The sequence below is a fragment of the Prenolepis imparis genome, unplaced genomic scaffold, assembly GCF_030444845.1.
Source record: "Prenolepis imparis isolate NDT839.2.m4 unplaced genomic scaffold, iyPreImpa1.0 SCAF_1, whole genome shotgun sequence".
NCBI lineage: Eukaryota > Metazoa > Arthropoda > Insecta > Hymenoptera > Formicidae > Prenolepis > Prenolepis imparis.
The window spans coordinates 5,890,221-6,104,180 of NW_028141159.1; the positions used below are offsets into that span (position 1 = coordinate 5,890,221).

The 213,960-nt window shown below is 35.8% G+C and overlaps 6 protein-coding genes across 17 annotated transcripts; 3 read left to right on the forward strand and 3 right to left on the reverse strand.

Annotated features, from left to right (window-relative positions):
- Nucleotides 1-9,632: 9,632 nt before the first annotated feature.
- On the reverse strand, nucleotides 9,633-69,904 carry LOC145943563 (GAS2-like protein pickled eggs). Its single transcript, XM_083051161.1, has 8 exons — nucleotides 69,498-69,904; nucleotides 57,105-57,294; nucleotides 45,223-45,720; nucleotides 20,207-20,408; nucleotides 20,025-20,109; nucleotides 18,790-19,198; nucleotides 17,825-18,194; nucleotides 9,633-11,897 (listed from the first exon to the last, which is right to left on the reverse strand). Exons 2-8 carry the CDS (start codon nucleotides 57,273-57,275, stop codon nucleotides 10,945-10,947), a joined length of 2,688 nt encoding a protein of 895 aa, XP_082907287.1. The 5' UTR covers nucleotides 57,276-57,294; nucleotides 69,498-69,904; the 3' UTR covers nucleotides 9,633-10,944.
- A 1,253-nt stretch (nucleotides 69,905-71,157) lies between these two features.
- Nucleotides 71,158-73,812, forward strand: LOC145943618 (uncharacterized). Its single transcript, XM_083051269.1, has 6 exons — nucleotides 71,158-71,402; nucleotides 71,530-71,615; nucleotides 71,784-72,041; nucleotides 72,345-72,978; nucleotides 73,246-73,473; nucleotides 73,549-73,812. Exons 1-6 carry the CDS (start codon nucleotides 71,179-71,181, stop codon nucleotides 73,607-73,609), a joined length of 1,491 nt encoding a protein of 496 aa, XP_082907395.1. The 5' UTR covers nucleotides 71,158-71,178; the 3' UTR covers nucleotides 73,610-73,812.
- A 2,918-nt stretch (nucleotides 73,813-76,730) lies between these two features.
- On the reverse strand, nucleotides 76,731-89,706 carry Nipped-b (Nipped-B cohesin loading factor). Of its 4 annotated transcripts, none has more exons than XM_083051200.1 (4): nucleotides 88,989-89,706; nucleotides 88,792-88,930; nucleotides 87,975-88,152; nucleotides 76,731-87,749 (listed from the first exon to the last, which is right to left on the reverse strand). In XM_083051200.1, exon 4 carries the CDS (start codon nucleotides 87,741-87,743, stop codon nucleotides 81,063-81,065), a length of 6,681 nt encoding a protein of 2,226 aa, XP_082907326.1. In that variant the 5' UTR covers nucleotides 87,744-87,749; nucleotides 87,975-88,152; nucleotides 88,792-88,930; nucleotides 88,989-89,706; the 3' UTR covers nucleotides 76,731-81,062. The 4 variants fall into 4 exon arrangements, with proteins under 4 accessions (XP_082907326.1, XP_082907309.1, XP_082907317.1 ...); XM_083051183.1 differs by having other exon boundaries at nucleotides 88,781-88,930; XM_083051191.1 differs by having other exon boundaries at nucleotides 88,773-88,930.
- A 29-nt stretch (nucleotides 89,707-89,735) lies between these two features.
- Nucleotides 89,736-133,095, forward strand: Tgo (Aryl hydrocarbon receptor nuclear translocator homolog tgo). 6 transcript variants are annotated; one of them, XM_083051255.1, is made up of 13 exons: nucleotides 89,736-89,855; nucleotides 91,402-91,450; nucleotides 109,939-110,019; nucleotides 122,046-122,206; nucleotides 128,774-129,091; nucleotides 129,650-129,853; nucleotides 131,110-131,292; nucleotides 131,386-131,544; nucleotides 131,620-131,770; nucleotides 131,885-132,042; nucleotides 132,133-132,311; nucleotides 132,384-132,528; nucleotides 132,619-133,095. In XM_083051255.1, the coding sequence occupies exons 2-13, from the start codon at nucleotides 91,419-91,421 to the stop codon at nucleotides 132,837-132,839; spliced, it is 1,992 nt and encodes a 663-aa protein (XP_082907381.1). In that variant the 5' UTR covers nucleotides 89,736-89,855; nucleotides 91,402-91,418; the 3' UTR covers nucleotides 132,840-133,095. The 6 variants fall into 6 exon arrangements, with proteins under 6 accessions (XP_082907381.1, XP_082907373.1, XP_082907346.1 ...); XM_083051247.1 differs by lacking the exon at nucleotides 89,736-89,855 and adding an exon at nucleotides 90,283-90,514; XM_083051220.1 differs by lacking the exons at nucleotides 89,736-89,855; nucleotides 91,402-91,450 and adding an exon at nucleotides 94,221-97,616 and having other exon boundaries at nucleotides 132,622-133,095.
- A 1,593-nt stretch (nucleotides 133,096-134,688) lies between these two features.
- Nucleotides 134,689-137,361, reverse strand: LOC145943638 (U3 small nucleolar ribonucleoprotein MPP10). Its single transcript, XM_083051321.1, has 4 exons — nucleotides 137,189-137,361; nucleotides 135,559-136,906; nucleotides 135,222-135,330; nucleotides 134,689-135,137 (listed from the first exon to the last, which is right to left on the reverse strand). The coding sequence occupies exons 1-4, from the start codon at nucleotides 137,260-137,262 to the stop codon at nucleotides 134,770-134,772; spliced, it is 1,899 nt and encodes a 632-aa protein (XP_082907447.1). The 5' UTR covers nucleotides 137,263-137,361; the 3' UTR covers nucleotides 134,689-134,769.
- A 1,277-nt stretch (nucleotides 137,362-138,638) lies between these two features.
- On the forward strand, nucleotides 138,639-207,720 carry Kst (spectrin beta chain, non-erythrocytic 5 kst). 4 transcript variants are annotated; one of them, XM_083051307.1, is made up of 30 exons: nucleotides 138,639-139,088; nucleotides 164,488-164,738; nucleotides 164,943-165,110; nucleotides 187,060-187,285; nucleotides 187,742-188,019; nucleotides 188,416-191,019; nucleotides 191,098-191,414; nucleotides 191,792-192,169; nucleotides 192,487-193,152; nucleotides 193,290-193,575; nucleotides 194,541-194,759; nucleotides 195,073-195,515; nucleotides 195,841-195,894; nucleotides 196,320-196,725; nucleotides 196,792-196,992; nucleotides 197,066-197,666; nucleotides 197,752-198,095; nucleotides 198,219-198,503; nucleotides 198,932-200,665; nucleotides 200,776-201,144; nucleotides 201,322-202,404; nucleotides 202,517-202,743; nucleotides 202,844-202,944; nucleotides 203,042-203,272; nucleotides 203,412-203,689; nucleotides 204,077-204,551; nucleotides 204,761-204,907; nucleotides 205,021-205,095; nucleotides 205,583-205,614; nucleotides 205,910-207,720. In XM_083051307.1, exons 2-30 carry the CDS (start codon nucleotides 164,619-164,621, stop codon nucleotides 206,150-206,152), a joined length of 12,591 nt encoding a protein of 4,196 aa, XP_082907433.1. In that variant the 5' UTR covers nucleotides 138,639-139,088; nucleotides 164,488-164,618; the 3' UTR covers nucleotides 206,153-207,720. The 4 variants fall into 4 exon arrangements, with proteins under 4 accessions (XP_082907433.1, XP_082907408.1, XP_082907423.1 ...); XM_083051282.1 differs by lacking the exon at nucleotides 138,639-139,088 and adding an exon at nucleotides 159,031-159,220; XM_083051297.1 differs by lacking the exons at nucleotides 138,639-139,088; nucleotides 205,021-205,095 and adding an exon at nucleotides 159,031-159,220.
- Nucleotides 207,721-213,960: the final 6,240 nt, after the last annotated feature.

The following is a 213,960-nucleotide window of genomic DNA, read 5'->3' on the forward strand; positions in this document are numbered from 1 at the left end:
TGCATTTCTGCATCGGACAATTGTATACAGCCAATTTTTTGTACCAATTTCAAAACGTCGCTATTGTGTTAAAATCGATCGCCATCTCTTTGTGAATTAATTGCAGCGCTAAAATGAAATTGGTTATTGAATTATTGTTATCGTTAACAATGATCGTACACGGCGAGGCGGCCTCGACGTAGTCTATTTCGGTTGCGCTTTTATGCCCTTGCACCGGTCGAGATTATTGCTTATTAACGAAGCGACCGTTCGACGGCCGAGTGCTATTCGAAGCGGCATCGTGATTGATTGCATTTAATCGGAATTTAATATATCCGCAGAATCCAATCGTCGCGGATGAGATACAGCAATCGGAGATTCATTCTATCAATCGTCTTATCGCACCCAACGTTCGTTCGATACATACATATTTCAGTATTACTGAAATGTAGAATCATTTAAAAAACGTAAAAAATAATATGCAAAATATGCAAAAATTTTTACTTAATGTAATGAAAAAGTTTGCAGGAAATTTTTCGTTTACATTTATGAATTTTTTCTCAATTTTCTTATATAAATATTTTTAAAAATCGCCTTCTTTCTTCGAAGAATTCTCGTTCTCGATATTAGCGGGTCGCTATTTTCCCAGAGAGACCCGTGATTTTTCGGCGAGGATGCCGCGAAGATACAAATCGTACACGACCGTCCCGTTCCTGCTGGCAATTTGCATATTCCGTGCTTTTCGATATCTGTCCAAGCCGGTGTACCACATCTGGCGTTTCGAGGTCAGTATTACACTCTCCGTGAACGTAGCAGGTCCAGCAGTGCCATTTCCCACCGATCTGTCTGTACTATGATCTCAAGCCGCATGTCATATCGGCACGACGATTTTCCGGCGAACTGCGCCGTGCAGCGTCGTTTTCCTCTCGCCAATTTTTTTTTTTTACACACATGTCACGAATAATTTCCCGTCCTAATTTCGCACTAACGATGAATTTTCATGTGAGATTTCCCGTGCAGCGCGCTCCCGCTAATGACGATCTTGCACGCGAAAGATTATCTTCTCTCGCGATGATTTTCTGTGCGAGTTCTTTTCTTTTTTTTCATAGAACGATTGTATGTCGATGAAACTGTGATTGTTCACATTGTATACAATTCGACACGCGAGATTTATTAACTCTCTGTATTTTCGAGCAACGATCGCGCTAATGCCGATACGACACACTGCGATTTCTCGCGCGAAATTTTCTGAGCGGCCAATTTTTCGCGATCTCGCTCGCGAAAGGTCGCGAAGGTATAAAGGAGCGCGCGTCGTCTATTCGAGCACCAAGAGCGGAGCGAAGTCAACGACCGGTTGTTAATCGACTTTACATGATAATAGGCCGAAGAGAATCGTGCCACGGTTGCCTCCTCTAGAAAGTTCGATTCGTGTGCAGGAAAGTCGATTACTCCGAGAGACAAGAGGCCGCTGCTTGAAGACCTACGACGCTCCGATAGTGTCCCTTTTAAGCTGAACTCGCCGCAACCGAGTCTCGGAACGAAGAAACGCGAGCACGTCTCGCGTTCTCCAACTTCCCTTCCTCTACATATCGCATCTTTATTTATTAACTCTATTTCGAAGCCGTTCGCCGACTCTTTTATTTTTAAAAAAATCTGATAAGTTTCTAAATTTTGTAATTTTATCAATTTATTTTTATTTTTTAAAATTTTTGTTTATAAATTATAATAGAAGGCAAATATATTTTATTAAATTTCTAAAAAATATGCTGAATTATCGTTTCAAAATTTAATCTGTAGTTAATCACGAAAATGTTTGTGAAAAATTATATTGGGTTAATAATATAATTAATATAATATACTTTCCGACACGTTTTATAAGTTTCTTTCGTGCAATTTCATCACCAATTAACCGGGAAAAAATTATTTATGCAAAGTTGCAGAAAAGTTCCATCGTTTATTTATTTTTTATTTCTAACGTCATAAACCAAGACTCTTAACTCCGACGAAACGAGGTGGCTCGTAAACATCGTTCAAGGAATAAATTTGTAAATTAAGGGGTAGGTACTAAGTGGAGATCTTCTCTCGAATGCGTGAGAAGCATGCATTTGCGTAATTACGCAAGGCCGTCGCGTCGCACCATTGTGCTGCAGAAAACATTTTTTCTTTCTGATTTTTATTTTCCAGCTTGTAGTTTTCCATAGCAATTAACAGCTGTGCTCGTGTTAAAAACGTATTTTTCATTAGCGTATAGCTAAAGGAATTGCTCGACGATACTAATCATTTAAGTATATCGTTATCTTATAATATAGGCACACTTGTTGAACTTATTAATAATTTTTAAATAAAAAGAATAGCCTGAAATAATAATTTTATATATTTCTAAAAATTGATATTATTAATTTTATTAACAATATATTTATTTATTATTACTGCTATAAATATAAGATCTAAAAAATTAATATTATATAATATTATCACTAATATTATTAACACTATTTTATGATTAAGATTTCTTGCCTTCAAGATAATAATAATTATACCAGAAGGTTTTGCGCGCGGCAAGCAAGATCGAGCGAGAAAACTTTGACGTTTGAATCGATCGGCGATCTCGCTAGTATTAAGTCTGTCAGTTACTGAACCGTGGTGAGCATCAGGCATCAGGTGGGCGTAGGTAGTGCGTACCTACGCACTCTCATGAGAACTCGGAGGCACCTGCGTGCCGCCCACGAGTCAGCCAGTCAAGGCACATCGGACAAGAGAGTCCCGGACAGCCGTTACCCATTCGATTCGATTAGCCGGCAAGCGATGAAGATCTTAATGTTATTCGCCGCTTAATCGCCCATCTGAAATCTCTGCTTCTCTGCGGAGATAGATAAATGAGAAAACTCGCACGCGCAGATGATGAAGCTTCCGTATACACTTGTGGCAGATGGCCCGTAGAGAGTGACAACCCTATCGCCATTTTTTATTTGTCCTTTAAAAGAAAGATAATTCTTATATGCAATTCTCTCTTATATGCAATGTTTTAATTAAGATGCGGCGATCGTCACATAAATCATTCTAACATGTTATTACAACAAACATTTTGATAGCAATTTTAAATTCTTTAATTGATAGATTGGGGTTTATCTTTATAGTTTTCTCTATTTATATATAGATATTAAAAAAAATAATTTCCAATTTTTCTTTTACGACAAAATATACTCTCGAATACAAAAATAATTATTATGTTGTATATTAAATATTAAAATATTTAGAAACTATCTATGCTCTATTATATGTAATTTCTTAATAATTGGAATATACAACTAATATGTAGTTTACGATTTCTTCATATGTCATTTTCGTATAAATCTCATTAATCAAATCTCAAAAGAAATAGTGTTCTAAATTCTACAGGTTTAATCAATGAGAAAAAAAAATTATAATGTTAATAAACTCGACTTTCAATAAATACATGCGTATTTATAATAATTACAAGAAACAATATTAAAACGTTGCGTGTGGCTTTCGCTATTTTTGGAAAATTGCCGTCGGCTTCGGTTTTTTAGATTCTCTTCTCGTGACTATTATTGCGTGAAGAATGTCTATCCTATAAAATTTGATGAATGTGCGATCGGCTACTTAAGCACAGATTTCACTTCTTAATGAAGTTTTCATGCGAAATAAACATTATTGATATTTATGAACTTTTCTAATTTTACACTTTCCAATTTCTATCGTTTGTTTCGATGAGATACCGCTTCATAAAACTATATAATAATAATAATAATACTTATATTAAGTAATGATTCTATTACAGTTCAAAAATTATCTTAAGATTTTACTTGTATATTATTATAAAAAGATTTAAAAAATTTTTAATTGTCTTTTTCTTAATATTTTTTATTCTTATATAATTTACATTGTTTTCTTATCTTTTATCAATACGTAGAGAAGTCTCTTTATTAATGCGTGAAGAATTTGTAAGAAACAAGATAAATATCATTAAAGATTACGCATACATGACATAAGATATAATGATTCCAGGAATCATCTTTCTAGCCTAAAACTGCCCAAGCATGTAGCATCTGCGTCATTTCTTTAAATCATGAATCACATCTTTTGTGATAGCTTTTGAAACGTAAACCGCAGTTGAATATTTCAAGATATTTCTTTAATCGTGTCATCATTCGCTTCATTATCCGCCACATGTTACGTAAATCTAAAAAAAAGTAAGTCTAAATAAACAAAAGAATGACTGGTTGTTCCATACTATGTGGGCTAAAAATCTCAGACAAAAATCGACGATTGCGATATTTCTCGAAATCGCAAATGTTTGAGTATCCTTGCGTCCGTGATTGGTGAACGGATGTTAACTTATATCGTCCATTAAAAAAGATGTTTAAACTATGCGATTAATATACGCTTCGTATTCCAGAGTCTGCCTTGTTCCGCCCACCTACGATTATTTATCGGCTAACTAATCGACGTATAAATTTGAAGCGACGTTCGTATCAAGGCGACGGTGCATGACATAAGTGCGCAATCATATGCGTTCTGTCATATGTTGTACGCGTTATGTTCCTTACCTTAAGGTGCATGATAAAATGTAATGCGATAAATTTATTCGAACAATATTACAATATTTAATTAGCATATCCATTTTTAAATATTTACTTACATTTGCATAAATAAACTGTAAGTAATTAAAATAAATATTATTCATCTTCTTATAGTATATAATGAAGAAATTGCAATATCTGGTTCTATCAATAAGAAATCGCATATAATAGTAAATTAAAAATTATAATTTCATATTCTTCACTTCAAGAATATTGTTATACGTACAATATACGTACATACGTATATATATTTTTTTTCCACGGAATAAAATTATCAACACAAAAAATTAGATTAATATCAATTTTATCTTCTTAAATGTATCTCTCCATCAGGAGTGGTATGTTTGTAATTTTACTTACAACACAACAATTTCATATTTTTAAATATTTAAATTTTGTTATCCAGAGTATATTTTATAATATTTTATATTATATTATTCAGCCTTTCACAAGGCACAAGGCATTCTTTTTCGATATCTTATTTTTATATAAAGCATAAAATATATGAAAGTTCTCCCTTTTTTGTTAAGCACTAAGATTTGTGCTCACGCGTCGTCACGCAAATAATTCTCCTTACGACGAGATGCATGCATGAGTATGTGGTGCATTCTATTTATATGCAATCCGCGTGTTCGCCAGCAATAAAATCGTGGCGCAAATTTGGATGAGGTAAGATCATCAGTGTGGGAGCGTGGGAGTACTTTCACTATGTTATTACAACTAAAACGAAAAAGACGAAATATAATTTAAAAAGTGCACTCTGGCCTCTCTGGGAGAGGGACCAGTTAAAATTCCACGCGTTGACAAATCACTTGTCCTTTTCGTGCATGGTATTCGGGATAACGACAAAAATTGAGAGAATCGCGATTCGCGGCCTATCGACATTAATCGCGATTGAACGATCAAATCCAGTGCAATTATGGCATGCAATCGTTTATCGAGATTAGTTTTTGCATCTATTCCGCTCTCCGTTTAAATCTCCTATGTCTATCAGAATTTTATGATTCGTGTCTATTTGTTATGTAATATTCATATATATACATATTCATATATATACATATTCTAAAATAATATTTGTACAAAATTATTAATCATAAAATTGTTAGCTTCGAATGTAGGTTCATAATTGAATCCTTGATGCTAAAATTATGAACTTTATCAAAATATATTCGATATAGAATGTACGCTCAAATAATTTATAAATAAGTTCTCCTTAAAATAATTCAGACTAATGAATTTAAATATGACTTTTATTCGATACCAAAATTTAACGATCCTTTTGATTTATTATTAATGTAATTCAATAGCCAATTAATATTAATAAAATCAAAGCACAGAAAAAAATTATACGGCCGCAGCCAATGCACAAAAAAGTGACGTAATATTTATCATTTAATAATTGGTTATATAAATTTCTTATAATGCTTATAACAAATATATTAAAATATTGATAATAATTCTAATTGGCACATGCAATATTCGTAGTATTTTATTATTTTTTATATGTCTATTATTATTTCATATAATTTAATATATTCAAACATTTGGACGACTATATATGTATATACATCACTTAATTTTTTTAGAAAACGTTTTTTAGAAAAAATCACGCGCAAAATACTTTGTGCTTATTTAAATCCCAAAAGAGTCTCACTTTCGAGGAGTGACCGATGTCGCTTCGAACTGACGAAAGGAAGAGAAGGCTCATCGATCAGAAAATACGCGTACGCGCGGCTTTTATGCTAATACCTATAAACTCTGGCACAATCGTCGCTGTTATTATCGAGGCTACTACGACCGATCGTAAATCTCACGCGCGACGGCTGGACATTTCAAAAATGGCTCCTTCCGAGATTCACACACTCGCTCATATTCGAGAGGAGAAACGTGCACGTTGAGATACACACACGCACATCACTCGTACAGTACACCATTGTTGGTCATGTTGTGTTGTCGGTATACTCTCTCGAAGAGAGCCGTCTCACCATCTGCGGCAAGGCCGCCCGTCCATGTAGTATTGGGCCTTATAACGGGCCTTATAACCCCTCTCTCGTTGTCATCATCACGTGGAAAGAAATCCGGAAAATATGACAGGTTTTCGTAACTTACCCTTCGATTTCTTGACACGCGCAAATATTTAAAGAAAAGAGAAACCTGTTTTTTAACGAAATATTTTCTTCATGCATAATTAATTCTGAAAAGGTATAAATGTAAATTAGTTAATTATTGGAAGGAAGAATTCGCGAGAAAACTTATATAATTCAATGATAATATTTTATGAAACCCGGAGTGTCGTGTGAATTTTTCTGTCATATCGCATCATGAACATCTGGCATAAAACAATTTAAAAAATAAGTTAGTACAACAGGACAGAAAATATTGAAATGAACGACGCGATCGCTTCTTGTTAAGGCCTTTTATTAATCTTTTTATATAGTTTTTGGTCAATTTACAACTGTTCGTAGATAAAATGATAACGTAACATAGGCAACGTTGCGTATAATAATCATAGCAATTAATCTTTATTATCGTCTTGATGATAATAATAATCTCATAATAATATAATATAATAGAGAATAATCATCATTATCATCATAGCAATAGCTGTAATAATAATATTAATATTGATAAATCGTCGATATATTGCTTAATCATTAACGCACGGCCGTGTGATATCGTTGGGGTTACAAAAGCTTAGGCCTAAGAATTAGCCGCCCGGCGCCTAAAATTAACGCGCAAACTGTAACGGGAGAACTAATATTTCTCTTATCTTTCGTTACACCAGATTGTTGGTATATACGTTGTTACGATGCTATGACTGTTAAGAAAAGCGGAACTGAGCGCAATATTTTCCCAGAAAAACATAGAGATCGTTTTGCACAATCGTGTTGGATTATCAAATACAGACACGCGAGTACTCGAGACTTTACTGCATCGCCATCATGCAATTTTTCAATATATTTATGTATTGCCTCATGAATACACTTATTCTGCCTCAGGATTGAAAAGTATGTACGATACTATCGATTAAAATAATATCTCGATAATATTTTGCAGAGAAATTATTTAAAAAAATATATACATACTTCTATTGAATCCTGCATTCTATTATAGAGAAAAAAATTCTCTAGTTATGCGCATCATGCAATCATGCGATATATAAATCTCTCGAATGATCTATCTCTGATTTTCGCTGAGAATGATGTTTGGTGATTTAGTACTTCGATATACTTAACCCTTCAATGACGAGCAAAGCCTACAATTATTTATCACGTAATATCGATTATTCGCGCAGTGACGATTTTAAAAGTTCACGTGATAATTTTATTTAAAACATTCCTCAGTGCTTTCCATAACTACGATGAGAAGTCCAAATATAAAAATACGCATTTTATCATCAAGACTAATGAGACATATAACAAATAACCCGTGTTAATCGCGACGATGATTATCGAAGGGTTAAGTCAACTTATAGCTTAACTTAGTAGAATATACTTTACAGGATAAAAACGAAGATATGCTTTTATAACAACGTACTCGTTATATATATTTACAGAAGATATAAAACGCCATATGTTTGCGCAGCACCGAACTTCAGTAGCAAATCCGTCGTGTTTTCTCGACCATCTTTATTTGTGTGCATTTATTCAAACGTCATCGAGAAACGTCATTTTAAAGTGAAATAAATGATACACACCATGGCCGTCTAGACTAGAGATCAATTTGATTGCAATAAAAGATTTTTCGCCGAAACTGCTCGCGGATATATTTACAGGCAATGTTATATTATAATTATACTGTATACAATGTGTGAGTATGTGTGTAGAAAACACGACGACATTATACGCGTAAGACGTAGGAAATCGTTCGAATTCCGAATAAGGCAAGGCGACTCGAGTCCACCGCGACTAATCTCCAATTTCATTATATCGGGAGATTCGCCACGATTTTCGCGTATTTCCTACATCGATCGACGTATAACACGTGTACAACGTCAGCGAATTAAAGGAGACTTTCCTGAAAGCTTTCCGGCGACGGAAACGAACGGAGAAGGAGGATCATCGGCAACATATATACTCGTCGTCCGAATAATATTCGTAAAACACTCCTACTCGCGGTCGTCGTACATTGACCGTTTACTATCTAAAACCACGGTACTAAAAAATATCCCTCTTTCACATGCTAATCCTCGTGTCGACAAAATAAATCCTTTTCTCTCCGCCTTAATCCGTTACTAAGACACTTGGTACAAAATTTGGCGCTACGCTCGCGTTTGGTATAAAAAACAGTTAAACACTGGAATGGCATTTCTTCGACAACACACATCGTTATCTACAATGCAGTCTGTTTAATTTTCAGGTTTCGTGGGGAAACGGGCGGGGGAGAAAAAGGGGAAAGGGGGTCGTTTGATTTTATATCCGATGGATCCGAGCGTGGGAGATCCTCTCGCTTTTTTATTCCATCCTCAACTGTAATCAACTCTTTCTCCCTCCTGTATCTTTCTCGTTCTCTTTCTTTCATTCTCTTTCCTCTCCTTCGAGGTCGTAACGTATAAATAAATTATCTTTGATAAATATAATCGATAAACTATATAATTAAATAAAAATGATTATAGGCGTTACCGATCGGCAACGATTGATTGATCGTGCAATCGCGACGGTCTCTCGACAATCTTCCACGATATGTGATCTTGAAAATTGGCATCATTGATCGATTAAGTATATTAAAGTACCACACTCGTCAAATCACATAAATAGTATTTATCAAAAGATTAAAAAATTTAAGGAAACTTTATATACTCACACACATATATATACATATATATACATATGAGTGTTTTTTATATATATTTATATATAATAAATATATATCTATTTATTATATATATACATATATATATACGTATATAAATAAATATATATATATATAATAAATATATATATAATAAATATATACATATATATATTTATATATATATAAAGAAAATTTAATTTTTATAAAAATTATCACAATACGTTTACGAGATAAAAATAAAAATAATTTTTGGAGTTTTTAAAAAAATTTGCATGATAATTAAAGATTATTATTTCGAACTCAATTGACGCAATTGACGAACATATATGGGATGCAATCAAATGATTGGAAGTAAATCGATTACCATTAATGCAAGACTCGCCGCATTTAATTGCACACTTTTTCCGTATTAATCAATTGAAAACTTGTCCACGGAACGAGTTTCCTTTCTTTTTCTCTCTTTTACTTTGCTGTCTGTCGTAAACGTCATCTCGTTCTTCAGCACCATCTAAGCACCACCCTGATACGTGACTACTAAGAGCTACTAACTGATTGACCCCGTACCGTTAAGGCCCGTTAAGTTACTCTCTAGCCGGACGTCTTGATCTACAATGATGGTTGTTTGAAGGCGTAGGCGAAGAGCAGAAATAGAAAGCAATAGTCCAAGCGTCGAATTTTGTTTGCCGTGATAATAGCGCACACGACAGTAAAACAAACATTTAATGTACAAGAATTTTAAGAATTAGAATTTTTCCAAGTTTAGATCCGAAAATTAAAAAGAAAATTAGAATTGTTTGTTTTTTATAATTATGAATTTTTCTCTAAAGTTTTAAAGTTTCAAATATTAGAACTTATAGATGTTTTTCAATTTCAAAATGTATCTGGATATTGACTTTGATTTTAAATCCTGATTGTGAGATAAAAAAATATCAAGCAGTTTTAAACTTTAAACTTATAAAACTAATTAAAAAATTTTTTAAATTGTAATTTTGTGAATTTCTGAAATATTTAGAAGAAAATATTTTAAAGAGCATCGTCTTTCGATGTAAAAAATCTAAAATAGTACCTAATTCAAATAAATTAGACTTTATATATAGCAATTCATTTTTAATTTTACGGAAGATACTCTGTTTACGATACTTTTTACTCTCTGAAAGTAAAAATTTTTAGTATAGAGTATAATTTAATCTTTATTATCTCTGGACTCTTTCTGGACTCAATTTTTCTTTTCCTGCGCTTCTAAAAGTCTGTAAACTTTTCAAACTACAGATCTCTGAATCTCCCTTTACATACTATCTTTTTAAGTCAATTATAAAACATATTTTTAAAAGTCAACTATAAAATATATATATACACCCCGTCTATTTTCTATCGTTATTAAGACGTCCGACTTATCTATTAAATCGAATCAAGAATCAAGCGTAGCAAGAGAACGCGAATGGTTGCTCTCGCTAACATCAGCGGCGCGAACATCAGCGGCCCGATCAGCCTAAAACTTAGCCTAACGCAGGAAGGCTACCCGATATACCTCGAGCCTCAAGACACGATCGAGAAAGAAAAACCACTCTCAAACGCTATCCGACGCCACAGACATCGGTCTTTTATAAGAGACGGTACGAGGCACTGGTATCCTCGAGCAACCTTCCTGGGGTTTCGGGTCTTTTCGGGGAGAAACCGATACCTGAACATCCTGAGGCACAGCCATTGTCCCGTTACTGTCCACCCACATTTTGGCGAAGTCCATATTCGCGGCACGGTCGGTCGAGGTAGCCTGATAATCCCTCAGAAGGCCCTGCAGCTTCTGCACCATCTGACGCTCGTCCTTCAAGTCGCCCAGCTTTTGCATGATCTGATCGAGCAATGGATTCGTCGCCTTGGTAGGCGACGACTGGAGGGAAGCGGTACCCGTAGCGGACGTTCTGATCCTCCTGCCGTTCCTATCGTATTGAACCCCCCCGCCGTTCAGGCTCGGCCGCGACTGCAGACTCTGCCTGCCTGGGCTCTTCCGCGAGAAACTCGGCGTCGTGGCACACGTGGCCGGCGTCGTACTCGGATCCAAGAAGGTGTCCGTCTGAATGCTGGCTCGCCGCCTAGTCTGACGGCCGTTCCACGTGGCGCTACCGCCGACGGACGTTTTCGCGGAACTGGGTACCGGTATCGGTGACAACGCTTTGCTGAGACTTCCGCTCGGCGTTGACTTGCGTACCGTCCCGTAGCTTCCGTTGCCCCTGTTGCGCATCGAACCACTTCGGTTTAGCGGACTACTCTCCGGGCTAGAATTGCCGTCCTTGGGCGTTTTACTGTCGGACGAGGTCTTGGATAGATTGCTGTTCTCTCGCGCGACGGAACCGGCTCGTGGCGTCCTGTCGCCCGTCGACGAGGACGCTACGCTCCTGGACGGGGACGAGACTCGTAAAGGACTCGCCAGTCTATCCTTTCGAATTACCTTGCGCAGCCCGGTCTCGATACTGTCGGTCTCCACGCCAGATTTTTCCTCAGGCTCCGTTTTTGGCGGTTGCTCTGAAACAGGAAACGGGAAGACGTGCGTTCTGAGACGCTGGATCTGAAATGTGTAATTAATCGTTTGCTTGTTTCGACATTGCCACATGTCATATGAGAGCAGCACAAGAATTAATTTTTAAATAATCATAAAAGATATGACATTTTTTCTTTCAGATATTATAAAAATGAGAAATACATAAAATAATCGTAATTAACAATTTTAGCAAATACTGCTATAAATGGAGATGTAAAATACAGAATCAGTCTCTCTATACAATGTCAATTCTTTTATATTTTCTTTAAACTAACATTGACAGTATTCTTAATTATTCCCCACGTAAATTTATTATTCCAAATCTTAATAATATTATCTTTAGATTTAATTTTTATATCAGTATAACATTGGCATTATTACTGTAAATTTATCACTAATTCTGAAATCTATTTCAATTAATGAACTCGGCGAAACTTATTAATTAACGCAATTAGATATCTTAGAAAACATCATATAACGCCTTATTCCAAACATTAGAAATCACCAAATTATATAAGTGAATTATTAGGTGATTGTGTAATTACCGTTCTTATCTCGTCGTTTCCTGTCATGTGACGATTCGTTAACACTGTCATAGTGACATTTTCGACGACAAATGTACGCGCGCAACGATCGTAGCCTAAATCGTGTTTTTTTTTTTTTTTTTCATCGCGAGGTGTCAACTTTCGCGAACATATGTGATTTAGAATCCGAAAAAGATCTCAACTATCACCGAATCGGTCGGTGTCGCGCTTAGCATATTTAGCGTAGGCGAGGTGAAGGAACGGGCCCTGACACAATTGGGACTGAATGCGGTCTGTCCTGTTGTGTCATTTTACATGGGCAAAAACAACACTCCTGCGAAAGGTCGAAGGCAACTATCTATTCCGAAGACAAATGAATCCCTTCATTGGAACTTCCGCGCAAGTTGTAACCATAAATCTTCTGCTACTTTATATAACACGAAACCATGAATTTTTCTACATAATTTTTATATAAGCAGTTACGTAAACCTTTTTACCATCGCGCGTCCACGTATATCATTCATTTCATATAATTTATATTCTATTACATAGTAATTATTGATCATATATTTATATTTATTATACAATTATTAATATTATTATTGATCTGATCAAGAGATATTATCCGGATAATTACATGTAAGATTTTTATTATAAATTTGCATAAAAAGATGGTAATATAATTAAAAGAGAAATAGCAAGAAACGAAAACTTAATATTTCCCAATAAAATTGAATACAATTTAATCTTACATAAGCAATGCATATATTCAATTACCAATTACAATTATTGAAAATTATACATTTTTTGAGAAACTTAATATTTTTTTTTGCTTTAAAATGTATATCTTGATATATTATGCGCTCACTATGTAATTAAAGTATCGACTTTCGTATTTTTTCTGATCAGCTGATATGACCAAAACGTTGCATGTCATTTCATATTTTATTTTCGCGTATTACGTACACACCCACGTATGTATAAACCACAGAGAAAGTCCATTCTTCGGCAAAGAAGAGAAATTAGATTTTTAAATTCATGTATTGATGCCACGTGCGCGTGCGAGAATGATAGAACGATGTTGTCTTTATCGGAACAAATGTAAATGAGAAAATATTCATCAAACTCGAATTTAAAAAAAAGAATAATTCCTCGAAACACGGCTCGTCGATCAAGTTTAACCTCAACCCTCGTCAACTTAGAAGAGTCGATCGGGTTCTTAATAACGTGTTGCGTTTTTTTGAATCCCATCCGCAAACGTAAGAAACGTCGCATAAATATTAAAGCGTCCGATTATAGATTTGTTGAGTTATACGGCAGATATGCATATATTTGCGGGAACGCAATTCGTAATTAAAATCCGAGAATCGAAAATCTATTTCGAGATCTCGTCCTAATAACGCGCTACTGGTCAAACCGGATTCAGTCTTCATCGATCCGAGTCCTTGGAACTTGTTATTAAAATTACGCAAATGAATTACGAATTAAATTTGTTGCAAAGGAACCTGCGTTGACGTTGCTTGCTAATATTAGATTCGATATCGTATGGTGTTTCGTATTCGTTCAATATCGATTTGACGTTTATGGCATAAAAAAAATAAGTGTGTATAATTTACGAAGTTTATAACGAGAAAATTATAGATTTCCTTCACACCTAGCTTCTAAACACTTTTCATATATATCATTGGATCTATAATTCTATTTTTGTAAAATATATTCAACTCGCTGTGAATGAGTTAATTTTTTTCTGCAAAGAACCACACTAATAGGATATACTAAAAAAGAAAATTTCGATATTTCACGCTTAAAAGAATAATTATAGCATAAAAATAGGCGGAATAAAAATTTCGCTTACACAAAAGGAAACATAACATGAAGGAAATTAACCGCTTCTAATTTATCTTATTATAAGAATTACTGCAAAGGAACTACCATGTTACGTTGAACATTGCTAAATAACGACACGCTCGGAAACGCTGGAACGAATCCAGTGAAATCGCAAAATTCAGTTTGCTGCTTCAAAAAATTGCACCTTGTTACCAGGCTTAATTCTCTTGGACAGTACTTCATTTACGACGTGACGAATGGACATGCTTCGAAGTTTTTAAACCTTCTTGTGAGATAATTTCTTTATATAACTTTCAATCTTTCTTTTTAATCTTTTTATATTCTGCGACTTAATTTACGATATTTAAAGCACTTTATTCCACGGCGCGTGATTATTAAAATAATTAAGAAATAACAAATTTAAAACAATTTTTTAATCAATAATCGATTTAATTCTCTAAGCAGCCAAACAAAAATTTATTGCTGCGGTTTTAATCCACTTTTACGGTTTCAACTAACCTGACTTAATCAGAGCAATTTTGTTTTTACTCTCGACGCTAGGGAGAAGTTTTCTCGCCTGACTGAACACAAACATCTCCCTTGAAATCGAAGCAGAACCCACAGCATCATAAATGTGCTGGTACGCTTCGGAGAGCAGATTGCATGCATCGCTTTAAAACAAAAAAGTCAAATACCTTGATGCGCATCTTCGCGTACGCGCTCTAGCGCCATCGCATAAATTAAAGATAACAATGTAAATGAATGAGTCATCAGGGATCGCCTCCGGCGACTTTGCGTAAATCTCGATAGGATATTTGTTGTCTATAACGCCCCCGGACCGTCCTTTCATTTCTCGCGAAATGTAACATGAAAGTTCATCTCGACCGTGAACCATGAATGACAGATGGAACGAAATGCATGTAACAGCATCAATCAATTTTAATAAGAGTAAATAAATTATTATATTCTGCAAAGAATTCTTTATAGATAAAAAAAATAATATACGTGCTAAAAGAATATAAGTAAATATATATAAAATGTACAAATTAGAGCAAATATAAATGTTTTGAAAATGTAAATTATGATTCATAAAAATCTGATGCAGATTTCTCTGCAATAATTCCAATAAATCATTCTATTTGCTCGAAATTTGGTTTTTTTTCTCTTATCTAAATAATTAACTTTTTCTACTGCTTATATATCTGTATTTAGATGCCAATTCTGGATAACTAATTAATATAGAGAATTTATGATATAGAATTCAGAAATCTGACAAAATTAACAACTCTCGTTTTCTATAAAACAGAAAATGATTATGATGATACATTATAAAAAACCAATGTAAACATACTTTATATGCGAATCTTGAGAATTTAAAGATATATTTTAACTGATTAAATTTTACAAATTTGACACAATTCCAAATTTTAATCCCAATGAAAAATAGACATATCCTGCCATATATCAGCACTAGTTTTGGCAACCACTACAAGTTCTGGATTAAAGCAAGTTTTTCCATGAAAAACTTGTTGTTTTCGCGTCACTCTAAGTGAAAAATGTGCAGGTCACCGGGTTATAAGCTAGAACTATACCAGGGGGTCGATCATGTAACTTTTCTTTAGAGCGAAAACGTGAAAAGTGAACAATTTCACTATGGAAACTAATGCGTGATTGGCGGAACAGAGCAAAATTTTTCACTTTTCACGTTTTCACTCTAAAGAAAAGTTACATGATCGACCCCCAGTCCGTTCAACCCGAGAAAAGGAAAAAGCATCGGGACGATCGAAGCGAGTTGGCGTCGCGCCGCGAACTTTTTCCACTCGCGGCAATGCGTCACAGCCGCGTTAAGTGAGTCGAGTACACGAATGCGTGGCTTGCGTGTGTTCAAGGCGAGAGTCATACGACGACGAGCGTTATCGAGAATCGACCGGCGGCGATTGTTCCGAGGACAGGTTGCTGGAGATCGCCCACGCTTCGAGCGATCTCCCTCGCGTATAATCGACACACAGCTGCTAAATGTCAGCCCGGCCCGACGCGAAGAATGCGATCTTATATGCCTGCGTGTCCGTATACACTTGAATATTTCCTACTGCTCTTGGAATATTTAATCGCAAAGTGGTCCAAATGTGTCATGGATCATAGACACCCGAACGATTTTTTTTTTTTTTTTTTTGTAGAGAGACTCGAGAGAATTCGCCGGGGACAGTTTGTCCTCGCGCGAGTTCCAGCATACGAGACAAGATCGACACGAGCTACTATACCATCGAATGTCGAATGCGACGCTTTTGTCATGTTCGACTGACAGGATGGTCTCGATGAATCGACAAAGGCCCGTCCGACGTCTCTCATGTCAACGACGCGTAATTAATGCGAGACGTTCAAATAGTAAACCTCGCGCGTACATGTTTGTATGTGTGGATTCGTATAAATTCCCAATAATTTGTGCACATTGTATGTAAATCGTATTGGAATTTATGCGACAGTTCGATCGAGCTAGATATGCAAACTAGACTTTCATCGCGGGATATATCGTAAGATTGCTATTACCGGCTCATTTAAGCCGTATGTATATGAAGTAACGGGACTTTCGGTTCTCCGCGATTTCTGAGTCGTTGTCGACTCATTTCTCGACTTCACGAAGGCATTAATAATTTGTTTTAAATCAATGAGAAAAACAGAATCGATAGACTGCAAGATTATATTTAAATCAGGCTGCCGTTCCGACGAAATCTCGATAGATTTTCCTTAAATAGATGGCATTATGACAACTATAAATGACTTTAGGGAAAGATTACGGAAAAAATAAATTAATTGCGAAAAATTTAAGTAAAATTTTAGATCCAAGTTTCTATTTTCCCGATAATTTTCTATTTCTTTCCTTTCACGCGGAGTAACTTTTCCCCTGTGTACGTATTACCTTTCTTTCTTCTGGACAAAGAAAATTTATCGTCCCTATCTATCGTCGTGCAAAGTGTTCGCCGCCTCAACGGGCGAATTAATTCGTCGTTGTCGATACTCGCGAGATCGACAGGCGGAGATAAACGCACGAGCACGCGCGATCTCGTTCTATTTTCGCGGACAAAGCTCTCGAAGCGCTCTTGCCTTCTCGCGTCACCGTAATCCAATTTAATCTCTCGATTCGAATCGGCATATAGAGAGAGATTTTCTTTTCCATCTCCTGCCTTGACACGCGACATCGTCTCGATCGCACAATGCGCGCGTTTGTGCATCTCCACATATCTCTCTCTGTCCTCTGTCCTCTTCGTCATCCCGCATTCTCTTATTAAATTCGATGACTCGCTCGCTGGCGAGTGCACGTTCAAACGCTGAACACTCGAGGGTCCGACCGATCAGAGTGTCACCGTATATTCACTCGGCGGACAATAGAAACAGTCGCGAGTCTTTATCAGCTTTTTTTTTTTTTTTTTTTTTCTTTAAATCGAAACGATCAATTTTATCGTCGGATAAGAGTACTTAGTGTCTTCATTTTTTAAAATTCCATTAAAATTCCGCGCGTAATTTGCATACGGAATATATATGTACACGGAGTGTCCACTTACTTTGACAATCGGCAACCGTGGGCGAGCTCTGCGTACTGGCGGAATTCCCGTTGGCGGTGGACGACTGGACGGCACCGAGGCTTCGGTAACCCTCGTCGGACACCTCGCTGCAGTTGTCCGAGTGCTCTCCGTCGCCGTGCGGCGACTTCTGGGTGTTCGCCGTGGTGTCCTTGCCGAAAGTCTCGATGGGCGGTTGTTCCTCCTTGCTCGGCGTGGGGCTTCGACTGCCGCTCGAGTCCTCGCTGCACTTGTAGTTGTAGATGGACGGCTCGTACTTTGGCGTGTCGTCCCTCTCGACGGCGCGACGAGCCACGCCACCCTCCACGATGTATCGTTTCGTAAACTCGCCCGGCACTTTAAGGCCGCTCTCCTGGACAGAGCAAACAAATCCGATTCTGATTATGTATTCCCTTCTATATATCTTCTATCTGTCTGCTTAAATTCTGAACGACGCGAAAAGATTAAAAGCTCGTTGAGCTTTGCGAGATGTTCAATAATAGTTCAAACGATACCATTAGTTTTGACAAATTGATCAAATCAAAATGATTTCACTGAGAATTTTTTATAATGATGGAATCGTAATTATATTACCCCTCCGTCAGCAATCTAAGTCTTTTAAGGCACAAGCAAATTTCCATTTTCCAAATTGCTGTTCAAATTTCGCTTTGTATAAACAATTGGATTTAATATATTTGGCTTTAAAATTTATTGGATATTGTAATAGAGATATTAACAAATAATCCAGAATTTTTTTAGATTTTTTTAAAGTTTAGAACATAAAAATAATATAGGGTAAACTTAACAGACTCAGTTTGCTGACGGTGTTAGTAAAAAAAAAAGATTGCCGAGGGTTAAATTTAAATTCTCAAAAGTTATATTAATATTTAGAATTTTTTCCACAAGTTAAGCATTATACCAGTACTCTGAAAAAAAGTATGTCTCGTAGAATAATAGAGCAAACTTACTCGGCCATTTTCCGGAAGTTTTCCGTGATAAGTTGGCGATCGCGCCTCCTCGTTGACGTTCCTCCTGGACGAATCTATATTTTTCCGCGGCGTCGGGCTCCTCGATCTCAGGTTCGCCCTAAGTGTCGGCGACCTCGATCTCTGTTTCGCCAAATCGGTCTGATGCTGATTCGGACTCGCCAACAGTTTCCTGTGCGGCGTGGGACTCCTCGAGCGCTTCTTCAGCTCGTCACCCGATTGCGGCTGATGCTGTTGTTGCTTGCTGCCGGCCGTCGGCCGGTGAGGTGTGGGCGATCGCGAACGATTGCTGGAAATGCTCCTGGGTGGTGCGTGCAGCTGCGCCGATTGTAGATTCTGCACCGAACCGACGCTCGACGCGGAACTCCGCCTGGTTCTCGGAGGTGATGATCTGGAGGTGGAAAACAACGACCGCGGGCTTTATGGCGGAATTGATGTCGGTCGTTATATCGGGTCATGTGTTTGACCGGGTGTGCACCGGAGAATTTCTAGTTTCCGTATTCACGATGAAATGTCACGACGTGTACAATACCGTACATAAGTTCGCGAAAGCGTAGATAAGATTAAGGAGATTTGTGACAAAAATCGCTAACGTTGAATTAAATTTACTTCACGCTTGTTATGGTAAAAATTATAGAAGATGTAAAGCGTAATACGATATAATTTCTACTTTAAAAAATAATGAGAAAAAAAATTCTTTCTCTCGAGTAAGTCTAGTGTACTTATAGACAGTACTGTGCACGATGTAACAACATGCATTTATGTATTTTACTGCTCCATGCGAAATATCTTGCTATAGAATGTCTATAGCAGCATCGCTCTCTAATGCCATACCGGATTTACACTCAAAATATAGAACGAATACATAGCGATAATCATAATGATTAGTATTAATTATTGGATAAAAAGAAAATAAATATTTTAAATAAAAATTCTATTTATTAACTATACAAAATAGGCTTGAAAATCATTCGTGCAAGATAACAAAAAATTAGCACAAATAAATAAAATCACCGCAGAATTAAAAAGAAACAAAAATAATATAGTAACTATATAATTTGTTATATTCACACGTTTTCAAAATTAAAAGGAATTAAAATTTGACATATGTTTCAACTTAATGGTATCAGATTTTTTATCGCCATCAAGTGTAATCTTCGTATTGCACCTGTGTATAATTAAAACTGCGCAGTAATAAAAAAAAAGCAGATGCTCACCGTTCATAATGCACCTGCGCGTTGCCCAGATCGAAGGATCCGCTGGCCTTTTGAATGAGCTTCGCCGAGACCATCGAGCGATGCGCTGAAAAATCCGGAAGAAAGATTGATCGTTATTAGGATCGTTGCGACTTGTTTAAGGAGAAAGATTTGATAAAAGATTTGATGCCCGCGATGCTTACAGTTTCTGCATCGGCACGGATCATGTTTCTCTAAATAATGGCTGAGAGTATCCCATCCACCACCGACACGCACCATCACGTGACTACGCAGGACCCGGACATAGATCGTGACCTTGGTGTCGCCGATCCGGTACTTGCCCTCGGCCACGTGAATCATCGGAAACTGCGTCGGACACGTGCATTCCTCCACGATATCGCGAACCTGAAAGCGAAAAATGATCGATTTTTAAATTTAATGAAAATTATATTCTACTAACTGATTGCTCCATTTAGATTTTTCCAACACTTATGATATTAAAATATATTTCCGGTATAAGAAGAACTTGGATCGAATGTGAAAAGGCTCTGTTTCGAATATATATATTTTTTTTATGTTTGTTCGATACGAGTAACTAAATAATTATTTTTATTTCTAAAGATTGATATAATTCTCTTATATATCAAGAACACTTAAAATGTTTAATTGCATTCAAATTTTAATTTTTCGGAAAATTCGTGAAAAAATTGCATATCGTTATTTTTCACATTCTCTGTGCAACTGTTCGACAAATATATTCCCTAACTCATAAAAAGCATCAACGATGTATTCTTGGATTAAATATCAAAAAAACACCGAGAGAGTATACATATTTTTTATACTTTTTTTACTAGAACATGTGTGAGGCCTGGACCAGTTTCTAGTCAAGCGTTGCATTGTTTCGCCGAAAGAAACATCATCGAACCGAAAGGCGAGAGAATATAAGACGCCTTCGATAATTAATAGGAACGAAACAGAATTCTCGGAAGTCGTGCCAAGATGGTTTCAGACATACATTCATCATTTCGTTAACAAAGCCGCGGAGAGCAGGTAAAACTGCTTGGCTTCGTCTTTCGAGTCACTTTCAGTGATGGTCGCTCACATTGAACAAAAATACGGAGACACGCTCGTATAAAATCGACCACCGACTCGGGAAACCTTGCTTTTTCTTGCGAGAAAGTCGCTTCTGCTGCCGGCAATGCAAAGAAAAGATTATGCATTTGTTTTGCATTACGTCCCGATTTAACGAAATCGTATTCACGCATAACACAGTGTTGCAATCTCTCATTATGAGCTTTTTTCTTTTAATTAGATAGGTATATTTTTATATAATTTCTCGTGAAAATTGACGTAGAAGATGGAATAATAAAATAAATTTTAGAATCTCTATCGATTTGTAACTTTATAATTTAATGTTGGTCCATAAATATTCGACTTACATCTCATCTTCTCTCACAATCAGATGTTTCATTTCTTCATCTGTACGTTTAAGATTGAAGATTCGAAAGTCTCGTCAGATTATAAATCTCAGAAAGGGTTATCCGCATTTAATAACCGACACAGCGAAAGGGACCATTTTCACAAGCGTCTTCGCAAGCGCTCGAATTAGAAAGCAGAGATAATTACGCGCGAGTTGCTCGCATTAAAGTTCCCCCCTCGATTCTCTTCAGCATTGAAGGAGCGTCCCTTATTATGAAACAAGCTCGTTTCGTTTCTCTGAAAGAGAGACGCGTATACGACTTCTTTTTCTCTATCTCGGGCAAAAACTTTCAAAACGTCGGCGAATTCGGCTGGAAGTAAGAGATAGGCAAGCATGTCGAACCTTCCCATTGTCAATAATAAAATAAAAATTGTGCAAAAGAGATTACGTAACGATTCATACTCGTAGTTCAAACATCTCGACATTTCGAGAACGTTACACAATCTCGCGTAATTTTCATCGAATAATTGCGAATCGCGCGCGCCTATTTCATGATTGGAAATGAAGAAAAGAAATGAAGCATCGATATGGCAAATAATTTTAATTGTTTAGATCATTAATCAATTATCTGGAAGATTTATTTTTAAAAAATTAAACAAATATATATTGTGAAAAAAATATATCTCTCTTTCTTGGTAAATTTATTTTTATTTTTAATCTTTTTTCCTGAAATTTTAAAGAGATAAAACAAATTCTTCTCGCGGCAAACTAAGAAGAAAAAACATTTAACATCATTATATAAATTATTTTTTTCAGATTTGCATATATTCGATGGAAAGTCGACAAGTATCGACTATAGACTGTATATAATTTAAAATATGTGTGTCAACACACTCGCGTTATTCCTACACGCGATATACTGCAACGCAGAGTTAGAGAACCACCTGGGAGCGTACACACACGAGCCCTTCCACCACTGACCGATTCAATTCCTCGACGCCGTCGGCGTCGCCGACGATTTATCGGCCCGCCGTGTAGGTATCCGCCCGCGGATCGATGTGGACCGATCGCGCGAGAGACTCGAGACCCTTTCTCTCCCCGCGCGCGCATTATCGATCGGATCGGCTGATAAACGGCCGGCGGATCGATCGATCCGCGGTGTCGCGGGACGAGTGTCCGGTGAGTGCGCGGCGGCTTTCCCTTCATACATATATTGATCGGCGGGGCCAGCCCGACGCGGTATCGCGGTCGCGAATCTCGCGCCGATGCACACGCGAACACCCGCGTGTCCTTCACACGAGGTGGGCCACCCACTGGAGCGACGTCACCGACGTAATCATTTATCAATGAGCGCGCCGATAGTGTATAGCCCGCCGGAAGTGGTCATTAACCGGGGGTATCGATGATCGAACTGCCGATCGCCGATCGGAGATCCGCAGTTTATAGCGTTTTTTATTATATGCGCACGTGCTTATCGAGTCATCGAGAACGCGATTTACGATGTCGAGGGTGTTCCGTTTGTTTCTTTACCCGCCAGCGGTGGCACGAAGGGGAGAAGGTGTTCCATTTCATTGTTATTTTTATATATCTCGATGATTGAAGGAACTGTCTGGTTGGCGATTAATTATATTTATCGCGGGAGAATCGTGAAGCGTTAGAAGGAGTTCGTGCTACTTCTTGGATTTTCTAATCAGATGTCTAGCTCTTCCTTGGAAGCTGAGAGATATTTCCTTTTTACTTTTCTCTTTGACTGAATGTACCTGTGTATATATTCTTCTCAGTTTCCAATTTTTTCCTAACACACGCAAATAGATGATCGATCATTAAATTATTCCTTATAATTTATGTTGGGAGAAAGATAACTCGATTGATACTTACAACTAATTTTTCAATATTTAATAATTTTATAGATATTACTGATAGACCTCAGCCTTACTATATAATATTCAGTTTCGTTAATCTACGTGCCGTATATTTGCCAGTATTTTATCGCCGTTCTTCATCATCGTCTTTATCAATAACTTCGTGAGTCGGCTTCGGTTTGAATTGCTTCTCGATAGTTCGAAGATCGGAATTTATTCTACGACGGACGCGTTAAACCGACCGCGCTATCGATCATTCTCTCTTATCGCCGAGTCGGATCATCTTAAATATACAGGGTGTCTATGAGAGATCCAATCTGAAGTCTGAGAACGTGTTCCATTGGCTCCTGAGATCAACCCAGATCTCAGAGAATGCATCATGTATATGTCCATATTTACAATCAATTACGACTGCTTGAAATTCAACGTTTACATGCCGGACAAATTGTTCAGACAGTTGAGAAACAGTCGGCAAACTATGTCCGTTCGATTTATACGCGCTTTGATGCCTTCCAGGAATTCTAACGAGAAAGTTGATTTATATTCAAAGGGAAGTGTTTAACGGAGGATACACTAGCGAATCATTTCTACGTCACAAAATGTTAATTAAGGTACGATTTTAACTGACGGCAAAGACGACGTTGCCTTATCTTATCGATCAATTAACAAAGTTTCTAAAGATTTCTTGGCCGGAGTTTAAAAGAAGCACTTCATATATCATCCGTACATGTGTATATCCAGCCGCGAGCTGGTTTTGACACTCGCTGAAAATTATTTATCGATATCGTGCCGCTCAGGTTTGTAATATGTAACACGACACGGCCGTGCTATGCAAAATTTTTAGTCACGGACCGCTGAGAAGGACACGTGGCCAGAATAGCGCGTTTTCCTGCGATTGTCGGTGACACTTTTCCAGCGGACGATTTATATGGACCGTTCGATAAATTAACAAGCATAACACGGCGCGGCTGTACTTTGCTGTAATTGTCACAGACGGAATTTTCTCGATGATGTAAGACGACGCGAATTTTTCGCTTGTCACATCTCGAGGTGTTAAATAAATCCGTTGTACGCGCAGGACATTATGTCGCACCAAACACGGCAAGTATGTTCGCGAAGATATAATATCCTGTAGTTGTGCGATATCGCACGTGATACATAGCCGCAAGTTTACGGAGAAACTATGTTGTACCGTATATAATCGGACATAGAAAGATTTAGAAACGGACAAGCGCACATATATAAATATATACGACATTAGAGCGTGCATTGCTAAAAAAAATGTCCCATGTCGCTAAAAATTATCTTATACAAATTTTTTCATAGAGATTAATGATAATATTATATAGAAAAAAAATGTATCAAACATTTCCAATTAGGTTGTCATATTTGAGACAAACATGTTCTCAAAAATTCCAATATGGAGAACTATTAAGTCATCATATTATATAGGAACAAGTTTATTATCTCCTTTATCCCCTAATTATCATAAAATATCGATCGATCTCGTCCCCGTCCTCGAATTGTTATGCATTAAAAAGCCGCCCGCGTTTCCGATGTCAAGCGTCGCAAATCTCATTTGTCAATCGCGATTGACAAATTGACGCGTTACGTAAGATAAAAATAAAAATTTCTACTCGAACGAGATCTTCATGGAAAAGCAACGGTAACTTGGTAAATCATCGCAAACAAGCATTTCATTGTGGATTCCGAAGGCGTTTCGATTGACGTCGATCGTGAACTTCCACTTACGTCACGTTGCCTCTCCTTTCAAATATTTAATCAGGTCGCGCAGTCGATTATCGAATCCAGTCGCGTCGCAACGATAGTCCGTTCGATAATTAATACACTCTACCGTAGGAGGATATCAACAATCATAGAACAGAAATTGTTCACAAAATCCGTGACAAATGTGTAATTTTTTAAAGCTTTATTAAAATTTTACTTATTCAAAGAAAAGTTATCTTAAAATTTATTTTCTCACTTATACACACATAAGATATATGTATATATTAATTATATATTATTTCATAGATATTTTAATTATCACGAGAATAAAAAATAGTATTTTTAATTGAATTTATTTCTTCTTTCTTTTTTTAAAGCTTACAAATAAATTGCAAGCACATATTTTTTGCTCACGACATTTTCGTGATGCAAATGTAAGATAATAAGATAGTTATGTCTGGTGTTGGACAGTTATGTCTGGTACATTTAATACAACGCAACACGCAAGGGTTCAAAGCGACCGAGAAGCACGAAAGGAGATAAATCGAATCGAACTATGCCGAATGACTTTTGCGTGAAATAGTTGGGACACTCGCAGCGACTACCAAGCGATATATCAGCAGTAAACATATGGAAAGATTTGTAATTAAGAGGTACGTTAACGGGGCACCAATTTCACCGACTTTACGACGAATGCCTTGACGCAACCAATCGGTTCTCGGCCCTAATGGCACATTACAGGGCTCAACATGCGGATTTATTTATTCGACCAGTTGCGTTTTATCGTTCCCGTCGAGAAGAACCCGTTCTAAACGCTATTTTAAGAATCAATTATGTGGAGTATTAACTCGTCGTCGTTCGCGTATCATTAACGCGTCGCATTAATTGCGCGGTGGACCGAAACAAACAAAAAAGACACGACGATCTTCCATATAAAGGAGCGAATGGCCGATCAAAATTGTGAAATAAGCTATAAACTACGCCTATACAGAAGATTGCGATAGACGAAATTATTTAAAACGATATAAAATAAATATTTCCTCTGGCTGCAATATGTATATACATGTATATATGTATATGTCTTTCGACAGAATATTTTTTGTCGCAATTCTGCTGATTTCTTAAATTTGTACTTTTAGAAATAGATAACTCACACATCAAGTCACACACAAAGGTACAATTTTTTAAATTAACAGGAAAAGAAAAATATCTCTATAGGTGTGTGATATATGTTACTTTGAAAAGAATCGCAATTAAAGCATACATGTTAATATAATTATACATGTTAATAATTGTGCGTCTTTCGAGAATAAAGCGCAATGTTGCGCAACAAAAGATTCGACTGACACGTCGACAAGATTCACAGCCCATCTTAACAAATGGAGAAATTATCATTAGATGTTATTGTGTGTTTATGAAACCGATGCATCGCAATGTGCACGATCGCGTTTGCGTAACATTTGCAAGCCTTCGTTTACTACGAAATAAGTATCAATGACGATAATGCAACCGGTTCGACGACGATTTTCTAATGGCCATTAATGCACGCTTGGTGCGGCGACAGGCGAAATTTATAGCGTTTATCAAGCGAATCCAAGCTTGTCCTTTTAGCCGGCAAATGTTATGGCAGCGAAACTAATGGCGTGACATTAGCACTCGTAACAAAACATCAAGAGCCGAGATATTGCAAAGAAATATATCGATTGATTATGCATTTAATTGCGTCGCGATCGAATTATTAGATAAGGGATTGTATTAATAATCGTCAATAATCGCGGGATCAAATCCGGGACACAATCGCCATCTTCACTCTTTCGTCGTCCTCGACCGTTTTGCGACAGACCAATTGTCTACGAGCTACTGAGTTTGTAGGCTACGCGTTTCCGGTTTGCGAACAGACGCTACAGGCCGAACTAAACTAAACGCGATTTCATTCCTGTCTCACGAAAGTGACGAGTTAATATACAACTTTCCATTTCCTTTGTTAAGCTTTTCTTTTCTTGTATTGTTTAAAAGTCTTAAAATAGCACGCCTTTATTTAAAATTCTTCTTTGAATATTATAATGAAAGTATATCCATTTTTCAATTTCACAATTTTATCTAATTATAACTTTATTGGATTAAAAAATTTTATAATAGTATGACATATTAAGATATGCAAGTGAATCGTAAATTGTTATATTTTCCAGCCATTGAGTTCTTATTAGGATAGAAATGTTCTCAGAGATCGTAAAATATGCGTTGTGAATTGTGAATATCTAGCGAATCGACTTGACGATTGGAAATCGATAGATTTTACGGATCACAGCATTTCTCTTGCATTTCTCGAATAATTCGCGTGTCGTCAGTCAACAGAACATTGTTCACTCACCAGCGAATACGTACGGTTAGATATATATTTCATGCCTCAAATAATGTGCAGCTTTTGCCAAATATTTGTTTTTGGAATCGATTTTTCCGAAAAGTTTCTGACAAATGAACTATTAATCTGAAAAACTATTATTTCGGTAATTAATGTTCAAAATAAAATTTTGTTAATTTCTTAGGCCTGAAAGAAGCGTAATTAAAACAAAAAATATTAATAAACTATTATTAGAAAAAAAATTGGTTTTTTTTTATACTTGTGTAGCTTCATTCGCGAAAGCGCTTCACTTGAAACTGCTTCCGATTCAAGTTACGATGCAAAACTATCGATGGCCCAACATCAAGAGAAGGGATGCTTTTCAGCGGTTCGTTCTCACAGTTGAAAGAAAGCGCACAATGATCGCTGTATATCTGTGCATATCTATATGAGTATATCGCTCGCTCTGGGACAAATTGTGTGGCGCATTGCAGGTGAACGGACAGGATGAATGGTTATGATGCTATAATGCAAGGCCGCCACGGCTTACGTAACGCGACCCAACCTACCGATACGGAATACGGATTATTATCGGTATATTCGTTTAGAGAGAATTATATATGTATGTATAGAGAGGAGAAGAAGCGAGAAGAGAGACTGGTTGGAGAAAGAGAGAGGTACGCGAGCGATATCACCCACGCACCATCCAGATTCGTCGGTCGGTCGTGGGAATTTTTTCTTCGAATATTCATATCGCGCGAAATGACTTCGCGATGTACGCTGCGAGCGATGAAAAATACGCGATTCTTGTAAAGCAACTTTCTCGCGCGCGCGTGCGCGCAAATCGGATGCAGATAGAGATCTTATTTGTGCACAAGGCGTGCGCACTAACGAATTGCATGCAGTGCATTTGGACTTAAAGCTGCTTGTGTGATAACATGGAACAAATTTTGTTAATCTCGTTTATGCAAGAATTGTAACAATAATTTTTAATCGCTCCCGTGCATTGATAGAGAATTTCATTAATTACCAAGAATCATGTAAAATAAGTATTACTAATTATTATTACTTAAACAGGATATCATACACAATCTATATGCTAAAATGCCAAATTAATATTGTTAAAATTAATTAATATTGTTAAAAATTGTCAAAGAAATAAACTGCTATTAAATGTTCACTGAATCGTTACGAACCGACAGTTAAACTGACTGTATGTCTCTTTAAGTGTAGCGCAGTATGAGAGACAACCTATATAGATAAGCGGATAATTTAATATAAAGCGTGTAAGTCTAATCGTCCTATATCATGCAACACACAATCGGTCATTTAATAATAACTCATTATTATATATATTTATATATTCATTTGCCCGCAAGCGATATACGAGCTCCTTCCTGCACATTTGTTCAATTACTATTGTAACTGCGAATATTGTTATATAAAATTTTCATTATTAGCCCATAAATAAACTGTATAAACGGGATATCGTAGCGCTTATTCAAATGATGCACATCTAACGAATTAATTTGAATTGCTTGCGTGTGTTTACGATATAAAGGCGCGTTGTTCTTACATACTTTACTAATTTATAATATCGTAATTTACGTTATCATATATCTTATTAATAAACAGCTGCGAATCACTCTCATTTAATTACTCCTGGTATATCTCATTAAATTTCGTAATTTTTGTAACACCTACCACCATTCTGCATACGAGTTACATTTTCTTACAAAGAAATTAAAATTAATTCTAACGTTTTATTATAATCGCGCACGATGTAATGGAACTTGGAAAACTCGAGGAATATGACGAGGGAAAAAAAATGACAACCCTGAAATAGCACTTCTCTTTTCTCCATTGCCTGCAGCATCTCGATGACTTTCTAATTCCAATGGCAAATCGGCGCGACGTATCAAAGAGGCTTACAGGGCGACGAATTAAAAAACCGCGCGACAGGTGCACTTCCTGCGATGAAACGCGCCAACGAAAGAGCCGACAGCGATCGCGGCAAAATCCTTTCCTTAAATTAACGACCATTAAATCTTTTCACGGCGATCGATCAACCGTCCTACCCTACTTGCGCGACCGTTTCTTGTGATCAGCATATAACGCCAAATCTAACGCAAAACTGATTTCATTGCTCATCTTGTATATTCGACAAATGCATTCTGATGATAGAACATTTATGACAATTTTATTACATTGTCAAATATACCTATAAATTCATTAACATATATTTCTTGTGTCGTCCAGTATCATTTCGATATAAGAAAGCGAAAAGAAGCAGTCCACATGTGGAATTAATCGTCTAACTGATTACGTATCTTTTAATGAAGAAAAAACATTTTTTTCACATTTTTTTTTCGACAAGTAATTGCGATTGTTCGAGACAATTCTATACGATAAATATGCGACAAAACGGAATATGCAACATGGATAGATTGTCGAGCGAAAAGCAAGAAAAACGTGTTTGAAAAGGTTAACACGCGGCGAACACGTTTCTCGACGGAAAATAAATCGCTAATTGCCATAGAGTATCTTCTTTTAGCGCAATTAATTTATAGGCTTGCATAATTGCCGGCTGCCGAGGTTAGATCGTATATTTCTCTAGACAAGCGGAATGAACCCTAATTTTACATCAGATATGCTTTATTGGCACGCGATATTAATAATCCTTGTTTATTATCCTGTATTTTAATATTAACTAAATGTTAAATACAAAGATATTAATCTGTCTTGATCGTTTGAGATTGATTTATAGCTGCAATCTTGATTAAATAATTTATCTCGACAATTCTTTCGTTAATTAAAGTTTTGCAGGCCAAGTTAATTTAAACAATGTAGTTAAATACAATTTTTTTAAATTTCATATGGCTCTAATTCTAAATATTAATATTTATCTCTGAGTAGCGAGACATTAAGATTAATCAAAATGTTTTTTACAAATGATAATTAAGAGTTTGCGACGAGAAATTAATAAGAAACGCATTATAAATAACAAATATCTGTTACAAAAATATATAGAATATTCTAAAATTTTTATGACATGCCATCTCTGCTCTCTGCTACATCCATTAAATTTTTTTTGTGAAAAAAGAGAACTGCAAATAAGTTTTTTATCAAAGTTTGCATCCTGCAGGCGCTCTCTCCCGGGAGTTGCTTTTGCGGGGGACGACCGTAATTTACTCGCAAGACCAGGAACGCCGGCACGACTTGCGTAGATTGCGCTGCGGATTGCGCGGCATGCGCCGCCAGTATGCAGCTGCATTTAAGAGGACGACATTGCATGCGAAGGAAGAGGCACGCGCGCGAGCCGGGGTCACGTGAACGTGAACCTCTCGAAGACGATGGTGGTAGTAGAGGAGGAGAAATGGTGGAGGAAAGTTCCCCGCGGGGCCCCAGCGGCGGCGGGATTAATTTTCCTCGCGTTGTTATGTTAATAGATACGTCGGGACACACGGAAGTATTGCCGCGGTGTTATACGAAAGGTTGTGCTGAACAAACGAGAAGTGTCCCGGGGGCCTTTTAATGCGCTTGTCAGCGACGTTACTGCGCTCCAACTGCCATCGATTTTACAATGTTACGCGTTCACGAAGAAAGTTGCCGCGGATCGAATGTATACGGGGTGTTCCAAGCCTAGCCCGTGGTCCTTGAGAAACCATGAGAAACTTAGTTTCCACATGAGATTAGCAAATTTATCGGTTATAGAGATAATCATTTTATACATTTATTAGTTTTCCCATCGAATAGATAATAGATAAATAGATAATGGACTGATTTTTTTTTAATTAAGTGCAGATAAATTTCAAGACAAATCTAATCTATGACATTTGACAGATAAACTAATTTTTGTTATAAATTTAAAAATTTTGAAAAAATTGAAATGAGTGATATGTAAAATCGATCTCAATTTCGCAAAAGAATTGTTGCCTAACAAGGCTTGTGATCCAGTAGATATGGGATATATGTAGATATTGGAATGATACAAATATAGAATGGTTCCGTACGATATGCCGGAACTCTATTCGAATGCGATCATTGGAGCGTGATAAGAAAGACTTAATTGCGTGGACGTAGCGATAGATTGGATGAAGTGCGCAGATTTGAAGTTTGGTGACTGAGAGAAATAGTAGTTGAATTGAGTATGCAAATACATGAATAAAACGCGAAAACTAACTGCCTTCTTATTCCTAGTGACATGATATAATAGTATGTCAGAATAATTTATTATACCTGTTTGATTTGAAAAAACTGATAGGTAAAACAAGTATATGTAATAATACACAAATTAGATTAATACTTTGGAAATAAATTCAAATTCGCGCGTAGGATGACACATAGAAGAATCGAGCGTTTATATGTTCCGGCAAGGATCGTAATGAAAAAATTAACGGAGTGATCAGTTGCATCAATGAAGTTGCATCATGATTATCATCTTCACGGTTCATTTGCGATCGGTCGAAGGACTTGCCTAAGAGACTCGAAATGAGATCGAGTCGACTTCTACAATCGTGACATCTCGTTACATTATATGTAGGAGTACACGCGCAAGCGAAAGTGGCGGAAATTTCATTTATTTTCGTCGTTTTGCAAACTGACCTACAACTCGAGGAAACTCGAATATACCATGGTAGTCGTTTGTAAATCATAGTTATTCCTATTACTATGTGTCTGCAGTTAGGACTTGCAGCTTTAATTTAGAGAATTCGAAAGTAACGTTAACTTTAAAGAGAGATATACATTTTACTTTATTTTTTAAATAAAATTTTATTTAATATGAAAAAAATTTTAATTTTATATAATTTTATTGCCACTGCGTCGCTTATGTAATTTTATTATTTTAAGATTGACAATGTTAGATATTGTATATAAATTAAAACCTTTTTCATTTTTATTGTGCAACATTAACTATCCAAATTGTAAAACACAAGTACTCGTTACTATATTTCTTTTATCAATTAGTTTCGCTAATAAATGTAAGATAATTTTCATTGTATGTATTAAATTAAGGTAATCTATATTATATAATAGTCAACATTATTAATATCTAATTCCGCTATGTCAATTGCTCTGTATTATATGTATGTATGTGAATTATATATGTATTATATGTGTGCGAATTTTTTTATAATATTAATTTAATTAAATTCTATATATTATTTTATTTAAGACAAAAATCGATTCTTAAAGAATAAAAAAATCGACTCTAAAACAGAATAAAAAAATTGCTTAAAATTCAATGACTTTTCTCTATACAATAACTATAGAAAAATTCATTTATAACTAATGAACTCGACAGAGAAGTATCGATCTCGCTAAAACGTTAATACATATTAAAATACAATAACCGAGGATATCGAATTGGTAACTCAAGCAAAATTACATCACAAGTATTGACTCCGTGACTAGCCAGAAGAGACCAGAAAGGAACTCAAAAGTTGATCTCGGATCGACTAATAGATATCTGGTTTTATTATGACATAGATATTCAAAACGAAGACATTATGAATACTGAATGTGATCGTCAATGGATAACAATCAATATAGAAAAAAACAGAATATTCTTATACACACATTTCAATTTCTATAAATTAACATATAATACTAATACATATAAACAAAAGATTAATTAATTGTAAGATAATTTAATCCTTCACAAAAAAATTTCGTCATTAATTTGCTAAAATATCTTTCTAAAAAGTGACAAAATTATACCCGATAATTGTGCTAAAGAAATATAAGTTGTATTTCATAATGAGCTTCTTCTCGATACTATCAAGAAAATACTCTTGACATTATTTAGTATGATGTCGTACATCGTACAGTTCCATCACTACAGAAATGCACTTATATGAACTTTTTCTCCGGAACACTATCCTGCAGCTTCCGCATATATGACACTTTCTTCCTGAAACACTGTATACACAGTGGAGAAAGTGATGGAACCTTCGGTTCGAGATACGGATCGCTATCGTGACATTATCATCGTCGACTGATCTTCCCAGGATCGTATGCGCGGGGGAGACCCTCGTGGGAAGGAGACGAGCACAAGATCTGCGAGACGAGATCGCGATTCATTTCAGCGTCACTACATCTTGAAAATAGTGTCGATCTCGCGGCGAAGATATTTCGCTGTTTTTACTCGCTAGCCAATGTCGAGCGAAAGTAAGAATATTGTTTTGTTTTTGACTGGTTTATTTCTGCAGGATTTATTAATAATAATTACGTCTTCAAACACTTTGGAAAATTAACATTAATTTTATTTTGTGCTATTGCAATCGCAGATACGAAATCTATGTATTTTTTGCGTAAATCACTAACTCTTAAATGTGTATCGTAAAAAGAGATATACAAAAAAATTTAATTAAATTAATATTATAAAAAAAAATTCACAATGCAGAACAATCAACATAGCAGAATTAGAAATAAATAACGTTGGTTGTTGATATATCGATTGACCTAATCTAATTAACCTCTTATATTAATGGATTTATCTGCTATTACGTTATCACAAATTCGATTTATAAGCTCATTGAAGAGATTAATGTAACTACCAATTTATACTGTCTATAAAATTAAGCCTGTAATATTTACAAAAATGCTCACGGTATAAAGTATTTCATATTTTAGCAAAAATTAATAATAGTTAAGATGTCAATCATATGAAAAGTAGGCATTCTTCTCGTGAAATATCCTTTATGTGAAAATGATTCGACGTAAATGAGGCCTTAAATAAACCTGTCTCTCGTGAATATATGATTTCCCAGGAGAAACAACACATTATAACCGCGCGTAATCCATTGCGATTTATGGCAATACGCGATTGTTGATCGCCCATTACGCTCCCGATACACACATTGTCTCGTTTCCGTCTTTTGCTTCATACATAATCCAGAGAATGTGAAACTACGTACGGGTGAAATTTATATCTCGCAAACTCGCTCTATAAACGGCCCCTGTATGTATTTATTGAGCGTCGATTAGAGGCGGTTACACGATCAAGGAAATCGCCTAATGAAACGCCGTGAAATATTTCAACCTATCGCCACACTCACTTCTCGTTATTGATGAATGCGCTTATCGCGCATAATGTAAGACTCGCGTAACACTCGTAACGCCCCGGCAGTTAACTACGAATTAATCCCTTTCGTATCAAAAGCCTCTATTTATCGAGAGAAAATCATTACATTAAGAGAAAATCAGTATACTTTTACACAAATTCTATTTTTTTATGTGATTAAACACACCTTTAGGCATCTCCGCAAAATTTTAAACCAATTTTGAATTTCCTACTATCGCTAATCATAAATAAAATACGTAAAATTGATTTTCATATGCTTATGTTCCTACATTTTTCATACACAAATAATAAGGAATTTTTTTTTATTAAATAATTCAATAATTTTTATAAAAGTATTTCCAATTATAAAATAAAAAATGAGAAATCTTTCCATCAGGATTTACTTCGTTCTATTATCTTATTTGAAAATCGCGTAGATTATATGCTGAATGACTTCAAACAATTCAAAATGTGTTTTCAAACTAGGACAAGAATGATTTAAAACTGCATAATGACTTTAACCAATTCAAAACGTGTTTATAAACTAGGACAACAACGCTTTAAAACTGCTAAATATTTGCGCATTATAAATGAAGAAAAAGTGTGTCCATGATTGAGGACGCTGGTAGCGCGAGAAAGGATTAATTAGTAAGTCAATTGGTTTTCCCGCGATTATATTCTACGTTCAACAAATACTCGCGGTTTTCTCGTGGTTTGCGCATCGTACGACATAAGTAATATAAATGCAACGTCTTCTCACATTGCATTGTTAACAAGAGTGTTATCCATTTATCATATCGCTACACTGAAAAAAAATTTGTTAACTTGACTAAACGTTTCAACTAAATATTATTTTGTTAATTGAACATATAGAAATATTTAAATTAAATATAACATATTAAATCTAGCAAAACGTATATTTGACTTAAATACTAATATATGTTCAATTAACAAAATGGTTTAGTTGAAAGGTTTAGTCAAGTTAACACATTTTTTTTTCAGTGTATATATATAGCGATTTGACATTTCAAAGTAAAAATTATCATATATTTAATATAATTTATATTTTGTCACATATTGTTCGGGATCTGTTACATTTTTCTATCCATATATAAGGCATGAATATATTCAACGATCTTTACAAAATATTTCGTAAGAAAAAAGATATAATCTGAAAGGTCTTTCAGGAAATTATCAAAATACATCTGAAATTATATATCCGCCTACAAAATCTATAAGAAAGCATCGAAATAACAATCTATGTAAGCAAAATAATGTCGTAATCGAAATGAACTAAAAACCGCTATCTGATTTATACTGTGTCTCTTATAAGTGTCTTTTTCTACTTCGTCGTTAGTTTTTAGATAAGGTTGGCTTTAGCCATTTTTGTTTAACGATGTAATCTTCGGCATTTGCTTAAGAAAAAAGAGATAAAATCCATCAATTAAAAATATATATATGGACTTCTCTTATCTCATAAATTCTGAGTGTTCTCAAAATATACGCGTATCACTATATCAGCGCAGTTTCTATCAAAAATATATTTACTGTTTGATACCGCGCGCGTTTACGCAAGAATATCATTTATAATATTAATTGTATCGTTAATATTAGATATATATGTCGGATCTAAAACTGCACAAATATTAATGATCACCAAATAATCAAGATATATATCAATCCGTGTTCATTCGATGACAATCAATCGATCGCTAAAGTAAATCGGAGCAACATTAGTTCAACTGCAAAATTACATAACCGGTAACGTGTAAAGATAAAAAAAAGAAGAGAATTCGAAAGGCGATTGCAAACGGGAAAGAAAACAGTTACGTGGGCGGTCCGCTTCGTCGTGTTCGCGCGACTTTTAATAATCGCGTCGATTTGTCAGTGCACCGATCCTAATTAGAGCGTCTCCTCTCAAGATATGCATTGTGCTGTTTCCCTTTTTATTTTTTTTTTTTTTTTGCGAATGCAAACGAGGGAATCAGCTCGCCTGTGGTTATTTTCAACGGTGTCGCTACTAAATCAAAAAATACCGCATCATGCCCTTCTTGTCGCCAAAGGCGTATATTGAGTTACACGGCTGAAAGGTGCATTGAACGATCGCATTCTCTCGCGACTATGAAACGCAATAAATTGCAAGTGGCGAATTCCATTCGATGATTGATATTAAGCAGTCAGCTGAACGACGTCGCAATAAATTTCGGAATAAACTCAAGCCGAGATATTTTGCAAGAACAGTTTCCGAACAAGAAATTAAAAAAAATAACAGGTTCTGTGAGATGCTTAACGCTTTAAATATATAAATAATGTAATACTTAAAACATAAAAATAATATTTTTATAATTATATTATATATAAAAAAGATTAAAAAGTTATGCGTATATATACATGTTAAAAAATGCTGGCGAGAGATATTGAAAGATCAATAACACGAAGCATCAGAATTTTTCTCTCTCTCTCTCTCTCTCTCTCTCTCTCTCTCTCTCTCTCTCTCTCTCTCTCTCTCTCTCTCTCTCTCTCTCTCTCTCTCTCTCTCTCTCTCTCTCTTTGAAAGGACTTAATTAAGCTCAAAGAAAAATCACGTAGGTTCAACGTTTTAATTAAAAATACTCGACACCGCGAATCCTCTCTCTCATTCGCGACTCGCGTCTTTCTCAAGACATTCCGCGAGACTTGCCGAGGATTTCTGGAACACGCCCTAGAGCTATCCAATTAGCCCAACCGAAGAGCATAACGCGCGGCAAAAGCATCATCCAGATCTCACGACGGCGCGTGAACATAAACGCGCCGCTCGCGCGAAAGGAAGGAATGGAAAGTGCGCGGATGATTCTGTTGCGAGCAATTTTCGACGAGTGAAGCAGTAATTTTTCCACACACACATAACGTACCCGTGCGCGGCAGGTGAATTCCGAGGAATTGCGGCGCTTTGAAGACGCAGCTTTTACGGCGGGCGTCCCGGCGCCGAACCGCGCCGGCGTCCCGACAATCAATACACGCGAGAGAGAGCGACGTCCCGCAGAGCTCTCAGCTGTTCCGTCCACAGTGATGGCCACGTCGTCCCCGCTTTTCCGCCCCTCTTCCCCGTAATAGTTTATTTTCGTGATTCCCGTGATCCCGCAAATATTTATGGTAATTGAAAGCCTCGGAGAAACGTAGACTTCGTCGAAGACACCTCATCGCGTCGTTTTCGCAGGAACGACTCGTCACGCCCTTTATATAGCGAATCGCGTCCGCTTGCATTCTGGTCTTGTATGCTTTAAGAGTCTGCCGATCTTATTGCATTGAGGAGAAAATACAATCGAATTGATAAATAAAATAGAAATTAAATCACTTTACAATTTGCCAATTTCGCATTTTTTCATAATTTTTTATATAACATTAAATAATTAAATTTAGATTTTAAATATCAAGCTCGAAATATCGCGTTCAAGTTTAAAAAATATTTTCAAATATGAAGAAGAGAATAAAATGAGTTTTAAGTAATCCCATTTTGGCATCAATCCATAAAAAATAGATCGATCATAAGAAAGTAAGAGATTTGACAGATATATATTTTGTTATTTTTTTCATTTATACAAATTCTGAATATACTTTCGTGATAGATAAAGAAAAGAAAGAAAGAGAAAATTCAGATTGTGTATGTCTCTGCAATTATCGCGTGTGATTCGACGGAATTTGCAACTTTCGGTCGATACGTTCGACATGCAGTATAGTGCTTCAGAGCAATCGACAACGTTTAGAAGCACTTGAAATGCCTTTTATCGGAGTAACCTACATGCTCTGCTATGAAAGTTCATGTGAGAGATGCCAAAGTCTTAGGATCCCCAGGATTTCTACCGAGGCGAGATTACTGGGGCATACACTCTGAAATTTTCTTTGATCTCCCTTCCGTGCAAAGCTTGATTATTGACGTTTCGATACGGTACCATTTTCGTCTAAATTTAGGTGACTTGTGCACGATCGCGGAAGAATGATCAGCTGACTTGAATTATTCCGAAAATATCCTTCCAGAAAAATTGCTCCGAAATAACGGAATACACAGAGTATTATATAAAATATTTCGCATAGTATTAAAATATATATAAAATTATAATTACAATTAATACAATTAAAAATAATAAAAAATATATTTAAATTTAACGTTCGAAAATCGCGGTTTTAAATGTTTGTAATATCTTTCACATTGATTGAATTTCATTTGATATTTTACGAATCAAAATTCTCACGGCTCCCTCGAGAGTTACCTCACCCTTCCTGGAAGTGCCCTCTCCGGTTTGCTAACCAATGTCAACTGACCGGATCAACGACCAGCCATCGCTCCGTTCTATTCTATTTGTAACCTCGACTCGAACATATGTATATCAGATATATATCCCGAGCGAGAAATGATAAATTCACCTACATTACACAGCCTTGTATAATTACTGACCGAAGTGCGGCCGACCTCGGTATTAAATTTCTAACCCATTTCTTTGCCTCTCCCTGGTTCTCTTTCTCTCTCTGTTTATAATCCGCACTCGGCAAACAGTGATTAGCTAAGACTCAGACCGCAGGCAGACCTTGCGCGGCTCTAGCAACCGTCTCTCCCCCGTCAGCATCTCGGTTAATTGTACATAATAACTGACACGGAGACTTGAAGGAGAGCTCAATGCCATTTATGGCAGTTCTATGTGAAGGCGCCCGAACGGATCTTCTTTCGCTCCTTTGGATAAATAGTAACTCTTTCTCTCGAGTCGTAAATAAATCGTGTGATCGAAGGCTGATCAAGTAGCAGAGGGGACTCGGGGTCGAAAAATCGGTGAGAAAGACACTCGACTCCGGCATCCGCCGTATTTAGCTAAGAATGCAGTATTAGTCATTTTCACACAATAAAGGAAAATAATTAATTTAATACAATAATTGATTTAATACACGAGAGTTACTGACTGTATTGATTCTATCGACACATTAATTCTATGTGAAAATATCATTCGAGATTGTTAAATATCGTTTGCTATTATTAAATTTAATCTGTATTTTCGAACATGAACGCAACTGTGTGATATTTATATGTATAAGTAACGTGTATGTGTATAAATATAGTTACTTTCGGATGATTCAAAGATAAATTCAACTGAATCATATCTCTTCGAAATGCACGTCATTATCAATAGTCTATACATACTTAGAAAGTAGCTTTACTATCTGATCGTGTATCAAGAGAAAGATAAATATGAAATTTGCTGCGTGATTTCCGTATGATTACGATAAATCTGCTAATCACATTGCAAACATAATCATCATCAATCATCATTAGGCAGATTAATAGAAAACATATATAATTAAATATTATAATTTGTTATATTTTAATACTTAAAGCATAATAAAAAGTAAAATATCTAGATAATAAAGAAACTATATTAAAATATTTTATTCACACTATTAAAAGCTGGATATAGATGCAAAAAAATCGCTTTTTTCATACAAAAATCGACATTGATGATAAAAATATTTTACAGCCAAAATCTAAAAATATTGAATCCGAATCGTAAAAATGAGAATGAAAACTTTTGACAGAAATAAAAATCTGGAGTGAATAAAAAGACTAAAAATATGGAAGCAATCCGTCCTGGCTTTCAAATGAAAAGAAGATATCTTCGTGTCATCTGTGTAATTACGTAAAAGCGCATTTATCGCCGGAAATGACGCCACAATGTCAACGTATCGAAGTGAAATCCAAATCAATATTTTTTTTCGATAATGTAATACCTTCCTGCTGTAGCAAGATTCAACAGTGTAACATCCTAACAAGCGATACCGAATCATGGAAAATGATCTCGGAGAAAAGACAACAATAAAAGAAAAAAAAAACGTAACCGTACACCGGTATAGGACGGAAAAGGACCTCGTCCTTCGAAGTAACTTCGCCGTCTTTGCTCTTGAACTTGATACGAAATGGGCTAACAGCGATCAATACAAGCTTTCGGCGCTCGCGAGGCGAAGCTCTGTCTGGCACGGCAATTTCTCTGAATAGAATCTATCTATGGACCTTGCAAAATATTTGCTTCGAGGTCTTCTTTGCCTTAATATTTTTTTTTCTTCTGAATGCATTGATTTGTAGTATAGCTATTTTACAACTATATATAGAAAAATATTTTAATTTGCCCGATATTTTGTATCCATTCATAACAATTAAAAATCTAATTACGTAACAGAAAACTAAGCAAAATTCTTATAGAAAAAATAACAAATGTAAAAAAATTGAATATTATTTATAATCAAAATTGATTTTGCTAAATATGTGCGTAAAACGTGCATGGCTTTAAATATTCCTAGATATAAATACAAAGGAAACTAACTCTATGCAAAATTGCATTGATGAGTAATAATATAAACGAGCGCTAAAATTGCACGTTTGTTAAAGTGACGCAAACAGCGAATTCGTGGTGTGCTGACGGCGCGTGTAACTGTTTCGCAAGATGAAAAAAAAAAATATTACTGTATATAAATTTAAGAAAAGATAAAAAAAAATTCCGTCTTCGTGCGTTGCTAATCCGCTTCCGCGATAACTGAACATGCTGGCGGCAACGATTTCGCATTGCGCCATTTACGGCAATCGCCCGAGTCGAGGGAACGAAACATACACGCGTGGTGGTGCCGCACCATGGTAAAATTGTACAGTTTACCTCGGCTATCGATTAGATTCAGCCTTGTTAAACGCGCTATCTTATCGTGGACCGCGGTAGGACGCGGAACGCATCGACACCAACTCATTGTGAATCAAGGAAATCACCCGTATGAGCCAAAGTCCCGCACAAATGCGTCGTTATATACGGTTAGAAATTTTATTTCTCAGGGATATCACACAGAGGAAATAGCACGATTGTATGAATAATCGGATAACGAAAAAAATGATATAAACTTATAAATAAAATTATAATATCACAAATAAAAATTTTGTCTAAATTTTTTATCGATGAAAAGAAATTAATAAAAGTTTTATAGAGTTCTATCAATTGACTATTGTCATAAATGTGAATAAAATAGAGGATTGCGTGAATTGCTATTGTAAAAAAAATATTAGAAATTATTAATATTAGAATTATATAAAGTTTCGATTTTGCTATAAAGTATTGAGATTGTTCGATCAATAATTATTATCGGACTATATAGATAAAAGTTATTTGACAAACAATTATTTATCAGATAAAATGAATGCAACATACAGGAGTATCTCGTATATTAACCAACTTTTGCTTTACAATTCGCCATAGCACTGTTTGCGGTAATTCGCATCTTGTATACGATTAGGCAAATCCGTCGCGGAGTTGTTTATATCAAACGCGGTTAACAAAGTCGTAACGCTCGCGATAAGATAACACGCGTGACAAGAGCGAATCTAATTGATGGCCGGCGTAAAACATGCTCTTATATACTCTTACTCGTTCTCTTCTCTCTCCTTGAATCGCCGCCGCATCGCCGCGAGGTACGGCTTTAATATAAAAGCGAACGCTACGGAGAGAATGTGTCTTCGTGTCGTCGTATCTCACGGTGTAAAGAGAGAGATTAGATTAATTATCAATAAAGCGGCGAGTTGCCGCTTTGAACAGTCCGACACTTGACACGAGACGACGTAATCGTCATCTCGAGATTCAATCGCGATTTAATATATCCCGCGCTCAGGATTGACTCTAACGAGCAAGATTCGTGACACGGTGTAAAGAGTATTAACTCCTTGTAATCCAGGGAAAATTATAAGTTTGTCTCAAGCCATTTCGCACTAATAAAATTATACGTTTTTTTTTTAATCATAGAAAATCCTCTCCTTGATCTTCTATACATTTTTAGATCTCTAGTAAAAATTACATTCCAAAAATCGAGAAGGAATCTTATTATTATCGAAAATTTGTTTATTCGCGGTGATAATGGAAAATCCAAATCCGAGCCTGATTAGATACGTTTCGCTACTTTCGTGGCTGGAACGCGATAAATATTTCCGTTAATTATGGAGCCGACAAAGCCGGCTTCCCTCGGCTCGCCTCTACTTTATTGGAATCGGTGGGCAACGCTTTCACGGTATATTACTACTTGGGACCGGTGCGCGGCCTCCCCGCGGCGTAAAGTGAAATTTATCCGGCGATATCGGCAGCCGATCGCGAAAATCGACGCACAATACGCTTGAACGGCGGCTGTAATGACGCTCTCGCGAGATTTACGGCTGCAACACGCGCTCGGTCCTACCAGCTAACGCTGGCAGCGCTTTACGCTATCTTACTAGGGGTGTTAATGATATTACGATACACTATCCGCGCGAGTTATTGATGCTCTCGCCCCGATACTTCCCGCTTGATACCGAAGGCTACAAATAATTACTCTTATCAATATCGTAATATCAACATTTCGAATTGCATAAGCTTATTATTATATTACATCGTATCGAGAATGATATCATGTTGTTGCTTTTTTTTAAACGGGATATCACTTATTTACGGTGCCACGCTGCGAATTATCATTTCATTATTATCTCTGACGTATTTCGCCAAAAAGTAATTTTTAAGTTTTAAATTTATCATTATTAAGAAAAGTTTGAAAATCTTGATTAAAAGTGTTAATTTTTAAACTGGGGTGTAATGCGATATAGTTTATTTTAAAATATTAAATGTAAAAATATACATTTTTAATGTGACAGTTTTGCGGAACTCTTTCTAATAAGAAATTGATTTAAAAATATTGATATTTCATACTAATAATTCTTACTTCCTGCATCGTATCCATCCTGGGAAGCAATCTTTTACGTCATAAGTACAGCTTTGCGAACGGGCTTTTCCCGTAAAAAAAAAAAAAAAAAGAAAAGATCACAAGGAGCAAATTTATTGTAACATTCTACGATTATGTCGAAATTTTTTTTCGGAACAGAAAGCGCTCGTACACCTTCGCGAGTGTATACGCCATGAGTCTCGACCTCGCGGGAAAGCGTCCTGGAATTTCTATACGGCGAGAAGCCGCGCGCCACGACGCGACGTTATCGTTCGCCATGGAGCTGGAAGGCCCTGGGGAAGGAATTATTCCGCTTCGTGAAATGCCGCGATTTAGCATCGCTTACACGTTTACCGGTCGCGTGTATCGCCGCCAGTAATCGCCGCCGTTAGACACACTCGCTAGTCGACCATAATTCGAGATTTTTAGTCAATACAAGCCGATCTATCAGTCAAACAAAATAGTCAAAATTGTACCGCGCTGCCTTTCAAAAATATGCCATGCGAAATTAATAAATAGTTAAATAATAATTAAATTAATTTCTTAGGCAATTTATTAAATAAAAATTTACCATTCAAAAATAATATTGAGCAATAAATAAATGCAATGTGTATATAATAAATTCAAAAATAATATATACACACACAAATTTCATATTTCCGAAAATATATATTTTCTCTCATATTATTTCAAGTCTAATAATCATAATCGAAACTTTTTGCACAGATAAGGACAGAAGCTTCCCTAACTTCCTCCGCAGGGAACCCCTTCCTTATAGTTACCTATGTCATTGCTGTATCGTATCGTCGCGTCTGAAACGGAAGTGCAAGGAAGGTACGAAATATCGCCACGAGAGATATAGAAATTATTACATTTACATCATCGAAGAAGGGGGAAAGTGTCAGCCCGATGCGTCGCGTTCTCCGCCAGCGGCGGAGTACAATTAATGGTGCGGCGAAGAAATTATCGCGACGCCGAGCGAGAGCCGTCAGCGCGCGATTCGCGCGCACGACGGGACATTTAACGCGCCGATCGTTACCCGTTAATTTATAATAATCGGCCAATAATAAAATGCCAGATAGGTCACACACGCCTCACACTGCCACGAGACTGTGGGAGCGGTCGGTCCTTTCTCTGTTAAAGACGCGTATACATGCGCGCGAAGAAAAAAGCGGAGTAATAAGCTGTGACGCTTTATGACGCTTAAAGTGATTTAAGAATAATTGACCTATTTATTTCAGAAAGAAAAATTTTTATTCTATCGTTAAATATTCACGCGAGTTTTTGCGTAACTTGAATTATGAGTTTGTTATTTTGCGGAAGTTCCAAGCATGTAATAAGCATTATTAAAATTAATAACCGAAACTAATGAGGACCAAAATTATAAACTGATTATAATTTTGAGATATGAAATTCGGTTTAAAGGATAGCAATTAATTTTATATCGCGTAATTATTGCAGAAACTATTCGTCTCCTAATTATATATCTTTCGCGATATCGTCGTAGCCAAGTATTGATTTCTTGCGGTAATGAGTAAAACTATCGACAGTTCATTAGATTTAAGTATCTCACACATTCGTTCTCTTATTCTCGATCGCGCGATATTTACGTCTCGGCATATGGGTTTGAGACCGCCATAAAAACGTCCGGATGTGCACCAAAGGGTGCGAGTTATTTTCATAGCCGCGGCACGTTTACGATCGCTGTTGGCGATGATACGCGACGAAATAATGTGCCATCCGAATACATTCGGAGCCGCCGGGATTTAATCGTCGAGCCATCAGAATCGACGAATCGCTCCGAAAGATTTCGAGAAGCATCGCAAACCCAGCGATCGTTCTTACCAAGATGCTTCGAATTTAAAGAATCGAACTAAGAAAAATTGAAACCAATTTGTGTGTTTCAGGCTTGGCTCAGGCAGGAATTAAATTAAAAACTTTGTCTCTGCCAACGATGAATTTTTGCACATCACGTGTCCAGCCATCAACAGCAAAACGTAAAAGACGAGAGTGGCGCGAGAGCAATCTTAAGCAATCATAAGATGGTATACGTTTTCACTCACCAACTCGTGGAGGGTCTTGAGATCGTTCGTGACGATCTGCGGCTGCGGTCCGTATATGAGACACGGCTCTTCCTCGTACTCGTCGTCGCTCTCCTCGTTGTCGGTGCCGTTCGCCGCCTTGTTCTCGGCGGCGATCTCGCGATCGATCTGCCTCTCCATCTGCACCAGCAACGGTGCGAGCATGCCGAACTTGGCACCGCGACGCGCCACCTCCAGGAGGCATAATATCACGTGTCGCTCGTTCTTACGCATAATCAGGTCCTCGGTCTCGAAGAGCAGGCACTCGATGATGCCGAGACTGTTGCGGCACCAGTCGATGAAGTTTGAGACGTTGTCGCGGGCGAAGAAAGTGCCGGCCTTGGCGTTAGGCAGGTAGGGCACGTCACCTACCTGGCTCATCGGCAGCGCCAGGGAGGTTATCGAACGTGTCATCGGCATTTTGCGGGCCTGACGTCGCGCCACGTAGTCGCCCGCATATTTCCGCACGTTGTTCGCATGCTGGAAGCAGAAAAAGAAATCACCTCTGGTCAGTGCATCATCTCTGGCGCGGAGGTAGAAGTAGCATATAATTTACCGCCGCGAATCTCGTGGCGAAGCCGGTAAAGGGAAAGCAAATCGTACTTTTGCCAATTCCAGTAATCTGAGAGAGATGTGTACAATTCTTTAAAAAATGTGTAATTTTTTTATAGATGTCATAGATTTACCAAACTTTATTTTTAATCACAAACTATTTTCGTTCAGTACCATAATATTGTAATTTGCGGTACCTTGCGAATTACAATTTATAATAACAGCGATTTAAATATACATCGTGTAGTTACATGTACGTCAATATTTCATGACGTTTATAACAAACGTCGATACTTTATATCCGGCGCTTAGAGAGAATATATGTATGTATATGTGTGCGTTATACGCGATATTTCATTTCACGCCATTCAACACTTTCCCACACGCGATCTCCTCTTACATCGTTGTGCACACACATACGTTATTCAGATGCGAGAGACTCGACGCGGCATCAAAATCCTGGATTTACCGCGAGCAGAAATGGCAGATGGCATCTGATGACCGTCCTCCCTTCAGAAAAAAAGTTTTAATGCAATATCACTCTATTGATTTAGATGAGTGCGCCGCTCAAGAGAGATTCGAGATGCGAGACACCCTTGTATGTCAAAGATCAACGGGGAATATTTTAGCGGCTCAAAAGCGATGATGGACAATGGAGGGATTCACTCCAGTCGCAATGTAGTTCACAATGTGAATTAAATACAAGTCGTACAATTTTTTTTTTAATTTCTACAACAATTTCCTAAATCGCAATTTTTGAAATAATATTATGAATCTTATTGTCATTCTTTTATTGTTCCTTCTTCAACTAATGTTTGAAAAATATTTAATAAGATCTATTAAAATGAAAGGGAAGCTATTAGAATAAAAAAGCTATAGATCTCTTTCGTTTGCGGTACAATTTCTTTCGTCCAATTTGACTACGATCATCATTCATCAAGACACATATATCACTGGCGGTGGTACTATTTCATCCCTTTCAATCCCTTTCTGTTTGTTCAACGCTCGTTTTTCGCCGAACATCTGCTCAAACGACTGCGCTAGCCTAACTGGGTGCTCGTTTTAATGACAGTTCGTTGAACTTATATGCTGCTCAAACAGAGTTGATGCGAGATGACTCGTCAGGAGGATATTTGGGTTAACGTCGGAAAAAGAAGCTACCACGACCCGGAACAGTCGGCCCGTTAGAAAGTCGCCGATGTTTAAACAAAATCGTATTTTTTTCGTCTGAGCAAACAACGCGTCGTACGTGCAACGTTTACTCGCGTGCAACGCATCGAATTTCGATGTCACGTATAAGTCGGAGCATTTTGTTACCGATAAATCTCTTGTTCCTTCACAACTTCATTGTCGAAAAATTTATTAAAAAAATAAGGAATTAAAACGAGCTTGAATCTATGAATCTCATCTTTATAATACTTCATTTTAGGTAATATCTACAAAAATTTTTACAGCAATCTTACATTTCATATTTTCCCCGACGTTTAAATTTTTATTTCTTCATTTCCTGAGAAGTATGAATCATTAACAAAAAAGAGTAATTCAGAATCAGCAACTTGGGAAAGGTCCCAAAGATTCGTGGGTATAATGGCCAGCTGTATCAGAGTTTGCTCTTCAGCTGTATAATAGCCGATTAATTGCGTCATAAAATTCTCAAGTTGTGCTGGCATTGAGCGGCAGCTATTTCTAATCTTTACGCATCCTTAATACAGGCTCGAACTCGAGCCCTCTACGAGAGGCTCTCTTCAATATAGCAGGACGAACGACTCTCTTCTCTTTAGGGCCCCCAACAAAATATATATCTCGTCTGCACGTGGACGCCATAAGGCCGCGAAGCTGTTTACGCGCGCTTCCCCCGACGCACACTCGTAAAAATCATATCTAACGGCATCCGGTTATCTCGTCGGCCCATTTCGATACCTCCCCGAGGAATAATACGGGAGATTAGATGAGTTTTGCCAACAGCCAACAGGCAGTCGCGACTGAACTCGAGCGACGACGATAATGATGGCTCAACGATTGGAGTGTTTTGTCGAGAACTCTTAAAACTGATGGAGAGAATTCTCCCTTCATCGAGAGATAAATGGAAATGATAGGGAAAGTGGTACGAATTCGCGAAAACAGAAATGATAGCAAGTCAGTTTTTCTCTCTCAATATTACTGTGATCAAAAACAAGATATTACTATGTTACATTATTACTTGTATAATGGCGAATAAAAAAAATGATGCTCTGTAAAAAGAGCAGCATCCTGATTTTTTTTTTAATATGATAATTTTATTCGGTTTCTTGTACCGGACCATTTAAAAGTGATTTTCATCAGTGATCCTCTCATTATCACGTTATATTTATCTCCTACTGATTATGCATTGATAATATTTTTTTTTTTAATTAAATTTTGGAATATAATAAAATCAGGCTACGAGTTTCCCGATGATGCGTTGAGCATCGCTGCGTGCGAGAGGAAGAATCGAGCTTATAAAAGACGAGAAGCGGTGCATATGGTAATACGGTCGACAGATGAAGCGACCGGCAGGATGTCACATTACGTGGCCTCCGACTCCCCCCTCGTCATCCTCGCTTACCACTACGGACGAATGTACCTAATGAAAATGGTCGTTGCACATTCTACGTTTATAAATTGGAACGTTTGCGAGATGTTTCATTGAGGGGCTCGAGGGGGCAAAACGCGTACGAGTTAAGCTTAATGCTGGTGCACGGTATGGAAGAAAACCAATGAGACGTAATCAACGAGATCGCGAGTAACCATTACTCATAGCCGTGTAACTTAATTTAGTTTCTGGGGCCGGGCTTACATGACAAATCATTGCGGAAATTTATGGCTATTTACGACGCTGGCCGCTGAAGCAATAAACACGCATTATATTGAAAGCACGCGAACACACGTGGCGAGATTTAATCTAATTAAGATTATTAAATCTGTCCGTTTAAATAAATGGCGTGTGATAAAGAAATTATTGATTGATAGAAATAAAGATTTTATAAATTCATCTTCCCCCATATCGTCTCGTATGTCATCGAAAATCCACGGTTAAGTGAGTGATCTTGCTGCCGAAAGGGATTTATGCATCGTATACAATTGACACGTACGCATTTTACAACGCGATGTAATTTACGTTCCCGCACACATCCGGGCAAAGTTAATTATTATACTTTCTAATGTCATTCTTACAGCTGTGGGAGAAATTCTTTGGCACGGCAGAAGCGCGAAGAGATTGCCCGCTAGGATTGTTCGCGATCCTGTCGTTCTTGTCTTCGCTAGAGGTTAATAAACCTCGACCGCGCGCGTTTCTGCTTCTAACAGTAAGACCTCGGTTGGCACAAAAGCGTCGTGAATCACGGCGTGTTCTACACGCGCGTTGTACGATATACCTTCCAAAGCGTCGCACGCGCGAACAAGTATGTAAAATCGTGCGAACGTGCTTGCAGTGTCTTTATGTAGTCGCAGTCAACGACACGTCACAAGGTACTTCCCAGGAAGTGACTCGCGTGTCATCGTTAAGATGCGCAAAGGTAATGAATTGACGTTAAACGTTCCGCGTAATGAATACTTACAATTTGTACAAAACTAGTTTCAAGAAAAATAAAAAGAAATATGATTCACAAAAATATATTTTATAAAAATAATATTTTCAATGATTTATGGGGTTGTAAATGTTAGTATAATGATAATGCGATCGAATAAAGTATCGGTATTCGTGAACAGTAGACTTATCATGGAAAGCCTATCGGCATTCATTACAAGAGAATGAATATCCTCTTTCTAATTGTCCTGAATTGCTTAATAGACACTTAATGTTGATTAATCGATGATCGATAGCGCGAGGGAGAATATCTACAACTATTATCTCGTTGAGTTATTATCTTGTTATCATCATCTATGTCGTAATTTGTCTAACAGCCGTTCCGAAGTAAATAGAAGTCGATCTCATTTAAACACGATTATTTTGTATCTTTTGCTTTATAAATAATTTTATATCATATTCTAATTATCTCATATGATATTTTATATGAAATTTCGAATGAAACGTTTATCATATAATTATAGTGCCATTTATATAGAATATATTCTCCATCACATTATTTCATCGATCTAGTTTATTGGGATGTTTTGCGCCTTTAGAAAACATACGTTTCGCCATCCATGAGGTAATCTATACAAAAAGATACAATGAACCTTTTGAGACACGGCCAGTTATGTCAATGGACGTCGTCATTGGCATTAAAATGCGTCGTGACTGTAAAGGCGATGCCCGAAGTAAGGTCCTAGACCGCCCGTCGTGTCTTGAGGTCGTCGGCGTCGCGTCCGCTTGATTTTTCTCCGTCTATTTCCGTCCGTTGTTTTTACAACGCACATCCCTTGCATCGCAAGTTTCGGAAGCACGGGCGTGCAGGGACCACGGTATATATATTTAGATAGAGAAGGATGAAAAGGGCCACCCCCATGCACACTGATTCCGAGAAATTATGAAAAAAAGCATCCGGCTGCTGCATTCCCCGATTTCCGAGCGACAAAAGGAACCAAGTCGGCTTGCAATTCCTATTGCTTGCGCTCGAATGCATCGGTAAAGCCTATCTTTGCAATATTCCCGGCAAAATCGGAAGATTTTTCATATTTCAAAGATGGTCCAGTTTATTAAGAAATATGAGAACCCGTTTTAATTAACTCTCGAATTAGCAGTGATACAACTCTTCATAATTCACAATCATTTATCGATTTCTCTTAAAAACGTCTTATAATTTTTTAATATTATATTTACTTCATATATTTTTTTTATATTTTATATTATATATTATTCACTAGATTATATATATATATCTATTTTTATTTTTTTATACTAGTATTACACGAATAATAATTTTGAGATCAAGGTATCTTCTCGATTGTAAGCAAACATAGGCTTATGTGAATGGTCCTTCGTACCAACATCGTTTCCGACAGCACGCAAGCTAGATAAAGGAATAGGAACTCTCAATAGAAATGCTAATAGAAGGCGGCAGGAAACGCTCTTGACCTCGCATACGTAATGTATTTCCTTAGTGTAAAATACGCAAGAACGAACATATTCCGACGACGCATTTATTTTTACAATCGACCTTCCAAAAAGGATAATCAGCCTGCAAGGACGCACCTGTGGCTATTTACATACATATGCGTACCTTATATGACTCGTATAGACATTCACCTTTAAAGTATCATGTAAAAACAGTGTTTAATTTAATTCACATTAAGATAGATGGAAGTTTGACATTTCTCTATTTCTCGTTCTATTTTTTTCACGCGATTAATTTAATTAAGTATGGTCTCGCACTTTGTCTAAAAAATACGAGTATTTGACTAATCATAAAGAAAAATAATTGAATTGAATGTTGACAGTCTTTATAATTATAACTTAATGAAAATTATCAGAGTTTATTTAATAGAATCGAAATGAGCAGAAATCCGATTTCTGTCCTTTTACGCTTTTCTACATTTTGACGTCATAGAACGGTACCAGTCATCATGCCATTTACGATAATTCAACGGCAGCATCGAGTTTCATCAACTTTCCACTCGATTTCAATTAACTGCAAGAAATTTCAAGGCCGCCGACCTTGATTCCGCTTCCTTCTAATTGCTTCCATATATTTATGTTACGATTTGCGCATTTGTATTTTCTCCCGCAATTTCAATGAATATCTCGATAAACCTGAATTTTCTTCAATTTTATTTATCGTTAAAATAAACGTAAATAAAATAACGTAAAACATAAATATCTTTCTAAATCAATTATTGCGTATATGTATTGTTATGTTTTTTATACGTATCAAATTTCTTTCTTGATTAGTTTTTAGTGAACTTTTTTATTCTGATACAAAATTATTTCTGCAAGTGCAATTTAATTGTTAAAATTATATATTAAAATCCTTTAATGTATATCGTCAAAACATAAAGGATTCAAATTGTCCGTCATAAGATGTCAATACAAAATTTATCTTCATCTAGCAGGAAGGATTAAATCGATCATGCGTGATCGATCGCGCATATAACACAAAAGGCTTGTTTTCTATTCCGGCACTGATGAACTGGTGCAATAAGTTAGAATGAGACAAGTATATTTTGTCTCACTCTAACTTATTGCACCAGTGTGCACAGTTCAGCCAGTGTAGGAATAGAAAACGAGGCTAAAATTGCCGATCGGATTTGCATTTATCATAACGCGACCGATAACGCCAACTCACTCGAAGGAAATTGCCGATCCCGTTTGCGCTTAACAGCGCTTTAAGGTAACTGATAGATTCGCTGATAAACTCGGTAACGAGCGACTCGTCGCCGGAGAGCTAACTCGCCCTGCCACGCGCGTCAGAAAAGTCGACGGACAATCGTGTTGTCGGGAAAGCCGGGCTCGTAGCTCTCCCATTAATTGGCTCATTAATGCGGCCAGCTTCCTCGGATCCCCGGGATCAACCTCGATCGCGCGCGATCTCGATTTAACGCGTTTGACCGCCGATCCAGTTAACAAGTAAAAAATCCCATTTAAACACATCGCAAAATCGTGCCATTGTTTCTTATAAAAATATTACCTAAGATTATACAATTAAGATATAAATAGAAAACAATAGAATACAAATAGAAAAGCGATTATTAGATTATTAGAGTCAATATAATATTTTGTGACAAGCTTTTAATAGTGCATTTTTCACATAAAATGAACAATTCCTGTGTCCGAATACTTTAGTTTTATTTGGTATCTATATATATAAAAGTGTACGAAAAAAATAACATTTTTATTTATATGAAAAAAGTTTTATTATCCTAAATTATGGGCAGTCTTAATGGCTTCTATCTACATTTTTACGATACGATATTGCTGTCCAAATGAGTCTTAAACTGTCTCGTCTTAAATAGGCTTTAAGGTCTGCAAGGCGCAACATAAATTCTAATTCCGAATGAGAGAGGAGCGAGAGAGAAAAGGCAGATAGCGACAATTGTGGTTAATTAATAGCGCACACCGCGAATTCGCCTGGAATTCCGCGACATAATCCGGAATCCGCGATATAAGAGAGAAAGAACACACGATCTTCTATTTATGTAAAGATATCTATAGGATTACCATCGAAATGACGTCGATCGGCGCGAAGCAACGTCGACTCGGCGTCCTTGCGAGGAGAAAATCGCGAGGTCCTTTCTGAGAACATTTGCGCCGCAAATAACTACTTTTCAGAAATAGCATACGGACGATTATATATATTATTTTTAACAATATAAAAATCTCAAAATTATCTCTCGCATAAAATAAATGGAGGATTAAAGGATCTTAGTAAATAAACATAAAACGATGATTGAGTTGTTTTTACTGACTATAACATAATTGAAGAGTTAATAGTTTTGGATCGATATTACACACGGTGGCACCATACTCGAAGATAGTGCCGACTTCTATATAAGGCCTACCATCGAGGCGCCTGGTATTTGTCATTTCCGACAGGAAAGGCCGTGCGCTGTCGCTCTTGGCTTCTTTCGGAATATCGCGATCGTGATTAATATGGAGTGCCTGTCGACCTTTAACTGCATGACAAGTGCTATTCTCTAATTTGTTTTAAAAAATGCTTTTCGCGAAGCTGCTTTAATATCGATAGCTTCCTTTTGCACGTCATATGATTTACGGTTTAATAGATTTAATAAATTTATTTTCGATTGAGCGATAGGTATATATTTGAATTGATTGCAAAATTGAATTATTATTATTATGAGTTAATTACTTCTGACAAAAATCAGTAACCGGAATAATTGATGATAAATGCACATCATATTTTATGACGATCAATTTTTGATTTAAAAATTTGACAAATCTCGGAAACTAAATCTGTAGTTTTTAAATACTAAAATTTTAATTTCTGAATATATAAATCCGAAAGAAAGAAAAGAAAGCAAATTTTTAATGTCTATAAATTATAATATTCGCGAAAATAACGTTTAGTGTATAAATTATTATTAAAAGATTATTCAAAGAAAATGTATACAGAATTTTAAATAGGTTTAAATATTTCTCAATCCCATCGCTGCATTTCATTTACGTTAGACTGCGATGCATATTGCATGCAGACGCCTTCCTCGTCATATATAAGCGGAGTGCAAAAAAATCACAGTCTGTAAAAATCGTCGCAAACGATAGAAAAAAGAAAGAAATATAGAAAAGAGTCTCCAGAAGTGCCAGTATCGAGAGCACTGTGGTTCCTTATCGTTTCTCGTCGCGTATCTTATTATGCTCCCCGCTTGGCCACTCGTCACGGCTCGTAAAGTCGATATATGCAAAAGCACTGCTACCTCGCCCTCCCTCTGTTTCTGCTTACTGCTACAACCCAATCTACCCCCTGCCCCAGGTAAGAAATTCCAGCACCTCACTTCGAGATCTGCCGTAATCCTTAAACCGGATCAAGACTAAAGTGTATTATACTTTGCTTTAAAATTTGAATATTGTATCTAATGCTGAATATTGAGGCTCATATATCGCCTTCTTCTCAATCTCACTTAATTGCGATGTTTCAATTAGACTTAAAGTGCATAGTACATCAGTATTCAATACAGTATATATTTTTTATTTTATCTTCTCTGCTTTTTTTATTATTCTTTGTTTTTTTTATTTCTCTTATACTTTCAAATTAAGGAAAACTTGTTGATTCATTAATATTATAAATGTATGTATAACATAATCTACGTATGTCTTACATTTTCAGCGAAAATAAATCTTATCACAGGATTTAAAGCTATTAATTAATCCACGAAAAGAGAGTCTTAAATATATTTTATCAATTCTATCGAATGCAAATAGATGAGAGAAATTACTTATTTCGCGCAATGTATGATTTTTTGCTTTTAACGTCACAAATAAATATAATTGCTGATCGCGCGGAATCAGTAGTATTAATACGTTTATAAGGATCCGTGCATGATACCGTCTTACCGCGGTCTGAATCCGGCTTTAAGGTGCATATGTCCGATGCGACTTTCTCCGAGTTGGCACCTATAGGGAACGCACGCACGAGCTGCCGCGGTTTTATCGTTCTCTCCTACCTACTCTAAATATCTCTCTTGCATGAATTTATAAGGACGACGCGAGCCGACGTGCTGCTAATAACGAGCGCGGTTCAGCCGATACCCCGGCATTTATATACGAGCATCGCGCGCCGATCGGATACTCGTCGCGAATCCGGTGGGCATTATATGAGCTCGCGCGACGGGGCCCTATGGCGATGAATGGAGCTCGTTTCGATGCCCGACTCGAGCAACCGAGCGGTGGATCGTCGTCGTAGATCAGTGAAAGTCGGGCTTGATCCGGACAGTTCCACGATCGGCGCTGGATCGCGATCGATCGCGCAGTATCGTTCCGGGAAATATATTACGTCCGGCGTCACGTTGTAAAATACAATAAATAAAAATTTAAATATCCATGATGTCTGGATATTATAGAAGATTATGTTGTAGAGTGACATATATTTTAATTAACGAATCAATAATAATATAGGTATTGCGCCGATTTTGGCGATTTTCTTTTTGCCTTCTTGTTTCTCCGCAGTAATAAGAACTATTTGATAATATTCATAACCGCGTTATGTTCTATCGCCATATATGCCGCGGTACTTACTTCGGCTCGTATAGTTGCCTACAAAATGCGCGAACCTTACGCTTATTATTTCCACGCAACTGTGGCCTGGCATGAAAGCGTCACGATTGTCGACCGCATTAATCGAGTAATTAAAGCATTATTCATTGTGTCCCGCATTTTTTTTAAACGCCCTAATTTGCCGTGCCCTTAATGACTTGTTAAAATTGCTTTAATAATGCCCGAGCTAATAAGTTGACACAAGTGTATATGTATGCATATATCGTCGACAGTCGATTGGTCACGCTACGAATGACTACTCTATTCGCCGCTGCAGTCGAGTGGATCGTGTGGGAGATACAGATTGTATGCAAGTTCTCTTTTTTTTTTTTTTTTTTTCGTTTCAACATCGTGTCCGTAAGAGCCAGCGATTTTAACATACAAGTTGCAGCCACTTGTCGATGAAAAAAAATATACACGCTGTCACAAACATATAATTTCAATTTCGCAAATCATCTGTATTAGTCATACATGCAGAAACACAATGTTATTATAAATAACAGTCGAAAAAGAAAAAATATGTATCTATAATACTTTGCGAGTCAAATATACTGCTGTTTGCGAAAATTGCAACACCATAAAGGAATAATGATATTAGCTGTGTTGCAATTTTTACAAATAGCAATGTATATATGAGATTCACTATCGAATTATCATTAAAAAATATTAATATATTAAATTTATTTAATAATAATTTAATTTTTAACTCTTTTAATAATTAATTGAAAATTGATATTAAATTTCTTTTAAGATCGCAAAATTAACGTCAGAAAAGTTATTATTAATTTATGTTTATATGTGATTCAAATTTTCGCAGACATTAATCAGGCATTAACAGAATAATGGCGATACGGCATATTTTAATAAAAATGTAGAATGAAAGGGCTCTTTAACACTGCTCTTCACTCTTCCCACTCTGCATTAAGCTCAATCGTAATTCACGCCACGCAGGACGAAGAGCTTCCGCTCTTTACCACGCAGGACGTCACACACATCCTTCTTCCTCCTCTTTACAATGCACACGTGCAACTTTGATGCGTTTTAGCGCATGTCGCGTGCGCGTTTGTGAATGGGGAAAAAATTTTGACAGGAAATCGAAAGCATTTGTCTAGCATCATCGGAACTATATTTTCACATTTTTAATTTGCACTTATATTTCGTGCCTATATTATTAACGTTAAGTAACGTCTGTTATGTAAGTTTTATTGTAATATTTTTTAATATATAAAATATAAGAGTTTAATGTATATAAAATATTTGAATATACGATAATAGAGAAAAAGGCTTGCAACTTATATATTCGTTTCGAAAATAACGATTTGTCGTAAAATGTCCAAAGGAAAAAATTATCTGCGCATATTCTAAAAGAGTTATGTTACACTGTTGTGTATGTGATCATACTTTCACGATACCGTGTATAGGCGGATGTTTACGGAGCGGAGAGAAAATAAACGCGGAAAGAGCCGGAGAACGTGACAATCGTGTTCTAGGATTGAGGCCAATGGGTATCTCGATCGCGGGGGAATTTTTCGACGATGATAGTCGCGCGATAAGGATCGCCTCGTTATGACTGTACGAGCGCTTAGCCGCACGGATAATCGTGCTTCCGCGATAGTTATAGCTTAGGCAAATCATTCGTGACACTTACTTTGCATAGAGCGACGCCAGTGTCCAGCCTGTCCATAAAATTGTCGAGATTGATCCTGAGCTCCGGATATAGGGCGTTTAACCATTCAGCCAGGTCCTCCTTCATCGCTATCAGGTATTCCTCCGAGGATTTGAACGGTCTGTACGACCTACCCTCCAGTAGCACCGACATGATTTTAACAATTTGAAAACTGAAAGCAGAGAGATATTACATCGTATTAAAAATTTTATATAAATTATATATTAAACTTAAATATTAAATTTATATATTTAAAACTAATTCTTGCTTTTTTTTTACTGTAGACTCTTTTCTGAATTCACTTTTGTATCTAAATATTGATTTAAATAAATAAAAATAAAAAATCTTGAAAACTTTTTCAAATTATATTATTAATTTTATTTTATCTATTCTTTTAAATTTAAATATTACGTAATAAATTAATTATTTCTCATTATGTTGACACACTGTTTCACTGTTAATCACACAAGTGTTTAAATTTTCTGTCATTTTACACTTTCGATTTACCGAGATTTCTGCATCTTATATAATATTTTGTCGCTTCTGTTTGCCTAGAGCATTCAGAGAGAACTAATGTAACTGAAGAAACTTCGGTCCTACTGTGAAAAGGGAAAAACTTCTCCCTCCCTTTGAAAGTCCCGAAGGACCAGGGTTACTTTTAGCTAGAAAGTGGGGAGCTTAGTACAACTTAGTACAATTCGTAGAATTCTTAAATTTTCAAAATCTTCAAAATTTTATTCACTTTGACTTTCCTTTACTGCATTTTTAACCAATCTTATAGAATATTCTTTTTATATGCATCTATTTATTTCTCTATTTTTTCAATTTTTTTTTTTCTTGATTCTCTATTCAACGTTTGATTATATATGTTATTTCATATGGCTTATTTCATATGAAATGCAGAGAATGTATAATATACAGTACAGTTAAAGAAGACAAATTATGTTGCGTCCTAGTTTGCGATAGATATACGTGTTCAATTAAATTTCTATGATTCTTCGTAAACCTCGAAACATATCGAAAAAAACTATGATCAACGTTATTTATCGTCCCGATGAAAGCTACATTCGTTATGTCCGGGAACTGCAATATGCCGCTAACGGAATCTCGATTCGTTTTCTCACGCGATATTTCCACGTCTAGATACCGTTGCGTATGCAAATCCGCGGGCATTATTTCGCGATACAAGAGGCAGATTATAAATATCCGATGAATAAAAAAACGCGAAGCCAGACAATGGCCACTCCGGGTGTCGTTGTTGACAATGGCGCGGTCAACCCCGCGATATTTTCCCCATGGCTCATCATACAGCCACCCTATGTGTATGTATACATATATGTGTCTGTTTCGATTACATTCTGCCACAATACTCGAATCACGTAATTTCTTTGATTTATTTTTCCCATTTTTTCTCTAATGAATAACAAGTTTGTTATATTATTTTCGCTTTTTGACCTAAACATTTTTCATTGTTATACCTAATGTGTTATGTGCTTGGTTATGTGTGTATTATATTCTAGAAAAATTTTATCTACAGATGTGTACCCTATATATCATCACTGTCGACAATTTCGTTTCAACCAAGCTGTCCACTTATATTGTTATTGTTTATTTATATTTTTAAAATCCTCAACTTTCTTTCAATTTTTCATTCCCTACTTTCTCTTTTACAATAGATTTATTTCATTTTTAAACACAAGAAACTTGTCGTCCATTGAGTCGCTCAATCCCTATTTTGTTTCGGGCAGTGACGCACATAAATCTCCAGCAGTATTGTGTACAACTCATCGAGTGGTGCACAGGTTAATAGTATCGAGAACTCGCCAAGTCTTAATGTCAGAAGTGAAATCATTGTAAGACATTACTCCAATGAAGCCAACGTTGAATAAGATCGCGTCGCAGAATGACGTTTCGACGTGTTCGACTTTCATTCAATGAGAATCTCAGTCCGACGCGACGAAGTAAAATATTTAATATTTGATAAATAAATCTGCACCACGCGCTCAAATTGATTAGTAAAAATCCAAATAAGCTCGGATAAACTTACACATCTACATTGTCGGAATTAAGAAAATTTTCGACAATTAAAAATAATTGTTAGCTAACAGAATCTCTATTACGTAAAAATCTTCAACAAATAATATTTTATTATTTAAAAATGGATAAAACAATGTACAAACATATTTTTCTCCTTCCAACAATTCTGAGATCATGTGCGATGTGCAAAAAATTAAATACTCCCTCCCACTATCTAAATATTTTAATTTTCCAACCGCCAGCATGTGTTGACCAGAGAAAATAATCGTGGGAAATGATCCACACACATGTGCCGCCGGGATAATATCTAACAGCGATAAAACGCTCCATTCATAGGACCCCATGAAGCTTCATTTCGGTGTGGTCTGAGCCCCTCTAATTCAACGAGCCTTCGTCAAGGGTTGACCGAAACTGGTTTGAAAATCATGGTTCAGTAATACGCAAACACATGACGAAATTCAATTTAACAAAGAATTTTAATTAGAAAAAATTTTAATTCGAGACTTAGCTCAAATTTAGAAAATAAAACATGACAGCGGTTAATCGACTTTTCATCAAAGAAACTTATCAGCTTCAACTGCTCGAAGAAGGTATAAAATATTCGAAAGGAGATTTGACGACTCTTTAAACGATCGGACCCTATAATATAATTTATTAATTACATAATATATATATCACATACAAAGAGTGATAGATGAGAGAAAGAGCGGAATAATAAAAAGATATCGAAAAAAATTGAACGAAAAAGGAACCGATGCATAAAGAGGACACGGAAATCGATCGAGAATGCGTGAAACGAAATATTCGTGCGCCGACAGCGACGATCACGGATTATGATTTACAAAAGGCCGCGAAATATCATTCTATCGCGTTTCTCACGACGCGATGCACCCGCGTCTCGCTCTATATCGTTGGCGCCTGTTAGCCGCATGTTACACATCGGATGCATATACGCTGTTTGAAAATGCTAAAGTTTAAATCGATAGCGAATGAGTAGAACGATTCGCGGAAACGACTCATTTGGAGCAAACAGCTTGAATGTAGCGCTCTATCGATTCTCCTTTGACGAACGCGTGGAATAATCCACGATATACGATTATCTTGTATCTGGAATGCTATGCTCCGGATATAGACTTGATAAAATGTATTACGATGTAGCCATATTTAGTTTGACAATTTTAAACTCAAATGATCAAAACACACAGTCCTTTGTGTGACTTCAGAAGTTGAGGGATATAAATATCGAATAAAATATTATGTTATCTTAAAAGAAGAAATTAAAATTTTCTCGATATACACAGTGAGTGAAAAACGAGGGTGCATCTGTCAGCGGCTGGTGGCTAATTTACGGGTTAACTTACAACCTTTATTGCCACCCGCGAAGCCGAAGGTCGCTAAATCACAGCGGGGTTGCGAGCCTGTAAAACGTCGTTACACTCCGCTGGAGTTCGCCAGAGTTGAGTTTTATAAATGTCAGCGCAGCGCGAAGGAATCTATTAGAGATTCGCGCGAATGCACCGTGAAATTTAATCCTTAAACACGCGCTATCCTTTTCGTAGTGCGTTTGAAAATTGATAGCGTCTTCCTTTATTTAACGCAAAATGAATTTAACGGGATTTTATGAATCTCTTCTTTCGCGCAATTCTGACATAAATAATCGATAACTTTATACGTGTTAAATAGCGAAACGCGCGTTTCCCTCTTTGACGCCGAAGTAACACGGGTGCCGATTATCGACGTTAATGTTATCAACGTAATAATATTTCATAATTTATGGCGCAGCTAACTTTGTGATTATATCATATATTACTAGCTATATTATTACTGTGCTTTTCAGATATGAAATTGACATGACAAATACTAATAAAATTCTATAAAATCTGTATTTAAAATCTTGTTACGATTTATTATTTTAAAATCGAATTTTATTGAAATTTAAGAAAAATTTAAAAAGATTATAGAATATTAATAAAGAAATTATATAATACGTTTTCGTATTATATTGCAGAAAAAATATTAAGATAGAAATTCCGGGGATATATATATATATACATAGTAAAAATAATATTTTTCAGATTAATATCACAGAACACTCGACTGTAAATTTCCGCAAAAGTATAATAGCATTTCCGACATACGCAGCTTTTCGTGACACTGCGTATAAATGCCATGATGCACCGTTATGTCACGTGTAGCGCACCTTTAAAGTACGCTCACGTAGGTAAACTTACGAATGCGCTTTCATAGGGAACGAAGCGTGCGCGCGATATCCATAGGGCAACCAACTCTTAATATTCCGTCCCTTTCGTGTCTCTCGATGGAATAATAAAGAGCCGGCGAGACTCGTGGAACCCTTTCTTAGCGATATCAGCGCGAACAATAAAGTCGTGCATTCGGAAGATATACAAGCGCGGTATATCGTGCGAGGATTTTTAAGAAACTCAGTCTCGTTACTCACGACAAGTCACACGACGTGAATTAAATCTTTCGAAACATCTTCCGTGCGCTGATATCGTAAAGGACGACGCAGTAACAGAGATACGGTATGGCGGATGAACGGGATTAAAGAGAAGCGCTGAACCGGATTAAATGAAAAAAAAAAAGAAAAAAAATATATATGTAAAGTCCTTACGAGAAAGCCGCGTGTTTGGCAACGTACTTTATTATCTTTATGAGTCGTCCTAACTTATAGACACGCACACATGCGTGCACAATTCTGATCTCCCCACGACTTACTTAACTAACTCTCCTGATCGCCAGGAAGCAGTTACTCTTATGTCCTATTACTATAATTTCTCTGGGGCGCGCGCGAGTTTACTTTAATCCGATTCATCCTCCCCTCAGTCTCTCATTCATCGTCGGTTACGATAAATGTTATGCATGTCATCGTGCAGTTATGTAAACAGTAAACAGGAATAATATATATATATATATATATATATGTAATATAATATTCACATATTATATAAATGGTAATATTTTAAAGGGATCTGCATATTTTTATTATATATATTGCGCAAAATATAATAATATTTATTTATATATTTATATCAAGATTCTATTTTAAGTAAAGTTCTTTATGAATAATTATGAACACAATTTCCACACACAGAGTTCTCTTCTTTTCACGATACTTTATGTCCTCGTAATCTTATCATATTCTTTATAATTTTGTGATTTATAAATACACCGATATACATATGAGAAGCATACGTGAGTGTTGCTCGATTGCCGCTGGCCGCAATTTAATCGCGCACGTTAAAATAATGTTACGTTATGCGCGATCAATGCGACGACAACATTCTTGCGTCGGACCAAAGATAGCACCGATATATTATTAAAGGAAAACAAGATCGCGATAAATTGAAAGTCTCGCTGCGTCGTAATTATGGCGATGGTCGATGTGATAATTTCGCGAAAGGTAAATATAGAAAACGAATCCGCTCGGGACGTATAATGCTCGTTTCATACAAGCGCAATGAGGCGCGCCACGCAATTAACGGTCATTTGCTCTTTTACAGCCCATTAAATATCAACTATGTCTTTTTTTTTTTCATCGCGAGAGTCGTCCCACGACAGGATTCCGCATAATTATTCACGGCTCGATAAATCGCATCACAATTTCATTTTCGATAAATGTATCTAATAGCAGAAGTATCTTATCTAGGAATAAGGCACAAAAAAGTGCTCCATAAGCAATAAAAAAAAAGTGCAAAACATCCATGCACCTCATCATGAACATGAGAAAAACATATGACTGATATGACTTGACATACAGAAACATTCAAAAAATTTGTTAATTTTGACAGACTTGGGGCAAATTTACTTTTGTAATTAAATATAAATACATCGAGTATTTTATAAATATGTCTTTCATCTGCAAAAAAAGATATTATGATTTATCTGTTCATAAATTGCATAAGATATGCAGAAGAGTATTTTCGCAATAACGTGCAACGACTTTCGCGCGAGTAACAACTTGTCATATAAAATATCTTCTCTTAGAACATTTATCGTAACATAACTATAACACTCTGCTTTTATCGCATCGTAACTGCAAACATTCTACAATTATCCAAGTGCTTTCAATGTACCGAGAAAAGAAATTTCAGCGGAAATAAAGAGAAGGCATAATGATCATCGCGAGGTACAAGAGAGATTAAGATTCAAGATATTATCGTCGTTGAGACGATATCAAGAATTCACTTCACTTATAAGAAAGAGAATATCTCTTTGTCCGCGAGAAAGAGAGAGCTCGTTTTAAAAATCCTTATTAATACATATATATGTATAACGATGTTTAAAAATATAAACATAATCCTGTATACAAAACACATCGGTACTTAATGGCATCTGTTTTCAAAATAAACACAACCAACTAATATGCTCGACGTCATTTATATATTTCCGTCTAAAGTATTATTAGGACAAACATTATATTTAAATTTTCGTAATGACAGATTTTTCGTAATAATTTGTCAAGACTCCAAAGACTCAGCAGATTTTCTAAATTATTTTATAAATTATTTATGAATTATTATAACTTTCTATAATTATTTTCTATTATTTTCTTTATATATTATTGTATAAATTATTTTCTAAAATAATTTATAATTATATATCGCAAAAATGGTCGAAAAAAAAATAATTTCAGTACCTCGAAAGAGATTTATATATGAATTGCAGTTTTTCGCATTCACAATCAGCATACAATATGACAATTATCCCGATGGACACTCTATATATACGGGAAACCGGATGCGTAAGCCGGCGCCTGTTCTCTCTCTCGTGCGCACACGCATCGAGTTGTTACGAGATGCATAATTGCGCTCGGGCGCGCGCAGATAGCCGGACCGATAAACGATCCAGAGCGCAGAACGTCGGCGTGTCGTAACGCCTAACGATTTCATTCATTTCGCGCGCAACGGAATGAACCTGTTCCTGACGACCACGACCACGACGACGACGACGACGACGACGACGACGACGACGAACCCGATCGGTTCGACTACGCCCGCGCGTGTAGCCGAGCGCGAATGCAAATCCGTGTCGCGCATGGTCGCGCATGGACCACGGTGCGTTCGCCAGCGAGAAACGCGATATCTCGACTCTACGCGCGGTCCGATAATGTCCGGAACACATCGACTCCGAAGTCGTTTATCATTACGCGCCGGCCCGTAAAGTTTCCTTCGAGCGCGAGATTGATCACCTACCGCCTCGGCCAGACTTATTGCCCTCTTCCCTCTCTTTATACGTTTTTCTCTATTTCTTCTTCTACTCCTTTCGCGAAAGCGAATTTCCATAACTGTGCTCGCACGTGAGCTCCGTCTACGTGAAGTCGAATGTCAAAAAATGAAAAAATACCGCGCCAACGAAAGATAAAAATCGATAAACAAATGTCAACGCGATCGAATATAAGATCGGCAAATGAGAGAAACTTTAAACATTTTTGGTTTCAAAATCAACGTAAAACCGTTCGCTTCTGACATTATAATTTCTCCTCCTGGGGGCACAATTCGCGTACATATATATACCTAACAAAACTAGCGGCACGATTTAATTCCCCTTCGCAAAAATTACATGCTTGCTGATTGCTCTAAGGATCATGCTGTCATCGGAATATCAGAACGTATATACGTAGGTACGCGTTGAAATCCAACTTAATCCGATGCGCGAGATCTCTTGGAGAACGTACGTCTCTCTTGGAGAACGCATCTCGACAGCACATATAGCTCGCGATACGTGCAACTGATTTTCCGGCGATGCGATGACAGCCGTTCATTAATCGCGACGTTTGCAATGTTGCAATCGTTGGCTGGTCGGCGTCGAGAGCGAACGAGAGACCGAGATTTAACGAGAGAAATGTTTCGACCGTATTATCGCCGTGTTAACGATATTAAACCTTTAACAAATCGCGTAAGGGCCCCGTGTGTTCTTGCGCGAGATAAATCTTCTTTTCTCTCTTTCTCTTTATTTCCAGCACTGATTTGTTGCATTTAACATGACAACCACGTACATTATCGCAAATTTATGATTCGTGTATCCCCATGCATATATGTATGTATGCATTAACAAGATAAAGCCGATTCGCGAGTCGGCTGTTTGTTAATCATTTTCTAAATATGTCAGTCGATTGTTAAACTATTTTTATCTAGTACTCATTATTTTGTCGTTTTTATCTAGTTATATTAATTAATCCTATGCATTGTATGTTTTATTTATTTTGCAATATTTATATAAATTATTTATTATGCAATATTTGATTTTTATTTAAAAATTAATTATTCCATTAAGCATTGTAAAGAGAATATTATTTTTGTAATTCTTTGTTATATATAAAGACGAATCAATGATAAATGTTTACGCGATCACTAAAAAATTAAATGATAATATTTTCGTTATATCTCTTGTTATATATTACTAGATAAAAACTATTATTTATTCCTTATTTATCCATTATTTCAATTACTTTACTGAATTTATTTGTGTTATGCAAAATAAAGCGCAATAAAAGATTGCTCATAAAATATTTATTCACAAATCCTTTTTCGCGAGCTTTGCATCTTTCGATCAAGAAATACTTTGCATAGGGCGAGTGATAAGTTGCATATCCAGTCACTGTATAAAGTGCATTTGCTCCGCGCTGCGCTGAGGCAAGTAGCGAGCGCGCGGTTGTTTGCTGCCCCTCTTGGAAGAAAATCTTATGAATGAGCGGGTTCCCCATTCACTTTTAACCAGAGAGGAGCCGTAACGAGCAGCACGCTATTCCGAAGCCTCGATGCTCGCGCAGCACGCAGTAGATTCTCGCGTAAACGCGTGTGTTGGCGCAATAGAATTCGAGCAATAGAATGGTAATAGTAATGCAAATATTGTTTGTCGATCGTGTGATTTTAATCCTGTGCAATGTGCTCAGCGCAATAAAGTCATTTATATTATCATAGAATAATAATGATACGAGAATAATTGATACATTTATTAAAATAAAAATATCGATCATTGTAAAAATTTAATTATATTATAATAGTAAAAATGTACACAGAGAGAGAATTTTCTCTTAGAATTTACATTAAAAATCATGGTAATCGTGGAACAATATGATAAGGAAAAAATTTTATGAGAATTTCTTTGATTAATATTTATCACAATAAAAATAATAATATCTATTACAATAAAATATAAAACATGTTTGATTAATTTTACCATGCAGTTTAGTATAATTAATCAAACATGTTTTATATTTTATTGTGATAAATTAATCAAAGAAATTTTCATAAAATTCTTTCTATACCATATTGTCCCACGATTATTATGATTTTAAATTCTAAAAGAAAATTGTTTCAGTGTAGAAATTTTTTAAAATAAAAGTAATAAAAAAAATTATTTCTACGATTTTTTTTTTAGTTATCGTTGAAAGAGATGTGTTTTCTCGTAAAAAAGATCAGTATTATTCTTCATTAAAATTGCTTTCAAATGTATTATGCAAATTATTTCTTACGTACACAAATATATATATGTCCCATAAAAATGTTCTTAAGATTAAACAACGCACAAAGTGCAAGTGTATTTCGTGTATGCAAAATCGATAAAGATCAAAGGAAAGTTCAATGCCATTCAATAGAATAGAATCGCGGTACGCGAGCATCGTCATGCCCGTCATTTATTATGCATTATGCCTACGTTTATTACTTATTATCGAGAGAGCGAGAGAGAAAAAGAGAGAAAGAGAGAAATATCTTGTTGCGCGATATGCAATTCACGGGACTGACTATCTCACGCGACAAAACGCTTTGTCTCCATCCACTTATCTCGATCATCTTCGCTCTAAGGGTATACTCGCGCCTCCAGCGAGTAATTGCATCGGCAATTCGATCGTCGCGAAATTATCGCGCTATTACGCGCGCGCGAGTCATCATCCCGTGGGCGAATATACTCGTCAATCGTAAGCTAATCCGCGTATCGCCAGTCTAAATTGAAGATTCATCAAGTTTTTGATCTTATATTTTCTGCTCTTTCTTTCGATATATTTGCAATTTAATATTAATATGTAATCGTACAAGAGAATTTTCTCTTAGAATTTACCCTGAAAATCATAGTAATCGTGGGACAATATGGTATGGAAAGAATTTTATGTGAATTTCTCTAATTAATATTTATCACAATAAAAATAATAATATCTATTACAATAAAATATAAAACATGTTTGACTAATTTTACTATGCAGTTTATCAAACATGTTTTATATTTTATTGTGATAGATATTATAATTTTTATTGTGATAAATATTAATCAGAAAAATTCTCATAAAATTCTTTCCATACCATATTGTCCCATGATTATCATGATTTTCAGAGTAAATTCTAAGAGAAAATTCTCTCTGTGTATATATGTATATAAAAATTAATATGTAAGACATAATTGATATAGTATTGATTTCTTATTAATTTCTTCGAAAAAATATCTTTCAATTTGAGAAGTGATCACGAGTGCTAACGGATTATTCGATTTCTAGACATTGTTTCTGTAATACACAACATGAGATTATTCAATGTAAAGAAAAACACGCGATCTGTAATTTAATTGCTCTCTTTAATGACTTCTAATTAGTTACCATGATGCAATATTTCCTTACAATTGTTAGAACAATGCAGTTTTCAATGCAAAAGTAACTTCAATGAGAAATTAAATAAACGGAATATGAAAACTGTATACTGTGTGGGAATAGTATAAGATAAATATTGATTAATTATTGTTAATTATAACACACGTATCACTTTTTGCGAATAATTAGTTATACAACGTAACAACACTCATAATTAATGTAATTAAATGCTTATGAAGCAGAACTTCCTTATGATCGAACAATGAAACTTTCTCTAAAAAGACTATTCTAACAGGTGATTAGGTAGCCAGAATAGGAAGGTATAATGGCACAAAATTATATAAAATAATCCTTTAATTAATTATTATCCACGGCTCTATAATGAAATTAGCATACTGTACTCTGCATAGTATCATGATGCATTATTATTTAAATATAATGTCCTAATAGTATATAATACACAAGAACAATAAGATTAATAATATTTATAATCTTATGATAATTTAATACAATAATTTTTTAGAAAATTGATTTTATTTTTTATTCTTCGAGATTATTTTGTTTGTTTAATTATCGTCTCGAATATCGATTTCAAGTTAAAATCTAACAGTAATATTGTGTGACATGATTCCTTATCAATGTCGCTGGATAAGCGAACTTACCAATGAATCATCTGTGCTATGCAACAGATGTAATACAGTTATTCACATTTCTTTACATTAATGATAGATTAGATGCTCCAATTCTCATTCAAACGGCATAACTTTCTTATTATAGAGGATGCGTTATAAGAAAATTGTGTATATTGTAACAAGAAATTCCACAGTTATCGAATGCTATTTCTAATCTTTCTACAGAGATAATTCTATTCAAAGAGACGTGACGATGTAGGAACCCGAAAATATCAAAATTGATATACAGGGTGTCCCGAAACTACCGCGAGATATTTTAAAGGCAGATTCTCTGGCCAATTTAAAAACGATTTTTCCTCAGCGAAAATGTCGAGGGAGACCATCATTTTTTGCATGTTCCCAATTTTTGTCATCATGTATCTTTGTAACTAAGCTTTAAATTAAAATTCTATTAAAAGAAACTTTACTTAAAATTAATTGAAGAATGTGGATTTGTTAATATTATATTTCTAGAGGACTCAGTTTACGAGAAACCCTTTATTTTTAATCGCTTATAACTCGAAAATTATTGGTGCCTCGACATTTTTGCTGAGGAAAAATCGTTTTTAAATTGGCCAGAGAATCTGCCTTTAAAATATCTCGCGGTAGTTTCGGGACACCCTGTATATTACATAAACTATAGATCTATTTAATAAATACTCAAAGATTTATCAAAGATTTTTTTTAAGTGAAAATTTATATAAATCGAAAAATGTCATGATAATTTTCTTATATTGTTAATATTTAATATATCTTCTACAATATCGCGTTATCTCTGTTTGAGATAAAAGATATATTATATTCCTTAAAACGATCTTTCATTGTGCGTAAACAAAACAGTTCAAAGTACGCCAATCACAAATACCTGTTAATATTAATACAATTCAATCGTTCGCCTTCGGTGTCAATCCAAGTGACGTATCTCGATTACTCTTTTGGCCCCCGGAACAAATCAATCATTTAATAGCTATCTCCGATCGATGTTGGCAAATAAGCGTGGTAAAAACGCGGCCATAACCCATAACTTCGCGCACCTCACTTCAAGCACATATAAGAATTGGTACTTACGCTTGCCTCGCGAATCCAAGGAGATCCTTCTTCCCGACACCGGATCACCACGATCCGCGGAGAATCCCGCGAGGATCCCGATCTCGTTTCACGACAGCGCAGCGAATCTTTCACTCATCGAGCGGAAAATCCAAGGTTCGGAGCCGGTTAAGATTTCCCGGCGACATACGCGAATATAGGCGCGTATTCGCGCCGCCAAACTATCCTGCCGGAGAGACGAGGAGCGTCAAGGAGCGATTTTACAGCCGGACGTGGGGGACGTGGTGTATTTGTTCTTGTTATCTGCTGCTCGAAAGCGTTGTCGGAATCTCGTTGTTCGTCGTCAAACGGTTCAAACCGCAATGCCGTACGATACGTCTCGCGGGATATTGCGCGCGCACTCCATACTTACGCTGCCGCGTCTCAATCATAGACTGAGGCGCCTAGAGACAGGCCGCCCGTATAAATGCGCCGCAGCGCGAGCGGTCGAAGAGCCGCGGGCGGAAAGGAGAGGGAAGGGATCGAATTGATTCGCCACGACACCGCGAGGGGTCACTAAAGAACATACCGAGACATGACTATAAACAAAAATTTGACCCTTTTATTACCAATAAAAACAAACACACACTGTCATAGATATACCTCAATCCTCCGTATATATCAACAGAAAAATGTTCTCTTTCCTCACGCGAGATCTTTTATTTCTATTATAATTATTTGTCTAATAATTTAAATATTAGATATATATATATATTTTTACAAACGATATATAAAATGAGACATCGTTCAATAATAGATATTCTCTACTTTTTTGAAAACGCAGACATGTAGATTTCTTTTAGTACCTATTATACAATATTTTATTAGTTATAACAAATATAACACATGAGGCATTATTTATAACAAAAGCGCAATTTTTTTATATGTATTATGTCAATATAATTATATCATGAAAATCTTATTCATTCAATCGTTGATAAATTTATATTTATAGACACCGATCTGATCAATTTTCGGTAACAATAATTGGAATATATTTTTATATTCTTTATATGTATATATCTTTTTATTTCAAGAGAACCATTATACAAAATAATTAGTTGAAATAATAATATAATAATTACAATATATTTTCATTAAAATCATTGAATGATAAATATAAGATCAATTTTAACTATAATAATGACAATAATAAATAATATTACTTGGAAAAATTAACAAATTAAAACTTGATTCATAAAACACATTTGATCAATTATCCTTTTATGATGTGCATATATTATGAAAAAGGATATTTTATATCTATTTTATATTTTACAACTTTGAATTTAACATATAACAATTTTATATTTTTGCATGTAAATAAAATATTTACATTTGAAAGAATTTTACTTTTGCTTTTTGCACAATATTATACAATCTTTTTAAACGACTTTTTATGCAGTTTCAATCAGCAGGTGCAATTATACATGAGAAGTGAGAAGGGAGACAGTTATGTGGTGAATTACTATGGAAACCCATATGTGAAACTTTGTCAGGACACAAAGCCCGACAAATGTAGTTTCCTAATAAAAACACACGACACGTCTACGCGCAAATTTGTAAAAAAAAACTCTTGAACTTTTACATTAAATTATTTCACACTTTATTAAAAAATTTATACTTTACGCAATATTTAATATCCGCAATTGCGTGTGTTATAATGAGTAGAATTATTTGCAAGGAAGACAAGAAAGAAAGGCGAAATCCGTCATGTGGAAAAGTGCGCTCTACTGAAAATACGAATTACAGGAAATCTCTATTGAAGTTAAAACAGCAAGAGTATTTGATGGAGAAGAATCTCGCTAACTTGATGGAGAACATGAAACTGGAACCAGAAGTTCTACGACCTGTTTTGCATAAAATGAGTGACATCTCGAAAAACAGGTAGGCAGAGAAAAACGAAGTCGATCTTAGATTGCGAGTTATGCATTGCATATCAAGTTCGTTCACGCGATATTTTATTATATCGATTTAATTTAAATATTTTTTTAAGACAAATTTTTCTGAATAGCATGAGAAGACGTTTGGAAGAAATTTTCGAAGAACTTCAATCAGTAAAATCTGCCACGAATTGTCCCGAAAAGATTCAGAAATTAGGTAAACTATAATTTTTACACATTATTTTTCGTTAATTGTGCTGCAATTTCTACGTTAAAAATTTTTATTTAAAATGTCAATTTAATTAATATCAATTACGTGCATCTTGTAATTAGAAGGAGAAGTCGTTGTTCAATATTTACAATGCGAATATAAACGTTTATCTAGACACAAATGCATACAAACAACGGCTCGTGAGACTGTCGGAAAAAATTCGGGACTTCAAGGAGTCTTGTCAACTGCAGACTTTGTCGCAGGAGCAAACAACTCTCGAGTCTGAATTGCGCGAATTTGAATCGAATTTGCATAAGTATGAGAGCGCAATCGGTAGCAAACCGACATCTGCCACATCTTTTAACAAGGAAAATAAAAAGTGCAACGATTATAAGGGGATCCAAGATTTCCACGCGTTAATTGCTAAAACAGGTACTCGACACATTTGCATTCGCCTACGTATAAATAATTAAAATATACAGCAAAATGTAATTCATGGCGTTATATTGTAACACGTAACGTGTTTGAATGTATGTGTTAAATTAATTTATTAAAAATTCATATTAAATCAAAGAGAGAGTATAAGTTATATCTCTTATTCTTAATTTTGTTACTAAACTCTAGTTTTCGTATGCAAAACTTGTGTGAGATATTTTTATCATATTATTTATTGTAATTCGTTAAGTTATGTATACTTATATATATAATGTGACACCAAAGCCACATACCTTGCAGGCTATACCGATAACTGGAACGACGAGGATCACTTGCTGTTCCTGAAAATGCGAAAGAAATGTCGCAGCATCACCACCCTGGTGGCTGCTATTCAAGTCAAGTGTCCGGATTTAACTGCGGAAACCATAGTGAATCACGAGGCTTGGTACAAGATTTATCTGAATTTACGTGAGAAACAACGATCAAGCATTAAAGAGTGGCGTAAACAGAAAGAAGTGGAAAAGATGAAAAATTGCAAGAGCGAAATCGAGATCGAAACCTTGGAAGACACTTTACAAGAAAAAACAACTTCCAATATCACGGAAAAACTGTCTATACGCGTGACTGACAAATGTGACAAAACATTAACAAAGACTTGCGATTTTGTTAAGGTCAATAACGTGGATCGAAAGAAGGAATTAATAAAGCGATGGAAAATTGAGAGAGAGAATAAACGTTTGATTGACGAGAAACAGTCGAAGATTCTGATCGACTCGAAGCTTGCCACTCTAGAAAAACGCAAGAGAGAAAGATTGAAGAACATTCAAGAAGCTTTAATGGAGTATCGCGAGAGAAAATCGATAGAAATTTCTTCCAAAGCTTCGAAAGACAACTCGGAACCAAAATACAATCCGATGTTGATCAAGGCTTTTAGGTGATGTATAATATCAATTGTTTTCAAAAAACCGAAGGATTTAGAATTTAGAGCAATAACATATGTATTAAATAATGTTAAATAGTGAAAAGTTACAATTTTCTCAATTCATGTTTATCTATACCTTATTTGTGATTATTTACGAGATTAACAAGAAAATCCTAATATTATTATAATTAGAAAAAAATTAATAATCATGATTCTAATAAAAAAATTTTAGCTTATAGAATGCTGTTAATATAAATTTTATGAATAATTTCAAAACAGAAAACAAGATGAAGAGTACACAAATAGAAAGAAAAGTTTGATAGCTACTAAATTACAAAAATCTACCAAAAATCGGATGGCGAAAATCGCAAGATCACAATTAATGAGAAAACGAGATTACTCGACTTTGTTGAATTCGACCAAAGTGTGGAGAGAACGATGCAGAATGCAAGATTTTAACATGAATGAGCCGAATAAACTGCAATATATTAAGGATGTCCCGCGTTTGTATGTTTCGTTTGGAAATAATATTTCTTTTTATGTATGTAATTATATATCTAATTATATGTCCTCACTTTTCAGATATGTTCAATGGAGAAACAAAGAATCGACGGAGATCAAGGATGCCTTTTCGTTAAATTGATAATATTCTTCTTTTAGTCAAAGTACCTTTTTTGACGAAGAAGGAAATACAAATCCCCAAAAAATTGGTATATACTTATATTTATTTTTCTTTACGAACGTATCTTTCTGTTTCTTTCAGATGATGTACATAATAAGTTATGAGTAAACGAGTGTTGATTTTATCCAGAATTGTCCGTTGCATGTGTATATTCGGCTTTACAATTATATTATAAACCGCTCTATAAATCTCGTTATTTTTTTATTTATTATTTTCAAGAGCAGAAAAAGGATGAAAGAAAGAGAAAGGAGAAGGGACTCTATCTTCGCCAACGTCGTCTCGGATAATTCCAACCCTCGGAGCTCTCTTTTACTCAAATATATATAATATACTTTCTATTAATCTTCTGTTCGTTATAATTCGATATTTTTTCGTTTTAGATTACCAAATACAAAAACATAGGTGATAATATATATATATATATATATATATATAATATGTATAATGCTATAATACATAAGTGTGTCTCGTATCGCGCCGAGTACGATAGTCTGTTCGCCCGCTATATTTTTAACTTGCTCTTATCAATTATTTTACTATTATTAATTACTATATTTGTTTACATGTCGCGGGTTAATCCTACGCGACGCGATATGATGGCACTTTCCGTTCTTTGTGAGAATATGCGCAAAGACCTTAAAACGCATTCTTCTTTTTCTCTCTTTCCGTCTCTTTTAGACACTATTATATATATTTATGTATATCTATACTTTTTGTTTATATATATATAATATATATATATATATATATATATATATTATATATACATATACGTAGAAATATAATTATTTAGAATTTATAATGCGCACCGCCTAAAAGAGTTTGCTTATTTATAACAAACAATAATAATCGTATTTAATGCACGCTCTCTTTCAGTTACATTCTCCGTCTCGTTCGACACACATGTCTCATTCGATTAATTATAACGTCTGTTACAATTTCTCTATCACTAACTTCTCCGAAATCTAGACGATAAATATGTACATGTGTGAACATTTGTACAGCGGAGTTGTCTTTTCGTCCTCAGTAACGTATCACAACGTAACATTCGTTTGCTCAGTCAATGCAAAAGTTCGCGTGTAATTACGCCCGATTTTTTATACGCTATTTTCTAAAATATTCTTCGCTTCATTAATGATAACTTTATCATCCTCCTCTGAATAATAGCGGTTCTTCTCGATATTTGTTTCGCAATGACGCGCCTCTTCTTCTTAGATAAAAATTTCGATTCTTGAATATAAAAGTCCAAACATTGATTATTATAGAAAAGAATTTTCACCGAACAAATCTGCATAATATTTTTTTAACGAACGCTTCGAAAGAATGTCTTACAAGAAAGATTATTGCGAATTACATATACTGATAAAATAAAAATGTATAATCCACTTGTAAATAAGTAAAACGAAATGTTTAAGGCTCCTGGGTACTCACCGCGGCCATATTGGATTGTGACGTCAGAGGCGAGAAAGCACACGCTGAAAATTCTTAGATGCCATTTTTTAATGAAAAGATATTTCGATTAAACAGCACTTCAGATGGCTTTAGCACACTCTTAAAAACCCCCGAAAACTATCCTTTTCCCTTTATAATCAATCAACATCTGTAAAATAATCGAGATATCAGACGGAATGACTGCACATGTGCAAAGACCAGACGGACTGGGCTTCATAATATTACATTTTACAGCTGTTGATTGATTATAAAGGGGAAAGGATAGTTTTCGGGGTTTTTTAAGAATGTGCTAAAGCCATCTGAAGTGCTGTTTCATCGAAATATTTTTTTATTTCGAAATGGCATCTAAGAAATTTTAGCGTGTTTTCTCGCCTCTGACGTCACGATTTCGACATGGTCGGCAAGGAGCCAGGAGCCTTAAATTCTTCCGATTATATTTAGAGACAACGTTAAAAAAATTAAAATAAGATAATTAAAGTTAGCGATAAGTTAAAAAGAAGTTCTCGGCGTGTAGGAAAGTTTTTCTTGTGAGAGGATTCTGGAGAACGCATAAATTATTGATAAATTTTATTAGAATCTTTACATTCGTGAATTATTTACAGATATAATTGCATATGTATATTATGTACTATGTATATACTCATAATCGTAGTTATATTATTACGATTTAAATTTAGAAAAGAGATTTTCTCGAATTTTTCGTGACAATACTAAGGAGGCTGAACTTCGGAAAAAAACTTTCCTACTACCGAGATCGCAAGAAATCATACATTTTCCGTTTTAATGTTTTGGCTTCTTTTACATCCTCCGTAAAGAGTGTGCTTTCATATAAACGCGCAGTAGAAAAACATAAAAGAACCACTAATATTCTTATAATCGATATCATGACGGATACGATATCATATGTTTAAAAATCGTCTACATATAATCGCCGAGTGAACTAATCTCTTGTCCAATTTTTTCTGTTTTCTTTCACGAATAATCTAATTCGATTCTATACGCGAGTTTTCTTCTTAAATCGTCAGTTTTATAAATATTTTTGCACACTTTTTCTATGTTTTTAGACATAAGGTATTACTAAATTTCAAAATAATTGAAAAGAATCGAGTAATTTTCTGTTTTTTCTTTTATAAAACTCATCAACTGTGCACATTTCTAAAAAAAATCTGATTAATAAATTTTTTTCATAGATTTTCGGAAAGAAAATTGTACAAGAAACAATCCTCGCTTAAATTCTAACATTGCACGCTTCAGGAACGATACAAATTTGAAAACGAGATCTTATAGTTTATTTGCAGATGTTTTATACATTGCGCGTTTTGCAAAAAGAAAATGTAATTCCTCCGCGATTAAAGTCTTTCTGATGAAAACTGATTTTTTTTTGGACTGATAAATAATAATAATAATAATGAGAGGACAACGAGGGAGTAAGCGAATCTAATCCCTTAAAGCTTGAGAAATTACGAAACTAATAAATTATAATATTACTTTATGGAGAGCTCAAAGCAGAAATTTTCGAGTTTTATTGTTCATATCGAAAGTTTCTAAGATAAGCGATACTTTTTATTACAATTTTGCAATTTTTAGCGGAAATATTTAAAGAAATAAATTGCGAAAAGTTACAAGAAGAGCGAGAGCAAAATTAAATTAAACTTTCAATTCTCAAGAATCGAGAAAATGATTTTACGACGAATGATTTTATGCGAGATTCGCGCACATTGCTTAGAATAACATGACGATTATTATATCGATTTATTCACGTCTTGCTTCTTTTTCGATTTCGATAGTCATAAAAATCTGGTGTGCTACGCAGTCTTTTATATCAGAGTTTCACGGTATGTCAAATTTGCATCAGACACGAAGCAAGTTATTTCTTTTTTTTTTCTTTTTAAAGAAAATCCGAGAAACAGTTAATAACAGAGAATTTTACTAATCTAAACATCAGAAACGCACGTGGTCCAAACTTGCTAAACATCTACATGTACAGAGATAAACTCTTTTTTCAAGAGAGAGTTACATCGTATAAAAATTAAACAAAACTAAACAAAATTATATCACTTAAAAAAATAAGTAATTTTATATCATTGCACTTTATTTGTAAAATGTAATTTTGAAAATTGCCTCACAAAAAAAAAAGAAAAGCCTAAAAATGTGACAAAGCTTTTTCTACAGCGAAATTTCCACGTGCGTTTCTAAGATCGGCGCGTATTCTTAAAGCTAGACGAATGAATTCATACATTTTTTACTGCCAGATTTATTGACGTAATATAGACGAGTGTACATCTGGACCTCGGTAAAGCGCGAGTTTAATCAAAGGTATGAGAAAATGTACTTTCTAGATTCTGCGTTCGTTAATATAGTTATCAAATCCGCACACGGTTGTAAAAATTTATGCCTCTTGTCTCCTGTGATCGAATATAAATGCATCGCGTTATCAATGTTCAGATAAATATTTTCTCGAAACACAAAGGAGTAATGTTCTTTCCATGGAAAATGGTAGGAAAAACTCGCAATTCATAAACTCTTGAAAAATTTGAAATTGACGTGAGAATGAGAGAGAAATAAAACTGAATAGATTCCAATACAAGTTAAATACTTTTCTTCTAATAATTTAACGAAATTATCTCGTTTGTTCGGAAATAAAGATATTTACAAAAAATTTATGCAATCGTGTGCAACAAACATTTTCTTCGACATTTCAATCTTTGGGAAAAAAAAGGAAATTTCGATAAAAATTATGATTAATAATATAATTATAATTATTTGTCATTCTAATTTTCTGTCTTTAAATCGTATTTCGATGCGTATTAGTATCCATTCAGTTTCTTCTCTCTGTATTCATTCTTTTTCTAGGATAAAGATCTCTAATTGAGAATTGTCAAATTCCTTAAAAAAGCGTCCACTACAAAAAGAAATGAAAAATAAATTCACAAGAAGGAGGCGTTTATTTGGTTGAATCGTCGTAGTCTTCATTATTAATTCCATTTTTCCGGACGGAGAGATGCGCGCGCTTAACTAGCTAACTAATATAAAATAAAATTACATCTATTTCGACTACATCGATACACAGACACCAAATAATGTCTAAGTGGTGTTCAAATTTGATTTAGTTGGATAATGGAGAGAGCGACGTTTTTGGGTCAGTTTGCGCTCGCATCTCATCCTGTAAAAAGAATGCGACGATGCCTCGCCTCTTTCTTTTCGTTCTTTCATCGTATCTTACATACGTATCTTGTTAATTATAAATATATAAAAAAAGATTAATCATCGCAGCAAACAAAAATTTTACGCATATAACCCCTTTATGATTCTCGAAATTATAGCTGCCTTGAGTCTAACAATAAGTCATATATTTGAATCATACATTTGAATTTCTATAGATATGGAAAGGAAAAAAAAAAATAATTCTCTTGTGTTCATATTGCCCAACAAACTTCTTTTCGGATGTAACCACAGCTATTATATGCTGGCGATGGAAACGAAAGCGAAGAATGCGATCTCAAAATTTTATCTATTCGTAAAAAGTTTTGTAGAAAATAATGGTTACGAATCTTTCGATTATTTTGTTGAATTAAGCACATGTGTATGCGTTTACATTCTCTACAAATAATTTTTGAAATATTCGACTATATTTTCTACAAACATGTTAAACATATTTATGTTTAAATAATACTATTGACATTTTCTGCGGGTCTGAAATGCGACTCAAATATTTTTGGAATTTCCTAATGCAAATTCTAAGGATTTACAAATATTAGAATCTAAAATTATTTCAAATGATTATTTTTAATTACGACAGAATGAAATGTTTAAGATCGTATTCTTCTCGACTATGTCACATCGCACCGTGAATTCCTCTCGCGTTCCATCGTATTAACAGGAGGTCCCTTTCTATAAACCGTCTATAAACTTGTATAAAAACGATACTTTTGTCTTATTCTGTTCTTTTGTTTTTTATCGTATTCGTACACCAAGGACGAGTGAGTGCGTATGTGTGTGAAGCAAACTATATTGGGACAACATGAATTCTGAATAAATACTTAATATTATAACAAAATCTTAAGTATTCTTCGTAAATGTCACCGCTATATAGTTTGTACGAAAATAAGATACTTTACTTGAAGATTTTTTATATGTACAGATATTACAAACAACGTTTCGTAATGCATAGGCAATGCGTCCTGCTACAACACCTCTATTATTATACATACTGCAGGAGAGGATCTATTACGGGTCCGCCCTCCATCGAAGTTCGTTTCGTATCGTTTGCTGAATTTTGTGGACCTTTGATATATTTGGTACAGCTCCTTAAAGGCGAGTAATTACCGCTTATATCGATAATACTCGAGCCTTATTTTTTTAAAACTCCCGGATATGCTTAAGGATTAAACGCGTAATTTTCTCTAATCACTTTTGCGTATCATTTACAATCAATATAATCTTTTCTTTTTAAACGTAAGTTTTGTATTACACAGTTTTGAAAGCACAAAATAATTTCTTTAAGTATTTAATGAACGTTGTAATTAATATAAGTAATATTTGATATCACATCCTTAAACTCTTTCTCTCTCTGTCTAATATCAGATAAATATTAAGATTGAAATATCTCTCAAACAAATTTTATTATGATACATTTTTTGTTTGTTCTTTTAAGCAATCTTTTTATTAAATTAATATTAGATTATACATTTAAGTTTGTCTTTTTTTAAAAATTAAATTTGTTGTATTTGTTAAATGTCTTAAAGCAGCAAACTTATTTTTCTATCTTTCTTACAAAAATTAAAATATTACTACGGATTTCACTATAAGTGTTATATAGCAATTCGCAGTGGAAATGTTATTCTGTGCACAGTGTACATATTTTAATTTCAATAAACTTTAAAGCAAACACAAAATATTTTTATTGTTACCTATAAATCACCGTTAACGTAAATGTATCTAAATTTTAATAATTTAGCATTATCGAAATAAGCAGTGCTTACTATTTTTGTTTCAAATTCAGTCTGAAAACGAAGGAAGAGAAAGCAACGACGAATCAAATTGATATCATTCGAATCTGTACGTTGTTTCTTTTAATGCTTTTTTTTTAATCTCTTTCCGCTAATTTTCTCTTCCATGAAAAGGAAAAGAGTTACTCAACAGTCGTAAGACATCGTCGTCGCTATGTGATATTATTTACAGGTGAATTTTGTTCGCAAACGTAAATTTATTGTACTTGATTTCTCTCTCAGAGAACTTGTTCATCCTAGGGAATCGTTTACAATCCCTCGTTTTCTACGCTATTTCGGCGGAATCGAGCGATCTAGAAGCTCCCTAATCGAAAAGCAGTCTCGACGGGGGACGAAGCAGAAGCTAATTTTCGAGTGAACCAAGTTCCCGAGCCGGTCGCACGAAATATGTAACGAGCCGATCTCGCTTAACAATGGCATGGCGGATCAATGAACCTCGGACGCCCGCCGTTTCGGCCAACAACACGCTAATCCTATCTCAACGCTCGCTCGCATTTAAAAATCTCTGGTTATCATTCTTATCAAAGATCTCTCTCTCTCTCTCTCTCTCTCTCTCTCTCTCTCTCTCTCTCTCTCTCTCTCCCCCTCCCTCTCTCTCTCCCCCTCCCTCTCTCTCTCTCCCTCCCTCTCTCTCTCCCTCTCTCTCTCTCTCTCTCTCTCTTTCTCTCTCTCGTTCACACTCATTCCCACTTTATAGTCGCTATTATAGTCTCTATGCAGTTTTTTCTTGACCTGAAACGGTCTCGGTGAACCGTTTTCGAAGTCGTAGCACAACTTTGTGAGGCTGGGGAAGAGAATCGTTTCAGGGGACCAGGGGGGGGGAGGGGACCGTCGCGCTGCAAAAGCGTCCAGGTATCGGCGGAACGTGAGTCATCCAGTCGGCGACTCGTCGCACGCGCACACACTATCACGGATATTTATATGTACACATAGGATAAGATATACCACTGCACTCACACGAGGAAATCAGGGTCACTGTAGTCCTCGCCGCTGTCACTAGTGTCGGAGATTCTTCTCCTCTTCTTCTTCTTGTGCTTTCTCACCGATTTGTCCGTCTTGTGCGCGCGATGTTTGCGATGCGACTCCCTCGCATCCGGATGAGCGTGTATCGTCAGCTTCGGCACCCGCGGCAGCGTCGTCGTCGGCGTTGCTGCTGCTGCCACTGCGGACAGCGAGTTCATCGAGTTGTTCGGATGCTCCATCGGAGCGGAGTTCATGTTCAGATTTGATTGCGGTAGTAACTGAAACTGTTGCTGACCGCCTGCGACAGCCAGGGTGGCCACGTTTCCTACGACAGCACCGTCCGCTATCGTTCTGCCGCCGCCGACCACAGGATGCGGCGGTATCCTAGCCGCTTGCGGATTCTCCGCACCCAGCCGCTTCGCGCCACCGCTGGTATTGACGGCATCGTTACCACCATCGTCGTCTGGTTCCTCGGGATCGAACTTGAGCATCAATTGCTTGAAGTCTAGATACTCCTTCACGAACTTCTTCCTGCCGTTTGTGTCCAGCTCCTCATTGGTCACGCCTTCCCGCAGTCTCTGTAACGTGGCCTTGGGCTCGAACAGCAGATTATTCTTGCGATTAACCGCTTTTTCGTAAACCTTGGCCGATTCCAAAGGCGAATACTGACTGATCTTCGCGTCAGAGATGCCATAAAGATCCTTGAGATGCTGCCGAAGTGTCAGTAGAAGTAAGAAGCCTTGACTGGCGGTAATATATTCCCTGAGCGAGGTGGTGTCATTTGGTAATCTGACCAAAATAGCTTCTTCGTCCTCCTCATCGTCCTCTTCGTCTTCTAGAACCGACAACATCTGATTTGATTTGGGTTGACCATCCGGCCCCGTCGTCTGTACCGGTGGCATCGGCACCGTTTGCCCAGTCATCTGTCCCGACGTCAGTTCGGATTGCCCGCACTGCGATTGCGCGCTGTTCTCCTTGGGCAGCAAAGCCTCCTTGAAAGACTGCAGCACGTTCGTACCAGACATGGAGATGATTATATCGATGTGATGGATGATGAAGAGCGGCTCGTCTTGCACCTGATATGTAAAGTAGGCGAGATTGTCCGCCAGGTACAGCATCTGCGACAGACTGGTCTTGGCGTTCTCGTCGAAGCGCTTGAGGAAAGACAGCACGAACGCCCGCCTTTGCTGCTTCGTGCTGCGCAGAATCGTATAGAGGAAACCGTTGAGCGCGCCGGGGAATTCGCCGTCCTTCGCCCGCATCCCCCTCACCGTAATGTCGTTCTGCAAAATGTTCTGCAGTCGATAGCTCAACATGATGCCAAACTGCGACTTCATATGGAGGAAACCCGGATACTTCTTTTCAATGTCCTGCAGCCACTTGTCCGCGCTGTGACTCACCGCCTTCTCGTAATCAGTGCTCATACATATCAGATAGGGCACTATCTGGACGGGATGCACCAAACCCTGCGCCAAAATCAGTTGGATAACTTTGAGAGCCGCGTGTCGTACGCTTATATTGTTGTGTAGAAAAGACTCGAGAATTTCCTTGATGTAGAGCTGAATCACGGTACTCGCCATACCCGACGATACGTCACCCATCTCTTTTAGATTCTCCTGCTTCGACATTTTCGCCCATTCTTGATCTTGTTTGATCATTCGCTTTTCTTCCTCCTGCAGGTACACTTCGATGTTGTTGAGCACCTGGATTCTCATATGAACCAACGCGTGTTCCGATGTGAGTAAATGATGATAAAGCTCCTTCAGCTCCGGCAGCATCATAAACTCGTAATGCCGTATGCAAAGAGAACCGATGGCCGACAAAGTGAAATGCCGGATGTCGTCGTTTTCTAGATGAACAAAATAGTTGAGTGTCTCGAAAACCTGATCCTTAATATTGTCTGCGAGGCCTTCTATCACCTCTGCATCTGTGAAATTAAAATGACGTAACAATAAACCGACTGTGAAAAGCGCTCGTCGGAAAAATGGCCTGTATTTTAATAGCATGGGATTGGTCGGGTCCTTCTCGTAGAACGATTTGTACTCCGTCAAGTGTCCGTAGTATTTCTTGAAGCAATCTCGTATCAGTTTAAAGTTTCGCGTGACGTTATTGACTATGGATCCCAAACACGACAGGCAGCTTGCGACTACCGATCTATCGTGTTGCAAAATCAGTTTCACCGAGTCCTCTTCCAGCTGCGCTAAAAAGGTCTCGCTAGGATGTTCCATCAGAGGCACCACCAATTCAAGAGTATGCGCGACGCTACTTATAATTTGATAGTCACCTTGCGTCTGACACTTTAGACTCAGGTAAGGCTGTAAGGTGATTGCATGATTGACCAGAAGCCGCGGCCGAATCTTTGCAAATAGATAAATCGTTGTCAGACACGCGACCAACCTCTGCGACGAGCCCTTCTTGCCCGATTTTTCCGAGTCTCCCAGATTTGTTTCCTCCAATCGTAACACGTTTTCGATTAGGCAATCCACAATTTGCTTGCACGCCGTCAGCAATGTCCGTGGCGGGTCTGCCTGCATCTTCGTACTGTCATCCTTGTCCTCCTTCGGCTTAAACAGACTTACCAGAAGCTGCTCGAACCATTCGAGTCCCATGTCCTTGCTGGCTGCTACGACGTCCGTGATATTCATGACCTTTCTTAGTAATGATCCCGTGTCGAGGGTGGGACGCTCTTTCACTGGAGTGAACCACATATTTTGAAAAACCTCCATGACAAGCTTCCGGATGCCCTCTTCGTCATTCACTCTCCTTATCATTTTCACGCATATCTCCGGGATTTTAGGGAAATCCGGGCATTCCATACAAATATCCTTGAGAATCTTAATAACGCGTTTTCGCACGCTCACACCAGTGTCAAGGATTCTAGCCGATAGCATATCATAGTATTTGTCAATCAATTCAGGTCTACTCAACACAAATTTCCCGACCAAGTCCACCGCTGCCTCTCGTACGGACGTAGAATAATCGAGGAACGAGTGCTTCACGCCCAGCTGCATATCCACCCTCGCCAGCACGCTCGGATCAGCCTCGACGATCATCGTGAGGCATTTCATCGCCTTGGTTCTAATGGCGATTGACGATTCCGTCAATACGTGAAGGATCTGCTTGAGGTACTTATCAAAGCTCTGCGAGAATGGTCTCTTGGATGCGAGATACTGTGAGATCAGTTCCGCGGAGTTATAATCAATGTATGTCTGCAGGATGTCAGGTTTCGTTCCTGTGCTACACAGCCTTATTCTACTGATAATGTACTTCTTCTTCTCCTCGATGATCCGGTAAGCCTCCGAATTCTTCTGCTCGTTGTCGTTTTCGTCCGGGTCTTGCTCGTCCAATTCGGACTCGGTGTCCTGGTCGCTGCTGTGATGCCGGTTTTTCTTCTTCGCTCGTTTCTTGTGAATTTTCTTACTCGGGCTGTTCTTCGGCTGACTTACCCGCGATTTCTCCAGCGCGCAATCCCGATACCATTGAGCCAGATAAAAATGACGCGCGTATCCAAGAGCTGAATCCTTCGTACCGTTAACCGCCAAATAATCTAAAAGTACCTTCTGCAGAAACACCGTCCTTTCCTCGTCTTCGCTTAGTCCTGGAATCTCCTTATCCTTTATCTGGTCATAATCCGAGTCCTTTTGCTGCTCGAGTTTGATGTCCCGTATGATCTGATCGATAGTCGATAGCTTGCAATGCGAACTGACTGCGTCCTTGCGCAATCTGGCCGCTACTACGCCGAGATAATCGATGGAAGCCACTCGAAGCGACATGTCGGAGCTCTTGTTAGAAAAGTGTCCTACTAACAAATTTCCGAGAAGACTGAGCAACAACTCGGCTGCGGGCCATTCAGGTTTATTCACCGTCGCCAACAAGTCTTGTACGAAATTCTCAAATAGCGGTCTGTAATCGATCTCTTCGCCCTTACTACCGCATTTGTTGAGGAACACCGTTAAAAAATTGCCGGCGATTCTGGTGGCAGTCTCGTATCTATTGATAATGAATACCTCAGAGTCTACGTGACTGGGTTTCTTCTCGTCCTCCTCCTTCTTCGAGTCCGACAGAACTACTACACATTGGATGAGCTGCAAGACTAGCGCGGTCAACATCTGTATATGATCCTCGGAATTGAGTCTGTATGTGCGTAAACTCCTCTTGCTACTAGGTAGTCTTGCTATAGATGCCAGGATATCGTCCAACAGTAGTCTTCTGTGTTTCTCGTACTTGGTGAATATTACAGTGACGAGTTTCAACGCGCTCAATTGAAGATCGCTCACTGATTCGACGAAAAACGGCGCGACTCCCAAAGACGATGCGTGAAGAACGCTCGTGTCTGTTAGAACCTGTATACTCAACAATTCAGCCAACAGACCTACCAATTCGTGCATCTTGTTGTAAACCTGCAGGATACTTTTTTCACGGACCTCCTTCATGTGACCCCGCTTCTTGCGTCCGCTAGAATTAAAATTGTCAGTCTTATTCTTTGTATCTATCTTATAGACCGGATCGAACGAGGGATAAATTGTGTTCTGCAGTTGAAACTTCATAAAAAGAACTATTCGATCAATTACGTCCTCCAAATAGACTGTCTTCGGCATATTGCTAGAGGTCATAATATGCAGCGCGATCAACGAAGCGTCTACGGCGCGTTGCACTCGTTCCATTGCCAATTGCGTCCATAATCGTCCTTCTTCGACATCGTCGTCCGGGTCCACGAGCGGCGATACCCTCGCACCGTCTCGTATATTCTTTTCCAGAATATTCAATAGCCTTACTAGTCTGTCCGTGGGTATCGATTCCATGGCGCCCAGCGTTTTAAGTTTGGCTGCTTCTGTACAGAGATCGTGCAACTGATACTTAGGAATAAGCATCTCGGGAGGTACATCACCGTCGTCTTCAAAATCGGCGTTTGCTGTAATGTCCTCTGTGTTCTCGAAAATCGTCTCTATGGTAGAATTAAATCGTTGATAAGTATTGGTCTCCATCAACTCCTCCACGCTCAATTTCGCTAATACAGGCACTAGCTTCTTCTCGATCTTGCGTATTTTTGGTTTCGTCGGTGTATACGGTGCATCTCGTTTATCGTCCTCTTCATCCTCGTCCGTTATCCTTTTCCGCCTACGGTTCTTATCCTCGCTCTTCCGTCGTTCCGCTTTCTCCTTCTCTCGTTGCACCTGCCGCTCTTTCGCGCGAGCTTTGAAGTGCTTATTGTTCTTGCCGATCTCCTCCTCGCTCTCGGAATCAGTCTTCGACATGTCGTCGCGATTAGAGATGCCCATTCTCGCCGCGCGACTCGGCGATTTTTCCGCGAACGCTGCCAAACTCTTTTGCATGAGCGCTTGATCAGCCAGCGATAATCTATTCAACATAACAATAGGCTCCTTCAACTTTTCCGTTAACGTTCCAGTAAGCTTCATATTCTTCTCTGAATTATTATTCTGTTGATGTTGCACATTGGGCGCCACATTAGTCGCGGCCGGATTTAAAGCATTAATCATATCGGCGGCGTGTACATTCGGGTAAGATGTGGTCTGCGGAGTCGATAATAAATGTTGCATCGCATGATCTATGCCTTGCTTCACCTCAATGTTCTCCATCGGTAGATCAATATCGGGAAGAGCGCTCGTCGGATCGAGAAGAAATTGCTGATTATCCTGCACCGCACTATCGATGTCCAACGATTGACCGCTACCTAAAGCATGATGAACTTGCTGATTCATCATAGGATCGTAAAGATTTTGTTGCATACTCATTGCTGGATGCTGCTGCTGTAGAGGCATATTGGTGCGTATGGGAGATGTCATGTGCATGTTATGCTGCGGCGTCATACCAGCCATGTTGTGATGCTGAGGCGTCACATTGCCGAGAGACAGCGGCGCATTGGGCGAGCTCATGTGAGCCGGCGAGTACATGTTCGGTTGAAGGACTATATTCGATAAAGGATTTATACAGTTCGTGTCCTCTTGCATATGCTGGGGCGTTGTCAACGTTCTCGTTTGTTCGGTCATAACGTTACCTCTGGGCGACGGGGAAGGCACAGCAAAGGGAGACATCTGCGAGATGTCCGCGTGATTCTGCGGGGTGATCGGCATTCGCGGATGTTGCGCGTGAGCGATACCGCTGGCTACCGGCGGCGGAAGTACAGATCTGGCCGCCGCAGAATGAGCCGGACTACTTTGGGGCGTTTGCCTGGAGCCTGAGGAGCTCGAGTAGGACGGCGAGAAACGACCATAACTTGCCGGCGATTGATTCGCGTGCAATACAGGCGCACCCTGCGCCCAATTTCTCGGAGAATTGTGTTGAGGTCCCTCGAATACATGAGGATTCATCTGCAAGATTGCCTTGAGTAGTTCAGGCGTGTTTTGCTCATTTTCTAACGGCTGTTCGGTGTTTGCATAATTATCCTTGAGTTCAATGTGATCCGATGAAGTCTGCGACAGAGACATTATTAACTGCGGCACAAGATTCTCATCGCGAACGCTTAGCAATATCTGCGCTTCCTCTGCCACTCGTGGATGAAACAGCAACGACTTATTAGTCAGAGTCTGTGGCAGCGGAGTCGGTAGGGGCATTTCAGGTAACAAGTCAGTGAGACTCGCAATACCAGCGAGGGTAGTTATTGGCACACTTGGTACAACCCCATTCATTTTGAGTTTGATTCGTTCGGGCATTACAGCCTAGACAAAAGAAAAAGAATCAAAATCAATTCCAGCATTCCTAAACTGCACAAAGTTCGTGGGACAATACAATATGCTGAGCACGACACAAGCATACTACGAGTACTTGTTTATGATATACAGTAAATATAAGTCAATGAAATATGTTTAAATGCACTGTCCCCACAAATGTCTAAACAAACCATTGTTAAATATTTCTCACTATGCATTTCAAGACATACTAACACAAATAGTTCACCGTTGAAGAGAGTCTCTAATCTTCTTTGAAGGGCACTAAGGCAAATATTGGGAACTTATCAGAATCTTGTTTTAAGTTCCCATGTTGCGAATAAAAGTCTCAACCAAATTTTGACGAAGCACGTGGGTCCTCCAACAAACGATCCATGTTTTTCAATACTTTGTCCTGTAACAAAAATTTTCCATGTAATATGTCAATTTTCAAATATACTTTTACTATTATTTTACATTTAAATGTATTTTTTTTATTTAAACAATTAAAAATCTAAAGACAAAATTTAAAAATATTTATATGAATAAAAACTAGATTATACAATATATTGTATGTATAAAAGTAATATATGTCAAATAAAAACAAACTGTAATTATAACCTAAAAATATGCTATAATTTGATAATTGCAATTTATATTGTTCATGTGTGTGATTAGAGAAAATTTAATATATTATTATTCAAACTTAAGTGTAAATATTAAATTATATCTGAAAAAATAATTAAAATTATAATCAAAATTTATATATCTCACAAAAATAAAAATTATATTTATTTTGGAGCATCTTTTTGACTTAAAACAATTTATTTCCTAGTATTACGCACAGAACAAAAAATAAATATCTTGCATTTCGTTATAAAATATTTGTATAGAATTAAAAGTATTCATATAACATTTATATAAAATTGATATTCCTTGAATCGCAGTTTCATTGCACTCAAAAAGCACAAACATTAAAGACTCGCTTGAGAAAAATAAATGTAATTAAAATAGAAAAACAAAAAAAAAATCTACATGTTTACGTTAAAATAACCATTTCTCCCACAGAAATGTAGCATCATCAGCTGTTACAATCCGCATCAACTCCCAGCAGCACAGCGTGAACACTGTAGAAATCACACAACATTCATCAAGCGAAAGACTCCGCTGCATCCAAGGATAATCTCCAAGTTCTGAATAATAATAATAATCATCATCATCATTGTAGAATGCAGCAATGCATCATTTTACCTTCTCCAGTAGAACGTGGACTATCCAACATCATACGTCGCGCGACACCATATATCCAAGCGAGCGACCCGGAGCAGATGTAACAACACAGCAGATAGACCGAGGGGGAGGCGAGGGAGGGGAAATCTCCTCCCGTCGACGACGAGGACGTTGGACTCTGGCGGACGCTCGGGAGGCGAATTCGCCGGGTCGAACTCGTTGGCGGAGGAGCTAGGTCCGGGAGGCGGCGCGGGGTAGGGCGACGCGACAGCTCGGCGTGTCACCCGGACCACTATTTACGTCGCCGATCTCTCGCTCCTCCGTCCGCTGTCCGCGGCTGGCGGTTTTGGCGGGAGGCCGGGCGCCGTTTCGCGTCTCTCGCGGCGGCCGGCGGGATCCTCGGGCACGTCGTGACGTTTCGGCGCGGCGATTCCGCCCGGTCGGGAGACTCACCCGCTGCGGGAACACCGTCGTCGTCCGGGCGATGCTCGTTCAATTGTCATCCGCGGAGGGCTACCACTTACGTTGGTTGGCCTACTTGGTTGGACGCGTTTCCACGTCGGTCACGGGGACCCGCGGCCACGACTCGGGTACACGACACTGCCCTCACACGCCTTCGACGCAGCGTCGCGCAAACATCGCCGCCTCGCAGTCGCCGCGTCGTACCGTAATCGGTATTTATACTGCGAATGCGAAGAAAACAGACACAAAGGCGTCCATTTTGCTCAGCAGCGAGTTAACGGAAGTGGCGTAGTAGTGGGATATCGCTCTCCAGCCAGACGCAGGTATTACCGGCGGCGTCGCCGCGATCAGCGCATCGCACCGAGGTTCTCGCGACGGGCCCGTTTACACGAGAGCGACGACGAGTCCGGAGCGATTCTCGACGAGGTAATTTTCGATGCTACTTTTATTTTCATTCCATATCTACCGATATAAGTACCGATATCTATCAATATAAATCAAGTCAACCGTGATTAACTCGCGGGGAAACAAACGCAACATCAAAAAATCACATGTCCATTACGATATGACGTAGTAACCAATGAAAAACGCTGGACAATTTATACATTCGTTCCTTCGACCAACGAGTGTCCTGTCAGTTGACAGATGTTGCGAGAGAAAAACAAATTGTACCTATTAAATGGAGATGTTATTTTCGCGAGTCTGAATAATGCGAAAAAAATGTCGGATTATTTTCTCGTACGCGGACATTCCTGACGTATCTACGGACCGTCTGTCAAAGTGATTGCGGCGTCTCGCCGCGAGATGGCAGGTCGCGCGGTCTTCCTCGGTCGTCTCGCGGCGGCGGCGCTCCCGTAGGCGCCCGTGTGCGAAAATAAAAGCCCGGAGCGGAGTCGAAACTGCAAAATGGCGCGCCTGCTGAGTGTAAACACCCAGTTTTGATGTCGGTGCGGAGTGTGGAAACCGCTGTACGCTCGCGTCGATATCCGCTCGCGCCCCGCGCGCCCCGTTTTTCCATCTCACCGTGGCAACAGGAAATTCCGGCTGAATGTTCACGGTATCCACGATCGCCCATTCTATTCCAGGTAAACCAAGCCGCTTGTGTGAGCTTTGTTGCCGTTGCTTTAACGTAGGTCTGCCCTCGCGCTTTTCCGGTTCGCGCGACCGAATCTCGACCGAAAACTCGACGTATTTCTCAAGAACGACGTTTTTCCCACAACTTTTCCATGCACTCTCGCTGCACACGCACGCACAATTCAGATGCGACTATTTTATAATGGTCTGGGTAAATTGCTTAAATGCAGTTTACCTAGTACAGAGGACAAAAGTTGATTGAGAGAATGATTTGTGTAGAATAACATTTTTCTTCTTTTGCCAAATCGAAATAATGATCCTTTCACTATTTTTAAATCACTGATATAATTAGATTGAATAAAAACTTAGTGGTTAGCATGGGTTAGTGGTAAGGGTTCGCTGCAGCGACGGTTAATAAATTGTTGTAAGTGAGCAAAATCCTCTCTTCCAGCTCATAATTATTATTTTAATATACATGAAAATAGAAGAAGAAGAGAAAGAAAAGTTGTAGTTATCATATTTAACATTCGCCATCAAAATCAATCAATATTGATTTAATCGATTCCAGTTATATCAATAATCGCATGATTATCTGTCTGCGGTTATTATTAACATTAATATTAGTGTGTATATTATTAAGCTATAAATTTTTAAATAATAAATTATAAGAGAGGTAATTCAAAGAATTACAAATATATATTTCATTGATTAAAAAAATTCAAATCAAAGAAAAAGATCTTATATATATAAGCTTTTTATAAATTCTATTACCGATTGATTCATATCTTCTCTCTCATATTTTGAGTCATTTTATATAATTAAATTAAATCTTATAAGAGAAAGTTCTTTATTATATGTATATACAATTCTCATTACATATGTATCATTTTCTGTACAGGGAGTGACCCAAACAAAATGGCACAGAAGCGTAGTGCTGCCCACATAGGGTAAGTCATCAAAGTATATATTTTTAATGTATCTTTGCATCATTTTTATCTTGAAATTATTTTTATAACAAGCATATAATTGACACATTTAGTTCATATATATTTCAATGCGTCATGTCTTAATATATTGCCCACATGCAAGTTGAAACTTTTGACATTCTGAATTAATGACATAGTTTTATGAAGAAAATCTTGATGGCGTATAAAAAAGGCGTTAAATAAAAATTTTAAGAGAAACTATTTTTTTTTACACGTGACAAAGTTGACTTATAATAATTATTATTTATCTATATAAATAATAAAAATGTTTATATATTTAAATAATAAAATATAGAGACATATATATAATAATAAAAATATATATATATTAATAAAAATATTCATATAAATTTGATATAAAATATATTGTTGATATAAGCATCAAGTTTTCTGATATCTCAAAAAGAACGAAAAAAAAATCGTCCGGCATTCGGTGACGAAAATAGCCGCTTCGGCGTTAACGATCGAGGTGAAATTTCGCCGTGCAGTTAACATGCACGGCGAACTTGGGTGTCGCGCTTGATTGACGCAGTTCCGAGAAATGATGCAGCGTTCGGGATCAGTTACGGGCGTTCGCCACACATATAACACACGGTAGGCAATTCTCCGCGCTACCCCGGCTTTTACAATACTCTGTTGCTCTCGGCTAATATGCGCCGCGGCGAGATCGTTGCAGCCGCGTTGCGACATCGCTCAAGAAAACGTTTCGTTATCGTGTAAGTAAGCGCCGCGCGTTACTTTTACTCTCTCGGCCCCGCATACATACACACTCGGGGTCTCTCTTTCTCTAAAATGCTTTTCTGCCGCGCAGCTTTGGCACGCGAAGCAGCCACAAATGTCAACCCGACCACATTGTGTTAACACACACATTCGCGCGCGCGCGCGACTTCCTTTATAGCGTAAAAATTTCAGATTTATCGGGGCCCAGCCGACATGATTCTTTCAGCACGATAAACGCATATGTCCGTCTTGCACTCTATATTACCACTTACACACATTTATTTCTTAATATCCATTTATTTTTATTAATTTTATTATATATATATCGTGTATAATATTGCATTGTACATCCCAAAACATTCTCTAGGTGTTTATAAATAAGAGTGAGAAATTTAGAATTAATTAGAAAGAATATGATAATTATAATAATTAATAATAATTAATAAAGAATAATATTATTGGGGTATTTTAAAAAACTAAAGAATTTATAAAAACGCTATATATATATAAAAACAGCTATTTATTTTTATTAATTTTATTATATATCGCATATAATTGCATTATACACACTGAAAGAATTTTCTCTTAGAATTTACCCTGAAAATCATGGTAATCGTGGGAGAATATGCGGTATGGAAAGAATTTTATGAGATTTATTGTGATAGATATTATTATTTTTTGTTGCGATAAATATTAATTAAAGAAATTCTCATAAAATTCTTTCCATATCATATTGTCCCACGGTTACCATGATTTTCAGGATAAATTCTAAGCGAAAATTCTCTCTGTGCATCAAAACTTTCTAACCGTTTATTAATAGGGAATAATATAATAATTAATTTTAATAATTGTAAAAAATAATATAATTGGGCCGTATGTTCAAAAAAACTAAAAAAATTTTTTAAATGCTACATATAACATAAATATGTACACTGAGAGAATTTTCTCTTAGAATTTACCCTGAAAGTCATTGTAATCGTGGGACAATATGGTATGGAAATAATTTTATGAGAATTTCTCTGATTAATATTTATCACAATAAAAATAATAATAATATCTATTACAATGAAATATAAAGTTCGATTAATTTTACTATGCAGTTTAGTAAAATTAATCAAACATGTTTTATATTTTATTGTAATAGATATTATTATTTTTCATTTGATAAATATTAATCAGAGAAATTCTCATAAAATTCTTTCTATACCATATTATCCCACGATTACGATGATTTTCAGGGTACACAAAAAAAATGATATCTATCACGATAAAATATCAAAAAGTATGTTTGATTAATTTTACTATGCAGTTTAGTAAAATTAATCAAACATATTTTATATTTTATCGTGATAGATATTATTTTTTATTGTGATAAATATTAATCAAAGAAATTCTCATAAAATTCTTTCCATATCATATTGTCCCATGATTACCATGATTTTCAGGGTAAATTTTAAGAGAAAATTCTCTCTGTGTACGCTTATAACTTTTTTTTTGCATCAAATTTAAGACGAAGTCGCTTATTGTTAGAATATTAAGAAGTGATTCTGGTTCTCCAGTTTTATCCCCCTATTCATAAAGAGAATGACGCGCGATGCATTCGAATAAAAAATTATGTCTCGCACTATAGTGTCAAATATATATTTTAATACTTTATATAGACAAATATGCAAAAATATATTAGATTATTTGTAAGACAAAATAAAATTTTTTTTAATCTGAATAAAAATGCAAAATTTTAAAAGAGAGAAAGAGAAGAATTAAGACTGAAAATCAAAATTTTCTCTTGAATCGAAATAAAAAAAGAGAGAATCCCCTAAAAACCGATGGGTTCTTCGTCCCCGATCTTGTCTCCCTTCGTAAGTGAACGAGCGATGCAATGCATCCCAGTTTAAAAGTCGTGCTTCGCAACGGTGGCTGTCCCGGGTTCTCTGGTGGGAGAAGTGATAGTCCTCACCGGGGTATACCGCTGCAGCACATTATGCGGCTATGGTGGAATCAGTCACTGGTGAGTTGTGGGTGGTGGCTAGTCGGCGACCCATCCGTCCGTCCGTCCATCCTGTCCGTCCACACGTTCATACTTACGTCCGTGAAACGTGCTTCCGCGTCAGTCCGCGTCGCTTCGCCAGCGTCGACAATCTTCATCGATCGTGATCGAGACCTCACCGCGACGATCACGCGTCATCATCCGCGAATACGTCGCGACGTGGATTTTGGCGCCGACAATTGGACATCGACACTTGCCTTCGACGCAGGCATCGTGTCATCGAGTGATCTCCCGTTCTCAGTGAATTAAACATTGACGATTTTTTAGGATAAAGATCGAATAGCCTTTTAATAAACCATAGCTGAAGAAAGTCGAGTAGATTTTCTTACACAAGTATCAAAATGTCGATTATTTTGGTACCGGAAATTAAATCTGCGAAGCTTGTCGCGTTAAAAAAACACGAAGATTTTTATAATCGTTTTATATCAGACATTTTTTATGATTTTTAAAAAAGAGCTTCAATTACATATAATATATTATCATAGCGAAGATCTTAGTGTAGCTACTTTCTAAGGTTTTCGTGAATTTGGTAATCGGACATTGAACTTTGGATGAGCGAGAGAGAGAGAGACACGTGTTCCTGGTGTGATTTTATTATAATTCGATAAGTTCACCGTTGAAGATCTTTGGAGAGAGAAAAACTCTTTCTTCGTGGTGGATATCGCGCTGGAGAATACTGTGCCGCGATTTTTGCGAGCGGGACCTCGATGTATATCCGTGATTTGCGTGCGTTTCTCGTTACGCAAACTCAGCCGAGTTGATTTAGAACGAACGACGAGTTCATTTCACGGTGGAAGAAACGTAAAACACACGAACTTTCGACGTCGACCGCGTAAACTAGACATCTCGAAGACGAACAATCATCCTTATCATGGCTGGTCATGTGATTTTCAGCGATTGATAGAGATTCGTGCGATTATAGTAATCGACTCTGTTACGAAAGGCGCGAAATGACGATTTTATGGGAAACAAAGCGGATTGATAAAATATATTTTCGAGTAAAAACTTGGCAGACGAATCCTATAAAATTACAGGACTCGAAGACCCGCCTTCGATTACGCAAAACATTACTCCGTAGTCATTTCGTTTGAGAAAAATAGAGCGATTCGTTTCACTTAACGCGCCGTGTGCTCGATGAAACGACTTTGAACTGAGTTGAGTTCTTCAGGATTTACAAGTGATCGCGACGCTTCAGCGATGGCCGTCGCTTTGACGAAACGAAGCGAAGAAAAGATTAGCGCGATTTTCCTGTTGATTATGCGCGATAGTGCGACGAAAGGAGCGTGCAAAATTCGGCGTGATTGCGACGGCGGTCCGACGAGGATATCGTGACATTTTCGCAGAGATTCATAGCCGGAGACTCTCTTCCCCGCGAGACTGGTACCGCGATCGAAGACTCTGGAAGAACCGGGAAAGAAAAACGAACAGTCGTCGTTGTTTTAATAGAACGTAGGCATGCTCTTGTTGGGAAACGGATAGAAGATAGAGTTTGCCGTCGTGAAAGTGGCCGATCTGACGCTTTCCAAAATCGAAATCGGAGGCGCTACTTCCGTAACACATTTTGCTTCTCCGTGCTTTCTTTCTTGGTCGATTAATCGGAGCCATCGTGGTGACTAACGGAACACGATAGAAAAGTGACTCTTGCTCGAATTTGCGAAAATCGAAGTGCGGAAAGAAAGATTGTTCGTTAAGACTGCAATAACATATCCTCATCTACTAATTTCCATAATTCAAGTGGAATTGATAAGACGTAACAGAGGTAAAAATACGAATCTTACGTGTGTATCAAGAAGAGGAGCATGTCGGAAAGCTCGAGATAAAGATATTTTCCGAGAAATATAGGTCAATTCCAGATAAAGCGTTTTCGCTTATCTATGTTTTCGTTGAAAGACAGTTTGATATAACTTTTGGGATCAGGCATGCGCAGTCCGAATGACTAACGTTCTAATAGAGAATTCCATCGCACTCACAAGTACAAAAGGTTAATATTGTATATCAATGGACAACAAACGCAACGAACATTTCTCAGTCAGTATATGAATTTTCAAAGAGCGGAAATAAATAAATGGATAACTGTTGATTGAAACATAAATTATTAAAATATATTTCACTCATTTTTTTTTTTTTTTTGAGATTGGTCAAGTACACGAGCGAACGTGAGTAGAATTCAGATACAAAAAGGCCTTCGAAACCCTCAAGTATCCCTAAGTAACGTTGAAGAGGGAAACGTGAAGTACAAAACTGCTTCGTAGACCGCTTGGTAGATCTACATCTTGCTCCAGGTAACGAGATGACAAGATAATTCGGTAGAAGACGAACGCAACGTAGTCGAAGTTTCTACAATCAGGAATCTTAAAATCATATGTCCGAACTATTAAACCATCAAGACATTTTTTTTTTCATTTCACCGAAAACCAAAGTACAAAATGACGGGTTGCGATAAAGGAATGTGGACGAAAATCGCGTTTTATCGTAAATCTTTTCACGCGATCAAGATTAGAAGAGATCGACGCGTGATTTTAGCTTGTGTTTTGCTGGTTTGAAGACTCTGACAAACTACTAGCGAGAATAAAGATGTCTTGATATAAATTTTTCTTGGGTCAACAAAAAAAAGCAGAACTGTATAAACAAATATTATTCGTACAATAAAGTTTGTGAAATTTAAAACGGATTATAACAGAAAGTATCGTTTAAAGTACAAAGGCGCATCGGTACTTAATTTTGACACAATAGGACGACATGATATTTCAAGAGTAATGACTGATTACCTTGATTGATAGTGGATGCAAACGTGTACAAGTTATTTCACGAAGAAATATAAGAGCGGATTATCTCGAAGCAACAAGAGGACGACGAGTTAACGCATCGGTAATTTAAGAGACGAAACTCGATAACGATATATACAAGTGTGTGCAACGATACGTCCGTGAAAGTACGATAGTGTAGCAACAATAAATCTCGGAGCAACAATATGACGAGTTAGCTCTCCGGTGACTCAACGACTCTTCGAAAGAGTGTGTGATACGTTTTTATTTATTGATATACAATCGAGGGGTTGACCGGAGAACCGAAATACATATACACCGCCAAAATAGAGTATCCCGGTAGCAGCGGCATGTACGGGGGCGGGTCGGCGGGAAACGCGGGTTATGGGGTCGGTCTGGGCCCGGGCCCGGGCCCCTCGCACTACGCGGCTCCCTCCGCCACGGTGGGCTATCAATTGGGCCCGCCACCTCCGCCACCGCCACCCCCGTCCGCCTGCCCCACCGCCGGAAGTCAACTTCTGTCTTACGGGTCCGACTTATCGCCTCATCACATCCAGCAGGCCCACACGGAGACCCAGCAATCGAAAAGACGGAGGTAAAAAAAAGTTACATCTCCACACCGTTACTTTGTCTCTCTCTTTTTTTTTCTCAAGCTCTATAGCATAATATGCATAATGAATATTTTTTGATATGCATAATGAATATTTTTCTTGCAAGTTTGCACACTTGATCGATTTATTGAATACTCATTAGAGAGTTTGATTATTATTTGAATTATTCGTATTTTTTTTTAATTCTACAAACACATTTCATAAATAAATATAAAAATATTTTTTACGGCGCGGTTGTCGACCTGATAGTTTTCATTTTCAAGTCTATTTCCGTCGCATTTTTACGCGAGTTTTGGATGCTTGGAAACTTTCTGCCTAATCGCGAGTACAGATTCTAAAGCGTATAAATTCTCTGCCGCTTTAATCACGCGTCTTCAATTAGCGCTCGCCACATCGCAATTCATCAGCTGACGAGTCATTCTGACGTGGCGCCAACAATTCACAGAATGCGCTTGTACTGGCTTGAAAAAAAAGGAAACAAAAAAAAAGAAAACACGCGTAGGAGAACCACCTTTGAATCGAGATAGCCGGATTATCGACGGGCTTTGGCATAAAAATGCATCGTACTCTCGTAAAAGCGATCGAATGTATCGCACGTACAGAAATACTTGTCGCGACGGACGGTTCAAAAATTCTAGAACAAAATAATAACCGAGTATGTCCTCGAAAAAAATATTATCGATTAGTATACATTTAATTCTAATAATATGATTTGAAAATGAAATTAAGATTTTAAAATCAATGACTACAAAAAGATAAATTAATTAATAATTTGAACTTGACTCTTAAAATTATTATCACATTTTATATAATTTATTATTTATAATATCAATTAGGAATATATTGTGTAATTGCATAAGTTACATTTTACATAATCTAATAAAGAGACAATATTTACCAAAAGCAGATTTATAGCTGTTTGATGCAACAGAAATATTAAAAAAATATAAGTATAGTTTTACATCGGGTAATTTTATTCCATGCCGTCATCGTCGCGTATTATTGTTGGTCTTTATACGGAATGTTATTGCAGAATCAGCAAGTTTTCATCCGCATCAGCATGTTAACCGACAGCTCGCGTAACGATCGTGATTTTGTTTCTCGCTGTACTAAACTGTCCAAATATTTCGATTCAAATTAAGTAAAAAATTTATATATATAATAATTTTACGCAATTAGACACAGTTGCATAATCTAACTTCTAATCGCAAGAATCTCTCTCATTTTTAAAAGACAATTTTATTTTTTACTTCTTATGACTTTCGAATTAAATTCGATTGTCCTATATAATTTTTTTGTTTTTAAATCATTCGATTATATATTTTTCTCTATATTCTAGTCGCAACTATTTCATTTTCAAAATCTAAACGCATCCGCGCTTCGGTATTTATATTCTGCGATCGGATAAAAAGTCGATCTATCGAAAAATAGCTGCCAGCTTCCATTCGGGAGGGCGAAGGGAAACGTTTCTCTCTTTTCTTCTGCGTTCGATACCATACATCTCCGCCTCACTTTCGTCGAACCCGACGCAGTCACGCTCCATTGATCTCGGCTTCGTCTTTTAGCGGTCGGGCGCGTACGCGTGTCACGACATTCCTGTCATTCCGCTGGCAGCTTTGGGGGCTGCGTTGCTGCTCGATTAGTTCGATCGCAAGACTCCGATCCGCCGATTTGCGCGGACTCGAGGATCCGTTGCACGGATGTTTGTTCACTTGTTGCTCTCCCTCCGGAGATATGCGGCGAAAACGAGAATTTTCAATGGATTCACTCGCTCGCAGCCTCCACGTCGAGCCTTGGCATGACTCGATCCGAATTGTTTTAAATATTGAACCGGCGTTTTGAATTTTTGTTAAAGACGCGATGCAGGAATTTATACGGAAAGGAAACGCGAGAGTAAACATTTTGGCAAACTTTGTTATATATGTATACAGTCTTCGATTCAACCGTGTTAAAATATCGAATGTAATATCCCGAAGTAGAATACATATTCGGATAAAGATTATATATATAATTTTAAAGAGACACATAGAAATATCCATTTTTATACACAGAGAGAATTTTCTCGTAGAATTTACCCTGAAAATTATGGTAATCGTGGGATAATATGGTATATGGAAAGAATTTTATGAGAATTTCTCTGATTAATATTTATCACAATAAAAATTATATCTATCACAATAAAATATAAAACATGTTTGATAAACTGCATAGTAAAATTAGTCAAACATATTTTATATTTTATTCTGATAAATATTATTATTTTTATTGTGATAAATATTAATCAGAGAAATTCTCATAAAATTCTTTCCATATACCATATTATCCCGCACGATTACCATGATTTTCAGGGTAAATTCTACGAGAAAATTCTCTCCGTACACGATTGCGCAATTTGTTTATTTTTAATAAAATATATAAGCATGATAATTTTCTTTTTTTTTTTAATCGTATATATTTCTCAATTGTGTGTATTTTTTCTGCGGATATTAGAAAAAATTTTATAATAAAAAATAACGCGATACAATCGATGCATTTTACTTCCTGATATTAACTGTATTTTTAAACGAGCCTCCGCCGTTTGTTTTTCTACAATGTACTTCGCACATAAAAGATTGACACGTGTGTATCTTGTATAAAAAAACTTTTCGCGCGCGGCCTTGAACGGAGCGATACTTGGGTACAGTCATCGAAACAACGATAACGATAATCTCTCGGAACCATAACGAAACTCGTGGCAAGCCGATATTACGAGAAGGATACACATAATTATAGTCCTAGGCACGTGCGCCGTGATAAGCCCATAAGATATCTAAAAATATATATTAACAAAAAATGCCGTCGCGCGATAGATGCGAACTTTATCGGCAATTGCGATGGTGGTTTTGCGCCGTGATTGATCGATAAATTATATTATAGAGATATGCAACGGGATTAATTAACGAGATTAAAATTAGTAGTCTATATGTTAAGTGTCAAATCGTAGATGTATATCTTGCCGGAAGATAGTTTGCCGGGAGTATTTTTTTTTTACGATGCAAATGTAATCCAAACACCATTTACATAATTGGAACGTATATTAAAATGATAACTGTGTGCAATTAACATTAAATAGCAACAGAGGAAACATGTATTTGATATGTACATCGTTGCACGCACGCAATACAAAACGAACTACAGTAATCGCGCATGGGCGATTTCGAATCTCAAAACCATGAAGATAAGTTCAATTTTTCATAAAATTATAATTTAAAAAAATATATTTATTGAAAGGCAATTTAAAAATAATGATTAAGTGAAATAAATATTTTTTTTTCTTCAAGGATGCTCTCTCTTGATTAAAATAATAAAAACATCTTATCTGAATATCATTAAGAACATGTATCTCATCGATATCATATTCTCGAGAGAGGAGAGAGAAAGAAAAAAATCTGATCGATGAAAATTCTCGGTGAAATATTATATAAATCTTTAATGAATGTAATTAAGAATCAAAAGATTTTTCGTGCTATTATAAAATGCAAAAAAAGAATCTCGCGATGTACGGATCTTATTTTTTCAAGCACTAATGAGGTATTACGCTACTATGCATTCGATTCGCTCGTCCTCGTGCAGACACAAGGTGCGACGCACTGTTCGCCGCACGGGGCAAACAAACTGCGTCGATTGTAGAAGCGCGCGAACTAATGCCAGGAGCTTATTGTTAGCGCTACGCGTGCAGGACAGTGCACACACGTGCGAGTGCAACACGCGGCAAAACCCACTCGTCCCGGAATTCGTCACGTAGCGGAGATTTGCGGCCGGTCCGATCCGACGCAAATCCACGTGACCGATTACCAGATCATTACGTTACGCAATGACGTCGTCTCTCAAATTTTCCGGCAGATTTGACAGGACGAATGGAGCAAATTTCGCCACGCATTGTGTAAAGACGTACGTTAAATTCCACACTGAGAGAATTTTCTCTTAAAATTTACTCTGAAAATCATGGTAATCGTGGGACAACATGGTATGGAAAGAATTTTATGAGAATTTAATTTTATTAAACTGCATAGTAAAATGATCAAACATATTCTATATTTTATTGTGATAGATATTATTTTTATTGTGATAAATATTAATCAGAGAAATTCTCATAAAATTCTTTCCATACCATATATATTGTCCCACGATTATCATGATTTTCAGGGTAAATTCTAAGAGAAAATTCTCTCTGTGCACTTACTTGTAGATGTACATACACGTACAATGTAGGATGAAGCTTATATAGGAAAAGAGAATCCGTCAAACCTGAAAGAAAGGGGAAATATTTTATATTAGTGAGAGAAAACTTGAATACCATTTATATACTTTATTATAATTGTAATTTAAGACACTCTTCTGACACTCTTAATTTAAAAAATTAAAATATGAAAAAAGATTATGATCGATTTTCAACGAAAATTTAATTTGTCGAAACTAAAACCGATTTCGGATAGGAAATCGATATTATCGTGTGACTGATTGTGAGAGAGATACGAATAAGCGTACAAATTGCTCTTCCACTCTCGTCATGATTATCGACATCATATTCGTTCTCATGCGCGCACAACACGCTTCTGCCACAACAGGCAGGAGTCGTTGAACCGGATGGCTTGACGCCGAGGAAAGTGTGTTTCGAGATTGAAGCGCGTATTATTTTCATTCATAATTAAGACCCTGTTAGTAACGCTCCGTACGCGCGTAGCGGCCTGCAATGCATATTTATGTCATACACGATCGACATGCATCTGAACGCGCACGCCGTTCACCACGTTAAGGCAACTATTGAATGACTCTTTTCGCTTCAGAAAAAAAGATACAAAACTAACGGCAAGTATACTGAGAGAATTTTCTCTTAGAATTTACCCTGAAAATCATGGTAATCGTAGGACAATATGATATGGAAAGAATTTTATAAGAATTTCTCTGATTAATATTTATCACAATAAAAATTATAATATCTATCACAATAAAATATAAAATATGTTTGACTAATTTTACTATGCAGTTTATCAAACATGTTTTATATTTTATTGTGATAGATATAATTTTTATTGTGATAAATATTAATCAGAGAAATTCTCATAAAATTCTTTCCATGTCATATTGTCATACGATTACCATGATTTTCAGGGTAAATTCTAAGAAAAAATTCTCTCTATGAATTTTTATTTGTCGCATTTGTGTGAGATTACTGCAGTAGGAATTAATCGATATGTATTTTGTGGATCTATATCTAGTTTCATTTTCTCTTTCAAGTTTTTCTTCGATAGACAAATATAAAGCATGTAGAAAGATATGAAACATTACTTGCAATAAAATTTAAAATATATTTTTTATTTTTATTTTATTTTTTCGCATTATTTGTCTTCGATATTTTAAAATTTCGATACTATTTGTTATAATCGATATTTATATTAATTAACAACTTATATTAATATTATGAATATACATTAAGTTTAACGTGAAAAAAATGTATGCCAGAAAACTCCGGAACAAAAGGAAAGCGAATATAATAGTTGCGCATTGCAGTCTATTGTACGCATATAGAAGTACCAAACGGCGTGCACAATTAAGTCGATTTCTCGTTTCCTCTTCCTTGTGCGTCAATTTGCGTGACTTTCCGCTTCAGGCGAACTGGCCTGTCCCAGACAATAAGAATTTTCTCAGGCGTGAAAACGGTCGAGTTTCTGATCCGTTCTAATGTACCGCGGGGCAAAATCGAACGAATCTCAATATGTATAGTAATATCTGTCGCGCGATGAGACAAATATTAGGATCTCTTTTTGCGCGTAAGTGAAAAATTTGCCTTTGCAATTTAAATTTACATTATTTAAAGAAATCACACAGAGAAATTTAATATGATGAATTTATGGGAGATTCAAGTATTATCGTTAGTATTAAGAATCTAACGATATCACTATAATATCAAAGATAGTATCAAAGATCAATCAAGAAGAATCATAAGATAGTCTGTGACATCGAATCTAACTAACAATAAGGTCGAGATGTGTGGTACCAACAATCTATGATCTACAGTTTTGTGAGTCTGTGTAATATCGCGAATCTATAATAATATCAGAAGATGTCAAAGACATAGTAGAAATGGAGATCTATCGTATCGAGGATACATCGTATCGAGAATCTATGACATTTCTACTATACAATAAAGTCAAGGCTGTTGATATCGATCAGAAATCTCTCGAGAATTTATGTCGACAGAATTTTATGAGGCCAAGCGTGTAACAAGAGAGAACCTTGAGGAATTGTCCAATTGAGATGAGAGATTTATGTCTAATAAATTATTTAAAAATTTGAATTTTGTTCATCGGGTTCGTTTATATCGCAGAGAGACGTAAAATCTGAAGCAACCGAGCACATTAGCAATTCATTGCATGTATTTCCATATACACATATAAATTCTCAACAGGTCCAAAACAATACAGTCCCTCTAGATCGAATCGATCATGCCGCGCCTTTTAGGTATTCACATCGCCTCGGCATCGAGTGACGTCCAGCGATGGTGCGTCTCTCTTTCGTAGCGCCGATCGGCTATCTAACGCTTAAACTTAAGCAGTATAGGGTGACGTAATTTTTTTCATTAACGAGGACAGTAATGCCGGCGACCAGGCATAGTATATTAAGGAGAAAGAGCGTGGCCATTGGCAGACCTCACAGCACTGTCGCCGCAACGAGGGGCGGTCCATCGCTCTTCAACTCCTCGACTCTTATCCGTTCTCCAGAGACCTTATTGGTCACCACCTCCTCGATCGTTCCTGTCGTACCCTCATCCGCGTTGCCGGTCGCCACAACGATTTTCCACGACTCGCGATCGATCGGGATGCCCGTCGCGCCATCGACATTTTTCGCTCTTCTTCCCTTTCCTTCGTCTTCCTCTTCCGCCTCTTTTTTTCGTCGGAAGCGCTTAGAAAATCTTCTCCCATTTGAATTAAGCATTTGACAGTCGAATAAAACAGCTTGTTTATTCTCTATAAAACTGTCAAGTGTTTGGTCCAAATCGGAGAAGAATTTTTAATTTGTTTTCTATTTTCATTGATATTAGAATTTCGTGCAAAATTGAGAAGAATAACGCGCGAATAAATTGAGAATATATTTATAAATTAACTACAATGCAATGTCTCTTCTTTCTCTCTCTAATTAATATTAAATATATTATTTCATATTTATTTTACAAACAATTTATATATTCTATATTATTTTATTGCATATAAAATACAGTACATTTTGAAAAGGTATTCTGTCTTGATTTTGTAAGTCTGATGCCATGCAAGAAAAATAGTTGTGATACATTGTGGACCTTAAGGAACAACGAACATAAATGTAAGAGGTCGAAAGAGGGCGAGATAGGGAGATACAGAGGGGAAAGAGAGAGGAGGTCAAATCGTGACTCCGGCGCCATACGGAAAAATGCAAAAAGGCGCCACCGTAAACTGGACAGCGTGCACGTCACGCAAACTCCTCTCCTTTTTCTTCTTCGTAAGGATATAGCGTTTCTTTTTTCTCTGTCTGACTCTTTAAACTCTCAGAAGGGTGCATGAATGATGACAGAACTCGGAAGCACGTGCATCTTTATGATGACTAAAGTCCATCAATTTCTTGTTTTGGATGATGGAATATTTATGAATAAATTCATATTATCTTTACTTCGTCGTATGAATAGTAATTTAAATATTTAAATAAATTTTGTTTTTGGTCAAAATAACTAAAATATAAATCATTTCGTAATTAGAACAAATTATAAAAAAATTCGGCAAAAGTTTCGCTTTTTAGAAGAGTGATTCAAAAACATTGATTTAATGACATGATGCTAGTAATTAATATAATAATTTTTCTATGCTGTCCTCATCAAATTCCTTTATGATTGGGAAATGTTTTATTTTTCAACAAATATAATTCTCAATTTAACCAATCTATTTCCGTTATTTATTAAAAACTTGTGTAAAAGATACACTATTAGTATATAGAATTATTTGAGAAACTATTAAATATCACTATTATCTCACCACTATATCAATAGGCAATTATATTTAATCATACATGAAATTACATAATTTTGTATTATATCTAATGAGGAATCAGAAAGAATAAATAACACACATTTCGTTACATTCTAATGCGAACTGTTCGAAAGTTCGCGGAACAATCGTCTCGCGAAATTATTATCCCATTATATCGATCGACGGTTTGTTATTTCTCTAATACGACTACATTAAAAGACACGACAGTTTACGACGGTATCTCGATAGCGAAGATAACGACCGCAGCGTTTCTACCTATGTATATATACCTACGTATCGGCGCTTTTGTTCCCACGGTTTTCGCGACGTATACAAATTATCGGGCGTTCCGAGGCGCGAAATAGAGCGGGGGGTTGCCTCTTTCCTTCTATCACGTTACAAGGTCTACTTACATATAATGTGCTCGGAGAGCACAAAATAAAGGAAAGAGAGAGAGAGTACAAATGTAAACGCGTGCGTCTGTTCGGTCCTTCAATCGGCATCGTCGAAATTTCGCATTTGCCTGCCCAAATTGCTCCGTGTCAAGGGTCAAACTACCGTAATGGCAGAGCGGTCTCTCGACATCGCGTATCTTGTCTTGGATTTGCGCTCCAATTTCAGAGACGCATTCCTCAATAAATGCAGACCCATAATTTTATAGCGACTCTTAAATTTTCCGGGAACTCATCGAAAAATTCAATTGTAATTAATTTAAGAAAATCATAGTTAAAAAAGATTATACTTGCTGAAACTTGTTTCGATAAAATAATTTTATTACAAACATATTAAATAATTTCATAATAATTTATCTGTTCTTTCTTTTCATAGTTTTATAAAGCAAAAAATATTACTGCATTATATGTATATGTTCCTATCGCATCTGAAAATCTGACAAAATAATTTGTTCTCCTAGAATTGCGCAAATGTTTCGCTATTAGTAATTCTCTTGCAATTACAGGAAAAAATATAGAATACTGAAATTGCTAGAAAAGGTTTCTCGTTGCTCTTTGTAATTGTGAAAAGTAATCAATGGAATTTTCTTATTTGCAATTGATAATATATCATACTTGTTTATATTGTAATCTCTGAAAGATAATCTGAGGATTATATAAACTTAGAATTTTCAAATTCATAAATGTCTATTAAATTGATAAAGGTCTATTAATATCTGACAATGTGTAATGTAATCATAAAAAAATCTGTTTAACATGACATTTAATTATAAATTAATACTTGCATTTACACTTTCTGGACAGAGATATTTATGTCAAATATCCATATATTCTAGACTTAATATCTGACAATTTAATGACTACAAGTCGTGAGAATACTTTTATAAAGGTTAAATAGAGAGTTGACGTTTCTGACTATGATTAAAATAAACTGTTCTCCGACAAATTTATTTTAGGTTTTAATTTTGTTCGACATTTTTAGTTATCGCAGCGTGCATAGACATTGATTAGATATTAATAGACTGTACTTTTCGTTCGCATTAATACCGAAGCGAATAGAGCCACTGAGCCGACTGCGCGAGGTTTTCTATTTGCGAAACGCCTATTAAGTCGATGTAATACCGCGCTGCGCATCATTATGCGCTTCATACATCTCCCTGTCACACATTTATCTCTCTCTCGCCTTCGGCTGCCTTTTTCCCCATAATTTTCACTTATCGTTGGTTTACCTCGACAATGTACTGCCTCAAACAATTTCCTTGATCCAGAAAGACAAAGATATAGAATATACATCTTCATTTTTTTTCCTTTATCCATGCAATGTATGTCAAAAATTTTAGTGGATGGTTCGCGAATTAAGTTATGAATTTAATATAATGATTAAATTAACAGCCTATATGTGAAACAGTCAATATGTTCCATTTAGCAAATGAAAAATATTAAATACGAATAGGTACAATTAAAGTAATGAAATATCAATATCAGAAAAATTAGAATTTTATTCTTCGATCATAGCGAACATTTACGTCAATTTGCATACAACCATTTTCTTTCTTCTTCTAATACTTCAGTATAACCGAGCCCCTTTCCCCATCCGCTACGAAGATTTCTCGACGTCGTCGACTTCATCGCTTGCAAAGCACGCATACACGTCCGTTAAGTCGACGTAATACCGCGGGGCGCATCATTATGTACTCCATAAGTCTCCGCGGCTCTCCCCCTCGCCCCCTTCTTTTCAGATCTTCTCTCTTTCTCCCGTACTTCCCTCGCTCTCTCGCACGGGGAGGGGGAAGAGCAGCAGAAAAAAAAGAAAGAAACGTGGAGAACGTGGGGACGAAGGGAGTCCGAGAAGGTTCCCGCGCAGAAAGACGTCGGTGAGGGAGATGAAGGGTAAAAGGGGGCCTCGCTCACCCCTCTCGAGCGCGATACCCGGATACACTCGCTGTCGGACCCTACATCCCCACTTCTGATCCGTTGGATCTTGGATCTTACAAGCTTCACGACGAGAAGGTGAAAGGGAGGAGGGAAAGAGGCTGTATATGCCGTCTCTTAAACGCGACGTTCACCAGCAAGCGAAGCTTTGCGGAGGGGTACGAGAGAGGAACAGACCAGCATAGGGCGAAGCGGAGCGGCATAGCAGAGGGGGCAGGGGGTCCCGGTGAAGTAAGGGGGTTCCGCTTTTTCGCTCAGGGTCAGAATCGTACATCACCCGCGCGAACGCTGTGCAATATAGACTGACGATCGGTCGGATTTCTGAGCGCGAGAGAGGTCTGCGCTTTCGCAATGAGAGCATAATTTTCTATCGCGCTTAATGCCGCTCAGTAGAGACGGTATACAAGCTCTTCTACAGTAATGAGACGATCAGTGACGGATTTACGGTGCTATCCCTCCCGCCTCTCGCTCTCTATCTGTCTCTCCCTCTCGGATATATTCTTCTCCGATAGCAACTCTTAAATGTTCTCGCTTCTCGAGCTCCTGCGGCGAATTCAGCACGATCGATCGATATCGGTGTGATAATCATACACCTTGTTTAAGCCTTTTTCACGGTTAAAGATGCATAATCAGATAAATAATTGCTTAATATATATTCTTATTATAAAACTTGTAATTAAAAATTAAGGGGGAGACGCGTCTAATATTTGTCTATTCTCTTAAACTGAATCAAAGTGAAAATGATTGATTACCGATTAAAGCAATGATAAGATTTCACCAAAGATCAGTGAATATTTCACCGATCTTCAGTGAAAACACTCACACTTTGCTCCTCCGTCTTATGTGTTTGGCTGATTACGACAGCAAGATTTTATTTCACTGAAAAATCAACTGCTACTATACTAACTTTCTCATGTCAGTGAAATTTCACTGCTATATACGTATAATTGAAATCACTGCTTATTAATGAATAATATATATTGACTCTATATATTTAAAAGAGTTTATGTGACATAATATATAACAGAGTAAATTAGCGATTTTATTTTTCTCTTTGAATAATAATGTTAATTTGAATGGATAAGATGGTTACTATCGAAATGAATGGGATGAAAAGATGGATCATGAATATCGTGTACGAGAAACTTTCGTCATCGCTTATATGATACTCAAGATTGGGGGGGAAATCCGATGATGATCCTGTGACGACCAATTTTGGATCGTTCGGTCACGTTTGGTAATCCGGAAGCGATTACACTTTATGTATCGGTGCCGCGACGCACGCGGAATTTTTATCGTTTGTTCCTTTCGGGTACTGAACTCTAACGACCAATTTATCCTCAACAGATTGATATCGCGAGAATTTTTTATTTTCTACACATTTTTTATTTCATTATCACGCGATGGCGTTTTATGAGGCGTTTAGGTGATGATTGAATATTAGATTTATAAGCGAAACAATTTTGACTACACAGAGAGAAGTTTCTCTTAAGAATTTACCCTGAAAATCATGGTAATCGCGGGACAATATGGTATTATGGAAAGAATTTTTCTGATTAATATTTATCACAATAAAAATAATATCTATTACAATAAAATATAAAATATGTTTGATTAATTTTACTATGTAGTTTACTAAAATTAATCAAACATGTTTTATATTTTATTGTGATAGATATTATTTTTATTGTGATAAATATTAATCAGAAAATTCTCATAAAATTCTTTCCATATCATATATTGTTCCACGATTACCATGATTTTCAGGGTAAATTCTAAGAGAAAATTCTCTCAGTGAATCGACATAATTAATGTCATAATATTCGACAGATAGATTCTCATGATAGCACAAACTGATTAAATGTCATCTCTGATTTATTTTACAGATCCGACGAGGATGATCCGAGTGGCTGTAAATATAGGAGACTGGACGACGATAACGTGCAGGACAAGGAAAGGTTTGCAAGGTGAGTGTCAGACTTAATTCGATAACGTTAAAATTCTCTCAACGTGTCTCACCTTTGACAATCGAACAACACGTCCCTGCCCCGTTTGATGTATTATTAAGTTATTCTGCAATTTCTCCGTACCTTTTACCCACTTTCTTTTCGCGAGCCGCAGTTAAGCTCAATTAAACAACAATCGGAAACTTACGAAAGTTTATTTTCGATGCGCGCGGACATTTTTCTCTTTCTCTTCGACGTTGTTAATTCGCCTCACGAAACCACGGCCCAATGTTTCACCGGTACACCCTGTACATGCGCCTTCTCCTCGAGTACGAGAAGGTTACATACATACCTACATGATACCGGGCAATGTGAGGAGCCGATAGCGGAATGGGAAGCCCTCGAGGCTGCTCCAGCGTGGGAACATAAGGCACTTATACGCGCGCGTCCTTCAAGTTTGTATACAACGAAAGAGACACGGTATGTACTTTGATTCCCTTCCGAGATATTTCGGCTGGCACGGGCATTAAATTCGCCGGACAAAAACCAGAAAATAATGTACAACGCGTGAGACGCATAACTTACGTATAAAATATGGGCTACTCCCCTCGAATAAAAATCTACATCAAAATCCTCGAGAAATCTCTGTATGTTCGTGTTCTATAATTATGCGAGATTTGTCAAAAATTGCATATTTCTTAGTTTTCCCTCCCTCCCTTCGCCCCCCTCTATTCTTTCTTTCTCTCTATATTATTTGATATGTCTCTTTTTACGCGGTAGATTCAATTACAAAAAAATTATTTAATATTGGAAGTTAAGAAATTAAATTAAATTAATTTAATTTAATTAATGCAGAATTAAAATATATTTAATCTTCTATAAGTTTTATTATTTGCGATGTTAATGCAAATATTACATTGTATTTATTACATTTCATTAATTAGAAATTAAAATAAAATCTCACTGACATATGTTTATAAAGCTCAAACAGAGACGATCGATCTCGATTGATTGACTTATCAATAGGCAAAAGACAAAAAAGGCTCGCAGATTGAGCTTACCGCGTGTAACGTTGATCGGTCGTGACTCAGCCCCCTGCTTTGTGTAACGTGACTGTGTATGGCGTTACGTCTCTATTAAGTAGCAGGCCCATGGTGCTTTCCTACCTGATATAATCATGGTGTAAAGCCGATCATAGGTAACATATACCAAAGATGAGTACGTACGCGATTCTGTGCAATTTCAGCCATGTTTTTGCATTTATAAGAACTGCAATCGTAAAAATTATCGCATATTGTTTTGCATTATTCACACATTTATGTCTAAAATTAAACGAAACAAAGAAATTATAATAAAAATTGAAAAAATGAAATTATTTTTGATTAAGCATAATATATAGACGATAAAAAAATCTTGAATATATAAGTTCGAAGTTTTGAATACAATTTCTTCCCTCTCTTATATTTTATATTATTTAGGGGTGTGAATTTATCGATTTTTGATGCGCGTTAATATATGTAAATTTTGCATTTATATTCTCTTTAATACATCAGATACGTAATATATCTTTACTACATGTATGCCTGAAGCTACTTGACGTCAAGGTATAATAAAATTACATCCCTCTCACTGTCCTTCTGCAAGTAAGATGCAATCATCTTTCGTTTTCGAACGAGATTTAAAATGAGATTAGAAAACACATTTCTCTTTCTCTCTATGATTTTTGCGCGTGCAAATATATCTGCGAAAGGATAATACGGAATTGCTCGCAAGCGATCCCTGCGATTTATCAGCTATTTTTTTCGCAGCAAAGGATTAGCTAGATATTTCTCACATCTATTTAACTTCGCGCGCACGCGAGAGAAAATCGCACAGCCCAACTAATTTATTTTATACCATATTCATATCATTAATTATTTATTACACGATTAATTTTGATAATATATAATTAATAATTAAATAGACGTGTCATTAAAAACATTTCTTTAAAAAAAACCAATATTGAATTTTATTAAGAAAGACAATGTTTAATATTCTCCTGCAAATTCACATAGATATTTTATTTTGTAATTAAAATTACAACGCGTAAATATTTAATCTAATTTGAATCTCTCACTTTAGTAAATAAGTCGATTATTTTCCAAAAAAACAAAAAAAAAATTCTGTTACTTTTTAACGCCGGCCAATCATGATGACTGACTGTCGATCCGCCGTAATAGCAGTAACGATATCTTATCCACGGTCTCTCATCGCGTGCCGCCACGGGTGGATCCGCGGTGGTGGTTCACCTGCAATTCCGTATCCGCACTGTCGTTTCGCAGATATATACGGTGCCGCGAAAAAATATGCGCGGGCTCTGCGGCAAAAGACCGACCGGCAACATTCTGATGTCGCGCGCTCTTTCTCTCTCTCTTTCCTTTCCTCCCTTTCTCGCGCATCCCCGGTCCCCGGTCCTCTCTACAGAGAGAACCTCACTTTTAAGTTAATAACGCAATTACTGCCTCTCCTGCCGCAAGACGCGCAACTCTCTTTGCCGTTCGTCCTTCTCTTCCGAGTTGCTTCTCTTCTCCTTTTTCTCTTCTTATGCCGCCTCCCACCTCAAGATTTCCCCAGGTCTCGCGTCTTGCATTTTCTCGACATTAATATAGGCACCGGCACTTTTGGCGTCGCGATAACTGCGAAACGATTGTTGTTGTCGCATGCCAGCGGTTAACCAAAGGGATGAGCTCTCTCTCTTCATCCCTCTTACTGCGATACCGATGCGGTTGATTGTTCGCCAAAGAATTTGGAGAACGTGGCCCGTTATCATTAGTATATTTTTTAAATACGACACTAATTTTGTTTAGTATTTTTTATAAAATTTGTTAATAATTGAAGAGACTTTCTATTGTATATATCAACAGAACATGATTATATAAAAAATATTTCTCCTCTTAAAAAAATATTTTTTAAATATACTTTCCTTAAAAGATTTTATTTTTGTAGAGAGTCTAATTTGAATTCTAAATATATATAAAGTGTTTCACAAAGCAAATCATTATTTTCTATTTCATAATAATGTAAGATTTTCTAGAGAGGATGAAAATAATGCGTCAGAGAGTTAATGGAGAGCGAAAAATTTGTGCACTAGCATGTGTTAATTAATCGCGGAAAAAATCTGTGAAATCGCTCCAGAACTATTTTCACTCCAATTTTCCAATGTTACACGCCAGGCACGAATTGGCGAATGAATAATATTCACCGCGAATATGCGGAACGTTGGTTAAATCATTTACAAACGAAGACGTTATAATCGCACGCGTGAAACGGCAGCGTGCCGAGCCATAAATTTCCACGCAACATATTTACTACCGCGAACGAATAATCGCAACGTTCGCCGCACATAGACACGTTATAAATGACGACTGTGCTCGGATTTATTGCAGCATCGTGTTGACACAGCCCTTTTCCGACAGCTTATTAATTTCCTTTTTACTTCCTGTTCCAATTGACGTATATCAAAACACCCGAAAATTTGGGTGTGTGAAGTTGGCACCTTTATTATTATGCTATCATAGTTCTGTTAAGAGTTCTGAGTTATTTAGAACCATAGGAAGAGTTCTTGATAATTTTTAGAAATAGTTCTGGTCATTACGATAACGAAAATCAGTTTCAAAAAATAGGGGTACCAACTTCACATTTTTTTATACATCGAGTTCCAATAGTTTTGAGCAGAGTTTTAAGGTTCATTTAAATATAGTTATATAGTTCCTGATTGTTTTTTTAAAAGAGTTCTGCAATTTTTAGATAAGAAAACGTACCTTTAATATCGAAGATATTTCTAAAATATGAAGTTCTCGTGAAAAACGTTAGAGTTAGTGATTTTCTAAATGTTTCGTAAGTGTATTAATTTTAAAAAATCAATCTCTTCGAAACTATAATAGATAGAGTCATGCGGTTTTCACGTTTTTTCTTGTCTTATCGAGTACGATTCAGAACTCTAACGTCTTTCCCCAGAACTTGATATTTTAAAAATATCTTCGATATTGAAAGTATGTTTTTTTCTATAAAAATTGCAAAACTCTTTCAAAAAATAATCAGGAACTATGTAACTATATTAAACAATTTAAATTTACTCACCTCACGGTTGCTCCTTTGTTGCCCGATGCCTCCCCGGGTCTTCTTCTCGTACAAGTTTCGAAACACTTGCATTCGCGTTATTTTTTTTCGTTCGCGACGCGCGGCGACGCCCGGGTTTTAGCTATCACAATCTTCGACGCGTTTCGGTAAAACGCGAGACTCCGCGAGAGCTTATTCGCGCGCGAATAAAACCGAAGCTCCATTTTCGCGTCGCCGTTTTTTTCAAGACCCACTTTTCGCAGGGGCTTATCGAACGAAGATGATCAAGAGAGCGACTTCGCCGCGACGCACTCAAGTCGCCGAAGGATGCAGCGAGACGAACATTGAGCGAGATTCACGATCGACGAGATCAATCTCGCGCGTGCGATCGCGATTACGATATTGGTACGTGCGACGCGATCGGATTTATACGATAATTAACCACCAAAGACGCTAATTAATACATTCGTCCTTTCGCGGATCGGCAAGAAACGCGCGACCGTTGATTACGAACAATCGAAGAAGAGCACTGGAGGTGGAGCTAGACTGGCGCTGCCAGATTCGGAACGCGCAACGACCAACGACACGTCGCGACAAGTCGTAGTGGTGGGGCATTGTAGGGCTCGCGACGCAACGTACGTGCGAGGTTCAGCGAATCACGTCGCGACTACATACCCGCATCACTACGACCTGGTAGGGGTATGTAGTCGCGACGTGATTCGCTGAACCTCGCACGTACGTTGCATCGCGACCCGTACAATGCCCCACCACTTCGACCTGGTGGGGGTATGTAGTCGCGATGTGATTCGCTGAACCTCGCACGTACGTTGCGTCGCGAGCCCTAGATGCCCCACCACTACGACTCGGCGCGACGTATCGTTGCGCGTTCCGAACCTGGCAGTGCCAGTCTAGCTCCACCTCCAGTGTTCTTCTTCGATTGTTCGTGATCAACGGTCGCGCGCTTCTTGCCGGTCCGCGAAAGGACGAGTGTATTAATTAGCGTCTTTGGCGGTTAATAATCGTATAAATCCGATCGCGATCGCACACGTGAAATTGATCTAGTCGATCGTGATGAATCGCGCTCAATGTTCGTCTCGCTGCATCCTTCGGCGACTTGAGTGCGTCGCGGCCAAGTCGCTCTCTTGATCATCTTCGTTCGATAAGCCCCTGCGAAAAGTGAGTCTTGAAAAAAGCGGCGACGCGAAAATGGAGCTTCGGTTTTATTCGCGAATAAGCTCTCGCGAATCTCGCGTTTTACCGAAACGCGTCGAAGATTGTGATAGCTAAAACCCGGGCGTCGCCGCGCGTCGCGAACGAAAAAAAATAACGCGAATGCAAGTGTTTCGAAACTTGTACGAGGAGGCCCGGGGAGGCATCGGGCAACAAAGGAGCAACCGTGAGGTGAGTAAATTTAAATTGTTTAATACAGTTACATAGTTCCTGATTATTTTTTGAAAGAGTTTTGCAATTTTTATAGAGATAAAAAAACATACTTTTAATATCGAAGATATTTTTAAAATATCAAGTTCTGCATGGAGAAAAACGTTAGAGTTCTGAATCGTACTCGATAAGACAAGAAAAACCGTGAAAACCGCATGGCTCTATAATCTATTATAGTTTCGAAGAGATTGATTTTTTAAAATTAATACACTTTTACGAAACATTTAGAAAATCACGAGTTCTGGTCGAAAATGCTGGAGTTTTGAATTGTACACGATAAAACAAGACAAAAAAGTGAAAACCGCATAGCTCTATACCTGTTATAGTTTCCGAGGTATCGATTTTTTTAATTCATCGGAACGTATTAGAAATTTTTCGACGTATATGTCAAGTCGATGTATATGACATACGTAAAGGTTCGTTTTTTTATCTAAAAATTGCAGAACTCTTTAAAAAAATAATCAGGAACTATATAACTATTTAAAAGAACCTTAAAACTCTGCTCAAAACTATTGGAACTCGATGTATAAAAAAATGTGAAGTTGGCACCCTTATTTTTTGAAACTGATTTTCGTTATCGTAATGACCGGAACTATTTCTAAAAATTATCAAGAACTCTTCCTATGGTTCTAAATAACTCAGAACTCTTAACAGAACTATGATAGCATAACATAGGGGTGTCAACTTCACACACCCCGAAAATTTAGAGAATATTTTCAAATACTATTAATATTATATCCCAGTACTATATTAGTATATTAGTAATATTAATACTATATACTATCTAATGTAATATACTGAAAAATATATTTCAAATTCTATTTTATGAAAATATGAAATAATATTGAAATATTAATTTTTTGTATGAAAATATTTAGCATAACGAGATTTAAAAAATTGTGTTTAGTTTTTCATCTATTTTTATCTATATGTCACAATAATTTTTTATTTTTGTGTTAAAATAAGATATAGTCATATTTTCCTCATACATGCATTGCATATATCAATCTTAATTTCTTTTAATTAATATGTAGAAAGAATAATCTCCCATAAAAATAATCTTTCTTAAAATCATTACAATATAATATACAAAGAAATGCCAAGGGAGAAAGAGAGAGAGAGAGAGGGAGGAAGACTTTCTTCCGGAACTTTCTTCCTTCTTACGGAACTTCTTCCTTAAAACGGTAATCAGACATAGCAGGCGATGTCGAGTCTTCGCAGTTGGCAAAAGTTTGCGGGAGGATATTACTCGCCGAAGTAACTCGGAGTCACCTTAAGAAGACTCTAAACGATGGAGAGATTATCTTGCACCGAAGTGAAAAGCACGTGCCTTAAACGCCGTATAAGGAAAGCCAGCGGTGGCTCGCTATAGAGATCGTCGTGCAGATTGCTCTCATAGGCCAATTAATTAAAAAGCCTCTCTGGCGTAATAAGTCGCGGAACGGTGAACGTACGGGGAAAATTAACCCTAGAATGCTAACAACCGGGGGTTACATATTGGGAATCTCTTCGTTCAATCGTTGCAACGATAGCCTATCGTGATTAAACTTTATTCAAAGTTCACCTTTCATTATATGCAACGCGTTGAATATCAATTTCCGAATTTCGTACATACATATATATATATATATATATATATATATATATATGCTGCAGAATATAAATAGAAGGAGGATCGCGCAAGATTCGAGAGATGGAATATCGTATTAGAATATAAATTGAAAAGAATAGCAAACAAGATGGAAATATGAAATAAGGAAGTTATATTATCATTAAAGTTTTTTTCTCAATCGCAAATAACATGGCCGTAGTCGGATCATGCGGATGTATAAAGCCTGTAGCATCCGCTCCTTTATCTGTTTCAGTAATCAAGGCGATACAAGAGCACTCTTACGTCCATTTATTATTCTTATGTATATTCTTCTATTACCGGAGCATACAAGGGCGCAGCGAATGCATTATTTACTCGCCGATCCTTAATTTCATGCACATCGACGCAGCCACATATATTTGTGGGAAGCGAATTGTAACGATAAATCGTACACTGAAAAAAAAAATTTGTTAACTTGACTAAACCTTTCAACTAAATTATTATTTTGTTAATTGAACATATATTAGTACTTGAGTCAAATATACGTTTTGTTAAATTTAATATGTTATATTTAATTTAAATATTTCTATATGTTCAATTAACAAAATAATATTTAGTTGAAAGGTTTAGTCAAGTTAACAAATTTTTTTTTTCAGTGTACAATTGAGTTACGGCGATTTGCGTACAACTCTGTTTCGCAAGTTCGTAAATTCGTGCACACGAGTTTTCGAGAATATCTAAAGGACGAGGGAGAGTGTTAGGGGATCATTAGACAATCCTTATGAATAGACGTTATCAATTACGCATTGTAAGTCGTATTTTACATTGCTTTATATAATCGTGTATAACAACTTGCGTTATCTGTTATCGAAGATAAAGCATGTTGGATGATATCGAAAGTATTCGAAGCGATATCGAGAACAAACTATCTATCTAACAGCGTCCCTAAAGCGGAGCGGAGCGATTCGATGATAACTCGCTTTCTTCGCGATCTCGCCTCCTCCTTGTACGACGGGATAATTTTTCTTCTTCATGGGACTTCGTATGTGTAACACATTTCTGAACCAACACTAGATCACCGCGACATAGAAAGTTGTGTACAGGGTGTACGAACGTCACTGATGATTGATATTATAAATACAAGAATTTTAGATCATATATTTAAAAGAAATGTAGAAAAAATTCACACTTCAAAAATTCAATTATTTAACAAAAATCCAAGGAGTCAACGATGAATATTTTGATGAAATATTCTTTATAAATGCAATAATATTTGCATTTGTTATTCTGCATAATATTTGCGCGTTTTCACTAATTTCATTATAGTTTATAAAGTCCTTATTTTCTCTTATCGCGTTTTTATTATTGCTTTTTACTGCTAATTAATTAACGCGAAATAAATTGGTAAATAAATCGCGTATTACATTTCGTCTTACCTTACAGTTTTAAGTTTCTTGCGCGAGGATGCATCGTATTTTACGCTTGAAACAAAGTCACGGCGGATAAAAGGATCTACTACCTCAACCTTCAACTAGTATCCTCTTTTTCACGTAACGTGACCGGTGTTACGGGGTCAGTGTTGACCTCTAGGTCTAGGGGTCAGGGCACTTTTACCGTGTCGTCCACCGCAGCATCCGACGAACTCTGTGTATCAAATAGCGTGATAAATGCGGTATCTTGGTCCATTGTGGCTCGCCTTCGGTGTAAATTATTACCGATTAAAAACTACTACGGTATTTTATATTTTGCCACTTTATACATATATTTCAAAAAAGCAAGAAATTATATTTTTTATATATTATATGGTCAAAGTGCAATTGGTGAAAATCTTTTAATTTTTATTTTATTTTAATATACATTCAGTTTTTTGCAATTAAGTAAATATTGTTAAAAATACCATATAATTTTTATTAATGTCTATGTTAACATTAATATTCGGAGGACAGAGAATCTTCTTTTTCTAAAGAAGTATTAAACAAATTTAACAATCGAGACAAGTTACTACACTGAGAGAACTTTCTCTTAGAATTTACCCTGAAAATCATGGTAATCGTGGGACAATATGGTATGGGAAGAAGAAGAATGGTTTTATTAGACTTTCTCTGATTAATAATATTGTTAATATTGATCACAATAAAATATAAAACATTTGATTAATTTTAGTAAATTGCATAGTAAAATTAATCAAACATATTTTATATTTTATTGTAATAGATATTATTTTTATTGTGATAAATATTAATCAGATAAAATTCTTTCCATATCATATTGTCTCACGATTACCATGATTTTCAGGGTAAATTCTAAGAGAAAATTCTCTCTGTGTATTTAATTGAAAAAAAGTCCGCATTTTGCGCGAGAGATAAAAAAAAGATATAATAAAATATAACAGTAACAGCACCAATATGTTGCGAGGGTGTTCAGGATCAGAGATCTGGGTCTGCGGGAGTATCGGGACACCCGGTATGTCCTGGTACACAGAGCTGGACCCACGGAGCGAGCGGGCAACTTCGGAGCGTCTGACCTCTGACCCAGGAGTTCTCTTTCCGTTCTCCTCTACACGGATCGCGTTCCTCCACCTCTCTCCATCCCTCTTCTCTCGTCTCTCTTGCTCACGCTATGCCGCGCGATGCATACTCCGCTTTATACTCGCGCTTTAAGCGTTGTGGCCTCTTTTAAATAGCGGACCTCCGCCGGGACCATCTACGACGTCGCCGAGCGTTACGAATCCCTTTGGTCCTCGGGACGAGATAATAATAATGATAACGATCGCCTGTTCAACGAAAAAATTGCACGGAGTCGTATAATGAGAGGGATGCGAAAGGCAATCGGCATTGACTCGCAACGTGATTGATTTTACTCTTTCTTCGACTTATTATTTTGTTTTGAAAGTTTCAAATTGTTATGTTAGTGATTTTCTTTTCTTTATGGTATTCATATTATCCGCAATTAAAAGAACCACTATCATATTTTCTCGATCATCTTTTCTGTAATCACACATTAATATAAGTGACAAAAATATAGAAGAGATATAGATATAAATTATAATTATTATTTACACATTATTATTATTACTTATTTTCACTTTTTGTGAATTGCTACATTTAAATAATTATGCAAAAATATAGTATTCAGAGATCTGGACAATTGATTTGATTTTTAAATTAGCTAGATTAAGCTTGAGTTTCAATGATTATAGCGAATATTAAGAACTCTTCCGAGAGTGCAAACGGTTAATTAATATTACTAAATATATTTATTTAATTTTCACGTATATGTAAGTGCAATACACAAATAAGTGTGACAAATTTCACTGCGTCCAGACAACGTTCTCTCTTCCTCCCTTCTCCATTGAACGGATCAATTTTATTTTTCAATATTTCATATCGCGGCCATCCAGTCGCGGCGAGTAGACATCGAGAAAAAAAGGTTCGTGCAAACCAATCAGCATATCGATATCAAACTTTAATCTCGCACTCTATGTGTCCGGACGGGATATCGACGTTACGGTTTGATTGTGAAACTACCCATTCCGTGGTGCAAATTTTTTATATCATTTCGTGAACTGGTCTCTCTTTCCTTATTCTCATTTCGGAGCGGACATCCGTTCAGAAAAGAGCAATCAAACGACTCACTCAGTTTAATAAAGAACTCATCTTTCGATACGATAATTCTATCAGGAAATATAGTTCTTAATTCAATCTTATAGCCACTATTATCTTCAAATGATGAGTATGGCAATTAAGATCGTTACAAGTTGCAGCACACTTACTTGAATTTTACGCGGAATATATATGAAGAATAAAATTAGATATAAATTTTTTTCTCCGCGCCCCTAGATCTGTACTAGTCTTGTAAATACTTATTTGCATCGCTTTAAATTGCTTTAAATTAGTCACATTGTGCAACACGATATAGATATACAGAAGATAATTGAAATCACGAACTAGACCGTGAAGAAGGCTTATTGTTCACGAAGACCGACTTGGCGAAATGAGCGGTTTCGCGAAACCTAGCGTATAGAGACCCAGCGTCGATAACGAATTAACCGGCGCGCGATTTGCGCATCGAGCTGGGAATCCGACTTACGTGTTGCGTGAGCGGATCCGCGGTACAGGGTTCTGCCCTCGCGAACTTTCCTGGAAAATTGTCGCGAATTAAATGCCATTAAATTTACGATTTGCGCGCCGACGATTACGCAGCTCGCCGTCGACGGCGAAGTAAAGAGAGACGTGCCCGGCCGTTATCCGCGGCGGTTACCCTCTGGTAGCCGTAATAACAGGGGAGGCCTTAAATTGTGGTCTCGCCCCGATATCCTCCCCCGGCCTCGATGGATTACTCGAGAATTTATCGGCCGAATCGATCATGGCGCCAACGACGCCCGTAGTTGAGTTAATTTTAGTTAGCGTGTCTTATGCCAAGTTTTAATTGCAAGTACGTTAAGTATGATTAATTGACGCAAGAAATTTAAGACGACTGCTAATGAGTACAAATATGAGTTTATTTCACGTGAAATATAAACAATATTATTAAAATACGTGTATATATTTTAGAAGATAAAAATTATTTATATGATAATTGTAATAATTTTAATTAAAACAAACCATATACTCTGATAAAACATGGGGTTTGTAGCCGAATGAATTCTAGTTATCGTACTTCACGTGAAGAGAAGTCCGCGATTATACATAAAAAGCGCAATTCGACATAAATTGAATACCGTATCGCGAACGTTGTTTCACGTTATTTCCTCGACTTGCAGTCTCTCGTGCAGGACATGCAAAAAATAAAGTCCCTCAGGTTGTTCCGGCATTGACTCTTTGTTGTTCGCACCGTTTTTAGTTCCTATAGTTAGGAGAAACCATGTACCGATTCCTTGAACTATGCAATTACCTCGGTTTTGTCTTGCGACTTACAGCAGGGAGAATCATTGCGAAATCGAACGGCGGCGGCGAAACAAGATGACCGCCTACATCACCGAGCTCTCCGATATGGTGCCGACCTGTTCAGCCCTGGCCCGGAAACCCGACAAGCTCACGATCTTGAGGATGGCGGTGGCGCACATGAAAGCTCTCAGAGGTGAGTAGCCTTCTTTGATTCTACAGTAAATTATTTACGACAAGATCGTCCTCTTCTCCCATCCCCCTTTTGCTCCAGAACTTCAATTATGTTTTCTATTCGATGAGTTCAAAGGATCTTAAATTAATTCTTCGTAATAAAAGTAATGTATTTTATCAAAATATTTTGAATTTGTTGAAATTTTATTATATTCATGGTTGCATGTTTTTTCTCTTCTCTCGGGCAAAAAAATTTTAAGTAAACTTTATTTTAATAGAATTTTGTTTTGACATTTAAGTCATTAAGACATTTGATGTCCAGAATATTTAAAAAAAATTAAAAGTTAAGTTTCTAATCAAATAATAGCTCAAATCAAATAAAAAAGAATCGACTTTAAATTCTGTGTGATATATTGTACGTTATAGAAAATTGCATTTTGACCGTACAAAAATGCCAAAAAAATTCGACAGCAAGATATTGAAAAGTCATCCCGATTATTTAAAGTAGAAAGTTCTTTGGCGGATCTTTCGTGTCGAAAGACGGAAAAATCTCGAACGTCGATAAGTTACAGGCTACTCATAAACCACTTGAATTTAACTTAAGTCTCGAGTACTCGAACTTAACACATGCGTCGCAAAGTTGGCAAATCCAGTCGAAAAGGTTTTTTTCCTTCTTTTTTTTTTAATAGATTGTAGTCTCGTACCATATTTTCCTAAATCTAACTTCTACATTTTACTGACGCATTAGTGATTCATTTTTGAGAAATAACTAATTTTTATATTCTTAGTCGCTACATTTTATTATCAATTTTTATTTAGCTCGTTTCTTATTTTTTTGGCACCTTGCTCTTTTTACATTTTATTTGCTCTATAATTACATTCGAACGGGCTTTTCTCTGATTGTAAAACAAATTTCTCTCGCTCTTTCTTTCTTTTATTCTTTCTTCCTCCTCCTCTCGATCGTCTCTCCATTGGACGCCATCGATAAGAAACGGTGCAGTTTTCGACGCGAGACGTGACGATTAAGTTGCAGCGATGTTTGAGTTATCCGGCACGAGCGGTGCAATAACTTGGACGCAACGCGAAATCTCGGAGTCTTAACATGAAGGCGATTAAATTACGGCCGTAGCCGACCTGCCATATATACGTTATGTTACGTACCTGCCTGCGACTATCGATTACGCGGAAAACACTCGCCCAAGTCCCCCCTGGCGCAGGAGAACGTTAGATTTCCGTCTTGACAGAGGCGAGAATTTACGAGCGCTTTTAGGATGATACTTATACGACCAACAGTCGCGACTTCCTTGTTAGGTCGAAGACAAATAAGAGACCTCGATTATCGCACGAAGACCTAGAGACACATATGTCTTGATCTTTTCTAAAAATAATTGTATACAAATTTTAGAGATTATTAAAAATTTTATTTATAATTATATAAATAATTATATAAAAATTTTATTAAATCAAATTGTTATTGTTTTCCAAAAAGCTCAGATTGATAAAAGCTGATATCATTAAATATTTCTTATTGATCTTGCATCCGAAGAATTGTGTTCTATTTTTAGAGAGAATTTTATTGATTAATAAAATTATTTTACGCGTAAACAAAATTCTTGATTTTTAAATGCAGACGCAAGAAAAAAAAGAAATTAACTTTGCAGTTCTGCTAAAGATTGCCAAGAGTTTGGAGAATAAAAATTCAAATAAAATACTTTGCATACAAAAAAGTGATGCAAACTTGAAGGGCCTCGCCGACACATGCGTACAGAAAGGAATATCTCGGAAATATCTGTACACCTGATTAATAAGGGGATTCGTTTAGGGAGATGCACTGATTGTGAGAGGATTTTCTCTTAGAATTTTTACCCTGAAAATCATGGTAATCGTGGAACAATATGGTATGGAAAGAATTTTATGAGAATTTCTCTCATTAATATTTTAACTGATGCATAGTAAAATTGCATAGTAAACTGCATAGTAAAATGAATCAAACATATTTTATATTTTATTGTAATAGATATTATTATTTTTATTGTGATAAATATTAAAAGAAATTCTCATAAAATTCTTTCCATACCATATTGTCCCGCACGATTACCGTGATTTTCAGGGTAAATTCAAAGAGAAAATTCTCTCTATGTGGAGGAGAAAAGAGAGGGCTGCACCGAACGTCGCGGCGGGTTTCGAGAACCGGTGACAGTCATATCGAATGCAGTAAGCACGATATATGCTTCCGGTGTGTGGAGGACGGGCGGAGTCGCGAGTCCCGTCCATCGGCGGCTGTCTCTTTGGTAGTTTTGCCGGATACTGCCTGGCTATCTCTACCTGAGTCCCCCTGAGAGAGAACCGTGTAACCGATGGACGCGTGCTGCGTATTGTGCGTGAGCGTAGTCAGCTTCTGCCGTGATTCTACCTAAGTATTGGTGGTGCGTCGCGTTGTTTATAGCCGCTTCTCCTCTTTCCCGACGACGTGGGCCGCTGCATACAAATCGCTCTCTCGCTCTCTCGGAGGTGGAGAGGAGCAGCAGCAGAGTCCGTCTCTCCTCTCTCACCTGAGAGAGGGAAAGGACACCCGTTTACGCGCGCGAAAACCTCGTGCATGCGTTACGTGAACGAGCATTATGCGGTCGCGACGAGAGACGCGTATGTTAGTTACCGAGAGAGAGAGAGAAAGCACCAAGCGGATTTTTTACGACCCCGGGATGCCAGCGATAAAAATTTCTAGGAAGCTGAAGAACCGTTCAGCGCGAACGATAGGAGAGAACGACGCCGCCGTTCTGTCGCGAGAACAGCGGTTTTTTACGTTCACGGGTTGCACCCGACGAGATGTCACCTCGTGGATGTTTAAAGTCGAGAGAGAGAATTTTCTTAGTCATTAAATACGCAAAAGCAGCACTTCCTGCCTCTGTAGTATATTCTTAATAGTAATACTTGGACGATGCAACGAATGCATAAAATTTGATAGGGCTATCCATAGCCATTTGCTATTAAATATCGAAAATTATATAATTAATAATAATATTAATAATAAATATAAATACAATAAATATAAATTAAATTATAAATATAATTAATAATAATATATATAAAAATATATTATTAAGATATAAATAAATAATTTATATAAAATAAATATATATATATATGATGATAATATATATAAGAATAATAGCACAATATTTATGCATATTCCACTGTGATACTTGGGTAATTTCGAAGGTATCCGGCAAAAATTCTCGATACACCATCGTGACAGTGTTGTTCAATATTAGATCGTAGTGCGTTAGGATGCATAGGAATGACAATTAAACGGCTACCATACATGGAATTGCATACCAAAAATGTAGAATGCATCGAATGGTGTGTATCGATTTCAAGCGAATCTCTTTTATTTATCTAATCATATTCAGATTTCTTTATTAATTGCGTAAATACTCGTATTATTAGAAAAAGAAAAAAATGTTCTGTGAATTTTACATACTTTGTACATATACACATTTATATTGTGCACTTTTATGGATTTACATGTAAAATTATCTATTATCTAAATATTACAAAAAAAATTGTAATATTTTCTTCCACACAATTTCAGAATCAAGATCGTTCGAAAGAAAAAGTATCACAATCTTTTTGTCCATTAACAACTATAAAAATTATTAAGAATATTTATATAATTATTTATATATCATTTTATATATAATTTATATAATTGTATAAAATAATTAATATCCGAAAAATTTAATATCATTTGATAGTCATCGTTAACCGATAAATGTATCGGTTTTTTCGATAATCACGGCAAAAACGTATCCGACCGACAGACATACACCACGTGGAAAATAATGGTAACGAAGGTCACCGAGGGTCTTCCATAGATCTTGTTTGGAAGTCGTTAAAGTATCTCTTCCCGGAATTTCTCCATATATCGAGGTAAAGATCGCATCGCAGCGCTCTTTCTCTCTCTTTCTCTCTCGGGATCCGCCATCCACTTTGCAATTCCGATCTTGCACTTCGATAGTTACCTCCGTTGGCGAGGTGCCTCGTCCTCATTTTTGGTACCACACTATGGCGTTCGGACCTCGCGTCTCTCCGGAGGTCGACTTCGAAAGAGACGCGACTAGCTGTGTTATCGAGAGGCGTTATTCGATTTCAATATTCGATAGGACACGATTTGCTTAGGAATTCGCCGGAGTGCATTTCAAGATTTGCATCACGTTTCAAGAGTAACTCTTTCTTTGATGAATTTTACGCTGAATTTCCTTCTTTCTAAAACTTAAATCGATAATTTTTTTATAAATGTAATCCGCGTCTTAAGTTTTGTTATTATTTATTTATTTCTTTAATATGTTTTGCATATGTAAAAAAAACTGCATTTTGTTGCCTCTTTTACAATAATACAATAATACACTATTAACCCCTCGATGCACACAACTGTCAAAATATGCAATGACAGCCGTTCACAAAATAAGCGCAACGACAGAATCAATCGGCAACGCGGAAAAGAGGCAACAATACATTTCGAGATTTTCGAGAAGACTTCGAGACTTTCGAGAATCAATAATATACCTTTTTTAGAGAGGGACCCCATTCTTCGGTTTTATATTAAAAAGAATATTTAAAAAAAAATAATATAAAGTTTATTTAAACTGCTCGATTAATATTTTTTGACAGAAATCAGCTGATTAAAGCGTTAATTTGCTAATTAAATTTTAAAATAAAAATATGTTATAGAAATTAAAATAATAATGTTGTAAATAATATATTATAATACTTTAAATTCGAATAATATTTTTTGACAGAAATCAGCTGATAACTGTCAAAAATATTAATCGAGTTAAAAGAACTATAACATATTATTTAAAGCATATTACTATTTTAATTGTTAAAACATTATTATTTTAAAATTTAATTAGCAAATTAACGCTTTTTTAATCAGCTGATATCTGTCAAAAATTATTAATAAAGCGTTAATTTTCTAATTAAATTTAAAAATAATAATATGTTAAAAATATTAAAATAGTAATATGTTTTAAAATAGTAATATGTTCAAATAATATGTTATAATACTTCAAACTCGATTAATATTCTTGACAGTTATCAGCTGATTTCTGTCAAAAAATATTAATCGAGTTTAAATAAACTTTATATTATTTTTTTTTAATATCATTCTTTTTAATATAAAACCGAAGAATGCCGCGCGCGTAACACGCACTTATGTTGTTCTAGTCCTTATTTAAAAAAGACATGTTATTAATTCTCGAAAGTCTCGAAGTTCTCTCGAAAATCTCGAAATTTATTGTTGCCTCTTTTCCGCGTTGCCGATTGGTTCCATCGTTGCGCTTATGGCGTCATTGCATATTTTGACTGTTGTGTGCATCAAGGGGTTAATAGTGTAGGTATTGAAAGCTATGTGTTAAGTTACTCGTCTTAAAATTTTTAAAATTGACGCTATGTCGCTGCGGACACTATGCGGCGCATTCATTTATTATGAATATTAAATAAAAGAATTTGTACGCTGATGTCTGCTTGGTACAAAAATATTCTGTAAATAATGTGCTGTCGAAATATACAAGAAATAAATTTTTGGCTCGTCTTAAAATATTAAAAATCGACACTATTTCGCCGCGGACTCTATGCGGCGCATTCTTATATTATGTATATATAATAAAATAATATGTACGCTGGTGTCTGCTTGGTACTAAAAAAATATTCTGCAAACAATGTGCTGTCCAAATATACAAAATTTGAATTTTTGGCTTCGTCAAAAAATATTAAATGTGGACACTAAAGCCAAAAATTTATCGCTTTTATATTTTATATTGTTTGCAAAATATTTTGGTACCAAGTAGACACCAGCGTACAAATTCTTTTATTTAATATACATAATACAAAAATGCGCCGCATATGGCCGGCAGCGACATATAGTGTCGATTCTTAATATTTTAAGACAAGCCAAAAATTTATCTTTTGTATATTTCGATAGTACATTGTTTGCAAAATATTTTGGTACCAAGCAGACATCAGCGTACAAACTTTTTATTTAATATACATAACATAAGAATGCTCTGCATAGAGTCCGCGGCGATTCAGTGTCGATATTTAATATTTAAAGACTAGCCAAAAATTTATCGCTCGTATATTTCGATGGAATTTTGACTCGTCTTAAAATATTAAATGTTGTCACAATGGTCCATATTCTGGATATTCTTTTATCGATAAAAGAAGATTTATTTTAAAATTTAATTAGCAAATTAACGCATTAATCAGATCTGATTTCTATCAAAAAATATTACTCAAGTTTAAACAAACTTTAAATAAAAATATCATTTTTTTAATATAAAATCAAGGAATGACTTGTGTTATTCTAGTATAATAAAAATCTGAGAACATTTCGACTTTTATTGCATTAATTAAAGAAATCGATAAATTCGAGACGCGTTATATAGCATTCGTATAATAAATCCATTTATATAAGGCTTAATGATAAATCCCAAAATCCGGATATATATATCCGGATTATTCCCTATAAATCCTCCCATCCCGTTTTTCTGCGATGAACATTGTCAGAGCGAAATTAAACGTGTCGCAGGGACCGGAAATACCGCCACGGACAACGCCTACAAGCCTTCCTTTCTCACGGATCAAGAGCTGAAGCATTTGATCCTCGAAGCAGCCGACGGTTTCCTATTCGTCGTGAGCTGCGACACAGGCAGGATCATCTACGTGTCCGACTCGGTCGCGCCCGTGTTGAACTACACGCAGAGCGATTGGTACGGCAGCAGCCTCTATTCGCAGGTTCATCCGGATGACACCGAGAAGGTGCGAGAGCAGCTCAGCGCGGCGGAACCGCAACACGGCGGCCGAGTACTAGACCTCAAAACGGGAACGGTGAAAAAAGAGGGCCAGTGTAAGTAAACGATCAATCGTTTATCTTTATACAAAAGTATCCTGCACTAATCTTATGTGAAATGGATTTCGGTTAAATCAGCTATTTTTCTCATATGCTGTAGCTTATGAAATTAAATCCCGATAAAATCAGCTGGTTTTCTCATATGTTGTACTTTATGATCTACTGAACAAAAAATGTAATAGGGGCTCAAAACTAAATAATAGACAATTACTGATTTACAATCAATCAAACATGAAAAACTCGGACTTTGCGAGCTGTTTGACTAGCTTTAACTCAATAATTGTTCATTATTTAGCTTTGAGGCTATTACATCTTTTGTTCAGCAGATCATAAGTTATACAGCATATGAGAAAACCAACTGATTTAATCGAAATCTATTTTACATAAGATTAGTGCGGGGTCCTTTCTACGTTATCCCGGATTTTATGTGCGCGAATGTAATACGTCAGAATCATTCGTGCTCTAAACACCATAATAAAACCGTCCAAGATTACATAATAAAATACTCGTACTTGTAAAAATACAGAATTGACGGAATTTTTCTGATCTTTGCAGCCTCGATGCGGCTGTGCATGGGTTCGAGAAGAGGTTTCATTTGCCGCATGAAGGTCGGCAACCTACAGACGACGGGCGACATGGCTGCAGCGCACGGGCTGCATCGTATGAAGCAGAGGAACTCCCTGGGTCCGCCGGCGCGGGACGGTCAGAATTACGCTGTGGTGCATTGCACCGGTTACATCAAGAATTGGCCACCCACCGGTGAGTTCGGGTACAAGGTTTCATTGTCTCGAGAGAGAGAATCGCGCACCGGATCGTACGATGTGTCACCTTTACCGATCGCTGTCTCTCTTTCTCCCTCTCGGGGGCGACATACAGCGGATCTCGGCTTTCTATTTTAAAGCGGACGAGACGTCGCGCCCGCGAGGAATACGAACGAACCGTTCCTGGAACACGGCGGGAACGTTGTATGCTACGTGTGTGTTGTAAATTAAGAATTGCCTGGAGTTATTGCGGCTGAATCCTGCCGACTCTGCGTTTTTTAGTATATATTTATCTATATTTTATTTTATATATTTATCTATAATTTATTCTACATTTATTTATATATATTTATCTATAATTTATTCTATATTCTTCCTCTATTTCACATTTGCTTTCATCAAACTACAGAGACACGATGATTATTTTGTTGATTTCGTTTATTATATTGACAGACAAAGAATTAATTTTTCAAGTTATTTTTTTTTTTTAGTTTGCTATTTTTGATTTGTTTAAATAATAATAAAACTAATCTACTAATTAAAAAATAATTTATGCGTTTTTTGCCAACTGTATGCACATTCTTCGGACTGAAATACTTGTTTTTAGAATATTCGTTTAACCTGAATGGAGAGTCGTTCATAAAGACTCACGGTAGTTACCGGTTGTTAACGTATTTGTTTAATATTCATGACCACGTGCGTAGTTCCTTTTATTTTATCGATAGCTTTGTAACAGCAGCTAGTTAATTCAGTCTTATCGATTTAAGTTAAAAAATGCAGTGACGCTTTTTGCACTGTATAATATAACAGAGATGCAATCGACCTTTTCGCAATTTCAAGTCATACTTTCCCTTAATTTTGCATACATATTAATATTTAGAAATAAAAGCATATTCGCATAATATGCGCACGCGCAATGTGAATGAATGAATGAAGAACCGCTAAATTTGTACCCAGAAAATTTTATATTAGATTTTAACATTCAAATTTTCATCATGAATTATTATCAATATATTATTACATCTTATGGCTAGTTTCTTCACCGCCGGTTAAACTATATCTTTGTCTCTTTTTAAGAACGTATCTGAAAAGAGACAAAGATATAGTTCAACCGGAGGTTAAAGTTAACCGGAGGTAAAGAAACTGGCCATTAGTGTGCTAGTGCATCTAGTATACGAAGCATTAGTATGTAAGACATTTTTGCAAGCCGATCAACGGGAAATCATGGGACTGATTCATGGTTTTACGCTGTAGGTGATTTTGTTCCCCCATGTGTACTATGTGTGGGTCTAGGTGATAGAGGAGGCGTTCAGACTGGTCCAGACGGAGTCACGGACGAGAATGCCACCACGCATTGCTGCCTTGTCGCCATCGGACGATTACAGGTCACTAGCACACCAAATAGTAGCGACTTAGCAGGTTCTAATAGCAATAGCGGTAAGTATTATATATATGTTTTTGTTATCTATTTTCCCTTAATACCATGTGAGAAAAAAATTAATTGTAAATTATATCTTTTGTTCATTGTAGAATTTATATCACGTCACTCTGCGGAAGGTAAATTTACCTTCGTGGACCAAAGAGTCGGTGGAATTTTGGGTTACACTCCATCGGAACTCTTAGGTCATCCTTGCTACGAATTCTTTCATCCGGAGGATCTGACACACATGCGGGAAAGCTTTGAACAAGGTAAATGCTCTTGCGTTTTTATAAAATCAGTTTACTTATTAATATTATTAACACGTTGTGACTTGTGTTTTCCAGTGTTGAAGATGAAGGGAGCAGTCGTATCTGTCATGTCCAGATTTCGAGCCAAGAGTCGCGACTGGGTGTGGTTAAGGACATCGGCATTTGCGTTTTTAAATCCATTCAACGAGGATGTCGAATATATCGTTTGCACAAACACGCACACAAAGTAAGAATGCAATTAAGTGAAAATTATAATTTGAAATTACGATTTCGACGACATCTTACGGCATGTATTCTTTCGATTTGTATCGAAAATATTTGCATGCATTTGTTTATTCAGATTATTTTCAAGTAACGATGGTGGTCACACGGAGAGCGAAGCTGTACCTGCATATGGACAACCTGGTCTGGATTATTCCCTTCAGAGACATCCTGCTAGGGATTCGCTGTATTCCGCGCATCATATGATGCAGCATCCGGCAACTGTAGCTACAGCCAGTAAGATTATATATAATCCTATTTTTCTCTATAATCTTATCATATATATTATATTATCGTCAAACATGTCGAATACGTACAATTTTACAGGCCCACAACAACCGAGGCCGTCCAGCACGCAGAATGTCTATCAAAGCTATGAGACGACGCAATCGCCAATAGCTTATGGATCACCCGGACAGCAAAGCGCGTCCTCGTCGGTTTTAAGTAGGATTCAGAAGCCGGCTAACACATCGCCAACTCCGCAAGCATGGGCGATTGGCAGACAGGTATTTGAGTTTGTTTTTTTATTTTCTTAAAAAGTTACAAATGTCTAAAAATTCTGCTACGTCCTCCGATAGCAACCTGTGACAGAAGGCTATCAGTACAGTCAATTAAGTCCATCGAGGTCACCGAGCGGGCCAACATATACGCAGCTCAGTAGCGGCGCTAGGACACCGGCTACGCAGCAATATCATGCAGTCACAACAGTGCCTAATAATCCTGGTGAGTTCGATACGAGCTTTGTCACATTCTCTAAACTTTTCATTCGTAAGATCAAATAGATCAAATAGATACCATCTTTATATTCATCAGCAGGTATGTGGGGTTGGCAAAATCAACAGCATCAGACGCCGCAGCCGGACGGGCAAACCGGTGCTCAGGTGGCCGCGCAAGCGCAACCTGGACCACATCCTGGACAGGCCGGAGCTGGCACACAGCCGCAAGAACTGTCCGACATGCTGCAGATGTTACAAGACCAGGGCGGCTCGTCCGGCTTCGAAGAGCTGAACATGTTCAATACCAACTTCGAGTAGCAACGAGAAAGGCGACACGCCTTTGAGAAGCAGCTTCTACTTTAGAGAAATTATTTCTCCGGGACTTTCTCCGATCGTTCGGTATCACTTTGGGGATTCACTAATCCTATTTGGTATCGCATTTCGCACTCTCACATCAGCATCCGGAAGAACTTTTATGGAGAAAGAAAAAACGCGATTTAACAATTTAGCACTGCATATATAGACTACGCAAAAAAAAAAAAAACGATCGCACTGGGATTAGGACAGCCTAGTCTATCGGGTTATTTACATATAATTCATACGTATATAACGAAAGGTTTGATTCATTATCGTGGGTATCAGACGCCATCGGTACGATCGCCGCATCGTACGCTCCGATTGTTCGAAATAATTATTCAAATTGACGAGCATGATTTCGCAGCGAAAGTGCCATTAAGACATCAAGCGCGACTGTACCTTCATGATGACAAGCGGTTATTGATTAGGGCTCGAAATGAATTATAATATGCACAGATGTGTTACTCACGTTTGGTATTTAGCACAAGGCATTGATATGAAACGAGCACAAATATATCGTTTGAAATCAAAAGCGCGCGACTGATAAAAGTATCAGTAATTAATACAGAGTGCTTTCAACGCACTTAACGCTTTTAAGGCATTGCGATGATCATATTTTGATGAATTTGAAATATTATATTTAGAATTAAATTGATTCCGTAAATTCTCATTTATATCCGTGAAAGCTATTTAATCAAATAATAAATAGCTTGCAAATATGAATATTCACAGCCTTGTTGCAATTGTTTTAAAGATATGTAAATATCTATCTGTGCTTATTATACAAGCAACGTAATTTTAATTTACATGACAATTTTAATTGGAATATCATGCGATTCGATAATGATATTTAGCGAAGAAAAAAAAAAGAAAAATGAAAATAACGAAAATGTACTCTAAACAATAAGAAAAAGTATTTTTAAAAAACTTCTCAATCAAATCTATACACAAATCACGGTAATTTTAATACCTACCAGCTTATCGTTAGATTCATAAGGTTAGCTTAATTATTTTAATTTAGATCTTTGTAATTATAAACAGTGCAATCATAAACCGACATGCGACAAGAAATCGTTCAAGACATTGACAATGTACAAAAAAATTGTGTAATCCACCTTTGCTTCTCTGTGCAAGACACCGTTTTTAGATATTCTTAAATGAAAAAAAAATATAGATAATGTTACATATACGAATAATTGCATTTATAAGTAACCACGTGTGACTTAGCGCGTTTGTACGTGTTTTAGCAAATTTTGATGAGCACATTGAAACGAAATTACAGCATATCATGATGAATTGGGAACATTTTTCACTAATATATGAATTATACATATATCCATGATTTTTTTTTGATGATCCTACATCGTGGCGAGAGTAGTACCATCACTTTTTGACAATAACTAACATATTGGGCCTCCCTAAATGCAGGCATCAATATTTATACGCGAATGTTAAGTACAGATTCGTCTCTATCACAGAGAGACCACTTTACAAACCCCTTATCCACTGTTATATATTCCTTTGCACAATATCCACTTACATATTATAGCTCCGCAAGAAGAAATCGCAAAATAATTAATATGATTTAAAGAACGAAAGGTGTTAGAAATACATACATATATCATGCAATAAAGCTATAAAAAAATATTTTTAGTGTACATATCTTACATTATGCATTGAGAGAGAAGAGTGTATGTTGTTGTAAGTTCTTTGATAATTTTTACTTTTTATATTCCTTTGCGATTATGATTAATGATAATACAAAAGAGACGATAAGATTTTTCAAAATAATAATCTTTAAAAGACATGATAAAAAATATTACAGTTTTTTATTTAAATATCTTTTTATTAGATATTTACTAAATATAAACAAATTTAAAAAATATATAATTCATAATTTTAACTTTACAGCTGAATCCATCTTATTTTTTTGCTTAGACGAACTATCTTTTTTTTTAATGTTATTTTTAACTTGATTTTGTAACTGTGTAAAGAACGCTGTTGAGGATTTCGCGACTTTATGCGTCGTTTCATCTAATTTTCTAACATTTCTGTCTTTAGTTACTTTCTTAAGCAACGTAGCTCTTTCCTTCGTCTCCTGATATTTTTTAGAGATTCCTGGTTTTAATGCTTTTAGTTTCTCTTTCTTTTCTATTGCCTGCTGTTTAGCTCGTTGCCTAAATTTCTTCCGCCTTCTATCGCGTTTCATATCGGTCTTCGTTCTTTCTGATTTGCCGATAATATCACCACGTGGTTTAGCTAAAAATGAATATTATAGATAAGATAAAGAATACTATATCGTGAATCAATGACATATTATATATATAAATATATGATAGATACTTTTAATTTCCTCAGGCGCTAATAAAGTAGCGTCACTGGTTGCGATGGGCGCCACTTCTTCCATTCTAATTGCAGGCACATTGCTAATAATTTTAATTTCGGGTTTAGCCTGAAAAAAATTAAAGGGAAGAATATATATTATAATCATAAAACCTATTAAGAATGCCTCAAATATGTTTTGTGACCAAAATAGAAAATTATTCATACACAAATTACAGAATAACTTCTATTTATATTCTATTTAGAAATTTCTATTTTATAATAAACACTTTTGCTCCTAAATACTTTTTGCAAAATATATTTATAAAAGCTCTATGCAAAATATGATAAATCTTACCAATTTGGGGGTATAATGGTAATTAGATAACGCATCCAATTTCGATATTAAAGAACGCATCATTTGTCGAATTTTACTATGCAATTGTGACACCTCTTTTTTTTCATTATTCTCGGGATCTAATGCTTGCTTCTGCTGCAGGTATTCCTTCTCATAAATTTGTGACAGGCTCTCCTTGCTCTTCTCTTGATCTAATACCAACTTTTTCTTATATTCCAGCGGAGTCTCGACTGGCTTGAATTTCTTCTCGACATCGTCCCAAGCTTTATCTTTGATCCGCTGCTGGATTATGTCCTCCAGCTTGATAGTAGTCTCCTCGGTAATCGCAGGAGGCGGTTTTGCATTTACATCGATTTCCAAAAATTCTTCCAGTAAGGAATTCTGCGGTCGATTTGAACCACTCACTTCTCCCTTGTATTGCCAGGGCTTCTCACTGATCGCTGTCTCTTCCAGTTCTTTAATCCTCGTCAATAATCTGTCTTGACGAGCTTCTAAAGTAGATTTTGGTTTCATATCTTTTTCCATTTCTTCTTCCCTTTTGTTATCTTCCTTGCTATGATTTGTTTTATTCTCTAAACTGTCCGTCTCGTCCGAGTCGTTAGTAAGATTGAATCTGACTCTTTTAATATTTTGTTCATTTTCGTCCTCTTCATCATCCATTTCGTCCATTTCTTCATCTTCGCTCTCTGATTTTTCCTCTTCAGAATCATTAATATTGTCATGATCTGAATTTTTATTTTCTTTGACTTGCTCATTCTCGCTCTCAGGACCGTCGAAAAAATCCGCATATTTTATATATTTCCCTCTCTCTTCAGCATTATCTTCATTTTCCTCCTCGGAAATATCATTAAACAAATCTACCGATTCATCATCAGATTCAGCATCATTTTCATCCTGTTTTTCTTTTTTTTCTTCCTTAGTCAAGTACTCGTCTAGTTCTTGCAACTTGAAGAATTTATCATCTACAATAGAGGACTTTTTCTTCTTTTCATCACGTTTTCTTTTTCTTGAATTGTCTTTGATTTCTTTGCTTTCTTCCTCTGATTCTTTGTCATCAGATATACCTTCATTCTCTTGCTCTAAATTATCATTTTCAATCTGCATAGGTTCAGGTTTTGAAGAACTCACTGGAATTGTTAACTTCTTATTAGCTAAAACTTTTGAGATCTCAGTAGAGAAATGCTTTATTTCATCTTCATTCTGCAGTTCCAATTGTTGCCAAATTTGTTCTTCATCGAAGCCTTCCGTAACTAACTCTGGTAATGCATTTGTATTTCTACAAGATTGCTCTTTCGTAAAATCGTAGACACGTTTTGTAAGGTCTGTTATATCAACTTTAATTCTCCCACTGAAATTTAAAAAGAAGAAAAGATTTTATATATGTACATTCTTATAAAATCTGGACTGGAGATTTTTGCATAAATGGGACACAACTTTAATTGAATCTAGTATTTTTTTGTTAGAAAAATTAGTTCAACGAAATTAGAAAATATCTCTCATTCTCTTATTATATATTTTCCACAATTTCTTTTTTTTTTTTACGACGATAATAAAAAAATATTTTCCCCATTTTTCTATTTTACAGGTTAGATTAAATAAAAGTACTATCAAAATTTCATATTTTATTTACCTTTTTACTTGTTCCAGCGATTGAATACTGTCAAGCGAGGATATGACGCTGTCAAGAAAATCGGTGCTAGCCATTTTTCAATTACATTTATAATTAATTTGTAAAAAATATATTTTAATACACAGTAATACAGGTTAAATCTAATCCATGTGCAAACTGCACACGTGATACAAAAGCACGATGCAAGCGCCACAATTGTTCCAACTTCCAACTACGTTGTCAAAAATATCAGTCCGCATTTGTAAATCAAGTGAGAGAGTTTCTTGGGTCCGAACATAAATATATATAAGTATAATTATTGTTGTATCAACTATATATTTCAGTCTGATTCAAACATCTGAAATCTAGGTAAACGTTTCTATTTTTCCTATGAGATACATTATTAAAGTTTACAATATTCCGTTCTATAGCTGTGAAATTGTGTGTTTTCATTCTCTTCTCTCTCTCATTATCATTCTTATTTAGATTATTATATTGTCTCTTACTCTAGTCATAATTAATATATTTCCTAAAATGTCGTGTAGTAAAATATATATACAAATTCCTATAATAAAATATTCACGCTGTATTCGATTCATTATATATATTTTTATCGTCTTTTCATTTATATTTTATACAATATATCGTATTTTTGGAACATTGAGGTTAAAAACTCTCGTATGTTCCTCATCAAAATAATTATTTTCAAAAATATCCCTCTGCCAGAGACCATAAAAGTTGAAAATAGCGATATCTATCTTCATTCTTCATACTTTATGATACAATAGCGTATTTATTTGTTTTGGTATCCTACATCTTTATGATGTGCATTTGGTTATTTCTTATTTTCCCCCTTTATCTCTCTCTCTCTCTCCCTTTCTCTATCACATTTAATAATTATGTCTTATTTTAAAAACTTTTCAATTCAAAGTCTATGATTTTAAATTATTTTACGTTTACTGTTTAATTCTTAATTAAACATTATCTCTTTCCAAATGTAAATCTATAAAGATTTAGCTGCCACAACAAAACGATTCATATATTCTTCACGTATTTAAAACTGAATATGTTTATTATATATAATTCTAAATATTATTTATTCAAAAATTCAAGACATAAAACTCATTCAACATAAATAAAACATGACAATCATGAAGTTGGTTTCCTCGAGATTAAAATCCGACCGTTATTATACACAGGAAAAAAAAATAAATAAACGAAAGAAAAGTGGGAGAGGATCCAAAATGCGCGGTAAACACGAGGGCCCCCAAGGATTCTCTACTCCGCAGCAGAACATCGTGGAGCAATCGTGAAACGTGTTTGCCACGTGGAGTGGGGAAACTCGTTCGCTGGAGAGGAAGAGAGAGGAGGCGAGAAACTCGTTCGCGCCGGGTGGAAGAAGGGTGGGGGGAAACGTGTTGGGGGGGGGAGTGACGCGAAGGGAAGGGCCCCGCGCGGTGGCGCTCGGAGCGAACGAGGAGACGAGAGACGAGGAGAGCAAGTCGGCGGCCGCTCGGGTAGAGTCGGGCATTAGCGCAGATCGCAGATCTCACGTCACGTTTCGTTCACGCCGGTTCACGCGGCTCGGGGCTCGGCTCGGCTCGGCTCTTCGCCAGAAACGGTCCAGAAGTGAGGTGTGTGTACACGCGGTGCATCGTTCTCTCGGAATTATACATACATACATTCTCGAATATATCGCGAAAGATTCTCTACCGAACGCTCTGAAATTGTGCGCGAGTGTTTACGAGAACGAAGAAGAAGGAAGAAAGAAAGAGAGAGAGAGAGAGAGTGCGTGGTTTCTTTTTTCTATCTGGTGGATTTCTCTGGTGATTCGTGCCCTTACGTGGTCGCCCCCGGCACCGATCGACAAATAATCGTCCTGCTCCAGTTTTCGGATAACTCGCACGTATAAAGGAGGAAGGTATGTACATATTGTGTCATGTTCGTAATGCATTACTAGCGGTTATCGGCTCGCATACTTTGCTCGAGATCGATCGTCATTCTCCGGGTCAAGCTGGATTCTCGGTCGTTCGCGCCGGCATTCACGCGGTATCATGGAATCCATAATCCAAAATTGCGAAATCGCCGAGTTTCACGATATACGCCGTAAGAGCCGATAGTCGTATGTATACATACATTGCTTTGTTTTCAATTAGCGAGAAAAATCGTGATGAATCTGAATCGTAATCGTATCTAATCCAAGTCCAATCGATTAGCCACAGATCTGACGAAATGTCACGCGATTCTATCTTCTTGCTCAAAAACATACCGGTCTCTATAAAAAGGGAATGTAACCAGAGAATAAAGGAGAGATTGCTTGGTAAAAAATTACAATTAATGAAGCAATTAAAATGAGAAGTATTTTTAAAAATTTTAACGATACTTTAACAGTGGCTCATCATTTGATTATAAATGTTATTTATTATGGTAGAAAATATAAGCTCTGTGTGTTTTGTAACGGTTCTATCACGATTGATCGAAAGTTATTTAATAACAATTTATCAAACTTACAAATTCTAATTAATTAAATTAGATAATCAATTATCCAGTATGTTCTTTCGAAAGAAAGAAAATGTCATATTTGAATATTTAATTGTAAATGTGTATATCCGTTCTTTAAATAATAAGTATATTATAAAAATATATATATATATATATAAGTATATTATAAAAATTATAAATACGATCATCTCTCTGACATGATTAAGAATACAATTGGACAACAACAATTGCCGTAGGCATTTGTTAACAAATTGCCGTGTTGTTGTATAATTGGCTGAAACATAAAATGATCGTCAACGTCGATTTTCCGTAACAAATGCTGTGGCGATTTTAACGGAATTCCCAAGAGAGAATTCACCGCGATCTAAAAATAAACAGTCGCGCAACGCAAAGTTTAACAATTTTCCATGTCTAATTGATCGATTTGGTAGATGTTTTTCTTATTTTTTTTATTCACGTGCAAATCAGCACGGTGCGTCGAAATTGTGGCATATTGATATCTTAAAATCTAACTCGATAATATTTCTATAAAAATTACATACTTTACATTCTTTTTCGTAGATACGTAATCGAATTTTCTTGATGGTTCCGTACTATATGTATATAGATCGTCTCTGACACGTTCGAGACCTTGCGAAATCTCGTACGATTTCTAAAAAATAAGTATACTAAGAAGGAAGCGAGACATACCACGAGTTTCCTTTTTCCTATAGTCACGCTCGAATTTTTTCTCTCCTTAAATTGCAACACGTTCTGTTGTCGCACATGGACTGTAAATAATTACGAGCGTGTAACTTTTGCCAATGCTGTACAACTATTTTAATGAGACGCGTATTTTATCTTGAAAAAAAAAGACACCGTTCTACTGCGTTTCCGTTTATAGTTTGTAATTACTAAATTTTTATTATGCAAATAATCCTTCTTTTTGCATATCGATGGACTGCAACTGCAAAAGAAAAAGGAGAATTTATTATATTCAAATGTAGAATGAATGACTTTCTTGTTGGATGTGCAGAGTGACATTAAACTACTTTCTTCTAAATGTCAACATTGTCAAGTAATTTTCAAGTAATTATCGAAAGAAATCAATTGCGTAAATGAAATATGAAATACACGATAAACACACAGGCTGCTTTAGAAAAGGAAGGATATTTGCCGTCTCTCGTTCAGGATCGCGACGCGACGAACCGGACGGTGTAGGATCTAGAAAAAAAAAAAATATACCGGTCCGCGAGTTTTCCTTTTCCTCGCCTCGAACGAGTTCTCTCGGCGGTGATTATAACGGGTGCGGATCTCGGCTTGGGTGTACATGAAATTGGAGCGGTACTTCGATCCTTCCGCGAACGGTACTCGCGTCGGTACTCAGCCTCCACAAGGTGCACGAGGAACAATGAATGATGTAATCGCGAATTACAGATACCCCGAAAGAGAGATAGAGTATAACGACGTACACACCTGTGCAATTAGAACTCAGGGACTCGTAGTTAACGAATTTGGTTACCTCTTTCGAATAAAGGCTTCGAGAATAAATTGCAAAGAACTTTTTGCCAAATAAAATCACCTGGGGGATTGATTAGGATGAAGGAATGTTAGAAACGATCTGTCTAGGGAAATAAAATTAGCTAATAAAATTTATGTAGAATAATAAGAGTGTGGTTAATTTAATAAATTTATAGAAACATTCAAAATTTTTAATTTAACATGTGCGACTTGAAAGACTTGAACTTTTACACAGAGAGAATTTTCTCTTGGAATTTACCCTGAAAATCATGGTAATCGTGAGACATTATGGTACGGAAAGAATTTTAAAAATATGTTTGATTAATTTTACTATACTTTTAGTAAAATTAATTTAACAAATTTTATATTTTATCGTGATAGATATTATTTTTATTGTGATAAATATTAATCAGAGAAATTCTCATAAAACTCTTTTCATACCATATTGTCCCACGATTACCATGATTTTCAGGATAAATTCTAATAAAAAATTCTCTCTGTGTATGCTTGATATTTCTGAAATAAATTAAAAATTCGATGCTAAGTCTTATATCGAGAGTTAGGAATTGAGATAGCTGCGAATAATTTGAGAGATTAGAAATAAAGAGCCGAAGATGGGGGAGGAAAAGTTGAAGACATAATGAGACGTGACAGTCGGAAATGAAAAATCGAAATCGACAGCTAAAAAACGAGAGTTGAAAATCAAGAGTCGAGTATTGAATCAAAGGGAAAATCGAGGGTCTACGTTACAATTTACACTCGGATTCATTGCATTTAAACGGTATTAGACGGTTCTAACAGATCTCTCCGGGGTGCTTCTCTTCGGTATAATACCGTAACTCTCAATGGACCTTTTTTCGCCGTATATACGATGCGCGTCTCCGCGTTGATGCAGTAACTATCCCGAGGCGGAAGTTCGATGTGTGGGTGCGGTAGCGTGCGTACTACCGAGCAGTACACACGCACAAAACGCGTGTGTACGTGTGTGCGTGCAACCGCATGCCTGTTTTTCTGTGGAGTTGCTGGACCGCTCTAGGAGAGCCTGTACTCTCGCACGACTCTCCTCCCCCTTCTTCATCTTCAGCCGGACCCGAGTCGGAGGGATCCTTGGCGAGATGTACAGGGGCCCCGAGACGGCGGTCGACTCGGGTTACGCGGTCTTCAAGGCCCGAGACCGATCGACCATCGCCTTCCGTCAATTGACGCTTGTCCGTTCAGAAAAAAAATTCGAATACTTTTAGGGAGAAATTTTGTGTTGTATCATGTTGATTTCGCTATAGAGAATAAGATATAGTTCGATTTTTTAATTATTATTTTTATTATTGAATTTAATATGCTTCTATGGAATAATTAAAATTAGGGGTTCAATTTTATGGATTACAACTATTTTTTGTGCACATATACGTGTATATCTATCACTGAGATAAATTTATTTTTTTTTATACCTAAAATAATAAATTTTCTATTTTCTTAATATCTTCAATATTATACTTTAATCTTATAAGCTATTTAAATTAAATAATCTTTTTAATTAATATTTAAAATTTTAATAATAATATAAATAAAAATTACAATAAATATAAATATAAAAAGATTTTCAGGGTAAATTCTAAGAGAAAATTCTCTCTGTGTATAAATAAGTTTGACATCTTTTTTTGCAGACAATTTTTAGTTGTATTATACAGTGTTTAAGGCCCTGCACACAATAGGAAAAATATTAGGAATAAATATTAAATATTAGGAATAAGAATTATTTTAAAATAATAAAATCGGAAAAACTCTAATATATAAAAATACAAATTCGGGTGTAAAGGACTCTTAGTGGTTTATTAGCCCTTACTAGTCCTTTATACTCGAATTTGTATTTTTATATCAGATCTTTTTTCGATTTTATTATTTTAAAATAATTCTTATTCCTAATATTTAATATTTGTTGCTAATATTTTCTCTACTTATTGTGCGCAGGGCCTAATACTTTTTGACCTAATAATATATAACATCTGTATATTTCTGTTCTCTCGTGTTCACTTTCAAATTCCGCGCATATCGATACAGTGGTGGCAATTCTATATAAGTTTGCGCGCGTCTGGATACAAGTTAAATTGTTGATAAACATACCGGGAGAGAGACAGGTATCAACGGTTAGTTCTCTTACGTCGGATTCCAGACGCCAAAAAGGTCAAGCAAGCTATCGAGACTACTTTCAACGCACATTGCAAACTGTCGAGAATTATCATTATCGTTATTTTTATTCTGTCCATCTTATTAAAATCGTTATTATATATATACATATAACGTGTCACGCGATCAGCATAAATTCTGTATTTGAATTCAAAAATAGCGTGCAAACTTTTATCGCTTCACCACTGTAAGATTCTATTCTAAGATAGTCTTTGATAAAATACCAACATTTTCTATCTAAAATTGCTATTATAATGATGACAAGATGAGAGTCTCTTTACCAATAAATATAGAAAATTAAACGAACAATTTATAATCTATAATTCACGGATATATCTCCTCGTTAATCGACAGTGCGACCAAGTTCATCAATGTATATTACGCAGCTGCGTATTACATAATACAGTATTATCCCGAATAGTCGTTACCGTTCACTATGACTTATGGTCAAAGGGGATACCCGGTGGCGACACGGAATTCCGGGAGAGATTCGAAAGCGACCACAGTTCCATTAGACGTGCTGCACATTCCAAGAGGCACGATAAACTCGCGACCTCGCGAAACGACCATCGATCTCGTCGGATTCTATGCGAGGTTTTCCAAGTATCGCCGGTGTCGGGAATTCAAGCGATTCGTTCGCTGATTTTCACAATCACTGCGCGCGATTAGGCGTTCGAGTAGTTGCATATTCGAGACTTTTGATTTTATTGTACGTGTTGAAAGACGAGTCAAAAAAAAATTCTTAGGCTTGAGATTTTTATGCAGACAATTTGATAATTTTACATTAAATTTGATTGTTAAATGCGATACAGAAATAACATCTAGTAATCGATTTTTAATTTTAGTTTCAAGAATGATAGTGCAATAATTAACAACGATTTAGTGCTTTCTAATTTTCCATGAATGCTAATTAATTCGATTTCCTATCGTGAATGAGAACACGTGAACTCTTGGCGTATAATTTACCGAGAGTCACATGACAGGTATTTAATAATAAATGATAAACGTCCGTAAATGCTTTTGCCTCTTTGACAAGCCAAGTGGCAAATCTCAAGCGCATAAGACTGTATCGAGAAAGAAAGGAATTTGCTTTACGTAACGTGTTTACTTCGCGATACGTTATCTCTCGCGGATTAAATAAATTTATAGCGAATTATTGTCGACTATACGTAAGTGTTTTGTACCCAAGCGCATATGCTGCAATTGCAACAGCTGTGCCACAAAGAAAGATGTCATCGTTATATTTATTCATTACGATAGTAAAGACTCTATTATAAAGACAGATCGTTTGCGTAACAAGTATAATATGTAATACATATTTTTCTTTTTATGAAATGAGCATCAAATTTAATTTATTCCAAAGTTAAAATTCTGTAAAAGTTCTTGAATATGCTACCATCGCTCTTCGTGACTTGCAAAAATAATCCTACCGCAAAAAAGAAATATATATTTAGTTTTTTTCATATAGATAAAAAATAAAGAAAAAAACAAAATGAAGATTAAAATAACAAAATGAAGATTAAAATTAAAATGTCGAAAAACTATAATTGATTATAGGTCAGCTAGATAAATTTTCGATTGAAATCGGAACCCGACACCGGAAGGATAATGTCGCACGGATCCCGGCGATTGTCACCGATAATATTTTGCCAGGTTAATTAGCGACGAACACTTTTGACGTAACCCTTCGCGCACGAAGACGGAATACGGTATGAAGAAGCGACGCGACACTTTATTTAGCTCAGGTTGAAGCCGTTCGCTAACACGGTGGTGAATGTAAAATTGTCGAGACACATGCAGGAATGTAGATTTTTCCTGTCGGCTTTCTACGTCCACGTTGTCACGTGACGAGGATCATTGTTCGATGCATTTTAAAAATTGTATGTCGGCCATATGAGAGCAATAAGAGAAAGAGAATAAGAAACGGAGAAAAATATAGAGAAAAATATATATATAAAATAAATGGAGATATAAAAAATAAAGATATATAAAATATATAGAAGAAAGAGGGATATTTTTTTATTCTAAAATACATATTAATCAATATGTATATGCGCATGATATTATTCAGAACAAATTATACGTACTATATTTAATGATAGATTCTTTACGCAATCACAAGGCATGAATATCTAGCAATGGATGTCTAAATACAGATTTAACATATATCTCGACATATATGTTCCTTGACAAAAAGTCGCTCCATTGCCAACAGAGTTTTTTGTATACCCATTTTATGGAATAAAAGCATATATGGTTCCAATCTGGTGTCTCGCCATTCTACGAGGGTAAGTCAAAAAGTAAAGGGACAAATAAAGAAAAACATATTTATTTTAACCTATCTGGAAAATTTACATATCATTTTTCGACATAATCCCCACCAACATCGATACATTTGATCCACTACTTAATAAGCTTCTGTATTTCATCCTGGAAGAAAGATTTGGGTTGGATGCGTAGCCAGTTATGCACCACTGCAATGACCTTCTCATCCGAAGAAACATTTTTTCCTCGTAGTGCTTCTTTTAATAAACCGAAAAGATGAAAAGAAAAAAGAAAAAAAAAGAAAAGAAATAGTACGAGAAAAAATATTTTCTTTGGATGAGAAGGTCATTGCAGTGGTGCATAACTGGCTACGCATCCAACCCAAATCTTTCTTCCAGGATGAAATACAGAAGCTTATTAAGTAGTGGATTAAATGTATCGATGTTGGTGGGGATTATGTCGAAAAATGATGTGTAAATTTTCCACATAGGTTAAAATAAATGTGTTTTTCTTTATTTGTCCCTTTACTTTTTCATTTACCCTCGTAATTAGTATCATGTGAAATCATTCGTGTAAGCTTAATACGGCTTGATATAAAAAGTCTGATCAACTGTTCCCTCACATTTGTTTGAAAGAATTTAGACTTTTTAGTAATTAAACTTGAGATAAAATTTTAATAAAATTATTATATTGAAATTCGTATTACACATAAACAAATGAAAATAAATGAAAAGATATTGAACCTATGTATATTTCACTATTCTATTCAGTTTATTACAAAATAATTGATAGAGAAGCTCTGTCCGCTGAGTTCTGACCTTAGAAAATATATAGAACGAAAGGAAGAAGAAGACAGTTTCATGATGAATAGCGAAAAAAAGAAAAAAATGATTACGGTAGGAGGGAATCCACATTCTCGTCGCATATTTAGCGCTAAATGAGGCCATCTGAAAAACGTATTCAATGCAAACGCTGGGTGGGAATCGGACGTCGGCGCCTTGCGTAAGCCTTCTGAACGCAGATGAGAATAGGCGAGAACAGGTGGTTGATTCGCGCAGTCTAGACATAATTAACGATGCCACGTTGACAAATCGATGAATGGTGACAAAAATTTCTCGGTATTTCACGCGCTATGAAATACCGAACAAAAAGGTAACCAGCGGTTGAATCGCGTTGTCACTAATGCATAATTCAGACAATTTATTGGCGTGCAATAACGGTAACAGTCACTGTCGATCGCGATAGGCATAAATTAAGGGTACAAAACATAACCGACACAAGTGCCAAAAAAATAGTTGTTACATTTGGATAAAAGTTTTATGTAAATAAAAATATTAGTATATTATACATAATATTTCACTAGCTTTTATCGTTCTTGTTCCTTAATGACAGATTCTTTGTCGCTAATTCTACATTGATTTTTCTCTAAAAATATTAAGACACCTATTATTATTATTGAGTAATTAGTAGTAAGCTTGAAAGTTTGCCTTCTAGCGTTTCAAGAAATCGATTGCAAAATCATATTTTTCAATCAAATTGGAAAGTAGATTTTATTTTAATAGAATTATAATTTACGTGCCTTTGCACGAATAAAAATATATGATTTTGAAAATTGAAAAGTTGTTTACATTTTAAGGCTCCTGGCTCCTTGTCGACCATGTCAAAATCGTGACGTCAGAGGCGAGAAAACACACGCTAAAATTTCTTAGATGCCATTTCGAAATAAAAATATATTTCGATGAAACAGCACTTCAGATGGCTTTAGCACACTCTTAAAAAACCCCGAAAACTATTCTTTCCCCTTTATAATCAATCAACAGCTGTAAAATGTAATATTATGAAGCCCAGTCCGTCTGGTCTTTGCACATGCGCAGTCATTCCGCATGTCAAAGTCTGATAACTCGATCATTTTACAGATGTTGATTGATTATAAAGGGAAAAGGATAGTTTTCGGGGTTTTTTAAGAGTGTGCTAAAGCCATCTGAAGTGCTGTTTAATGGAAATATCTTTTCATTAAAAAATGCCATCTAAGAATTTTCAGCGTGTGCTTTCTCGCTTCTGACGTTACAATCCAATATGGCTGCGGTGAGCACCCAGGAGCCTTAAGACTTTTTCCGACATTTTCGCTTTCTATAAAAAAATTGATTCCACTTTGATTAAAGAATCTGTCATTAAAAGATACAACAATAATAGTGATTTACAATCTGTATATTTTTATACATTAATTATTTACATATCGATTTCTAATAATCTATTACTGACAAAATATTTTCTCTCGCAATCGATAATGTATTTTCGATATCGAATTATCCGAAAATATCAAATACAAATTCACTACGAAATTGAAACGTCCTCGATAGCGGGGGAACGCGCGGCATAAAAGCGTACACTCGTAACTGTATCATCTCGCGGAATTGTTCGCATGCACGTAAAGCTAACGGTCTCTCGTCCGGATACATCTCTCATTCTTTCTCCCTGCCGGGGAGATGTTCGGTCGCGGAATGCGCATTGGCGCGTGCAGCCTTATTCATATCGCGGCATCCCGTTCGGTGCAGATTTTCCGAGGGAATTAAGTCGATGGAGCGGAAATTTAATCGGCGCAAACATCCGCGTCGATTACTTAAAGCGGTAAATCGTTCGGATTCCTATCCTCGAACCGGGATATCACGAGAATGTTTTTCCGTGAGCGGTGAATCGTGTAATATCGTCAGTTCCGAGATACGCGGCCCATAAGCGAACACACGATGCATCAGACAGGTATTTTAATATTTTTTCACGAATCTGTGTGAGAAGAGATCATTATTTATAATATTGTGTATATATAGTTTATCTAAAGTTTTTATTATAATAATATTTATAATTTATTATTAGTGGGTGAAGGGATATAAAATTGCATTCCACCACGTTATTGACGAGTTAGCCGTTGGTTAACTTGGGAAACACGTGACGATTATGAATAATCGGTAATAAATCGAAATTCCCCATAACGTATGCCTTTTTGAAAGCGACGTTGAAGAAATTATGATGGATATGTTATCGGAACGGAGTGCGCGATGTATCTCTTACTCAATTAATTAAGAAAGCCGTGTAACGGAGCCGCGGGTTGCCGACCTCTGATTTAAAGACGTTACGTTACGTTACATTCATACTTACATACATATATGCGTACGTTACGTGCAGAATCTTCATCCGGCAGGATCGTTTTTACACGACGATACGATCTTTGGAGTAGGTGCGCTTGCCACTTTCACTCCAAGTCCAACTAAGAGCATCCACACCGCAAAATAACGTTCTTAGCTGTTTTTCTTTCTTTTCGTTTATATGTCGATATTATTTATTCGAAATTAATCATTACGAGAGAAAGAAAAGTATAACTGTGTAATATCTTTGACGCGCCAAGTTTATGCAATTATAATTGTATTTTACACAAGCAATTAAAAATTTAATTTTTTGTTAATCCCGAAACTTTTCTCTTAAACATAATTTTTCCTACTAGTGCATTCTAACACTAATCTAAAAAATTACAACATATATAATATATTAAATTTGAAATTTAATTTAAGGTATGTCAATACTTGATATGAGCAGAAAAATTCCTAGACAGTCGTCAGTGAAATTATTTTAACATTTGGTTCAGATGGGAGCAAAGCATCATTAACTTAACGAACGCTTTTAAATTAGAAGCTATTCAGACCTACTCGTGCATTGTGAGAAAACCTGATGCGCTCTTCGTTAGATCAGATTTCTATTAAGAAAACGCTTCGTTAATTTCGTGTTATATACGACCTGCTTCTTCGAGCAGAGCTGTTAATTGTAATTAGTTCGACGAAAACTAGCAATGCTACTATGTTACGATCCGCTAAATTGGCATCAATTCTTAGCATCAATTATCAATACCCCGACTTCCGTTCGGCATGGCTCTCTATTCATTGGACTTAAAATTATCTGTTTATGCTCCACGTTCGCGTTATTCCGCTCTCTATTGTATTCATATCGCCAAGCAGAATTTCACAGCTGCGATTCTTTCTTCAAGTACAAATGCGCTTTATGCAACTCTAAAGTGCAAAGTTAATATTAAAATTGTCGAAAAATTATCCAAAAGAAAAATTGACGCGAAGAAATTAATTTTAATTTTTTATTCGACATTGTTACTTAATTACTTATAAAAGTAATTTATTCAGTTTCATTATTAAACATTTTTATATTTTATAAAATTTTGTCAGGTAGAAATCGATTTCAAAATTTTCGTGTAAATTATATTGTCGCATGAAGAATTCGGAGGACTGGGAAAAAGCATATTTTTATCTTAATATAAACTTATACTTTCCACAATATAATTTTCACAGACGTGAATATACTTATTTCACGTAATGCAAGATTAAATATCAAGGAAAGGAAGGAGAAAGGGCGGACACAATAGAGCGGTAAATATAGCTCCGTCGAACAGGCATTAGGATAGCGCGCGAGATTCGCATAAGAGAAAGAGAATTAAAGACGAATGTGGCACGTGGGAGTACAAGGGCCATTAAGTCGAAACTAACAAAGGACATCTCATACCGCGCGTTCTCGTACATGCGTGTCTCATGTGCAAGCGCTTAAGATACCGCTACATTGTTGTTGCACTGCATTTTTCGCGAAATCGCATCTTTCATTCACGTCGATCCCCCTTAGCCTTAGGCTTCAGCCAACCTGTTTCCTCCTGTTTGCTATACATATCGCGTAACAATATATCGGTCAATTATTTATTTGTTTTATTATTAGTTGTTCTCTGCTCGTCAAATTATTCGGAAATATTTAGAGCAAACGTGTTAACTTCAAAAAAAAGAGAGAAAGAAAAGGAAAAAAACAGAGAAGTGTGCTTTATATCAAAGCAATAATTTCCGCGTTCCGTTTTCTCATCGCAACATATTTTCTTATTCTTTCAACTGAAACGATTTACGGTATAATTTTTAATGTTACTTTGATGAGAAGTTTTCGATGAAAATATATAGTGCACAATCAAAGCATAGCGTATATAAATTATGCAGATTGCATACGTTCGTTTTGATAAAAAAAAAAAAAGAGAAAAAAAATATGTTAATTAATTCCGCGCTTATTCCGCTCGTTAAACACTGGGAAAAAATAATTGACCAGTTTACATGAATGTTTTGATAGAGCACAGAGAATCTCAAGTTCCGCGTGACATATGTTTTGAGAAAGCTACGATTCTTAAAGCAATGATTCATTCACACGGCGTAATAGGTCGTTTTAGGGAGAAGTCGTTTGCCGCAGTAATTACAGTTAATCGCCGTCGTAAATTTAAATCAAATAACGCTATGTCCCTTTAATTTTGTATCGCGCGCTTATGAAACGCGCCGCTATGATCGTTTGAAAGTTTAAAAGGAAAAAGGATGTTGCTTCGGTGGTTACAAGCCGTACAGAGTGTTGCATTTTTTAGAATTTCTAATTCATCATTATTTCAAGCTACGTTGCAACACTCTCGGCAATTAAACAAGAACGGGAAAGGCGTGGTGCTTTTACGGAATCAACTCCGTAACCGATATTTTTATACACATTGGGATAATTCGCGGATAAATCTGTTCTGTCGGATATATAATATTAATTATAATTTATTAGCGTATATAATGAATTTTTCGCCAGGTTGATCCGCGAGTGAAGCTCTCGTTCGCAATATTATATCTCATTATCCCATCGATTCAACCTTCAGGCCGACAGCTATAAAACATAAGAAGGATTATATATTTCCTCTTTATACGGCCCTCGTCTTGCGCGTTATTCAACGTGTGGCGACTTTTGCGGCTTTCCTTGCAGGAAACGTCGTCGCAAAGGTACACGATTCGCGTCGTACCGCTCAGAACTTGTTCTGCGTGTAATCTGCGTGTCGCGGATTTGTTTGTATTAAGCGATTACCGGCGTACATCGTGAAATTAACAAGCTATTAACGCAATGCCGACCAGTCGGCCGACCGATGTTCGCGCGAGAGAGGAAATCGCTGCTTGCCGCATCTTACGTATTAGACGTATAAATTTTACTGCCAAGTCGCGTCGTGGTAAACAGATTCTTCTAACGATAGTCCTGGATAATTATACATTCCGCATAATAAGAAAAAAAACTTGTTATAATAAAGTAAATGTTTTTAAATATGTAATTAAAAACGAAAAGATATTTTTGAAAATAATTTTTTTTGGACACACGCACTTATTAAAGACGATCACATACGATATAATCGATATACACAATGCCGAGATTTATTTATTATTTACATCAACTTACGTACAAATCTAAATTTAAAAAATTCTAAATTTAAAAAAATAATCTTGACGGATTAATGCATTTTTTTTTAAATTGTCGATTTGATAAGCAAGCTCTTAGTAATTCGTTTGCGCACTTGGTGTTACATTTCGTAAAGAGCGAAATGAAATCGAGATGGACATTGAACGATGGATCTTATTAAAACCATCTCTCTTCTTGTTTATACCGATTACCATAATAAGTATTTCCTGCATTAAACCACAGCGGCTACTTTGTCTCTGCGGCATCTCTGTACGCCAAGAACTTTGAGAGATTACGGAGCTGGCAATAAACGAGTCGTTGTGCAAACATTATGGCGATTATATACTGGGTGGATTGTCGCGGTTTTCTATCGCGTATGATATGGGATCATAGATATTGCAAAATGGGAGAGTGCTTCTTGCAAAAGAATAAAGAGTCGCGTTATCGTGTAACTCGCGAGGCAAAAAAATTTTTCATTATTGCGCTTTGTACTGAAGTTTCATAAGCCACAAGTAAAATATTTTCGTAAAGTCATACAATTATTTCATCAAATTGCAACTTTTCTAATATATTTTATATTTAATTTGAAATTATTTATTTTAAGCACTTAAAACCTTTATATTTAATTTGAAATTATTTATTTTAAGCACTTAAAACTCGGGATTAATATTGATGGAGTCTAAAAAATAAACAAAGAGTTAATTTCTAGTTGCATATGTGTATGTAATAATAATATGTGACAAGACGATATAATATTAGATCACAAAGAACAAAATATAATCATAAAAAATAATAAAAAAATATCTTGAACTTCTTGACATTTTGTCATCTCTCCATTTAAAGTCTTACGTAATTTTAACGCACTCTTTTAATTTCACCCACTGCTTAAGAAGAAACATCATGCAGATGATCCGTTCGCACCAGAAAGAACGTCGACGCGTGCTTATTTACCGGATATTCAAACCGTCTCTTAATTAGGCAGAATAAAGTAGACTCATTGGGGTCAATTTCACCGATGGTCAGATTGACAAGTGGAAGATCGTTTTGACCTTGCACGATGTCGTTATCATCGCAGCTTAATTAATGTTGAGCAGCAATTATAGAGACTACTTTAATGAGAAATAAAAATCACCATTCAAAAGGTCGATCATATCAATACGTAATTATGGGTGCGCTATTCTATAGATAATAAAGGCCCTGTCAATCCGCATTGATATAATCCTTTCGAGATTTTAAATTATTATCGCGAAAATTGATCTGCATATTATGTGTAAATAAAAATTTAATTGGAGTCTATTATACTAAAGAATACAATATTCTAATTCAATGCTTGCTTAATTATTAAAAAGACCTAATGGAGCACTGTGATCTTCACGTATGAAAAAAGAATCGAACATAATTTTAATTCTCTAAATTAATATTTAAAATGCATTTTAATTGCATTTATTTGCATACGAGATTAGCTGCATTTTTTATTTGATATTTTAAAATGTATATAATATTATATATCAAGTATATTGTATTTTTATGATTCATCTATTTAGAAAGAAATAAGATCCTGTCAAAAATCCTGTAATAACAGAACAACGAAAACTGTTATAGTCTGTCGTTCGTTGACGAAGCACGCAAGATAAATATTTAGGGACATGATATCTCGTCACAGTCGAGACATCTTTATAGCTCGAAAACGTTTGACCATGAGACAAAACGGAAACCGATCGACAATATTATCTGTGATGTTAAATCATCGTAGAAATGAGATATTTACATACGTATTTACGATATTTATCTCTCTTATGTAATATTTATTTCGCGCGATAAGAACTTTATCTTCGTCTAATTGAAACCGCGAATAATTGCAGAACGTATGAACTAAGCTGCTGCACATATCGCAAAAATAAAATATATCACATTATATAATTATAAATTATAACATAAAATAAGAAAGACACGTGTTATACAAGATCTCGGACGGTTTCGCGAGATTTTGTTACTTGAAATCACTAAGTATCAGCGCAAGCTTTGTATATGTGTTGAATATCAGAAATTTGTTCCATCTCACCGCGACACTATCTAATTGGAATGTTATTTGGCTTGTACATAATGACTTGTTTTTACACCAGCAGCGTCTTATCGCGTCTTGTCAAAACGATCTCGCATACCAAATTCAATTAGGCCGATCTAGATAAAATGTCAGTGGAATTTAATTTCTCAGTCATGTGAAAAAGTAAGACATTCTGTCCGGGGACACACATACACACACACACACATCACTGTAAAAAAATTTAATAAATTTACACAAATAATAGATGTAAAAATTACATGATTAGTCTTGTAAATATAAGAAATCATGTAATTTTACAGAAATTATGTAATTCCACAAAATTATGTAGATTTGTCTTTTATTATGTAAATATATCTTCTTTTATATGGAAACTTACGAAATAATATGATATTTTAAAGATTTTATGTAATTATCTAAATTTTTGTAATATTACTCAATACAACAGTAATATTCTATATATATCGTGTTTAATAATATGTTTAATAATAATATGTTTAATAATATGTTTAATAATGCAATTATAAAAAATATTTTTACATTATCGTTTTATAATTTTACATACATATTGTAAATTTATTTTTGCAATCAGCTTAATTACAAATGAAGAAATTAATTTTACTTGTATATACTGCAAATTTACAAACGCGTGGAAATTTACAAACGGGTAATTTTACTTGTATATACTGCAAATTTACAACTATTATAGTGGGTCTTAAAATTACCCATTATAATAGTTGTAATTTTACACAAAATTTTTTTACAGTGCACATGGAATAATCTTTCTGTAAATTACCGCAAAGTCTGAAAATTTATAAGGAGATTACAATCGCCATTAAAAACATTTCGAGTGCGTTTCATGGTGACGTCTTAATAGCGATGGATCATGCTGATGTTCAGCGATTCTATTGCGCAATTCGGATTCGGATGAGTATGCAAGTCTTCCAGCAACGTCCTTTTCTGCGTTCCGCGATCTAATGAGTCACTTGCAGCGTTTTCGAACTCTTAGAAGAGTGCACTAAAGTCATTACGCGTCGTCATGAGCTTGCATATGGCTTCGCGTTTGCCTCGAAAATTTATCTTCGGTCGCTACGATCTTAATCTATATAAAATATACTTCTCTCTTGTTCTCTCTCTCTTTTATGGAATGATAGAAAATAGAGACAGATTTTTTAAACTTTGTATTTTTATAATCTGAAGGCAGTTGGTGTTAAAATATCGATATATATTATAATTGATATTGATAATTATATATAAACAAATTTTTTTTAATTTTTATAAAAATTATATATAAGAATTTGTTCATATTAAGGCTTATACACAATAAATATAAAAAAATTAATATAAAATATTAAAATATATAATATAGTATAATTTAAGAAAATTATATATTATATAGGTATATTATACATAAATATAATTTTTTATGACGATTAAAAAGTATTTTTTCATATTAAGTTATAAAACAACGCAAATCTCTACATAAATAATAGTCTTACGAATCTGAATAATCAATGAAGGATATTTGAAAATAAGGAATTTGCACATCAATTATTGTGCCTGGTTCTCAATTAGCCTGTTTCATCTTCTTATGGATATTCATTCTTAGACCTTTCAACTTCGTTTTTTTTTTTTTGCATTGAAATTGACTTCATTAAAAAACAGAAATTTCTAAGATAAAATTAATTTACTTTTAGAACATTAATGAAAAAATATTGTGTTGTTTTTTTTATAATAATTAGTATTAGATAATTACTTTCATTAATTAGATAATTAATAACATTTACATCTTTTTCCTATTTTTTATTTCTCCGATCTTTCAAAGGTTGATATAAATTGTGATCGATAGAAAGTTATATAGTTTAATATACAATGTAGATAATTACAGAAGAAACTGCGCTTATTTCATAACACGTCTCATCAACGACATATACCCAATAAGATAGGATTCTATAATCGTTGTGGAATGTTCAACAAGAGATTATTTCATCGCAGAATAATATGCATATAATATAATCGCACATGTTGGAAAATTCCTCTGTGTTTCTGCGAGAGTAAGAAAAATATTTCAATTTCTTTACCATCTCACTTCCGAGAGTTGTTATACACAAGTGCAAAGTAGAGATGACTCAACAAGCTTCGTCATTTGTGAAGGAGGAGCAATACGTAATAGAGAAAATATTTCCTGCATAATTTTTGGTTTATTTCAGATACAAACGAGAAGTAAAAATAAAAATTACTTAAAAGATAATTAAATAATTACAATTCTAATTCTAACTTTATTCAACGCAAAAATCTAATTAAAAAGTGGCACGAGTGTTTATTCCTATAATGTCATAGCTCAAAAATAGGCATGTCGTCATTTGAACTTCGAAGTCGTTATTGCGTTTATTTCCTTGTATGTACACGTTGATATGAAAGTGAATCAGATATTGTACGGGTTATCAGCGTCAATAGAGATAGTCGTGAGAGACAACAATAAATAATTACTAGATGGCAAATTATTACTTTGGCAGATCAACCGATCATTGACCAATTGACATTTTTTATTTTAGTTGTTCGATAATCAAATAAAATTAGAGCATTTTAGTTACTTCTATTTTTTTATAAAAAAAAATGGTTTATTAATCACATTAACATTACTCCTTCTTTAAAAAATTATTTTATTTTATAAAATATGATTTATACTTATAAAATTAATCGTTAATTACTTTCGCGAATCTTTAATTTATGTCTTTTATTATGTACTAATTCGTGTTCTAAGTCTTTAATCAAACAAACGCGTTTCTGTTTTATAAAAATTCAGAGTGCAATTGCTTAATTACATCGTTGTACTTTAAATCATGTTCTTGAGCGATTAAATTTCTCCGTTTTCTCGAAGTAAGAAGAAGGCGACTGAATGTCACTATAAATTCTACACGGTACGTTTATCACGAAACTCGCTTCTGCTTTGGATACTCGGTTACATAGGTGCGTACGACGATATGGGAATGAATTAATGTTTGCCTTGGCTATCAGTGTCAACAGAACGGGTCGACACTTTCCAGGACGAGGGCTAAAATAATACGGCTCCGATTTCACCTGGTCCGCTAGTCTTGCACACGCATAGCTCCTCTCTCGGCTCTTTCGGTGCGTTCACCGTATTTCCGGTGCAATTCCGCGCTTCCTGCCGGCAACAACAATGCCCTTTCGAATAGTATCGGTATCATCTTCATACGTTCGATTTCTAGAGCGTTCAACTCGATCAAGTAGCCATTTCATATTAAATATAAAAATTCTTTTGAAATCTTTGATTGGAAATTCTCTCTGCAGTTAAATATTAAATTGATTATTCTCGGAGAGTTACACAATTATACTTTGTTAATTATAATTAATAAATTATGACATGAAAGTCACGCGAAGTTACAAAAAAACATAATTTTTTCAATCTTTTAATTTGTTTAATATTTATATATTAATATGCAATATTATTATTATACATACAATTTTTTACATGCAGTTTTATTTTTGTATCATCATTATTATTTTAAAGCTTTTCTTTGTTTGCCATGTCAATTTTTTAATCTCATCTAATTTAGTATAAGTATATAATATATCGATCTTTTTGCGATACGATCAATTTTTATTCGCTCGATTCATTGGCGCAGCTTTAAATTAACAGTATCTCGTTATATGCGAAGATGGCTTCTGGTCAAAAAACCGAACCCACTTTGGCGCAATCGCCGTATTTCCGGTGCGATTCCGCTCTTCCTGCCGCATTGACGGCCCCACGATTAAAGGGTCGCTCTTTAATTAACATACTATCAATGAGATTGGCGTCGTCGATTTTTCTCAGGCGATAATTTTCGATTTCTAATTATCAATTACGTAATTTAAATTTATTACTAGTTTTGCGGAAAATTCAAAGTTTGTGTCAGAAACACGAAATTGAACTTGTTCTCTTTTCTCTCTCTTTCTCACAGAATTTATTGTTATTCTTTTTTTTAGACGAAGGCACACAGAATATCACATAGCTACTAGGAAAACTTCTTGAAAAGAGATTTACTGACCTTAAATATGTATTCAGGGAAATTTAGCCAACAAAAATATGCGAGTTTATACCTTTAAGACTTTACTTAAAAAATTATATTTACCTATAGAATGCTCCAAAATCTCGACATTTAATTGAAAATATTATCGATGCCTTCACACACGAAATTAGCGATAGTATAATAAATATTTAAAAGATGCAATATGCAAAAGTTTAAATGTGCAAAAATTTTATTGCTAAATAATTGGTGATATAAAAATAAAGAAACCCTGAGAAATCGAGGGATCGAAAGAAGCGAGATTATTTGTCTAGAATTGTAATCTCTAAAAATATAATAAGATAAATACTTGATGAAGACTAGGTATCTCTTTAATCGCGCGTTATTTCACTCAGATTCCCGCTGACATTAAATATGAGAAATTATGCTTATCATCACGTACGTGTTATTTAAAAACATTCCATAAGAGGTGTCTTCTTCTAATGATATCTCCTTCTAATCATCCTCTTTAGGTAAAAGATTCGGCTTAAGTTCCACGCCAATCTTATGCAATTGCATCCTTTGCATCAACAATTATAATCTGCCCATTTAATTATATTTTATTTTTTTTATTTTATACACAAACTATATTAATCTTTTTAAATTACTGCTGCAAATTTATATTTAAATATCATTAAAATTGCATACTAATTAAGTATCACTCAGCTTAAAACTTTAAATTAATTTTACAACTTAATTTAAAAATCATAACACACTATATGTATACAAGTATAATATTACAAATTAATGTATTTTTTATAATATAATGTATTACAATTACAGTATGCATGAATAATATTTTTTACATTTATATAAAATTGATTAAATCTTGCAACAGAGAGTTTTCTCTACTTTAGTTTCTCTATTTGCTTTACTTTCTCATCGCAAATTCTAGTCCTACGCCTATGTCTTGCCACACACATATATGTGTACTTAGCTTCTGCTACATAAATAAGCCGGCCGACATAATACACATGCGATATGTGATAACAGTCCTGTCAATGGTCTTCGACTGGTAACTGAATCAGTTGGGTGTCACCATTCGTTCGTGTTTCATCTCGCGAATTTGCCCGCGTTTAATGTGTTTGTAAGGAAATTCGAGGATGAAAATCGCGCTGCCGATGGGAAAGACTAGATAAGAAGATAATTTCGTGTGCGAAGGCATTGATAATTCTATGGCGTACAAACAACATTATTATTCTGGTAAATATATGAGAATTATCACTGCTCGCTGCTCCGCAAATTCTCATCTCTCACCGTGTATATTTCTTTGTTACATAATTAGCTAATGCAATGGAATGATTCTAGCCGTTACATACCTATATACAATTAGGCTTGGATAGTGTCTAATCGCAATCTAATGCGCACACTGTTAGGATAATTTCATAATAACCGCACCTGTTTGCACCATCTTATCTCCGCAGATAAGACAAGCTGAGTGGAATTTCTGATCTGCCATTTGTCATTAACTAATTTATCAAAGAAAGTTTAAATTGTCCGACAAGATAAGTTATACATTTTGAAGTATAAACTATATTAGTTAATTCAAATAAATATCTCGAGAGATTTCACACAAATTATATTATCAAGTTTCTCTTGTTTTGCAGCAAATTCGAAAAATTTCTAAATAATGAAAAGAAATGTCTAATATGCATTTACAGTTTTATAATTATAGCAATGCAAACAGAAATGTATATAAAATAAATATTTAAAAAATTTATAAATTATGATTTATATTCCTAAATATATAAGTATATACGTAAAAAAATTAAAAAATATATTTTTCTTCAAAATATTAACAAAATAATTCAGCATCATATAATTAGGACAGAAATAAAAAAAAATCAGAAAATTTTTAATTATAATAAAATAATTAAAATAAATAAATTATATTTTTCAATATTAAAATTTGTCGAATCGGCTGATATGAATCCGTTTATGAGGAGTTAAGCAATGTAACTTCGAGATTGAGATATCGTTACTAATACACGTACGTATAGTATCTCCTTATTGTAAGTCGCATCGAAATGTACTTAATGCGAGCGACGAGAACATACATATGTATCGTCGTGCACGTCACGCTCAAGGAATTCATAGTACATGTTATAGTCACGTAATACAGTCCGACTACTCCTATTAGGAATACTCCGTATACATATCCGTCCAAGTATTCTAATTAAATCTGCCAAGATGTTACTTCTCATTAACCTTGCATTCTCTTTGTGTGTGCATACATGTCAAAGGCATAAATTCTTCGTCCCATAAATCTTCGATATTATAAATTTTTAATTTTATAAATTAGGTGCATTTTTGTCACTTTAGATCTTTGGTCTTTATGGCTCTAATATTCTTTTTGTCGTCAAAATTTTGCATGCATTTCTAATAGATCTTCGGCGATATCGTAGATTCGCTACCATCGCTATAGAAGACGCTTGGTATCATAAATATTTGACATCATTGATCTGCGATACCATAAATCGCTGATGGATCCTTACGGTTACCGGTTACGTGGCACCATAAATCATTGATATTATAGATTCTTGGTAGCACAGATATAGATCCAGGTACCGCTACTTCAACTCTTCGATAGACCGCAGACCTTTAGCGATAAATATCCTTGTTATCGTACATCCCCAGGTACCAGAAATTTTCCATTTCATTGTCAGTTCCTCGATATGTAGATCTCTCAATGATATAAATCTCTGGTATCACAACATTTTTACGTTTTGATAATATTTTTCTATATTTCATTGTCAGTTCCTCGATATGTAGATCTCTCAATGATATAAATCTCTGGTATCACAACATTTTTACGTTTTGATAATATTTTTCTATCAGAAGAACTACTTTCCCACCGAAAACGCTGATGCCAGTCGTGAGTCTCCATAAATTTTCAACTTCCATTTCGATAACCGATATCTGTCACATTCTGTTTAATATATCGATATGTGAAAGCGTCACCGTTCAAAACACGACTCATCGCAAAGATGTCGTATTTAATTTACTTTCGAAACAAGCGTTCCAGGCGCGCGCGATTCTGGGCGTGACATCACAAACCAGACATATGACATTTAAATTTTTCGCTCATATAAAAACGAATTTCGGCGATTTGTGAAAGCGTGTCCTTTAATCTGCATTCTGTGAGACACGTCCTTGATCCTTCTCTTCGTTTCTTCGCGAGGAGAGAAAGAAAGAGACGACTCGTTTTCTATTAGCGAACTTTCTAATACCTGTTTCTAGCAATTGACATCATTAATATCAATTCTCAAAGTCGCTAATTAATTCACGATTATTAATATATTAAAAGTATTGACGAATTATTCATTAATTGAGAGTAAAGACAATTTCAAAATAACTTACATAATATTGAAAAATTAATGTTTATAAAAATTATAATTACGGCAAATTAAATTTCTACAGATATTGAATAAATCCTATTTGCATAAATTTTCTGTTTTGAGTTAAATATATAATTTACAAATTTAATAATATATACATATTATTTCCGAATGCAAAGTTTATTCATACATGTAAATTCTTAGACTTCAACCTTCAACTCTCATTGCCAGTTCTGAGCTTTCATGCTACTTTAGTAGTACAGCTGGAGTTAATTAAAAGTCCAGACTCTTTCTCTCCCTTTCTGCCTTTCTTTCTTTCTTCTTATAATAGAACAAGTGTAAAAGTGAAAATAAAAAGTACATACAAGATATCATATAAAGAAAAGACAGACCGACAACTTCAAACAACGTTTGAAGCGGTCTAGCGTTAAATCGCGTGGATACGGAACTACAAGCGCGTCACGCACGTGCAAGTGCACATTAACTATCATTTTGCACGTGCAGTCGCATGCGCGCAGCTGCTATAATTGACACTTCAAAGTTGCGTGCTTTTTCCACTATATGCATCCCTTTCTTTTGCGCTTTCCATGCCGGGCCAATTTACGCTCGCGCTCACGTTCCTGCTAACGCGTCCTTTTAAAGGTCGGAAGAAAAATTTACGACAGCATCTATGTTGCGCCAAAGTGACAATAAGCGAGGACAATAATCCCGCCGAGTCACGAATGCTCGGCAAGAAACGAGCCCTGCCTTGAGCGCACAATCGTCGTTTGTGCACTTGCTCCTATTATTATCGAACTGTCGTAATATGAAATGAATTTCGCATTAGCATTCTGGGACAATTTCGGAGAAAATTAAATACGGTTCATTCTTTTTATTTCGTTATTCTTTCATCTTTACGTAAGAATGCGTTACATGTAGCGAAAACTAATTGTGTGCACTGAGAGAATTTTCTCTTAGAATTTATCTTGACAATCATGGTCAATCGTGAGACAATATGGTATGGAAAGAATTTCATGAAAATTTCTCTCATTAATATTTATCACAATAAAAATCGTAATATCTATCACAATAAAATTTAAAATACGTTTGATTAATTTTACTATGCAGTTTAGTAAAATAATCAAATATATTTTATATTTTATTGTAATAGATATTATTATTTTTATTGTGATAAATATTAATCAGGGAAATTTTCATAAAATTCTTTCCATACCATATTGTCCATGATTACCATGATTTTCAGGGTAAATTCCAAGAGAAAATTCTCTCTGTGTGTAAAAAAGAAATATCTTGTATCACTTTTTATTATTAAAGAGAAATTTATTTCATTTCGAGATGAATCCCGAAATAAATATTAATATTCTTAAGAATCACTAATTGATTTGACTCCAAGTCAAACTGGTCATCAAATAACTGTTAATTCTTTTGAAATGTTAAATTCGTTAATTTATTTTTATTAGTACTGATACCACAATATAATAGCTATTTTGTTTACAAGTATAATATTTATGAACTTCATCATCATAAAGAAGTTAATTCGCGATATGCGATGATCCTTGCCCAAATTTATCGTCTCGTCTTCTGAGAAATCATAATTTTTTTTTGCAACAAAGTCGATATTTGCGTTTCTGCGCATTTTCGATCAATTTAATTCACGTAATCCCGTAAATTCGGATTAAAAAGTGTCGCGAATATTTTTATACGCGGCTTCATTCTCGAATATTGATTTTGGCGTATACGAGTTTCGATTCTCCGCTTATCTGCCTGCTGCGTAAATACTGCTACTCGTAAAAGTTATCACGACTCGTTAATCCTTCCCGAGAAGGAGATGCCCCGTTGTTCGTTCTGTCGCACGAGAAAAGTCGACGAGTGCTTTCATCTTAAACCGTACAATGTTCACTCTTCCAGTTAAAGCAATCAATCTCTTTTATGATAGATATATCTTATCACGTTATCGCGTGAGATACTGAAAAAAAAACAATACAACCTAATACAACAAATATCTCTTTAGCCTCTTCCGCTTCTTTAATTATCTAAAGTACGGAATATTAAAAAAAAAAAACTCCGATTAAGTACAATCGTGTAATAAAAAAATGTTTTTAATCATTATTATATTTATATTTTTTCTATATTAATTTTTTTTAGAAATTTTTGTATTTTTTACGAACAATAGAAATAATTGCACACGATACATGTTTCAATCTGACGAAGTAAAATTCTATAGAGAGAGAGATAATTCGATAATTCCTTATCGGCATAACTATTCAATACGTCATAATGAATCGACAATGCAATATTGCAGCGGATAAACGCGTGTTAGAGCATTATATTTCAAAATAATAAAAGATCATAACTTACAGAAGCTATCGAGTGTCCTTATCTCTCGGTTATAATTAAACTTACTCATGCCAATGAATCAGCATCCAATATAGATATATAGTATACCCTTGTTTATTCGAATCGGAATGTGAGGATTAATGAGACGATTGTTGATATGTAATTCTCCTCACTAAAGGTCACTTGTAGAGAAACAATAAAAGTCGTAGCCTCTTTCAAAATGCAATGCAATACTATAAATATTATTTGCAATTAAAAACACACGTCGCGATTTTAATTAATAATCGATTTGTATTTCACTTTTAATCTTAATTTGCATCTCTCCGCGACGTTTTCGCATAATTTTATTACGAATGGCTAAAATTTATATTTTTTTAGGAATTTATTTAATTGAAGAAATAGGACTGATTTACAAATTTATATATAATATTTTTATTACAATTTATTTTTTGATTTTCAAAATAATTTAACTTTTACTCGATTTGTGAGAAATTTTGGCCCAAGTCTTAAAAAGTAATTACTCAGAAAATTATCCCTTACATCTTGATTTCATTATTCGTCGGCGATTAACTTCTATTTATATCTGGCGAACATGGGAACCGCTGTTTACGAAAAAAAAAAAAAAAAAAAAAAAAAATCTCAAGCACGTGCTTGCCAGAAAGGAAATACCGTCCACCCTTCGTCTGGGGGACATTTATGGTCGTGTTTCCGTCTTACGTATTCTGTGTTTACAATACGTTTAACAGGAGGACGCTAACAGAACTAGTTTTAAAAAGCGGATGTTTTTTGTTTCAGGGGCGCAGTATGTGCCCGGCGCCGGGTCCAGCGCCGCACCCCAAGAAAGGACCCGTAGTCTCGAATACGCCTCCGCATATCCGCCACCTAGAGTTGACAAATACAGGGGCGGTGCGCAGATACAGAAGAGAATGACTCAAAGGGAGGACGTTCTCAAGTTCGAGCAGGGCCGCATCAAGGCCCTGCAGGAGGAACGTCTTCATATTCAGAAGAAGACGTTCACAAAATGGATCAACTCGTTTTTGTTAAAAGTAAAAACTCTCTTTCTTTAAATTTTCTATTTTTTAAATATAAAAAATATATATATATAAATAGCATTATATTAAAATATTTCGCGGTATTAATTAGTCGTGTCGTACACGAGAAGTAATTTTCGATGAATAATAATTTTCCATTATTATGGTCTTACCGAATTATTATATAAAATTATCAGAATTTGAAATTGATTTTTCCAGGCGCGCATGGAGGTGGACGATTTGTTTACCGATTTAGGTGACGGCAAGAAATTACTCAAACTATTAGAGATCATCTCTGGGGAGCGATTGGCCAAACCCAATAATGGGCGCATGCGAGTTCACAAAATCGAGAACGTGAACAAGTCCTTGGCGTTTCTCCATACCAAGGTAATGTGTATTCCTGAGAGCATGGCTTGCCTCTTTTTTCTCTCTCTTTCTCTTTCTTTCTCTCTTTCCGTCTTTTCGGGTCTCGAGTGTATGTTTCTTCGAACGTTGCTCTCACTCTCGAAAACCTCTCGAGAGCGAAAGATCAACCACAGTCCAGCGCGATTGCATGTGTTGGGCGCACGAACAACTTTGTTCGCCGGGGAATAAATAAAGGCCCAAGGCGAAAAAGCTCCCAAGAACGAATTCGAGTGCCGGATAAATTAGCGGGGCAATAAGCAGGCCCGTTAAATCCCGCTCGTAACTTTTCCGCCGGACTGTAGATCGTCGTGACAGTGTACATTTCGATGCAAATGTGTTAAATATATTGTCCCAGTCTTAAATTTTTGCTAACAACGAGTCTAGATACAATTTAAGTATCTGCGGACTCGAATACTGAATAATCGATCGATATATTGCAATATTAGGTATTAATATCCGATTGGTCACAGTATAAATATATTTGGCGTTAATGTCAAAATGACCGCATATATATATATATATATATATATATATATATATAATTATCCATAATTACCATAATTATCAATATATAAAATATTATTTGGATAATTAATCTAAGACTCTAGACGATTGAGAAATATGACGTGCGGTGTGTCGCTTCCGATAATACGGGAATCGGGATCGCCACAAGATTTTTATTGATTTCTTTAGATTCGATGGATCTGACGGAAATGCATCACCGGACTGATCGATGATGTCTCTGTCCGTGCAGACTACACGTTTTACTGCTCGAAATTTACCGTTTCTTTCTCGTATTCGATTTCATTCGGTTCCTCTCGGCATATATACGCCACACGTAATGGAACTTGGTATAAGCCACCAAGTATAGAGGCCATTCATGAGAAATTTACACTTGATGGGTTTCGTCGGGCTCATTGCGACGCGCCACTGGTTCCCGCAGTGAATTCGCTCGAAGAGAAATATATCGCGGAATACGCAAAATACCGAAAGTCGCACGAGATGGTATCTGTTTTATAAAAGCAACTTCATAAAATTTGAATTATTTGTATATTTTATAGCGAGATAAGGTGAGGTCGAGCGCGCGATAACGCTCCCAATAGCCTTAATGAATAATAATTATTTTTGAGAGCCTCGTTAGTTGTCTAATTTAGGTAATTCAGGTAAGATCTACAGATGCTATTGATACAGAATTCACCGGAACAGATTGCGCGATATTAGTTCTCAATTAAGATCATGATCTTGCCATATACAAAGTATTTTACAATTACAGATTTTACAGAGTATTAAAATAAAAATTAAAAAATAATTAACTTGCAGCTTTAAATATTTTTATAATAAAATAGCGAGCGAAAAAAATGCAACATTTTTATGATACTAATTTTTCAAAAATTATTCGCGAACTGATAAATATAAAAATTAATTGAATATAAATAAAACAATAGAGTTTTATGTCATTTTCATAAGAATATAACAATTCTGAGAATTCAATGGCAACATGTGATATATGTATAGCCTCAAGATGTTACCACTTGCAGTAACATCTTTCAATGGCGAAATGATCGTGATGCTCGATCGTATACTTTTTACTGAACAAGTGTTTTATCGATATTATGGTATGAAATGGACGTAAACGTTAGGCATCATTATTGAAGTCTTACGTTAAATTGTTGAGAGTACAGTAATCGTATGCCGATTGCATGCGATGAAAAAAAAAACTCGTTTTTCGACATATTTTAACATATATTCATCGACTATAAGAAACTGACTATATCATTGTTTGCTTACAAAAAAATTTTCGTTTTTTTAAGTACTTTCAAAATGCCTCATGAAGATAATTAGATAACTTTAAAGTTATATATTTTATAATTTATTTCTTTTATTAAAAAAAATTTTTTTATTTATTATTTAATATTAATGTGTCTTAAATTTATTATATGTGTATATATGTGTGTGTATCTAATTATCATAAATTTTCTCCTAAATTATAAAATAAAAAAATAATTTAACTACTCACATTACACAATAGCGGAATTGACGGTTTTGTAATCCGTAAAATACAAATATATCTAAATTGAATGAAAAACGCTCTGTCCAAGATTATTAGTATTTCAAAAAATAATTATTAGACGAAATTGAATTTTTTATTAATTCTTTTTTAATAAAAAAAACTGCATAATTTATGAGAAAGAATTTTTTCTTATGTATGAAGTTTCATAAAATATAACAAATAAAAGCTTATAAAAATAATTTGAATAATTGTAAATCCAATGTTCAAATATTTTACATGTATCTTTACAAGTATTTTGAAATAAAATGTTAGATTACGCGATAATTTTTAAAATAGACTATTACTGCAGATAAAGGGGCAATTTTACAAGTAAAAATATAAGAAATTAAATAAGTTATATATGTATAAACTTATCTTACAATTGTTCCGCCATCACCCGATGCCTTTCTGAGCCTCCTTCTTCTCTCTTGTTTATCCTTCATTGCTGTGTTATATGGCACTCGTTCGTAAAAATATAGTTAATTATGACGCGCGCACTAATCAACAGAATACAAGGATCGACGCTTTGTACAACGTACAATATTCTCAATCATACTTTATTGTATCATGATGGAAAAATAAGCCTCGATCAAAAATACAATTTGCTTAACATTCAAAAATCAACGCAGCCAAATTTATGCGCCATTCGCTACAGCTATTTTTGTTGTTAACGGAAAGTATATGTATATTTGTATCTTAGGATATTTTTATTATTTCACATTATAAAGTAAATAGATAAATATGCAAATTAAAATTAAAAATAAATATCAGCAGACTATATAGTATTCGAAAATATAGTTACATTTGCCGAATACTATTTGCCGAATAAAATTTCGATCGCACGAATCTTACAAAATTCGCCGTTTGACAACGATGTATAAATGTTGAGAATTTATGTGATATTAGTAATGACTGTACTTATTAATGAAATGTATTGCATCGATCCGTCCAATGTTTTGTTTACGATCGAAAAAACACAATAAAAAATAAAATAATATCGGCTTTATCTCGATTGCGTGAAATTACACGAATCGAATATGGACTAGTATAAATCGCCAGAAATTATATAATTGAAGTTCAAAATATAGCAAGTTTGATACATTTACTACACATAAATCTGGGGAAAAATATAACGTATTAAACAGTCAATATATACGTCTTTTCGTTATTTGGATCAAATAGCCATATGCGTATGCGATAATTGATTAATTGCCGCTTATCATGGAAATTGATCAATTACGCGAACCGATAATCCTTAATTGAAATAATCGCAGGGAATGTGTGTGATCGCATTTCGAAAGATAATGTGACGATACGACAGAGAGCGAACTGCGTTGCTGCCTGCCTGCTCACTCGAGTGTCGCCGCGCGAATGACATCAGGGCCGTGGTATGTAAACACTCTATGCTGCTCACAGCAACACATCGTGTACCGTGTGACGATTAATTTGTTACAATCACGAAATATTTAACGTGTTATAATATAAAAGCATGCGAAATATTCTGTTGCTTGAATTGCAAATTTATTATTGATAAATGGTTGCTGTCACTGCTTTTTTACGTTACTTTAATCACTCGATATTCTGCGACTCGTATATTATTGCGTATTCTCAATCCGAAAATGATTGGCACATTATCATCTAAATTGGCGAGATAATATTATTTTTAAGTATTATAGAAATCTAAATATGATGGGAATTATAAGTTATTATTTCATTGCGATAATTATCTCTTTAATGCTTTGATTTAAATATATTTTCGTCTCACACGTGTTCAATTTCTCGCTGATTTAGATAACGTGCCGATTTTCAGACTAGCAACATGCAGTAATATACGAATCGCATATACAGGATCAAATGATTGAAGTAACAAAAAGTTGTGATACATTAACTGTTTATTAATAATGAATTTAACATTTCAGAAACAGAATATTTCGTATTCTTTTATTTTATAATAAATTAAATTTTTCTTAATAGTAATGAATTTTCAATATTACACGGTACATAGTGATGTAGTGAGGGTATAAGGTTCATTTTTTGGCATAGCGAGCTTATTTATTACCTGGCCTTGTTATCATTCCAAGCTCGACTGAGCAGGTAGCCTGTTTTCTTCGAGAGAAAGAAACATTATCATATCATAAATGTTTTCTATCATTATTATAAATATACAATAGTTTGTAAAATTAATTAATTCCCACGATAAATGACTCATGAAAATATCGCGGCAACAGCTATTTGAGATCCAAGTAATAAAAATATAATATATCGACTGTTTATTAATAATAAATTTCGCGAAATTTATGTGTAAGAAATGTAATCTTAAAAATCTATACTTGCGATATTTTTGATTATATATTTTCTAGCAATTTATTTTACATCTACCTTCGACTCGCCTAATATCGCGATATCAAGTAAAACCGATGTTATTTTCGTGTTTCTCGGTGTCGCTCGATTTCGATGTCGTAATATTTTTATTTAGTAAATATAATAGTTATATTAATCTTGTATATTTTAATAATTATCAATAGCATATCACATAAATTCATTTGTGCATCGTTATCAAAAAACACATTTTGCGAGAGTTAAACGATCGAAATCAGTTCTTCGAGTAGTACGTAATTATATTTTTAAATATTGTAATCTATAGATACTTATTTTTTTTTAACTTGTTTATTTATTCACTCATATTATAATGTAAAATTATAAAATGGCTTCACGATGCAAGCATATATTATTCGTTAGCTATAGAGATAGCATTGTCGGAACGAGTGGCACATAAATTTGATAGCATAATGATGAAATGTTGAGCAAGTCGTAGATTTTGCATTTATTTTCTTGTCATAATATAATAACGTATCGCGTGTGATTATAAGTACACGTGCAAAATATTGCGCTATCATTGTATTCTGTTGATTAATGCACGATCAATCGTAAACTATATTTTCGCGGGTATCATATGAATGCCATGAAGAAGCAATGAAGAATAAATAAGAGAGGAGAAAGAAGCCTGAACAAGCATTGGGTGACAGCGGGAGAAATCGTAGGCTGAACAATTTATTAACTTACTTAATTTATTCTTTATTACTTGTAAAATTAAAAATTGCTCGTTTATCTTTGCAATAGTGGTACATTTTCAATTATTGTATAATATAATGCATATATAAAAAATATATTCCAAAATTTATTTTTAAAATTATATTTATAATAAAATATTTATATAATATAAGTATAAATATATATGAATATTTTTATATAGATACATGTGAAATATTTCGATATCATATGTTTAAGATTTATAATTATTTATATAAAATATAAATTTTTGTTATATTTTATAAAATTATATATCTATTTTTTTTTAATTATATAATCTTTTTTATTAAATATTATTTAAAAAGCGAATGTAATTTTTTGAAATACTAATTTTGGACGCTGCTTTCTATTTAATTTGGGTATACATTTGTATTTTACAGATTTACATTGATCAACTCTACTATTGCGTATCATATCGGTAAGTTGGAGATTATTTTCTCTACTTTATAATTTAAATATCCTAGAGGAAGATTTTTAAAAAATTTTTATATAGGCTTATTCTTTACTAAATTTTTCCATCGATTATAAGATTACAGTTGAAAAGATCTCTGTCTCTCGTCGCGCGAATTATTTGCACGAACTATTCGGATAACTTTGATAGGCGGAATGCGACTGCATCTATGTGAGCAGTAATCCATAGCTTTTGCTAAATAATGCATGACGTCGTTTACCGCCGTGTCTTAACATCGAAGACCATCATGGGAAGACGGGACAGTGCGCGTTTTTGCGGTGCAATTTTTTGCGACTCCAATCGGCAACGGTACATCGCCTGCTTGCCAAAGACGATTTTCATCAGTTTCTCGTTTCCCTTTTTTAAAGAATGCCGGAAAAGTCGCGTTTGGATAAAAGTATGGGGAATTCTATCTTAAAAATCTTAAGACACATATGCACATATATACATAAAAGTCACACACTTCTTTATTTGTCTAAGCAGCAAAACCTGGAGTTTTAATTATAGGTTTTACATCGCCTAATTATAACGAAAACAAGTCGCTAATGATTTAGTAATGAGTTTTTCTATGTAATGCTTTGCGCGAATATCTCACATATCGTTTTTTTTTTTCAAGAAGTACAGATGATTCTGTACAGCTAAATTATAACGAAATTAATCTAAATGATAGAATTTAATATAAAAAATAATTATAATATTCTGTGGTTTAAGGCTCCTGGGTGCTCACCGCGGCCATATTGGATTGTGACGTCAGAGGCGAGAAAGCACACGCTGAAAATTCTTAGATGCCATTTTTTAATGAAAAGATATTTCGATTAAACAGCACTTCAGATGGCTTTATCACACTCTTAAAAAACCCCGAAAACTATCCTTTTCCCTTTATAATCAATCAACATCTGTAAAATGATCGAGATATCAGACTTTGACATGCGGAATGACTGCGCATGTGCAAAGACCAGACGGACTGGGCTTCATAATATTATATTTTACAGCTGTTGATTGATTATAAAGGAGAAAGGATAGTTTTCGGGGTTTTTTAAGAGTGTGCTAAAGCCATCTGAAGTGCTGTTTCATCGAAATATTTTTTTATTTCGAAATGGCATCTAAGAAATTTTAGCGTGTGTTTTCTCGCCTCTGACGTCACGATTTCGACATGGTCGGAAAGGAGCCAGGAGCCTTAAGATTATTTCTCACATTGAAAAAGCATTTCAATCAAAATGATTAAATCTTTAATAAGGAATTTATAAAAATAAAGCCTGTGGTTAAAAATTAAATCAAAAATATTAGTCTCTGATTATTTATTTAAATCTTTAAAGTTTGATTCGTCAAAACACTTAATTATCAGTGAAATAAAATTATCAATAAAATTCAAGAATTCGAGGTCGAAAAGCAAGCATTATTCTTCTCGATTTCTCCTCCGCGAAAGGAAAGGCGCTTACGAAAGGTATTAGAGGCAAAAGGATTAAAGGCCACACCCCGAGCATATGTCAAATTTGATTCATGCATACGAGCAGCGCACAAATTGAATCAAGGTATTATCGCGCGGCTGTCTTTACGGTGACGATCTCACCTCCCACCTCGGGTCCCGAAAAAGGACACGAGTTATTTCTGGAGGATGATATGACTATAGCTGCCCGTTACGAGCAAACATTCCGCGAGCGAACGTGTGTCAATAGCGTGAATCCTTCTTCGCTTTCGCCTAAGGATGCTTTGATATAGTGGCAATATATATTTTGCTTTCGATATTAAATTTAAAAGCAACCTCAAGCGAAAGAGAGGTTTAAAATAATGGGTAAAACGAATTCAAAAGTGAAAACTGTCTTGAAAATGAATTTATTTAGAATATATTTATTTAGTATATCAATATCGAAATATAGTAAAAGTTTATTGATAGCCCATTAAATTTAAACACTCTGACTCTCACTCTTTTCTTACAGTACGCGCGCGTGTAGAAAGTCGAAGAGATTTTCGCGGCGCGACGAAATGATGAAACGCGCGTGTTCTCGTGCGTGAAAAGTTACCTACGAGGAAAAGTCACGATCCGGCACGAGTTTCTTCCTGGCATTCGCACGTTTCGTAATAACGATACCGGTCGGTAGGCGAAGGTAACTTAATGGTTTAAATAATGAGCTCTCGTTACTGCAGAATTATCTACATGTCGTAATATCTACATGAATTTTCCTTTGAATGAACCTCTGCGAGAATTACTTAATTCACATTATATACTGAAGATATATGTACTAAGAGAGATAGATAAGATTATATACTAAAATCAATAATATCTTTTATAAATAAATAAAATTCTCGAGATTTTCATTAGAAAGATAGCAATAGAGATGCACAATTTCACAAGTGAGTTTGATAAAAATGCTGCATCCGCTGTAAACTTTGAGGGATTCCAAAGAGATAAAACTTCAAAAATTTATTTCTTAAGTTCTTTTCTATTATGCTTTTTTAATATTTTTCTAAATATATTTTACGAGACAACAATCAAATATATATTAAGATGGTTATTGTGTCATACAATATTACATAAATAAAAAATTATCAGAGGAATGTTCGATCAAAATATCTGGACGTATGATATATCACTTGTCATTATCGTATAAGGAAACAAAAATGACTCGAAAGAGCACTAAGAAGATGAGCTTTGAAAAAACGGCAACGCGACTCTCTTATCTCGCCCAAGGGCTCTTCCCAGGCAAAAATGCAACCCTGAAGTAATTAGGAAGCTATCCGTTTGGCGTTCTGAGAAAAGGACGATCCTTCTCGAGTGGCCAACTCACATTACACGCAGACAGAAAATCTTTGAGGAAGAGAAGATGAAACAAAAGGCTGTAAGAAGAAGGGAAAAAAAGCAAATCGGACAACTCTTCGATTTTTTTCTGTTTCTTTTCGGCCAATTTTCGACTACTCATAAATCGGGAGACAAGAAGACGCGAGAAAGACATGAGCTCGATAAGAGAGCTCGAGGAGAAAGAAGAAGACAAGAGCGCAAGGTGGTCGATGGAAGACGAAGGAAAAGGAAGGATGAGAGGTGGAGGTCAGCGACCGGCAGGCAAAACTTGCTAGACCGTCGCGAGGCTTTGCAGATGTGAAGTGAAACCAGACAGCACCATCATAGACAGAAGAGAATACAAAAGAACCAAGTACAAAACATATATCTATTTTGACGAAAGATACGAAAAATACGAAATCCGAGAGAAAGAAGCGAAGCCGGTGATTGTTGATCTCGTTAGAAGTAGATCGCGATTTTGAATATCCTTTCATGATTCATTCTCTGACATTTTATTGCTTTCTCTTATACCTTTACGAAAATAATCGTATCTGATTATGGTTTTTTAAATGTATTTTCTTTCCCTCTGTGTTTTCTCTATATTCTATTTTCTATTATATTTTTATTAATATTCATAGATATTCATGGCAGATTATATTCTCAATCTGAGAATCTAATTTGCGGTGGCTCTCCGTTGCCTGATTTAAGATTTAGACACGTTGCCGTAGACCGCAATTTCCTGCTGCCCCTCAGGCTTCATTCTTCCAACGCTATTCTCTCTCCGTTCTGTTGTATTCTCATACTTACGTGCAGATCTGTGCTGAGCTTTGCGTGTTAGACAATGGCGTTTAGAACTGTTTTGAGCTCGACCTCGTCTGAGCTAACGTCCGTTACGTCTTCACCTTGGCGAAACGTCTCCATCGCGGTTGAAACCTGATGGTCAAAGATGAATACAAAATTGGAAAGAAGGAATGATTTTATTGAGGCGGATATCAAATTGCCAATATAACAAATATTGATTTATCGCATAAATCTCTTGTCGTTTTCCCAATGCAAACATATAAAAACATATATATAATATTTATTCTTCTGACAATATATATTAAAGAAGAAATTCGCAGCTTTTAATTCTTCTTTTCTCATTTATTTTAATCTCATTGACACTATCGTCAAATATATTAATTGATCAGCAACAACGTATTATATTTTATCGCTAAAAATTTTATTTTTCTTGCGTAATTTTTGTACAGACCACATCATGATTTTTATCACAATGATAATAATTATTCGGGATGTAAATAATTACGGCCGATCCATCAGTCGATATATTGATGCAATAAATCCAATTGTGTAATCATCTAAAAGAAAATATCTCCGGTCGCATAAATTAAAGCATTATCTTTCAGCGAAAAATTCGGTGAAGAAACGCAAAGTATAATATTTAAAAATCGAGATATTCAATCTGATCGTTGTGTGTTAAATAAGCATTTGGCAGAATCAACTTCATTTGAAGAATCATCGCTAAATTCTGATCATGATGAATATATTATTATGAAGAATATATACACATTAATAATGACACGTAATCGATCGTATAAGAAATTGTGAGAGGAAGCCTTGATTAATTATTACACGTATCAACCAGTCATTTATAATGTCAAGTGCATCCTGTATAATCTGTTATTAATGCTAATACGGTTATCTATTTTTTTCGAAAATCTAAATAATTGCTTTACAAAATTTTTTGCCTTGAAGATGATATCTATATATAAATAACTAATTTATTTCACTTTGTCAAAAATAAGAATATTAAATCTATTACGATATGATATAGCAGAATCTGCATCTTATGTTAGCTGGAAAGGATTGAATTAAGCAAGTCACTGATAGCGCGAACATTGCATAAAGTAGAGGCGAAAGTACAGCAAACGGGTTTGGAAAATTATTTCAATAGGAAATTAATATGACATGTGAAACTGATACGAGCCTGACATATCAATGAAAAAGTGGATATTGCTGTATATTGATAACTCAAAGCTACTCTTCCCTCGCGACACTAAGAGAAAAGTTGTTTGCCTGATTTAACGCTTTATCGAACAATATGTACACGTACTTAATAATCCGTAGATAACGTTATCTACATATAAAACGCGGCAGTCCGAGCCAATCCGAGAAGTGTAAAGATTAATATAGAGCCAACCGTGATCATAATTCCAACTTTTCAAACAAATAATGAGGTCCAAAAAACAAACGTTTAGAAGTCTTGATTAATTTAAAAATTGTTTATAAATATTACATTTTTTACTAATATTATTACAATTAAAAAAGTTAAATAATTTAACTTAATTATTGAAGAACTTTATTAAATTTAGAATTAATTTATTCCTTCCATAAATGGATGGCTTTTTTAAAAATCATTATTGCACTGATTTCTCAATTTTATATAATTATTTTTATAATGTTTCTTTTCGTCAGAAAAATCTGCTTCAAGAAAGCAGAATCAAGGATCGCGATTATGTAACACATTCTCAACTTTCGTTTTTCCGGACAATCCTTTAGTCCACGCGAATGAAGAGAACAGATGGAGGCTTTAATGCGAGGCAATTGCATAGTGGAGAACGGAGCAATCGGCAGTCAATTATCGCAAATGCATATTACCGCCGATCGGCGAGTCATGCATCTCTGAAAAAAATTCGATAGCTAAGCTTTCTGCCCTTTCATCTGGCATCATTGCGCGTTAGAATCAGCCTCGTCCTTACGTATCACATATACACGTGTAGAGTTCCCACAGGACCGAATCACGCAAATTAAAAGAGCGCCGCTCCAAAGTACCATCCGAAAGCTATGATTATGTTAATCCCTCATGATGCACCGCGTGACTATATGTACGATAGACCTTTAATCTCCATTTACACGTTTTGATCACAATTATCAAGTACAAATGGGAGACACCGAATTTATGAAAATGATGAAAAATTTCGAAATAAAAGAAAGCAATATAAATTCCGGCGCATATCTTTCTATAGTTATATTTTTTAGCCTGTTGAAATTTAAACTTGTAGTTATATTTACATTCTGAATATAGTCGCGTGATGTATGATTTATTGATTTCCAAATATTATTGATAATGACGATTCATAAAGAAGGAAACGATAAATCGTGTGAAATCGCTTTTATCTTCTTGCATAAAACTTTGATGAAAGTATTAAAACATGGAGTAGAAACGTGTGATTATTATATTTTTCTGAAATGATGCATACAATATTGCCATATTATGCTAACAAATATTCGGCGATGGATCCTTCCTGCCTTGCATCGTAAAATAAATAAATGGATCTTCTTTTCTCAGCAACATGCGCTTTGCCTTTGAATAACGAGATGCCGAAACAAAATTTGCGGAAGTTATAAATGTTCAAGATTAATTTTTCTTACACACATGCATAAAAACAATACGTTTAATTATCTTGGATGGTCGTCAAAAGCAAGAAGACATCAAGTATCATCTCAAAAAACATTTCAGAATACGCCTCTTGAATGAGGGGATGTTAATGACGCCATTGATGGAAAAAAGTTCCACATTAGGAAAAGAAAGAGAGAAAAAAAGATTATGCGACAAACGCGCGAGAGAGAGACTTCTCTTTTCCGATGTGAATCATTAATTGTGAACAAATACTAACACATATTAAACATACATGCCGAGAAGGAGCAGATTAGAAAATCGGTTAAGCCATTCATCTTCATTTTATGGAATTCGTCAGCGCTCATTAACTCTTTAATTGTAGTCGCCTGTAATAATTTTTAATCTCTCTATCTTTATCGCAGAACCAACATACTCGCAGCACTATAAACGAAAATGTAGGTTATCGCAATTTTTTCTCCAAGTCTCGTTAGAGCTTGTCACCATCGATCGTAAATCATTAATTGAGAACATGATATTTTATGACACAACTTGCCTGATTTTATATTAGTTAATTGATTTCGAAATACCAACTTGCAGCTTCGTGCATCTAGATTAGCTAATTTTTATTTTGAAGACAAATAGATAATAATTGACCGAAGAATGAAATTTAATTAATATTCGCCTTCGAGTCTAGGTGTCTTACATTTTACTGTAGCATATATTCTGCGAATTATTATCTGTGTTGGTCCAAAAAATTAAAAAAGAGAAAGAGAACGAAATCACGAAAAGCTCGACAATGCAACGTCACGAAATAATAAGGGAAAAAAGATGAATCGCGTGGTGATGGAAAGTTCCAAAATTCCGAGACGCTCAAGGGCTCTTTTCGATCGATATCTCGACTTTACACATACGCTCTTTCTTTACATATGCTACACACGGACTTTGCACGTTTCTCTTTTGAGTGTCGTCGCAGAGAAAGCTTTCTACGCGTCCTCGTTCGGCTGCGCCCGCAGCATTTCCCCGATTTTACGATTCCGATTGCTACTTTATGAGCTCTCTCTCCTAGAAAACTGCACTCGTTGGCTCTTGTGACTCTTTACGAGAGAGAAGCAACGGACCGGCGAGTATGAGATACGGCCCGTAAAAGTCGAGGGACGTCTTTTCTAACGGATTTCGCGTCTCGATATCCCCCGCGGTCGCATCTTCGTCCTTCGCAGGCGGACACCAGTTGTTCAACCTCGTACTCCATGACCATTCACAGAAAGTGCGAAAGCCGACACATATGCGTGTGCACGTGTGCGCTTCGAGACTTATTGAATGACGTCCGAACTCGTCGACAGATTATTTTCGAGACATCCGTCGTCAAGGATGTCTCGACACAGTGATATTGAGAGATTATTCTCTTTTAAAATTATTTTTAAAAAAACATACATTTATAGCTGCTAATTCTTGATAGGACAAAAATTACAAGAGCGTTTTTATGGTATGTTAGCAAACCAAAGCTCATAACATAATTCTTAAATACTTATTGTTGGCTATTTCCATCTCTGAGGATATTTTTTTGCTTTTTCATATTTTCGAAGTAAATATCCAAAAATTAATATCCAAATTCAATTTGAGAAAGTGTGAGAAAATAGTCATAAATAAATCAATCTGAAAGAGGAACACACAACTTAATTATCTAATTTATTCCAGCGCGATACCGATCAGTGAATTTAAGATCATGTCACTTTCCTCTCGGCGACTCGCGATACGATAATCACGGAGATTTCTTCAACGTTCCAATAGAACGAGGGATAACGATGTAATCGGCCTTTTTATTACCTCGCACTTGATTGTAGCATAAATCTAACGCGCGCGGTATATATATCGAAGTCACAGCGATCGTTGGAAGCCTCATTCCGAGAGCTTCATTAACCCACTTAGACGAAGAGGACTTCTGCGGGACTCGTTACGTGCGTTTTCTCGAAACGATGACGAAATACACCGAGAATCTCGCGGTTGTGTGAAAATATCGCTGTGAGTTAGAAGCGGGAATTTCCTTTTCTCAAATGTCGTTCTTATATGTGTCCGCGATCGGCATTCCGCATCCCTGCCAAGAATGTGCGGTCAATTAACATAGGAAAACCGTCACGTGCGACCTGGTCCCTTGTATACTTTCCCGACAGAATCTTTGGGTATATAGATAATAATGCTAAACTCCTTGTCTCTTTTTCTAAGTCGTAATTTTATCTCTAAGTCGAGGGATCGAAAAGATGGGTTTAGTTAGGCTTTAGCCCTATAATCGTCTTTTGTGAAATCGAGTTTCCTTTTAAGAATTTTAAGAGATTAAGTTATCTTCTCTGTCATCTTATCTCTATCGCTTCTATAGAAACGACTTTCTAGCTTCTGATTATTCTCGTAAGAAAAAGAGAGACAACTTACTTAAAATGTCTACTTCAAAAGAGAAGAAAAGACACTCTCTTGTGGGAAAGAATAATTACAGAAAAAAACATGTAAAATAATATACAGCCTATTACTGAACGCATGTTGATTCGTACCAAATGAGAAGTTTAAGTTTTAACCGCGTCGTCTTACTTGTTACTTTTCCACGATGCGGTTAATGTCTTCGACAAGTAAACACGATCGAACGGTTGCCTACGGCGCGCCGATCTAGTGAATGTTCGTACGTAGGAGTCGCATTCCACGGTAAATGCATTAGAATTGCCATTCTCATTCCGCCGATTTTACAGGCCTGGTGCGGCCGACCGCAACTCCTAGCGAAATTAATTCCCGCGAATGTTTCCATTAACTCGCACCGAGGATGCGACATGCGGACGACGATAAGACGATAATCTTCTTCCAATTAAGATAGCGATATAATCTTCTTCCAATTAACTGTGAGAATCGAAAAATTAAATTTGAGTCCAAGTCATATAGGGATTGCTTTCTACTGTGATGTCATATTTTCACATTATTTAATTATTAACAAAAATATTATTTCCAAATCTTATAAAACTTTGATGGAAATTTTTTTTAAAAATCCAATATTGTATTATCTCTGTTAAAGGACCCCGCACAATCCATATGGAAACTGGATTTGATGGAATTGACTGGTTTTTTCATATATTATTGCTTGTGATCTGCTGAATAAAAGATGTAATAGCTTCAAAATTAAATAATGAACAGTTATTGAATTACAGACTGGCTGTAAATCAGTAACTGTTTATTATTTAGCTTTTTTTGAGCCTATTACATTTTTTTCAGCAGATCATAAGCTACAACATGTGAGAAAACCAGCTGATTTTCCACCAAGATTCAAGTTCATCTAGGATTCTACATAAGCTCAAAAACCTCGCACTAATCCTATATAAAATTGAATCTTGGTAAAATCAGCTGGTTTTCTCACATGCTGTAGCTTATGATCTGCTGAAAAAAATGTAATAGGCTCAAAAAGCTAAATAATAAACAGTTACTGATTTACAGCCAGTCAAACATGAAAAGCTCGAGCTCTGCGAGTTGTTTGACCGACTGTAAACTATTGTCAGTAACTATCCGATACTTAGCTATTACATCTTTTGTTCAGCAGATTATAAGCTACAACATATGAGAAAACCAGCCAATTCTACCGATTTCCATAAGGATTGTGTGGAGTTGTTTGCTCGCACTCAAAATGGCTCGATGTTATCGGGACCATTCTATATATTCCCGCGGCGCCGAAGCAGCATGTATAACAATTTGACACTCTCTCGTGCAAAATGCCAGGCTCGCGCATTATGCAATTATCAATTGAGGCGATCGTATTTCATGGCGACGAGCGGGGTCGAGGCTCGAAAATTTAATCGACTCGATCGGGCACGCTTCAACACAATACGTCAATTAGGGGAGGAAAGGCAATACAAGAGGCGCTCGAGGCGCTTTGAAATCTCGCGTAAATTGCGGTCGGCGTGCAACGCGCAAAAAGCGATCGCCGAGAAGAATGGGCGGCTGTGCCGCAATCGGTCCGGTTGTTATTTAACATTGTTGCCCCCTTATCTCGACGCGCCGTATATATACATATACTCGTTTCTTCTCTCTTGCGCGAGTTTTAATACCGTACCCGGCATTTTAACTCGCGACGAGACGCATAACAGTATCGCGTTCCCCTATGGCGCTTTACTATGCAACTCATTCATTATTCATACATTGCTAAAACTCGGCTTGCAAACGTGAATGCACGCGTCTCGTCGTGGCGAAAATTCGAAGGTTCGACCTCTCATTGCTCTCTCGCCTCCCTCTTTTATGACCGCTTCGTGACTTCATTGACTAACGAATTGTTTGTCTACATCACTGATAAATCGCGATGAAAGGAGAATATTGAAAAATATCGATCTCGAATTTCTTTTCACAATACTTGATTGTTTGAAAACTAAGAACATATTTTCTATAATTGCTTATTTTAGAATATTCCTTCCCTTCTAATTTTATAATCATATGAATGTATATGATCCTGAATGTTAATTATAAAATTTCAAATCATATATTATAAATTGATAAAATATCTATAACAATAATTGTATTTGAATTTAATTGCAATGCAAATTTTAATTATCAAATTTAAACAAGAATCAATTACTTTTTCAAAAATTGATTTCTGTAATAACTTAATGTGTTGCTTAAATATAATTCTACTACGAACTATATTTATCCTATTTATTTTTCGTGGAAATATTTAAAAATACTTTAACTTAATTTGCTGAATACAATTTCAGTGCGCATACAGACGTGGAGTGATTGGTTGCATTCGAATATTTTTATCTTATTTTTTTTTAATTTAATCATCCATTTTATAAAATGGCTTAATAAAATATCTAACACATAATATAAATTTTATACAGAAAAATCAAATTTCAATTCCAATTTAAACCTAATATTCTATATTTAATATCGTTCGCCATTTGATTACAGCGTAATAGAAAAGCCATATTTGGTTCGGATAAAATTACGCAATATAATATAATCTGTAAATCCTATCGAAAAAAAAATTAAATTTCTATCAAAAAATTTCAGAACATTACATGATATATAATTGAAATCTATCCGATGCGCTGTACGTATTGATTTAGTTTTTGACGTTGCATTTTTTATTTTATAATAAAATCCTGTAATTTAATTTGCGTACATTTTTGATCTACTTTTTTTCTAACAGACCAAAGAGAGATATCAAAAAATAGTTAGTGAATTGCGTTGTTTAAAACGATTCTGTGCAGTTTCGCAGAGAATATATACTATTATAACATTACCTTACTCTGCGCTTCGCTTCGGATCGCATTTCAGCTCGCGATGCACCGTTGAATGACAGCGTATCGCGTATCGTTGACATCGCATTAAAGTTCCAGAGTTAATGACATGTTCGCGGGAGGGGTGAGAGCGCAATCAGCTGATCGAGCCAGCTACCGATCATTGCGCCAGGTATGTCGCACATTGTTATTGAGGCCTCGCTCTATCATTATCGACTCGGATACCGCTCGTCGTAAATATATTATCCGCTCCTTCGTTATTACGAACATAGATGTATAATGTTCACGGTAGCTGCAAATTGCACGGTGACAGCGGGAATGCGTTTGCTCCGGCGTTCTCGCCACGCTATTTAAGCTAAGTAGATCATTAGTCGTATGTCCCGTTATCGCGTGTGATGAGTCACGTTACGAAGGGATAGACGTTTTTTTTACGTACGACAAATCGACTGCGACATTCCGCGCGCACATGCTTAGTTAGCCTAATACATCTCGTTCGTTATTTGTCGCAAAAGAATGTCTTTCTGAAAAATACATGCGCGTATATGAGAGCATTGAGCGTATATATATCGCGAATATCACAGTAATCATTAAAGATAATAAAAGATAATACTTAGGAATGTCTCGATGATTATTTACTCCAAAATAACTGTAGTCAAAGAAAAGTACAAAAATTCACAAAATTTACTGTAAAGAATTGACATAATTTCTATTATATAATATAATATAAAAAAATTAATATATAATATAATGGGGATATAAAAAGTGTACATAAATATAATAAAGACTTCATCTTAAAATAACATGTAATAAATATGAGATATATAAGAAATGCAAATCTCACAACTTCGTTTCCGCGTGCAATAATATTCATTATAAAAACCTGTCTTGTTTTCTCAAGTCAAACACGATGCTGAATTTTCATCGACGATCTAATTTTAAACTAATTAGATAATAATAAACCGGTTTACCTAGATTACATTACACTCTTATCTATATGATCGTAGACGAAACAAAAAAATATCGAGTTAGATGTACGTACACTGAGAGAATTTTCTCTTAGAATTTACCCTGAAAAACTAAACTGCATAGTAAAATAAATCAAACGTATTAAAAATTTTATTGTGATATAGATATTATCATTTTTATTGTGATAAATATTAATCGGAGAAATTTTCATAAAATTCTTTCCATATCATATTGTCCCCTGATTACCGTGATTTTCTTCAGGGTAAATTCTAAGAGAAAATTCTCTCTGTGTACGTTCAATGTTGATCAGGTCCGGAGGGATCTAGTCGCCTCGCTCGGGCATCTGGCGATCGGCTGTCGCGAAATAAGTCGAGGCGAGAGCACGTGGCTGAGAGCCTACGGGACACGAGGAAATCCGGTCTGGTAGGCCGTGATGACGTTGAGATTCAGCAGCATTCGGCTCGTTAACTTCGTCCACGACGACGACGACGACGACGAAGTTGTCCGCGTCGACCAACGCGTTAACGGTTACGTTATGCGTTCTCTTTGTTTTGGATTCCGCGAGCTGTCAGCCATCCCGACTGGCACAAACGCCATAATTTCCATTTCCCAGTGGCCTTGATAGACCCCCTGGCACAAGTGATCGGACTGCATTCCAGCAGCAGCCGCGCGCGAAGAACGTCCGTTCGTCGACGGGCGTCCGCGATTAACTACAATAGCGTGGCGAGAAACGCGAGCAAAACTGTATCGATTCTCTCGATATTTTACGTTCAATATCATCTAACAAACGAATTTACACTTGAGAATCGATCATGTGAAGAATACCAAATCCACAACCTATCCTGTTTGGTAATAATCAAACCTGCGAATTTGTCCGAAAGGAAGGTCCGCGGTTTCTTTGCAGCATAAAATATTTGATCTTGTATTAAACTACAAACTATACGTTATGTATAATATTTTTTATATAAATTATAATATTATAATATTATTTACAATATATATCAATTTTTTTCAGAATTTCTTAAATTTTAAATTTATATGTAAGTTAAATATATGTCACAGATACTATAAAGGTAATCTGCACACACATTAGAAATTCGTAAAAAAAAGAATGTAAACCTTTAGATCATTTAATACGTAGAGCCTTTTACTTCAAACGGGTCTTGATGACTTCTGACATCACGATCTAGTTGCTACAAAAAAAGTAATCCTGTCTGAGAAGGAAGCGTTTATAAGAGTACCTTGTTAATCTATCATACGTGCCTCCTATGCATGTACGAGCGTGATACCCACAATTATATCATCAGAGCTTACATCCGCGAGCGTTAAAGCGACCATTAAAAACGAGTATCATATCGCAGAATTATTAGCGATCGACAAACATATAAAGACGCTCGATGATCTAACACGCTACTTTCACCACCGTCGAATCGACAAGAGATTATTAATAATGGCCGAGACCCGCTGTCGCTGCCGATTGGGAATGTAACAAATGTTGCGTTATCAATAAGACACCCAATTACGACTGAATGAACCGTAATGTAGTGACACGGCAATCGGTTGCCACCGGCTGTTCTACGAGTATTAATTTTACCGAAGAGATTCATGGCCGGAATAATTGAACCACTATTTTTGGAATCTTCTTCGGTCTGTCGAGTCTAAATTAGAATTTATTATCTTCACAATACACATATATTTTGTTCTCTGTCTGATTCCTTACTATTCCTTCGATTATATACCAAGTTTCTTTGCATGTCAATAAATAAATTTTACTCCAACCGTGACAAATATGCTACGAATCGAGGAATATCATTCCGCCTGTGATTTGGATCTTAGAGAGATTTAATGTTATAACGGCCAGATTCATTACTTTAAATAATTACGAGACCACGAGGGCCATAAAACACGAAAGCAGGTCGGGGGCAGAAGAAAAAAAAAGGTCGAAAAAGTTCCACCGTCCGTTCCGCATGCGTTCCTCTTCGATCGCGCGGAATAAAATGCAATTATTAAATCGCATCGCGGTTGTAATTCATTACACGGCGCGGTCGCATAATTACTTCCGCCGAGTCGGGTCTGCTCTCAACGGGATTTTACGCGCTTCAAAATTAATGATCCGAAATAAATTTCATAACCGTCCGTGACTTAAATAAAATTAAAAGGAAGTCTCGCGAAGTAGTACCGATATTTGTATTCGTTTCTCTCCGACCGCGTGCAATGTAATATATTGCCATTTTCACGCCTTATAATTATATATGTGCTAATGTGTTTCGAGATTTTTTTTATTTTAACTAGAACAACACAAGGGCGCGCACCATTCTTCAATTATATGTATATTAAAAAGAATATTTTTAAAAAGATAATATAAAATTTATTTAAACTCGAATAATATTTTTTGAAAAATTAGCTTATTAAAGTGTTAACTTGCTAATTAAATTTTAAAATAAACATATGCTATAAAAATTAAAATAATAATGCTGTAAATAATATGTTATATAATACTTTAAAATCGAATAATTTTTTTGATAGAAATCAGCTGATAACTGTCAAAAATATTAATCGAGTTTAAAGAATAACAACATATTATTTGAAACATATTATTATATATTTTAACTTTTATAACAAATTATGTTAAAAATTAATTAGCAAATTAACGCTTTAATCAGCTGATTTCTGTCAAAAAATATTAAAACAAAAATTTGCTAAAAAATGTTTAAAAAAAGTTGAAATTTTGAATTCAAAAATTAAGGCCTGTGTAAGTCGTAGAACATTTTCTGAGAGCGCGTTTTAAAGGTCTCTTCAAGGCCTACAAAATGAACCCAAAGAAAATGTTGTACGACTTACACAGGCCTTAATTTTTAAATTCAAAGTTTAAACGTTTTTTTGCGAAAATTAAGGCCTGTGTAAGTCGTAGAACATTCGTCTTGGGCGCGTTTAAAGGTCTCTTCAAGACCTACAAAATGAGCTCTCAGAAAATGTTCTACGACTTACACAGGTCTTAATTTTTTAATTAAAAGTTTAAACGTTTTTTACGAATTACGATACGATCATCCATATCGAGATTTTTTAGTTTAATTTTTGATATTCATAAATTAATTTTATTCAAAAATTAATAAAATTAATAAAATTATTTTTGATATTCAAAAATTAATAAGCTAAAATAATAACTTTGAAGTTTGATCATCTGTACATTGCGAAATGATAATTTGCGAAAGAACGAGATAAGCACGCACGTAATTAGAGTTATAAACAAAACGGCAAACGCAAAAGTCTACCGACTTTTTCAGATCTATAAAATTACACCATTCTCTCGACGGCAGTTTACAATTTTGCCGTTACAACGCAGCGTCTTATTACTCTCGATTACTCAGAATCCACATCCATGATTACGCTACGCGCCTTTTCTATTCTTACAAATTACTCATCCGTTATTAAGACCTGTCATTACGCAACCTTCGTCGAACATTCCGCCGACGTAGGTATATGGACGTGCAATAGATCGGAATGCGAATAATTATGCGAACGGCATGTCGCATAAATTACACGGGCGCATTATTCATTCGCTGATCGAGTCCTGCAAAAAAAAAAAAACTTGCGAGGTTTTGCCACATAGCGTTCTAAGTGGAGAGACTTAGAATTTACTGTATGTTAATATAGGCGTCGTGAGAGAGAGAAGTTTCGAAGAGAGGAAAAAAAATACACTTCGGAAATTTTGCCAAAGTCTTCTCTTCTCTCTTATGTTTGGAAAAGATTTTAATGTCATACTAAATATGTGCATAAAATATAATTCTATTGGCTTCTACAACAGAATCAATATTATTGTTTGGTTATCGCGATTGTTGGAATATTATCTCATATCAAAAGATCTTTTCACAAAAAATGTACACAATAGAATCATTCACTGCTTCTCTCAGCATCTCAAGAATTACATTATCATTTTCAGGTTCGTTTGGAGAGTATCGGCGCAGAGGATATTGTGGACGGAAATCCTAGATTGATCCTCGGTCTCATCTGGACTATTATTCTGAGATTTCAAATACAAGAGATCGAGATCGACGTGGACGAAGAGAACGACAGCAGCGAGAAGAAGTCTGCCAAAGATGCTCTGTTACTCTGGTGCCAGAGAAAGACAAATGGCTATCCCGGTGTCAACATTCAAGACTTTACCGGTGAGTCGAGTTTTCTTGCATATATTATGCGGCATGAATATTCCGATCTTTGAATGTCGCAAAAATATTTGAGAAAACCTCGCGATATTTACGTGAGTTTAGAAAATATTTACCATAGTTCTGCAAATATCGCGTATTCGTTTACAAATTTTATTCTATATTTTTTGAACGTGTTTAACAATTCAACAGATATAATATTATATTATATTATTTGTATTTTATATTATACATAATATAATATTTATATTATATTATAATATTATATGTATAATATTTGAATATTTTATATTTTTTTTTTTAAATATAATATACAATATAATATAATATAAAATATACAAAATGTAAATTAAATTAAATTAAATACGCAAAAACAAAATAAAAAAATATTTAAAATAAAATTATATAATTGAAAGTATAAAAATGCAAAATATAATATTCTAAATTTTATACAAACAGGGTCCTGGAGAAGCGGTCTTGGTTTCAATGCTCTCATACATGCCCATCGACCAGACTTGGTCAATTGGTCGGAATTGCAGCAAAACAAGAACATCGATAATCTCAATTATGCCTTCGACGTTGCCAATTCAGAACTCGGCATACCGCGGCTCTTGGATGCGGAAGACGTGGACACGACCAGACCCGACGAGAAGTCCATTATCACTTATGTTGCGTCTTATTACCACACGTTCGCCAGAATGAAGAACGAGATAAAGAGCGGCAAGAGAATAGCGAATGTACGGTCACTTTAAAACTTTATTCAAAATATATGTATGAAAAGAACTATAAAACGAAATATATTTGAAAAATCTAAATATTTGATACATATTTCTCTGTGATAATTTTGTTTAAAAATTATATTAAAATATTTTAAAAGAGAAATATATACATATATGTATATATCTAGAAATTCCAATCATATTTTATATGAATTTGAGAAAGAATCTTAAAGTTTTTAAACTTTTGAATATCTTCTGTCTCTGCAAAAAATTTGTCAGAATTTAAATATTCACATTTCAGAATTAAAATATGTTTCGGAAAGAACTATAAAAAAAATTCAGGAATCTAAGAATTAATTAAATTAATTTATTGAATAACTTGTTACAAGATTAAATTTTTTTTATATTTTATAGATCGTTGGCCAAATGATGGATGCAGACAAGATGAAGATTCATTACGAGAAGTTAACGACCGACCTTCTCGAGTGGATCAAAATGAAGATCGAGGTCCTGGAGAATCGCAGTTTTCCGAACTCGCTCGAAGGTATCCAACGGGAACTCTTATCCTTCAAACAATACCGAACCGTGGAGAAACCGCCGAAGTATAAGGAGCGATCCGAAATAGAAGCATTGTACTTCCACATAAACACCCAGTTAAAATCTCTGAACCAGCCAGCGTTCACTCCGCAGGAAGGTCAATTAATTCACGACATCGAGAGAAATTGGGTGGAGTTGGAAAGAGCGGAGCATCGTCGCGAAGTTGCCCTGAGAACCGAGCTGTTGCGACAAGAAAGGCTCGAGCAATTAAATTATAAATTCGAACGAAAGAGCGTACTCAGGGAGGGCTATCTGAAGGAGATGATCCAGGTGTTAACGGATCCTCGATATGGCAGCAATATGGCGCAAGTGGACGCGACGGTGAAGAAACACGAGGCCATTAGCGCCGACATCTTGGCGCGCGAGGAACGCTTCCACGATCTAACGAATATGTCTGAAGAGCTTGTGCGAGAGAACTATCACGGCCTCGAGAGAGTCCGTAGCAGAGAACAAGAGGTGTTGCAGAGATGGAAAGAGCTACTGACTTTACTAGATCATCACAAATCCAATCTAGTCGCGCTAAGCTCTTTGATGAGTCTGATGAGAGAGATCGATACGACTCTAGCCTCGATCCAAGAGCTTCAACTGAACTTCCAGAGTACCGACGTAGGTCCGCATTTATTAGGAGTTGAAGATCTCCTGCAAAAGCACAGTTTGCAGGAGCTTCAAGTGACGGCTCTGGGCGAAAGCCAGAGGCGACTCGGTAGACAGGCTGCTCAATATATGGCACAGCCACAAAATAAGGAAGTGCCGTTGTTGCAGCAAAAACTGGAATTGCTAAATCGCACCTACGACGAGCTCATGGAGAACAGTAAGGAACGCAAGGCTAGACTGGAGGATGCTCGAAACTTTTTTCACTTTCTTCAAGATCACGAGGACGAGGAGTCGTGGCTAGTAGAGAAGCAGCGAATCTGCAAGGCTGGCATTTCCGCGAAAGATCTACGAGCCGTGATATCGTTACAGCAAAAGCATAAGGCCCTGCAGGACGAGATGAAGGTGCGCAGGCCGAAATCCGAGCAGCTCTGTGACGCAGGCAGAAAACTGATAACCGACAATCATCCGTCGGCACTGGAAATACAAAATCGAATAGACTCGTTGCAAGAACATTGGAGAGTCTTGGAAGAACTAGCGGCGTTGCGGAAGAAGCAGCTCGACGACGCGGCCGAAGCGTTTCAGTTTTACGCCGACGCGAACGAGGCGGATTCGTGGATGAATGAGAAAATGGCGTTAGTCGCTTCCGAGGACTACGGAGTGGACGAGCCAAGCGCTCAGGCCTTGTTACAGAGGCACAAGGATCTGGAAGGCGAATTGAATGCTTACAGAGGTGACGTGCAGTCTCTGAATGCACAGGCGGAGAAACTTATCAAATCCGGCATTTCCACTCTAGAATTAACCGCCGATCCGGAACCGGTTGCCGAATTGGAACAAGAAGAGTGGAGCAAGGAGGTCAGATTGGTGCCGCAAGATGAATGGGTGGACGAGGTAATCGAACGAATGGAGCCGAAAATCGTTCACGAGGATAGAATGATACCGCAAGTAAAGAGTTTATACGCGTTCAACGGTCAGGATATACATATAGTGAAGGGTGAGGTGATGTTTCTCTTGAATAAAACGAATCACGATTGGTGGAGCGTTAGAAAAGCCGACGGTACGGATGGATTCGTGCCTACTAACTACGTTCGCGAGATTGACCCAAAGATCGTGCAGGTGCAGGTACGTAAACTCGAGAAAATCAAGACGACGCAGCGTGTAAAGAAGACGAAGATGGTCAAGCAGGTGGTTCCAGTTCGACGATTAAAATCCATCAAATCTACCGTGAAACCGATCAAGCGAAAGACGATGAGCGACGGCGACAGCGTGGAGAAGCGGCAGAAGAAGATCAACGATACTTATAGCGAGCTGCAGGAATTCGCTGTGAAACGTCACGCATTACTGGAGGACGCCATTAGGCTCTATGGGTTTTATCGGGAGTGCGACGACTTCGAGAAATGGATAAAAGACAAGGAGAAGATGCTAAGGGTCGAGGATCCTCACGATAATGTCGAAACAGCGAGAAGAAAATACGAAAAATTCTTGACGGACTTATCGGCTTCCGGAAAACGAGTGGAGGCGATAGATGCAGCAGTCGACGAATTTGTCCATCAAGGCCACAGTCAACTGGACAAGGTCAAGGCCAGACAGAGGCACATTCATCAGCTGTGGGATCATCTAAACTGGCTGAAGACGCAGAAAGAGAAAAGCTTGGAGGGTGCGTCAAGCGTCGAATTATTTAACAGAACTTGCGGTGAGGCTCACGATTGGATGTTGGAAAAGATCACTCAGCTGGACACAGCTGAACTCGGACCTGATTTGAAGACTGTACAAGCTCTACAGAGAAGACATCAACAATTAGAACGAGAATTGGCACCAGTCGAAGAAAAGGTAAAATATTTTTTGGGATAATAAAAAATAATAGAGAGAATATTATATCTCAATTCTCATAATTCAATATTCTTACAGGTACGAAAAGTAAACTTGTTGGGCAATAGCGTCAAAAATTCGTATCCGCACGAATGTAACAACGTCAATGTGAGACAAAACGAGATCCAGGAACTCTGGAATAAAGTTCAGACGAAGGCCAAGGACCGACGATCTCGGTTGCAAGACGCAGTCGGTCAACAAATATTTATGAATAGCTCGAAGAACCTGATTAACTGGGCTACAGATATACAGGAGACGATGAAGGTCGAGGAACCAGTCAGAGATGTAGCCACGGCCGAGCAGCTCAAGAAACAGCATATGGAACTCGGAGAAGAAATACGAACCAAAGAAGACGAGTACATAATTTTATATATATTCAATTTATCAAAAAATGTCTATAAATTTATATAAACAAAATATATTACAAAACACACACATATATATCATTAATAATTAATGCATATAATACGTATTATGTATATAATTATATATATAATTAATATTTATATATATATATAATTAATAATAATATATATATAATTATATATAATTAATAATTAAATTCTTTAAAAATATATTGAATTTATGTTACTAATTTTTATAAAATGATATTATTTTATCGAAAATTGTATATAATAATAAGTAATTATATATTGATATGATAATAAATATTGAATAGAATTTCTTTAATAAATATAATTTATATGAATTATATTTTTTTGTACGCTTACAGATTCTGTGAAGTTGAAGAGCTCGCTCGACAACTGTTACATCGTAATCCGAATTTAGCGGATGTGCGCGAACGTTTGAATAAACTAAATGGATTATATCCAGCAGTGTCGAACGACTGGATGACAAAAGAGGAATGGCTACGACAATGCTTGGAATTACAACAATTTAATCGAGAAGCCGATCAGATCGAAGCTACTACCAGTTCTCATGAAGCTTTCCTCGAATTCACTGAATTAGGTGAATCTTTGGACGATGTCGAGGCTCTGTTGAAGCAACATGAAAAATTCGAGAACACTCTTCACGCGCAAGATGACAGATTGAAGGCATTCAGCGATACCGCCGACAAGTTAATTGCTCAAAATCATTACGACAAAGATTAGTAAGTATCAGGCAACAATGATTAATGGGTGACTTAAGAGTAAATATCATATCGAAACTCTCTCTCTTACGAAATATGTCTGAAGTTATAATTAAAAATATTTTAATCGTATAATTTTTTAATTTAATTGTAATAAAATTTTATATAAATTATATAATATATTATATATTATTAATATTAATATAATATGTATTATAATATATATTATAATATATAATATAATTAATAATATTAATATTATTAATATATGTTACATCTTATAATATTTTATATAAATTTATTTATATATAAAGTCTTTATATAAATATAATTTTCAGCATCAATGAAAAAAGAAATCAAGTACTAGCCCGTCGTATGGCAGTAAAGGACGCTGCTCAACGTCGAAGAGCGGCCTTGAATGCGTCCGAGCATTACCAACAATTCTCAGCCGAAGTGGATGACTTGCGCGGCTGGTTGGGTGACAAGATGAAGACCGCGGCCGACGAGAGTTATCGCGATCTGAATAATCTCGAGCGCAAATTGCAGAAGCACGAAGCCTTCGAACGAGAATTACGTGCCAACGAAGGGCAGTTGAGAACGGTCAACAAAGCGGGCAAGGCGCTGATATCCGAAGAAAATTATAGGTCGGACGACGTAGGAAAAACCTTGAAGGATCTAAATGATCAATGGGAGCGACTCGTAACACTATCGCTGGAGAAAGGTCGCAGGCTGCGACAAGCCGCTTCGCAACACGGATACAATCGCACTATGGAAGATGCCAGGTTGAAACTAGAAGAGATAGAGAGCTGCTTGCAGAGTAAGCAAGTAGGCATCGATCTCCGTAGTTGTAAAGCATTGCTGAAGAAACATCAGACCCTCGAGAGCGACATGTGTCAGTGGGAGCAGAAGGTGGACGATCTTGTTGCTATGGGTCAGGAAATGGCGCATGAAGGTCACTTCGATGCGGCGAATATTCTGAAGACCAGTCAAGCCACGCAGAAAAAGTATGTGAGAGAACTGAGTCTTATTTAAATTATTCTCTTTATCTAATTAAATTGATTTTTTTAATGATCAAATTAATTCATTGCTGAAGTAAATATGGATATGATGATACAAATAACACATGAAATTCATATTACAGATTCCGCAGCCTAAAGGAACCGGCTAAGAAACGTCGAGAAGCATTGGAGGAGAGTCTGCGCTTCCATAAATTCGGCTTCGAGTTGGACGCGGAATTACAGTGGATCAAGGATCACTTGCCGCAGGCAACCTCGACAACGCTCGGACAAAATCTACACCAGGCCCAGACTTTGCACAAGAAGCACAAGAAGCTGGAAGCGGAAATCGCCGGTCATCAGCCTATGATAGATAAGACCTTGACTTCCGGACAGGCGCTTATCGATCAGATTCATCCGGAGAAAAAAAAGGTAAATTGCGAAGAAATGCTGTGCCAAATAATAATTTTTTTCTCTCGTGGATTCGCATGATGATCGGACGTGACACGAGATTAAGAAATTGGAGTAAGAAATTATGATTTTTGCACAGCTGGAGCGTCTCGAAGAAATACTGGGTCTACAGAGGTAAGGTGGAAGCACCGATGCATGAGAAATGTTATCACAGATATCTGTCGCTTTTCCGTGTTAAATGTTATCAATCGCGCGTCTGATTTCACGTAATTAATAAGTCATTATTTTTATAGGATCTTAATTGTATTGGACTTTTGTAGCGCAGTTCCTAAAACTGTATTTCTTATAATTGACTCGTAATACACGAAATCTTCCTATTATATTATAAAAAATAATATCAGTTATACAGCACTTCATACATATATAAAAATTGTAGAATAAAAATTTTTTATTTCAAAATATTTAATATTGCATGTATTCAGAGTCAATTATAAAATACTTATGTTCTTTTTTTTATACAGGGGTATTGAACGAGTATTTTATATAATTTTTTATTTGTTTTTACTAAAGTCTCATTTGTTTTTGCAGCTTATATCTATTTAAAATTAGGAATATAATATTTATCATTAATAGAAAACTTATGCAATTCTAGTTGCAATGAGCTTATCGATTTTATTCCATAGCTTATTGATAAATAAACCTCAAAAATCACGAGGTAGAAAACGTATATGTATTGTGCATGCAAACTTTTATTAAATAATATTTCTGCCACAGCAACGGAACTCTGGGCAGTGTCAGTATTAATTGTTAGCAAATTCCATCTACTGAAATCGAAACTGAGCTTTTAAACACAATATGGCAGCAATTAATTATTTAATGAATCATTAATTTGTATTTGTTTCGCGAGTAACATGTTGGAAATGTAATAATTGAGCTATATTGTAGACGACCATAAGTATAATCAATTACATTGATGCTTTTAATAGATCCAAGAACTATGCGATACTTTGGATGATGCTTGGAGGGACTTGCAAGATAAAGCGGGAGAGCGTAGTAGAGCGTTGGATCTGTCCCTGAAAGCGCAAGAATTTCTCTTCGAAGCCGGTGAGGTCGAGAGCTGGCTGAACGAGAAAAACGACGTGCTAAGCTCCACCGATTACGGCAGAGATCGCGATGCCGCCACGAAATTATTGACGAAACACAAGGTATATATTTGTAAAGCGCATTATGAAACATATGATATCGATAATATAGTTCTATTATTTCATTAATCTTCGCGATAGGAATTTTTTTTTATATTATAATTTATATTAATTTTTATAGTCAATTGAATATAATAATATAATATTAATTATATATACAATTAAATTTATATTATTAATTATATATAATATAATAATATTAATTATATATATTAATATTATATATTAATATTATTTATTTATATTATTAATTAAATATATAATATAATTAATTGAATGAAATATTATATTAAAAATTCTGATTTATAATCTATAGGCTGTTGAACTCGAATTGGACACGTACAACGGCATCGTGACGGAAATGGGACACACCGCTTCTGCGATGACAAACTCGAAGCATCCCGACAGCAAGGCGATAGCCAACAAGCAGCAAGCGATCATTCAACAAATGCGCGCTCTGCAGCGACTAGCAACCGTGAGACAGCAGCGTTTAATGGAGAGCATGTATCGCCATGAATATTTCCTCGAGAGCAGAGAGTTGGAGCAATGGATCAAGGAACAAGAACAGACGGCCGCATCGGAGGATTATGGTCAAGATTACGAGCATCTCTTATTATTACAAGCGAAATTCAATGACTTCAAGCATCGAATAGAGGTCGGCTCTGAGAGATTCAATCAGTGCGAAGAATTGGCCAGGAAACTGATCGCGAACGAAAGTCCTTACATCCAGGACATCGAAAAACGTCAGGAACAATTAGGGTAAGTTTCTGGATCAATCAACATTTTTATCTTTATTTCTGCTATTTTAAGTCTTTTCTTTATTACTTTTATGAAACATTAGTATCACCTCATTTGCATGAAATAAATTAACAAAATGACGTAATTGGTATATACATAAAATATATGTATGTAATATTGGCATATAAATATCTCTTTCTCTTTCTCTCTTTCTTTTGTATATGGGATATAATTTATATACATATATTAATAACGGTAACTGCATTTTAATATAGAAAAATCTATTTCTATTTTTTCTCGGTGTTGGGTTACACTAACATTCTTCCTATATACATAATCTATGCAGATCGGACGAAGACGATCCGGTATTTCAAGTACAAAAGCAGCATACTGTAATGGAGTGAGTACACTTTGCTTGGTTGCGGAATAACTCATATGTACAAATTATATCGTACATAAAATAATAATTCGAAGTTTATATGTATGTATGCTTCTAAAACGTAAAACTTTTATTAATAATTTTATTAGTTTTCTGATATCAATCGCGATTGCGTGTATACATATATAGAGAAGGATCTTTTTATAAATAAAAATAATGCGTAACTATATATATATATTTTCGCGATGACAGAAGTGAAATTGATGAAATTTCTGTAAATTTTGAGATGCTTATTGATATTACATAAGCAATAAAATAATTCATTATTTAATCATTTATTATTTAATAATAATAAAATCCGACTACTCTAGATTAAAAAATGTATATATATAATTTTCAAAAAAGGTAACAAAATTAATAATTCTAATTTACTTTTGGTTTATCAGGGAATCGTGGCAACATCTGTTAGGTCTCATTCGAAATCGTGAACAGCGATTGCAAGCAGCAGGCGAGATTCATCGGTTTCATCGCGATGTGGCTGAAGCGCTCTCACGAATACAGGAGAAAGAAGCTGCTTTGCCAGAGGATCTGGGTCGCGATTTGAATTCCGTTTTGGCGTTAATTAGACGTCACGAAGGCTTCGAGAATGATCTAGTCGCACTGGAGGCTCAATTGCAAGTTTTAGTCGAGGATGCGTCCAGATTACAAGCTCATTATCCAGGCAACAACGCGACGCACATCGATCAGCAGCAACGAATCGTCGTTATTCATTGGGAGGAATTGAAGAATAGATCCGCTCATCGAAGGGATCAGTTGCAGGCTAGCTGCGACCTGCAACGATTCCATGCTCAGGTATGCTTCTTATTACCCTGCTTATGTTTAATTGTTTACATTGTTTCTAACATAAAACATTTTCAGGCTAGAGACTTGATGAATTGGGCAGCTGGATTACGCGCTACGATGTCGACGGAGGAAAAGGTTCGAGACGCTGCCAGTGCGCAGACCTTAAAGGCGGAACACGATGCTCTGAAAGGAGAAATCGAAGCGCGCGAGGAAAATTTCAGTTCGGTGCTCGATCTAGGCGAGGCTATGGTGCAAACTGGTCACTATGCCGCTGTGGTAAGTTTGTCCATAAATAATAAGTCCATATAATAAGTCCGTCAGAGATTAATCACGATGATATATCTTTCAGGATGTTGAAGAAAAATGCAATCAACTCTTGGACGAGCGACAAAAGTTGCACACTGCTTGGCAGCAGAAAAAGGTGCACTTGGATCAATTGATTGACTTGCACTTCTTTTTACGAGACGCCAAGCAGCTCGACACTTTATCCAGCACTCAGGAGGCCGCTCTGAGCGGCGACAACTTCGGGGTCTCCGTCGAAGAGGTAGACGCGCAGATGAAAAAGCACAACGAGTTTGAAAAATTGCTGGTTACGCACGAGGAAAAACTCACTGCGCTGCAAGAGCACGGAAACAAACTTTTGGCGCAAAATCATTTCGACTCGTCGACAATCGCCCGGCGTTTGAACGAGGTCATTCAAAGACGTGGAAAAATCCGAGACCTGTGCGACGTGCGAAGAAGAAAGCTGGAGGCCGGTCTACTGCATGCGCAATTTGTCAGAGATGTGGGCGAGGCCGAATCTTGGATCGGCGAGAAGCAGAAGAAACTGGAAGCGGAAGCGTCGAAAGGCGAAGTGTCCAGTTTGGAAGATAAAATCAAAAAATTGCAGAAGCATCAAGCATTCCAAGCGGAACTGGCGGCGAATCAAAGCAGAATCGAAGAGATCAAAGGTAATTGATTGATAAATAAGTTATAATTACTGCGTAATTTCCTCACTTACTTACATCGGATTGATGATAAATTTATTTAAAACAGCAAAGGGAGAGACGTTGTTAGCGCGAAAGCATCCGGCTAGCGCGGAAATTCATCAACAATTGGAAAATTTGCATACGTCCTGGCGGAAATTGCTGTTGGAGTCTGGAAATCGAGGCAGAGGTCTGGAGGAGGCTCAAGATATCTTGGAATTTAACAATCAAGTGGAGAAGATCGAGGCCTGGATCAGAGACAAGGAAATGATGGTCCAAGCCGGTGATACCGGAAAGGATTACGAGCACTGCTTGAGCCTTCAAAGAAAACTCGATGATGTGGACAGCGATATGCGAGTGGATGATTCCAGAATAAAAACAATTAATGCCCTGGCGGATAAGCTTATAAAACAGGTAAAAGCCAAATCTTTAATTTAAAAAAAAGAGACATTTTTTATTACATTATAGTATATTAATAATGTAAAATATATTACTGAAAAATATTTTTAGTCATTATTTTACTGTTTTGAACAACAGGGTCGCGATAATGAATCAAAAGCAATTCAGCAGCGACGCGATAACTTTAACAATAAATGGAAAGGTTTGCAAGGTGCGCTGAGCATGTATCGTGAAACATTAGCCGGTGCATTAGAGATCCATCTATTTAATCGGGATATAGATGATACAAATCAAAGAGTTATTGAAAAATCAGTGGCCATGAATACGAACGATACAGGAAAAGACTTGCCCGCTGTCGAACAATTACAAAGAAAACAAGAGGCTATGGAGCGAGATATGACAGCGATAGAAGGGAAATTAAAAGTGAGTGAACAATGTGTGTTAATTTTTCATAAATTATTTTACTTCAAAATTAATAATTGAAATTAATAAATTTATTAATTTTATAATTCAAAATTGATAAATTTATTAATTGTCAAATGCAAAATTAATAATTGTATATGGAATAATTCGAATGGAACGATAATAACAATTAATAAATTTATGTGCAATAATTAATTCATTAATAATAATAATTGGAGTATATATTTTATTTCTCTAAATCTTAATCTATTTATACAAAAAATTATAACAATATTATTTATTTAAAAAATTTTATTCATCATATATATATAGATATGTAGTTTGTGTGCACATCAAAGTATGATTAATCAAATTGTAATAATTCCAATATAAATATAATTTCAAGTGCAATAACATTTTATATTTTAATTTAATTTTATGTCTTTTAGGAGCATAAAGCAGAGTCACGAAAGTTGTCGCATAAATATCCGGACATGGCATCTGAAATAAATGGGATACTGTCCGAGCTGGAATCCAACTGGGACGATCTACAACGTCTAACTCGACATCGACGCGATGCTTTAAATCAAGCTTACACATTGCACAAGTTTCAAGCTGATCTGCACGAATTGGACATTTGGGTGGCCGATACAATCAAACGTATGGACGAATCCGAACCACCGACTACCATACCTGAAGCCGAGGCTTTATTAGAACTGCATCAAGAAAGGAAAGCGGAAATCGACGGTCGACAAGATGCATTTAAAGGTCTGAAGGAACATGGTCAAAAGCTCCTATCGATCAACGAGGACATCAAGGATAATCTCGAGCATTTGGAAGAACTCAGGCAGACATTGGGAAATGCTTGGGATGATCGTAGGCGGAAATTAACACAAGCGCACCAGTTGCAACTGTTCAAGGAGCAAGCCGATCAAGCAGATAGCTGGCTGGCGACGAAGGAAGCCTTCCTCAACAATGATGATCTTGGCGAATCTCTATCGGGCGTGGAGACACTGTTGCGTAAGCACGAGGAGTTCGAGAAGATGCTGATGTCTCAACTGGGACGTATCGACGAGCTCGAAAAGTTCGCCAATGACATCCTATCGCGCGAGCACGCGGACTCTGCTATAATAAAGCAGCGAATCGCTTCCGTTTGCGCTAGAAGAGACAAGCTAAAGAATAGCGCAACGGCCAGAAGAAAGAAACTTTTAGAGAGTCATCATTTGCATCAGTTTCTCAGGAACATATACGAAGTGGAAGGTTGGCTGCACCAGAAGCAACAGGTAGCGAGCGATGAAAATTACAGAGATTCCTCGAATCTGCAGAGCAAGATACAGAAACATATCGCGTTCGAGAGTGAATTGATGGCGAACAAGGCGAGAGTCGCATCTGTGGTCAACGAGGGTGAGGCGCTCATCGAGGAGAACCACTATGCCTCGAAGGAAATACAGGAACGTTTGGACGAGCTGGAGGCAGAATGGCGCCTTCTGCAAGAGACCAGCGAATTGAAGAAGAACCGGCTGAATGACGCGTATCAGGCCTTGCTGTTCGGCCGTAGTTTAGACGAATTCGAGACGTGGATGGACGAGGTGGAGACCCAGTTGCAGTCGGAGGATCACGGAAAGGATCTTTCGAGCGTGGCAAATTTGCTGAAGAGACATACCAATTTGGAGAACGATGTCCTGGGTCACAACGAGGCGTGCGAGTCCATCAAAGAAACTGCCACTAGCTTCCAGAAATCGAATCATTTCATGTGCGACGAGATTCAAGAGCGAGCATTAGTTACGATTAACAGGTATCACAGTCTCCAGGAACCGATGCAGATACGCAGGGATAATTTGGAAGACGCAAAATTGTTGCACCAGTTCGCGAGAGACGTCGAGGACGAGTTACACTGGCTGTCGGAGAAGGAACCATTAGCCGCGAGCAACGATCTCGGAAGTTCTCTTACTACGGTGAAGCGATTGCAAAAGAAACATCAAGCTTTGGAAGGAGAGTTATTATCCAGAGAACCTGTAGTAGCTTCTTTGGTTAGCAGAGCGACTGTGATGATTCGAAGTGGACATTTCGCGGGAGACAAGATTGAAAAATTAATTAAAAAGCTGCAAGAAGAATTATCGCATCTCAGAGATCTGGCGAGCGTCAGAAAATTGAGATTACTCGATGCTGTGGAATCGCAAACGGTAAGTTATTAAATTAATTAATTAATTAATTTTTATTTATTTATTAGAGAGAGAAGTACGTGATTTTTATATGCGAAATAAAAATTAAAAAAATTGCATTTTATGTACAGTTTTATGCCGAAGCCACTGAAGCTGAGCAGTGGATTAGAGAAAAACATCCGCAATTAACGTCAGCTGATTACGGCAAAGACGAAGATTCCGTGCAATCTCTGTTAAAGAAACTAGAGGGTATTGAACGCGATTTGTCCGGTTTCGAAAGCACAATTGATAACCTGAAGAAGCTATCACACGGTCTAGTCGAGCGGCATCACTTTGACAGCAAGAATATCGCTCAGAAACAGAGCGATATCGAGTTCAAATTCAAAGAATTGCAGAAATTGAAAGAAAATCGCTTGCAAAGATTATCGGAGAGCGAAAAGTTTTACAAATTTATCAGACAGGCGGATGAAGTGATCGAATGGATCGGGGACCAAACAACGGTAAATTTAAAGATAATGTTTAATATTATATAATAATTATATAATATAACAATTATACCTACACACACCAAACATTTATATTCATTATTATAATTAATGTTAAGACATAATTATTAAACATATTTTAACGATATACATACATTATTAAACGTTAATATTAAACTAAAATATGGCTAGGTTGCTGCATCGGAAGATTACGGCCGCGACGTGGAACACGTGGAACTGCTGATTCAGATATTCGATAATTTCTTAGCCGGATTGACGACGAGCGAGAGCCGTGTATCGGCTGTACTTGACGAAGGCCAGAGATTGATAGAGCAGAACAATCCCGAGAAAAGCAAGATATCTCTTAAGATCGAAGAAACGAAGCAACAATGGGAAGACTTGAAGGAATTGGCGCACGCTCGGCAAGACGCGTTGGCGGGCGCCAAGCAAGTTCACATGTTCGACAGAACGGCCGACGAGACTATCTCCTGGATACAGGAGAAAGAGGTGGCTCTCAGCTCGGACGGCTACGGTCACGATCTGGAGACGATTCAAGCGCTGGTGAGGAAGCATCAGGGATTCGAGACTGATCTGGCAGCTGTGAAGGAGCAAGTGGAGTGTCTGACGGAGGAGGCGTCCAGGTTGATCGAGCTCTTCCCGGACGCGCGCGTACACATCGACGTGAAGCACCAGGAAGCGGAAGCGGCGTGGACCGAACTGTTGGAGAAGGCGGCGCAGAGACGAAGCAAACTCGCACAGGCGGAACAACTGCAGGCCTATCTGGGCGAGTACAGGGAGCTGATATCCTGGATAAACGAGATGGTAGCCAAGGTGACCGCGCCGGAGTTGGCGCGCGACGTTCCTGGCGCCGAGGCGCTGATCTCCAGGCACAACGAGTACAAGTCGGAGATCGGTACTCGCGAAGAGGCCTTCGACAAATTTTACCGAATCGGGCAAAAGCTGATCGAACAGGGACACTTCCTGGGGAAAGAGATCGAAGACAAGATATCGGTGTTGCAACAGCGTCAACAGATCTTGAAAGACACGTGGCAACAACGGAAACTTATTTACGAACAGAACTTGGATACGCAGCTATTCAAGAGGGACGCCGAGATTTTGGAAAACTGGATAGTCAACAGGGAGCCGATGTTGTACGACGAAAAATTGGGAGAGAGTATTTCGCAAGTGGAAGAGTTGATTAGAAAGCACGAGGATTTCGAAAAGACCATAGAGGCGCAGGAAGAGAGATTCAGCGCACTCAAGCGAATAACGATGGTACGTTTGCTAATATATATGATGAGGATAAAAAGAAAAGAGATTGTTAGCAATTATTACTAATGACTTGTGTAATATGTATCTGTTTAATGTTATTAATTTCCTTTCACAGCTGGAAAAAGCCTTCCAGAAACAGCAGGAAGCGGAAATGGCCGCGCGCCAAGCGGAGAAAGAGCGTGTGGAACGTGAACGGATCGAGGAACGAAAGCGTAAAGAGGTGCAAAGGATAACCGAAGAGCGAAAACGCGAAGAAGAACGTAGGCGATTGTTAGACAATTCTCATCGCGCTCAATACGATGAGATTAACGGCTCTGTCGACGAACACGAATCTGTGAATATGTAAGTAAAAATTAAAATTAATTTAATTCAAGATTAAATATAAATAATCAAATATCTAAAATAATAATTTAATATTTTAATAAATGCCTGTATCTATCAGGTTATCTCCGCTGAAGGGTGCTACTTCCGAAACAGCAGAACCCGCGATACCTCAGAAATCTCACGGTTTATCGCATGTATTTGGCGAAAAATTAAGACGAGGTATGTAATTTTTATGCGAAAAGATCAGAAAAAATATAATAAATAATAAATGATTGTATTATTTATTAATTATGCGATTCTATCCAAATTTCCTCAGCAACTTCGGACATCAAGAGGGCCGAAAGCATGAAGGTGGATACGAAGAAACCGAAACGGACCCCGAGCTTTACGACTAGACGAAGAACGCAGAGTTTTAGAAAGCTGCAGCGAATGGAGAACATGGACGCGTTGCGGCCGGTCGAAATTCAAGGTTTTCTCGAGCGAAAGCACGAGCTTCAAAGCGCCGGCAAAAAGGCAGCCGTTCGGTCTTGGAAACAATATTACACCGGTACTTAATTATTTATATAAATTGAGTATTACATAGGCTATAGGAGCACGTTAATTATTTATAAAATTATATATACATAGAGATGGACATAAAGCTTTTCGTTTGCAAACATATTTTTTTTATTTCTCGGCCAATGCAGTACTATGCGGGCAACTGCTGTGCTTCTTCAAGGACGTGGAAGATTTCTCGTTGAGCAAAGCTGCTACCGCTCCGATAACGATTTTCAATGCCATATGCGAGAAAGCGGAAGATTACACGAAGAAGAAGAACGTCTTCCGATTGAAATGTACGGACGGCTCGGAATTTTTGTTCTTAGCTCCAAGTCAACAGGAGATGGAAGACTGGGTTAACAAAATTTCGTTCCACGCGAAGCTACCACCGAGTCTGCAGCTCTTGAGCTACGACGAGTCTCAGAAGGTTTGTGATAGAACAAAATTAATTTACATTTTTATATATGAATTTTTGAAATATTATTTTTATAATTATTATTTTACTCTCTTCTATATCATTATATATTATATGCTATATATTATATATATTTTATATATTATATGTATATATTATATATATTTTATATATTATATGTATATATTATATATATTTTATATTGGGTTGTTCGGAAAGTCATTTCGTTTTTTTGCATGAAAATTGTATGTGAAAAAAACGAAATGACTTTCCGAACAACCCAATATAGTATATGTATATTATATACATATATTTTATTATATATTTTTTATTTCTTTTTTACTATCTTATGAAATTGTAAGATGATTCAGATTTTCTATCTCTTAAATTCAATTGCAGCAAGAAGGTTTGGAGAGACTGCAGAGCTCGGCGCTGGATCACGTGGACGATAATGTGTCGACCGGAAGCAGCCGCGTTTCCACACCGGAGATGGAGCGCAAAAATTCTGTGATCAGGCGCGATCCCACGTCGTCGAATCAGCACTCATCGAGCAATGTGCAGATAGAGTTCCTGCAGACGCACCGGCAGAATCAGCAGCGACGCAACGATGTGCAGAATGCAGATGCGTTCCTCGCATCGCAGAGATCCGAGCCGCAAACTCAAACCGAGTTTCTGCAGATGCACAGGCAACAGCAGCTGCTCGCGCAACAGCAGCAGCTGATGCAACAGGAGCTGGCGGCTCAGCGGGATCAGTATCAACACAATTCCGCGATGCTGGAAACCGATAAACCACCCATACCGCCACGAGGAGCTCCTCCGCCTATTCCCATGAGAACACCGAGTTCAGAAAATATGATGCAATATAGGCGCAATGGTACGCTAATTAATGTAAACGCATAATTAATTTTTTTTTAAGTTACTTTGCACACATCACTTATTTTTTGTCTCTAATAATCTCTTTACGTTACATTATAATTATAATTTATTATAAATATTTATTAATGTAAATATATTTATTATAATTTATTTCCTCCTGTAATCTTTTACGTATCAAGATTAAAAAAAAAAAATGTTTTCGTATAGATGTAGAACACCATTTGCAACAAGGAAGACCCGTTTTTCAACAACGCAGTGCAACGTTAAATCACAATGGAGCTGGCCAGTACTCATCAAACGAGCCACCAACATGGCACAGACAAAGTAGCGTGGATCTTCCTCCGCAACATCAAGGTATATTATTTTATATCGATAGTACGTGTAATTTGAGAAATTCTCAAAAGATTTAGGAAGATTCTACTTGATTCTACTTCATGGACACGTGAATATTCATCATCATTTTATAGAATTAGCACCTCCATTGCCATTGAGTGCCCCTCCGCCGACTAGAATGACTCAGTGGAACATTCCTCAGCATCTTGGTCAGTCATTACGAAACACTCACATTCGATGATGATCGCAGAAAGATTGAATGTGAAAAAGTCGCATGCAACCATTTTATATTGACACTTTTGTTTTTATCATTCATCCGCATTTGATGAAAAAATTATGTTTTTTATCTACCAAAATGCTTGGCCAGGAATGTAAAATGCTAAAGCAATATATAAAAATTATCAATTATACATTTATATACATATAACTTTAACCGGAACACATAGACATCTGTATCTTTTAAAATATTAACATATTTTGCTACTTGTTTATAAGCACTTTGAAAAATTATAATTTAATATTGCATTCTGCACTTTGATTTTCTAACTCTATAATTCACACGATCGGCAATAACAATTGTAAATAGCTGTTTAGTATATAATAACAATATAGCTGAATGCAAATGTTGCATCAATTTGTGATTTCAATTTAATAAAATAATTTTTGTTAATTGTATCTTTTTTTTTTTTGTTACAGCATACGGGAATGTACCAGTAAATATTAGACAAGTAAGTTTTTTAAATAAATTAAATACTTAAAATTGAATGAACAATTTAAAAGAATTTATATTTACTATATGAGATGAGATCATAATTATTATTCTAAAATTTCATAAATTTCTTTCAAAATAGATGCTTTATAAAAAAATATTAATAAAAAAAAGAATTATTATACTTTATTTAAATTAGATTATAAAATAGCTGTGCATACATAAACAAGTGAACGCTTAGTGATTTTTTATGTCTTAAATTTATCAGTCTTTTGTTTATAAGCCCGAGTAATAAATTCACACTTTTTTTTTAGGGTATGCAGCAACAAAATAATACTTACACCGGTAGACCGACATCGTTGCCGCCTTATGTCGCTCCGCCAGCGGCTCCGCAAACGTCTCCCTCGAATATCACAGTGGTGGATGGCAGAAGAACGTCAGAAAGTGGATCGGAAAGCGAGCAAAGTTCAGGCGGCAATCGCAAAGATCGCGATTACAAACGAAGTTCCGTGTTGAGCAATTTATTCGGAAGACGTAAAAAGCCTTCTCAATCGTAACGCTAATTCCAAAAGCTCTTACGAAGCGCATTTATGTAACTACGGTCTTTATATAGTCGTTTCATACGAGTCTTACTTAAATGTAACCCGAAAAAATGCGATCTTTCTCGTATAAAACAAACGACGAAGTTCCTCGAGAATATTATTGGAGTTTTTAATATCATGGCATATTTTTGCTTAGCAGTACATCGATAGTAACTTATTTCTTGTAAATTTTATAGAAATTTTATTTGTATGCTTATCCCGATAATTTTAATTTGATATATTCCAATAATTTTCCGGACTTGAATCAGTATATAAATTTTCAAATATTTTCACACACAATCAAAATCATAATCGATGATTAATTAAAAAATTAATTCCTAATTATGAATTTATAATTTGAAAATATCTAGAAGTTAAAATATTTTCGAAGTTTATTATTCGAATCCTTAGACAATATTGCGAATCAACATTCAAGATTGTTCCCGATTTTGTTAATAATCTTTATTCTATATATGAAAATAATACTTATCAAAATATTCGTAAAAATTTAAATTATATCAACTGTTATAATTCTAAAGATTATAGTTGGTACATACTGTACTTCAATTATATTAATAATTAGAAATTTTATAAAATTTAGAAATATTTATTAATTATAATTATTATAGATATTAGAAATTCAAACTATTTTTATATTAATTAAAAGTATATTAATTATATTAATTAAAAATAGTAGGTATAACAAAAAATTATACAATTATTCTCTATTTATATATATTTATATACTATTATATATGTATATTAATAGAGAGTAAAGAAAGTTTATACATATGTACGAACAACAACTTTAGAGATTATGACAGCTGAAAATTTTCAATTATTAAATTAAAAAGAACAAGTATATATAATTCAGTAAAATTATATAAATATATCAATTTCATTATTTTTATATTTAACTTTAATTTCGGGACTGTTAATGATGAATTTTCTGCAGTTTTTGATACTATTGTAATGCTAAAATTGTTGAATTGAAGGCCTTTAAGAATATATCACAACAAACAGTGACATTTTGTAATATAAAAAACTATATTTAAATTTCACGAAAACAGATGATCACAGATTACCGAGTTTATTTGAGATGTACCTGACTTTAAGAACAAAGTGTAGGATGACTTCTGTTTTCGGAGAGAGAAAAAAAAGAGAGAGAGAAAGAGAAGTTATCTCTTCTTTTTTCTTTTTAAGTTAAAAAGTACCAGTAGAAACGTTAAAATGCCAGAAGAGCGTATAATGTTTAAGTTGTAGATGTCATAATATATATTGCAAATATTATATATTTGTAGATCCATAAATGTGGGACCAATGATCTTATTGTATTAAATTTCAGAGAGTTATGTCGACGCATTTTTTGATGAAGAAAAAATATTATATTCTCGAGCGTTATACCATTCTTACGATAATGGTGATGTTACAAAATGTAAAGTATATTTAATACAATATATAAATTGTATACTAAATGCAGGCCTGTCATCAGCCTACATGTAGTTATAGAGAGAAAGAAGGTCAAAATATAATATCATATGAACAAAAAAAATCAAATGCGTGTAATTTATTTATAAAAAATCCAAAATTAAAATTTGAACTAAAAGATAAGTCAATCCTTTACAGATGTATTTATGAAAGCAATTAATTTTTATTTAATTATTTATTTATTATTATTTATTTGTACTAGAACACTACAAAGCGCGCGCTTCGCGCGCGCCATTTATTTCCTTCAACTATACAATATAAGCTGCGGTCGAGAATGTGCTACTAATATGGAACAAGATAGAATGATGTTTCGAATTATTCGTAGCGCATTCTCGATCCAAAGCTTGTACGTTAATTACATATTATACAACAATTATAATATATATCTTTTCATCTTTTGGTACCATTCAGACACCAGCGTACAAATTTTTTAATATGATAAACATAAAATAAGGATGCGTCGCACAGGGTCCGCGTCAAAAAAGTATCAATTTCTAATATTTTAAGACGAGCCAAAAATTCATCGATTATACATTTTAATAGTACATTGATTACAGAATCTTTTGGTACCAAGCAGACAACAGCGTACAAACTTTTTCATTTGCTATACATAAATTAAGGATGCGTCGCATAGGGTCAGCGGTAAAAAGTATCGATTTCCAATATTTTAAGACGAGCCAAAAATTCATCGATAATACATTTTAATAGTACATTGAGTACAGAATCTTTTGGTACCATGCAGACACCAGCGTACAAATTTTTTAATATGATAAACATAAAATAAGGATGCTTCGCACAGGGTCCGCGCCAAAAAAGTATCAATTTCTAATATTTTAAGACGAGCCAAAAATTCATCGATTATACATTTTAATAGTACATTGATTACAGAATCTTTTGATACCAAGCAGACAACAGCGTACAAACTTTTTCATTTGCTATACAAAAATTAAGGATGCGTCGCATAGGGTCAGCGGTAAAAAAGTATCGATTGCTAATATTTTAAGACGAGCCAAAAATTCATCGATTATACATTTTAATAGTACATTGATTACAGAATCTTTTGGTACCAAGCAGACAACAGCGTACAAACTTTTTCATTTGCTATACATAAATTAAGGATGCGTCGCATAGGGTCAGCGGTAAAAAGTATCGATTTCCAATATTTTAAGACGAGCCAAAAATTCATCGATTATACATTTTAATAGTACATTGAGTACAGAATCTTTTGGTACCATGCAGACACCAGCGTACAAATTTTTTAATATGATAAACATAAAATAAGGATGCTTCGCACAGGGTCCGCGCCAAAAAAGTATCAATTTCTAATATTTTAAGACGAGCCAAAAATTCATCGATTATACATTTTAATAGTACATTGATTACAGAATCTTTTGGTACCAAGCAGACAACAGCGTACAAACTTTTTCATTTGCTATACATAAATTAAGGATGCGTCGCATAGGGTCAGCGGTAAAAAGTATCGATTTCCAATATTTTAAGACGAGCCAAAAATTCATCGATTATACATTTTAATAGTACATTGAGTACAGAATCTTCTGGTACCATGCAGACACCAGCGTACAAATTTTTTAATATGATAAACATAAAATAAGGATGCTTCGCACAGGGTCCGCGCCAAAAAAGTATCAATTTCTAATATTTTAAGACGAGCCAAAAATTCATCGATTATACATTTTAATAGTACATTGATTACAGAATCTTTTGGTACCAAGCAGACAACAGCGTACAAACTTTTTCATTTGCTATACATAAATTAAGGATGCGTCGCATAGGGTCAGCGGTAAAAAGTATCGATTTCCAATATTTTAAGAAGAGCCAAAAATTCATCGATTATACATTTTAATAGTACATTGAGTACAGAATCTTTTGGTACCATGCAGACACCAGCGTACAAATTTTTTAATATGATAAACATAAAATAAGGATGCTTCGCACAGGGTCCGCGCCAAAAAAGTATCAATTTCTAATATTTTAAGACGAGCCAAAAATTCATCGATTATACATTTTAATAGTACATTGATTACAGAATCTTTTGGTACCAAGCAGACAACAGCGTACAAACGTTTTCATTTGCTATACAAAAATTAAGGATGCGTCGCATAGGGTCAGCGGTAAAAAAGTATCGATTTCTAATATTTTAAGACGAGCCAAAAATTCATCGATTATACATTTTAATAGTACATTTATTACAGAATCATTTGGTACCAAACAGACACCAGCGTACAAATTTTTTAACTTGATATACATAAAATAAAATTGCGTCGCATAGGGTCAGCGGTAAAAAAGTATCAATTTCTAATATTTTAAGACGAGCCAAAAATTCATCGATTATACATTTTAATAGTACACTGAGTACAGAATCATTTGGTACCAAACAGACACCAGCGTACAAATTTTTTAACTTGATAAACATAAAATAAAGTTACGTCGCGTAGGGTCAGCGGTAAAAAAGTATCGATTGCTAATATTTTAAGACGAGCCAAAAATTCATCGATTATACATTTTAATAGTACATTGATTACAGAATCTTTTGGTACCAAGCAGACAACAGCGTACAAACTTTTTCATTTGCTATACATAAATTAAGGATGCGTCGCATAAGGTCAGCGGTAAAAAGTATCGATTTCCAATATTTTAAGACGAGCCAAAAATTCATCGATTATACATTTTAATAGTACATTGAGTACAGAATCTTTTGGTACCATGCAGACACCAGCGTACAAATTTTTTAATATGATAAACATAAAATAAGGATGCTTCGCACAGGGTCCGCGCCAAAAAAGTATCAATTTCTAATATTTTAAGACGAGCCAAAAATTCATCGATTATACATTTTAATAGTACATTGATTACAGAATCTTTTGGTATCAAGCAGACAACAGCGTACAAACTTTTTCATTTGCTATACAAAAATTAAGGATGCGTCGCATAGGGTCAGCGGTAAAAAAGTATCGATTTCTAATATTTTAAGACGAGCCAAAAATTCATCGATTATACATTTTAATAGTACATTGATTACAGAATCATTTGGTACCAAACAGACACCAGCGTACAAATTTTTTAACTTGATGTACTTAAAATAAGGTTGCGTCGCATAGGGTCAGCGGTAAAAAGTATCGATTTCCAATATTTTAAGACGAGCCAAAAATTCATCGATTATACATTTTAATAGTACATAGATTACAGAATCATTTGGCACCAAACAGACACCAGCGTACAAATTTTTTAACTTGATAAACATAAAATAAAGTTATGTCGCGTAGGGTCAGCGGTAAAAAAGTATCGATTGCTAATATTTTAAGACGAGCCAAAAATTCATCGATTATACATTTTAATAGTACATTGATTACAGAATCTTTTGGTACCAAGCAGACAACAGCGTACAAACTTTTTCATTTGCTGTACATAAATTAAAGATACGTCGCACAGGGTCAGCGGTAAAAAGTATCGATTTCCAATATTTTAAGACGAGCCAAAAATTCATCGATTATACATTTTAATAGTACATTGAGTACAGAATCTTTTGGTACCATGCAGACACCAGCGTACAAATTTTTTAATATGATAAACATAAAATAAGGATGCTTCGCACAGGGTCCGCGCCAAAAAAGTATCAATTTCTAATATTTTAAGACGAGCCAAAAATTCATCGATTATACATTTTAATAGTACATTGATTACAGAATCTTTTGGTACCAAGCAGACAACAGCGTACAAACTTTTTCATTTGCTATACATAAATTAAGGATGCGTCGCATAGGGTCAGCGGTAAAAAGTATCGATTTCCAATATTTTAAGACGAGCCAAAAATTCATCGATTATACATTTTAATAGTACATTGAGTACAGAATCTTTTGGTACCATGCAGACACCAGCGTACAAATTTTTTAATATGATAAACATAAAATAAGGATGCTTCACACAGGGTCCGCGCCAAAAAAGTATCAATTTCTAATATTTTAAGACGAGCCAAAAATTCATCGATTATACATTTTAATAGTACATTGATTACAGAATCTTTTGGTACCAAGCAGACAACAGCGTACAAACTTTTTCATTTGCTATACAAAAATTAAGGATGCGTCGCATAGGGTCAGCGGTAAAAAAGTATCGATTTCTAATATTTTAAGACGAGCCAAAAATTCATCGATTATACATTTTAATAGTACATTGATTACAGAATCATTTGGTACCAAACAGACACCAGCGTACAAATTTTTTAACTTGATATACATAAAATAAAATTGCGTCGCATAGGGTCAGCGGTAAAAAAGTATCGATTTCTAATATTTTAAGACGAGCCAAAAATTCATCGATTATACATTTTAATAGTACACTGAGTACAGAATCATTTGGTACCAAACAGACACCAGCGTACAAATTTTTTAACTTGATAAACATAAAATAAAGTTACGTCGCGTAGGGTCAGCGGTAAAAAAGTATCGATTGCTAATATTTTAAGACGAGCCAAAAATTCATCGATTATACATTTTAATAGTACATTGATTACAGAATCTTTTGGTACCAAGCAGACAACAGCGTACAAACTTTTTCATTTGCTATACATAAATTAAGGATGCGTCGCATAGGGTCAGCGGTAAAAAGTATCGATTTCCAATATTTTAAGACGAGCCAAAAATTCATCGATTATACATTTTAATAGTACATTGAGTACAGAATCTTTTGGTACCATGCAGACACCAGCGTACAAATTTTTTAATATGATAAACATAAAATAAGGATGCTTCGCACAGGGTCCGCGCCAAAAAAGTATCAATTTCTAATATTTTAAGACGAGCCAAAAATTCATCGATTATACATTTTAATAGTACATTGAGTACAGAATCTTTTGGTACCATGCAGACACCAGCGTACAAATTTTTTAATATGATAAACATAAAATAAGGATGCTTCGCACAGGGTCCGCGCCAAAAAAGTATCAATTTCTAATATTTTAAGACGAGCCAAAAATTCATCGATTATACATTTTAATAGTACATTGATTACAGAATCTTTTGGTACCAAGCAGACAACAGCGTACAAACTTTTTCATTTGCTATACAAAAATTAAGGATGCGTCGCATAGGGTCAGCGGTAAAAAAGTATCGATTTCTAATATTTTAAGACGAGCCAAAAATTCATCGATTATACATTTTAATAGTACATTGATTACAGAATCATTTGGTACCAAACAGACACCAGCGTACAAATTTTTTAACTTGATATACATAAAATAAAATTGCGTCGCATAGGGTCAGCGGTAAAAAAGTATCGATTTCTAATATTTTAAGACGAGCCAAAAATTCATCGATTATACATTTTAATAGTACACTGAGTACAGAATCATTTGGTACCAAACAGACACCAGCGTACAAATTTTTTAACTTGATAAACATAAAATAAAGTTACGTCGCGTAGGGTCAGCGGTAAAAAAGTATCGATTGCTAATATTTTAAGACGAGCCAAAAATTCATCGATTATACATTTTAATAGTACATTGATTACAGAATCTTTTGGTACCAAGCAGACAACAGCGTACAAACTTTTTCATTTGCTATACATAAATTAAGGATGCGTCGCATAAAGTCAGCGGTAAAAAGTATCGATTTCCAATATTTTAAGACGAGCCAAAAATTCATCGATTATACATTTTAATAGTACATTGAGTACAGAATCTTTTGGTACCATGCAGACACCAGCGTACAAATTTTTTAATATGATAAACATAAAATAAGGATGCTTCGCACAGGGTCCGCGCCAAAAAAGTATCAATTTCTAATATTTTAAGACGAGCCAAAAATTCATCGATTATACATTTTAATAGTACATTGAGTACAGAATCTTTTGGTACCATGCAGACACCAGCGTACAAATTTTTTAATATGATAAACATAAAATAAGGATGCTTCGCACAGGGTCCGCGCCAAAAAAGTATCAATTTCTAATATTTTAAGACGAGCCAAAAATTCATCGATTATACATTTTAATAGTACATTGATTACAGAATCTTTTGGTACCAAGCAGACAACAGCGTACAAACTTTTTCATTTGCTATACATAAATTAAGGATGCGTCGCATAGGGTCAGCGGTAAAAAGTATCGATTTCCAATATTTTAAGACGAGCCAAAAATTCATCGATTATACATTTTAATAGTACATTGAGTACAGAATCTTTTGGTACCATGCAGACACCAGCGTACAAATTTTTTAATATGATAAACATAAAATAAGGATGCTTCGCACAGGGTCCGCGCCAAAAAAGTATCAATTTCTA

Bases quoted from the DNA above. Each gene is read 5' to 3' on its own strand.
- LOC145943563 (XM_083051161.1), bottom strand. From the start codon at position 57,275: ATGTCGGTGCTACTGGAGGGTAGGTCGTACAGACCGTTCAAATCCTCG. The intron at 20,110-20,206 runs GTAAGCATCGCG...CGGATTTTTCAG, and splicing joins TCCGTGCCGATGCAGAAACT to CGCATCGCTCGATGGTCTCG. The intron at 11,898-17,824 runs GTAAGTGGACAC...TTCCTGTTTCAG, and splicing joins CACGGTTGCCGATTGTCAAA to AGCAACCGCCAAAAACGGAG.
- LOC145943618 (XM_083051269.1), top strand. From the start codon at position 71,179: ATGAGTAGAATTATTTGCAAGGAAGACAAGAAAGAAAGGCGAAATCCG. The intron at 71,403-71,529 runs GTAGGCAGAGAA...TTTTCTGAATAG, and splicing joins AGTGACATCTCGAAAAACAG to CATGAGAAGACGTTTGGAAG. The intron at 72,042-72,344 runs GTACTCGACACA...CATACCTTGCAG, and splicing joins CGCGTTAATTGCTAAAACAG to GCTATACCGATAACTGGAAC.
- Nipped-b (XM_083051173.1), bottom strand. From the start codon at position 87,743: ATGCCCGAACGAATCAAACTCAAAATGAATGGGGTTGTACCAAGTGTG.
- Tgo (XM_083051212.1), top strand. From the start codon at position 97,372: ATGTACGGGGGCGGGTCGGCGGGAAACGCGGGTTATGGGGTCGGTCTG. The intron at 131,771-131,884 runs GTAAGAATGCAA...TTGTTTATTCAG, and splicing joins TGCACAAACACGCACACAAA to ATTATTTTCAAGTAACGATG. The intron at 132,529-132,618 runs GTGAGTTCGATA...TATATTCATCAG, and splicing joins AACAGTGCCTAATAATCCTG to CAGGTATGTGGGGTTGGCAA.
- LOC145943638 (XM_083051321.1), bottom strand. From the start codon at position 137,262: ATGGCTAGCACCGATTTTCTTGACAGCGTCATATCCTCGCTTGACAGT. The intron at 136,907-137,188 runs GTAAATAAAATA...TTTAAATTTCAG, and splicing joins TCGCTGGAACAAGTAAAAAG to TGGGAGAATTAAAGTTGATA. The intron at 135,331-135,558 runs GTAAGATTTATC...AATTTTTTTCAG, and splicing joins ACCATTATACCCCCAAATTG to GCTAAACCCGAAATTAAAAT.
- Kst (XM_083051282.1), top strand. From the start codon at position 159,193: ATGGCGTACAAACAACATTATTATTCTG. The intron at 198,096-198,218 runs GTAAAAGCCAAA...TTTGAACAACAG, and splicing joins CGGATAAGCTTATAAAACAG to GGTCGCGATAATGAATCAAA. The intron at 204,552-204,760 runs GTACGCTAATTA...GTTTTCGTATAG, and splicing joins GATGCAATATAGGCGCAATG to ATGTAGAACACCATTTGCAA.